The sequence below is a fragment of the Athene noctua genome, chromosome 5 (assembly GCF_965140245.1).
Source record: "Athene noctua chromosome 5, bAthNoc1.hap1.1, whole genome shotgun sequence".
In the NCBI taxonomy this organism is placed as follows: domain Eukaryota; kingdom Metazoa; phylum Chordata; class Aves; order Strigiformes; family Strigidae; genus Athene; species Athene noctua.
In genome coordinates this window covers 30,057,980-30,342,112 of record NC_134041.1, presented here as the reverse complement: position 1 = coordinate 30,342,112, position 284,133 = coordinate 30,057,980, and the positions used below count along the sequence as shown (strand labels likewise).

General features: G+C 50.2%; 2 protein-coding genes across 3 annotated transcripts; one reads left to right on the top strand and one right to left on the bottom strand.

Annotated features, from left to right (window-relative positions):
• Window positions 1-64,336: 64,336 nt before the first annotated feature.
• On the top strand, window positions 64,337-198,684 carry PBX1 (PBX homeobox 1). 2 transcript variants are annotated; one of them, XM_074906891.1, is made up of 9 exons: window positions 64,338-64,747; window positions 67,324-67,397; window positions 169,963-170,207; window positions 173,126-173,316; window positions 174,217-174,352; window positions 177,938-178,097; window positions 185,347-185,459; window positions 186,936-187,025; window positions 193,933-198,684. In XM_074906891.1, exons 1-9 carry the CDS (start codon window positions 64,557-64,559, stop codon window positions 194,023-194,025), a joined length of 1,293 nt encoding a protein of 430 aa, XP_074762992.1. In that variant the 5' UTR covers window positions 64,338-64,556; the 3' UTR covers window positions 194,026-198,684. The 2 variants fall into 2 exon arrangements, with proteins under 2 accessions (XP_074762993.1, XP_074762992.1); XM_074906892.1 differs by lacking the exon at window positions 185,347-185,459 and having other exon boundaries at window positions 64,337-64,747.
• A 37,980-nt stretch (window positions 198,685-236,664) lies between these two features.
• On the bottom strand, window positions 236,665-281,873 carry LMX1A (LIM homeobox transcription factor 1 alpha). Its single transcript, XM_074906889.1, has 9 exons — window positions 281,644-281,873; window positions 281,211-281,324; window positions 280,406-280,592; window positions 244,460-244,692; window positions 239,413-239,582; window positions 239,184-239,261; window positions 239,007-239,076; window positions 238,701-238,871; window positions 236,665-238,469 (listed from the first exon to the last, which is right to left on the bottom strand). Exons 2-9 carry the CDS (start codon window positions 281,284-281,286, stop codon window positions 238,309-238,311), a joined length of 1,146 nt encoding a protein of 381 aa, XP_074762990.1. The 5' UTR covers window positions 281,287-281,324; window positions 281,644-281,873; the 3' UTR covers window positions 236,665-238,308.
• Between the last annotated feature and the right edge of the window lie 2,260 nt (window positions 281,874-284,133).

Sequence of the window (284,133 nt, the reverse complement as noted above, 5' to 3'; positions counted from 1 at the left end):
GCAACTCAGATACTTTGTGGAGGGGCTCCTTTTTATGTCTTGCCTCTTTGCAGAGAAAACCTCCATGTTCAAAAAATGCTGCTGCTAGTGGGGAGCAGGGTGGCCTGGGGGAGATCTGCTCTGTCCACTCGTGTAGGAGATGCTGTGTTGCTCCCCATCCCTGCTTCTCCCACCACCCTCTCCTTTTCCTTGCAATAACAGCCAGGGCTCTCACTGGAGGTGGTACTTTTGGGGTGACCTGGCCTCGGTGGTGTCTTCTCCCCTGCTTTCAGGGCAAGCAGAAAGCAGCCTGGGCTGCCAGGTGGCCAGGGAAGGAAGAGCATCACCTGTATCTCGATTAAATGATACTGAAGTGATATAAGACAGCTCAGCTTGGTGTGGCTGGAAGGAAGGAGATGAGAGGGTGATTTAAGGAGCTCTCAGGGGCCCTCTATTTTTCTTTGTCTCCTCAACCTTTTCCCTGGGGCACTCAAGGGTGCCCTGAGGGTGCTTGGTGTCCTGGGACCCTTCTGTGTGCAGTGTTGGAGACCTTTGGGAGTAGAGCCTTTGACTCTCCTGCTTGTAGGTCACAAACTGTGAGTGGGGAATTGTGAGGAGTGGGGGCTTTGCTATGGGGTACTACTTGGTTTGGGAGGAGGGCATTTTGGGGATGCTGCAAAGGTCTATGTTGCTCCAGTGCACAGTGGTACCGCTTGTTATTCACCTAGTGTTTTCCAAGTGTGTGATATTTTCCTTGTCTGTTTTAAACTGCCGGATTCCCTGCTCCAGTGTGGAAGAGAATTTGGTATTGTTTGTGTTTCTCTGGTTGCGACCAGTGTGTGAGCCCTCCTTGCTGGCACTGTCCCACCTGGGCTGAGCTGGGCTGGGCTGATAGGAGCTTCTTTGCACTGTTTTTGCTGGTGCTTTTTGAGACGCTCTTTGAGCTCTCTGGTATCCTGCGGCATGCTCAGCTCCTGCGTGGGCTCCTGCCAGCCTTTCCTCTGCACACGGCGTGGGCAGGAGCTGGTTCCTCTGCCTGTGCTAGACAGGCTGCAGCTTGTGTGAGAGTTCTGGGACAGCTCAGGTTTGCATTTGTCTGTTGTGCAGTAGGACCAACAGGAATAAACACAGCAATGGTTTTCTCCTATTGCATCCCTCTCTAGAAATGCCACATGAGAGATCCTTTAACGTGAGCTCACATCATATTTTCTGTCACACAAACGTCTTTTCTGGGACTCTCGTGCTGCAGATCCAGCCAAGTGCTGAAGCACATTCTTTGCTTGTGCTCCTTCTGCTGAAGCAGAAATCAGCTGTTTTGGGGATCAGGGTGAGAGAAAGGACAGAGGGTGCCACAGGACTGGATGCTGACCCTGGGGCAGGGTGGATGGGAAGGACACCAGTGGAGAGATGGGAAGGACTTCTTGGTGTCCCACCACAGCTTGGTCAGGGACTGGGGAAGCAGACAGCGAGGAAGGACCTCCTAGTTTGCCAGGTCAGCTCTCAGATAGCATTACTGTTGATTCCCACAGGCAGGCTGCAAACAAAGAGCTGGTTTCCCATTACTTTCCCATCCCGGTTCTCTGCACCCGGCTACTGGCAGCCACCTGGGAAAACCTTGTCGTCCAGGTGGCTTTGGGCACCTACTGTGATGGCTCCTACAGGAAAAGGCGATGTGTTTTTTGGATGTTTAATCGTTTTATGTGGCCGCCACAGCTGGGTCGCTTCTGTCTCGTGTCCTGCGGGAGGTTTTGTCCCAGTCCCATTTGTCTTCGGTACATTCCATTTATCTTCGGTGAGAAGCTTCAGACCCAAACCATCTTAAGTGATCTACAAAAGACAGTGATAAGTACCTTCCCCCGTCATTACGGCTCCATTTTATCACGGTGGTGATAGCAATAATGGCGGTTGTAACCCCCATCAAGTCCACTTAACATGGTTCATTTTCAAAAGTCACTCAATGCCTCCTGACAGTCTGGCCGGGTGGTATGAAAAGATCATTTAACCCTGATGATCTGAGGGAGCTGGTGAGTGGGAAAAGGAGCCCCAGCAGCCGGAGAGAAGCCGGCACGGGGTGGGCAGGGGAAGACCATTGATTTTATGACAAGGGGCAAAACCACTGTCAGCACAGAGCAGCACAGATCGGGGGGACATTTCAATTAGTGCTGGCGGGAGAAATCCCAGGGAAGGCAGAAAAGCCTGGGCTGCCTCGCCTATTATTTTTTTAACAGTGAAAAATGAACCCAAAATTAGAATCCCTATTAACAATTAGCATAATTAAAGGCGACACGTTATAATTTCAGCAGAAATGCGCTTTATGATGATATGGTGGCCTGAGATAATGACACATGGTGCTTGGCTGAGGCGAGTGGTAAATGGATGGCATGGTGGCCCACCTGCCACTCACACAGCCCTGCCATTATCCTGCCTGATGCTTCTCTGGTCCTGCCTTGCTGTTAAAACTAAAGCCATCCTCTCATGACCTCAGAGTTGTTTAGAAATTGCTCCTAAAGTGCACTTGTTTTTAAAGGATGGGGAGGGGAATGAACACTCTGGTTTGTGGTGGAGGTGCAGGGTGCCCCACAGGCGGTTGCTGCCCCCCAGGCTGTGTCAACGGCTGGGTTTGCAGTGGCAGAGGAGACCCCATAGCAGAGATTATCCTCTCATCTGCCTCACCCACCCATGTCAAACCCATAGCTCTGACTTGCCGCCATGTTTAACGCAAGCTTCTCCATGAAGGTATCTGGCCCTCGCGACAGTGCCTCAGCCCCAGCATCCCTCTGTGCATGTGCTGTTCTTCCCCAAATTGAAAGCATGGCTGAGGCTGGGGGGCCAAACCCTGGGTTATGAGCTGCCTCCTCCTTTCTCGCCTCCCCTGGGGCTCCCACCAGGGACAGCTCAGGGACCTGTCACCTGCAATGAAGGAAGCGCCTACCAACGCTTTGAAAGCAAAGTCGCTCAAATTTGGCAAATGAGCAGCGCACGGTCTATCTTTCAGGTTAGTTTATCTGAATAATTACATGAGCAAAGCTATCCCAGAGTGTCTTGGAATATGCAGAAATATATTCCATCTGTGTATGCCACAGCATCAAAGTCAAAGAGCTCTCTAAAAGGAGGTCGGTCTTGCTAATATTTGAATTAAGGAGGGGGGTTGGTGGTGTAAGAAACACTAAAAATCAGAATCACATGCTGCCAAAATAACCCATTTGGTTTTAGGTCCAAAAGCTTGAATTGTGAGGGCTTTTTTTGGATTTAAGATCATTCTGGATTATCGTTTACATAAGACAATGCGAACCTTGAAAGCATTCAGCTGGAAGCTGAGCTGTCAATTCTGTGGCAAAGAAGCGCTTTGATCACTGGGAGAGGAATTTTTTTGAGTTTTCCTCCGCTGAGGATCTAGAACTTGCTGGGGAGATTTCCTCTGCATTTGGAGCAGAGTCAAGAGAGTAGCTTTTTTGCAGTCCCTGCCCCTCTGGTCACCTTCCCTGGTTTGCAGGAGGATAAATACAGGAACTGCTAGGCTCCTGAGTGTGGGGAGCATCATTGCCCACAGTGCCGCTCCATCCCAGGACGGGGGAGTGGGACCATGCTGGGGCTGGAGCAGTTTGCTCCCGGTGGAAGGCAGTTACTGGCAATTTACAGCATGTTTGAGGAAGTCCCTCGGAAGAGGGTTTAAGAGTTGTTGAGTCAACACGAAACGATATATCAGTTAATGAAGTTTAATAGCACTGAATAAGAACTGCACTGCGGCTCTGGGATCCACTTGCAAATGCAGTTACGGTCTGAAAAAGAGAGGCTGGGAAAGCAGTCCCTTGCTCCTGTCCATATGTTGTTCCCTCCGTGCTTTGCAACTCAGATGCCTTTAATCGCAAGCCAGCCCCACAGAGGTGATAACAGGAGCTGGCTGGCATCTCTTCTGCTCCTGCAGCATCAGCAGGAAGATGAGTCCTGGGCATTTCAGAAGAGTGAGTCAGGCCTTTCCCAAATTAGCTCCAAAACTAGCTTTTCAACAGCAAGGCCTAGGGTGAAGCTCTGCTCTCCTCTCTTTAATTCCTCTGAAGGTCTTTGAGCTTTGCAGGAAAGGAACTTTTTCTAAAATCGAGTTTTCCGCCAAACACATGCTCTCAGGAATGAAGATCTTGGCATCCTGGACAGGGATTCGCTGGTGACAATTTCTTTCTTGTCAAAATCTAAAGATGTCTTGGGACATCTGCAAAACTAGGGGGTGGGGGCCTGAGAGAGGAGGAATATGAGAGAGAAGACAAAGAAAGAAACTGTAGAAATGTTCACAGGATGGCAGATCCTTTTTCTATACCCCATAGCTCTGCCCTATGCCATCATATGGACCTGCTCACTGCTACAATCCTGAAGGGATGGAGCTGCTGGCACCACCTGGAGTGGGAGGGCAGAGGTGAACCCTGAGCACAGGGTCTGAGTTTCCTAATGTTTGGTGGTGGGTTGATTTTTTTTAATTAAAAAAAAAAAATGACAAAAGGGATTATGATGTGTGCCGGACTGCAGAGCTGTGCAGGAGGGAGCGTGTGCATCCCTCCTGCTCCTGCAGTCTATCTGGGGTGAGGGGGCCAGATCCTGCCATGAGAGCAGCTGGGCAGTGATGCAGGGAACAGCTCATGGTCCGTGCCCGGGGGTGTAAGGAGTTGCTGTCTGACAGGATGTGTCAAACCCACACTGCTCCCACTTGCACAGCAAATAGAGTGCTCAGGGGAGTTGTGAAGGCAGGAGCTGCCCAAATTAGCCCACAGCCATGGGGCAGGGTGTGATTTGGGGCTGAATCAGGCTGTGAGAGATGCCTTTTTTGGGGGGCCTAAAATTCAGCATATCTAAACTATGCCTCTGAGGATCTCTCTGTGGTTTGTCACAGTAAGCACCTCAGCACATGTTTATGCTATTGTCCTGCCCAGCATGGTGCGTAGTGATGCAGGACTTTTCTGGGTCCCATAGGGTGCTTGAGGTAGAGCAAGGAACAGAGCAGATCTTCTAGGTGATGCTCAAATAGTGACTCAGCCTCTCTTTCAAAGGCGTGCATGTTGGTGGAAATTGCAGGGTAGGTAGTAGCTCTCCTGGAAGCACCAGCCATCCTTGGAGCACCTCTGGCTTCAGAGAGGAGAAGGAAGTCACCAGTTCCTCTGACAGTTCCATCATGTCCAGCTTTTCTGACCACAGAGTCCCACTGTTCCGGCTCACCTTCTGCTCTGCTGGGATGCTGCTGGCTGTAATGGGGAGGCATGCATCAAGCTCCTGTCTTTAGAAAATCTTGACCCAGTTTTCTCTGGAGCACTCAGAAACAACATGTTTAAGGAGTACTTGCCCCTGCCAAGCTTCACTGTGCTGCTCTGCCAGTCTGAACTGCCTCCTGGCTCAAGAAAGCACTGCAAGAATTTGTCTGTCCTGAGGAGGTCATTGCCTCTCCCAGCCTGGCTTTGGCTCTGGGAGGGCTGGACTGTTCTTGCAAGAAATCTCACCAAAATACCACCACTGGGGGAGAGTGGAGCACAGAAAAGCAATGATGAGGGTTTTTTTGGGTTGCTCTGTTAGAAAGCATCTGGGACTCAAGTGCATGCCGGTTCAGGGGGCTCTTTCCAAAGTCTGTAGTTTGTCCCCAGCATCTTTTTTTTTTTTTTTTACTTCTCAGCCCTCCTGTGAGCTCCTTCAGAGGGAAAACTGGGCCCTGGCTCATCAGATCTCAGCTCCACCATTCAGTGCCAGGGAGGCTGGTCGTGATGGTGACAAAGTGAGTCCCCATGTGCTATGTTCCTGCTTGGGAAATGCTGACTAAGCAGGTGCTTGCAGGGCAGGGGGGTTGCAAGAGGTGACCAGACCCCTGGGAAGGGCAGTAATGGGGGTGTCCCACTGCTGCTGCCATTGTGGTGTTGGTAGGAGCAGCACATAATCCAGCACCTCCCTGTGCCAGGGTCTCCAATGTCCTCTGGCCATCCCCTTGCCACCTCCAAACCCACCTCTGTCTCATGCAATACCCTTAGCCTCCCCTTGAACACCAGCAGTGGCTGAGAGGTGCTGCAGAAACTGGGAGGCAGTCAGTGCTTCACCCGGTTCTTGTTTCCCAGCCCACGGTGCAGGGTGGGCAGCAGGCTCCCCAGCACAGGCACCTCAAGGGATGGTGGCAACAGCTGCAGTGAGTGTTCCTGCTGCAAAATGGCACCAGTCTGGAAGGGAGGGTGGAAAATCCAACAGGTTTGAAAGCCCCTGGACGTGTTTTGCTGGTGCTGCACCGGGTGGGAGAGTGCGCAAGAGCTGAGGGAGGCTGTGGCGCATCCAGCACCCTGGCAGTTTCAGGTGCATGTGCGTATCAGAGGGGGTGTATACCCCTTTGGTGCTCTCAAAGTTCAAATATTTAGAATAAATGATACCTGACCCTTTCCCCCTCTTTTCCCTTCCCTCTCTTGCCTTCCCCAGTGCCAGCTCCTAGTAACCCAGGTCCAATAATACGGTTGTAATAAAATGTGACTGCTGGGGCTATTTTTACGGAGTTGGCACTCATTTGCATGCTGGCTCTGTGTGGGGCCCCAGGCAATCTTTTTTTCCTCTCCCTTCCCCCTCCTCTTCCCCCCCCACCCCCCCCCCCTCCCTGCCACTTCCCCCACCCTGCTGGCATCCCTCTGATCAGAAGTGACAACAGAAACACAGCCGTATTTCCCGGAGATTTACCGAGTTAGACGATGAAAGCTCTGAGGAACAGTAACAATAGGAAGGGGAACGCGAAGGAAAATGGTGGGGGGAAGTTCCTAAACTGATCATTTTCAAATGTCAGCTCCACTCTTGGGGGCTCTGGCGACTCTGGGAGCGAGACTGTGGCTTATGGAAATGCTGGGAGGCAGTCAAGGTGGAAATGTGTAGATGGAATAGTCCAGCTTGGTCCTACTTGTTCCCCCAGGACTGGAGAGCCTTTGTTCCTTCTGGGTGGCTCCATGGGGTTTTGTTTTTGACCCAGTGCTGGTGCTGCCACTCACCGACTTGGGGAGCCACCAGGTGCCTCTGGGGGTGCTGCATCTTTCTGCATCCTTTTTGCAGCTCAGCAGAAGCTCCTTGCTCGGGAGGTCTGGCCTTCCTCACCGTTCTCAGTTCTGGGTTGTCCTCTGGGGACTGGATGGAGGAGGGTGGTGGGGACCAGGTAGGGACACAGCAGCAACAGAGGCTACAGGAGTGACAGTGGCTGAATTTTTTTCCAAAACTTGCTTTTTGTTGTGATTGCCCCCCTCCCAGCTTGAACTACCCTCTTCTAAAAGTAGGCTTGGGAAACACATGCCACTCTTCTGATGCCTGAGGCGTCTTGGAGTAGGGCTTCAAGCTCCATGCTTAAAGGTGCCAAGAGGCTCCCCGAGCAGCCACTGCCACTGGGTTGCAGTGGATTGGATGGGGTGGTGGTGGTATAGGGGGTCCCTCGTGGGGATTCTGACCAGGAACCAGCTGGGGTGGCCAAGTAGTGCACCATGGGGCAGCAGGCAGCCAACGCTGGAAGTACAGAGGAGTGGGAGCAAGGTGTGATTGCAATGCCTTCTCTGCCCACACCACCATCTATCTGCATGTGGGAGCCCAACACCCAGCTATTTTATCAAGGAGCTCTACTGGTGATGGGGACAAGCAGAACCCTCCCAGCCAGGGCCTGTAATAAAGGGTGTTTGGTCACTCCTGTCCTCCTGCCTGTCCTCACACCTCCTCCGCTCCCTCTCTCTCTTTCTCTGTTTCTCTCCTCAGCACCACTGTCAACTTGATCACCTGCCAGCCCGTATTGATTTTTGCTTCCCAATCTCCAAGCTGGATGGAAGGAAAAGATTAAAAACAGTTTGTCAGTTTGAAGTTGAATAAGAATTCAGCACAAGGGATATCTCTGTGGCTTGGGGGGATGGAAGGGGTCAAGGCCAAAGACAGTGTTGGGGAGAGCGTAACCCTTTTGTACCCTCCATCTGGTGATGCCCCCAGGGTGACCACCGAATGCATATCGATGACCTCCTGGCTGCTGGTGGAAGTCTGCCTTCATCCCTTGCCCTCTGGGTCTGGGCATCCCATGTGTGTTGCTCTGGGGGTCCAGGTGTCCTGCACCCCCCACTGCAGCATCTTGCATGCCTCTTGCTTCTTGTCTCCCCACTGCTCCGCCAGCAGTGCCCAGCCCCAGCGCTCCCGTCCCCACGTGTCCCTGCTGCTGGTGCCATTAGTATTCATGTGGTGGGTCTCCTGCTGTCCTTGTCAAGACTGAGTGGGCAGACTAAGGAAATTTGCCCTTCAAAAAATGAGAATCATTTGAGTCAGGGAAGCTCTTCCCTCGTGCGTGTGGTTTCCTTGCCAGCCCGAGGGATGACGAATGGTTCACAGCTATCCGTGTGCAGTGAAAAAGGATTGTTTGGTTGAGATCGGGCAGGTTGTGCTGGGTACAAGTAAGAGCTGGGATCAAACCTGCATGCCATTGGGCTGTGTTGAATTTGGGCCACGTGAAGGGGGTGTTGCATGCTTGCCTGGGGTGCGATACCTCATTGGGCAATGGAGGATGCTTAGAAGCAAGAGGGAGCCTTGTAGGTTGGTTCCTGCACACCCCGAGGTGTTGGCACAGCTGGGCTCAGGGCTGCACTTCTTGCCGAAATCCCCCGGGGGGGTCACTGAGCCCACAGGGTGGGACAGAGGGATGGCAGCTGAGCTGGAGGCAATGTCCTCAGCTGATGTCCATGCAGTCATTGGCCTGTGCTGTTGCCATGGGTGAGAGTTTCTTGTCCCATCATTGCTTTTCCCCCTCTGTCTCCTGGTTTCTCTAAGGGAGGACAAGAGAACTGCAGGGTCAGGGCAGTTCTCCTTGCTGCTACCATCTCTGGACAGTATCCAGTAAGGATCTGCTGAGATATATTTGCTTACATCAAAAAAGCATGGTAGATTTACTTCCATTTATACCTGCCGGTGTATTTCCTTATCTAAATAATAGATGGTTATGTCCTCAGCCAGGGTAAACTGGCAGAGTTCCTCCAAGGTCAGCAGAGCTGTGTGGGCTGACATCCAGAGGAGAGGACCTGGTCCTTCCAAGAAATAACAGTGCAGTAGCTGTGTAGGGTGAGGATGGAAAGGAGGGTGGCCCTGTTCACAGAGTGTTTGGGACACTCCTCTGTTCTGGAAGATGTGGGGCATGTTATCTCAGCCACAGGTGGTGTCTGCACCTGCTGATGGAGGACCACCATTCCTCAGTCAACGAGGAGAGACTGGCACCTCCCAAGAGCTCTTCTGCTATCCTGGGTGGTGTGGGAGATGGGTCAGCTGCTGGGAGCACCACTGTCTTTTGATACTCTGTTTTGCTCTCTGGCTAAATCAGGGTGGTCTTTGCGGAGCACTGGATGGTGGTGCTGAGGACAAGCTCTTCCCTCTTCTCATCTCTTCCCTTCAACCTCTGGATCTAGCCCCCACCTTCTCCCTGAGGTGACAGGTACCTGCAGATCATCTTTCCTCCCATACCTCCAGCAAGCTGACAGCTCTACTGAGGGTGATGCACAGTGGAGGAGCAGGGTTGAGCATATCCAGAGGAGTGCTGCTTGATCTGCAAGACATGATGTTTTCTGTTACCATCTCAAGGCTTTTGGAGGGAGGTGATTATTCTTGTTCCTTGTTGAACAAACAAGGTGAGAGAGCTGCCAGCTGAGGCTGGTGGATGGGCAGATCTGGCCACCTACTCTCAGGGCACAATGGCTCCAAGGCTCTCATGTTCGCTCTGCACACCAATGCCCAGCCATGGCACAGGAGGGTTTCCCTAGTGGCAGTGCTGTCCCTGCCGTGTGGCTCCGAGCTGATGTTCCCTCTGTTTCGGCAACACACGTTGCTCAGGGAAGCCTGCACCATCTCTGCAGCTGTCATAGCACCAGGGGAGCTGATTTACCTTCTGAGACCCAAACCCCTGCCTTGCTTGGTCCCGTGTTTTCCAGCAAGGGCGCTGGCTTGTGGGAACTGCTGCAGGTTGGCTCTCCTGGGGTGCCCATGGATGCTGTGTGCGTGGCTGTCAGGGCCCCAGGTGAGCACATCAACTAATGTGCACTGACAAGTCCAGGGATCCCTTGGCTAGGGGACCTGCAGGGCATCATTCGGTAACTAACAGTGCTGGTGCCTGGGAAGAGGTAGGTGGCCTTGCCACTGGCCTCGACCACCCCTCTGCGTGCAAACGAGGGTTCCAGGGTGGGCTGGCCATTGGCCAGGAATGGCTGGGTGATGCCATCTGGGTTCAGGCTGAGCCAGGGAAGCAAGGCAGAGGGGTGGTCTGCTGCTTGGCCCATGATGCTTGGCCCATGATGCTTGGCCCCTGGTGCCGGTGGAGGAAGGTACCGTGGTGCAGGTTTGCATCAGGGAGGTCAGCTCATCCTCCCCCAGCTACCAGGAGACACCAGGCAAAGGTGGACTCTGAAAAGCCAGGGCTGGCTTTGGTGAATGGAGCCTGTGCCTCCCCTTCTCCCTGGGGTGAGAGCAAGTCACTCTCAGGGTGCGGCGGGCAGGAGCCGCCAGAACAAGTGAAGCACGAGAGGCTCACAGGGAAAGGTCATGGGGAGTTTTAAGTAGAAATGTCACTGTGGTTCTGTAAAAAGGATAACGGAGCCAATGTACATGTGGCAAAGTGGCTGCTGCTGTGGTGGGGAGGGCAGGTTCACTGAGCTGCGACTCCCCCTTTTCCCAGCCCTGAGGAAGGGGCTTGGTCAGGGTTGGTCCCCTCCAGCTATCACTGCCCCAGCCTTGTATTCCCTTTTCCTCCCTCTCCTTCCCTGTTTTCCCAGCGCTCCTCTATGCTCTCTTCCCAGGGGCACGGTCTGTTCTGGCTCCATTGCTGTTGAGTCCCCAGGATATTGTGGCACCTCCTGGGAAAGTGGGAGAGCGGAGGGGAAATCCCACATTTATCAATACCAGTCAGACCATGCTAGGCTAGGAAAGACCAGCCTTCCCCCCATACAAAGCGTGGCCAAGTGAGGCATCACCTTGGCTGCGACCATTCAGGTGTCCCTCCCCAGCTTGCTGGCCAGGCAGCTGCCTCCTCCAGCTGCAAACTCCTCTCCAGTTCTGGGGCCTTGCTGTCATGAGCAGGGAGGGAGAGGGGACCTGCAGGCTCCAGCATGGGTAGACGGTGGACCAGGAGAAGGGGTCTGCTGAAGTTTGTGCATCCCCTCACCTTTTCAAGGCCCCAGGGTACAGGGATGGGTGGCACAGGAGTCAGAGCAAGCTGCTGCCCGCCCCTTCTTGCTCTACACACTGGGGTCCCCTGCGCAAGGAGGAGCTGCCATCATCCCACCACCCAACTGACAAGGAGGAGACAGGGCTGTGGAGCTGCCACATGGCCAGCACCAACTCAGGAGTCTGACTCTGATTTTTTTTTTTTTTTTTTTTTTTTCCCCCAGCCTTAATTACCAAATTTCCATATCATCAATTCCCTGCGAGTCAGCACTTGACAGGGAAGTCTGTGGCTACTGTCCTTGCTGCTGCCATCAGAGAGCACTTGCTCCGTCCAGGGGACAGCTCTCAAAACGTTATTTTTATCTCTGTCTCATAAAGCCTGTTCTGTATAAATATATTTTAATTAATTAATAAATGGGATGTAATGAATTCTGGCAGGGTGACATTTGAGCATAAAGTGAGGCTTAAACAGATCCTGACATGTGTTAGCTGGGAAAACACAACACACCCGTGTGTGCACCACACACACACACATACATATATATATATATATATATGTTTCTTTACTTGCTGGAACTGTTATGCAATGTAGAGGGAGATGAGCTGTGAAGGTTGCTTTTAGGAAGTGGAGGCAAGAGCTGCAAGTGGTGGCTCTGCTGAAGAACCATGTAGGCACTCCCCTGGGTCACCTCCATCCTGAGATGGAGAGGAGGAGGAGGGAATAGATTGCTTCCTCTCCTGGAGACTGATGAGATGTCTCCAAAGAATGGGGCTTGCTGGAAATGCTTTGTATCATCCAGCCTGCGCCATCAGCTCTGGAGGGCCCTGTAGCTCTGTTGCAGGTTGGAGCAGGGGTGTCTTGAATTTCTGGCAACACCTGGGGTATGAGTCTTGGGCTACCACTGGCTTGTAGTCAGTCTCCAACCCAAACCAGAAATACAACCTTGTGGTGCAACATTTACCTGGATAGGTGATGGTGCTGTGATGCACTGCATGTTTCTTTGTTTCCCTAAAATAGTGTTTTGCAAAAGAATACAAGTAAAAAGGATGGGGTAGGGCTGTGCTGGGGCTCCCTGCCAGCCCCAGCACTGATGGGACCTTCCTGTGGATCTGAGGGGTGGAGAAGCACCCCAGTGGTGGCCCTGTTGTAGACCAGGGACTGGAGGCTTGAAGGAGAAAGAATGATCCTGTGGCTGGCCAGGGTGGTTGTTTCCAACCTGACTTGGTTTTGGTGGTCCTGATGGGGAGAACATTACAAGAGGTCCTGTGCTCACAGGAAGGGGTGCAAGAGCTAGCGCCTGCTGGGACGTGCTGGAGTAGTGAAAACTTTACCCATTTCCTTCTAGTACCTTTGTGCATCTGAAGGTCACCTTTTCTGCACAAAGCCACCAGCAGATCTGCTCTTGCATAGCTGGGATCCAGGTTTTGATCCAGAAGTGGACTCTGTTTCTCAAAGCCTGTCATAACTTGTGTGTCAGGGTCTCAGTACAGCCCACTGGAAGAAGAGTAGGGTCAAATGGTGAACGTTGTCCAGTCTCAGATCCTAAAAATAGAAGCCTTCTCCCTTCCTAAGTTTGGGGATGTGAATTTATGGCTCTACTCTGCTGCAGCTCAAGGAAGAACTGGTCAGAAAATTATGTTAGTACCAATCACGTGCGCTCTAGATGAAAAGGTTGCACCTGCATTACTGTGTGTGTGTGTGTGTGAAGGTAAATGCAGTACCAAAGAGTCATTCAGCAGCACAGAAGTATTGCCTGAAGACCCATAAGCCTGATAAAGCATTCCTTCACTCTGCAGATGGCTGCTTTTGCAAGCCCTTGGCAGACCTCCCTCTTTGTGCAGCTGCCCTCGGTTATTGCCTGCAACGGTGCCCACTGGCTTTTCCTCCCTCTAAGTCCCTGGCTGTTGGGGAACCCAGTGGGCTTTGTTCAACTCTCTGCCTTAAGCTTTTCAGCAACAGCATGGCTTTGCTCCAACATGTGTTATCCCAGCATTGTGCCTGCATCCTGATCTGCCTTTGGGGAATTTTGGGATATGAAAGGGCACAGCCAGGACACTTTGACCTATAGCAGTTGCATATGTACGTGTATTTGATCAAATAGGAAGGGTGTGCTGTTTACTGTTTAGCTTTAGTTATGAGCTTTGGCTGCTGGAAAGATCATGTGGAAATGGATTTGTGGCTGGTCTCCATGTGGGAGGGGGTGGGTGGGTAGACTCGGGGATTTTAGTGTTTTTTCTCCGTGGAATGGGTCAATATTCCTCCCCTCTCCCTTGAGTATCTAATAATATAGTGGTTGGCTCTTCTTCGCCCAGCAGGGCTATTGTCATCCTTGCTGAAGTTTGACATTTTACACTTTAACTAAGCACAGCCTTAGGCAAGAAGCTGCTAAGAGACAGATTTCCTTATTAAAAGAAGATGTCACCAAAAGAGCAAGTCAACAAATATGCCACTGCCCAGAAACAGCCATGTGGCTGTGAGAGCTGAGGAGGATGGCGAGCAGAGCCAGCATGGGTGATGGACTGTGGAGGAGACAGCCCAAGCCATCTGGGGACATGGGGTGCCTTCACCCACTGCTCCCAGAGCAGGCACCTTTTCTATGCCCCATACATATAGTGCCTATTGCGATGAGGCTCTGGGGACCTCATACAACGTGAACTATCCCCACCAGCATCTGTTAGCTACAGGGTGTTTGTCTGGGTGTCTGTGGATGGAGGGTTTCTGAGTCTGAAAACATTTTCAGGGATTTTTCTCAATATTACAAAACGCCAGACACACACGGAAAGCTGCAGGCAACTACTCTTTTTTTTTTATATATATATATTTATATATATATATATATATATATAATCTGAGCGTGCCTGGTAATGTGCCTTTTCCCTATGCTGCTGACAATGGTTTTTTTGCTCCCCTTTATGGAGTTTAAGTATAATACACTTAATAGCAGTTAGTGATGTCAGTGCTCTTTGGTATAGCAAATCTCTGGTGTGAGATAATCTTAGTTAATGATCAGCATAAAACAGATAGAGGTCAGTATTTTAGCATCACTATAAATCCCACATTTAGTGTGATAGAGTTGGAAGGAGGTGATCCCATTAACCTTTTCACTGTATTGATAGGGTGTGCATCTCGCTGTGGTCAGTTGGGATAGAGGAGCAGCATGGTTCAGCCCTGCTGACCTGCTGCCACCCACCTCCTCCTTGGGCTTGCAGTCACCTGCAAGGCTCAGGATTGTGTCCACAGGGTGGCTGCCCAATCTCCTGCTGCAGCCTAACTCAGGGTGACACCATGTAATGGGACAACAGCCTCTGCCAGACCAGGAGGGGATGGGAAGTTGCTGGCAGCTTTTACTCCCTGTAGGTCCAACGTTGGAAAGGGCAGTGCAATATGCACACAAGCCAGGCACCGGGGCAGTGGTGGGAGAGCTCCACTGGTGCCAAAATTTCTGGAATAGCTCTGAACCGTGGTCCAGGTCAGCAGCCCCTATGGATTTTGGCAAGATGGTACCAGCTGGGTCTCACCAGCTGTGAATCCACCATGGTGCAGTGCTCTAATAACCTGGAAATATAGGCAGTGTGGAGAGGAACAAAAAAAAAAAAAAAGATAAAAAAGTCAATGAAGCATTATGGTTAAGAATCAAATTGGATAAAAGTCAGGAAATAAAACATTTAAAGCTCCTACAGGAACGTTAAATCGGTGAAGACTGTACTTACGTAGCACTGGCCCTGTTTTCCCTGGATGTTGGTGCTGCTCCTTTCATCTGCGTAATGGGCAGTACTTGGTGTAAACTTCACTGCCTTCCCACACTGGTGTAAGGCTGGAGTAGCTCTGAGTTTTCTCTGCAGAGCTGGGAGCCAGGGTTGCCCTCTGGCCTTTCTGCAGAGACAGTGGCTTTTGGGTTTCTTGCTGAACCTTGGGTGCACATTGCTGGTGCATTTTTGAGAAGTTCTGGTCTCAGGGAAGGGCCTTTTCTTGAAAACCCCCAAGGTTTGGTGTGAAAGGGTGCATGTGTGCTACCTTGGAAATATTTTGGCAGCTGCCATTAAAAGAAACACATTTTGGCATGGTCAGTGTGCCTCCAACACACTCAACCTGTGCAGCCAAAGGTGGGCAGTGGGTATTAGTTTTCCTGCTGTTGGGATAGTTTTTGCTTCTCAATCTCAGCTTTTACAACAAATCAGCAGGGTGATGGTACATGGTGTGAGTGGGTGATGTGTCTCTGGAGGGACTACACTTCTCCAGAAGAGTGTCTGTTCTTCCAGTTCCCAAGGACCATGGGCAACCTTGGGACCTATGGGGAGGATTTTAGGGGAGGATGGAAGAGACCTGCGCAAGGATGGAGGGAGGTGCTGCACCCTGTAGCCATGGCCATGAGGGTCCACAACAGGTTCCCTGCAGCACTGTCATCTTGCAAAGCGTCTCTCCCTGCCTTTTCAGTCCTCTCCCCTTCTAGTCACTATTAACAGTGAGGATTTGTCTTGCAACATTACTCAGAGACCCAGGGTTTTGCTGCACTCCAAACTACACCTTCTCCCTGATGTCCTTGATTAGTTGTCTTGGTTGTAGGGTAGTGCTAATTTGATCAGCATTAGAAATCAGTGTGGTGCTGGAACCTTTTCCCCTGTCTTTCTACTGAATGGATAGAGAGGGCAGAAATAAAGGCTCCCTCGGGTTCTGGTTCATATGTCACCATGAAGTGCATTAATGAATCACTGGTCCCAGAGCACATTTGCGGCTTGTTACTAGCAGATAATCCTGCACTGTGACCCAATTGCTACTTGGCTGCCCAAGAGGAGATCTTTCTCCAAGGCCCCAAGGAGCAAAGATGAGCTGGACTGGAAGTTGCCTTCAGCTTTGGAGCTGAAGCTGATGCGTTCATCAGGGAGGTTTTTCCTGGCTAGTACTTGGGTTTGGTTTTTTGCTTTGTGTTTGGTTTTTTTTTTTTTTTTAATGGAGAAAGCTTGGAAAAATAGCCCCAAAAAACTTGCTACCGTATCACCCTGCCACTAGAGGATGTCCCCTGCATCACTGTACAGCTTTGCTGGACATCTCATGCCGTTGATCAGCTACAGAAGGGCTCCTGATGTTCCCAGCAGCTTCAGGCCTCTGTGGCATGTGGAGGTGGGTTGGCAGAGCAGGAAGGACCCTGGACATGGGAGGGAGATAAGGGCTCCTGTAGCAGGAGAGGTGATGACAGTGCTGGAGCAAGGAAAACATGGGACATGTGAGCTCTGGGGGTGCTGAGGGGCTGACAGCAACTGTAGCACAGCTGTACTTGCTCACTCAAGCTGTCCTCAGGCTATTTTGCTTGGGAGGGAGCTGCCATGCATCGTGCCATGAGGCTGGCAGCACATGCCCAAACAACTGTGCTCTGGTCCCAGCGAGCTGGCAGATAATTCAAGGCAAGTCTGAGTGATGTTTCTCTTCCCCACCCTCCAAAAAGCAGCCACACACATTCTCTAGAAGACAGCATTTTCAGCCAAGGCATTTCTAATCCTGTAATTAGATGTTTTTATCTTGCTGGGAAGGATGATGTTATCTCTGCCCCTTGCAGGGAGATCTGGGTGTGTTTCCCAGACCTCAGGCTGCTTCTCTGACTTTGGGCAAGGTCAGTTCAGCTCCTCTTGCCCCAGTGCCCTGCCCTTCAGAAAAGAAAAGCAGATGTGGATGCTTTATTTCACCCACTCCTTGTCCTGCCTGTCTGACCCATGGTTTCCCCAGGCCTGGCCGTAAACTGATGCACCTGAACCATGGTGGCCAGTGGCTCAGAGCAAGCTCCTCCAGCCCTGTGACCTTCCTCCAGCTGCACTCATCAGCAGGAGCCAGGCAAGCAAGCCCGTCTCCAGCCTCCAGCGAGGTGGCTTGTCGAAGGAGACTTTTACTCCACTAAAACTGGAAGAGCTCTGAGGAGATAAAGGTGTGGAAGTCTGGATTCGCTAGCTGGCATATAAGTTAATATTTTCTTTCATAAGAAGCATCTTTATGAGCTTTTTCTCCATGTATAACAGCTCAGTGGAAGTGACTGTGCAGGTCAGGCAAGTCATCAGGAGTCAGCAAATACAAGCACCCCTTATTTATTGGAGAGTTTATCTCTGCATTAAATTTTAGCTGAAGAGGGTTTCATTAGGCCCACAAGACTGGTATAAACAGGGAGCTGGAACAGTGTTTTTTCGCAACCCCAGAGCTAATTTCTTGCTCTGTTTTTTTGTTCCTGTTGTTCGCACACTGAGGCTGCCAAGCGCATTGAGAGAGAAGCCTGTATTCAAGTCAGATTTTTTTTTTATTTCCTGCATTTGAGCAGGCCAGAATTTATATTGCTCAGGTCTCCTTAAATTAGTCCAAGAGGATTTCATTTTACAGGCCTGCTTGACTGGGATCCTTTTGGCACGATGGGCTCAGCTTTGTATACAACTGAGATTCATATTTTATGTGTGTATAAAAATCCCAGCCATGAATCTAGCAGCTTAAAACTTCACCTTCATTCTTTACAGCTCAATTCAGAGCACTCTGCACATTTTCAGCCACTTGGTCTTGCAGGCAGCTGAGCTACAGGAAAGTGGCAGGAGATGGGGGAAATGGCTCCAAAGGGCCGCTTGGCTCTCCTTGGTCACCCAAAGTTGCCTTAGAGAGCCCGGAAAGCCTCTGGCTACAGCAAGTCTCTAGTTCATGATGATGCCTTTTCCCTATTGGGAGTCCAGTTCCAAATTTGAAGCTAGACTTGGGAAATATTCTTGGGAATTAGGGTTACGGCAGCAAACTAAGACTGGGGAACTGGGCTCCATCTGTACCTTTGCCCCATTAGGGAACGCACGGAGAACATCTGGAGCTCTTGTTCTCCATTGGTGCTTGTAACTAACATTTTCTGATTGACCGTGACCTTTCAAAGTTGGATGTAGTTGGTACAGCAATGTAGATATTGGTCTGCAAAGTCCAAGTACCAAATTCAGATCTGAGTCTGTAGGCCAGCTTGAATGTTGTGGCTGGGAACAGAAAGGTTCTCTGCTGCCCCGGGCCATAGAGGGCTGGAAAAATGAAGGTGCAGAGGATATGGATGGTGGGAAGTGCTAGGCCAAGATACTTGGGTGGTCCTGCATGGACCCAGTCTAAATGCTGCTGGGCTAGTCCCATCAGGGCTGGTTGTTTTGGGCTCAAGGCCAGCTCTGTGCAGTCAGTCTGTGCCCAGCTAACACCCCCTCCCGCAACGCAGAGCCCTGGGGAAACTGTGCCAGAGCTAACACAGTGGCTGGACTGTTTCCAGCTGCATCTGGTACTGCATGGGTGGCCCTGGTCCCCATTTCCCTGCACTTCGGATTCTTCCATCCACACAGAGGGTGTCTCCGCCTTCCCCCTGCATGAGTACAGTGGTGTGGCTGGATCACGCCGGCAGTGGTGGCTCACCTCTGGAATTACATGGCACAGTCAACAGGATGGGGAACACCAGTGAGCTCAGTATGGGGATATGAAAACTGCTTCAGTGTACGGACAGCAAGGATCCGACAGTGTCTTCTGTGATATAGTAATGCTCCTAGTCTGCCTCTGTGCTGGATAATAGGGTGCTATGGGATGCTGCCTCACAGCTCTTGTGGCTGCATTAAGCAGAGATGTGTCCTCATCAGTTGTTTTCTCAGAGGTTTTCCTCTTGGTTGTGACTTCCAGCAGGGTTCAGCAGACTTAAATTTTAAAGAAGATAGAATTTAAGAATATGGATGTCCAAATGTTGGGTTTTACTTCAGGCTTCTTGGCAATACCTGGTCTGCATTTGGTTGGCAAACATGTCTGTGATGCTGTGTTGCCTTCCAGAGATTGTGCGGTTTGGCTTGGTAGGTGTGAATCCCCCCAGGCTCTCATCAGCATCATCCTGGTCCTGAAAGAACTGCAAAGGAAACTGGAACAAGAGTGGAAAAGGGACGGGGAGCAAGCCTGGGCAGTAGGTCCCTGGCTTCACCTTGCCAGTGTAGGATGGCCAAAGAGGGCTGCAGCCTCTCGATCCCTGCCACCCAGCTGGTGACCAGGGAGCATTTTCCTACCATGAGCGAATCACACTCCTGCTTCAGTTGTGAATCCAAAGCGCATCCACATCCACTCCCTCCCCAACCCATGTTTGGCTTTCCAGTGGTTGGGTTTTATCGAGCAGTTCTTTATTGGATTTATCATGCCAGTTGTTAAAGCTTCCAGCTGCTTAAATTTACTTTCTTGTTTTCTCATTTTCTCATCTGTCTTTTCTGTGTTCTTTACAACAAAATCCACACGGCCCTCTATATCATTAACTCCACGGGCAAGTTAATCAAATTTACTGTCAGGCACAGCTATAGCTGTTGGAATGTTTCTAATTTCTTTGGAGGGGGATATTGGGTTTGCAAAGAATCAGCTGGTGCCTCCATTTCTGCTGGCTTTCTCTGTAATGTGCCCTGGAGTCACTGAAATTCCCAAGCCAACTCAGATGCTCTGTTTCTCGCTGTGGTCTCCCCTGCTTCTTCTTTCTTCATGTCACTGCCAGCTCAGTCCAAAATTTGGGTTGGGTTTGCCTGATTTTCCATGGGTGCCACATCTTGGTTGGGGTGATCCAGAGGATCATTCCAACTGAAGACCGACTCTTATGCAGGAGGACTGGAAGGTTTACCTAAACCAGGATGTCCTTCATGGATGGAAAGAAGCTCTCCAGCCCTCATCCTAGCCTAGTACTTGCTGTGCTGAGGTTGCAGGGGAGGCATCACTGAAAAATCTCCACGGCATCCTTGGGAAGTGGGACACATTGCTGCCTTGGAGGCTATGTGGCAGTAAAGATGTTTATGGGCTCTCCAGCCATGTTTATGGGTCACAGTGGGATTGGAAGGCAGAACAGAGACTTGAGTGTCAGCAGTGCTTGGCTGTGGCGTGACTGTTTGCTGTTTGCCCGTCCTCAGCATCCAAAGACACATTCTGGAGCAAGGACTGGTTTGGGTATTGTGGCAGTCGCAGAAAATAGGGGGACCCGCTACTGAGGGGAAGATCAGAGGGACATCACAGTGCTGCTGACTGTGTATCCCCGGGGATGGCTGCTGGCATCGGAGGGGAAACGTGCTCCTGCACTGAGGCAAAGCTGGATACCGATTTGGGTAGTGCTGCTGTGTGAATGCAGTGTGCAACCGTGGTTGGCAGGCTGCTGTCTCAAAGAAAGATGCTTGGAAGACTTGCAAATGTACCTGAGGCAGCAGACCAGGAAAAGGTTATAATTAACCCATGTCTGCAAATGCCTTCCACCTTGGGAGCTGGGTGGTGGGACTGTCAGGATGGCGATAGGGCAGGAGCTGTATGTTTTAGCTGAGGCTGGCCACGCTGCCAGACGTGCCCAGCCCTCAGTGCCCCAGCTGCCAGTGCCCTGGAGCCAGTCTGCGGTGCAGCTCTGCCTTCATCCCCCTTGGGGGCGGCCATTGGCAGCTGGTCCTCAAGCCAAACCCCACCTCTGTGTAAAGAGAATGAAACCCCAGGGTTGGGTTTTTTATGGTGCGTGGGCTGTGGTATTTCAGTGGGGTTTTAGGCACCTGTGCATGTGTAGAATAAAACAGAGCGCATGCAGTGAGAACTTGGTGCATCTCATACATGTACGCATTCGAGGTGCGAGACAGCTGGTGCGTGTGTTGCAGGAGTGACGTCCAGGGCTCGCCTCCCAAATCACAGGGGGACGGTGTGGAAGGGAGGAGCAGAGGAGGAACGGGAGAGGGGCTGAGAGTGGGTGAAGGAAGAGGAGGAAGGAGGGAGGGAGGGGGAGCATGAGAGAGAGGGCAAGGGAGGAGGGAAGGGGAGAGAAGTAAACAGGGATGAAATTGCAGGTAAAAATAAAGCTGAAGAAGCCCAGGTGGAATTCATGCAAAGTCTCCTCATCAACACTGCGACTCCCTCCTGTCACGGGAACTGTCATCCGGGCTCGGCTCGTAATGAAAGGGAAAATATTTTATTCAGATTTATTAATTTGAAAATGAAGCCCGCCTGTCGAGAGGGGGACAGTTCTTCTCAATCTGTCATCGTTGAACCACACGCTCCTGACACCAGGATTCATTTGTCTTGTCGGCTCTGACAGTCGGATTCTCCCAGAGCTGTTCCTGGTGGATCGCCCTGGGATTTTAAACCGGATGAAACACATTCCGACAAGGAACAGCCTCTTTATTAATGCAAATTACACGAGGAGGAAAGAGCGTGAGGGAGGGAGAGAGGGAGGGAGGGTGACGCCAGCAGACGCTCTGGTTCCTCTCCCTGTATCAGTCATTTGTTATTTACATTTATACACATTTTTCAGGTTTAATAAAAGGAGACCAGGATTTTCGGTGACATTTATGGATGGATTGTTTTAAAAAAAAATGGTACTATCACCACAAATGTATGCAAAAATATATATATATATATATGTATGCATGTGTGCAAGCGCTGTCTCCCATGGGCAGAGCCAACTTTGGCCAGGGCAAGTGTGTGGGTTTTCCTGTGGTGCAGGAGAGGCGTCTCCGAGCTGGGAAGGAGACCTGTGGCAGGCAGCACCAGTCTGGTGAGGCTGCTGAGGTGGCTGATGGCAGGACTGTGGCATCTCCTGGGGTGCCCATAGGGCCCCTCCTCTGCTCCTGGTGGGGGTGTCCATCTGGAGAGAGGTTTGCAGGGTAGGAGTGCTGCCTGCACCAGGATGTGTGTGCAGGGCAGGGGGGGAAGGCAAGACAGTCCTCACCCTTGAGTCCATGTGAGATGTCTGGGGGGATGGTGGTGGTGAGACCGTGGCTCCTGGGGATCAGCATGGCTTCCCAGGGTATGGTTGTCCATCCCACCTCTACTGCTTCCCTTCCATGGGTAAAGTAATGTGCCTTAAGCATCAGCATCTCCCAAATCCTCCTACTCCTGCCTCTCTCATATGGGTGGCCTTGGGGCTTCCAGGACAGGTTTTCCTTCACAAACCACACTTGCCCCTGTGGACCCCAGTTCTGCTAAGGGGGGCTGGCACCAGCCTTGCCAGGTCCCCTCAGCTCATCAGCACAGCGTAAAACAAATGCCAGAGTCAGGAGTATGGAGAACCTGAATGTATGTGTCTAATGATGTCTCTGCAGTCTATAGAATGAATATTTAATAGCACTTGTCAGCAAGCTCTTATAGAGGAATTTCGTTCCTAAAATGCTCATTAACTCTTGTGATTTCCATGGCAGCCTCAGTGTTTCTGGTGGCCTCTTGCTGGTTTGTCACCATCCCCCTGGGTTCACTTCCTTGGCGCCCCTTCCACCATCCCTGCTCAGCCACAGGGCTTGGCAAAGACCACCCTCGTTACCACCCCCGGCTGTCACTGTCACCATCCTCAACAGTCACCATCACCACCTTTGGCAGCCTCATCCCTGGCGAAGGCAGAGGTGTGAGGCTGAAGATGAGCAAGTTGGAGCTGATGGATGCCCTCCTCCCCAGGGGCAGGTGGGATCCCCTGTTTTAGGGTCCCAAAGTCTCTAAGGTGACCTCAATGTGTCCTGCAGCCCCATATGGGTCTGAGACCCTCGCCGCCAAATTTCCTTACCCTGCTAAAGCTCTGTAGGAGAGATGTTCAGGCTTGATTTGAAGGCTGCAAGTGATGGAGAATCTACCATGTCGTTAGGCAAATTGTTCTGCTGGTTAATTAGCTTCACTTCTAATGTGCTTGGAACAATGAGAACAGTAATTCAAGGTAGGAATGGCGATGTGCAGTGGAGGCCTAGAGAGGTGTGGGAGAGGAGGGTGGAAAGCCAGAGAAAAAGGACCCAAAATTAGAGCATTTTTCAGTGAATCTTTGGTCTGTGAGAGGGACAATGAGAAAGGAGAGGAGGAAGAGAAGAGAAAAGAGGAGTGAAGAGAAGGAAATGTTTCAGAGGGACAAATGTTATTTTTGAATTTGGGTTGAGTTTGGAGAATGCTATTTTTATGACAGAAAACTAAGGAGTAGAAATGCCAAAATGCCATTTGGTAACATCCTTGAAATGCACTCTTCCACTTTTCATTCTGAAATGGCAAGTTTTAAAATTTAAATCTTAGTCTAAAAACTCTTTTAAGAAAAATAAAGGAGGGGGGGGGCTGATGCTTGAACCTTGGTGTTTGAAACCTTCCCCAAAGGTTTTCTTAGAGTCAATTGACTCTTTTTGGCTTGCCTACCCTTAGCTTGAAATCAGGCAGGTGCCTGCTCAGAGGAGCCCATAGCAAAAATATCTTGGCTTCTGCGAGCTTCCTTCTCCAGGTGGACCTGTAAGTCACTCTGGGAACAAACTTGGTGTTAATCCTCATTAGGCAGCTGCATTAACCCAGGATGGGTGGTCACAGAAATGGAGACCTTGCTGTCTAGGGAGCATGGGGGCTCATTGGACCTGCGCCTCGTCCATGCTTCCCGGGATCAAAATCCAGAAACCAGGGGGGATGCATTTGGTGAGATGTCCCTAGAGCCGCTTGCTTGCAGGGGCAAGGAAAGCCTCAGCTGGGGAGATGTTTCTGCACTTTGCTGGATGCAGCTGCCACAATCATGGGTACCCAGGTGGCCGAGGCGATATGGACATGGCCCCGAGGACAACCTTGGGAGCACCTTGAGGAGCCACCTGGAGCCCTGGCCCAAATCCCAGCCTGCTGAGAGCACCTCTCGATACTGCTTTCAAGGACCTTCCCACCTGGTCTATGGGGACTGTCGGAAAAATCACTTCTGTCCTTGAATTCCTATTTCCTTGCAAACCCTGTGGCTAGGGCTCAGCCCTGGTGTAATAGGCATCTGCTTGTAGTAATCTCAACACCCCTCCCCAAACCTACTTATAAAATAATGTACCCTGCACCAATTTTATCTGTGACATTGCATCAAAAAAAAAAAATCCATTAAAAGAAATAAAAGCAGGTGCAGCCTGGTGCTGCAAACACTCCTTCACTCTCATTCTCTCCCCTTCGTTCTCCCTCTCCTTCACTCCCGGTGTTTGCTAGTTTGTATGATTAATTTTATCAATTTTCCTGACCTGCTTTGCCACTGAAATAAATATGACAGCTGCAGTGCTGCCTCAATTCGTTCTCTTGCCAAGTGAGCTGCTGAGATGTGTTTTCTTGTTGATCGCAGACTTTGGTAAATATCAAGTAAATAGACTGAAGAGGATTCATTTCAGCAGCTTGGATTGTCAGGACTTCAGCCTGAGAGCACATCCTTCACCAGGAAGACAAAGGGAGAAGGAAAGCTCCTGTCCCTCCCTAAAAAAGCAATCAGGAAATTCTTGTGGTGCACCGAGCTACTGTCAGCCCAGCCTGTAATTAGCAGTGTCAGCAGATGTCTTGGAGGAGACTTCTAAAGTCTGGGTCCTGGAAAGGGAGCCCTGTGGCCGGGCAGCTGCTGTGGTGTGCATGGGTCAGGGTGGCAGCAGAGATCAGTGCATTGGGCACTGCTGTCCTGGTTCTGTTTTACATCTCGGCAGCATCACAGAGATGGTCCACCACCAGTTCTTCCACCATCTCGGTATTGTCTCCTGTCCCTGTGTGGAGGAGAGATATCCTGTCTCTCCTCAGCAGAAGGTGGCCCAATGGGTCGTGGGTTTATGTAGCACCAAAATTGTCTTGTGCTCGAATGCAGCTATGGGTGTAGTGTCTTAATTCACACATCCTCCATCCCAGTGCAAAGTTGTGAGTATGGTCAAAGTAAATATTACAGGCTACATGGATGTTATAGGTCAGTACATACACTGCACACCCAAGCACCCTCCATGGGGACACATGGGGCATTTAAGCCCTAAGCAGAGGACCTAGATCTGGCCTTGCACATGGCTTCTCATGGGAGGTGCAGGTGGCTGCTGGGCTGCAGGGCTGTGCTGGCATGGGCTTTGAAGGCAAGACCCAGACTCTCTTGAAGTCTAGAGGACTTTCACTGTTGATTATACTTATGATGTATTGGTACGCACATGGAGAATTTAAAACAAGGAGGGCAATTCTTGTGTTAGCATCTCTCTCATATGGCCTATTTCGCTAGTGTGGCAGGAGCAAGAAAGGGAAGTGTCTGAAATATCATTGCTCATTTTTGGTCTTTTAGCCAGCAGTATCTCTAATGATGGTGGTCCTTGCCCTGAGGACCTTGAGGCACCTTTCAGAGACATTTGGGAATCCCCCTACCTATCTCAAAGCAGCTGCATCTCCCCTACGTGACATCTGTGATTTATTGGGTAGGGCTCCCCACAGAGTGCCTGAGGGACCAAAAAAAGTCAGAGCCAGAGCATCCAACCAGCATATAGTGTTGAGAACATGACATGGGCATACTTCCTGGAGCAGGTCTCGGTGGCAGTGTGGACAGGAGTGATACTGCTGGGGCAGTGTTCAAGCACTGTGTGCTCTGTCTTCCTATACAAGGGACTTTGGTCTGGCTCTTAGGAATTATTTAAGGCTACAGCCATGGAATTAAACTAAGCAGTGATGGAGAAGAGTGCTGAGCACATTTTATTTACTAGTATAGAAATATTACCAACATTGTCTAAGTGACTAACTGCCTAAAAGACCCTCAGTGAGGACTGGAAGATGCTCCCAGTATTACCAGCCCCACCTGTGCAAAAGCCCCCAGTGTGCCTACTCTTCCCCAAGAAATTATGACATTTTCAATTTAATTCAATTCAGGCACAATGGAGAAAAATACAGGGGTCATTTTGTGCCTTTGCAGACTTTAACCTTTGGGTGCAGGTATTTGGCCTTCCCATGTTTTTCTCAGCAGTTATATGAGTTCATATATAAGCTTTGTTTCTATGAACAAAAGCTTTTTGCTGGTTTCTAGAAGAATTCTGTATCTTTAAAGACTCCGAGTAAGGAACACCATTTTGGAGATTTTGCAGTCTAATTGAAGTCAAACATTTGCTAGTGTTCATGATCTAGTTAACTGGCAAACAGCAATTACCAATACAACCCCACGGCCAAGCCCTCTGTATGCTGCAGATCTAAGCAAAGCTGCCTTCAGCTGGCACACACAAACAAGGGGAGAGAGGAAAAAAAATAAACCAAAAAGAAAATTTGTAAATGTGACCCAGATAAACATGATGCAGGATGGCTTCCTTGAGTCAGCAGAGAGCCTCAAACACTGGCTCATGCAACCTTTCCCACGCAGGCATGTTGGAGAAGCCTTCAAAGGCTGGGTGGCTGTGCATCCTCCCATCGTCCCCCCAGAACTGCCACAGCCTCCAGCGTGATTGTGTGTCACTGAGCCAAAGCTCAGCAGCTTGAAACCAGGGAGGAGGAAGGGGGCACCGTAAAATACCTGTAACAGAATATAAAACTGAAGATGTAGGACTCCCCTGCTGCCTCCACTCCAATTTCTTGCAGATTGACTGTGCAACTGTAGCTTTGCCTTTTGGAATTATTGTATTATTACCATTACTGAGGTGATAATTTTCATTAACAACTTACTGCTGGAAGCTGTAGCAGTTCAGGACTTTTCATCAGAAAGAAGGTCCAGCTGGCTGCAGGGTTTCCCTGGGGCAGCGTTTGAGTTCTGATGGACTAAACTGGCCAAGTAGGTGCTTTCTACCCTCTGCAGAGAGAGACCAGCACTCCTTTAAGTCTGCTTAGCCCAGTGATCTGGGACTCGGACCTTAGGACAGATGGGCAGCCCTCTGGTTGGGTCAGACTCCACCAACCATGGGTGAATCAGAGATGACCAGGGCAACCAATGTTGAAATATCTAGACGGCCATGAGGCACCCACCAGATGGGGCTCCTGGGAACCAGGAGCTAGTGAAAAGCATGTCCCTGCATTCGCTAGCCTTGGATAGAGTTATAAATATGTGCTGGTGTCACACTGCTGTCACTCCTTGCATGGACATGCTCTTGGACGGAAAGCCTAGCCTGCAGGTACAATGTCCTGTGCAGTGGGTCTGTGCTGCCACTAGCCCCAGGCTGTCCCTGGTGAAGCCACTCTGTTAAGAGCTATTTTCTGGGGGGAGCAGAGGCTCTGGCCTGATGCCAGGAGTAGTTGCACATACGTGAGCTGAGTTGCTTTGTGAGTTGTGCTGTCATCATCCTTGACTGTGTATTTAATCTGGCCAGCTTGGTACTGCCCAGGGCACAGCCATGCAGCCTGGGAGATGTCCCCAGGGGAGCCGAGCACAGAGCTCACACTCAGTGTGCTGTCACCAAAGGTGTCCAAGCCAGCTCCAAATTTTCCTGGGCACCTCAAGCTCCAGGGGTCAATTTTGGCTGTTGGTAGAGCTGCCCAAGGGATGGTAGTGCTGCAGCATGGTGCTTCCCAACAAAGCCTTGGTTCAGCAGCTTCTGTCCCACTGCCAATGCAGCTGGCAGGAGCTGGGAGCATCACCAACCCACGAGGGAGCAGATGGCAGCAGCACTCACCTCCTTCCCATCAAGATGGTCAGAAGCCCAGCTGTGTTGACTGGACATTTTTTACCAATAAAGATCACCTTGGTCCGGCAAGGAGAGCACACAGCAGCCACTCATCATCAATTCAGATATCCCCCTCCCCTCTTCTCAAGGACTTCTGAGAGCAAAAGGCGTGTGGCTACAAAGATTTACACCCCTTGGCAAGGGTTAACCTCATCTGGCAGCCACTATTGTCTCAGGACAACTTGTCAGTCTGTGAGAACGTGCTGTAATGGATTTGAAGTGGATTGTTCAGCCCATGGAGAGGGTGATGCTGTATTTATTGAATAGACATTAAAAAGAACATTTCTCAATTTCTCAGCACTGAACTCGAGGTCAATGGATCTTTTTGGCACTGACATGCTGAGTCAACTCCTAGCTTAAAGCTTTTAGAAGGACCAGGGTTAGATGAAAGGATTAGACTCCGTCTTTAGCGTTTCCCTGGCAAAATTGTTGGGTGCTAAATCATTTATGTTGCTTTGCGGTGCTTTGCTTGGCCTCTCCCTGTTACCTTGGAAAAGAAAAAAAAATTCTTCCCTTTTTTTGGATTGAAATGACACAAGTTGGTTATTTCCACTGTGCTGCACCGAGATGAGGTGGATACAAAATGTGTTTGGCTTCTGATGCTGCTGGACCACTGGGCAGTTGTGGAAAGGGTTGCAAAGCCCTTTTCCTTGGAGAAGAATGCAGCTCTGCAGCAAGGTATGGTGCCACCCCACACACCTGATGCTGAGAGAGCATGTGGCTAACAAATTCCTTGTGCAGGAGCAAGATGTCTTTTTAATAATGAACTAGCAAGTGATTCCACCAGTCCTGCCGGGGGTGGCTGGCTCGGCAGTCAGCCTGGAGCCAAAGTCTATGAGAGCAAAGGCATGGGCTTCCCTCTGCCCCCACCTGCCAGGCAGGGCTCCAGGCAACCCTCCCTTGGCATCGGGGGATATCTGCCTGTGTGCTGGGCTAAGTAGGAGCCATCCAAGGGGTTTGGAGCTAAGGGGATGATTATTCTCTGCTTGCTGTTACAGTAGGGTAAATCTGGAGCAATGCACTGACTGTGGTAGATGTATTCATAGATGCTGACCTCCTTTGTGCATTGCTATCCATTCCTTGCCATTTCTGGCAATTTTGTTTAGTTTTAGTGTCAGGCTAAGGGCAGTGCTGGACAGGAGGGTTTGGACAAGCCTGTCTACTTGAGAGGAAGCCTCGGGAAGGGCATTTTTGGGAAAGGTACCAACCACAAAAAGGGTGGTGAGTGATGAGAAACTGCTGCCGTGTTCCTGCTGTGCACCTCTTGTCAATCATGCTGGCTGCCGGGGAGAGAGGCACAGCTCCCGCATGGATCCCAGTCCCTCTTGGGAGGAGCCAGCAGAACCACGGATTGGACAGAGCAGCATCTCCTCCAGCAGAGGAGGATGCAGCCTCCCTCCAAAGCACTACCTTCTCCTACAGCTGTCCTGCTTGCAGCCAGTGTGTCCCACACCAGCAGCTCTCCCAGGGTCTGCAGAGCTCCATCCTGCAGCTCCTTCTCAGGCCAAATCCCTGTTGCAGCCAGCACTTACCTACTGTTTCAGGCCTTCTGGTAGCGGTGCAACAAATAAAACACAATCCGCCTGTATCATAAAGTCCAATAAAAATGAAACTGAACATCCACTTTGCAGACAGCAAGTACACTGTAAATTTATGAGATCATATCTCGTGGAGGACAGGGTAGTTAAGGGGGGAAGGAAGGGGCTGGCAAAAATGGGAGAGAGCGGCCGAGGGGTAGTAAATATGTTTTCAATAATGAAGAGGCCCGATTACCCTCTTTGCAATAAAAACGTGCACAAGGCAGAGCTGCCGTAAAAATTACTCCCGAGCAGCCTGGCGTATTTGCACCTTGTCATCTTGTCAGCTCCATGCAAATTTGCAAGGCGCCTGCAGCCGGCGTGGGTCGGCTCTGCGGCGCAGGGCTGCCGAGGACTGGGCGAGGGTCCTCCCTCCCGCAAAAGCCGTTTCATTTACAGCCTCCGACACCCGGTCCTGTCCGCCACCCCCTCCCACCCTGCAAAACACATGGATTTGCCCGTAACCATAGCAACCAGCACAGATGCAGGATGCAGGGATGGAGCAGAGGATCACCAGGGCGCCAGGGCGCCATGTGTCCTGGGCTTCTCCTCAGCGGGGCGAGGGTGGTGGGAAGCACAACAGGATTTGGGATGTGGCTCCTGTGGGCTCCAGGAACCCTGGCCCCAGCCTTGTGCCCTGTCCCCATCACCAGGCGCTATTTTTCTTCTTTGGGGTGCCTTACGCATCCTTCTGGAGAGTGATAGTACCATGTGCTGCCGAGGGCACACCATGGGTATAGGGCATACACTGGGTGAAATTGGGTTTTGTGTATTTAAAGCAAAAAATAAGCATTTTGTTTTCTCCCAGCACAAACCAGATCAAAGGCTGAGGCCTCACCTCTTTGAAGGCGCTTGCTCAGGAGGTGTGGGTTTAAACTGATTTGAATGAGGTGATGTAAACAGCACAGGAACAGCTTTGAGTCATCTGAAAATAAGCCTGAGCTGTCATCAAATAAACCACTGCTGGGCCTAGAAGAAAGCAATTACACAGGGGCTTAACCAAACTGATTTAACAAAGCTGCAGTAATTAAACCTCATATACTTTAGGCTGGGGATTCAGCCCTGAGTGCTATCAGGATCTTGTCTCAGAAGGTAAATCTTTTTGGTATGAGCAGCTGAGTGGATTTAAAATAAGGGTAATTCTCCCTTCTCTTTTCCCTGCCTCTTGGTTTAGACACTGCCCTTGCAGGTGCTGGTGGGGTTAGCAAGAATTTCTTTTGTGGAGCAAACCCAGAGCAGAGTAAAGCTCCCAGATCCATTGCTTTCTGCACCAGGACACACAGCTCAGAGCCATGTTATCAGAGGACCCGTCAGGCATCTGACCGCTGAGGACAATTTACTAACTTGATCTGGCAGCCTCAGTGTAAAAAATACTGTCCTCTGTGGTTCATGACCCTGACTGAAGCCTGCTGAAGCTAATGGGAGTCTTTCTCTGGCCTTCAATGGGCTTTGAATTGTGCTGCCGGGGCAGAAGGGAAGCACCGAGTGTTAGGGCCCTATTAAGGTCAGAGATAGTCAGGGATGGGTGCTCCCCTGCGGAGGTGACCCGTCAGCCTGCTGGGGTGCATGAGCCCTGACCCGCCACTGGAAGCACCGTCTGCTGGCCCTCGGCCTTCCAGCCGTCACCAATGGAGTCACGGGCTTTAAGGACAGAAGAAAGAAATTGTGGTCATGTATCTTGACCTCTTCTATTCAAAGTAAGATCAAAGGAGGGCCAAGAAAGAGCAGAGGAGGCTGTGGTGCCCAATAGCTGAATGCAAGATGAATGGGAGAGGAGTGGGGGGAGCTGGGGGCTTTGGCTTGCAACAAAGCAACAAGATTCAATTAGCGGGAGAGGTTGTATTCTGGTATCACAACATTAAAGGGATAAGATGGGGCAGGGAAGACAGGCAAGGGCATCAGGGAGAGGGTATGTTTCATGTGTCAAGGGTACATGTGTTTGTGCAGAAGGCCAGAAAATGGGGGCATAAGACTTGCTCCAGCTGGTGGTTAGAAGGGAAAACACCAGGACAATTACCACAGGAGCACACCAGCAAACCAGGTAAAGGAAGCTTTAGTGAGCAACTGGCAGCAGCATCAGCATCATTTAGTTAATATGGGATATCTGTTCCTGGGGAAAGAAGATGCAGAGGACCCAGAGACTCTTGGGGGGTGTGGGTGACTGTCTCCATCACGAAGCATGGGAGAAGAGGGAAGAGCCTGTTTCTGATGGTAACTCCTGAGGGAGTTGTGAAAGGTGACCTGTTAGAGTTGCTGGGAATGACTGAACTGGTGCTGAGGTGCAGGGAGGAGGAAGGGGAGTGCTGGATCTATGTACAGTTCTGGGGACTTCATCACCAGTCAATCATGCACAGGTAAAGCTCCCTGGGAAAATGATGTTGAGGGGGAAAAGGTTGTTAATGAGAGCCAGTCACAACTTCTTGTGGTCTCAGGTCAGACTACGGTGTTGCAGGAGAAAGGAAGCATAGGAAAAGAGCTCAGATCTGAGAGGAAAGCTGGGAGAAATCAAAAGTAGGTCAGGCCATGAAGATCAAGTACAGAAGTGCAGCATTCACATGCAGAGACAAGATCAGATAAGCCAAGGCACATGGTGAGATGCAATTAGCAGGGGACATCAAGTGTAACGAGAGATCACTCTAGCAGTACATCAGCAGTTGCATGAGGATCACAGAGGTGTTGGTTTTGTACTCGGGGACAGGGAAAGCGCTCAGCAGATGATGCCAAAGAAGTGGCGTCACATTTGTTTTCCCCTAAGAAGGTCAGCTGTGATCATAACTAAGTAATAGGGAAAAATACACCTGTCTTCAAAAAGGGAGAAAAGGAGGAATGGGATAATTATGCAGCTTTAAGCCTAACTGAAAAAGGCATTGGGACCTGTAGTCAAGGTTGTGAAAACCTAGGAGAAAACAAGGGCATAAGAACAGGTAACAGAAGTGGCTTCAAAGCAAATGATATCCGCCTGGTAGGATCTCCTTGCATTACTGAGTAACAGGTCTTGTGGAGGGAAGGCACAGCAGAAGCTGAGTATCCTGGGTTTACCAGGTGTGATTGACAGGGTGGTCTCATAAGTGAGGGAGAATCATCTGGATGAAATGCTAGAGGCTGCAGAAGCAGGCAGAAGTTTGAACTCGGAGAGCACCTACCAGAGGTTTGCTCTTGCACTGAAAGGACTAGCTGAGTAAATATGCACAGGGCAACTCCGGCTTTTGGTGATGCTCCGTGTTTTTGTTAGTGCCCTAGGATGGTGGAATGGGGCTACGGTTGTTTCCAGAAGACACCAGTCTAACTGAGAGGGCTGGTATGTTGGAGAACAAGACTGGCATGCAAAATAAATAAATTGAAGATGGGGTCTGGGAAAAACGGCATGAGTGGAGCAAGTGTTGTATGGGGCTTTTAGAAATATGCTTAGTGGGTGGCTTGGTCTGGCAGGTGCAGATGAATAGGTGCTGCTTCCATCGAGGTGAGCAAAATGAGACAATAGACTAAAATAAATAAAGGCTTCCTAGAGGGAGGCTGACTGAGAGAGAAAGAGGATGCTGCATGGAGAGAAGAACAAGTGAGAATGGACATGGTCAGTTCTCAAACAGGACAAAGAAGATGGCTCAGTTATCCCACCTGCTCTCTCCTCCTTCAGGAAGGACTGGGGAAAAAAGGTGAAACATTTGCAGCTCATACAAAGAAATGTTCTTCACATTTTGTACACTTGAGCTGTGAAAACTCACTGCAAAGTCATACAGAGGTACAGCAGGTTGTACTTTATCTCAAGGCTGCAAAAACTTGGGGCAAGGGGAGTTCTGATGGTTACGCAAGCAAATACAGTGCATGGTTAAGGGGTGGAATTCTCCCCTTTCCCATTTTGACCTTGGCAAGAGTACGTCCGTCAAAATTGACGGAGACACTGTAGCATAAATCCGGAGCTGGTAAAAGGAGTGAATGTCCCACTGCAGAAACATTGACAGCCAGCAATGAGAAACATTGAGAAACTAGGAGATGTGTCCCAAGATGCCAAGCTATTAAAAAACTACATAAATGCTACACCATCCTCTGAAGCTTGTAGAGATTTCATGAAGCCAAAACATTCCTGATCAGGTGGTGGTGATAGTGTCTGTGTGCTGGTACTGTCTCAGCTGAAAACAGATTGGAAAATAATTTCATTAAAATAGCTGTTTGTTGCAATATGAGGGCAAACCTTTGGAATTGTAACTTTAGAATGCTGAAGTTAGGAGAGAAATTCCACCTGGCCCTTCTTGAAGCTGAGGCACACTGAGGCGAATGAGGATACCTGTGCCAAATTTATTCGTGCAAAGGGAGTTTTTTTCAGGTTCAGCCAGTAAATGGCTACTTTATCTGCCACTGCCCCTTCTGTTTTTCACAGTGGATGCAACAGGGTGACAGTTTTCATCTGTAGTGTGGGCTCAATGTGGTTTTATTTCCTTGTGCCTCAGTTGCATGAGTTACAAAGGCATTTTGGAGGTAGAGAACAGAGTGAGGGATCCCCAGAAGAAGAAGGTGGCAGTGGGTTACTGCGGTGTAAGAACAGCTTCATGGTGGACTATGCTGGCATCTGGGTTGTGTCCCTCCTGGGACACAGATCTCCTGCACAGCCTTAGCCTGAGCCCTTGGTGTTTTTCAGTCGCCTTGCCCAACCAGACAAGGGCTCTTGCCTCTGCCTTGCAGGCAGGAAAGGACCAGCTGTGAAGACCATCTCTTGCTTGTGGTGCACTTGAACCAGAGAGGTCTCAGCTGCTTCTTGGGCATTTCTTTCATAATGTACTGAGTGGAGGGAGCCCCAAGCCCCTGTTATGGGAGAGCCTGGAGAAGCAGTTTTCATCAGGACACAATTATGCCTGTTGCAGGGAGAATATTTAATTTTGAAGACCGATAGATCAAATGGCAGCTGAGGGGTGGAGCTGTGTTTTACCTCTTGCCTTGTCCAGAAGTTTGAACAGCAGAACAAATGATTTGATCATGTTTTTATTGTGCTTTCCCCCCTCCCTTCTATCAGGGAACTATAAACCAGAGATAATCTACAATTCTTCCTGTCTAATTGTGCTGCCTGGCCACCTGAACGCCATCACCTTGCAGAGAAAATGTCCTCCATCTTCTCGGCTCTCCCCATGCCACTCGGGGAAGCGGGGCATGCGCCGGCTGCCTTCGCAGCTGGCTGCTGAGTCCTGAGACCGGAGTTTTCCCCGAGGTAATAATTTATTGGGATGCTAATTGGGCCGTCCACAGAGTGAATTAAAAGGATGTTTCCCCCACCGGCTTGGGAGCAGTGGGAATCCTGTGGCCATGCCCAAAGGGTAGGGGGGATCTCATGGAGAAGTAACTGGAGTCTGTTTGCAAGGAAATTAAACTAAAAATGTGTAGAAAAACAGCCGTCGGGCTTCACATTTCAAACCCAGAGTGGTATCCAGTAGGTCTGAAAAGCTGTTTAACACTTGAGTACTTACAGACTGCAGAATCTTATTTTTGCTAAAATATGAGCTTTTTTCCCCCTTCTTTATAACAAAATTAAACAGAAAAGTGACCGTCTGCAATATGCTTAATTCAATCCAACTAAAATCTGACTGCAAAGACTTAGTGCTGGGCAAAGCATTTCTCTTTCCGTTCCTTTTTCCCCCCTCTCATGAAACATCCATTTCCAATAGGTTTCACCTGAAGCTACCTGTTTTGCTGTGAGGCATGGGGGAAAAAAAAAGAAAACAAACCAACAAACCCACGACAAAACCCACAAGAACTTTAAAATCAATACTTTATATTGTCTGAGAAAAAAAAATTTTTTTTTTTTTCCAAAAGCTCCACACTTTCGATGAAAAGATGTCAACCCTGCCCAGCTCCCCGAGGAAGCTCCCTCTACGGGCGATGCTGCGGTAACGTTGCTCCAGCTCCACGCCACGGCCACGTCCTGTGCCAGAATCCCATGGGTCGGCCCCACACAGTGGGCATTAACACTGCGGGAATAGCTGAGACTTCCAGACTGGGAAACTTTTAGATTAAATCTTCTGCGGTTTTTTAATTTATTTTTTTTTCCATCCCCTGGATAAATAGGGATTAAAAAATAATCAGAAAAGTCCTTTTTTTTTTTCCTTCTCTGAAGCAGCAGGATGCTCAGGTAGCACTACGGATGGCATCGGCATGGGGTGCAAGGGGCTGTGCAAACACAGTGCAAAGGGATGGACGTGTTCAGCTCCAAATGAAAGTTTTCATCTTGTGTTTTTACAGCTAAAAGCTGCAAACCAGCTTATTTAATTAAGAAAGTGCTTCTGAATTTCTGTTCATAAAGGAGACAGACACCCAGTGCCTGGTGGGGAAAGCTTTGCACGCTTCCCTCCGCTGCACTTTGGGCTCTATGCGGTGGGTTTGCAGCCGTGGGTGTGCTAAAAGCACTGACGGTGAGGTCCATCTGCCTTCCCACCACAGCCGTGGTGGAGAACTGGCGTCTCTGCCTTCACCACAGCTCTTGCCAAGCAGCAGAGGTGGCAGGACAGAGCCCAGAGGTAAGGACTCTTCTTCCTCACTGATTGCAAGCAGCTCCGACAAAATTTGTGGTGGCTCCAGATGTTCAGTTTGGTTAAACCAAACCAGATGCTGATCTCCCAGGGCAAGGCAGGGGCTGAGGAGTGGCAGCTAGATGTTGCTAGCATTGCTCAGGACAGCACACAGGGCAACATGGGGTGACAGCATCCCATCTCCCAGCTGTGTGCTGTCCTACAGACACACCAGTTTTGGCTGTTCAGTCAAAATTTAACAGACTTATATGGAATACACTGAAATTCCCACCCCAGGAGCTAGCATGAACTCTGTTCAGGCAGCTGTTTGCTAGGTGGTGATGGAAAATGTTGAATTTTAATCCCATATAAAGGTCTGCAAACTGCTTCTACTTAGCATTGTGATGAAAAGCCAAAATTTCAGAGTTGCCATTAGAATGGACATAAAATGCTATAGAGATATTTTGATTCTGAAATATTGGCACATCCTTAGAGCAAGTTAAGGGTCAAAGGGAGAAATGTTGTGGCTGTGAAATCTTGCCTTCAAAATTCCCTACTTTTTTGGAAGATTTGGAGTTTGCAGGGGGCAGAAGGTCTGTCCAAGTACTTTGCAGTGCAGAGCTGAGGCTCATCAAGCTGAAGCAAAACAGTTGGTGTTGGTGGCAGAAGCTTTGGTCCTTCAGAGCAAAGTAGGTATTGGTTTATAGGTTTTTGGTACTGAAAAGTTGGTGCATTTTCCTGATCTATTATTGTTCTCCTTCTCCAAGAGTTTTCTCTAAGCGATGATGTGATAGCATGGTCTGAATCTGTGCACACTGGACCAGAGCTCCTTTGCAGGGAAAAGGCTGATTGTGGGCCACCGCAGGCAGATGGCTGGACATGAAATACAGGCTTAAATCTGTAACTGCTAGCTTAAATTTTCCCCAAGTTATTGGGATGGTAGAGGAGGGACATCAAAACCCAGAACTCTTTTAAAGTGCATGCCACTTGCTCTTGGGACAACCCTACTGTTCCCAGCACATGGCCTTGAGGTGGCAATGATGGGACAGACCAGACCATGTCTGAGCTCAAAGATGTCCATGACAACTCTGCAAAGCTGAGTTATGCAGTCGTCATGTTAATGTACAGTCAGTGAGAAAGATAGGAGAAATACCACCATGCAGAGATCCATATTTTTCCCCACTGTGTAAAATACTGTGTAATTTTATCTAGTTACTATAAAACAGTTTATACTCCTTGTTTATAAAAAAATGAAAAAAAAACCCCAACATATTTCACTTCCTTTGCTGACAGGCTATGGAGGAAAAATAGATGGTTTCTTCTGCATTTAATATTTCAAACCAAGTAGACCCAAAAGAAAAGGCAGCAATTAAGCACAAGTATCAGCAATGTGTTCCTTGTGTTTCTTCTCTCCGGATTCAGCTATGAAGAATCAGTTTGGTAAAAAAGTATTTACAGTCATGTTAAATCTTTTAGTAATAATTTTCCAAGCTAGGCAAAAAAGCAATGCAGCTGCCATGTTCACCTTTCAGACCTCTGAGATGAGACCTGCATCTCACATTTAGTCAGGATTTAAATCTTTTACACTCAGCCGGTTAGAAATGGTTAGTAAATGATTAGCACATATCTGACCATATTTTGGAGTAAGCTTATACACATCCACAGGAAAGTAAATTTTATAAGCCCAGCAGAATCCAAAAAAGGGACCAAATGGTAAAAAGGACACTGACTGTAGTGCACGTTCTCTGTACCTATGAACATACATACATGTGCTTGCACACACAAAGGTGTGCATTGCATGTGCAGGGCTATGTGTTTTCCTTCTTCCACTGGTAATTCCATGCAAGACCTGCCCTGTGGCTCCAAGTGACCAGAGCATCATCTTGCCCATGTCTTCCGAATCACCTTGCCATTGCTGCTCAGGCTCTTGCCACCTAAATAGCCCACAGGTGTAGGACCAGGGTTAGCTGAATCCTCAGCAGGTATCCAGCAATGATGCAGGGCTCCTCGCCTGCCACCAGCTCCTCGGCATAGCCTGCACCCAGGCTGGCAGCATCCTGTGACTAACTCTTCTAGACTGGATTTCTTCAAGGGAGGACCAGCGCTTAATTTGGCTGACTCTGCACTCTGCGGGAGCTCTCATCCATGCCAGCTTGAGTCCTAGCAAAACCCCATCATCATTAGTCCTGGAAAGGAACAGCTCAGATATTCTCCACCCCCCGTTCGTGCAGGCTGGGATGTACTGCATGTTCCCACAGACCGAAATTCCCCTGGTAGGCTCAATTACAGCAATCAGCCTTCATGCTGTTTTCAATGGCACTTCTGCCTCCGACTCTGTAAGGCCACTGTGGTGGGGCCAGGAGTAGCAGCTTTCCCGCAGGTGTTGGGGGAGATGACACCGCTAATTCGTCTACACCAGACCTCCAGGCAGGACATCATGGGGTGGGCACGCAAAGCAGCATACGGGGCCCACGGGCTTGTCTCTAAGGGGGTTGTCCTAATTGGAACCATTTGGGATGTACCCTGGCTCCGTCCTCTAATGAGGCGGTTACAGCAGAGAGCCAAGCACATGCTCTCCTTCGGCAGGGTCTTCACTCCAGCTTGCAGCAGATTTGCTCTGGTGCAAGGCAGGGCTGGAATGGGGAGAATCAGGCCAGTGTGCATTTCTCTTTGCTAACACATTGGCAGCCTCTCAGTGAATAAACCGCTAGAAAACAAATCTGGAGCAGCCCTTGGCTGCAGTGGCCAGACCTCGTCTGTTAAGTGGGCTGAAGAGTACCAGCTGCTCTGCTCCTGCCCCGGGGAAGAGAGGCCCTTCTGCTCTGGTCTGGGGACTAGAAATGAGCTGAACCAACCCCTGCGAACTGGGATGGCTTTTAGACTACAGTTCTGGATTCAAATCCAGATTTCATGGCTTTACATGCTGCCTGAACCAATGTTTTGTCTCCAAATACCTCCCCATTCTAAAAGGGCAAATAATACGGTGACAAACTTTTTTTCTGTCCATGGCTCTGTATAATGCTTTGAGGTGCCCCAGCTTGTTCTTCCCCAGCTGCATCGCTGCAGCCAGGACAGTGCTTGCATTTAAATCCCTTTTTTCACCCCTCTGGCAACAAGTTCTGACTTGGCGAAGTGGCCTGTCTGGTTTTGAGCAGCGAGTTGGGACGGTGTGGCTCATGGTGCTTGACCCATGGGTGTTTTCCTGTGCCAGGCTATGTTGCATGAGGAATTGTGCTCAAGGTGGAAAAAGCCTCCCTTGCTGGGGATGGGGAGCCAGGGCAGCTTCCCCAGCTCTCCCGGCATTGCCTGTCTGCCTGGCTTATCCCCCATTCCCACTGATGCCTGGGCACCTTCCTGTATCTCACTGATGCTTTTCTCCTGAGCTTGGCCCACTCCCCAAGCCCCATACCTTGTGTCTGTTGAGCCTGAGGATGTCGTGGAGCCAAGCTGTGCCAGCCTCAGCAGTGCAACACAGATCTCTGCCTACCACAACACCCAGGTCCAGGTAGCTCATGGCAGCGGTTCACAGCATGGCTCCCTGTCCATGGGATGCGGTAGAGTTTCTGGTTTGGAAGAGCAGCATATAGGGTAGGTAATTCTGGGGACCAGTCCCAGGAGGGGCTTGGCAATGGGAAGATGAGGACAGAGAAGGGAACATGTTATTTTGGCTCTTGCAAGACATTAACCAACCCTTTCTCAGATAGGGACAAAGCCTGGAAAACCTCTTGTTCTTCCTATGTTTTCTAGTGATGTCTATGCAGCAGCAGTGTAATATCAATACTTAGACACCAGCTGTGGGCAAGCAGGGCTCTGTGTTCTGCTGGATAAAAAAAGAGATATCCCAACTGTAAATGGGAAAGATTTGCTAGAAGGAGTTTATTTTCCCTTTTGCCTAAATTTCACCAGTGTTTCATAGTTCAAAAGGCATTGCCCAGCCTTGCTGTAGGTTGAAAAGCGAGAGAGGAAACTACACTTGTGTTACCCGAATTTTTTTCCTTCCTCTTCAAGTGGGAAATGCTCGCAGCAGGTTTGTCCCTGTCTCTTTGCCAGAGACTGCAGTGGTCCCCAGGCCTTGTTGGCCCATGGACCATGATAAGCAGAAAGAAACATTCAGGGTGTTGCAACACCCCTGTCTTTCCCCCATGGCTGAGGACACAGTTGTCTCTGGACAAAAGGATCCAGCAGCTAAGCCATGTCAGAGTATATATTGCAAACGTGTTGCAAAATCTTGGGAGTGGGGGAGGAGATGGGCCAGTCAAAAACCTGTGCAGTCCCTGGCAGCATCTCTGAGGTGCCATCATGACCCCAAAGCTGTTGCAGTAGGTGGGCTCATCCCCTGAGCCGTGTTCCCTGAGTAAATTGGTGCTCAGCTCTCACCCTGATGCTGTCTCCCACCTCTTCTCTCCTCCTAGGATTCCCCTCCTGAAGCCTCCTCAACCTGCTGTGGCACCTTCTGTCAAACACTTCACACGTTTGTCACCAAAATGTTTTGGCAGCAGCAGCATCTCTAGGTTTTGACATAATCCCGACAGGAGACTTTCTCAATTATTACTAATGGAACATTATGCTCCTCTTTGGGAACTCCTGCATGAATAAAAAGGGTCATTAATGACATCTGCACAGAGCCCGGAAATTATTAGTCAATGCTGATACAGTTTTATTTTATTTTTTTAATTTTTACATATATATTTCCTTAAGCTCCTGGTAATTTCCCACCTTGCCTCCCACCCCCTTCTCCAAAGTCTCCTGTGCAAGCCACAGCTGAGCAGCGTTATTGTCAATGTTCTTGCTTTTGTGCAGGTAAATGCTATTCCCCTCCCACCCTTCCTTCTCTTTATTCCCTCTTGGCTTCTTTAAAGATCGTAGCTCTCATTTCAGTCCCAAGAGATCCTGTCACACCTTTCTCTGGGCTTGATTTTATTGCCAGTCAAGCTCAAATACTTCTTGGACTTGGAGAAATCAGTATTGCCCTAGTCCTACCAAGGCAGTGCTGGAGGGGGAGCAGTAGGACCGTGTCCTGCTGCCTGTGGCCATCAGGATGGCCTGTCCCCCCTCCCGTGCAGGATGCTGGTGGCACACAAGAGATGCTGGGAGAGGGACTGGAGGTGTCCCCAAGTGCCACATAGCATCATGCAACAAGGAAGCTTAGCCTGAATCATTTTAGAGGACGTTCTAGACAGCAAACTATTGTCTTTTTCTGTCCTTCTGCCAGGTATTCAGTTCCCTCTCCTGAGTAACCCTAAAAATGACCCAAAGTAGGCTTTTTCTTTTTCTCTTATTCCCCCCCCCCCCCCCCCCCCCCCGAATAATACAGCAATCTGGGAAACTGGTACTTTGCAAGACAAAAGGCCCCTGTTATAGGGCCCTACAGAGATGTGACAAAAAAGGGTCTCTGCCCTGATCATTGTCAAATGGGTCTGCAAGTTCATGACCATGGAGGAGGTGACTAGTGCAGGGCTGTGCACGGTGGATTGGAGGCTGCATCTGTCCGATGTCCTCTGTTTTTAACAACATTTTTTTCCAAAGAAGGAAAGGAGAGTTTGGGTTGATGGTTAGGCTTTTGGAGGGATCTCTCCGGCTTGTGGAACAGGAGAAAGGCTAATGTCTTCATTGACTCAAAGCTTGTTTTTATTTTCTGAGTTCGTATCAATCAAATAAGCTGCAGAGAAGTTGAAGATGGTGTTGCTCCATACCCAGAGGGGAGGATCTCTGCTTCCTGCACCTCCTACAAAACGCCCATCTCCATGGTGAGTGTCTCTATAATGCTGCTGGGTATGAGACTCTTCCCCAAGCCATAGTCTGTGACCAACGGAGATTGGCTGCTGCAGGGCTTGTCTTGCTCAGCAAAGCACATGCAAGGCAAGGGGCACCACTTGGGGTGAGGGGTTTGGCCCTGGTGGGAGATGTGACTATTCTCCCATGGACACCCAGGGCCTGGACCCATCACTGAGCTGCTGCATGCGCCTGGGGAAGGTCAAGCAGGGATCGCTGGCCCCGATTCAAACCTGGCACTTGGAGTAAAAGGTCAATGCAGTAACTCTAAAAAGAAAACTGCTAAACAAGAAATAGACTCCTTTAAAAAAAAAGTCCCTTGGAGAAAAGATATTTCAACCCCTTTTTGATTTATGACCTACTATAGGATATTGAGACATTATTTACAATCGATATATGCTCCTGCAAGACTCCCACTGGAGCCATAGACCCTGCCTGTTAGAGTGGAGACCGGTCAGCCTGCTCCACTGGAAGTGCCAGCCATGTCCTGCTGGAACAGGCTATAAAGCTGGACGCAGCTGTATATCTTTCAGAAAATGGACCTGGTTACACATGTCTTTGGGCAGCTGACACAGGGATATAGTTTAGGGCTAAGACAGCAGTTCAGTAGCAGAAATCAGCATTCCTCAACCTTGCCAATAATGAAATCTCTTGCGCAACATAGAGAACTCCATGGCCTTAAAGGTGCAAAATGGAGTTGTTCAGTTGACTTATAATGGAATTGGGCCAATTTTGAAGCAAGCGCTGGATTTTATTCCAGGATTTTATCTTTAAAGGAGGATTTGCAAACACTTTAAGGGCGGGGGGGGGGGGGGGGGGGGGGGGGAAATTCATTCAGCGTAAAATTGCGTCCTGGCCGAATTCCAGTTTGGGTAATTACATTCTCTTTCTGTAGTGGCTGCAGGACAAAGGACCATTCATCACGCTCCAAAGTGCTGCAAAGGGCTCCCGTGTTCCACTGCAGAAGTGCCTGCATTCGAATCCAAGCAAGAAAGTTTTCTCCCTGTGCTCAAGGCCACTCCAGAGAGTAATGGAGCTTGGCACTGCTTTAGGATCTTTTTGGGTGAGATAAAGGGGTGAGCACCTTGTCATGTGCCTCTCAGCCTCCAGCAAATCTGGGTAAGTAGGGCACTCAGCAAAAAAGAGTCCTTCTAGCCTCCATTGGCTCACCTTTCACCCCAAGGACATGCTCAGCTTTGCAGAGTGCTGCTGGAGCTCCAGAGGTTCTCGCTGGAGCAGAGGAGCTGGATTTTCTCTCTGCAAACCTGCCACTTTGGAACTGCCTATAGGAAAGAGTCTGGGTTCCATCCAGCTGAGAGGGACTCAAGGACTTGGTGTGCTTTTGCAAGGAGTGCTGGGGAGCCTGGAAGGATGCAGGTACTCTGCCTTCCTCCTCCCAGGTCTCCATACAGCCAGCAAAGAATTATTTGCAACCCTTCCTCCAGCTTTCCAGAGGGAGTCACACTTAAAGAGTGGACCACAGGTTTCAGCAGAAGCAATTTAGCAGTAAAGCAACAGAGCATTCTTCCTTATCTCCCTGGTAGCTCTCTCTGCAGCTGCTCTCTGTTGAGGCAGGGTGAGGCCCTGTAGTGGCAGCCCTGGTGCTCAGGTAGAGGCCACACGAGGTGGCGGCGGCAGCAGCAGCTACGTGGGGTGAGGGAGCATGTCTGTGTGCCACCCACCAGCTGACCTGCCAGGGAGCATCCTTGGCCTATGTGCCTTGAGAGTGTCCCTTTAAAGCAATTTGTAGATTGTTATCCTGTATCATTAACCTAATTAGTGTAATTGCCGCCATTTATGTAATGAGTATAAATACTGGAGGAATCCCATAATTAGAAGATGTAATTAGGTAATTAATAGATGACATGGTAACAAAAATCCAGGGGAAACTTTGCAAGGTGGACACTGTGTGTGTATGTGTTTGTGCGTGTACGCACATGGCTATGCAGGCACGCTGGTCCTGCAGGGGTCTGTCACAGATGTGCTCTGCTTCAGCCTGGAGCCCCTCTATATTACACTGGCAATGTAAAGGGACCTTCAGGTGACACAAGAAGGCTCTCTTAGATCTCTACAGATCTTGCAGAGGGAGTCTGGAGAGCCAGGACTTGCTTAGGGGGAAGAGCAGAACTGTGGCCATTGCCTTGCCATATGGAAACTCTGCTTTCAGATCCCAGGAGAAGCAAGGTGAATTTAACAGGGGTCTGAGACTTTCCCCAGCCCTAGGCTGGAAGGTGGCTTGAAGTCATGTTTGCCCCATGGTGCCTCTACTACACCCAGTGCTGGAATAGCATGAAGGCCAGCTCCTGCACATATAACCCACCTGAATGGAGGGATGAGAAGAATTCCAAGGGTTGCACTTGGCTGCATGATAAAGTCCCATTTTAGTTCTCTTATGGGTTTGGCTTAGAAAAGCGATCAGAGCTGGTAACTGTGTCTGTGCTGTAGAGAGCAGATAAGGTTCCTGCTGTACCTAAGGAACAACTTTTAAAAGTTCGTGAGTTGTGAGTGTTTTTGTGGGACCCTTTCTAGTTGTTGAAATGTTGACTTTTTCCTACTGCTCTTTGTTTCTTGCTCCTCAAAGCCTGTTCGCACTTCTAGAGTACTTATATGTCCAGATGCATCTGAAGAAAATAAGTCACAGTGAAGGAAAGGGTTTTTTGGTTTGGGGTGGTTTTATTGTTGTTGTTAGGGATGATTTGGATTCCTGGTTGCTTCCAGGAGAAGTTGCTACCACCAGGTTTGTGGCAGGAGGAGAAATGTCTCCTTCACACCGCCCCCCCTCTCCAACATTGCTAAACAGTGGCTGGCTGGAGGGATCATCAAGCTAGGATTTGAACAGGATTTCTCCTTCAGATCTGAACATGTAAGGAAGAAGATGACTTGAAAATGCCGGTGGGACCAGTCAGGCCAACTGTGACTCATGTGACAAAAGACACCTTTCAGCCACCAGACTCCAGCCCCCTAAATCAACGCTCCCATCCAGTTCTTAAAAAAAAAACCCAGCTTTGCGTCCTCCCAACAAAGCAGCTTCCTTTGCCACCCTGTGAGGTATTACAGAGGGGCTGAAGCTCTCTGTCTCCCTTCTGGCTGGCTCTGGAAGGGGCCCTCTCCTCCAGCCATTCCTCCAGGAACTGCAGATGGACTCTTTGGAAGAGCCAGTTCCCTTCTCCCTTTGACCCTCATTGCCTCTAGGAAGATCCAGTGGTCTTCAAGTAACCCACCTCCAAGGACCCAGATGAGCTCCTCCTCTGGGATTGCTCTTACTGGGACATTTTGGTGATGATGGTGGCATTTTGATAGCAAGCTCTGGTGCTAGCTCTGAAGATGTGAGTGATGTAGAAACATCATAATGGCAGGTTGGAGACCTGGGGCCACTGGGCTGGGGAATGCATCTCTGAGAACATCAGTGTGATGCTGAGCACTGCTTGGATCCTGCTGTATGCCAGAAGGAGAAAATTGACTTGAAGGTCTTCTGTGGATTTAGCTGGGCTAAGATGGGGCATAAGTCACGAGTATTTTGGCTGTAGTATGTCTCCTCTGCAGAGGGTCTCATGTTCTCTGCGTGCCACGCTGACTAATCTATGCTGCCTTATTTTGAAGAAGCCATGGACCTTGTGGCTTTTCCTCTTGGCCTCTCTACCTCCCTTCTGCAGTGTGTCCTCTCCAAAAGTTGAGCTGTTTTGCAGTCCTTGGAGGAGCACTGCAGCCAGCTAGAAGTGACCCCAAGACCTGCAGCACTGGAAGCACTGGCACGTAGGAGAGGTCAGAGGGGAGCTTGTGCAGGCATTGGGTGGTCAAAGGCTGCTGAGTCCCCAGGACCAGCAGCTAGAGGGAGATATGACCTCACGCTGAGGGCCAGCCTTGTCTATGCCGTGGATTCCTGTCGTAATGCCAAAGAAAATCCTTTTGCTTTCTAGTGTTTAGGGTCCATGTAATGAATAGCCATAATGCAGACTTCATTACATAGCGTAAGTAATACTTGAGATTAAAGACTTTTAAAATGGCTCCTGCTGGAATTTCTGCCAAAGTATTTCTTAGTCCCTGTCTATATGGGAAGTTTTATCAGGTGTATCACGATCAGTATATGCAGGTCCAGTTACACCGAGAAGGCTCTGTCTAGACATTTTAATTCCAGTATAAAAAGGGCCTTTTTTCCTTTAGTTTAAATTTGCTTGCAAATGTCCTTCACAAAATCAGGGCCTGCTTCATCAGTGTAAGAGCCTCCTTGTATGTAGCACTATGTTTAGATCTATTTTAATTCCCTCCCTAAACTGCACCAAATCCCACTCTGCCCTGAGACCAGAGGTTTCTGCTCCTGCCGTGGCCTTGGCTGATGGACATGGAGATGGATTAGTGTTTGGCACCTGCTGGGCTGGAGGCGGCATTTCGTGCCCAAAAGAAGCCCATGGTCTTATAGATCACTTCTTCAGTCCTTCAGCTTAACCCTGCCCCTCTCTGCTTCCTGGTCCCTTGTCCCATGATCCCCATCCTCCCACCCCAACAGGATGCATCCCATGGGGCACCATTCAGTGAGTCTTCCCCAGCTGAACCTCCTGTCTCGTCTAGAAAGCTGGTTTGGAGAATTCCCTACTAAGACCCAAATCTCCAAGAGCCATGTTGGATTTTGTCTCATTTTCCATGTAGTGAGCTCTGAGTCGCAAATGATCTCAGCTTCAAACTTTGAGGCCTTGAAGACTCACTGGCTTTGCAAAGCTGAGAGGAGGTGCTGCACCTCCTACCCTGCAGTCACAGGAGGTAGGTCCTGGATGCTGGCTCTCTGAGTGATGGCTTGTAAGGAGTATCTGCCTCCCTCTGCTTACATCACTCGAGTAAGGATTGTTGCCACTTCTACATGTGCCTTCCTTGCTTTTGCCCTCGCCAGACACCAAGCATTGATTTATTCTTCCTGAGGCTGTGTCCAAGCTACCTAACACAGACCTCCACCATGAGTGCAGAGCAGCAGTACTTTGTCACTTGTCCTCCTTCTATGATGAAAGCACTTTTTTTTTGCTGTGTTTCTGTCCTCCTTCAAGGTTTAACTGCCTGAGTTCTGCCAAGTTTCATTTTGTTCCTGTATTTCTTGATTTCCAGATGTGTCTTCCTTTGCTGATATCTCTCCCATCTCATCTTTCTTCCTTTGTAGTCCTGATGCTAAATGTGAACATCCCTTTCCTATTAAACATGGGTCCAGGCTCAAAGCCTTGGTTGAATGGTTGTACCACCTGGATTTCACACCTTAACTAAAAAATATTTGAAATTTCCTCCATGTTTAAGTCCTTAAGCTCCTGAGTCATGTTGAACATGTTAATATTATAGTTCTGGCCTAGCTTTGTGCGTCTTCTCTAGTGGGTTTGATTTATCTATCCAGGATCAATCTGAAATTGTCTTCTCGACATGGCCAGCTGTTTGCCAAAGCTGTGGCCAAACAAGCTCCAGAGGAAAGCCCTAGGAGTGAGTAGAGGCTTGGGAGTAAGGACCCTGTTGGGGGCAGTGGTCTGGAGGAGGAAGATGGAGCAAAGCCTTAACTGGGAGCAGTTAATTATGTTCCTCTTTAAGATTTGTCCTGGTTCAAAGCAAAATGGATCTAAGGAAGTCACATAGCTTGTTGTCTTTTTTTTTTTTTTTTTTTCTCCTAACTATCTCTGTCTGTACATTTATTGGAAGTCAGGTTGCCAGGAGAGCATTACCAAATAATTATCCTGTGCTACCTTATGGTAACCTTTGCAAGATAGTGTTTAGATAGAGAAATCGCGTGAACTAGTCATTAATATCTTATAGGTCAGAGTTACAGATGTTGCACTGTGATGAAATATGTATTTCTTCCTATTTCTTAGGAAAATGAGCTTGTGAGACAGAATAAGATTTATGATGATCTTAATTAGTTATTTCCTAGCTTTCAAAATGTTTGGGTTTGAGAGATGATATGATAGATAATTAACTTGTTGTCATACAGTGACTTTTAAAATGAAATGTTTGTTCTCAAAATATTATTTATCTCAATATGCACCATATGCATGCCATAGCACATACACACATGCATATATAGATAAATACATGCATACACATTGCTGCAGTGCTCCCCCCACCAGCCGCAGAGGTAGGGATCACGGCGTAATGCTCCCATGTCGGGCATTGTCCCTGGTCCCATGTCGGGCTGTGCAGAGGGTGTAGCCATCGCAACCCTGCAAAGGGGATTGCTGCCATGCAGTTGCCGTTCTTGCTATGCTTGTCCTTACTCTCCTGCTGAAAAGCTGACCCACAGAGGGTAAAGAGACTAGCATTCTGCCTTGCCCTTTTCCGTGTGGGTTTATGGCCTAAGGTGAAGGCCAGAGAGTTTTTCACTTACTTGGGTTTTCTGGTTCAGCAGCAGACACAAGATGCCCCCATCAGCTCTGGGTGCTCTGGGACTAGCCTTGCTCCCATCCTGGAAGTGGGGCAGTCAGGAGGGATGTTATTTGTGAGACTTTTTTCTTTGCTTTGCGCTAAAACCAGGATGGGACAGCAGCCCAGCTCCTCCAAGATCCTGTGCTCTCAGTTTTTGGGAAGTCCTCCAGACCATTAAGCTCCAGGGACACCTGCCAGTAATACGGTGCTGCTAAGAGGTGCAATTTTTGCTGAGCTAGTAAATCCTAAATGAAGGGAGCTGTATCCCTCATTGCTACACCCCTCGGGGACAGAGTGGGGTGGAGAGAAACTCCAGGGAAGGCAGAGGGCAGTTTTGCATTGACCCCAAACGTTGCTGGATGTGGTTCCTGAAGCTGTGACTGCCATGATGCCTTGTCACTGGAGGGAGCAGAGCCGCTGCAGAAGGAGCGAGGTCACCTGGAAGTTGATTTTTTTTTTTCTTTCGCTTTCTTTTGCATTTTTCACAAAGCTTTATAAATAACAGACAAAACCCCTGGGGAAAAACCTCCTAACCAGCCGCCTGCTGCAAATACTCCAGGAAACGGGAGGCAGGGGTGGGGAAGAGGGAAGGAAGGATAAATTTGGTGGCTTTTATTCTTAACAAGGGCTATTTCAATATGGTTTAAGCCCATGTAAAAAATTTAGAGCCATGAGAAACTTTTGCCAGCACTGTAGGAGTCTGTCGAGCCAAACACTCACTCCGGCCGGCACAGCACAGACACAGTGTCTGCGCCAGCCCCTGCTCCAGGACATGACAGCTCAGACACTGCCAAGGCCATTGTAGGGACAGGGAGCTCAGGGACAGAGATGAAGTGATGTTTTTTTGAGGCCTCGCATGATTTCTCTAGCAAAGCCAAGAGAGGCTCGAAACTTGCCAAAGCAACCAAAGGATGGATCTGCAAACCCTCGCTTTTCTGCAGGGCTGTTATATTTGGGTCCCTGGTGCAGCACAGTAAAGTTTAAGTTAATAAACCCAAACAGCCAAACAGAAAGCCAGTCCCTTCTTTCATTTTGCTTTTTAAAAAAGTCCATGACGACCCTTTTCCTGCTGACTGGCCCCCACTAAAGCTTGCTATGTGCAACACCTGAAGTCAAGGCATATAAAATGACTTGGCAGCATCCCTCTAACATTCCCCTGGCACTCTTTGGAGAGTGAGGGTGTTAACCTTGGTGTCCTGGCTGTGTGCCAGGGTAAGTAATTACATTCGGCCTCTATAAATTAGCCCCATGATCGCAGCCGGGGAGCTGTAGCGTCATTTCCTCCCGGCTGCGCAGTGGTGAGCAGTGCCCGACACGCTTCCCCCCGGCACCAGTTGCATCTCAGTGCACAGGGTGGCGTGGAGGACGGGCATGTTGAGCACTGTGAACCTGCTCATGCTAATGCTCCATTAAATTGCTCTGAGGCTACAGTGCTGTACCACAGGTCTGGTTCTTGATGTTCCTGCTCCCACGTTCAGAAAAGGGAGAGTGGAGAGGGCAGAGCTGCATTGGATTGTGCTCCCTACCTCAACGGGGTGACCTGATAAATTGCCACCAGTCAGCTGAACCTCGGTAACAGCCTCTCAGTTCACAGCTAAAATTAGCTGAAATGGCATGAAGAGAATTGCTGAAACCTCCATGAAAGTGATTTAAGCCAAGGCACGTGACCTTGCATTTGTCATGGGCTGAAGCGTGCACGGACCTGCAAGCACAGTGCAGGTGATGCACGGTAGCATGCTAAGCCGTGTAGACTTGAGCTGTAGGTAACTCTGTGGTTGGATCGCATGTTCTACCTGTGACTTGGTCCACTGTTCCCCAGCACTGACTCAAGTTAACCCCTTCTTCTGGGACCCAGCTTAAAGGGTCTTTGCCTGATGTCCGGTTATAGCTGGAATGAACCTTGACGTGCAGGAAGGGTTAATTTAAGATTAGGTACAATGTGTTGACCAATGGTGCTGTATTTCCCAGTGCAGATGCCAAGCTAGCCCTGCCTAATCAAGTCTGAGCTGAGATAGAATGTGTCTACATGGAGGAGATAGATGATAAAGCTAACAGGGTTGGAAGGCCTAAGCAGGAGGAGGCATGTTGGCATGTTCCAGACTGTCATTGTCCCTTTCAAAGGTTGGCTGCTAGGTCTTTAATTCCCAAGATCGGGTGCTAAGGTCTTTGAATCACTGTGCCTCCTCTTCAATGCATCTAGCAGCCGCGGTGTGTGTGTCCTTCCCAGGCTGGCAGCACAGGCTGAGGCTCCTGGGGTTGCCCGTGGTGGAGTGGTTCCACCTTTGCATGGCTGTTCTGTGTGTGGGAAAGGATTTCAAGAAACAATTGACCAAATGAAACCTCCGTAATGCTTCTAAATACTCAAACACATTAGACATGCCTGCCCAGCTCAGAGATAAATTAGAGCTATTATCACTAGAGCCCAGACAAACAAATGGAGGGCTCTCTCCAAACAAGCCATTCACTCAAGAGGCCAGATTTACAGGGGTCAGGGAAACAGCATGAGCTGCAGGCACCTGCTTTCTTCTGAAAACTCTTTAAATTGGCCATATTGACTGGTGCAAAAGGAGGGGAGAAAGCACAGCTCTGCCCTTTGGGATCTGGGGAGACACTTCCATGCAGGGACTGTGGCACTGTGACATACTAGCTGGCTTTTTGCTCTCTGTGTCCACAGTCAAAGCAGAAGACAGACTCTGATCTGTTTTGCTTTTCTCCCACGGGATGGTTGGAAGATTGAGATGCTGGAATGCATCAGGGATGCCCAGGCTGCTTTGCTTTGCCCTTGGAATTTCGTTTCTGTTTCCCAGGAGGGATGGGGAGCTGAGTTGGTGGTAAGGTGGCACTGAGAGATTGGTTCAAATCAGCATCTTGGGCATCAGTGAAACTGCCTGAAAGTGTAAACAGAAGCCAAAAGCGTGTATTTTGGGCCTGGTTTTGCATGGCAGCTAAAGGAAGGAAGGAGCAGATGCAGAGACTCAAAGGAGTAAAGGAAAAAAGAGATCATTATTCCACTTCCCTGGCTGTGTTGGGCAGTCAGTGCTCCGGTGCAGGGAGCGTGGTGGCACAGCTTGCCACAGTGGCCAGAAGCACCATGCTGGGGTTGAATGTGATGGAGGCTGAGACTTGGAGCCTAGCTCAGGCGGGGTGTCTGGAGAAAAGCCATGGTCAGCACAGGGTGTCAGTGCTTGGCCAGGTCCCACGAGCCAGCCTTGCTGTGAGTGTGGGGAGCCAGGCTGGGGGGAGAGGCTGGCCTGCGAGGCGGGGTCTCTGCAGCACTGTGACCCTCACCCACTCGCCTGGCAGCTCAGGCCAGCATCACCCATGGAGGCAGTGACAGAGGGTGTTATTCTCCTCTGAGAGATGCTCTTGAACCCGAAAACTTGATCCTGAACCAGAGTGTCGCTTTTTGGAAGACATCCAGTCTCCATGTGTGACCTTTGACTGATGATGAATTTGCCATTTCCCTTGGTAACCAGGCCTGGTGATTAACTACCCTCACTGTTCAAAATTGTCTTTTATTTCCCATTCAAGGTTCCCTCACTCAGTGTTGTCAACTCTCACTATTTATTTTGGGTTTTGCTGCTTACAGTGCCTTTTACCTGCTAGCCTAAGGAACATGCCAATCTCAGCTATTTTCACTCTGTGGGTATCTGGGATCAAGTCACGACGAAGATTTTCTTTGACTGCTGAGCAGACAGAGCCCTTTCAGTCTTTTTCAGGGTTGAGCACAGGCAGAGCAGAAGCTGTGCTCACCACTGCCTTGAGCATCTCCCAGTGCATGGGATTTTATTTAAAGACCCAGTGTCTGGACTCACATTACAAGGACCTTCTACTTTATTTTTACAAATGTGGAAAACGTGACACAAAAGACAAACAACAATAGTAACTTTGGTGTGTTTGGTTTTTGTTTTTTTTTTTTAAATGCAGCAAGAGTTTTGTGATGTTTTGATTTATTGTGAGCAGAAGGGGTGGTGGGTGCTGGCTTAGTGACTAATTAGCAAAGCTGCGAACTTGTTGAGGAGACACCATTGGGCTCAGGGGGTGTCTCCTTGCGTGCATGTGTGGTTCTGGCTGGCAGGGTAGACACTGACCTGAAATTCCCACAGCTCCTCCACCTGCACAGTACCAGAGCAGTTTTAGTCAATGCAGGTGGCCTGTCTGACCTCGACAGCTCTGAATTTCAAGCCTTCATCATCTGCAGGTTCTTCTGCATTGCTGGCCAGGCTGAAAGGGGCAAGTGGCCTCACTATCAGTGTCATGGGTGTGGAGAGGAATTTGTTTTCCAGCTTCCTTTGATGGTTAGAGGTCCGCTGCGTTGTGTCAACCTCCCTCTGCTGAGTTAACATGCTTCTGTAATGCCACAGCTTGGGTTTTGTTTGTCTTCCACCGCGTTTGTCACCCTCCCATCTCTTGGTAGCGTTGCTGGATGGAGTGCTGCAGTAGCCACCTCTGCACGGCTGGAGGTGTCAGGGATGGTGGCAGCACACTCATTTCAGGTCCTCTGGAAAGGGCAAGTATAAACCAGGAGTGTTTCAAACTGAAACAGCAAGATACCTTGTTTAAAAATACCAAAATTAGGTGTTTCTCCTTTCTTCATTCCTCTCTTTATATTTCTTCCCCAGAAAAAAGCTATTTGTGAAGCTGGATCCAGAGCAATAGTAGCCTTGGTGTCTGAACCCTAGCTGGTTTTCTGTTGATTTATATCTTCAGCAAGCCCTACTAATTGCAGCCTGCCTCTCTTAAGTGTCTCCAGCCCTTGCAGTGAAGCTCTACCTCATTCACCACTCCCAGGCTTCGAGATTTGGGTACTGTTACATGCCATTTCTGCTTCTAAACGGGCTCTGGAGGCTGGGAGTTGGGGAGCGTGCTTCTAACCAATGTGGATATTGTGCATATGTGTTATCCCTTCCACAAAGGAATCAGGCTGACCATCAGGCCTTGCAATGTTTGAGTATTTATTTAGAAAATAAAATAAAGAGCTGCAGCAAATAGGGGTTGGTGTCTTAGGGGCTGGGAGAAAAAGAGGGAAGGCTGTGTGTGTACATGTATTACACATGCACAGGTTCATACGACATCCTACAAGGTGAAAGAAAGACCTGTTGGTAGCATATGCTAATGGATCTTGTGTTTGCTTCTTAGTTATCATATGAGGCCTAAGTGAGGGTGTCAATAGAATATTCTATGATGGGCATGTAAGACAGACATGACTTGTGTTTACGAAATGATCTCAGGAGCAGAGGAGGTATGTTGTGTCCATCTGGCACAGCCTGATGAATTGTGGAGACACTACTTTGCCCCATTTTGCAAAGAGAGATGCCCGAAGATGCCCAGCTCTGCTCCCACCCTTGTACCCATATGCCGAGGGTCACGAGAGAGACTGCTGAGGGCTCAGCTCCTTTGAAAATTATCTTGCTTATTTATGTGATGGTGAGGGAGAAGTTTGTGTTTAGATGTCAGTGCATGAATGAACTGGAAGACAAAGAATCAAACTAATGTTCTTTATTTTCTGAAAAGCAGACACAGTCTTGGCTTTCATTTACTGCAGGAACAATTGAGAGGTTTTCCTACCAGAGATCAGAGCTCCAGCTAGTGAAAACCTGTAAGAAAGAGTCCATGCCTCAGGCAGGAGGCAGACAGACAGACAATACAGGGGAAACAGAAGCAGTGACTGGTACTTCAGCATGTTTACAGGAGCCAAAGAGCAGAGCTGGGACCGTGGGGCCAGCCCTGGGAACCCCAGGCCATGGAACTAGCCTCCTTCATCCCACAGCAATGCTCTTAACATTGACCAAGGCACGTTGGTTCATGTGTTGCCCCTGGAGATGCTGGCTGAAAAGCACTTTACCATGCAACAGAAACATTATGTGCTATTATTTTTTAGACTATAGTCATTCACACGTTTTCTTTTTTGTGTTTAGCTGTTTGTGCTTGCCTGCTATTCCCTGCCCATCCACATCTAGCAAAATGAGATGCTGATCTTGTCTAGGGAGATAAAATAGTGCAAATTACCCTCACCTGGAAACCCTTGGGTTTGAACCTGAACACTGTGCTTCTGCTGTAGTGTCCAAACCAGGGGAGCTAATGACCTGAAACTGCAGGGAAGTTTGGACACAGGCTGCAACTCCATCTCTCGGTAATGCCCTTCTCAGTGGATTAGGAGAAGCTTCCCTGGCAGACTGGGAAGGAGTCCAAGCTGGGGAGCTGGTGTGATAGGAACTGACAGGGCTGGAAATTTGATTTCTGACTCTTTGTGCGTGTATTTCTTGTGAGAGAAGAAGAGGGAGAGGGAGCCAGGAGTACTTTGAATCCTGCAATCATTAAAACCAATTCCACTTTTCCTGCCCCTGCCCACCTCCTGATATGTGTGTGAAACAATCTTTACAGCTACACAGCCATCAGATGGTATCGACCCGATGGTGGAAATTGCTATTGACTGCTGCTGGTGCTGCTCTCTGCACTTCTGTGGCTTTTAAAGCGACACTCTTCAGGTGATTTCACTTTGCACTTGGTACAGCCTGGGAAGCTGTGCCTCAAACGAGATAGAAAGAGCACGTGTGGGATTTGTGTGTGCATGTGTGTGCAACAAACACCACTACTCCTCTTTAGCCAGGAGAAGGGTGTTTGAGCAAGTGGGAAGAGATGCTCACTGCAGAAACACTTGCCTTAATGGGAAGATTCGGAAATTTGATTTTGTTTTTTTCTTTAGTTCATCATGAAAGTATTCTTGTGTCCCACCACAGATTTTTCCTGCTGCAATTCCAGCACTAAGCTAAGATCATTCTTCTACCCTTATGATGGATCCATCTGGTCCTACACTGGCTGAGGACTAATACATTGATTTCTTGTTTTTAGGGGCATCTCTGATTCCACATTATGAATTCTCTCTCATCTGCTCTGGATTTCAAAGTAAAAGCAGGAAACAGTAGTATTTGCCTTCTAATGCAAGTGTTTTGTGCAACCTAAAGAACTCCTTTCATCATGTAGCATGAGAGCAGGGCTCTGGCTCAGGACTGTAAAAATGCACATTTTGTTTCCTCCGAGGCAATTTAATTGGTGGTATTTGGTTATTCCAGCATGTGGAATTGGAGTTAAGTGATGGTGAGGGGAGATGTTAAAGCAAGCTGTGTAAAAGCTAGAGTTTGATCTCAGCTCCACAGAGTAAATCTAGTGCAATGCCATTCTATTATCACTGGTATCGCTTGGGTTTCTGGTGTAAAGAAAGGCCTGTGACTGAACGGAGTCAGCCTAACCATGTCTATGCAGAGAGGGTTGCTCTAGCTTGCTCTGTCATTGCAACGACTCACTTTGATAACTTGACATCAAAATGAAGGTACTACGTGTTCTGTGCTGTTAACCAAAATTTGATCCTGGTGAAGGTCTCTCCAGCTGTTGCTTGGGCCCATCCATTCACAGGCAAACAGTGCACTGTGCAGCGAAGGTCCCTGTCCTGCCTGTGGTGAAGATCTGGCAGAGTGTGTCTTTTTCCAGAGCAGGTTTTGATGGTGGAGTCTCCCAGGAGCTGTTTTCTAATGGGACGTTCCTCCAGGGCTGATGGCAGCACTGAGGCCTCCAGTCCATGTGCAGTCCATCTCCAAGCACTGGCTTAGAGAGTGCTACGTTATACAGGCTCTGAAAATAAGCTGAATGTACTTTGGTAAATAACACTTGTCAAGGAGTAAAGCACAGTGCCACCTGCAACAGTGTGCCCTGTGCTCCAGATCTGGCTAAGCATCCATCTCTCTTTTACCAGCAGAGTTGGAGGTGCTGTTGTGAAAGGAATGGATGTTGCTATTTATTTCTTGTAGATCTCTGCCTTTGCTCCTCCTCCAGGCTCACGCCTTTGACTTCAACCACATGGCAGTGCCCAGGAGCAGCAGCTGGCCAGATGTGTCCAGAGTGTGTATGCAAGGGGTCCCCTTCCTTGTTATCTGGAACAGTGACTGCCTAAAGCTTCTGTGCCAACCCCTTAGCTCAAATGCAAATAACCACTGCTATTAGCTCTGAGCAGTCCCTGACAGCCTTGATTTCAGGTCACAAGACTGGCAAGCTGATGAGGTTTCAGGAGACATGCCTGTCGTTTCCCCACACTCTAGCCCAAGCCCTGGGAACTGCTCTCCCTGGTTTACCTTGAGCCTTGGGGTTCATGTGGTGAGTCTGACCCTTCTCAGCCAGGCTCTGTCTCAACTGAATGGGAGAAAGAAGTGGAAATAGAAAGGGCTGGGTGTTGAGAGCATGTTTTGGTGGGATGGTTTGCATTCCCAGCTTCCAGTGTTGAGCAGGCTGGGAGGGGAGATGGAGCAGGGCTGGGAGATGGGAGTCTGCTAACTGGGAGTTAGCAGACCTGTTGGCTGCTGTGGGCAGCGCTGAGGGCTCTGCAGTAGAGGCAGTATGAGGCCTGGCCTAGGGATGGTTTAACACTGATCTGCATGTTTGGGGCAGTTCTCTGAGGAGAAGGTACGGGACACCTTTGGATGAATACATGTGTCTGCTGCTTCTGTATCTGCTGCCTACCCCTGGGCTGGCCACAGCTTATGCATTTCAGTCAGAGAGGGGGTTGATGACATTAAAATATCCATGTTCCCTTCCCTGTAAAACCAAAAGTCTGTGGCTTGCTTTGCCTCTCCTCCCTTTCCCCTCTGCCCAAGGCACTCTATCTCACAGGACACTGCTCCCATTTTTCTCCTCCCACACCATCCCCATCTGGCTGCTGAGAGCCCGACACTGCCTGTTCCATGGAGACAGTGGGGACCTGGGATGACTCTTCTCCTCCCTTCTCCTCCTTGGGCTCTGCCTGTGTCTTTCTCTCTGTCCTAATTCTTGTATTGCTCCAGAAATAGACTATCTGACTGGGGAAATAACAATTATCTGGAGGAAGGGGATGAGCAGCCTGGAGCACAAGAGGAGTTTCAGCTCTTTTATTTGAGGCCAGGACAATGTGAACTGAGTGAGGTCTTCACAGCCTGGGCCTTGAAATTCAGGCTCCTGTGCGACACCCACTTGGGGCCTCTAAAATTTGAAAGCCAGGTCTTTACTGCGAGTAAATTAGTACTGCTTCAAACAAGATTTACTAATTTACATTCTTTGGGGACCTTCACCAGTATGAGACTGGGGGAAAAGCAGCATGTTAGAGTCATCGGTAGCTTTTTGAGTTTTACGTGTCCTTTTGTCTTCCCCATTGCCGTGACATGGTGCCTTCATCCTTTTCCCAGCCCTCTGGCAAATATCTTCTGGCCCTCTCCCAAAGATCCCCATCCCTTGGACACCTTGGCTTTTGCACTTATTAAATGGAGGGCAGGAAGGCTGAAGCCGCTGCTAAATACACCAGTGTGGGAGGCTGCAGGCTCATTCTACAGCAGTGTCCAAGACCTCCACCTCCTTGACCTCAACAGGACCTTTCTCCAAAGCCACAGTCCCAGTGAACTTGACTTTCCATTCTCAGGCTTTCCCTTCTTAGAGGGTGCTGAGCTGATGGGGTCTGTGGGCCACCCCTTGAATGCAAGTGCTAGATAACTTTGAGCTCACTGCAAGGTGTGAACAGTTTTTGCTCTGCAGGCTTTGCTGTCATTCAGAGCTAGTGACAACCTGTCCTTTCTAGCTTCTCCTCTGGAGAACAGTGCCTAGGGAGGGCAACCTGCTCCCCCAGCCCAGCTTCCAGCTCCACATGTCCCACAGTAACTAGGTGCTGCTGGAGTATAGATGTGCCCTTATCAAACAAGCAGCCCTTGATAGTTTCTCTTTCTTCCGGGCTTAACATGCCTAAGTCTTTTTGGGGTGAGATACGATATGCGACTTGACAGCAATGCTAGGTGAGACTTTTTCCTCCTGGGAAAGTGTGGTAAGACATTAAGCTTTGCAGGTTTTCTGCCCAGTTGACCAGGGAAAGTAAAGTCCTTGGTGAACTTGGGTTGGGTTTGGGAGCAGGAGAGCTGCTGCTGTGATTTGTGGTTATTTTATCTGTAGCATCGCCTCCTTACTCACAAGTGAGAGGCAAGTGGTTTTGACATCTCTTTATGACCTGGGAGCCATAGGGAAGGGGTAGTGACTTGTGTTCTGAAAAGACAAGGCCATCAACAAGGGTGGTGTAATTATCTTTGGTTCATCTGACTGTATGAGAATCCGAGTATTTTCAATTCATGGGAATTAAAGTGAACATCCTAGTTTTAGGTTGCTGGCTATTTGAAATTTGGTGCTTCCCAAGATGGTGTCCAATATAGGGATATGACTGGGAAAGCTGTTGATACCAGCAATAATGAAAATGGATGCCTGGTTGTAAAGCCTATCTGTCCTACAACCTTCAGGGCCTGCCAGGGGACGTGTTTCCTGGGCTGTGAAGAACCAATATGGGACACAACCATATATCAGTTATTATATCGATCACTGTCTCAGACCCATTCAGTCAAGGACACCAGCACCTTTCGGAGAGGAAGTACCGCTCCTGCTCTGGGAGTCTGGGGAGGGTGCTGAATGCGTGGCAGTGACTGTGTGCGAGGGGAAGTGACTCTCTTTTAGGGAATGCTGGGCCCATGCTCAAACCAATTAGTTGAATGGAGCTGAGCAAAGTACAGGAGGGACCAGACTGATAATAAGTGAAGTGCTCAAATATGGGAAGTTGGGGAAGAAGCCAAATGAAAATGAAACAAAAGGCTAAGGTCCAACTTCGGCAGTTGTGTAAAAAGGATGCGACAGCTGAGAATAGGAAAGCCTGCAGAACACTGGGTCAAAACCCCTGCAAGAGAGACTGAAGGAATCTGTGAACAAGCCAAGGGGGTGGATTTTATCGAAAAGCGAGTCAGCAAATTGAAGCTGTTGGCTTGCTAACTGCCATAGAGACCCAAGTGTCTCACTGTGACCTCTTCGCTCACTGCTTTGTGGTGATGGCAAACTTGAAAGGTGCATAGGATTGTAGGGCTCTATCTCAGAGAGCAGCAAGGGTCTTCTTGGCAGACCTTTGCATGGGAGGGGCACTTCCCAACAACTTCACTGCTGCGGAGGGGCGGAAGGTGTTTGCCCTATCCCTTGATTCAGGGCTAGTGTGTATTGTCTATGGAGATAGCCTTAGACCCCTCCTCTATGAAGGTGAAATCATAAACTTGTAGCTGAGCCTTTTCCTTCACAGCCTTCTCAGCCTTGGACATCTGTGGAAAGCTCAGGAGAGGAAAACCAACTTTGCCTGCGGATTAACTCCATAAAGACCACTTGAAAGTAGATGACATGGTGGAAAACATCCCAAAACCATGAGTCTGCATCTGAGACACAAGGAAAGTAATTCTAGATGCCTATAGTTCACATGAGGCAGCAGGGATTTCCTTCACTCTGTTCAAGGTAGATACTGTGTGATCCACCTTTGAGTCATAACCTCAGCTCTTGCTAGTGGTTCACAGAGGTAAGGCACTTTGTCTTGTCCCTCCATTTCCCCATCTGTAAAAGAAGGCTAGGGATATGCGTTTTTAGTAAATCATCTGAAAATAGGCTTACTACAAAAGTGAGCCCATATTGTTGTTGGTGGAGAGGAGTTCTTATTTGGAGGCCTGACTTGTGACATCTCATGGAGAAGCTGTGGAATATAGTCATGTGTTTGTGCCTCTAATGTGGCTTTCTCTTTTTAAAAGAGCTTTGCAGAATGTGAGACACACTAGATAAAAGTGAATTTAACGGCTATTTTGTATCCTTTGAGGAACATCAGTATTGGCTGAAAAAGGGAAAAAGACCTTTTTTGTTGAGTCTGGAATGGACCTGCTTTTATTGGAGGACTCTACAACTGCTTTTGTTGATATTTCCTCTGATAGCTTTTACCTGACTTGTTTTCAAAATCCTTGCTGGATTTTTTTCAGTCTTCAAAACTGCATTTCCTTGCTGAAATTCAAGTTTGGGGTCTGGAAAAATGTCCCAAATGATTTTGCAGATTGCTTGCTCTGATGTAGAAGTCCCAGAAATAGGACGTTCTGTAAGGGAAGTCACCCGTTTATTTCCAGGAGGGCAAAGAATTTATTTTAAACAATGCCATTTTCTTTTCAATTATAGACATTTTTGTGGGAAAAAAAATTGCAGCAGTCTCTAAGAAAGAGCACGTGATCACAATTAAAGGATGTGTTGTGCTGTATCAGAAGGTAGCATTTAAACCGGGGAAAGATTGAATATTGACTATAACTCATTGTAATTATACCATCTATTTCAAACATGTAAATATGTTTGGTAGCACTTACATGTTTATGTCAGCTATTGGGAAAAGCCGTTTTCCTTTTTGGTAAACTTCCGATGGTAAGAATTTTGTTACTTGCATTTGAATAAGCAGCAAACAAGTTTAGATGCAACAAATCTTTGCGTGAACAGAATTTGTGTCGTGTGTCGTGTGTGTCATCCATCCCCGTCCCCGTCCCCCCCCTCCCCATCCCTCGTGGTTGTAGTATTTTACTCGCATTCAGGTTGCTTGTAATAATTTTTTGAATAGGACATATTATTAAGCAATACGTTAATTAAGACATACATTTTGTAAGAGCATTTACCATACATTTGCCATGACCATGGTAAAGTTGGTGTGATGCAGGGTGTTGAATCTGGGGCTGGGAATGGGGTGAGTGGGAATCTATTTCTGTTCTCCCTGTGCCTGGCCAGGTCTTCTCATCTTCCTACTGGGATCAGCAGTATTTAGCTCCTTTGGAAAGGGCTTTGAGATCTGCACAGTAAGATTGCTCCAGAAGACCCAGGTACTTTGCTAAAGTCTAACACACAAACCCTGCAAAAATCTTGAACACTGATTTAACCTGGCATGGTGAGTGAAGCTGTGTCTCTGCTAAAGTTGATGAGAAAACTCCCTTCACTTCTGGGGACTGGGATCCTTCACCAGGGGAAATCATTCTGAGCCTATTTCCCTTCCCTTTGACATTTTCTGTCTTATCAAAAGCCAAAGGAGTAAGGAAGAAGGTTAATGACTAAATTGACAAATAAACAATCAGTTCAAAGCAGCAACACAACATTTCCAGCAAAATTTAAGAATCTCTTCTGAAAACCATCTAGGAATGTAAACTCTGCTGCACTTCAACCCAAGAGAGACAATCCATATGGAGCTCATTGTGTTACGGGGCCTGCAGCTGGCTGGGAAATAGGAAGGGCTTTGTTTTTTTCAAAGAATATGTTAGAGGAAAACTGCAGAAGAGGGAGGAAAATTAATTTGGTCATGGTGAACGGAGAAGGGCATTGCCACGGAGGTGTCTCAGGTAAAGCCTCTCTGACAATGTTAGGTACAATCTGTACACAGACTGTAGGATGTCAGGTTTTGGACAGCAAAGCAATAGAATCTGTGGGTCTCCTCACCAAAAAGAAAATGTTTAAGGAGTCACAGGCCAGGAGACCGGTTTTCATCCCATTGCAGCGTGAGCATTGAGTGACGATGATGGGGAGATGCTTCCCTCGTGCTCAGAGATATAGCCTTCTCTTTCAAGACCTTCACTTTGCCACAGTAATGGTGCATTAACAGCTTGATTTTAATTTAATAAATAATAGCAATTATGCTGTGATGGAGCCAAGATTTTAAACAAGGGGCTCCCGTAAACATTTTCTTCAGGAATCTGAGATAAACCAAAGATAGCGTTAGACGTACTTGGAGGGAGTGGGGACGCCAGACTTGGAATCTGTCCATCTGCTTCACCATTGAAACAAAACCACTTTATAACAACCACAGAGAGGAAGCGATGTAGCTTGGCACATACACTTACACTATGTGTGGTGGAAATGTTTATTCTTTATTTCAGGAAGATTTAGTGGGTGTAGAGATAATAGAGCATAGTGCTCGCTTGTGTCTTGGGGAAGGAGGGGTGATGGTGTTTGGGTTTTAAGGGCGTCCAGTGTCAGCTCCCATGGGGAATATTTTCGGTAATACCTATTGCAATCTCATGCACTTGGAAGGCAGGAGGAGACAGAAGAATGAAATGTGCTTTTCAAGAGAGGCGTTGTAAAGGCCCCAGGATTAGTTATCTCTGACAGGGAGGATTTTACAGACTCCAGCAGACGGCAGAGGCAGAGTCCTGGCCATTTCTGCACTGGCCTGACAGCTCCTCCAAGGTCCCATGCTGGGATGCCTCTCTCAGAGCAGCTCGGATCCCTCTGCTCTCCTCCCCGTGAGATGCTGTGAGGCTGCCTGGGGCTCACTGACTCCACAGACAAGTCAGCTCACCCCTACGTGTGCCTCATACCCTACCCATGCCAGCTCCTCTGGGGGTCTTCTGGCTCCCCCTCTCTCACATCTACCTGGTGTGCTGAGGCATTGCGTTGTAAGCTGGGAAACAGGGGAAGGATGTACAATACAAGAGTCTGTAAGGTCAGCAGGCCACCACGTCCCATGATCCCCAACGTCCCTGTCCATCCCCCCACAGCCACTGCTCCCTTTTCCGCTGTGCACGTTCAGCTTTGCTGCTCTGCCTCTCCTCGGAGCCGCTCAAAATCAAACCTGAAAGACCCTGGCCTGACCTCTGGGGATGGGAGAGTCCCTGACAGAGTTTGAGACAGCCTGTGTCTAGACTCGGTGTGTGAGCAAGCACGTGAAGGGATGACTAACTGTCTGAAAGTTTGGACCTTTGGAGAGGAGTCCCTTGGCTCCTTGTTTCTTGGATAAAGTTCTGCTTCCTGGGGAGCTGTGGAGATAAAAGTTGTTTTTCTCCCTTTCTCTTTTTTGTCTTTTCAAAAAAGTAAAAAAATATATAGAGATGTCTTGGGCGAGAAAGCAGAAACCTTCAAAAAATTTTTGCAAATCAAGAAACTCAAAGAACGTGTTGAGTGAAACATTTCATAGCGACAAAAATCAAAACATCTCACTTCGCCTTCAACCACTTTAAAACATTTTAATGGCTCAAAAGGAAATTTCAAAATGAAAAGTCATGTTTTGCTTAAAACACTGGAAAGTGTTTCATTAAAAAGGAAGAGTGGAAGCAAAACAATTGCCTTGCATTTTTTTTCTCTTTGCGATCAACGTGATGGCTCTTTCCCCAATCTGTGCTGAGGTCAGGGACTGTGGCTGGGCCTGTCATCCCTTGCATTATGAGGGGCCTGGAGCTGGCAACCCTCAGAACTGAGAAAGGGACATTCTGATGAAATCATCTCCCACGCAAGAAATTCTTGTACAACTGTAACTTTGGTTTATTTGTTTGGTTTTAGATACAAATTTGCAGGCAAGCCCCTTCCCTGGGCCATCCCTGCTCACTAGCTGATGCCTGCAGAGGTCTTTTTGGCCACGGGACAGTCTCAGATCCTGGGAACGCAGAAAGAGGCTGGGGAAACCCTTCCCCTCCGGAGTGCCGTGACATGTAGGTCGGAATGGCAGTTTCAGTGGCCGTGGGACCTCTGCTAGCCTCCCCTGCCCTTGCTTGGGCCGGCGTAGGACGTGGCACCGCCGGCCTGCGGGATGTGCTCGGACAGGCCCCGCCGTGGGACCGCCCCGGGTCTGGGAAGAGTGAGAGAAGCAGCACCACGGGGAGATGCCGGTGCCTGGGGTGAAAAGGAAGAATCTCTCTAGGGGCTACAGCGGAGGGGGGCCCCGCTCCCACCCGGGGCGTGGAGATGATGTGGGGACAGCGTGGGGAGCCAGAGGCAGCGGGGAGGGACGGAGGCCGCCTGAGGGGCGCTGGGGGCTGCGGGGGGCTGGGGGCAGCCTGAGGGACGGCGGGAAAGCTGAGGGCAGCCCGAGAAGAAGCAGAGGGAGCGCTGAGGGGCAGAGCTCCAAGTGGGCGCCGGAACGCGGGCCGGGGGTCGAGGGGGAACCCGCAGAGCCTCGCCCGGCGGCCGCCGCGGGCCCGACCCGGGCAGGCCCGTCGCGCCGCGCCGCCCCTTTCCCCGGCGGCGGCGGCCGAGGCCGCTTTAAGGCGCGGGAGGGGCGCGGCCCCCGGCCCACCTCTGAACCCGGAGATTGACGGGCGGCCGCGGAGGAGGCGGGGCGGCCCGCGGGGGCCGGCCTTCCCGCCGCCGCCGCCAATGGGGCCGGGGGGGCGGGGAGGCGCCGCTGCCCCTTCCTCCCCCCGCCCCCCGGGCTCCTCCGTGCCAGTTTGAGGAGTCCGGAGCCGAACAAAAGCAGGCGGCGAGGGCCGGGAGCGGTGCGCGCAGGCCCGGCGCAGGGGGGGCCCCGCTGCCGGCCGCGGAGCGGAGCGGGCCGCCAGCCAGCCCCGAACCCGGCTGCGGGGGAGGGGCGGGGGGGGTGTGTGTGGGGAGGGGGGGGAAAGTTTGGAGCCCTCCCCCGGAGCGCGGGGGGCTCCGCCGCGCTCCGGCTCCGGCGCTGCCATCGCGGGAGGCCGCCCCGCTCCGCCCCGCTGCGGCCGTTGCTGCTGTTGCCGCCGCCGCCTCCTCGGGCGCAGCCCCTGCCCCGCCGGCCCCTGCCCCCGTCGGCCCGCCCGCCGCCTCCCCGGGCGCGGGGCTGAGCTGCCCTGCTTTTGGAGTCGCCGCCGTTTCCCCTCCCTTCCCCGGAACCCCCCCCCCCTCCCTCCTCCCTCCCTCCTCCTTCCCTCCCTCCCTCCCTCCCTCCCTCCCTCCTCCTCCTCCGGCAGCCAAAGGGATTTTTTCCCCCTTTCTTTTCTCTCTCTCTCTCGCTTCCCCCCCCCCCCCCTTTTTTTTTTTTTTTTTCCCTTCTCCTCCTCCTCTTCCTCCCCGCCGCGGAGCCGGGCGCCAGCGTGAAGGATAAATAAAAAGCGAAGAGGAAGAGGCTGGGGAGGAGGAGGAGGAGGAGGAGAAGGGGGGGGAGGAAAGAAGAAGAAGAAAGCGAAGCAAGAAAAGAAAGCGAGGAGCCAGGCGGCCAGCCCAGCCGCGCCGCTCCCGGCAGCCAGGGCAGGAGGCGGCGGAGCGGGGCCGGGGGCCGGCGATGGATGACCAGCCGCGGCTGATGCACACGCACAGCGGGGTGGGGATGCCGGGGCACCCGGGCCTGTCCCAGCACATGCAGGATGGACCAGGCGGGGCGGAGGGGGAGGCAGGCAGGAAGCAGGACATCGGAGACATCTTACAGCAGATCATGACCATCACGGACCAGAGTTTGGACGAAGCGCAGGCCAGGTGAGAGCGGCGGCAGGGGAAGGTGGGGGCAGGTGCCGGGGAACTTTCCCCCGCGTCCCGGCCCGGCCTTTGTTGTCCGGCCGCGGGGCGCAGCGGGATCGCGCGGGGACGAGGCTCCTGCTGCGAAGAAATTCAAGGGGGAGGGAAAAATAAAAAGGGGGACGGGTTAATTTTTTTCCTTTTTTTTTTTTTTTATTCCCCTCCCAACTTCGTAGCGGTTTCTGGGGGTCTCAGGGCTTCCCCTATCCCTCCCCAATCCCGCATCCCTCCGGCCCCTTCCCCGCCGGGGCACCCAAAACTCGAGCTCGGCCGGGGAGGCGGCCTGCCTCTTCCCAGCCTTTTTGGGGTGGAGGTTAATTCCGGAGAGAGATGGCTGTTGGAGCAGGCTGGGCGTGCGGGGGGCTCTGCTTTGGGCTTCTTCGAAAGAGGCACAAAGTGCTGCTCCTTTTTTTTTTTTTTTTTTAAGGGCGTTAATAATGTTCTTTTTTAGGGCCCTGTAGTGGTGTTATTCTTAAGGCCGTGTTTTTGCGCTCGGAGGATGCACACAGAAGCTTTATCCCCCCCCCTAATTGCAGAGGTATTTAAAAAAGAAAAAAAAAGGCAGTAAAAGCCAGCAACCGAATTGCCCCCGGCTTCAGTGAGTGCAAACCTAATATGCACCTTCAAAGGCGCTAGGAAAAGTTAGAGGAGGAAAAAAAAACCCCACAAATTGAAGGCACAGTTGAAAGAATTAAAGAAAAAAAAAGTTGTCCTGAATTGTCCGGGATACACCTGAAATTTCTTTCGGGCTGCATAGCTGCTAGGTGTGGTGTCCTTCCCCCTGGCATTCATGCCCCGAGCTGGAGCAGACTGCTAGAATACATTGTTCCTGGAAAAACGCACAGCACGGCCCCAAAACTCGCTTAGTAAGAACTTCCAGGAGAATAAAAGTACCCCCCAAACCTAAGCTTACATCCTGCCTGTCTCCCCAGATTGTATAAAGCTCCCGCTTACCGAAAAGGCTCCTTGCTGGGCTTATTTTACTAATTTTCTTATGTTCTTGCAGGGGCAGAGTAGCTGTTAGGAGGAGGAGGAAAATCATGCACTTTCTTCTCGGCCAGACCCGGGGCAGTGAGGCGATTTTCCTTCGGAAAGTTGCAGGAATTGTGTGTGTTCCTGCCTGGATAATTCAGTGTAGTTAATCAACTCAATAAAACCAAAGCAGAATAGAGCTAGGAGAAGGCTTTATGGGTTTGCCTTGCTGGACTGTTTCAGCATTTTCCTCACAGTACTTTTTATTTTTAATGCTGAGCTGCCAAACATGCCGTATTTATCACTGATGTTTGGCTTTGCATTTCCTCCATCCATCCTACTATTCGATGGTTGTTTTGCTGCTTCTTTCTCTTTTTTTTTTTTTTAAATTAAGTTTTGGGAAGATGCAAAGTGCCACTATTATTTGTAAAAGGGCCCCTCTACAGCATATGTACGTGATTTGTGTCTACCCAAATGTCTGCACCCATCTGGGTGTGCTGATAAGGAGATGCTGTGGTTCTGCGAGGGTATATACCTTTGAGAGACTTCATCAGATATATAAATCTTTTTTAACATGTTGTGGGTGGTGGGGTAAGTAGTGTGAATGTTTGCCAGATGTTCACATCGTCTTTGGTGTGTAATTTCAGTTGGTAAACAGAAATCCTGTAACCGGTGCCTGATAGCAACAGCCCTTTATACAACTAACCCTTGGGTAAATGATCTTATGGCTTAAGAGGAAAAAATGAAATCATACTGTTTCTTTGCCTCGGTGGGCACGTGGTGGGTTTTAAAACCAGATGATTAAAAACGCCCCCCCACCCCCCAACTCTTTCCTCAAAACCCACAGGAGAATGGTCAGCTCTGAAATAACAGCGGCCGAAAAGACGGGCGTTGAATAGCATGCCTTCCCCTTCCCAGGAGCAGCCGACTGTGTTTTTAAATGTTTACTGTCCCAGTTGTAAAGAATTAAATTTTAACACCTGCAAATAAGCTCGATGTAAGTAGCATGGAGTCAGAGGAATGGGTTTCTCTGTCCATACGTGTGCGTGTGTCTCTGCACTCCAAGTTGGGCGCTGAAATTCCTGAATTGACAGCTCTAAGCAGAGGATGTTTCCAGCGCTGGGGCAAGGGTGTGTGTGTGTTTATTTCCCCTTCGCCTTGCAGGATGAGCCTAATAAAGCACATGGCTGACTTTAATATCAGAGGTGGGGGACAAAGAGAGCCCAGTGCTCTCTGTATATTGAGTAAGACAGTTGAACTGAGCTTGGCTCCCAAAAGCTGCTGGCTTCGGCTCGGTGCATCGCCTGGCTTGCACCGGTGGTGGGAGCCGCTCTGTGCAAAGGCGATTTTCAAGCCATTCCTGAATTGGTGTAATTCATCTCCTCTGCGTTAGGTAGGTGGCTGTTTGCAGCACTGCTCAAGTCCTAGCAGGGATGGCGGTGGGGCCAAGGGGGCTCAGGCGTGTGCCCCCTGCCTCCGTCACATACATGCCAGCCAGCGTGAATTTGGAAAGTTGTTCCTCGTGGTGACATCCTAACCTCCCTCTCGTTTTCTTTTCTCTCCAGGAAACACGCTTTAAACTGCCACAGGATGAAGCCAGCCCTTTTTAATGTCTTGTGTGAAATCAAAGAAAAGACAGGTAGGAAATCAATGCTGTTGGTTATGTATTATTTTTCTTTTTGCTTTTATGCCATCAAGTTTGTGGTCCCCCCCATGTAACATTATTCAGGTGGGGAGAAACTTGTTGTATTTAATGCTTCTGGCAGTGGACTTGCATGATGTGGTTTGTGTCTGGAAGGGAAAATATTGTGGTTTAGTTTCTATTGTACAGCTTCTTTATTTTTCTGGGGAGAAGAAAAAAATCAAAATCCTTGCAATTTCTCTCTTGCTCTAGTTTCTTCTTTAAGACATGGCAGTGTTTAAAAAAAAATAAATCTGAGTACAGAGTAAGGGGGGGAAAAACCCAACACAATTAAATTGCTATTACTATTCAGGTAAACATAAAAGTTTCTTACTTTTTTTTAAAGAAAGGGTTAAAACACTCTTGTCTGCCAATCATGCAGGCTGGCTCATGTTAAGAGCGAGTTGTCAGTTGCCTTTAGTGAAAGCAATATATTAGATTGTTAGTTACTTTAGGGTACTGTTGTTTTATGGCATGGGGTGTTCTCAGGCTTCTAAAGAAGCTAATGGCATGAGAGCATTGGTTCTGCTGTTTCCCACTTTCCAGACCTCCTACCATGTACTAACACACTTATAACACATCCCAGGGGGGCATTTAAATTTTAAAAGCAACAATTAAAAAATAGCAGTCATCAATCAAGGGTGATCTTAAACAACAGATGCTCAGGGAAGGACATTTAGTAACATGCACCACTTATTTATGTATTTGTTGGAATCTCTTTTTTTAAATTAAAAAAATGGGGGGGAATGGTTGAAATTCGGTGAGGGGGTGGGGTTCATCTCTGCTGTTGGCATTCTTAGCCGACCAGAGTTGATCGGCGAGGTTTTCCATGCCGATCTAGCTGCCTTGTTTTAGCACGCTGTAAAGTACTTGACTTTTCTCCCCCCCTCCCCTTTTACAACAAAGACTCTAACAGTCAATAATTCATATCTAAACCATATAAGCAAGGGCATGACATGAATGAAAGTGACAATAAATATGATTGCACACCCAGTTGATATACATTGATAGTTACACATAAAAGGGGAACAGCTTTCAGAAACCTGAATCTGGGTCTTATTTTTTTTCTTTCTTAAATATATATATAAAACCTTCTAGCGTGAGCCGTTGATTGAAAATACAATTACTTGACTCTTGCAATATATATAAAATGACTAAGGGGGCCCTTTGTTAAATGTTATTTGTGCAGCATGTAGCCCAGACAAAGCACCTACCGATGGCATTTGGCTCTCTAGAGTCCTCATGGCTGCATGGCCAGGTCTGACCTTCCTGAGGAGTCTGTCCTTACGGGGTATCAGGCAGTGGGTTCAGTATGGGAGCCTCTGTAGAGTTTGTATGATGTAATTTGAGGGAGTCTGCCTAGAGATAAATTTTGGGGGGTTTATAGCATTTCCCTGCGTGCCACCCCAAAAAAAGGAGACACTGAGTTCTTTTCCCTCTTCCTTTTTCTCCTTTTATTTTGTGTGAGCCAAAGAAAAGGTTTGTCCGCCTTTTCTCCATGTGTATTTGGTGCTGCATACGTTGCCTGTTCAGGGGTACCTTTTTGTGGGGTAAGGCATTAATCCCAGCTCAGTTTTGCTATCGGTGCAATGGCAAAGCTGGGGATGGGGAATCTGCTAGGACCAAACCTGGTGGGAAATCCAGGTGACCTCAGAGATGCTGTGGGGTCCTGGCATGCTGGAGAGGGATGGGGAGCTGTACATACCCACAGCGACGGAGCGGGATAATTCCTGTCTGCTAAGCAAAATCGAGAGAGATAGTATAGGGTGAAGCATGCAGCTGGAAATAAAGGATATTCAGGTCTGAATTGGGGCTGTCTTACATTTTTTAAAAATTTTATTTGTTGCTGTTGTGCCTGAGTTACTTGGCCATGGGGCTGCTGTACAGAGGTGTCTAAAGAGGTTGAATCGAGATGGCTTTTGGAGTGTTGTTTATCTACCCTCAGATACGTTTACGGTGAATTATTTTACTTTGCAAATTCAAAGACCTCCTTCCCTCTCCCACATCTGCATCCCCAAAAGTCACACTTTGTAAGGAAGCAAATGGCCAGATGGTTTTGGTTTATTTTTATTTTTTTTAATTATTGCTTTGTGGGCCCAACACTAGGAGAAGTTAGCCTTGTTTTTTTCTGGGGCTGAGGGTACTGCCTGCTTCTGGTTGCGTATTCCTTCCTTGTGGACAGTGGCGTGAAAGTTGAGCCAACTTCTGTCTTCCCGCTTTCCATTTTGCTTCCCAGATTTTTGCACGTGTCGCATTTGAAATCCTGGTGATTGTTTGTGGTCACTGGTGGGTGTTTGAAAGTGCGTGCATACATCTTCCCCCCGGCGTTATGATGTGCAGAAATGTGCGTTCAGTTACCCCGCTGCCTGATTTAAGTGACTCCAGAGCCTCACGGAGACTTTACCACTGTCTCTCGCAACATTATGGCTAATATTTCATAGCGTTAACATTGTCTTGAGCAAACCCAAAGTGTCCATAAAGTTCTGAGAAAAAGAGGTCGTCTGTATTGGCCGAAGAGTTCCCTTTTGCACTTGGGCTCTTGAGTTATTTTAAAGCATTTATAAACACTTTTGATAATAATTTAAAAAAAAAAAAAGCTTGGTGGGTTGTCTTTGTCTGCAACCTGGAGATTGCTGCTTTTAGGCTGATGTCTGTTTAAAAGTAACAAAAGTTGAGAGATTTGATCCAGGAGAGAGTACACAGGGGGGGAAAAATTGCTGCTTGAATATACGTATAAGTTGTCGGTGTTCATTTGGTGTGTTTTCACTTGCTGTTGGTTGCTTTGTTGTGAGGGAAGGGGCAGGACTGCCTTCAAATGGCTGGCTGGCTTTTTGGAATAATAATTATGGAAATGGGAGGCATTGTTGTCCTAAATACAATTGATTTCTCTGTCAATAGGGATTGAAATCGGAAATAGCATTGCTGATTTATAAAGAGTTTGAAGGCAGGAGTAGGGGCTCTGTCTTTATGGCTTACTCCCCCTGTTTTTTTCTCTCTTGGTATGTTGTGGGGGTTTTTTTGTGTTGTTTTTTTTTTCTTAAGCTGTTCTCTGCATGAGCAGAATAGCTAAGCAGAAGAATCAGGCAAGGCGTACGCAGACGTGGGGTCCTTGGATGGCAAACTGGAAAATATCTGCTGTCAAAATGCAGCAGCATCTATTTCAGCTGTGAGCCTTTCCCAACTCCCATCTCGTTCGGCGGGGACCGTCGGGGAGAGAGGCTGAGGGGAGAGGCTGAGCGCAGGATATATGACCATTTAATCTGATTCCTCCTCCTTAAGAGCTTTTCCCATCGTTTCACTTTCTCTGCTCTTTTGGGGGAGGTGAGGCCATCAGGCAAATTCTAGTTCTTAAAAAGACCCTGACTTTGCATTTGCAATTCTCTGATTTTCATTTTCTTACCCCCCTCGCACTTATTCGTTGAAGGAATTCAGGTTTAAAAGAAAAATGTACATACCTCGGGGGGGGGGGGGGGAATTTACAAAGTGAAATATTTATAGATAGCACTGATTAGCCGTGCAATTGTTGTTGAATAATGGGTTTGTTTTGTCTTTTTTTAAAAAAAAATTAGAACATAATAGCTATATGAGGCACCTCTTAGCTACCTTTCCCTGTGCATTATCTTCACCAAACTTAACTCAGATCAGATCTTTGGAGGAGGTAGGATTTTTTTCCCCTTTTCTTCCTTAACACCCCTTTGTTCTCTCCAGCTCTGTGTTCAATTAACACCCCCATCGCAGAACTGTAGTCTTTTTTTTAATGTCTGTTACTGTATTTCACTTCTGACACCTCTCTTATTATTCTTGCCTGCTATTTCTCTTTAATATAGCAATTACGATATGGGGTTTCTTTCTTTCTTTCTTTCTTTCTTCCTCACTCCCTTCTCTTCCTCCCTCCCCTCCCGACTAAAGCCCCACCAAGAGCAGTCCAGGGAGAAGAGGGGCAGCTGTGGTGCCTGTAGTGCTGGTGGCTTTGGGGTGTGGGGCAGAGCTGAAAGCTCTGGGGTAGGCTGGCAAGCCCAAGGCCCATCGGATGAAGTTTTTTGCAGAGCAGGATGGGGCAGCTTGCTTTCCCTCCCCCTCGCCTGTACTTCTCTAGGTTTTCAAACCCTGCCCTCCTTATTCTGCATTTCCACCGAGGCTTCCCAAGGAACAGGGGAGAGTTAAACACCCCGATTTTAATTTCAATGCAATTCTTGCACCTAAGGCCTCATTCTGCTTCTGCAGTGAAATAATGAAAGTGTTCTTGCTCCAGCCCCAGACGATCTGTGTCCCTGCTCTGCTCTCAGCAGGTCCAGCCCTCATCGGGCTGCTATCCCTCCTGCTCTTTGAAGGGGAGGAAGCCTTTGCTTTGATAATTACTACTTTTTAATTTTTTTCCCCCTCTGGTTCAAAGGCTTTGAATGCAAAAGTGATGCTTCTCTCTTGCAGATGAGCAGGCTCCCTGTAGGGACAGGGTCTGCAGGGTCCCTGGTGTGGCTGTCCTGGGGAGACGGGAAACATTTTGGGAAAGCAGGGCTTCCAGCCAGCTGGCACTGCCCAAGGAAGCCTTTTTGCAGCTCACGACTTAAATTGTTTCCAGAAACCTGATGCCTTCAAGGGAAAGGAGGGAAGGGAGCGTGCAAGGGGCTGGAAGATAGGGATGGTCTGGGAGGGAAAGCAGCGTCTGGGAGACCCAGGCTTGGTGGAGGGTGGCATTACCTCAAGAAGAGTGGCCACCTCTGAGGACTGGCTGGGAGGGGATAGAAACACTGGTGGGAAGGGGAATGTGTCCCAGTAGGTCCTGGTGCCTGATAGAAGCAGGGTCTTCAGGGTTGGACCTGTGTCGCTGCAGCGAGTCCTTTTTCTGGGCTTTTCTCTTCCAGCGTAGTGTTGCCCATCAGGGATCTGTTGGGGATGGATAACTTTGTAGGAGCATGCTTGCTGGGAAATTTATCTTTTTCCTTTTTGATTTTATATTTTCTTCCTCTCCCATGGTAGCATGTGGTTGGAGCTCTTTGAACGGAGCAGGCTTAATTAGTTTAATCAAAATTGGCCTCCTGCAATTCTCCAGGGAGGAGGAGGTGGGAAGCATGGGGCTGTCAGCAGGCTCTTCCTCCCACCTCCTTCCTCTTGGCCCTGCCTGCAAAGCAGAGAAATAAGGCCCAGCTCCTGGCACAGCATTACTGCTCTGACGGACTCCACAGTTTGGGGAGTACAGGAGCAAACCTGTTTGGTTTTGTTTCAGGGGTTGTTTTTTGTGGGTGCCTGATGTTTTAAACTTTGATGTGATTGCAGACTGGAAGGATGCTCTTGAAGGGTTTGCTGGGTCTTATTGCTTCCTGTCCCATCTGTTTGCTCCTGGGGGATGGATGAACTTGTCCTACTGCCTTTGATCCCATTTTCCCAAGTTTCCAGCCTTTGCTTGCACTCGCCCCCCCCAGGTTTTAGGTAGTGGTGGCCACTGGGTGTGTGTATCCAGGGATGGAGGGTGCCGGGAAGGTGCTGTGCTGGCAGCCTGCTCTTTGGATGCTGCCTGCTGACAGCACTGGACAAGGTGCAGAGGAGGAGGAATCTTTGTGTTAGATTAATGTGTGCCAGAAAAATATCTATATTAACTAGATGCATGCATAAATAGCAGCTAACCAGAGCATCCTCTTACATGAAATTAGGTGCCTTCCCCATAGCCATGGGGGTCTCTCCAGTCCATCTCCCTTCACCTGTGCATGGTCTTGGCAGTGAAGTGTTGTGAGTGAGTTCAGGGAAAGAGATCTTGTTATTGGGCCTTGTAGTTCCAAACGAGAAACTCGGAAGATCTTTCAGGCCTAAATTTCTCCAGGGGAAAAAATGGTTCAAATTCCCTTATTTGAGACCTGCAGAGGGATTTCCCCCTCAGAGCGCTGACTGTCTGCGAGCAGAGCTTTTCTAAACGATCTCAAATGCTAGATTTATTCCTGTTAGCAGGCTTGTGTGTTAGCCGTGAGTTTGAGGGCAGGCTGCTGTAAACAAAACGCAGAGAAACTCTGAGACAATTTCATCATGGCTTTTTCTTCCCCCCCCCCCCCCCCCCCCCCATTACAAGGAAATTACTGCATGCAGCAATTCTTTAGGGGAGTAGGGTGGTGGTTTAAACATAAATGGTTTCATTTGCAGTGAGATACACTAGGCTATGCTGCTGTTGGTGCTTCTGCTGAATCAGAGCTAGGGATTTTGGCAAGAAGGGAGAATACGGGATTCCTCCTCTGCCTTTGGTTCAGCACCTCATTCCCCAGTTCTCCCTTCAATCTGGGAGCTGCTTCTTTCTCTGCGAATGAAGCTCTGCAAAGGTGATATCCCTTTGTGATCTCCTGGAAATCTGCAGTGAAGTATATTGCTTTTTTTTTTTTACTTCCTGCTCTTGGAGTTGAGGTGCTTTGGGAGGCAGGAGAGCCTGTCCTATTTGCTCTCTGTGCTAGAGGGGTAGTTTGCAGCTGGTGCAAAATACCAGGGAGAGGGGGTATCTGAAAATGTGAATTAAAAAAATTTTTTTTTTTTAAATCTCTGCCTTGCATTTCCATGGCAGTTTTCCTAGACACTGAATTTCACCCTCCTATTAACATGTGCTTTGCTTTGTTTTGGGAGGAGTTGTGGAGGAGGTGGGCTGTGCAGCCCTGGCTCCACAGACCCCAGATCAGGATGCCCCTGCTAGGCTCCACACTTTTGGGCTGAATCTGTGGGCTTTTGGCTGCCGGGTGGGGCGAAGTGATGCTCCTTTGCGCTGCCAGGATGTGTGCTGTACCGTGCCTAGCACAGGGGGACATGGTGCTGGGTTGGGGTTTGCAAGGAGGTAATGTGATTTACAGCAATGGATCTGGTTAATAATCTCCAGCAGCTTCTGTATACTCAGGGGCTGCTTGTATTCCCAGCCAGGTGTTTGCAGACCGGATCAATATGGCCCTATTTGCATGGGGCTGTCCATAATCTAATAAACCAACCTCAATCTGTGTCCCTCGCTTTCCCCAAACATCCAGCCAGAGATGATCCTGGTCTGGTTGGACTGGCAGGTGTTCCTCGTGGTGGGTGAAGCTGTCTGTGTACAGTGCTTGACCCCTGGACTGCCAGCCTGGGGTCATATGTGGCACCCCAATACTGCCAGCAGGTACCAGGTGCCAAGGCTGTGCCCTCCACCAGAGCCTGGGCTGTGTGAGCACTCCTGCTTTTTGGGTGTGCTAGAGGGCTGTAGGTGCTGTGTGCTGCTTTGCAGACTGTCACCTCCCCAGCATGCTCCAGAGGCATCGACATCAGGGGTTTTCCATGAAATCCCTCCTCTTGCCATGTTGCCCTTGGGGAGCATCTGCTGGGAACCCCGTTTGAAACCAAAAAATTATGGTTTTGTGGGCAGGGCAGTTGGCAGCTTCTGCTGAAAACTATCTCAGAGGTGTTGCGTCCCCCGGCGATTTAAATAGTACAAGGTGGCGGGTGGTATAGGGATAAATTACACAAAGCCGTGGCCTGAGGAGGCTGTGGGCTGAATACATTAAAGCGTGGTGTTGTCAGGCCGGCGGTGGGGCTGGGGAGGGACTCGGGTGATGCTTTCTCCTGGTGCTGGGGGATTGGTTGGGCTGGAATTACTGGTTTGCAATTGTGTCGATTTTAAAAAAAAAAAGCATGGAAGAATTAAATCACCTGGCCTTGTGGTTTTGAGCCCTAACTCTGTGTGTGCGTGTATATATATATATATTTTTTTTTTTTAAAAATCCAGGACAGAAAGCCACTTTTCCTGGTGGCAAAGGCAGGAGAACTGGCAGCCTGATGAAGGGGATGGCTGCCGGGGAAGCCGCCTTGCTGGGCTGCCGTGCCTGTGGAGGAGCGATGTGCTGTCACTGCTTCTTGGTGTTTTGGGGAGGTCGCCAGCACAGATAATAGAAATCCCCTCTGACACCTTGAGTGAGCAGCACCTTGTTGCTGTCGTCTCCCTGCCTAGCCTTTTATTTATAGAAGCCTTACCCAAAATAGCCTTTTTGCTTGTCCTAAGCTGATGGGCTGTTTCCTACCCCCCTCCCCCCCCCTTTTTTTTTAAATATACTGATAAATTGAAAACCCTTGGAATAGCCAGTGCTGTGAGGAGACACTCTAATCTAAAATGATAACTTTGCTATTTTACTTCAGCCTTAGTGAAAAACGAGCAGAGCTGCCTTTGCGAGTGGGATCAACCTGTCTAACTGCTGGTGGCTGGATTTTTGCTTCTTGCCTGAGTGCAAGCTCAGAAACCTAGTTCATCATTTCCATGTCCCATTTTCGGTTTCACAGGCAGTGTTTTGTAACTCCATGTTTGGCCCAGCCTGGCTGGCCTGCCTGTCCTTGTTATCAGAAGAGGAAAATCAAGTTTCTCTCCTGGTTGGGTAACATTTCAAATTCCAGAGTGATGTCGATTAGCAGAATTAGCTGTGGCAGGTTAACCGGCAAAACTATCCTTCCAGTTGCGAAGTGTTCATTGCTGGCTGCTGCTCCTTTCCCAATTCCATCGGTCCCGATCTCGGACGCATCTCTGCAGCAAAGAGATTTTTCTCTCCTAATTTAGTGTGACTGTTTCCTTTGATATTTGTTACTTACAAGACTGGAACCAAAATGAAAGTGAATCTGCCCATAACTCTCTGAAATGTGCCTTTCTAATTTCAACATTAATGTTTCAAAACCCAAGCTGCTGGTGGGTGTACATTTGCTTGTTTACACACATGCTTTTTTCCCTGTGCAGTGATTCTCTGGTGAAACATTAAGAATGATACAATACCTGGAGCCTCTGGATGCATTGGTCTCTGGATTTAAGCTTTGGCTTTTAACTCTAATTTTAAAAGGTTGCAAGTGTTTTAACTTAGTTTTTTTTGTTTGGGAGGGGGATTTTTATATACAAAATTGTTACTGTAATAATATGATAATAAGATTACTGCAAATCTCTAGACAAAAGGCACAGTTCACAGGGTAAAATAAATGAGTTGGATGGAGTTGCAGCCATCAATCCTGACTCCATAGCACAGGACACAGCCTACCTGCTATGTTTTGTGTGAAGCCTGTGCTTTCCAGAAGGGCATTTGGTCTTGTGTAGGAAGTCGCAGGCAGTGGGACATGCTCCACTGGTGGAGGCAGTGTTCTGAAGGGTTTATGACCCTTGCTTTGCAAGGGGTAACCTCTTTATTTCTGATAGGAATTTGTGAAGCTTCTGACTGCTGTGTTGGGCTGGGCCTGTGCCTGCTGAGAGTGAGGAGCCTGCCGTGGCCCTGATCCCGGTGCAGTTACTTGTCTGGGGGAAGCAGGTGGCAGGAATTGTGTTTTCGGCAAATGTATTATTCCCCCCGAAAATTCTGGCTGTTAGATCTGGTCAGCAGATGTGAAGTGTTGATCGGTATCGGTGGTGGGGAGTTGCAATATACTTTGCTAATGGAGAAAAACTGGAGGAGCAATTCCCTGATTTACGCTTTCGGTGATGTGAAATGAAGCCGTCTGAAGTGCTTTGCTCAGCAAGCTCTTAGCAGACTGCTTTTTCCTCCCTACTTCATGCAGATTTTTCTGAAGAGGCTGTATCTTGGCTCTGTTGCCGGGTGGGCAGAGGTGGCTAGGGCAGCGTGGACCCCTTAAATGCAACCGGAGGCACAAAGGATTGAGCATGGGAGCAGTGAGTGAGCAGCACCCGCTGTAGCTCGCTCCAAAGCCCTGGTGCAATTCTGTCCCCAAGCGGCTGAAAAGGTCATTTAGTGCAATAGCAAACGTTTAATTTAGCCTTTTTTTTTCCTGCTCCCTCAAATAGTCAAATTAGCATCCTTCCTCTGGTACAGGAGCTTCTGGAGGAGCATCCTGATAAGGATTATTGGTAGGAGCGCCTGGGCCCAGGCTGTTCCTCTCCCGAAGGTCCCTGGCTGCTATTTGCACATCCTGGGGTCTGACTGCTGCTGGCATTTCCCCTGTTCGGTGGAATTTACTTTATGCTTGGCGAGGGCATTGGGTAACATTTGCGCACCTGGGCCGCTTAAGCTGTGGAGGGGCTAGGGGGATGCGGCAGAGAAGGTCAGGGGTCTCTGCTTTCCTTATGGGCAGGAGGGAGCAGGGAGAGCAGCTGATGGGTACTGTGTCCTCTACCTAAGCAGAAAGCAGAAGGGGGAAAACAATGTTATGTAGCGTGGTGGTAGCTGTGCAACCATCTAGACTCTGCTCTAATGTTGGGTGAATGCAGGGTGGCTCTGGCCATGGAGAACTCTGATTCTGTCTGGTTTCCTCTTGCGGTGGATGGGTCAGTTGGGCAGCAGGTGCTTGGTTGTGCTTTATTGTGGCGAAGGGTGCTGTATTTCCATTCAGACAGGTTTGCAGCACATGCATGGGAGACACGCAGCCTGGGGTGGGATTTCTACTTAGAAATAGCTCTTCTGCATCCAGGTCTAGAAAGCCATGGGGTCCTGATCAATGGGTGTTTGGGTGTAGGATGACACATGCAGCAGCACTGTGGCTTGGTTGGAGGTTTAGGGAGACTGTCCAGGGGGCAAACGGGGATTGGTTAGAGTGAAAAACCCACAAGCAATATGGATAAGATACAGTGAAGGGTGGTGGTACAGGAAATCCTAGATCTTTCCATGCTCCTGAGGCAGGTGGCAAAGTCCACATGGGTTGAAGGACAGATTTTTATTTCCCTTTTTCTGCCATGTTTGGTTAGGCCTTGGAAACGTCCTTCGGCAAAGGCAGCATGCCCGGCTGGCTGGGTGCTTGGAGGGTGAACAGCCAGGGGTCAAGGCAGAAAGTGAGTGCCTGGAGGGCTGTGACAGCAAGGTGCTTCCAGCCCCAAGACCCCATCTGGAGCTATGGGCGCGAGTGGTGGAGCATGTTGAGGCACGTGGCTGCAGGCAAGGGTGGTGGGTGGACCTGCTTCATCCTATATAGGCTATGATGGAGAAAGGAGCTGGAGCTGTGCAATTACCAGGGGTCCCTGCGGTTTGTGTTTGAAAGGAGCTCTATTAGGATAATTTTTAAGCTCCTCTTTAATCAGCAGACTGTTCGCTGATGAAGAGGGAAACTGCTTGTGTGGTGGGTCTCTGTTTTTGCTGCATCTCCTCTTCTCAGTCCCTTTTTGGTTTTTTTTTTTATTGTTTTTGCTTCACTCTTTGGGGATGCCAGGTCTCCTACCCCAGAGGTGGCCAGGTTCCCATCAGCACCCCCAGGTAACGATGCTCTCCTTCCTTGGGCAGTTTATTCCAAGAATCTCCTTTGCCTCTTGCCCATTGCACGTAGTCAGCAGCCTGCTGTCTTCCTCTTGCCACATCTCCTCCCTCATACGCAAGCACTGGTGCTAGGTCTGATCCTGATCAGCGATTGCCCTTGTGGGCTTCCAGGGGAAGACCATCCCTGTGGCTTTCAGAGGCCTCTCTTAGGCTGGATGAGGAGTGTGGAGGAGACCTAAATGAAGAACAAATGAGAACCATATAGAGACAAATGGGAATCAGATTTAGGAAGCAGACGAGACAACCCTTTAGAAGGGGTGGGGGTTGTTTGCTTTTAATCAGTCTCCTTGGGTTTCAGGCAGATTTGTTTTCTTTTACCTTCTCTTCTCCCAGCCCCCTCTCTCTCCCTCTGCTTCTCTTGCTCTTCTCAAAACTGCCCTGAATCCAGCAGCACCAGTATCTCCTGCCTGAGCTCCCACTTTCTGCAAATGGGATTACTGGCCAATCCAGCTGACATCTTGTCCATTTTTTTTCCCTTCTCTCTGGTTCTCCCTGTTGGGAGCTTGTTGCCTTGAGCCAGGCTGCCTTGTCTGAGCTGCTGGGCATGGGTCCCTCCCACTGCCAGAGCAGCTTTTTGGACTTTCTGGAGTGAGTGTGGAACAAACTCTTCCAAATGGGCTGAAGTTTTCTCTGTGGAGTTGATTAGTCCTGGCATGCTCTGGTGTATACTTCAGAGGCAGTCCCCCAGGGCTGGCCATGCTTGGAGGAGATCAAAGTTTCTCTGTCAGAGGTTTTGGACAGTGCCTCCGAGATGCTTGAGTTACTTCCTAACACATGCTCCTCTGGGATGTGGTGGCTGCAAGGGAGGACCCTGCCTTCCTGGCCTCCACGGGCAGGTGGTTTCCCTGCAGAAATGTGCTTATTTCCCCTTCCTTCTCCTTATTTCCCTGGTCATTGTCTTTGTGCACAGTAGGTGGATCTTGGGAGGTCTGGGGCCCTATGTAGCTGTGGGTTAGTGAAGCTAAGCCTTTGATTCCTTTCACTTCCAAGAGTCCTGGTGGTGAGTAATCAACTTCCCAAGCGGAGAGGCCAGGCTGGATCTGGGATTAGTGGTTCCCATGACCATCTCTGCAGCTCTTGGTGTCTTGTACTGGGCACCAATGCAAGGGATGAAGCTTCTCCCACCTTGAAGGGGAATGGGAACCTCCCAGTCAGGGAGGTCTCACCAATGCCTTCTGCAGCTGGGCTGTGGCAGTGTGCAGGGCTGTTGTGGTTGTGTCCCAGGTAGAGCTTTCTCATACAGAGTTGGTTTTCTGTTTGCTGGTGGCTAGTAGACAAGGGCTCCAGGGTGACCTCTGGCATCTTCTAGTGAATTGCTTTCAGCTGCTTTCCTGGGTTTTGTAACCCGTTTAATCTTTGTTTTATGTAGGATTCCGCCATCCTGGAGAGTAAGTTCACCCACTCTGCTGGGATGTTCTGCGAAGGCTGGTGGTGAACGGCCTCCAGCATGACCCTTGGATTTCTAACTGCTTGTGCCTCAGGCAGAGACTTTCAGGGTGGCAGAGCCAGAACTGTGTTCCCAGCAAGCCCGTGGGGCTGTGGGTTCCCTCTTGTGTTCAGTGGGTGATGCTGGTGCAGCGTGGTGGGTTGGTTTGTCTATGGCACTCTTCACCTCCAGTGCTCAGCAGGTCTCTTGTGAACGCTGCAGAATTGCGTGTGCAATTGCAATCATTTTCCTATGTGGCTTGGTACATCTTGTGCCTAGACTTTGCTGATAATCCTGGATGAAGGCTGTGTCTGATCCTAGCGTGGGCATCTTAGCTGCTTGGTACGAGCCATTGGGGAGAAAGTTTGTGGTGGCTTTGCTGCCCAGGAGGGGCTGATTGAATTAATATTTTCAAGACTATCACAGGGCTTTCCAGTTGCAAGCTGGAAAAGCAGAGTGAAGCAAAGGAGCCAAGCATGCCCTGCAGTGACTCTTCCAGGTCCCTGAGGTCAGCACAAGGGAAATTGCTTCTGCTGCAGCACAGGGTAAGCCTCCTTCCTTTTTCCGTGTGACAGAAATTGTGGTTGTAAGCCTTCATCCTGGTATGTAACTGTGCTATGGGCAGTTATCTCCCCTGGCTGGTGCAGGTGGGTGCTTCGTTGCCTTGGCCCTGGATGCATCCTAGAGCTCCCCATCCTGCACTGTAGTTCATCCCGCTGTGCTTCCAGAGAGGTCTGTGCACAAAATGCTTCTTGTTGCTGCCAGCAAGCTTCCCTTTAACCATGCCACAGTGGGGCTTTTCTAAAAATTTTATTTTATTAGGAAATTCCCATTTGGTTGCTTTAAAAAGCGAGCCCTTGTGGCTGGCCCCTGGCCTGCCGCTAACAGATTTGTTTGAGAAAAGGCTGCGCTGGCATCCTGCTTTATTGAACATGCCTCCTGGGAAGGCGGTTTGAATATCCTTCTGTCTCCTTGGAGCAGGGAGCTCTCAGGACTGCCTGCCGCCATGGGGATGGGGAAATGCTCTCCTCTCCCTTTCCCTCCCACTCTGTCCCCTTGTTCAAGCTTCCTTTTTCTTCTTTTTTCTTTTTTTTTCTGAGGAGTGAGAGTGCTACGTTCGGTGTGTCCCGCTCCATGCAGCTTTTCTCTTTCCCCGCGGAGTTCATCCAGAGTTCGTATCCAGACGATGAACAAAGTAGCTGAGACCTTTTCCTGACTCCTCACCCTTTGTCCTCATCACTTAGTGACAGACAGGAATCAAATGCCACAGACAGGCTGACGGGACAGGGCTGTGTGGAAAGTCCAAAGAGGAGGAGTGGAGCAGTGCTTGGTAGATGGGGGACTGATGTTTAAACTCTTCTCCCTCTTCCTGGGTAAAGAGCTGAGCTGCTTTTACTTTAAAGGGCAGAGGGGAGGTGCAGCATTTTTTTTTTTGGCAGAAACCGGATAAATTTTTAGTGACAATAGACACAGGGAAGAAGGACCGGATGGAGTTAGCCTCAGTGTTTAGTGCTGGGTGTGCCTCCTGTTGCATACAGGGGAAGGAAGGGGCTACAGGCCATTACGGATTGGAGGGATGGAGGCTACTGGTTTGCCTGCATCAGCTCTGCTGGAGCAGGAGGCTTTGCCATAAGGAAGAGGGGATGCATGGCCTGAGTCCTTATCTGTTTCTAAAGGCTGCATTGCCCTGGCTTGGTTTTCCATCTCACTAAGGTTGTTTGGTCTGGTCTTGGCTTGGTTTTCCATCTCACACAGCTTCAGGGCTTCCCTCTGGGTGGTGGGTGGTACCCCACTGAGGGTGCAGGGGAGTGGGGTTTAGTATTGCAGGCTTCCCTGTGCCAGCGGCAGCATGTGCAGGCTGGTTTAGCTGGGCAGCTGCCCAGGTTGGGCTTCTCGCTACTACCAAAAGCTGGGAAGGGACCGTTTTCTGAGCTGGTGTTTGAGGTGCTCAGGAGACTTGGTTCAGCCTGTCAGGAAGGGAAAGGAACAATTTAGCCTGTTTGTTCGTTAGCACTTGTCTAACTCATTCAGCTGTCAGAATTGGGATGACTCTTGATGGGTATTTATCCTTCTTCCAGATGTCCTCCCCACCATTCACCTTCTTTCCTTTCTTTAATGAAAAAATGACAACTGGAACATCATGAAGTCCCAGATGAGGAAAGGATGGCAGGGATTTTGTGGAAGTTTTATGGAAGCTGGATTGGCTGTAGCACCAAGTTTGGCAGAGGCTGGAGGGTAAGGATCCCCACAAAATGTATGGGGTGCTGTTCCTCAAGAGGTGCTGTGATCTTGCGGAGTTGTGCTGGGCCAGGGCTCTGCTTCAGTCCTGGATTTTCTTGTGACCGAAAGCCTCACGTCTGTCTCTGAAAAGCAAGGATCTTCCCCTTGGTCTCCTAAGGAGATCCTCCTTGTGCAAACAAGTAGCTGCAGCCTCCCATAACCTGTTACCTGTTAAAGCCTCTGGAGCAAGCTCCAGGGATGTGGTATGAGGCAGAGCTGGGGGCTTCTCCTGCTTGAGGCCACCCTGTTGGCAGGGAGATGCGAATCTCCCTTGCGCGGAACAGCTTTGTGCCTGGCTGTTGAGGTTGGGCAGGGAGGGGAAACACTGCTGTCAGAAAAGGACTTGCAGAGGAGTGTTTACATTTGGGACTTAAATCCTAGGAAGTGCCCTGGAAACTGGGGAAGAGGTGGATGTCTCCAGTTCAGTTTGCATGTGGAGAGAGAATGCCATGACTTAAATGAGCAAGAGCAGCGTTGTCTCCTCTGTTGGCAGAGGCAAAACCAAATTGCTCAGTGAGTCCCAGGACTGAGCAGGGAGCTGGAGGACCAGCTCACCCCAGGGCATGGCAGGTTGAGTCTCTGTCCCCAGCCCTGGCTGCAGCATTCCATGTGACTGGCCACTCTCATCAAGCCCTGTTACGGTCTGCCAGGGCCACTTGTGGGGGTCATCTTGGAGGCAGCAGGAAGGGGCTGGGGATGTCCAGGTTTTGCCCTCTTTTGTTTGCTGATTTTTACAGAGCTTGCTGATCTGGGCCCTGGCCAGCTTATCTGACTCACAAGAATCATCTCACCAGTCTCCTACACCCTCCATTACCTGATCTGAGTGCTTCCTGGTGTGTCTGCTCTCACTGCTGTGCCATCGCGGAGCCGCGGCTGTGAAGCTTGTGTAGCTTGTGTCTGCTGCAGGCTGCTGCGGTGTGTGGTGCTGGAAGGGACCAGAGCCTGGGTCCCCCCCATCACCCTTTGTGACGCATGCTTGCTTTGCTGATGACCATCTTTCCTGACCCCGCAGATGGTCTCTAAATGTCTTTACAGAGACACTTACTCGGTTGGAGAGGCAAAATAAAGATCTCCTTGCTTGCTAAGAGAAGCAAGCTTGGTGGCTTTGTTTTTTTCCTGTTCCCTGGGCTGTATTGCTGGTAGCAGCAGTAGTGGGTGCTGTAGGAGGCAGTTTGGGGGGATCCACTTGCCTGCCCCCTGGTTGTTGTAGGGCTGCCATGTTTCTGTTCATAAATGCAACAGGTTGGACCTGGAGAAGGATTGTGGTGATGAGAAAGACCTTTTACTATCCACAGGCTCTCTTCAGCAGAAGGTGACCAGAGTCAAGTCAAAACTCCGTCCGGTGATTCTGCAAACTCTGAGGTCCCTCTTGAGCCAAAGGCAGGTGTGAGACAGTGGTTGGAAATCCCCCGAGTTGCAAGCTGGGAAGTCTCCTGGAGCTCTTGGTTTGCCAGTCGTGCTGTGAATTTTTTGCATGCAGCTTTACCTCCTCACCTCTGCAGGGAAGCAGCTGGGGCATGTTCCCATCTGAACCTCATACCGCTGCGAGGTGCTTGGTTTGGCAAAGAGCTGCTGTTGCATCAGGCAGGGCTGTGCCCAGCAAATGGCAGGGGAAGGTCTTCATGCTTATGGCAGGAGCATCACTCAGAAATAGTTTGATATTGTGGCTCCTCTAGGGGCTTGGGGAGCATCTGTGTTTTTGTGGCTTGTTTCCATGTGCCATGTGAATTTTTTTTCCTGTGGTCCTGGTCACTTGCAAGATTGAGGTGTTTGTTAGCTTTCTGGCCTGTTTGCAGGTACCTTGTGGAGAGCTCAAGAGAACAGGAAGGTGCTAATTTGGTACAACTGGGGACCTGTATCCCCAGTGAGCCATGGAGCAAACCTCCCCTACAGACTGGGTGCCTGTGGACAGCCTGCCTTGGGACAGCGGCATGGAGGTGTTTTGGGCTCTGCTGAGCAGTGTTGGGGTGACTCCTTGTGTGACAGGGAGCTGTCAGGGTGCCTCACCTGTCTGGTCCCCCCCAGAGGGGAGCCCCCGGGTGCCTGAGAATTGGGAGCTGGCTTGTGCAGGACTGGTTGCTGGAGCAGCAGCACTCTCCCATCTTGCAGAAGGGTTAAGCCAATGGTGAGGTGCAGGCCTCTGGGATGGTGACTGAGGTTTACTCTCCCCTAGCCTGAGCCTCCCACTTGTGGGGCCTTGGTGCAGCCTGTTGCTAAAAGGTAAAGGTAATGTCCTGAAAATGCCCTCTGAGGTGAATTTAGGGTACTGACGTATTACCACCTTCTTACCAGCCCTGGGACTCCAGCTCTGCTAAAAATCAGCCCTTGTTTGCAGTTATGGGCTCCCCTCTTGGCAGGAGTCTGTGTGCATGGGTCCCCCACTCAGAAGGCATTTAGGGTGTGTGGGAGCATTGCAGTCTGCCTTGATACGTTCCTTGTTGTGTGTCCCAGCCCCATGAATGTGACAGTGTCCCACAAGATGTGTGATCGGTGCTGAGCTCTCCTGCCATCTCCCCCTACCTCTGCTTTGCCTACTCCATGGTGGTACATTTTGTCAGCCAGCCAGAAACCCGCAGTGCCACAGTCGGCTTCCCTGAAGTGCCAGCGATGCGGCGGTTGGGTCCTGTCCCCTCTCCCTGCCTCTGCCCCAGCATTTATCAGCAACCTCCCTTCCCTCCCAGCCGCCAAATTCTTTCTCCGTGCCGTCATTCTTAGGCCAGAAGCTGCCCTGTCCCCACTCCCTCCCTCCCTCTGAAACCAGCCCAGAACTGCTGGGCAAACATTTTGCCTGTTGTTATTACAGTATTCCCATCTGCATACTTAGTCATAAACCCCTTTTAATTCCAGCCTTTTTCTGGGGCGGGGTTAAGAGTTCAAACCCATCATTTTTCTTTTGGGGCTGGAGACTTACAAAAGCAGCCTGCGGCGAGATTGTTCGGGAAGACGGGGCCCAAGAGTGAGTTTAGGGGGAGGGAAAGGGGAAGGGGGCAGTGGGGAGGGGGTTTGCACGCAGGGGTGCTGGCTGTTCAGCCCCCCTCCCTGGGGAAAGCTTTGGATGACACTTGTGTGGGGCTGGCCATGGCAGGGGGGTGCTCTCTGCCAGGCCCCCTTACTCCTTCCCCCTTCCTGCAGCTCGCTGAGAAGCCAGAGGTGGATCAGGCTGGCCCCTTCACAGGGAGGTGTCGAGTCAAGTTGTGCCACTGCTGGTCTTGCCTCGTTTGCCGGACTCTTTGGATTCTTTGGATAATGGCGTGCTGAAAGCCCAAGAGGAGCATTCCCAAATGTGCAGGGAGGGGAGCAGCCCTGGCTCTATGTGAAGTCCTGCCAGGAGAGCCCCCCAGGCACAACACAATGCTGCTGATGCTTTAATGATGCAAAGGATGCTGCTGGGCTCCCTTCACCCAGCTTACCACGTCCTGACTTTAACAGGCTGTCCCCTCCTCGTGTGAGGTGGTGAGGGTCCTGCTCCAGGAGCACTGGTGGTCCCTGTGCTCACCTCCTACCCTGTGCAGGCATCCCTAAAGCTGGATGAGTCCAAGTGTCCCTGCATTTCTTCCAGAAAATATTGGGGTCTGTTGCTTGTGAGCCTACTTGAACATAGGAGGTAGCTATAGAGTAACTCTTCTGTCCTCCACTTTGGAGCCCAGCTGCTTTTAGTTCCCTCTGTGGCAAGGGTTCCCAGATGCTGGCACTTCTGACCAGCTTGATGCCACCCCATTGTGAGGTCTTCCTGCCTTCCATCTGCTTTTCTGTGATGTGGGTGGTGTGGGCAAGGCAGCGGGGGGGCAGAGGGCTTGTAAGGGCAATACCTAATTCCGGCACGAGGTTTGGTGCCTGCGTCCTGCTCATACTGCTGCTGCAGAGCCTCTGGACTGGATGCTGGCCTGGGTCTAGTGGGAGTTGCTCCCTCTGCCCTGTCGCCCATTGAGGACGCCATGCCACATCTCTGCAGGCTGGACTATGGACCAGTTGTTTATGGGCTTGAGAAGCGCTGGTATGTTCTTCGTGTCTTTAGGCAAGATGACGTCTTTTTTCCTTCCCTCCAAATTAAAAGGTCTGGAGGAGGAAAAGAAATAATAATAATGTGTATTTGGGTTGACAGAAACGTTGTACAAATTTGTGCAGCTCAATTTCCCAACATGTTTCTGTAAAGAAGACTCTTGCTTTGCTTTTGGGAAGCATAAAAAAGATGGAAATGTCTCGTATTTACATTTTTGAAATTAAGCCTTTGCCTTTTTTATTAAAAGTATTTCTCTGAAATTTGATTTCTGTTTTATATTACAAATACTTTAATGACAAATCCAGCTCTCAAGTGATGCTGTTTAAAAAGGAAAAAAAAAAGTCTTGAAAGAACAGGTATTTGGGCTATTTGAAATTTGGAAGTTACTCCAAGGCAGCAATGCCAAAGTGAAGTTTGCTGGAACAACCTCCACTTCTCCTTGTCTCTGCCTATCCCACCATTCAATCTGTGGTTGTTACCCCATATGGGCTGCATGATGGCTTATCATACATATTTTTTTTTTCCCCTCTGGTATTCTTAAATGTGTGGACTGAGGGTTTCATGGCACTGCAGATATTGAACAGCCACAGGAAAATAATCTAAACAACATGCTCTGTATTTTTAGCAGATCAGGTAAGAGGCTTTCTGAAAAGCTTGCCCCAGTGTAGGTGGGCAATCATGATCTTGCAGCTGTATCCAGGTGGGTGCAGTTGCAGGGCTATCCCACGCAGGATGAGTGGTCTGAATTTGCATCTAAATTAGCTTTCCAGCTTGATCCCCTGAATTGCCTGGAGAGCTGCACTTCTAGATGGAGAGATTTTCTAAAATTTTTTTTTCCTATGTGGATGCTGGATGGTTATTAAGCTGATGTAGAGGGAAGGGAGCTTGTCACATGAGAAGCTGAGGTTTAGTCCCCAGTAATCTGAGGCATTCATCCTTCTGGCCTCAACAGTTTGGTCTCTTGATCTGATAAGAGTCAGCATGGGTTGGACCTGCACTTTTCTTTTTGCAAGTGCAAGGGTGGAAGAAGGGGAAAGGCCCTGCTGTAAGCACAAGCAGCTTGTGAGCCTTTCCTCACACCTCTGCAGTGGGGTGCAGGAGGGGGAGCGACTGGAGCTGGAGGGCTGTGACTGCTTTTTTGAGCTGTGAGCATGCCTGGGATGGTACGCTCAGAGCATGGGCCTCTGCCTACCTGCCCTCTGCGTGCTTGGCAAGCCGTTGGTTGCAAGGCACGGTGGGTCCTGTGAGCAGGCTGTGTGGCTTTCTGCATCCTCCCCCTCCTGCTCTGGAGGGGAGCTGGGTAGATCCTGGCCAGCCACCCACTTCATTTGCCTTTCTCAAGGGGTGCTGCTCAGCTTTGCAAAGCTGGGTGCTGCTCTTTCCCCCTGCTGCATGGAGTTTTATAAGCGAGTTTTCCTCTCCTGTGATCAGAGGCAGTGGGTGCTTTGAGCTGAGATGCCTGAGCAGAGGCTTTGCAAGGTGCATGAAGTATTCATTACACTTGCTTAGCAGGAAGCTTACATCTTGAAAATGGACTGGCTGGCCTGCCTGGTGTGGGGCAGGAGAGGAGAGCAGGCTCGGCCCTTGTGCGGGAGCCAAAAGACGTGTAAGTTTGGTTTCTGGGCACGATGTCTTGTTGAGTGATGCTGGTCAGGTCACCCTGCTGCCTTTCTGGCCTGCCTGTGTGGCGGGGACATCTGTATCTGCAGATCTTACGACTCTGATCGATTAAAGCAGCTTGGGTTATTGCAGAGAAGGGAGTCTCGTCTGGCTGTTGTTCTCTGCCTGTGGCCTTGCGTTGTGCAGCGAGTGTCTGGTTAGGTGATGTGAGTCTCACACCTTTACTGGGAGGGAGAGGAGTACTGGTGGAGTTAGTTTTGAGTTTTCTTCTGGGGAACAGAGACTGCTGATCTCAGAGGTGTTTGAAACCTTTCCCTGTTTTCACATCTTCATCCTCACGGTTTGGATATCTGCGGGCATTGTTCACACAGGGTCCCAGGGCTGTGCATTGCAACACCATCTTCTACCTCCTGCACAGAGCTGCCTCCAGGAGGACAGCTGGTGAGTGCAAAGGCCACTGGGGTTATGTGACCGATGTCTGATGATTTCATTAAATCAGGATGAAATTTGTGCTGTTCACGTGTTTTCCCATTTTTCTGCAAACAGGGGCCTGGCCTGCCCCAGGAATTGGGAATGTGGAATATGCGCGCTCCTCTTCCTGTTTCTTTTTAATTTTTGTGTTGAAAATGAGGGCTTGTGAGATTTTTTTTTTCTCCTCCCTGTGCTCACCTGCACCTTTTGTCTTTCTGCTGTCCAGTGCCTTAATTACAGCTGACTAAATGCCATGCCAGTAAATCTTGTGAGAGGTCACCCCTGTCACATGTCATCCTCAGGATGGGGGACGTGCCACCCCTGCTCCCAACCATGAGCACGTTTTCATCGCTGCTTCTTCAAGTTCTCTCCCTCTCTTCTTAACGTGCTGCTTGTGTAATTGTTGGCTGTTTGTCCTCTAATGATTATAAATTAGCGGTCGAGTGTATAAAAAGTTAATGAAGTTCTGTCGGTGGAACCATTACGCCTTTCCAGGCTGGCACGTACAGGTCGGCCAAGCCGGTAAGAAAAGCCAGACACCGAGTCCGGCCTTTTAGGGGATCAGGTTTCAGCTCGCTCTTTCCTGCAGTGTTTTTTCTTGCTGGATGGAGCCAGAGTTGAGTGCTGGGAATCCTGAAAGGTGGCAGGTGATATTTTCTCTGCTATGGAGTGCAAAATCACCAGAATGCTTGCATTGCCCCCCCTCACTTATTTCCAGCCCTCCCATTGCACTGTTCCAAGGGCACATCCCCTACTTGTCCCCCTTCCTGGCTGTTTCAGGCCTCGGTTCTGAGGACTCCTGGACCTCTCAGTTCTGGCCTGTAACAGCTTTTCTTTTGCACATTGGCTGCTTGGGTGGAAACCAAATATCTTGGACCCCTTCAGCTTCTCCTGCTTTGCCTCTTGATCATCTGACTATGACATGGCAAGAAAGAGCTTCTTCCACCACAGTGCTTGGGCAAGGTGTAGGAAGGGTGTTGGAGAAGACAGCATGATCCTACAGGTATAAATCTCCCCGCTATAAACCTCCCACCCCCTTAATTTTTTTCTTCATTGCTCAGAACTTGGCAGGGCTTTAACTGTGTGCCCTGGTGTTTCTCCAGGTAGAGGCAGGTTTGCTGTAGGGCTTGCTGAAACGAGCTGAGTAGCTCAGAAAGAAAAGCAATGCAGAAAAAAAGGCGTTGTCCTCACTGTGTGTGCAAGTGAGATTTTGGAGGTGCCTCTTGGGCTCTGGCATCCCTCCTCTGTGGAAGAGCTGTGGAAACTTGGCAGTGGGGCTGTCTTGTGTCATCCTCATGAAAATTCAGTCGAATTGTGAGCAGATACCAGTCTGCTTAGCAGGCCTCTGAGGAGCCTGCGTGACATTTTGGCAGCCAAACCCTGGAGAGTGGCTGCTGACCCCTGGGTGCTGCAGGGCTGGGCATCACTTCTGGCCCTTTCTTGGTGGAGACTTCCTGGGCAGTAGCTGCTGTAGAGCAGGAACAAAATTGAAACACTGCTTGTACCAAGTTCCTGGGAGACAGGACAAGGTCTTGCAGGATCAAAGAGACTGTGGAACCCTGCAACCGGTGGCTGGTGTGGGATGACCCGTGGCCCAGCTGGACCATGCGGTGCCTGAGTGTCTCAGAAAAGGTGCCATCTTTTTCAGCAGACTCAGGTTTTTTCCAGATGGGATTATCTGTGCTCTCGTGGCACTTTTCCTGAGTTTAAGGGTGTGAACACTAGTCTCCTGGCCTTCTTCCAGGCTGATGAACAATCGCTTTCAGCATCCCTTATTTTTCCCCCGTGCTGCTGGGTTATGCTCAGCAGGGCTCCTTCCCGGGGCTGGTGGGCTCCCTGCTCTTCCACGGAAGGTGCTTGCAAGGGTGCCGTGAGGATGGCAGGAGGAGCTTGAACCTTATCAGACCTCCAGGACATGTTTCGGTGTGGGCTGGAGCCACCAGCCAAAGCTGCCTGTCTGGATAGCTGGCATGGGGTGGGAAGCAGGCCGCTTGAAGTTAGCAGGAGCCTTGCCTTTGATTTGGCCAAGGCTCAGATCAGCCCCTGGATTTTGGGAAGAGTTTAGCAACCTTCGCATCCAGCTGCCAGTGCAGGGATTAACACCGGGAGGTGTGGGTGAAAGCAGGAGCTGTGCTTGGTGTGGCAGGGGCCTTGTGGCCTTGGACACGTGGTGGGAATTATGGGCAGACGGCCTCCCTGCTGCCTGCACCACATGTGCTAGCCATGCTTTTGGGGCTGGGATGGGGAATTTTGGGGTCTGCGCATCCCTCCCTCAGCAGAGGAAATCCCTCTGCCATGAGAGAAGGAGGAGGAGAGACCTATGGATCTCTGGTTTTGGGTGCAAACCTCCTGCTGGTGACTCTGGAGGAGACGACAGCCGGGAGCTGCTGCTCGCCGCCAGGGACCTGCCCCGCACAAGCTGCTGGCGGTGAGGAGGGGAGGCTGGGGAGGGCCCCCAGCCCCTGCTCCGGAGGCCTATGCTTGCCCCTGCGTCTTCCCCGGGGCTGGTTTTCGGGGGCGCAGGCATTCCAGGAATTTGTGAGGAATTAGGGGGCGGGTAGGGAAGAGCGGGAAGACTCCTGCAACATGAACCATCTGGCCTCCTCTGTCTCTCCGTGCGGCAGTGTCTGGGATAAAGGAACTGATCGAAAACAGACATTGTTTGAGACGATAAAACCGTATTACACATTAATGAGAAAATACATTTGAGAACCAAAGGCCTGGGGCAAGCTGGGTGTTCTCCCTCTCCCCTCGACCTGTGCATGGCCTGGTGTTGTGCTGCCTGTGGGCAGTGGCAGCTACTTTTCCCTCTGCTGTGGGTTTGCTCAGTGAGCTGGGGTGCTGCTGGTGACCAGTTAAAGCAAGACGTGCTTTGCTGGGGTGCATGCCTCTTCTCCCATGTTGTGGTGGAGAAAAACATGATCCCAGCAGGGGGGCAGAAAGCAACCCCAAACCCTGCCCTGCACTGTGCATGGTCCAGGGGGGCTTGCTCCATTTGCACACCCTTCATTCTTACTTCCATATCAGCCCCCAGGAGTAAACGTAGCGGGTTAGTACCTGTTCCCTGGCTGCAGGGCGAGTGGCACAGCCTGACTCCCATCTGCCCTGCACAACTCTTCTGAGTGGCCGCAGGAGAGCCCCGCAGCCTGAGCCTGGCCCCTCTTGACTTATAGCCTGAAGTACCCTGATGTGGTGCATTGCTGATGCGGGCTATCAGATACTGCAGGCCCTGATTTCCTTCCCTTTCCTCGTTGACTCATGCCTGCTTCTGTGGGCAGACACTCTGCCTCTGCTCTGGTGGGGCACACAGGCTCGCTTGGGTGGCCATGGCTTGACAGAGTCCCTGCCTATTCCCCTCCTTGCTGTTCAGGCCCTGGTCTTCCTGTATTTCTCATTCCTGGAGCTGGGTGTGGCTGTCTGTGTGTGTTCTGCTCTGAATCCCCTCCTGTGAGGGAGTTGGGTGCCCTTGGGAAGAAAGCCAGGATGGATCTCACTCGGAGGACACTTGGAGGCTTTAGTAATCTTGTGGCTGGACTTTCAGGTTTCCTGCCACCCTGTTTTTTTCCACAGGGCTGACCTTTGCCAAGTGATCTGGGGGAGAAGGGAGCTCTGTGTCCTTGTAATGGCTGAAGTTTTTAAGTAAGGGACAAGGAGGGGTTTTGGAAGTGGGGATGGGGAAGCAAAGGGGCCTTGGAGGGGACACGTCTGGAGTCTATACCTCCCAGCCTAGCATTTAGGAGATCTTTCTTCACCTCAGGCAGGAGCAGGGAGCTGACGGTCCACGACAAAGGCCCCTTTTCTTCTCAAGGCTGGTGTTTTCATAGTGTTGGGTTACATCCCCCTTGCTTTGGGGGTGGGTGGGAAGGGGGCATTGATAGAACCTGACACAGCCTACATGATGTAATGTTATTTTTTTGGTACTGAAATTTTTTACTTGAGGTCAGCAGAATTTATGTTGAGCCCTGGTGAAAGGAGGGAGCCTGGGCTGGGGGTACAGAATGGGGTCTCCCACCTGACCCTACACACCCCAGCACCCTGTCTAGTCAGGCCACAAACCCAACTGCCTGTGCAGAGGTAGCAAGCACATTGCCCCAGGACTTCTCCCTGCTCCCCCTACCCCTCGCCTCGTGCTCAAACTGAAATATTTTAATTAAAACGGATTCTGCCGGGAGCATGGAGCCAGGGAAGCCCGCTGCAGACCCCGCTTTTGGTGCTTGGGCCCTCAACATCTGTTTCCTATTGAAAGCTCTTTGGAAAGGAGAGCTGGCCCCTCCTCCCATCCCCAGTTTCAGTCCCTTTGGAGACCAACGGACGGCCCGGCTTTCCAGGGGTTTGTCCCCCTCCCAGCCCCCCCCCCCCCCCCAGCCTAGCTAAAGTTTGCTCAAATGAAAATAAACAAATGAAGTTGATTTCAGGCAGCAGGGAGGCTCTCATCTCGCTGCACACATGAGGCTTTATTGATGTGATTCCTCCCACTCCAGCGTAGTTGGGGGTGTGTGTGTGTGTGAGGATGGGGTCTTCACACTTGCCCAGCAAAGAAAACAAAAAAAGGCTTGCTACGGGGGGATCTACAAAAGTGGGGTGTGGTGGTGGTGATGTGCATGGGAAGAGCTGTTTGTACCCTATAAAGAAAAGCTCTGCCTGTTCCTCTGACTGGCAGCAAGTCATGCCACCAGTGTGAGCCCTTCTGCTTGTTGGTGTTGTTGACTGCCCCAAGTCACGGTTTGCATCTTAACCATTAGTATCTGCTCTGCTTTCTGTTGTGCTCTTTCCAGCCGAGGTGGTCCAAGGCATGGGGATCTCTGGGTTGCCTCAGGCAGCCGTGGTCTGGGTGGGAGGATGTTTGGAAAAAACCACCCCAAGTGCACAGGGTGATTGATTATGGGCACTGTTTGGATGAGGTCTCCTGTTCCACAGGAGCATCACTGTGGTATTCCAGGAATGGCTCAAAGTGTTAAAATTGTTGGTATTTTGGGAAAGGCAGCTCCCTCAGAGAACTGTGGCTGTGTGAGTTGCAAGAAAGCTGGGGCATGTACAGGCAGGAGTGCTGGACCTGCCTGGGGAGGAGTCATGATGTGCTGTCAGTGACTGTGGTTTGGCCCATGTGTGTCTTGGAAAAGCCAGAGCATGGACCACCTCGTGCCGGACTGGCTGGGGAAGGCTGGTGTGTGTTGGCATGGCTGTGGAAGGTAGTGTATTACTCAACAACTTGGTGAGATCTGGTGGACTTATGCAGCACAGGAAGGAAGATGATCCACCAAGGCTTTTCCACTGTATCAGTAGAGATGGTGATGGATCTCTAACCCCTCCTAGCTGGTTGCATGATAGATGTGGTGCATAAAGGCAGTGTGTGGGACAAGCACTCTACAGGTGATCAAAAGTGAAATGGCTCTAGGATTTGAAAGAATTTGTTGTTGTTGAGGCTGTTTTAGTTCAATCTGGCCGGTTTGTAGTCTGGATTCTCTTTATGTTAGACCCCCTGTCAATCTCCCAACCTTGGATTTGGACTCACGAGAGCTGTCAAGGCCCTGTCTGGAGGAGTTTGCACTCCTTGTAAGATAGTGCCATGTCCCCATCCCAGCTGGGGTGGGGGGTGGTAGAGTTTAGCAGACGAACGGAAGATGGGTGGGTTGGAGAAGGGAGGTCAGAAGACTGTGTTTCCAGGAAAGTAGCTGCACTGCTGGCATTTGCCGTGGAAAGCCGGAGGTTGCAGACATGTCCAGATGTGGAGAGGTCAACCTAGTGCCCTCCTGCACAGGGAGGGGAGAGGTTCCTCTCTGGCCACTTTAATGGAGCACTGCTGCCATTTGGGAGTGCAGGAGGGAGTGGGAAGAAGATGGAGCGGGGAGGGGAATAAAGGTGGTTGAAAAACTACGGGGAAAAATACAGTCCTGTATCCTGCGAGAGCTCTTTCTCACCGCATAAAAGGGTTCAAAAGAAGGTTGTTTTTCTTCCCTTTCCTGGAACTTTTTCCTGACCCCTTTCAAATCGAAAAGCTTTATCAAGTGTTAGTGACTTTTCTTTTTTGTGATTGTTGCGTTTGGCTTGAAAGGCAGGAAGCAAACAGAAGTGGTATGTGCCGTGCTGACTGCCATAACCCCCTCTCCCCAAAACAGTGGATGCTTTCCAGTGTCCATATTTCAATGCAATGTTATGGTTGGGGCGGCAGGGAAGGGTGCTGCTCGAGTGTGAATGAATACATCTGCTTGCTTAGGGAGACCTCTTGGTCGTCCTTCCAAAACGCCCAGGTGAGGGTGGCACCTAGTTGTGTGGTGACTTAAGAAGGGAGATTTGACTAAAATGATGATGTGATGCGTGTGTCATGATGTCCTGGTCCCCCTCTATCTCCTGGTACAGGTTAGGCACCTGTAACACCAACCTTATGGCAAAAGGTAGGGTATGGACACCCAGTGTCTTTCCCAGAGCCTTTTGTAGATGTAGGGTGGTGGGGAATTAAGCCCCTTCCCCAGGATTCCTGTTCCTGTAGGCTTCCAACTGATTCTGCACTCTCCTGCCCTGTATTTTATCTTCCTGGTGATAGTTTCCTGGCTGCGATGCTCCTCTGGTATCGGGACCAGCTGCTGCACGAAGGCATGCACATGTGTGGGACACAAAGATTGTGTGTATGAATGAGTAGAAACTCAGAAAGAGTCTTAAGAACACATTTTATCTCATGAAAGAGGAATTTTTTGATGAAGAGTCGCAAGATCATCCATCTTCCCCCTGTTTTGGCAGTGGTGTTGCCCAGGAGGATGTGTCCTACCCGAGACGGGGAGTGGGGGATGTCTCTTCAGATATGTGGTTAAAAAGCCTCTGGGCTGCCTTCGCCAAGCTTGTTTTATGTCTTTGTTCTAATAAAAAGTTGTCTGCTGCTTCGTATTTCCAAGCTGATGCTGCGGTGGTGGTGGTGTTCACTCCCAGCAGCTGGAGAAAAGCTCTTGGTTGTTTCCTCCCCCCTACCTTTGCACTAACATCTGGACGAAGATAAATGCATATGTGGGCTGTTTTCACTTGCTTTGACGTCCTCACAGCTTTAATGAGAAGATCATTTCTAATGTAGAGGAGCGGTGGCCTGGATTGCAGTGGGGTTTGCTCCCCACCTCTCCCCAGACAGTGAGCAGTGTGTTGGGAACAAACTCTGCAAACTTGGCGCAGGCGGGGGGAGCGTAAGTGAAAGCTAATTGGAAGCAGCCCTGACTTGCACTCTGCTGGAGCTATTTACAATATCTTTCATGCGGTGACTTATTGAGTTATTCGCTCAAAGGAAAAAATAAAAGTCCCTGCTTATTTATAGCAACAGTGGTAACCACTGATACATGAGCTGGCTTGGACATGGAAGCATCTGTCCTGGTTGAAACTTTGGCTATTTATTAATTCACATCCTTTACCCCCCAGTGCTAATGCATTGGAGCACATACGCAAATATTGCTGTCTGGGGGTTGCATTTGGGTACCAGAGACCTTTCAAGCCTTTCTCTTATGTTCCTGAACGAGATCCCGTGTCATTGCACCATCTCAGGCTGCTGTATCTGACGCCCTTGATCTCTTGCTGTGTAAAGCCTGGTGGGTGGTTGTTTTTCATCATGGGTTTAACTGGGGTGGTGCTCAATGTTGCATAGTCTGAGCTGGCTGGGTGAGGGTGGTGCCTGGCATTGCATAGTACCAGTTTTACCTTGGGCCTGGTGAGAGGGAGTGCTCAGTGTTGGTTTCAGAGGAGGGAGGAACATGTGTGTCTGTCTGGCACTGAGTTTGGGGTGCAGGGTGTCCTTGTGGAGCAGGCTTGGGTGTTGCAGGGTCAACCAGACAGGAAGGGTTCAACAGGGGACACAGATCTGTGCTGTGGGGTTCGGGGCTGAACTCTCATGTGGATCGTGACCATCACTGCCATTTTATCTAGACCCTGCCGACAGTGCATTCAGGTCTGCCATCCTGAATCATCCCTGACCTGTGCTGTACCCAGATCATGGGAATGTTATTTTAGTCTGGGGAAGACTCATGGTGTATGTGAAGCATCTGCCTGCCTGGAGGTGCTTGTTCCACCTTCCACATCACCCTGATTTCCCGGTGATTGGCTTCTGCCTCTTGCTGATCCTGTTGTTGTTTTTTTTTTTAAGCCTGGCACTGATGCTTTTGATGTTCCCAGCCTCCTATCTCTGCACAGCTCCTGCAGTACCAGCCCCGTGCCTTTCATTACCGCGTTAACAAACTCGAATCGTGCCTAACGAGGACGCCTCATACGTTATGCTAATGATCAAGAGACATGTTAATGATATTTTAGAAGCCTAATTAGTGGAATATATAACTATATGCAATTTGGTAATGGACTGTGACAAGAAGTTGTTAAAAGGGGGCTTGACAAATCCAGTTGCATGTGGCCTCAGACAAACAGTTGCTGAGAATAGATGAAGAGAACCGGGGTCTCTGCGTGCGTGTATGTGCTTGCGTCTCGCCTCCCCATACTAAGGGGTGTGTTTTTTGGCGCCTGTGCTCATCAGCCTGACTGACACAAGCTGTTTTTTTGGCTCTAAATTTTCAATTCTGCTTCTTGAACTGACGTGACCAAAGCTTCAATTTATGGGCACAGTAATTTTCTCTCTCCATCTGTCGATATCTGCACGCATACGTATGAAATACAGTTGGTCTTTCTGTACGGGGAGGCTGCGCTCTGTACGGTTGGAGCTGTGGTGGACCCGCTGTCCTCTGCCACTTGGGAGGAGGCAGAGGAGTTGTCAGAGCAGCACCAGGTTTTTTGTGTGCTGTATGTGTCCCCTGAACACTTTGCTTGATGTCAGCTCTTCCCAAGATAGATACAGCCTTGCCTGAGCATGCACAACTTCTGGTCCATGGGAGAGGACCAGAAGTCACACAGGACTTCTGTCATGCAGATCTTGAAAGCACTACCTTAGATCTGAACACTAGCAGAAGGTGGTCTCCTTGGTACCTCTTTCTCTTCACTGAACAGTAGAGAGAGCAGTCTGGCTGTAGATGGACAGTTGCAAATACTTCTCAGGTTTTTTTTGGTTTACGTGCTTTGTAGAAGGGTTGAAAGCTGTTGCCTGGTTCAAGGCCAGGGCTGAGTGTTTGGAAGTCTGACCTGCTGTCTTGGCTGGGCCAAGGGTAGTTTGAGCCTTAAAAACCAGGCTGGTTATGGTCTTGAAGTGCCAGCTGAAGGGTGTGATTTGGTGGCCAGCACCTATGATGATTGGAATCCGTGGCTTGTCCAGTGGGAATGTGAAAAACACAAATGTGTCTTGTGCTTCCCATGTCATAGATAGGAGCAGAGACAACCTGTTAACAGCAAGGTGGTTGTTACCCATCCCATTTTGGACTCCCTGAGCTTATGGACTGCTTCTCTGTGTGTGTCTGGCATCTCTTCTGCTTAGTAGAAGAAGAGCTGCCTTCTGGTATCCCATGGGAGGGGAGAAACCTGGCTTCCCTTCCAGACTGTGCTCCATCACTGCTGCATGAACTGGGGCAACTTGTATTGCTGCTGTGCTGGACCCTCTCATGTAGGGATAAGGTGACTGTCCTTTGACAGCAACCAAAAATAAGTTGAAGAGTGGGAACAAAGGGTTAACATTATTAATTCCCATTGCTTATGAAGGAGTGCCAATTATTAGATCTTATTTCTTGATATCAAGCCTATTTTTTGTCTGTCCTTAATGACTTCCCAGTTTTCCCAGCTGTATCCTGAGAGCTACACTGTTTCATTACTTTGTGCCTCTTCATATGTATGAATTGCGTACCTGCCCTAAAATCAAGACTTTAATAGATTAAATTCCAATTTAAATTCTCACTTTCTTATTATATGAATATACTCACAGTTCCTCTCTCTGGGAAGGAGGCACTGAATTGAAGGGACAGGGGAAGATGTACGTGGCCTTTCAAAGGGTGTCTAAGCAGAGGGCTGGGTGAGAGGAGTTGGGATCAGATGGTCCTGCTTGGTGTGGAGATGAGTTTCCTGCCCCAGGTGTCTGTCTGGGCTGCGTGGGCATCTGTGCTCTGGGGGACATTGCCAGTACTGGCCAGGAGTGGCACTGATCTGTGATGGGGAGCTGACCCCAAGGTAACTCACTGCCACTGGGACTGTCTGAAAGGTTTGAATTGGGGAAATTGCAACTGCTTTGAAGCTTGGAGAACTTTCATCCTGTTGATTTTTCTCCTCCCTTTAAAAAAATATTTAAAGATGTTAAATTTCTTCTACTTATTTGTTCCCCCCCCCCCCCCCCCCCGCTAATAACTAAATTATAATGAGTCTCCCAGTGGGATTTAAAAATATTAAAAAAGCCACATAAAAAACCCTGCAGAAATTATCCCCCCCTTTTTTTTTCTTTCTAGTGCAATCCGTTCTGCATAATAGCTCTTTGTCTCACTGGCAGATAGGCACGGGGGAGGCCAGGAATTGGCGGCGAGGCAGTGGTGGTGTACAGAAGAGTTTCAGGCCATCCTCGGCCAAATGGCATAAAGTTCCCCTTGGAGGGTGATTGCAAACTGTGCACCCCCAAGTCCTGGACAGGGTGTGGGCTTCGTGCCCTGGTACCACCCTGTCTGGTTTGTGCTGGAGCTCAGATGAGCTCACCTCGCCCAGCATCCCTGTGATGAGACAGGTATAATAAAGCAGGAGAATCTTTACACTCTGCGATTTCATTCCACGGATCAAAGATCAAAGCAGAGGAATACACAGTGACCATAAAATTAACTGCTTTTTCAATTTTACAATGCTTTCAGTGATAAAGAATCATATAAATTTAATATTAATTAAACACTTAACTTTTAACCTCCTCCTGCATCTACTTTTGGCTCCTTGTTGGGGAAAAAATTAATTGGGCATCTTAAATCTTGTGTTACTAAACGCTTTGACAGGGGGTTTCAAAAGCACTTAGAACTTGAGTAAAATGTATTTGCACCATTCGTCCTTCCACTCACTTAATTGAAAATCTTAGAGGGGAGAGAGAGGGGGCAGGGAAGAGGAAAGGAAAAAAAGTACCATTTTATGGGTTTGTTTCTTAAAAGGAAAAAAAGGGGGGGGGGGGCATAACTTATAACTGCTCTTATGGTCTCGGCTTTAATTCAATCCCTGTCACACTTAACACCTCGCAAAATGGAAGCGATTGATCTTCTATTACACATGGCCTATTGATTGGGAGCCAGGGTGCTGGCGGCGCACTGCTGCTTGCTCCTGTAGTGTGAGTGTCTCGTGCGTTCCCTCATCTCCAAATTCTCCTCCAAAAAAACCTGCCTGCATTGTGCAGTGGTTGTGTGGGGAAGATACAAACCTCAGTGCCCGTCTCTCCCTGCCTACCAGTATGGTAATGTATATTATTAGCTTCCTGACCATTGACACACAGCTGCCTTTGGGGTAGAGCCTAGCAAGCAGCTTTTTAGTGGCAAACAGCAACACTTCATGAATGTGCGAGGAAGGAATTGCAAAACACTACCCTCACCATCCAAACCGGAAAGATTCAGTAGGAGGGAAGCTCTTGGAAATCAGTAATGTTGCAAAAGACCTAAGGAGCACAGCAGAGAGCAAATTAGATGTGTTATTTGCAGTGTGGTTTGGCAAAAAGGGTAGCAGTGGGCTTTCTGGGCTGCAGAGGCCACACTTGATAGAGCAGGAGAGATCTTAGTTCCTTTTCCTAACTGGGTATGGCATGTGTCTCCAGACATCTTATTAATGCAACAATACTAGTGAAATAGAGGGAGTTTCAGGAACTCCAGATGTATGGGATCAGAGCTAGGGAGTTAAGGAGAAAAATTCTCCCTTTGTGGAGGAGCCTTGTTGAAAAATTTCGAGGAGACGTACCAACAGCCACTCTCGGAGGGGATGTTAGGTGCCAGCACATGGTAGGAAACACCTAGATTGAGAGAAATTGAAGAAAATAAATGAATGAGTGTCTCCACGATGCTGAGTAGAAGCTCATTAGATGAGTGGCATTTTACCTATTTGTACTGCTTCTCTGCACAGATCTAGAGTTTCATAGGGTCTTTTGTAAAAGCAAAAGTAAGAGCAGCAGAAGACCTTTTACAGACTTTTCTCTTATGGTCTTGCCTGCAAATTACAGAGAGCAGGTTTCTTTGAGCGCCTGTTAATGGAGCTGCGCAAACATGATGCAGTAGCTTGATGGTGAGCCCAGCAAATTAGAGGCACCCCTAAATCAGGTATGTGGGTGAGCATGATCCAGGGCTAAGCTTCTGGGTCAGGATTTTTGAGCGGCATGGAATTTAATGATTAACTGTCTGGTTGGTCTTCTATTTGGGATTTTTGATCCGAGCTTGAATTCAGGCTTTCTCGTTGATTTTTGGGGGTGGATAAATTTTTTTTTTTTTCCCAGAAAAGAAGTTCATTCTTGCCAAGTTCAGGGAGCAATTATTGCCACTTGTTTCTCCCTGGATGAACTGATGAGGAGTGCAGGTGTTAGGAGGAACTCTTGAATGGGTAACACAGAGCTGTCCCTGGACTAGGAACTGGGTGGTGAAATTCAGGATGGACAAGGGATGAATTGAAAAATAAGGCCAGAAACAGGGTCTAAATAGCATTGCTGGGGATTATACTGCAGGGGGCAAAAGCTGTAAGGGGCTGGGGATACTTTGCAGCACGCTGTGTGGTTGGCACTATTTTATATACCTCCTCTTCTGTTTCAAGCTCTTGATTCTTTGCAGGGTTCATTTTAGACTGGGGAGATCAGGGGAAGCAGAATAACTTGGTGGAGATCTTCATGGACAAATTCCAGGAGGCTGTTCTGTTGTTTCGTTTTTTGGTTTGGTTTTGTTTTACATTTCTGTGAGGGTTTCCTCATCCCATTCTTGGCTGGTTGGCCACTTATATTTTTAAGAGGGGATCTCATACTTGATGTGGTCCCTGATGAGGATGCTGAGAACCACTAGTGCAGCAAACAAATTTAAGGACTAATTGCTTTAGGACCAGTGTGACATACTGCCTGAAGTGGGCAAGGCTTTTTGCTGGAGGGACACAGACTCTGCACGGCAGCATTCAGATAATAAGATAGGGCCAACAGGATCTTTTCTTTACCATTTTAGGCTGCTGGAAAAGCACCTCTGTCATGGCACTGGTTCTTTATGGCCAAGCAGTGGCCCATTTTCTCTCTTCTGGCCCATACACCTTGAAAAGCAGGGGCTGTACCTCTTCCATGCTGACTCTGACTCCCTCAATTCACCCCTGGGAAAATGAGAAAATGTGATGTATAAGTGCACTTTGCCTGTCAGGGTCTTGCCCTTTCCTCATGAGTGAGGGGGCTGACACTTGGACACAGTGTTTTGATGGATTGATTTATTCTAAAATTTCTTGGGTTAGATGGAAGGCGTTGGTGAAGGACCAGGTAATGTTGATGCTGCAGTGACTCCGCGTGGGCTGTCATGGACAGTGTTTGGGAGGGATGAGGAATGTTTCCACCTTCAGGTGTGTAAATAAATCCCAGGATCTGCATATTTTGGATTTGGGACTCAGTCCTTACTTGTAGACTGACTGTTGGTGTATATAATATGTTGCAAGTTGGGATGTGTTTTCAAAACAGGGCTAGATGAAGAATGTGCCAATATTCAAAGACAGCTCTGAAGTTTGGTGCTAAGCCTCCCATGTCACCATGGGCGCTTGCTTGCTTCCATCTTCCCCCTAAAAACTACCAGTGTTGTGCTAGAGGCTGGCAGTTCCTTACATAAAAGGCTTAGGTTACCCCCAGTTCTCTGTATGCAGCTGTGGAAATGCTTTGATATGGCTTATCCTCCAGGATCTATAAGAAAAGTCATTGAGAAACAGCATTACACGAGCGAGGCTTTTCTAAGTAGTCCTTTGTGCTTCAGCGTGTAAGATAATGTTAAGGGGAGGACACAGCGCAGCGCTGCTCGCCTGCCATCCCCAGCAGCAGCAATAACGAGCAGAGGAAAGTGCTGCGGGGCCGTGCTCTGCTTCCCTCTCCCTGATAGCTCCGATTTTAAAGGTTTCCATTTCTGTATGATTGCCAACAGCAGAGGGAAGGTGTCGTAGATGATAGGGTACCCTCGAGGCATGGGTGGAGATGCTGCTGTATGCTACTATGGTATAGAGAGCATAGAGGGACCTGGCAGGATGGCACAGCTTGAGCCAGGGCTCTTCACAGTCAGGGGGACAATGCTGTGAAGGAGGTGGGGGGTTTGTTGAGACCTCAGAAGATACTGGGGATGATCGGCAGCAGGCTTAAAGCAGGATATTCCTTCTGATGATGGAAGAACTTTACCCATTTATACCAGCTGGGACTCGTCTTGTTTTTCCGGTGTGTGCCTGCAGCTTTGTGCGGGGCAGCAAGTGCAGAACGGCTAGGTTTGGCCTGTGTTTAAACCCCTTTAGTAATGTTCCTGGATTGCCCAAGTCTTGCTCTTGGGAGAAGCTGAGAAGCCTCATTCCTAGCCAGATTTGAAAAGCAGACTTGGGGCCTCAAACAGCTGAAATGCTTTTGAAAATGATGGTGGTTCTTCAGGATCTTCATTCTCAGAGGTGTGCAGAGCATGTGCCTACAGCGTGCCTATGTGCACATGCAGCTTGTGTGTCCTCGTCAAAATGATTTTATGTTTTCACGAAGCTTAGACAAATTCAGATATTTGATAAGCGGTAACATTTCAACTTTGGTGGGTGCCTGAAGAAAAGCAGCTTTGGGTGGTGGAACTGGGGGAGAATTGTGACAGTGCCAAAGAGGCTGTGAGCATCATGGGTGGTAGGGATGTTCAGGACATGCTTGCAAATGCAAGAGGTGTTACAGCTAAAATTTTTTTAAAACCCCCAAAACCTCTTGAATTCAGTGGGAGCAGCATGTAGACCAAGCTTGAACCTTCTTGGCATGGTGATCCCATGGCATGCAGACTGCCTGCTATGAGTGTTTAAAAATGGGGCACAGCTTGCCCCCACCAGCCTTTACCAGGACAGCAGGTACCCACTGAGGTAAAGTTCTCCTGGCTCAGCGTATCTTTGGACCTTTTTATTTTAGGGGGGCTATAATGAATCCTGAATTGTTGGTTTTCTCCCTCCTGTGTTCAGACTTTTAACAGTTCAGCACAGCAAGGGCCTGAAGGCAGGTACAGTTCAGTACCGGTCACTTTGCCAGTGTTGGCAGGAGGAAGAAAGTGTTTGAATTTGGGTCAGTCACTCACCATGCTCCTTGGGGAGGCTCTGGTTTCTTGTTCATAGGAGAATGGGATCGCCTGGTTATGTTCAAAGGCTTGCGAATTGTGCGGGAGCTCTTGTTACCTGCTCTGGCCTTGGAAAATTAACTCTGCGCATGCAGTTTGCTCTGGGGAACTTTGCAGTCTTTTGCTCTTAATTCATGGTATTTTCTCTAGCTTCTCCCTCTAGTCCCTTTTCCATAAAAGTGAGTAAAAGGAAAAAAGAAAGCAGGCAGTGGAGAAGAGAAAGCAGCTGCAAAAGAACTGATACACCAGCAAGGGGCATAGAGCTGCTTGTGAAGCCCTCAGTCCCACTGAGGGCAGGAATGGAGCATAACTGAGCCAGAACCGGCAGCGCAGGCAACGCCTGCCCATGCTGCTGCCTGCTGCTGTAGGAGCACTTCATTCCTCCACGGTGAGTGTGTGCACACTCCTTGGCCAGCCAGGGCCATTCAGCCCTGAAAGGGGAGTTGAAACCGGCCTCGTCCCAGCACCGTCAGCACCTCCAGCCCTGCCCATGGCGGGGCTGCCTGCACCTTACCCCTGCGCCTGCCTCCTTAGCTGTGCCACATCTCCGTCCCCATCCACCCGAGGCCCATTTCTCCTTGGCCCCAACACATGGGGTGTCTTGTCCCCGTCATATTCCCACGCCTCTGTAGGGTGCAAAAATCTCCATGCTGTGGCTGGGCGCATGGAGAGGGAGGGAGACCCTGTCACTCTGCCTGGTCAAAGCCCCATCCCCAGCTTGTGGGGACATCTGTGCTGGCCTCCCCTGGCCACTTCCCCCCCACCCCCCGTGCTCCTTCCTGTCATCAGAAGGAGGGAAATAAAGGAGGAACAACCATATGAAAAAAATGTTAATTTATTAATCACGGAATATATAGCAGTTCATCTGAAATACTGTTGCTATGCCAACACCCTGGGAGTTTATTTTCTTAATCCAGGAGTGAAGCGTTTGGTCCCCCGCTCTCCTGCTGAGCTATTTGAATATGTTGCTGCTGCTGCTGTATCTGTTTAAAAGGGGGAAGGAGGGAAAGGAGAAAAAAAAAAAAAAGTAGGCTAAACCACCAAAGCAGTCACATGCAAAGCAGTAAGAAGCCTTTCTCAGTACGACTTAGTAAAAATGACACAAATTAATATACTCTACTTAAACCAGACCAAGATTAATGCTTCTCTTTCAGAGCAGCTTAGTCCAACTGTCACTCGACAAGCGTTCGTCGGACAAAATCAACACTAATCAACATTTATTCCTCTCTTGCCCTTGGGTCTGAGGAGCGTAGAGCGGGCTGCGCCATTCTCCGGCTCGTCTCGCCACGCTTTTCACCCTCCATCCAGCTTTGCCATATATCACCCTTCCTCTCTGTGCTTCTGCTTGTACAGATCCACACACTCAGCTATCAGGCTACATTAGAGGCATGATAGATTTTCTGTTTTAATTTACATCTATTATATTACAACATAACAGATCTTGATTCAGTGGAGACCATTGTCTCCTATAGCCAGACTCTTTGGGAAGATTTCTGCATTAACTTATTAAGGCTGGTTGGAACGTGGCATTGGATAGACTCTTCTTCTCCCTCCTCTTGCCTCTGAGTGCTGAGCAAAGGTGTTGAGGTGCACCTCTCTCCAGGAAGCCTGTGGCTGTCTTGATGAGCTTGCCATAGAGCTGAGAAGTGACAGTTTCAGAGGGCACGGGCTGTCGAGCAGTGCCAGCCGCTGTTGCTGCGGGTTGGACACCAGGCTGCTTTGTAACTGAAGCCTGGAGGACACCTTGCCCTGCTCTGTGGTGCTGCCCTGTGCCTGAGGGCCTGAAACAGGCTGGGGGTGAGAAAGATTGAAACCAGCCATTGATGTTGGGAAGACAAGGTCTCAGCGTACCTGTAGGGCATCTTCCCATTTCTTGTGCAGGGATGCTGAAGCCATGAGTGTCTGCCATGTGTAGGGTGGCAGGGTTTTGCTAAGATTTATTGTTCATTTCTGGTGGCCAGGATATTGGTTCCTGCTGTGCCTGTGCAGCAGGGAAGGGATAGGTCTGATCGAAGGTCTGCCTGGCAGATTTCCCAAGATCTTCTCAGGGCTGTGCTCTGTCTGACTTTTCCCTTTGAGCGTTAGATCTGTCTTGTCTGGTTATCCGGAGGGTCAGTGGGGAACAGAAAAAGGCAGAAGAGTGGAAGAAACTGGAGCATGTTATGTTTGTTTCCTCTCCGATGAGCGGAAAACCAGTGAAGGTCATGATGCTGCTGCACCCGGCTTGGTGTAGTTTGAAGAGCTCTTCCTGACTTGCAACCTTGGATTATTGAAATGGGAGGGAGGGGAATCCCTCCTCCACCTTCCTGTTTTTGCACTTTGTGTTCAATATTTTTTCCCTGATTTATCTGGCAGAGCACTCACTTGGGATTTAGGTGATGTATAGTTGACTTTTTTCCAGTGCCACAGATAGCTGTGTATGATTGGACATGACTTTGTCTTACAGTCTCCTAGATGGGAGTATACAGGAGTTAGGCTCTTGGGCAGACTAAAATCAGGATGGTTCTTTCTCTCCTTAGTCCAAAGAGCACAGCAAACATACTCTTGCTTCAGAGACTGAGGGAGTAAATATAAGATGCCAAGGGAGAAGTAACAAACACAGTGTTCAAGCAACTTCTTCAGGTTGTGTGTGCAAGTGTAAATCCGTCTGGGGAGGTGTTAGACTCACCTTTGCGATGGGTGTCCAAGAACAGGTTAGAAGAATACCTGACAAGGATGCTCTTGTGCCAGTGTTGGAGAAGGGGTCAGTCTGTGTGTCTCTGCCCACCCCTTCTACTGCTGATATGGGGTGTGAAGGGCCAGAATGAGGTTGGTGTTGTAGTGGTTAGCATTCATTCTGTTCTTCTTCATTGTGGCTAAGAGGCTGAGGCTGCCTTGTATTTGGAAGGTTCTGGGGTAGCCCTGAGTCCAGTGATTGCTCTCAGGGGTTCCTTTCCCCTGGGGGTCCAACACATGATGTCCCCATTGCTGTTGCTAAGCTTCTCTCCATAGTGTGCTGTGGATGATGGATCGGTGGTCCCAGGGATGGGAGCCAGTTAGAAAGTTGTGGTCAGTTTCTCGGGTCAAAGCATATTTTCCTGGGAATCGCATGACCTTCTTCTGCCATGGGTCCTTTTTGCATGTGTTGCTAAATCTTGTTTGGAAAGTTGTAGTTTCTCCTTTCTTCCTGGGAATGCTTAGGTCTGTGAAAGCTGTGACACAGAGGCTTTTTCTGCCCTTTTCTGCTATTGTGGCCTCTGTTACATTGCGCACTGGCTGCTGGCTGGTGAAGTACTAAGAGCGTGCTTCTTTCTTCCTAGCCCAGGTGAGCTGAAAGCTGGGCTTGGAGAGCTGGGATCTCTCTCTGCCTTTCTTTCTTTCTCTCTCTCTGCTGGTGTGAATGAAGATTTGATTAATGTGGGCACTTTAGCACAAGTGCCATTTTCCAGGCTGTAGCTCTTGGCATGGGGAGCGCTGTCGGACCAGAGCAGAGAACTGCAGGCAGCGTCTGTGTGCCTGTGCACGCTGGGTGCTTTATGGCGTGCCGGGAGGGGAGCGCCCTGCTTCCCTCCCTGCTCCTCATTGCTCAGCAGTAAAGTAAATGACGCTTGGTATAACTTTGCACTTACAGGATTGCAACTCAATCTAAAAACAACCCCCAACTCCAGGAACAGGAGGGGCTCTGTAGCGAGCTGTCTCTGCAAACCCACCTCGTTAATTTTAATGGTGAGAGAAATTCTCCAGCCAGGGAGAGAGGCAAGGCAGAGATGCTGAAGTTGGAGTGCCAGCAGCCCTCAGGGATGGGAGGACAGCAGTGAGTCCCAGCTTGTGGGAGATTGGCTGGGGACAGACCTCACTGGGGAGTCCTGGCCCTTTTGATGACTTGTAAATTAGCTGGGCTCCCACTCCAGCTCCAAACAATGGTCTTGAGCAAAGGCATGGTGGGAGCCTGGATGTGCACAGGGGACCACCAGACTGGGTGGGGATCAATCGCTCTAAGGTTGCTTCAGGCTGTGGGGCTTTGCCAGCTCCTCGGGGAGGTTTTTGGAAAGGAAATAACATGCACAGGAATTAATGCTGTTTGTAAAGCACTCGGAAGATGGGAAGAGCTATAGAAGTGCTATAATTAATAGAGGCTGGCTAATTTAATGTTCTGACTGGACATCATCTCAGCTGATATATATGTAAGGAAAATCACCTCCATTAGTGCTAGGGAAAATCGTTCTCCCTCCAGTGCTGGGGCTAAAGCAACCAGATTTATTTCTCTTAATTGTCTCTAGGAACCAAAGTCTAAATGTCCTCGAGTCTTGGAAGTGGATGTGCCCGTGAGACAGCAAAGCTTTGCAGAGCATCCTTGCTTTTGACAGATGCCCAACTTGCCACATGGTTGAGGAGCTGCCATGTCTGTGGCAGAGGACAGCCCAGGTCAGGGCTGGTGGAGAAGTCTGGGGCGAGTATGATCTGTGAGGTCTTAATGAAAGCTGCATGAGTCTGGAATAAACTGGTTGTTACTGGGAGGAGGGGGCAAGTTTGCCATGGGGATGGCTCCACGCTGGGCCAGGATGGCCATGGGAGTGAGTGCTTGCTTTGGGTCCTGGCGAAACTGAGGAGCAAGGCATCTCCTTGGTGGTAGTGTATGAAGTAGCAATTGAGAGATGTTTCTGCTCCCCCCCCCGGTGGGATACCCAAGTTGATTCAGAAGAAATCAGTATGAAATGGGTGAAAGGGAACTGTTCCTATCTACTGGGCATGGATTGGGACCCTGCAAATCCGAAACATTCCAGTGCTGCATGTTTTTCAACCTGTTTTCCAACAGATCTGGACTGTTGTGAACGTCTGCTGCTGCAGTGCTGTTACAGAGAGCTGAGCTTTTAAATTACATATTTATACTGCAGAAAGTCTTGCTTTTGTTTTGTTCGAGGATCTAGCTTAAGCTGCATCTGTTTAATCTGTGCTCTCATTTACCTCTCTGTGCAGGGGATGGGATGAAGTGAAGGAGACCTCCACCTTTTTTATTTTATTTTTATTGCTGCAAACCCTTTATTTAGTTTTCTGATAATGTGTTTCTGTAGTCATGTCTCAAGAGTGCTGGTCAGCATAGTCCTCCTGGCCTTGTCTCCCAGGATGAACTGAGACTGGGCTCCAGAATCCATATATAGTTCTTGGAGAGGTTTTCTGAGATGCTGGCTGGTTTCTGTCCAGCTTTGGATGTGCTCAGCTCACTGGGAAACTGGGCTATTCCCTGCGCCTGAATATGGCGTTGGGGCCTGCCCAAGTCTGAAAGCATTGGCCTTATATGCATAGGAACAGGTCGTTTCTATATAAATGTTTTTATAAGGGCTATAAACTGCAGTGCTTTGGAGTGTGAGCCAACCACTGCACACTGAGCTCAGAGGAAACTTCCCTGTGAGCATCTTGTCCCAAGCTTCTTCTCCAGCGGGCTGGTTGTGATGGTGTCTGCAAACTCGAGAGCTGCCTGCACCGGGGCAGGGGATGAGGGGAGCCAGGGCAAGGCTTGCCCTGCTGCTGCCAGTGGCTGGGTGCTGTTGGTGTGGGGAAGCAGCCCTGAAGGAGCTGGGGTGTGAAACCAGCTGCCTCTCCCAGTAAGTTTGTGGGTGTCTGTGTGCACTTACCCATAGGCCCCTCAAGGGTGTCTGCTCCCTCTGGCAGTCAGGGTAACTTTGGAGGCAGCAGATTGTGCATTGGGACTCTTAAGTGACCTTCTTCTGGATCTCTGCCAGCCAGGGTCAGTTGGCTGCTCAGCTGCATATCAGGGATGCTTTTCCCTGCTGGTGAAAGAGCAAAGGAGGGATCCCACTGGGGAAGGAGGGGGAAGGGAGGGCTCCCACAGACCTGACCCTCTGGGCCGACTCTGTCTGGAGCTGGTCCAGAGGCAGTGCAGGAGGAGCCAGGGTGGAGGGGAGAAGGAAGGCGGTGGCTACACAGCAGTCAGGGTGGTCAGTTCTGCATTTCCTGAGCCTGAGCTGGCCCCCCAGGGTTGCCTGTGCCTCAGTTTCCCAACTATAAAGTCAGTGATCTTGCAAGCCATCTTACCCTTTTTTTGGGTGCAAAACACCATCGAGCCTTGGTTGAAAGGTGCCAAGGGGGCCTATGCAACATGTAGGCAATGAGCGAAGGTCTGGATAGAAGGACTAGTCACCAAGACTGACTTTTTGACAATGGGGATACAAAGCCACGGCTAGAGCAGGTCTCCTCGCAGGAGGCGGTTCGACCCATCTGTGTTTAATGGGGACCACACAACACGGCAGCTGGCCCCGGTCCCGGAGATATTCTTGTAACTTAATAGCGCCCTGCGGAGACACAGTGCTATAAAGGGGTTACAGATTTTTTTAAACGATATTTGGAAGGTTGAGGCTACAGAGAGGGGTCTTGCAGACTGTTTAAAAGCTGCATGCTGCCGACCTTGCTTGTTTGTCCTTCTGTATTGCCAAGCACCGAGATCATGTTCCTGCAGCGAGTGCCTGGCTCGAGGCAGCAGGGCTGACAGGGGCCCTCCTCTGCAGGGGCCTCACCTCTGGGCAGGGGTTCACTTAGCCCTGAAACATCTCCGAAATCTGGATCAAAGTGATTTGGGCACCTGTGATCTAAGGTTTCCAACAGGATGGGCACTCCAAGTGACAGGGGCTACTCATCTGATGATTTTGCCTAAGACATGTTGGGGCCTTGTTGACGCTGCACAAGGTCGTCTGCAGGGCAAGTGTACAATGTCTGACCTTGGAAAAATGGGATGATTCATGGTGATCCGCCAGGGATGGTGCTCAATGCCACATGTTTCTCCTTTTTGGTAAAACAGGAGAGGGGGAACAAGACTTCCTCGTCAGAGGGGCTCTGTGGAAGGGGTTTGATAGAGCCACTAAGTGTGCTTTGGCTTTGCAGGGGAACCCGGCTCTGCCCAGTGGCCCAGCACAGCTGCTGTGGGCCATGTCCCCTGAGTCTGGAGGGGAGCTGGAAGGAGTCATGCTTGGCCTGCCAGGTAGGGAGCTTTGGGGGCATCCATCAACCTGCCCAGCTGGCTGCTGGAGAGGTGTCAGAAGGCAACAGCTTTCTGTTGCTGCTGACCTGGGCTGGGGTTGAACTTCTGACCCAGAGATAAAAGCCTTTTCCTCCCTGCCCCAGCTCTAGTGCCCTTTTCCTTGAATTGCCCAGGCTTTACTGCCTGCATCCAGCCAGGCTCACAATGGAGGAAGGTCATTTGTTGTGCTGCTGTGTTTCTGCATCCTGTTCCCCTTGGTACCTTCACCATGAGGCCATCTGTCTCCACCAAAAGCCTACCTGCCTCTTGCTTTCCTTCCTCATCCCCTGCTTGCCACGGCTTTAGCTCTCAGCCCATAGAAACGTGCTAGCAGATGGCCAAGGTGAAAGGAGAAGGCCTGGTAGTCCTTTGGCTTTAGCAGGAGCTGTGGGAGAGCCCTGATGAACAACATAGCTGTTATTTTCACTGGCCGTCCATGCTGCAGAGACAACTTCATGAAATCCATGTGGATTTGGGGTTTTGTTGGGTTCCCAGAGCCCACAGAGCTGGTGGGGCTTAGGCATGGAGGTGGGAGAGGTGTCCCCATGCTTCCCCTCCCTCTCTATCCAGCAGAAGGGAGACCTGAGCTGTGGAGGGAGGAATGGAGTTCGTGCAAATGCACGTTATGTCTGCCGCTAATTTTGTGATTGGAAACGCAGCAACAAAGGGAGGTGGTGCAGCATGAGGATGGTTTAACCTTGATAAAACAGTGATTTCACCAAGGATGATGTTCTCCCATCTATCTTCATCCATCAAGGCACTGCTGAAATATGCTGATGAAGCCTGTGGATAGGAGTACAGTGCAGTTAAATGGGGCGTTGCAAACGCTGTCTGTACCCCCGTGACAAGGTGGCGTTACTTACTGTCCAAATTTAGTACAGAGAACAGCATGAACTGCTGCCTTTTGCTCGGTGGGTGAGATGCAGCCAGGGCTGTGTCCCCTCTGTGGCAAGTTGGAGATGGTAGTGGCATCTCAGCACATCGCTTAATTTCCCCCTTTTCTTTAGTGCCACTGAGAGTCACGAGCACAGAAGCAGTAAACTAATTCAAGTTCACAATACAAATGCCTTCCCCTCGCTAGCAGAGGGAGAAATTCGGTCATGAAAGATACCAGGTTTGCAGGTAAGGTGATGGTCCTGTTGACTTTGGTCGAACATCAGCTGGAGGGTCTGGTCTGCGGGAGAGTGGAGGAGTTGGGAAATCCCAGGGCTTTGTTGTTTGTTTGGCTACTGCGCGTTTTGCCTGTGTGTGCTGTGTTGGAGTAGCAGCAATTAAGCTTTATTTATATGGGGTTTCCCAGCTTGCAGGGTAGGAAGTGACGGTACGTGGGTGTGAGCGCTGTGTGTGAACTTCTCCTCCAGTTTGGGGATTAGCAGTACGGGCCAAGTGCCACAGTCTTTTTTTGGTCAGGTATCTGAAGGCAGTTTATCGTCTGTGTGTGAGAGTAAATCTTGATAGGTCAGCGGTAAACTGAGCCCTGTAACCCAAGCTGCTGTTGTACCTGATCCTGCTGGGACCGGCAGCGTTCTGCTGGGGCTGTAACATTGTACATGGCCCAGTGAGTTTCAGTGATGGTGTCCCCATGTCTAAGCTGGGCTATGCCAATGCTGGAGCGAGCTGGGATCTTCTCACCTTGGGAAGGAGCAAGGTAAAGCTGGCAGGGAGAGTCATTCTGTTCCTGCCATGCCATGAGAGCAGCAGGGAAATAAAAGACTGGGAGCTGCTGGTGGCATGGGCCCATCCTGACACTGGGAGGAATTGGAGGCTCAGACTCCTCTCCAAGTGCAGGCATGGCTCATGTCTAGCCAACTCTTCCTCTTGCAACTGAGTTTATCTTCCTGGGTTGTCCTTCCAAGAGCTGACAAGGTGTGAGTGTTACCTTCAGGCCTTCTTCCAGACTTGTGCTTGCAACAAGGTAAACCTATCTGCAAAGCGTCTAGAGTCAGCAGGACTCTGACATGGCTCCAGAGCTCTCCTCTGTAAATAACCCAGACGGGCAGATGCCTCCTTACAGACAAGCTGTATGGTGAAGACCAGATAGCTCGCTCTGGACATGCAGAGGATAGCTGTTGAAGGACATGTCCATCCAGCACAGCGCAAGGCTTCCATAACCTGCTGTGAGGAGGGCAGAAAGCCTGACTGGAGGCTGCCACCCCCTTTGATTCAGGGATTAGACTGATGTGATTTCACATCTGCAGAGCTCCCTCCATGTTTGGTCTTCTGAGTACCCTGGTGCCCTTGCCTCATTCCAGCCCTGCACCACTCTCAGTCATCACCTGAGATGCCGCTCAACTACAGCGAGATCATCCTGAGCTCGACCATCTCCAGACATAAGCAATAACACAGACGTAGCACAAACTTTTAGCCCACAGGTCTTCTCTGTCCCACCAGCAAACTCACTGTTTATTGGTAGCTCAAACCTTGTGATGGCCTCTCTCCTTCTCACATCCTGTGGGACACCTTTTGAGCAGGAGTTGGAGTGTTGGCATAGGCTGGTCAGCTTATAGTGAGGCAGTTTCTTCCCCCTCTCAGTCTCTTGTGTTCCCATTCTCCCATTGCTGTTTCCACTCCTGATGCATTCAGGAGCATTTGGGGAAAAAAAAAAAAAGTTGACAAAAGAAATGAATTATGCATAAGGAATTAATTTCCTTGATGAATAGGGACTTACAAACTCAATTGCCATTCGCTTTCAAGGGATGCTTGGGTTTGTGGGGGGAAGGAATAAAAGCAAAGGATGGAGTGGAGGGTGAACGGCTGAGCCTGGAAATGTTCCTGGCCTTTGAGTGGACTTCAGGAAACAGCCCTGGGTCATTTAAACCATATGACGGGTCCCATATTCCCATCAATGTGTGGGGTTCTTTGCTGGAGCGAAAATCAGGGTGGTAAAGATGGAGCAAATCTAGCAGTGCATCTGTCAGTGAGTGCCATCCTTTGCTCAGAATAGGAGAAAAGGACCAGATGAGGATTTGGCTATTTTATCAGTGGAAAAACTGAGGCAGATGTATATGTGTGACTTGTTCAGATCTGGTACAGGCCAGGGGCTGATACAGGAGTAGTGCTCAGGGCTTTTGTGCTCCAGAAGTTTGCTTTTTTTCCCTCGTGTGCCCTTCCCTCCTGCATGCTGCTGTGTCCTGGGAGCAGAGCCAACAACTGGGAGCACTAAAAGTGCTGGAGTGAAGAAGCTGTAAAAGAGCCTTCTGGAAACTTTGCCCAGCCAGAAAAACTTGCCCCCAAACCCAAGCAGAAAATACAGATTCCTGATGGGAAGAGAGCATCTGTCACGCCAAGTGAGGTGCCTGGCATCAAGCAAACAAACTCTCTGCTGTGTGTTGCTGCGTGTGGGAAAAGTCTCTTCCCATAGTGGAGGGATGGGGCGGGTCAGTGTTTTGGAGGAAAGGAAGAATCTACTTGTGATGCCAGTCGCTCTTGGATTGAGAAGTATTTCAACTTGCAGAGCACCAGGGGTGTTGAAGGGAAGTCTGACCTGGCTGTTACACTGGCTGATGAATTGGAGAAGAGGTGGGCAGACTCAGGCATGAAGCACAGCCCAACATTGGGCAGAATTAATGCTGGGCAGGTCAGTTCAGTGGCCCTGTCCTCCCCGAAATCTGGTTTCTCAAAAGGCCACGTGGCTATTCCTGATCCGCTGCAGGTAATGCCTGCTTCTCCAGCCCTCCTGTCACATGTGCAGCCTAGAGCAACCCTACAATAATGAAGGGCCTCATCCTCCTGAAGAGCATCTTCAGGAGAGGGGACTAGGAGCTGCGTGAGGAGGGTGCTGGAAGTGGTGTTTGGAGGTGGAGGAGAGGCTGTGCTGTGCTGGAGGCTGATCTGGGCAGCCGGGCTCCAGCTCCTTGCTGGTGGACAGCAATCCTTCAACCATCGCATTGTGTTTTAGACACAGTGGAAGACCTTAGCATCACCTGGTGGTCCTGCAAGCCCAGATCCTGCAAGAGAAACAGGCTGAGACCATCCTGACCTGGTGTCCCTGCAGTCCAGCATCAAAACTGTTGAGCTGATGTAGATAAGATAGTTTTCTCCTAGAGCCTGCAGTTTCCCTGCCCTTTGCAACTTGCATATTGCGCTTTAAACATTGCTCCCTCAGTAGGACCGATGTGCCTGGGTACTCATGGACTTGAGATGAAGTTTTGCAAGTAAACAAGGTGTTGCTGACTGTCTGGGTATTTCCAGAATCAAAGAAATTGTAAGTGTTGGCAGAAGTGTGCCGGAGCCATGGTGCTGGGTTTGTATAGCACCATGGCACACCAGGAGCACCGCTGGTGCCTGCATGTGCCCCTGTGCTGCACATCAACCCTGTGGCGCACTGGAGCTCGGCCCTCTCCGGCTTGTTCACTCGTGTGATGAGCCTGGGAGATTTGTGCAGTGCTTGTCTTGCTCTGCTCTTCCCTTCTCTGTGCTGTTTGGGGGAAAGGTGTACCCCAGGCAAAGATAGTGTCCCCAAAACCTCCACTCTGGGAGCAGCTGCATGGAGTTTGGAATCGCTCTGACTGGCTGGAAGGAGGTGGCATGAGTTCCTCTTGCTTTGGAAGGAACCAAAGGAGTCCGAGTGCCTGGGGAAGGGCTATTTAATCTTGGGAAGGGTAGTTTAGTTGCTGCTTTTCTATCACCTTCTCAGCCGCCCTCCCCTTTCCCAATCAGAGGGCAGAGGGGATCTGTGGGCAGCAGGCTTCAGAAGCTGTCGCTTTGCATTGCGCAGCTGGGGAAAGGTCTCTACCTGCCTTATTTTGTCCCTTTTGCTGTCAGAGCTGACAGTGCTCATGTTTATTTCATCCGGCGTGGAGGCTGTCTCGTTTCCCTATCCTCCGATGTCATTAGCGTGCCGAGAGCGGGCCCTGCAGTGCTCAGCCTAATGAATTCCGCTGTGGCTCTTCTCTCCCCACCTCGTTACCAAAGCTCAAGGTGTCAAATTAAACCCGGCTGGGGAAAGGAGAGAGAGAACAAGGCGCAAAAGGAGGAGGGGAGGGGAAGGGCATGTGTTGTAGGGGGGGTTCCTTTGGTTCTAGGGTTTCCCCCTTTTCCAGTTAATTTTCCTTTTAAGCTGTTTTCTTTGCAGCTGGGCTTTCTCTTTGAGGCTGGACGTGTTGTTGCACCAGAGGTGGTGACTGCCCGTGGCCAGGGTCCTCGTCTGTTGGGGTGGGAGGAGGGATGTTCTCTTCCTTATCCCTGCTGCAGAGCACATCTTGGAATCCTCTGCCTCTGCTCAGTTTTGTCCACGCTATGTGGCCACATGGAAGATGGTGGTGGGTATGAAAGTGCTGTTTTGAAAAACAGGTGGCTGTTTTTCAGCTTCTAGTCCACCTCTGGGTTTGTACCCTCAAGCTGGGATCAGTTTTGCAAGTGTTTTTAAATAAAATCTGCCATTCTCCATCCCTGGGAACTGTTGAATTTGAAGTGAGGTGCTGCCTGCCCTGAGAGCTGGGCCACAAAAGCCACACTGATAGTCCCCCACCACCTCCAAGGCCATATTCTTCTGGGCCACATTTTGCTTTTCTTTAGTATTTCTTGCACCCCAGTTTTCCCAGCCCCTGGCACAGGAGGCTCGGGGGTCCCCTGCTCTCTGGAGCCAGGGAGCCCAGCCCTTGGAGTTGGCCAGACCGTGGCAGGACACCCAGCGTGATGGCAGCCTGTCTCCAGCACCCCCTGCCCATCTGTCTTGGCTCTCATTGATTTAAAATAGTTTTGTAATATAATTATCTCCTTGTGTATGGGCTTTTTCATTACGTCGGCTGCTTCAGCTGCGGTGAGCATATTAATGTGGGATTAGTTCCATGGCGAAGTGTGTGTTGTGGGGAGGGAGGGAGGGTGGGCGAGCCCCCTCCACTGGTGACTGTTCCTTCTGTCCCCCCAAATTGGGTGACTGGAGGCTGTGCCGAACGCCCAAGAAGTGCCTGGTATCTGCTGGGGACAGAGGAGCAGAGCAGGAGCCAAGGGGACCAGCCCTACTAGTATGTTGGGAAGCCAGGGCCCTTTTGTACCCCAGGTTTGACATCTTGGGGCCACTGGTGGGTGTTGCTGGGAGGATTTGGCTTGGAGAGCACCTGTCTCAGTGACACAGTGGCCCTGAGGTCCCTCTGGTGACCACCTGTCCTGCAGCCCTCACTGGCATCAAGCCGTAATGTTCTGTGGCATTCATTTTTTGCTTTGCCTTGTTTGCTGAGAGGGGAATGTGTGGTGGGAAGGGGGGACAGGCGCCTGTGCCTCTGCGTGGGATGGAGCAGCGTCGCTGCCTGCCTGGGGAACTTGAGTCTTGGTCCCCCAGCCTGGGGAGTGGAGCAGGGACCCCAGACCCGCTCTACCACCCACACCAGCAAATTCTGGGTGAAAGGAAGAAGACACAGAGGAGGAAGCCAGACATGGCTGTCCTCTCCTCCTCACAGGTTTGAGCAGGCCGGCTCAGTCTGTGGACCTGTGGCCTGGAACTGTGGCTTGTGGCAGTGGCTTTTAACCCTGTGCGGGTGGCCAGGACACAGCTGGGTGCACCAGGGGTGAGGAGCAATTTCACGTACAATTAGAGCTGCAAAGGGAGAGTGAAGGGAGGCATGATTTAATCACCTTGGCTGGCCCTGGGCCAAGACCACCAAAGTTCAAACACCTCTCTGTTGCAAGAGATGCCAGGGGAGTATTAATTGGCATAATTTGTCAACCATTTGGCACCTCATGGTGTGCTGTCCACATAGTGTGCTGGTGCTCTGGGCTGGGGAGATTTTGGGGAGCTTTGAGACTTTTCTGGAAAGTGGGTGAAAGCTACTGGCCTGGGTGGCTCCAGAGGCCATGGCTTGGTGCTGGGGATCAGTGGATGGGTCTCCAAAACTGCCTGCCTTCAGGTGAGGAAGACAATCCTGGTGGGTTTTGTTTGTGGCTCCCGGTGCATCAGTCATTTCCTTGGCAGGATGACACAGGGGTTGAATGGGTGTTTCAAGCCCAGCCCAAACACCCCACCCTTGCCTGTTCCTGCTTGCTGCTTGAGAAGTACCTGTGACCAACGATGCTGCAAAGGCAGGACAAGCCTCTACAGCAGCACCTGGCTTGCCATTTGCTGTGTTTTGCATGGGTCTTGGTGAGCTCCCTGGACCAGTATGGTACTGAAGATCTGAAGAGGAGTTCAATGATGTGAAAACTTGCTGAAGGGGCAGTCTGAGATAAAGCAGAAATGCACTGTGCTGAAAAAAGGCAGGAGAAGAGTAAGCATCCCCTCCTATAGCCTCCCTGGTTAAAGATGCTGCCCACTGGAAGAGCCATCTGTGCAGCAAAAAGGGGTAAGTGTGGCCTAAAATGGAGTCAATGTGAGTATCAACCTGGTACATGGAGATATTGCCGTATTTCCTGACCACAGGAGGCATTGAAATGCAGCCAAGTCATTTTGATTTGAGCAGTTCATATCATGTCCTCAGTTGGCTAGTAGTAGTGTGACTGACTCCTCTGAAGACCTGGGAGATTGAAGACACTCATGTGACCTCAACAGCCTCATTTATTGGGAAAGCAGGAAGATATTTTGTGGCAAGCACCTGTGTGATGCAGCTTTATCTGGGGGTTTTGGGGCAGCTATGCCAGGCCAGTCTGAAGGTGCACCCAGCTGGGCTGCCCTCATTGCCAAAGCCTGGTGACAGCTGCCAGGGAAAGGAGCAAAAAGGGACAAGTCAAGAATAAAGTGCCCCTTTGCTGGTATCCCTCCCAAACCCTCCATTGAGCAGCAATAGACCTGCCAATGCTCAGCACAAGTTCCCTCCCCCAGCTGGGTGACGTTTGTTTTGTTCAGTGTGTAAAGCCTCTTGTGTGGCAGGGGACAGGTCTCCTTGCACTATGCCTTGGTTTCCCTGTCTGGGCAAAGGAGTTGTTACACATTTGCTCCCACTCTGGAGTGCAGTGGAGACAAGTTCATTCAAGTGCTTTGAAGTCCTCTGATGAAAAATGCTGGAGAAGGACAGAGGCTTATTAATTGCTGTTGAGAATATCTGTCAGTCCCATGTGAGGAGCTGCTGGCTGAATTTCTGCTCTCTGATCTGTCTAGGAGAAGATAGTGACAGTACTGAGACAGTAGAGTGGGGCTGTCATTCTCATGGATATGAGTCCTGCAGGCTGAAAACCTCCTGGTTTATAGGAGCCGTATATCCAGGTTGTGATGGGAGATAAGGCTCTGTCCTGGTACGTCACTGTGGAGGCCTGGCCTGCCTTTCCTTTCAGGCACCAGTGGAGCCATGAACACGCAGACATTATTTGGTTGGTGGTGGCCTTCCTTTTCTGGGAAGGAGCTGCTAGCAAGGTTTTGGGCACTTTGACACTCCTGTTCACACCAGCCCATGGGAAACTTAAGATGCAGGTCATTTGGCAGTAAAGGGGAGTTGTCATTGTGTGTGCAAAACTGATGGCTCTTTGGAGTGATGGATTTGTGTCTGACTAGTACCTGGACTCAGTTACCTGATAAGCCTCTCCAGGGTACTAAAACATAAGTTTCTCTGCAGCTCTTAGACCCGTGCTGGAGCAGTGATTAACCTCTTGGCTGTCTCACACTGGTTTAATTCACACACATCTCAGGGTCCACAGCTCCGCTGGACAGGTTGTTGAGGTGGGAGTTGTGAGTGAAGAGCTTGCTGGGTGCTGGTGTCCATGTTTGTGATGCTGCCCAAAGAGCCTGTGGCTCTTGACTTTGGGAAAGAGGTGCAGACTTGTCTTGGAGAGCCATGGAGGAAGAAATTACTGGGGGATGGGAAGCTTTCTTCCCTCAAGCCAGCTCATTGTCACCTCCATGCTTTCAACCTGTTGAAAGGCTATAGCACTGGCTTGTCTTGTAGGGTCTGACCTCTCTGATAGAGCAGTTTGTCTTGCTCAATGTGAAGCAGCCCAGAGTGAATTTGGTGCTGGGAAGTCAACTGTTGCAGAAGACATGTCTCATAGTTTTGAAGCAATGAAGGCCATGGAGAACTGGCCAACCTCAAACATCGTCTGTGGGTGAGCACTGACCCTGCGATCAGAGCCTGGACAGTGCCCCTGGCTCTGCTGAAAGGCCTCCTTCTCCATCCACCACTCCAGCCGGGCTCTGGAGTGGTCTTCTGCCGTGATCAGGATTACCTAAACTTTGTCTTCTCATTTGGTGATGGGTGAGAGCCCTGAGAGCCATCTCCTTTCTTCAGCCCTGTCCCGCACTCTCCCACCCCTGCCATGACACTTAACATCTTTCTCTCAGATGAATTTGGCAGGGCTAGGCTGGGCTTTCTTGCCAGTGTGGCAACAGCTACGGCTCCCAGCTTGTTAGACTGAAAGAATGTGCCGTTTTAATTAATGATATGTAAATATCCTTGAATGGGCTGCATTTGCATATTAAGAGAGATTTGCGGAATCTGCGGAGTAATATATTTTAATTAAGGATTAATTAAAAATAATGGGAATTTCATTTCGCCTGGCAGAATCCGTTTAGATCTTCACATACGTCTGCTCAGGAGCCCGGTCGGAGCGCGCTGCCGGTGCCATGGTCTGCAGCTGGGGCCGGCCGCCGGTGCTGCTCCTCTCCTGGCCGTGTCCTGAAACCGCTGGTGGAGCCGAGTGGCCATTCCCCTTTGCCACACAGCCTGGCTGCGGGTTTTTGGGCTGTTTTTTGATATTCTTTATGGCAAAATAAGCAAATGGCTGTGAGACACGGAACACTAGTTGTGTTGGCAATTATGTTAATAGCATGCTATTAGGCTATGATTCTATATGAGCAATTGGGGAGAAGAAATGCCTTACTGAGAGAGAATGATACAACAGACGTCTGTCTTATTGATATAGCTCCAGAGGAGCTTTCTGCGTAATTACACTTGGCCACTTTTCGGAGGTGGGGGAGAGGCTGCAGCCATGGGATGGAGGGTAGAGTGCTCCCCAGCATGTGCCTGCATCTGAGGCAGGGATGCAGTGGGGTACTCTCATCGTGTTCCCAGGAGGGATTTGGTATGTGTCTACGATGGGCTGAGTGTCCAGGTGTCCTGCGGGCTCTTTCATGTGTTGCTCTGGATGATCTTGCAGAAGGGTGTCTTGTCCTACATTGGTGGCCACTGGGCTACTGTAGAGCTCTGGGGACCTCAGCAAAACCCCAGGGGTCGATGGCTGGACCCCAGAGGTTGGCTGCTTGAACCGTGGTGATAGAGAGCATCAAAGGGGAGCCTCATGGCTTCTTTGGGAGAGTTGGCATGACTGTGCCAAGCAGATAGACAAGTGGCTCCAGTGGGACTGGCAATGAGTGGGGGTGCTCCTGAGAGGTTGAGATGGATGGAGGGCAGGAGGGGAGAGCAGGGGAAGGCTGAGGGTGCTGGTCCCTCTGTCCTGCCCACCTTTTCCTGGTGCTAAGCTGGCTGCAGCATATTGAATGCAAATGGAGAAAATGCAGTTTGTGGTAAGTGTCCGCTAATAAATAACCTCCGAGTCTTCTCCCTATCAGGCAGTGACATCCTGCATTTCTCTTCCCCGCCGCACCAGCCCAAGACATTTAATGATGTGGTGCTCCTTACGGGATGTGCCGCCCATGCTAAATATCTCCAGCCTTCATAAAATGGTGGGCAGAGAGCCCAGCCTGGCTCCGACAGCCCCGCACCTCTCCCCTGCAGCCCTGGGCAGAAAGGTTGGCGACGCAGCATCCCCCTCCCCATCCCCGGCGCCGGGCGCAGACCCCTCCGCCACACTTGCCCGCGGTCGCTTGGAGGATTTCATTAACTGCACGAAGTAAAAAATAATCAATTTCAGATGTTCCCAGTGTTTGTGGTAATGGTCTCTCTAACCATTCTGATTAGCCGAGTGAAATGGAATTTTTCTTTTAAATTACAGCGCGTTGACATTAAATATAGGCAAACTTTGTGTGCGCGAGGGGGAGGGGACAGGCTTTTTACATTCATCCCTGTTCTCCCTCCCGGTCCATCACTTGCCTTATCTTTCTATCATCCCCTCCCCAGTCACGAGAGAATCTCCAGCGACTTCTTTCTGCTGCCCGCTAGATTGGGATTGATTTTTCTTTTTTTTTTCCCTGGGTTTTGTGAAATCTTTCCGGGGGTTTCAGGCTGGTGGGGGTGCATTTTTCCCTTTTGTTATTTTTTTTAATGTTTTCCACAGCATTTTGGTTTGGGACCAGTGCTGCTGCCAGACTGGGCTTCTTCCCTCTGTCCTCTTGGCCTTTCTTGGGGTTTCACTTCGGTTTTGCCGTTCTCCCTTTTTGCTTTGCGGTTTCTTTTCGGCGTCCCGAGCAATGCAGTCCGCAGTGAAATCGATAGCGAGAGCTGTGGCCGTGTGCCTTGGGGAGCAGGCTGGGCTCCTTCCTCCTCTGTGTCTCTCTCTCATACCTACCTCCCTTCCCTGCACCTCTTCTCTTTCCTCAGGCTGAATTTTTTAGACTCCGAACAAGCCCATAGCAGCCCTTCCATTATTAATTTTTTCCCCTTTTTATTTATTTTTCATGCATTTTCCCCATACCTTCCTTTATTCCCCCTCTCACTGGCGCATGGCAGTGTCCGCGGGCGGGCGCCGGTACGGCGCAGCCCTGCCTGGGCTTTAGACTTCTCCTTTTGATAAGCTGTCATCCCCCAGCCCTGCACAGGGATTTGATCAGAGCATTCTCTCGACCCCGTGGAAGACATTAAACACCCTCCCAGACCCTTTTCTCTGTCTCCATCTCTGAACCTTTCACTCTCCTTTAATGAGAATTTCTCCTAATTATTTCAGTGGCTGCAGCACAGGGACTGCAGTGTAGTTAGATCTTGATACCGGGACGTGACTGTTATGCTGATAAAGGCAAAAGATCAATAATTTAGGCCCTAGCATTAATGGCAGAGCTGAGAGCTTAAGTGTCTGTATTTGGGTTTAGTCCTGAAGGTTCCTGGAGTATTAATGATTTCCAGAGGAATTCCCCCCACCCTCCCCACCCCTTTCCCTTTTCCTTGTGCTGCTGTTGCTTTTTCCCTAGTCCCGTCTCTTTTTAAAACCCCCCTTTCCTCTTTTTTTTGTTGTTGTTTCCCTACTCTACAGCTATTCTGCTTTGCTTTTGGGTTGCCCCTGAATTGCCCTTACACAATTTGTGTATGTGGTGGTGTGTTAGAAAGCAAAGGGAGGGAGGGGAACCTGGCAGAAGGGGAAACACTGAAGCAGGGGTAAAAAAAAATTACCCTTTTCTTTCTGGTTTGCTTTGGAGACTGCAGGATGGGCCCTGCTTGGGAGGTGAGAAACACCACTGCATCTGGGCAAGGGCTTGGGTCAGGCTGTCTTCTGCAGGAGCTGGAGGTCTCCATCTGCGATGGAGGTGTCATGTTGCATGGCAGTGGAGGTGGGTGCCCTGGTCACCCGCACTGTCCCCCCTGCCACTGTGCCCATGGATGCATGTGGAGGGGGAAGACTGCCCTGAGCATGAAACACTGCTGCACTCTGTTTTCTTCTCTCTGTTTCTACATACACCTGCCAAGCCCTCAGCACAGCCTCTCCCCCTCTCCTCTGTGCCCTTACAGACCTATTTTTTCTGGAGAAACTCACGTCCCCGCCCGTTCATATCGGCTTGAGGGGGCTGCTGACTGAGAGGGGGGTGTGTGCTGCGTGTCCTTGCGGAGGATGCTCCAACATCTTGATCTCTAGCTACATTCCTGCCCTTATCCTTTGGGAGAGGTCCCAGCACTGCTTGGTGCAGAGCTGTGTGTTTGTCCCAAGGATGCTGGGCTCATACGGGGTGGAATGGGGAAACGGGAAATGCATCTGCCAGAGATCCTGGTGCTCTGTGCTTCTTTCTTCCCAGCACTGTGATCCATCTGCCTTCTTGCTTGCTGGGTTTACTCCCCCACGCCAGTGTGTCTGAGCTGATCTGTGGCTGTCCGGGAAATGTTTGGAGGCCCGGGGTGGAAAGGGGGAAGTTTGAGAGAAGAGAGGGGGGTGAAAAACATTAACCAGTTTTCTCATGAGGCGTAAGTACTTTCCTCCTTGGTGGTGGTTTTTGGTGGTTGGGTTTTTTTTGTGTTTTTTTGGGTTTTTTTAGCATGTTAGTACTTGAGGATTCAGGAAATACTGAGTTGATTTGAAAGAAGATGACAAATGATGAAGGGAAATTGGGGGATAAAGACTGTTATTTAGCCACAAGGAGCCCTGGCTAGGAAACACTGCTATACGCATTAGCTGGTTAATGGAATTTTGTCTGGGTTATCTCCATCCTGATTAGGGAAGAGGGGCTAGGGGTGCCTGGATTTTGTGGCTTTTTGGTCTGTTTGGTGCTCCAGGCTGTCCTTTGCTGCAAAGGGAATGGGAAAGATTTCTTGAGATTTGCAGACCATCCCTCTCCTCTAGTGCTCCAGGTCTCTCCTGAGAATCATTGCCCCTCTGGCTCAGCACTGAGCTCACCAGTCCTCTGCTGCCATCCCTGATCTGGGCAGGAATTGGCAGAGCATCATCTGTCCCTAGTAGTGTCAAGAAGCATCTTGTATGTCCTCAGCACCACCAACCAGACACCCCAGAGAAATTGGAAATACTGATTTGTGTTTTCTAAGGATGTATTAAGCAGCGGGGGAAACCTTGCTATCGAGGCTTGGTCTTTCCTGAGGATCAGCGCTACTCTGTGTTGTGCTTTCTTTTCCAGTACCAAATTCTGTAAGTCTCCTCTCTCCAAAGGCAGGAATGCTTTGAGGGAAAAATGACCAAAAATGTGAGTATCTCACTGAAGTGGAAGCTGGCAGTACTGTGAGTGACTGTGAACTCTTCCTTTCAGCTGTAGAGCTGAGATATCTTATGCTTTCTTCCCTTTCTCTTTGCTAGCAGCTAAAGGGGTCATGCTGGCATCCGGAGGATTACAGCATGCTCCTTTGCATACCCGTGCCTTTGCTGGGCTTGGACAGACAGTGTAAGCTGGGGCTTGGTAAACAGTCCTGTAGCTCCACAGTCCAGCGGGCTCCTCCTAGCCGGCTTGCCTCAGCAGGGCTAGCTAGAGTATAAATTAGTTTCAACTTATTGTAGTTACTGAAGTATAGAAATATAGCTGAGGACATGCAGGGAAAACATCTGGGCAGTGCAAAGGGCTTGTTGGCTTTTATGTGATGGCGTTATTTGGGGTTGGGAGTGGGGTTGGGAGAACCTTAAAAGCAGATTTTCTCAAAGAACAAAAAGGTGTTTCAGTGCTGCCTAGTTCCATGCTGTTTACAAAAATGCATGCTTATGTATATGTGTATGCATATATCTGTATATGCACACACATAATCACATAGATAGGAATGCAAATGTAGGATGATGGGAATCTGAGCTGCTGGCCTGGTAGGTGCAGGCTCTGTTTTAAAGGTGCCCCAGGGAGTAAAAGAGCTCTGTGGTTACATTTCTTCATGCAAGGTAGGGACCACATGCCCTGATCCCGAATCCTTTCTTTGATTATTGAAAAAATGGAGACGGGTCTTGCTGTAAATGTGGCCATGTGGGACCCAGGGCCAGTTCCCTAATGTTGCAAGTAGTCGTCTTGTGTTATCCAAGCAAGAAACTTGAGCACCATCTATGGGGTCAATTCGGCTTTCCTTCCTGCTTTTCCTAGTGGGTCTTCATTTATTCTTCTGGGCAGGAATTACATCAGCCACTTGATGTTCCTACCTGAGTGTTTCCTGGTAAGGTTACGTGTTTACACCCAGGTGTTTGAGTGCCAAATTCAGTTGTCTTCAGTAGGATCTTCCTTATCCAAGGCTGCACGAGGCATGTATTGGATTTGCCAGGCTTGGTTAGGAGGTTGATTTCTGGATGCTCTGGCCTTAGGCTGTGTGGGTTGAGTATTGGCAGAGCTTGTCTCAGCAAGCTTTAGAGAGGAGAGGACTTCAAGGACAAGTATGAGTAGTTGTAGATTTTTCTAGCCACCAAACTGGTGGTGAAGTAGGGGAGGATTCCCCAAAGCTGTGCTGATATTTGTTGCGGGTAGCTCTGGGGAGCAGGTATTTGTATCTGAAATGTTAATAGAGAGACTGAATTGAATCGTGCGTGCTGTCAGGGGAACAGTAAAAGCCATTTACAAAAGAAGCCAAGAGAAGATCAGTAGAAATGCACACAAACCCTAAAAATCCCAATGTGATGCCTGAATAATCGCCCATTTGTTTGAGGAAAGAGATTAATCCAGCCAGGGTTCAGTTTAACAGGATTATTGAACATAGAGGGGGAGCGGACAGAGGGAGGGAAGGCTCTGGGATTTTCCATACAACTTCACACCATGGATCTTTATTTTCCAATGGCCTTGGCAGGACGAGGAAGCTTCAGGAGTTGGAGCAGCTTTGCTGGATGTCAATGGGTGAGCTGTAGTGGAACAGTTAGGATCACATAGGTCTGAACCAGTCCTTGCCTCGTGTTGCCTCTCCGGACAGTTTGGTTAGACAAGGAGATCTTTGGGGTAGAGACCATGCCTGAGAGCATGTGCTCTTTGTGGGGAGCTGAAATTGGAAATCTTGATGTTTTTAACGCTCGCAACAAAGAAATACGTATTTGATCCAACCAACAGCATGAACTCTGACTGCATCTCCGAGGGGGCTGCCACCAGGCCATTGCAACGCCACTGGAAACATCTGTCTGTGGAGAAGTCCAGACAGAGCCACGGGGGGAATTTTTGGGAGAGACATAGACCTTCATCAGCTTCTGATGAAGGGCGAGGAGGGGACTTCTGAAGGGTGTGGATTAGCCATTCAGTACCAAGGGGCAGCACCTGATGTTGATGAAAGCACTTTCATTGGGATCATACCCTAGAAGGTGTTTGGTGACCAGATGCTTTCTGTCCCTCAGTGCTTGGCTGCCTTGTGGCCCCGATTGTGGCAGCTCTCCTGTCGTAAGCTTCTTTCTAGGCATTAATGTGTTTCCTTCTTAAAGCAGCTTTTCACCCTTAAAAACAAGGAGATATGTAGATAAGAAGGGAGACAGTGTTGCTGCCTCTACAACATCCCCACAAAGCAGATCATACAAAATAAAGTGAAAGGAGAAATGTTTTTATGGTATTGCCTGCATTTATGTAGAGCTAGATGGGAGCCAGTGTGTATGTCTGTGTTTCTTTGTGCGTGCTTTATAATATAAAGCAACCACAGTGTCTCTGTAGCGTTGCTTGAGAGCTGTTGATGTGTTGTCAGATGCTGTAACTTCTTCTAAGTCTACCTTGTGTGTAGAGTATCTTGCATATTTAGTGATCAGAAAAAGAAGCAGTAGAATAAAGTGGGAGGAAAAACAAGGGGGCAGCTCTGGCTCTCCTGGTGTGCACCTGCCTTGGCTCTTCAGGTGAATATTTGTTAGTCTTTTGATGGGACACATCTCTGTTTTGGAGGGGGGTGAACAACTGTGCTGGAACTCCCCTCTTCCTTTTGGGTGGTGGTGACTGTGTTCAAGGAAGGGTGTGATAAGCAAGCCCCCCTTGGCATTCACATAACAACATGTCACTATTTCAGAAAGCCATCATTTTCCTATTTTGCTGTTTCCATGCATCTTAACCCACTGATTATTTGTAAAAAGCCTGTCCGCAAGCAATGTTGCCTCTTAGACATTTGAGAGTAATAAAAGCGGTGTTGCCTTTCCATCCATTCTTTCTTCAGCCTGTCCTGCTCTCCTCTGCTGTGCAGCAGGACCCCACGTCCTTTTCCGGGCCATATTTGCTTCCCGTTTTCCCACTCCCAGACGTCCGTGTTCTCCATGTCCTGGCCCCCCTTGCTCCCTCCGCGGCGTAGTTTCTGCCAGCTCCATTTATTTTGTGGTGCATGTAAGGAGACAAGGGCCAGGGATGGAGAGAAGACACAGCTGCCTGCATCCATACCTGCATTTCCCTGGGGAATGCTGTGGGCATTTTCTCACCATATAGCCCGTGCCTCTCCAAAACCTTGTTGAGGCGTGCAGGCTACTGATGAGTAGATCTGCCCAAACAGTTGAAGGTGGGAGCTGGCTGCAGATTTATCTCAGAGCACCATTTGATTTGCAAGGAGGTATGTGCAGTGGGTCCTCACCAGCACATCTGGGCTCCTGTCCCTGCAAGGCAAGCCGTATGGGCCAGGCTGGCTGTTTGCTAAGCAAGATCTGGCTTTTGGTACTGGACTGAGAATCTCCCGTCTTGAAGAGACTGCTCTGCAACACCTGCCTTGGAAAAGTACTGCTGTTACTCTCATTTAAGGGAGATACAGAGGTGGAAGCGCAAGCAGAGAGGGCTGAGGAGTCCTGGAAGATACAGCAGTCTTCCAGCACAGATGTTCTCCTTCTGTATCTGGCGTGTCCTGTGGTTCATCGTAGCTGCAAACACTTATTGGAGCCTGTTCTCCAGGGACAGTATTTCTGACGTAGGCTGGGAGCCTTTCTCTGATGATACATGGGATGACTGAAGACTGCACCCCAAGGCAAGCAGCCAGGTAGAACTGCCTCTCCAAAGTCTGGTCCTTCTTCAGTCATTTAAATAGCAAATAAACTCCAGCAGGCTCTGCAGAAGGGTGAGATTGAGGCTCTGCTTGTCCATCGTTTCCCCATGCCGGGGCTGTGCTGAGCCAGGGATGAATGATTGGGACTCAACAAAGTGTTTAAACACCAGAATTGAAATTAATGTCCCCTCATTGCTGGTGAGGCTGCCAATACATTACAGCAAGCACCTTCCCAAAGTGAAATGAATGTTTGTTTATCCTCATGAAATATACATCAAAACATGTTGGTGGGAGAGGCTGCTAACGAGGGAACAGGCCGGCTCTCCGTTAATTCCCATCTGGGAGTGGACGCTGCTCCTCTCTTCTTTTCTTCCCTCTCTAGGCTTTATTTTTGAAGCCTAACCCGTCCACAGCTGTGTATCCAAAAGCATTAATACGGCTTTAATGAAAACTCCGGTTGATCTGTCCAAAGATATTGATGAGTGGTCCTCAATCGTATTAATCTTCTCATTGCGGGAGGAAATGAAGGCAGCGAGCGGGGCTGTCAGGTGCCACTGGAAGAGGAGCGTGAGCCGGGAGCAGGTACAGCCACTGCCGCCTGACCCTGCCTCCGGGGTTGCAGCTTTTCCTGGCTTGGGTTGATTTTTTTTTTCTGTTTTTTGGTCCTTTTAGAAACTGGAAACAAAGCAACTGCCCCTCAACTGGACTGCACACCGCAATTCTAGGCCTGTATTTAACATTCAAATCATTAAGTTTCCCCCAATAAATCCATTACTGTTAATTATATTGAAGGGGCTAACGATCCGTCAACAATATTCCGCCATTGATTTCCATTCGCATTGAATGGCTGCCTTGCCTCCAATCCATGCTGGGGCGCGTTTTGGGGGGTTCCCCCGCCCTCCTTTGCAGCTTTCTCAGCGGCGCGATGCCCCGCCATCCCCTTCTCCCTGAGCGCAGACTGCTCCTCAATAGGAACACGCTACACTTCTTTATGGCTTATGGCAAACTGCCTTGATTACTTCTACTGTTGTACCCATTATGTGAATTAAATATGTATTCAGTTGCATGCTGCTTGCGTTGTTATTGCAGGGTGACATATGGTAGTGACTCAATTAGAATGAAACTAGCATTAGATAACCCTTCTGATTACATGCATCCCAGCCCGCTCAGCAGCCTGGCTGCTGCTGCCACTGCCACTGCTTTGCCTGATCTCCCGTTATTGACGGGCCGCGGGTTTCATTAGCCGTTATCATCTCCTTTAGGCAGGAACACAGCAAGAAGAGGGCATGCAGGATGAGGCCATGACCCGTGGGTGCCGTTGCGCTGCCTGCAGCTGAGCTGGCCCATGGCCTCTTGCAGGTGGGCTGCAGGAGGGATGCATTGCTTGCACATCGGGCCTCCCCTGTGCTTTCCATCACACCCCTCTTTACCTTTCCTCAGTCTTAATGTCTGGGATTTTCAGAGCCCAGAGATGTCCAAGCATGGGGACGGTCAGCCAAGTCCCAGCCAGGTATGCTTTGACAGGTAGCGCTGTGGCAGCACAGACCCTTGCAAACAGCCATCGGCGCCTGGGTGAAGCTCACTGTGTTTGAGGATGTACTTAAAGAAGCAGCAAAAAGGGCTTAAGTTTGGTTTGGTAGATGGCTGCTCCTGACTCTGGTAAGTGGTACCAAGCTTTCTGTGAAGGAAGGGGATCAAATAGCTGGTGATTTTGTTTCCTGCCTCCTCTTTCCCCGTGTAAAGTGAGTTTCTGGTGAGGAATATTTGGATGGGAACTGAGCTTTCTTCCCTGAGGTGGGTGGTTGAGGGCTGCAGGGCTCAGGGCGGTGGTGGGTGGCTTTGGCACTGCTGCCCTCTGGTGCGCACACCGGCTGCTCCCCGGGGCTCTGCTGCCACAGTGCTGGGGGGGGGGGCTGTGCTGGCTATCGCTGGAGGATCTTTTGCTTCCTCAGTTCCCTTCTGCCCTGCAAAAAACGGCCCAAGTATTATGTTTCTTGAAGCTAGAAAGGATGGATTTCCCTGCTCCCATACAGTGCTGCTTTGGTCATTTCTGGCTATTGGAGGACTCTGCTGCAGGCACGAGCAGAAGATGCTTACTAGTTCTATTCCACACAACAGCCAAACTTGCTGTGTCTGTCCACAGGGCATTCATTGCATCCCCTCAGAGTTCGTGGAGTAAATAAAACAAGTTGTGAGCCCTCCCCCCTGCTCCCAAACCCACCACTTTTACTTTATAGCTTTGTGAACTGTTTGTCAGCAAATCCTGATGCAAAAGTGAGTAGGAAATGGATTAATTATATAAACATGATTGGGTTCCAGAAACAAATCTCAGCCTGTGAACTGTTTGCAAATGTTTCTTTCCAAGGGCTGCTCTCCAGTCCCACTGTGATCAGTACCAGTGCCTGGTTTCTCCTCTCACATTGAGCAAAGGGAGGTTTTTTTTAGAAATCGAATAGTAACAGCAATCAAAGAGCAAATAACATACTTCCTGGTGACAGAGCTTAGCTAAATACAAAATTTATCTGGATACGTATATAGCTATTGAGTGGGATATTTATGAATGGAAAATAATACAGCTCCACAAAAAAAATGCATTGTGCGTTTTTTCACATCAAAGCTCAAGAGTTTGGTTTGCACCCTTCATTGCTCCTTAATTCTTTGTGTTTTTCTTGCATGTTCCCCTTGCGAGCATGCCTGTATAGAGGTGTGTGTGTACTTGTGGGCCTGCATGCATATTACGCTGTCAGACCTCTGCAGGAAGCTTTATTCTTGCTTTTGCAAGTGGGAAGTTCCTTTTTGCAGTGGAATAAAAGCCCTTCCCAGTAGAGAACTGGGAGTCTGAGGCAAAGATAGTTACTTCTGGAGTTCTAATTCTTTAGCCCATTCCAGACAGTAGACCAAATCCCATTAGTATCCTTACTGGCTCAGGGTTTTCTGAGCAGCTCCAGGGGGTTGCAGCAATGCTCAGCTTGTGATGCAGAGGACAGGCACAGTCTGACTAGCAAACCTGAACTGTGGTGGGTGCTGCATGAGCCACCCCGCTCCAGGGGAATCCCAGAGAGGATGCTTGAGTGCAGATGTCCACCTCTGGCCGAGTTATCTCCAAATTTTGTATGCTTCGCAGAGCTTGGTGCTGGTGCTGTTCAGGGGTCCCTCCTGCAGAGGTGGTGCTCTCGCTTGTAAGGAGTCAGAACACACAGTTCATTTTCATCATAGAATTACAGGATGGTTTGGGTTGGAAGGGACTTTAAAGCTCATCTAGTTCCACCCCCTGCCATGAGCAGGGACACCTTCCACTAGCCCAGGTTGCTCAAAGCCCCGTCCAACCTGGCCTTGAACACTGCCAGGGAGGGGGCAGCCACAGCTGCTCTGGGAAACCTGTGCCAGTGTCTCACCACCCTCACAGTAAAGATCTTCTTCCTTATACCTAATCTAAATCTACCCTCTTACAGTTTAAAACCGTTACCCCTTGTCCAATCCCTATACCCCCTGATAAAGTTTCCCTCCTAGCTTTCCTGTAACCGCCTTTAAGTACTGGAAGACCGCTCTAAGGTCTCCCTGGACCCTTCTCCAGGATGAACAACCCCAACTCTCTCAGCCTGTCCTCATAGGGAATGTGCTTCAGCCCCTGATCATCTTTGTGGCCTCCTCTGGACCTGCTTGAGCAGGTCCATGTCCTTCTTATGTTGGGACCTCCAGAGCTGGACACAGCACTGCGGGTGGGGTCTCATGAGAGTAGAGAAGGAGAATCCCCTCCCTCGACCTGCTGGCCACATTTCTCTTAATGCAGCCCAGGACATGGTTGGCTTTCTGGGCTGCAAGTGCCCATTGCTGACCCTCAGTCAGTTTTCCATTCACTACTATCCCCAAGTCCCTCCACAGGGCTGCTCTCAATCCACTCCTTGTCCAGCCTGTATTTGTGCTTGGGATTGCCCCAACCCATGTGCAGGACCTTACACTTGGCCTTGTTGAACTTCATGAGATTTGCATGGGCCCACCTCTCCAGCCTGTCCAGGTCTCTCTGGATGATATCCCTTCCCTCCAGCGTGTCCACACAGCTTGGTGTCATTGGTGAACTTGCTGAGAGTGCCTCAATCCCACTGTCCATGTTGCCAACAAAGATGTTAAACAGTGCCGATCCCAAAACCCACCCCTGAGGAATGCCACAAACCTCTTTTCCAAACCTGAAGCCTTTCTGGTTGCTTGGTGTGTTTTCCTCCCAGAGCAGAGTTTGCAGGGTGAGCTGGCAGGGTGGCATGGGGCTCTCAGAGCAGGATTCATCCCTTTATTGCTTGCCTTGCTATCGCCTGTGTTGCTTTCGACTAGAAAATCGTCAGCTCATACAAATGACTGACAGCAGCCAGCATCAGCCCTTGGCAGGTATGTAAACAAAAGAGGGAACCGTTTTCTGCTTGCTCTTTTTTTTTTCTTTCTTTTTTTCTTCTTTTTTTCTTTACTTGGAGGAGTCGTTGAGATGCAGGGTGGTGTAGCCCAATGCATATCTCCATCTGGGGCTGATGGTGGCTGTGTCTGGTGTCATGCTGGAGAGTGTCAGCTTGATTTTAGAGCTGCTTGACACAAAGGGACTGGCAAAGCCAACAACTGGGGGGCTGTGAGGATGGTTACTTGCTCCCTGTGTTCTCTGAGTCCTCCCAACCTTTCTCTTCTCTGAGCATCCCCTCTGGTCTGTGCATGTGTTTCCTCCTCATCTTTCTGCCGCGGGTGGATGCATCCCTGCTGGTTTCTGTAAGCTGCCTGGTGAGCACGGCCCCCAAGTCTGCAGGGCTGTCAAGGGCTGTGTCTCTCTCCGATTGATTGGAAAAGTTCTTGTGTGTTTTTTTTTTTCTTTTTTTCCCAGTGAAAAACACCACCTGAGCAAGTCTCTGTTAAGCCCATGCAGCCTGTGCAGAAGGCAGATGAGCTTGCAGTGACTTAAAATAAACACCAGCATAAAATACTGAAAAAAGTGGGGTTTTTTTCTACTTGATTTTCACTTTCTAAAGTGCTAGACAATTTCTTAAGGTGTTTATTATTGTTGTTGTTATTGTTATTATTGCTATTACTAGCTGGCAATACTTTTTTGGGTGCGGTTCCCCTTCGCTCTCCTTCCTGCTGGGTGCTGGGGTGGCCCGTGCAGCTGCGGAAGGGAGCAGGCAAACCCCAGAGATGTGGCTGTGTGCCTGATTTCAGCTCCAGGGAATTTCACAGGAGTGAAAGGAGATGGAGAACACTGTGAGGCCACTAAGCCACAAGCCGAAGTGGACGATTTAAGTGGATTGGTGATTCCTGACCAGGGGCTGGTGTGGAGCAGATAGGATTTTGCTGGCTGCTGCTGCGGGATCTGTGGGGGTTATGGTGGGTGATGGTGGGTTGACTTCTTCATCTCCAAGGGCTACAGCCCCTCTCCCCATTGCTGCCCAACCTCTGTTCCCCTAAATAGCCTCTGCAAGCACTGCCCAGCCCATTCCTGCCCTTGGGTGTGGGCAGCTGCCTGCCTGTCTGCACTCACCTTTGGCTGGGGGAGGTAGAGCTGGTGTTGAAGAGCAGCCGGGGTATGGTCCCCAGCCTCCCCCTGCCCTAAGCCGCCCTGTTCCCAGGGAATACGGGCGCAGGGTGGGGGGCATCAAGCTCCCCCTTCCTCTGCATCAGAAGCACCATGCTCAGCTCCGGGAGTCTCCCAGCCATTCCACCCACCAGTTTGGGTGGAAGGGAAACTCCTGCCTGTCTCTCTCTGAATCTTACACACCTGCACTTTTTTCCCCCTTTCTCTCTCGCTCTCCTTTTTTTCCTTTCCTTTCGCTTCCTCCAAAAAAAAAAAACCCCAACCAACCCCCAGCAGAAAGCAAGCTGTGATACTGTCGGGCCTGGCATTGATGTTATTTATTTTCCTCAGTTGCTGCTCTGGAAGCCCGGAGTTGACAGAGCGGTTTTGTAGAATAGAAACATTATAGACTGTTACTGTCAGAGTGTTAAATGTGATGGATAGAGAAATACAGGGGAGGGAGGGGACTTTACACTAGCCATGTCTGCCAGAGAGAGTGCTCATGGGAGAATAAACCATCCGCATATAAGAAATGAATGAGGTAATGTGGCGGGAGGTAATGGACTCTTGCAACAGAGATGCGCCTTGCCGGCTGGACTTAACCCTTGCCACTCCACGTGTGGGATGGGGCGGGATGGGGGGCACGTGCTCCACTTGCCTGGGGCCCTGAGATCCGTCAGGCTCAGGGCTAGGATGCTGAGGTCCAGTGGGAAGAGCTGGGTTGTCCCTGTGGAGTGAGGGGAGTGCTGCCCAGGTCCCTGCAGAACCCCCTCCCTCAGGAAAGCAGTGCTTGCTGGGCTTGCCACAAGCCTGTGTTGGAGCATCTTCATGGTGAGCACTAAGAGATTTATTTGTCACTTGTTAGAAAAGGGACTTGTGCTGCTTGGGATGTACAAAGGGATGCAGCCATTGGCAAACAGCAGCCTGATGGCTCGCTTGGGGTGGCTCTGGGTTTGGGATCCTACTGAGCGTGGGTGTGGAGGTCTTGGGGGCTCAGCCAGCAAGGTGAGGAGCACAAGCCCAGAGCAGGGCAGGAGAAGAGGTGGCCCTCAACCCAGCCTTTCTCTTTTGTCAGTGGCAGAGGTGCTGGGAAGCTGAGGAGCTTTACCTTCATTCATGGCTGGTTGCACAAAGTGCTGAGCTGGGGTCCAGATCTGAAACCCCATGGTTATGGTGCTCAGTTTGTGTTTCAAGCATCATTTCTCATGTCTGGCAGGATGGGTTGGGTGGGAAGAAGCCATGGTAGTTGGTGGCCCTCCAGCTCTGTGGTTACACCTGGGGAGGTCAGGCTGCATGCATCTCGGACCTCCTTCTGTTTCACATCAATGTCTTTTCCAGTTATCCACTTAACTATAAAATTGTATTTTGAAGGCCAATGTTTGGTGCTCATTTCCATCCCTCCCTCTTACAGAGTGTCTCTGTAGCTCCCCCATGAGGAGACCCATGGGTGGCATTATCTCCTGCCTGCAGAACCAGAGAATCAAGGAGGTTTGGATTGGAGAAGGGACCTTCAAAGATCACCTAGTCCACCCCCCTGCCATGGGCAGTGACACCTTTCATGAGATCAGGCTGCTCTAAATCCTGTCAAACCTGACCCCGAACACTTTTAATGATGGGACATCCGCAACTTCTCTGGGCAGCCTCTTCCAGTGTCTCACGACCCTCATCATAAACCATTTTGTCTTTATATCTGATCTCAACCTACCCTGGTTAGTTTAAAACCATTACGCCTTGTCCTAGCACTACAGGTCCTGGTAAAAATCCATCTTTCTTACAAGGATGATGGGCTTGCAGGGGGTGAGGAGCCGGGGGGGGGCAGCCCTGGCAGCTCTCACTGCCCCTTCCCTTCACGCTTCGCTAGGCGTCCGGCCTGACTGTGCAAAGTTTGTCGTAGTCAGTGTGTGTGAGTAATTAAATTACTTCCATGTGCGTTTTACCCTCACTGACTTTTACCCACCATCTTATCTCCAGCCCGTGAAACTTCGTTCACATATCCTTGGAGGAGCATCTCAGCTTTCATGTGTTCTTGCTAACCCCTGTTGCTCATGTTCTCCTCAAACCTACTGCTGCTCATGCTCTTGTCCTGACAATAAACTTATTAAGCAGCAGTGGGCAAACCTTCTACACCCATGGCCTTGCTGAAAAAGCCATTTATTTCTACCCTCTTCTACATTTTAACCAGCCTTTTTTTGTTTGTTTGTTTTTTTGTGTTGCTTTTGTTTCCTTTTGCTGGGAGAAGAATTAAATCTGTCAGCTGATGAAACTTTGGGGGACTCTGAATGACACCAACTGTGTTTTGTGCCTTCTATTGCTGGGTGCACAGCAATTGTAATAGATTAGCAAGGTATGTTTTCTTCTTCCTTACGGGCATTGCTAGTTAATCTCGGTGGTATCATGTCCATCTCAAGGCTTTATCCTATCTATTTATCATCTTAGCCGGTACTGAAGTGAGACTCACAAGACGGTGAATCTGTGGCTCATCTCACTCCATTTTTTAAAAATAGGGTATGACACTTTGTGTCCTCTAGTGTAATGAGAGATTGAGCTGCTAATGAAAATATGCAATCATTTTATTTCCGAGTCCCTGCAGAACTCTTAGGCAGGTATTATCTGGTCCTGGTGACTCCTCGTTTTTCATTTTCCAAACGTGCTTTAACATCACTTCTTCTGACATCTCAATCTCTGATTGAGCCTCATCTTTGCCACCTGAAAGATGGCCCACAGTTGGGGATTGCATGGTCTTGGGTTGCTGAAGGCTGAGCACCAGGTTCCCCTGCATCCCTGTACTCCACGGCCTCCGCCACAGCAACTCCTCCAGAGATGAGCCCTACATGGATGATGCCAAGGTCTGGGCTTGCTGTAGGTATCATGACAAAATGCATCCTCATCTTGGTTTGCAAGCCTTCAGCTAGTTAAAAATTGCAACTGATTAAAGCATCATCTGTCTGTGAAATGGATGAGTTTGAGAAACTTCCTTGTATTTGCCTGCTGCTTCTTTGGCATCTGGGTCAGATTTCTTTGGGATTCAGTGAGAATCCCCAAAATACTTTGTCTAGGAGGCATCTGGGTGCTCTGGCTCCAGTTGCTGAACTTGGAGATGCTGATGCTGGACCTGCCCTTGCCTTCAGACAGTGATGGAGAGGCAGGAGGAGCCAATCTCAAACCCAAAATCTCTTTCTTATGAAAGAGCAACAGGGAGATGCCACCAGTGGGGGACACTGCCTGCCCCGGGGGTGCAGCCACAGTGTCCTGCGGAGCCACAGGAATGGCAGCATCCTAATTCGGTGACAGCCACTCCTACCCCTGCACTTTTAGAACTGGTCCACAAATACCTTTTTAAATTTTTATTTATTTATTTTGGAGTTTTGTGCTCCAAACCAACTTGATTTGGTAAAAGGCTTCCATCACAGCACATCATAGGTAATTTATTCCCGGGTGCTGTAATCTGAAGAAAAGCAGAGTGAGAGACCTCCAGTCACAGCCGTGCGCGCACGCAAAAAGTTAAGTATTCTTGCTTTCGCTGACAGTACAAAGGTGTCATATACGAGAAGGATTGACACAGACCAAAGGGTCTTGTGGGAAATATGATAATAACTATAAAGAAGACAGATTATTCCCCAGTTGCCAACATTCAAACCTTTTTACAGTCAGTTCAAACATATAAAACTTTATTGCTGTAGCAGAAAGGGGAACAATTTCTGGTTGCACAGCTTTCCCAGGGCTGGGTTTATACTGTCTGTGTTATTGCTCTATAGTGGCATTTTAAAGTTTATTGAACAAGACTTTTACAATTGAAGGAAGTATATAAAACTGTAAATTTATTAGATTTTTCAGGATAAGTGCCCTTTCTAGTTGTGCTCAAGAATTCGGAGCTACGAGAAACTGCTAGTTACAAGACTTATTAATATTAAAGACTGAGAGAGCGCACATTTTATACCTTAACTGATCTAAAAAATAATATTATGATATTACTGAAAATCTGAGCTGTCACTGAGCAGGGTGAGTAGAGAGTTTGTATGGTTTGTGTATGTATAAATAGTCTATATCTGTGTGCAGATACGTATATAAGTTTGTGTCTGGGTATGCCCTGCAGGATGCACCTGCTGTATGAGGGTGTATGCACAGACGATATGTAAACAAACAAGTGTGTTTGAGCATATATGTCTATATAAATCTGTGTGTTCCTATGCAGTATTTTATTTTTATATGCATTTATTTCCTGTATCATGCAGTGCCTTCTAGTATGGAGTCTCAGTGTGTATGTAAGACTTTTAGGTGATCCAGAAGTACAATTATTAGGGTGCCTGGCTGGATTTGATGGTTATATCATGCTTGCTTGTATGTGGTGTCTGAAGACCTCCAGTGTGTAAACTATGCAATTTGTATGTACCACGTTCACCATTCACCTGATATTTTGTGCCTAAATCCAGTGAGTATGTGAGTGATGGTGGGATGCTGTGTTCCAAAAGGCTGGGTGCCTGTCCCCATCCCCTGCTTTCTCCTTAGGGCTGCAGCTGAGTCGCACTGATGACAAATTTACAGGGACTGAATTCTCTGGTCGGCACATTTGCTTGGAGCTGCTTATGCAGCAAAACTGGGCTGCAATGCTGCCAGGGACAGCCCTCGGAGAGCACTCATCCCATATTCGATCCAGGGGGAAACCTGCTCTTGAGGGGTCCCTGCTGTAAGTTTTCTTCTTCCAGATGAGGGATGATATAACCTAAATGTGTGATTCAAATTAAAATAACTCCTAAATTTGCTTTTCTGCCCACTGCACATGGAGCATAGCCTGCCTGCTGCAGTGGCCAGTGTTACCAGAGTGGCCATGAGGACATCCAAGAGCAGTTTGTTCTGGGGCAGGGATGTCCACTGGGGCAGAGGGTCTCCTGAAGCACTTCTCACCAGTGCTGGGGGCTGGGAATACATCCCCCAGCTCAGGAAGAGAGCGTTCCTCCACTGCTCCGTTCTGCTGGTCCAGCGCAGCCGCAGAAGTAGATGTCTTCAACATTGGCATCTGAGATGGCAACTTGCAAGGGGCAGCAGGTGCTTTGGAGGCTGAGCAGGAGCAGGCAGAAGCACCACGAACCAGCAGTGAAGGCAAGGAAGTCAATAAGCCCTGAATCTTTTATGAGACCTTGGATATTCTGATCACAGCTCTGCTGGCACCAAGATAGGAATACAGATTATCCGAGAAAGCGTCTGTGACTTGAAGCTCGGTCCTGGGTCTTCATAAGGTTTTTAGCTTGCCTCCCCATATTAACATTTTACTGTTGGTTTTTGTTTTGTTTTGTTTTGTTTTCCTTTTTCTCCTGCTTTTTTCCTGCGGGGGGGGTGGAGCTCAGGTATGATTTCTGGGAGCCAGGGCTGGCTGAAGAAGAAAGTGGGAAGAAGGTTAGTGTGTCTAATGGGGCTAACAGCCTTATCCTTGGGTATTGTTAATAACAAAACCAAGCAGCAACACTGCATGCCATGAGTCAGAAGAAAAGGAGAACCCTCGGATCCCTTGTAATCCCACGTTGCGCAGCGCGACGGTGCTAGAATTGCAAGAGTTCTCACTGAATTCATTTTGGGTTTGGAGAAAAAAGGAGAAGGGAGGAAAAGAAGGAGGATGGGGAAGAAAAAAAAGACCTTTGCACTGAGATGAATTTATGCCTAAGCTTGTCTTGGGAATGCAAATGTGTTTAAGACTCTCTGAGCTAAACCACCCCTTTTGGGAAGAGGGAGGGGGGAAAGGGGGAAGAAGAAAAAAAAAGAAGTATGACACAGAAGGGACACCGGGAGAATGTGAAATGAGGGTGTGCTGCCCCTCCTCCCGCACCCTGCCTGCTGCTGAGTTGGCACACGGGCAGGCAGCGAGGGAATGCCAGGATGCTGCATGGAGGGGGGACCAAGGTGCATGGGTGCTGTGCTGTCCAGCGGGGACCCATCACTCTGCCTCCATCCCCTGCGGAGCGGTGGGCACGGATGCCTCCCCACCATGGCAGCTGCCTCGTGCACCTGCTTGCTCCCTGCTCACACCAGCCTGGCCATAAGCACATCGGGTGTGACATGGCCACACTCATGCTGCCGCTACCGAGTGTCCGTTTTCTACCTGCCGGAGATAAGGAGGGTGCCGCCTGCCTGCTCCCCTCCCCATCCCCGCGGGGACTTGGCAGAGCTCTCCCAGCACTGCCGGGATGCTCACCCAGGGGTCTGCAAAGTCAAGGGGAGGAGGGCAGTGGGGAGAGGAGAAAACCAGCAGCGAGCGGGAAGGAGGAGGGATGCAGGAGGAGATGCGAACCCACTGCCAATTGGGCAGTTGTGTCTGTTGTCTGGAGGCTGCTGCTAACCACTCGTTACAATTAAAATGAAGTGTCCGTCAGCGGCTATCTTCGCTGTGTGGCCCATATGTTTCTGAGCTGATACTGTCCGGATTATTCTGTTTGGGAGAACGATAACGGCTGTTTATAACCTTGGCAAAGACTGAGCCCTAATCAGGCTGGAGCACATTTTCACCGACTGGCTGATAACGGGCTGTTAGCTGCCTTATCGCTGGGGAGAGATAGGCCAAAATAAGCAGATCTGTGAGCACAGGAGCCCAACCAAGAGGCACATACTCTGGCCTGGCCTTTATTTTTAGACGCTCTTTTTTTTTTTTCTTTTTTTCTTCTTTTTTTCTTTTTTTTTTTTCTTTTCTTTCTCCTTTTCTTGGCTGATTCAGAGAGAAGGTGGGATTATTTCAGCAGAAGGGGAGGGAGGCAGCAGATTTTGTTCACATCAGTAAATGGAGTGGCAAGAAAGGCATGCAAGAATAATGCAGGGGTGTTGTATCACTTTCTGTGTGCTCCTTAATTACACCACGACCACCCCAAACCTCTGAGGGCATCTCTGTCTTTGGGAAGAAGAGTGAAGTATGTCTGTCCTCCATCACAGCATCCCTCCTTCTCTTGCTTTCTGCTTGCTTCATCCTCTTTTCTATGGGACTGGCTCTCCGAAAGGGGAACAGGCTGGTTTGGGGGTAGAATTGGTTTTGTGTGGAGGAAAGACATTTTGAAAGAGGGCAGTTCTGATTTTTCTCCCCAAAATGGAGTTACAAGGAAAAGATGATGTACAGCAGTGAGACCTGGGTGTTCCTGCTCCAAACACCACGTTGGGCCAGAGCATCTTGAAATCATGTGCAGTTGGGTACCTGATGAGCCCAATTTCCCTGAAGGCAGCCTCTCAGTGAGGGTAGCTAGAGCATCTTCCCAGTCTGCACTGGTGAGGCCCTTTGCCAGCAGCTGGGTTAACCTGGTACTATTTGTGGTGCAGGTGCATGATCCTGGCTGTGCCATCCTCTTCTTTAGTGTAGCCTGTCTTGCTCTGTCGCGCCTGTGTCTCCGCTCTCGAATCTTCCAGTGGAAATGGTCCAGATCTTCCCGTGCCACACTCCTCCCTCCCTCCTTCCGCTGCTCAGGCTCTGTACTCTGCCTTGAAGTCTCAGGCAGGTGTTCAAATAAATAATGCAGCTAAAAATACCTTTTGGCAGCAGCTGGGAGTTGTTGCGAGTAGAAGTGCCGGAGTGGTGGGAATACAGCATCCCAGCTCCGTGGGCAGGTGTGTCTGTGTGCTCCGGAAAAAGCGAGAGCAAGTGCTGCAGGGACAAGGGTCGGCCTGCCTACTGGGTCTGCCATGGCCCCACCAACAAGCCGAGGCATTGATTCTCTCCTCCCCGGCTTTGAAGCAGGCATCGCCTTTGCCAAGGTGGGCTTTCAGTGGAAGGATGCTGCCGAGGGGACCTACTGGCTGCATCCTAGCTCATGGAGGAGTGTCATACTGGCCCCACGCTCTGACTGCATCGGCAGGCATCAGGAAATAATTGTTTGCACTGCAGTAGCATCTCAAACTGTTTCCCCTTTGTGGAAGGCTTTGCAAGCTGGATTGTGCAGCCGCCTCCACGGAAGGATGCCGAACCCTTCACAGCCACCCAGGTGCTGCAAGAGTGCTCAGCACCTTGGGCTTTCAGTCTAGTGCTGGAACTGGCTGTTTTAAAATCACCCCCAAAAACCTGCTGCTGCCTGCAATTTCCTGAAGGCAGCTGCTGGTGGCTTTTCCTCCTCCCTTCACCCACCTGGGCCTGGACCCCAGCAGATCCAGAGGGCTCCATCTTCACTAAGCACTTGTCTCCTGGCTTTCTGCTTGGAGACCTTTTGAGAACTCCCCTGGCAGCAGATTGTCTGATGACAGATTGAATTATTGCAGCAGGAACATTGCTGGGGGCAGAGCATTCTTCAGTTGGCCGCAAACAGAACTGACCTTGGTTTCCCTCTTGCCCAACTGATAGCAAACCCTTTGCTGCAGGTCAGAGCTGCTCCCACTCTGATGTGCGGAAGAGGAGGCCTGCTCGGCTGCTCCTCTCCTGTGCTCATGTGCTTTGGGGAGCGCTGGCCACCTTCTGTACCATTGTGGACCTTTCAGCAGGTTGGCCTTGTGCATCAGCTTGGAGAGCAAAGTAGCTTATTAATGAATCCCAAAGCAATCATGCCAGAGTGCGAAGATAGGGCTGGGGAGCCAAGAGGCTCCTGAGGTTCATGTGGCTCTGCACAGTTTGAGACCTGGTCCTGCTCATAGTGCTGGCCAAAACTGTGACAGCCCTTCAGTACTGGCAGCCCTTGCTTTGCATTTTCTCTCTAGGAGCAGGGGGAAGGTGCTGGTAGGACTGGCATGGTGGCCGAGGGTCATCTGTGGTCTGGGCAATGCTCGAGTGATGCTTGAGTCCTGCAGTGCCGCTGCCTCATTGTGGTTTTGGCCACGGCTCCCTCTGAGACCCGAAAAGATGAAGCCAAATGGCATGCTGGAAAATGTTCCCGACTCCAAGGGAGATGTTATCTAGGAATTGCTGGCTGCACTTCTATGCGTTTTGGTGTATTTGGCCTATTTCAACAGCAGAAGTGCAAGCACAGTGTAAAATAAACTAAGGGTTGGACAACATTTCGAGTGAAAGTGTGGTCCACCTGTGGTGTGGTGGTCCAGTACATGCCCCAACAAGCGTGTCCGTGGTGACTTATCTCAGTCCCTGTGGCTGGGGGTTTTGCTGAAGCTCAACAGCCTGCTGCCGGCCCGTGAAATGCAATCAGAGCTACGCGGATGCCATGAGCCAGGGCAAGCTGACTCTTCCCATCTCATCCCACGGAGAACAAACAGAGCTCAAGGTAAAGCGCTGAAATTTCACCGTGACCTTTTCTTAAAGCATTATAATCAAGTTGAACGTTTCCAGTTGTCCCACTAATGTTTGCCCCATGGGAGAAGGCGTCCTGCTTTGAGGGAGGATGTTTGTGGCAACGAGTGCGCCTGCCCCGGGAGCTCGTGGAGCTGGATGCCAAATGCCTGCTGGGGGCTGGGGAGGAGGGGGGCAGAGGGCCAGGGCTGCTGCCCTGCCTCCCACTGTAATGCAGCCAGGGGAAGGGATCTGCTGAATGCTCTGCATCTGCTACAGCCTTTCCTCAGGGCTCTTCGACACATGGATTGTAAAAAACACACCGCCTGGCGTGTCGCTGGGCACCCGTAAGGCCTCCTAAGTGTGATTTCAAGGTGTTGCTGTTGGCTTGGGCTGTGGGATTTGCAGCTCTGGCCTGAGGACAGGTCAGGGTTGGCTTGAGGGAATCTGGAGCTGGAGCCAGAGGAGTTTGATTCAAGGATGTGCAGAGACATGGAGGCAGAGGGAGCCTTCAAGGTCCAGTCTGGACACAGAGAATGCCCTTCTGGGAGAAATGATGAGCTGTGTTTATGCTGCTAGACTCATCTTTCTCATGAGGTCTTGGCCTCTGTATGCTGGCCTCTTGTTGTGCTGGGTCTGGGGACACAGCATTCAGCCTTCTGCATGCAGGAGCATCTCTCTTCAGCTTGAACAGGCAACTACCCGTGCTGTGTCTCCTGGTCCCAGGGGTTTGCACTGGATAGAGGCTGGGTTTTCTGTGTCCTTCAACCAACAGTGGAGAAGGTGATCCCGTCTTTCTCAATGATGAAAGGAACTAGGTCCACTTGGTGTCCTGCTCTGTCTCCAAGAGCCACACAAGGGACGTGACCCAGATGCTTCATGGATGTTGTCCATCCAAGCACAGATGTGCATTTCCTGCAAGACTGGGTAGGTGACCGAGCTCACACTGGGGAGGGAAGATGTTTTTGCAGACCTTTCCCAGCCAGGATGCTCTCGCTAGGTCTGGCTTAAACAGCCCAAGAGCTTCAGGCATGCTTTTCTAATCCCCACCAGATTTTTAAAAAATATTTAAGGGATGAAGGATGGAGATACTCCTGTGCTGCCAGACCCATCCAGGCACCCACGGAGCTGCAAACAGCCCTTTGCTGGAAGCATGCTTTGGCCTCACCAGCCTCTCTAGTTTCCAACCACCTCCCAAAGCAGCTGGGTGCCCACGGCCGGATCCCTGTGTGGGGCAAGTCCTTCTCCCTGCTGTGCCTGTCTGGTCCATGCCCCCTGTACCCCAAAGTGCCTGCCTTTGTCCTGCGAAGCAAGGGTCCCCTCTGGCTGAACATGTGCTGGCACCACTGACATTTAGCTCACGCTGGCTTGCAGCGATGCATATGTATGAGGAGCAGGCAGGAGAGTGGCGAGGGGCTGGCCCTGTGACCTCCACAGACACAGAGCTGCTGCCACATGTGGCTCCAGGGGGTTTGGTTTTATTTTTGAAATTTCTCATTGAAGTGTTCCAACAATCTCAATTCAGTTTTGGCCAGGAAGGCAGGATGGCTGGGTGGGGTGCTGCTGATTCCCAAGTTTTTCCTCCAGGCAGGAGCTCTGTTTGCACAAGGCATTGCATGCAGCTGCAATGTTCTCAGAGAGGATCGTTTTAGGCATGGAAAATTGAGTTCACTGCATTGCTGAAGTCTCGTCTGAACTGGCTGCCATGCAGCATTGTCGGGTACTGTGGTCCAAGCGGTGCTTGGGACTTCCAGAGAAGCACGTCCTGTCTGTGGTTGGTCCCAAATAGTGGCACAAGTGTGGTGCTAGTGCTGTGTGGGTGGTGGCTGTGTGCTGGCAGGTTTCAGGGTGGCACTTCCCAGGTGATCTTGCTTTATCCCCCTCCTGTACATACCCAGAGTGCCTGAAGACATGATCATGCCCTAGTTGTTTCCTTCCTGAGGGTGGATGGTGCTCACTGGCAACCTTCCCCTGAATTCAGGAGGGTCTAGCCTGGCTTTTGGGGTCAGGTAGCTGCACATCCTGGGGCTGTTCTGTAGGCAGAGCAACCTCGGGAAGCTAGTGCCATGTGGACATGGTCCGAGCTGTGACTGTGCCTTCCCAGTCTAGGATGCAGTCATCCCACGGGAGGTGGGATGGTTGGGAAACTAATGCACAGGGTTTAGGATTAAAGGCAGTGGTCTCCTTGAGAGCCCGCAGCAGGGCAAAGAGGCAAAGTGTGGTCCAGAGAGCTTTGTGACAGGCAGGCAGGCAGGCAGATCTAGTCTGTGCATATGTGTCTGCTTGGGCTGTGCCTCATTCCCAGGCATTAACTGCTGATGGAGCGGCCTCCCAGGCCAGCACGCAAGTGCCCCTGCCCTACCTCTCTGCCCACCCCCATGTCCTCGCCTCTGGCACCAGCTCTGGGAGCCTCCTGTCATCTTCCTTCTCGGGGTGGGCAGGGGACACTGGTCTCTCCTTCTGGGCACGTCTCCCTTGCACAAAATGGCTCCCTCTGAGGTCTCCCCTGCTTCCTTTTCCTCCCCTTCCCCAAAACTTTCTTGCTCTGGGGTTCGCCGCAGAGCTGTCCTCAGTCTCAGTTGTTCCTGGCTGTCAGAGGTTATATATATCTGCTCTGCTCATGCTCATCCTCTGTAACCATTTTCTGCTACAGAATCTTCTGGCTGCTCGTTGAAGCCTTAATCCGTAATGCAGCGATCAATGGGTGTGCGCCTTTACCACTCGGATGCTCATTTTTTAATCCCCACTGCCTCCTTCAATGTCATCCCTTCCCATTTTTCTTTATAGAATTTCAGGTCTACTGTACCTGCTGATTACTTAGCGGAGACCGCTGGACATCTCCCTTAATTAATTCCATCGATTTCTCAAATCCCACAAGGTTTGGGGTCCTTAGATTTCTGAAGCAGCTAAATGGAATGTCTAAATTCCGACATTTTCCCTCTATAAATTGTTTTGCCAGGGAGACACGGGAGGCAGCGCTCTGGCTTTATTTATTTGGAGGTAATGTTAGCCCTGGAGCCTTCCCTGTCCTTGCTGTGGGCACTGAGGAGGGTGTTGGGAGGGGGATACCACTCGCCCTTATCACTCGGCCATGCCCCCCATCCCAGGGATGCTCTTGCAGACCCCTCCCTGCTCCTCCACTGCCACAGCATCCTCCCTGTGAGGGAGCAGGGTGGGACCAGCCTCAGGAAGGGAATTAAGCTCCTGGAAAGGACCTATTTACCAGTTGGGCCCTTGCTGCGTGCGGCTGGGGAAGACTCTGTTGCTATGCGCAGGGAGCTTAATTTTATTATTACTCTCTGCTATTTAATGTCTGTCTCTCAGGCAGCTGGTGATGTTTTAATGAAGCTGGAATTGCATAGTCTGTAGCGCTGGATAATCGTAAGCTGCCGAGTCAGAATCAAATTAATAATTCATGAAATTAAAGTGTATAATTAATTCGAACTGTGCAGATGAGGAGGGACCCGAGTCTTCGGCCTGAAAGGAGCTCACACATGTCCATAAAACGTGCGTGCCTGTGTCCGTCTGCAATGACGGGCATATCCATGCCAGGTCCCTGGCAGGGCTGGGCAGATCTGTCACCTCTCACCCCCCCAGCCCCAGGTTCTTCCTGGACCTTAAGGCATAGAGACATAGTTTTAGTTGGTTTTATTTGGCAACTTACCTACACATACTCTGTTTTCAGGTTAAAACTCCACACTAGCATTTGGTCCAAAAATCGTGATATTTGATGGGTGGGGAAGCCTGCCTGGCCGCGTCACTGGGTACGGCCATGTCTCCCTTCCCTTGGAGAGGAAAAGTGACATGTATTTCCCCCCTTCATGACATCATGAGTTTTTCTGTGATTTGTGTATTTGTCTTCTCATCTGACCTGGTGCAAAACCCATGGAAATGAGGCAACCACTGCGTTGTTCTTTGAAGGACTTCTGCAGCAACAAGTCCTAAGGGGGTATTTGGGCTTGAAAAGAAGGAGAGGGTCAACTTGGTGGAGTTAACAGTCACCTCAGTGACATGGAAGGGATATTTCCCTTGGTGGTTTCCCAGTAATTTGTAATGCAGAGAGCAGGGACGTGAGTTCCCAACCTCTTAAGTAAAAGCTGAAGGAACTCATGTTGCTACTTACACAGGTTGGAGCCACCACAAAGGACATAGGCTTAAAAGTCTGAGGTTTACTGGTTGCAAGAAGGTAGGGCAACTGGACTGAGCAACGCTAGAGGTTTAGGGAGCTTTTAGCTTTGGGTCTAGTTGGACCCAATGGCAGCATTGCTGATCCATTTTGTAGGAGGCACTGACCCAGTCTTCGTAGTCCTGCACATTTTTGCCAGCATTGAGAGGAGCAATGAGCAGAGGAGGTTGCACCACTTTGCCCGCTGTCTCCTGGGGAGAGGGGTGTCATCATGCCCTGATCAGGGGTGGGACAGCTGGGAGTTGTCTTGGGAGTCATTTCTCTTAAGCCTCTCAGTGCACAGGGAAGGAGCTTCCTTGTGTTTGCAGAGATGAAGCTTTGTAGCCTAGTGGGATTGGAGGAATTTGGTTACAAAGACATGCACAGGTTGAAATGAAGCGTCTGCTTGGGTCCAAAATGACCGTCTTCCCAAGAGTTGCCTATGCACTGAAAACTTGTTTATTCACCCAAGTTGAGACGTTGAATATTTTGCAGCTTTGAAGACCACATCTTTAGTGTCTATGGTCTGTACAGATAGCTGTTGGATACCTAAGGAGAAGCAGGCCCAACTAGGCTCTCCTGCCTCCACCATTAAACCGTCTGAGGTCATTGCTGCTTCTGTCATAGAGTGATGTCCTGCATGCCTTTTGCCTGGCTGAAACAGGCTTTGCCTATTTGGTTACAGCTTCCCAATTTATGTTATTTTTGTGCAAGGCAAAATGTTGGCACTGTGGATTTGGGGTGTGTATTTCTTGAAGACATTTGTGAGGGAATCTTTTATTCATATGAATTTAATCATTTTTTTTTAGCCAGAAATCTGGCTGCAGCAAGATAATGTGATTTGCTCTAAATACCATGGCTGTGAAGTATCTCAAGTACAAAGCTGATGGAATATCTATTTAGAAAACCATTGATTGAAAGCAAAATTGCACTGAAAGGACAGTGTGAGTTCATTTTGGGGTGTGAATCAGGAACCTTCCCCACCCTTTTAAGTTGACTGCAAAATCCTTTCCCCTGGGTAGACACACGTTCTTGCACCAGGCGCAGCCATCTTGAGGTAGCATTCATGTTCAGAGACCTGCCTAGCTCAGGAATGTGAAATTTGGTGGAGCATCACTTCAGTCTACTTCATTTTTCCAGCTCCATTTGGTGGCTAGTGGCCCTGGAGGCCAAGGGACACCACATTTCTCCTTGGGAGGGGAGGAAAGTTGTGAATTCCCCTTTCTCCAACTGAGACACAGACACAGATGACAGAGTGTGTTTCTGGGCTGGACGGGTGTTGGACATCTACTCGATGGTGGCTGTTTCAGCACTTGGCTGTGTTTCAGTGGTACAGAGGAATCCTGCCTGATGTGAAGTCAAAGCAGAGGTGGGGAAACCACATTTTTTTTCTGTGAGGCTTTTATGTGTGCAGGAAATTCAAAAGGTTGCTTTTATTTTGCAATCAGGGACAAACATAGCTCTTTTCCGTGTTTCATAAAATGAGGTTCTTCTGATCATTTCCAGGGCCTGTTGCAGCTGTTGGCTTTGGCAGTCCTGAATGGTTTAATTTCCAGGGGAGAGACAACATTTCAGTATCGAAGGGGTTTTTAACACTCCCTGCCTAGGCTTCAGGAGGCTAGGTACACCACCCATCTGCCCTGTACTGCATGATGAAAAGGCAAGATACACAGGACTTTCATGCTCATTAATTGCTTGCAGTTAAGCCCTGAAGCTTTTGTGATACCTACTGAAATCAGGCAATTGCTTTTGGACCATCATGGTTGCAGTTCTGCTCGTGAAATCCCGTTGTTATCTCCCTGACCTGATGGAAGTCCCCATCCCAGGGTTTGGAGTGCTGGGGAGTGGCACAGTTTGAGCACCAGAGGAGTGTAAGAGAGTTTTACAAATTGTCCCCAGTATTTTTCTAATAGCTTAGAACCAACCATGCGTCCTGGCTGTGTGGGATGAAGGCATGAAACTGAGTCAGAACAGTACAATTTACTCCCTGAGCTCTTTCTTTCAGTGTTCAAACATAACAGGCTGTATCTGAGCCTCTTGTACCCTGTTTCACCTCTCGGTCTTGTGGTTTCTTTATTGTAGGAAGAAAGGGAAGGGAAGGGTTTCCCCCTCCCTGTGAGCATGGCTAAACATCAGCAAAGGTCTCTGAGGTTGCACAGCACTGAGTAAATGCTGAATGATATTAATAATAACCTGCCCCTTTTCACTAATGTGCTTCCCTTTGGAGTCCAGATCTTTTATTATTATTATTATTAATATTGTAGCTGTTACGATGCAGGATGCAGGGAAGCTGAGAAACAAAGATGGCTGCCTCCATCCCTCTTGGTCATCCCCTGCTTGGTCATCCCCTGCCCCGTGCCTCCCTGCAGGGTGAGTGGTTTGTATACCACACCCTGAGCAGCTCCTGCTCTCTGGAGGGTGTGAGAGAACCTGGCAGCTCCCTGTCCCCACGCTGGCTCATTCCCACCGTTCTGGAGTAGCCTGGGTTGCTCAGGGGGGACAGTGAGGAGACCCTTGGCTCGCAGGTTGGAGCCACTCTATCCTCCTCGCAGATCCATGCAACTCTAAGGTGGCAGAGGGGGAGTTAGAAGAGGGCAGGGAGAGCGGAGGTGGAGGGGTGGGAGCCGGGCTGAAAGGGTTACTGCCAAACGCAAACAAAAACACAATGCAAATGAGCCGCTTGCAACAGGTAGCCTTAATCAGATGCTGTCAGATGAATTCAGCATCTCTCCGATTGTCGCCTGCACTAGCCTCCGTTCGGAAGCCCTCATCTGCTCCAGATGTGGTTTAATTTACTGCGACTTGGCTAATTACTGTAATTAAGGATTAATTACTGTTAATTACTTTCACATAAACTCAACGCCAGTCAAAGAGCGGAGCCTTATGAAGCCTGCCACAGCAGCGAACACAAGCACAGCAGCTTGGGTGGGCTCACCAGGTCCTTGGGGTGATCCTGAGCTGGTACCCACCGCCCGGCCAGCCCCCGGCCCTGGCCCTCGCCCTGCGGGTCACCCATTTCCTGGCCCTCCCGGGGCTGGTGGGCATGCATGGCAGGGCTCCAGATGGGATCCAGCGAACCAGCCACCATTATTATTGTTAATAATTAGATAGAGCGGGGATTTGCTGTGCAAACCCTGGTTAGGAAGTGGAGGCCAGCAGCATCTCCGGCAGGCTCTTGAAAGATGCAATGGATTAACCACCTTTCCCATTCCCAGCTCTTCCCAATGCTCCCACCTGCCGTGTCCTCCACCACGCTGTCCTCAGCCAGGCACTTTGCTGGAGACCCTTAATATGCGAGAGACACAAAATTGTTGTTCTTCCCTCAGTGTCATGCATGCAAAAAGATGCTTTAGCAAACAAGGAAGAAAATCAACCCTGTATCTAAGGGAACAGGAGCTGGGAAAACCTGTGGTGGGTGTGGGAAGAAGCGGCAAAATAATTCATGGACAGTACAGTGTGCAGTATTCCCATGGGAAGCAGGGGTCTGCTGGGGGTGGAGGGCTTGCCCTGCTTCCCTGGCTCTCTTAGACTTGTTAGGCTCGGTATCTATTGGGCTTATTAGTTTAAAAGTCCTGGGGCTTTTTCCACTGCAGCAAAGGGAGAAAGACCCTGGCATGGGGGGGATGAGGTGCAGTGGTGGGGGCAAAGCTGGGAGCATGCTGTGCCCTGTCCTCTCCCATTGCCCGCAGCCCTGGCTTGGTCTCGTGGCCCTGTGTGTAATATGAAGGCAGGATGGGGAGAGAAAAATTGGCATGATTAGATGGGTATTGTTCTATTAGATCTCTGCCTGCTTGCTGTTGTGTCTCAGCATTTGAAGATGAAACATATTCATTTAGCTCCCAGGATGAATGGTTTTAATAAGGAGAGCAAGATGAGGTGGGGTAGTCCTGATGACTTCAGAGACCCATCAGCTCTCCCCCTAAGGCCATTTCGGTGATGACATGGGCCACACGACCATTAACACCGCAATCAGGACAAGTTTTCCTTGTCCTTGTGAATCCTTCAGCTGGGAAGAGCGTGTTTTGGAGCCCAGGAGGAGATGTGTATCAGCAGTAATCAGATTGAGCCTGCGGGGAGGGCAGACAGGGGGTTGAAGCAGGGGCTCCCGGGATTCGATTCCTGGTGGGAGGTGAGGGGGAGTGGGGATGCAGGCTTCTGCCCGTGGTAGGGCTCAGGGGGCAAATTGCCAGCCCATGTCTGCTGGATTGCCACCTTCCCCACATCCCAGCACCCTGTTAATGCCATCCTGCAGAGGGGCTGAGACCTTGAAGCACAGTTTCTTCACAATCCGGTTTCTCTCTCTGCCATCCCACCCGGCTCTGACTACTTCCCTGCCATCTGCCTCCAGGCTGACTGTGGCCTGCTTAAGCCCCAGACCATGATAATTCCCACTATTAGGAGCATCTCTGGGGGCAGGGGAAGGGACACCATGCTGCTGCCGGTGTCCGTGTGACCCAGCCTTGCCGGTTTGGAGCTGGGGGTGTGTAGGGGGAAGCGTGCTCCGGTGAGCGCGACAGGGAAGCCAGCCGGCACTCCGGCTGTCAGCTCCACTCAGACTGGCTGTCAGGCACAGGGATGCGGAGGGCCTCATTGCTTTAATTGACACCTTCCCCTCACATCCCATGCTCGGCCATCCCAGCCTCATCATTCCTTTCATCTTCCTTCTCCTCCTTAGGAGGAAGTGGGGGGTGCGGTCCAGCCCTCCTCCTTGCCCCTGTGCCAAGGCTGGGGGAGAAGTGGGGAAACCAAAGGCTGGACCAGGCTGGGTTCAGGAGTGCTGTTGGCATCCCGTGTGACAGTTTTGTGTGCGCTGATCTTCCTGAACATCGGAGCATCCCCTGTGGATTTCCTTGCTCCTGTCCTTTTCTAAGGCACTGCAGAAATGTCTCGTGGCAGCACTCCTGGGTAATTGATGCCCATGGAAGGACCACAGCCTGAAGGCCCATAGGATTTCTGGTCATGCCTTGCTGTTTTGAAGGCATCTCTGTGCGCTCATCAGCGAGAAGGAGTGAGGGTTGGTTGCTCTGTGGAGCATGTACTGGCTGTGCTGCAAAGCCTTATGAAGCCCAAAGGAGAGAGTGAAAGGTAGAGGCTGGAGAAGCTGGTAGGATGGCTTCATCTTCCCCAGTCGTCTCCAATGCAAATTGTGCCCCAGCATGTCAGGGTGTCCTGCTGAAAGCCAGGAGGGCCTGACGCTTTCTGGGCCAGGAACCAGGACAGATGGCTGTGGGGTGCCAGTGGTTTGGGGCTGGTGCCCCCAACAGCAAAGGCATCTTCTCTTTCTCCAAAATGAATGGGAAACATAGAGCTCGGGTTTCTTGTCCATCACGAGCTGCAGGTGCGGGCTGTGACCCTGCTTGAGCAGGACCAAGGCCTCCTCTAGAAGGTTTGTTCTTTAGGGTGAAGGACCTGTTTGGAAAGTCCCATCTCAGGAGCTCCAGGTGCATTCAGCTCTGGGGAAACTGAGGCATGAAGTGCCTGGGGCTGGTGCTCAGACCAGCTGTGATGGCAGCCACCATTGCCTGGTGTGTGGCAGTGACTTTGGAAAGGACCAAACCTTCCTCCTTGCCTGTGCCTGTTGGGAACATGCCACGCAAATAAAAACTAGCTGCCCCCCTCTTCCCTTGGCTTTCATTGCTGGGGGTCTTGTGAACTGAGTCACCTCCTAACATTCAACCCAGACAACCAGCACAGGCAACAGGGAGAGATCTCCCACGGACCATGCCGTCTTTGCTCTCTATTTATTTTAAAATTGGGAGCCCTTTGATGTCTGCTTTTGCAGCTTGTATTCTACCAGGAGGCTCAGAGCAGCCTGTGTAATTAGCCCAGAAAAATGCTGCTTTCATGTGGGTCGGGGGACCCAGGCGGAGAAGAGATTTCCAAGGGCTTTGTTCTGCTGCGCAGAAATGTTGTTTGGGGTTTGGTGGGTTTCGACAGAGCTCTTCTCGCCCTTCCCTTTTTTTCCTACTGTGGGGAGGAGCTCGGGGTTTTGGCAGGGAAAGAACACGTGGCCAGCTGCTACTCTACAGGAGACTGGCCATTCGGTGCTGGACTGGGGTTTGGGGTATGTGCAAGAGTGTCTTTTGCTTGAGCAAGGCATCAGCCAGAGCCATGCTCCAGCTGCCCTAGGAGAAGAGTCAGACAACCCAAATATTGCGGGACCGGTTCCAACGGCTTCAGTTTTCTTCTTACTTGCCCTAAAAAGCATCCAAGGCAGGGCACTGCTCTCCCAAGCCCCGTTGGTCCCTGCCTGCAGGCATTGCTGTCTGCACAAGTGCATGCTGAGGGCTGTAAAGCAGACTGATGCAATCCCTCTCTGGCCGTGAGTCCATGCTCTCAGTTGGCTCTTGAGCTTGATTGCCATGGGTAGTTTGTGGTCGAGGACAGCAGGTCCATGTTTGCTGTCCTGCTGGGGTGGTAGAACCGCTGCAGTTGTTCTGTGACTCTGGGCATCCTTTCTTGCACTGGGGGATCTGCAAAAGCACGAGGCCCTTTGGGTTGCCTTGGTACTACAGGTTGCAGTTTCAGCCTTGCCTTTCACCTGCCTTTCTCTCTGCCTGTAAATCAGCATCAGCGGGTCCGTGGCCCCTTGGGGGGCTTTTGCAGCAGGGTGGGTACAAGGTGCCGAGGTCCATGTCCCTGCCTGTGTGGCAGCTGCCTGCTTCTCCGCCTGTCTCACTGGCACCTGACTGCAGCATGCTGCCTCTGCTCAGGGTGCTTCCTGTGACACTGAGGCTTTCCGGTGAGACAGTTTTCATTCTGAGTTGTTAGTGGGCACAGCTTGGGCATCTTTTCTCCCCCTGCCCTTTACCCCCTGCCCTCTTGGTATATGGGACATTTGCTAACAGGCTATTTACTTTCCTCTAGCTTTTTGATGTGAGTAGGGCACTGCCGACCTCTCTGCAGTGTGTCCACAAAACCTTTTAGCTTCATGCATCATCCTGGATGGTCCTGGATAAGCACAAGAAGCATCTTCCTGCAGCTGCTGCAGCTGGAGGTGCTTTTGCCCCTTTCCTCCCCCTTTTTTTTGGGGGGGTGGGAGGGGGGGACAGGTGTGTTATTTTTCACATCTTTTCTGGGATCCATCGATGTTCTCCTGCCCTAGGAGGTGGTTGCATTGGCAAACTGGTTTTGAGGATCCTAGGGACTTTGCTTGGGAACATATCTGTGTCAAGGTGATGGTGAAGGGGTGCTCTGATCTTCCCTGTGTGGCAGGATCTCCCCAGCAAGAGGCACAGAGCACTTCAGAAACTGAGCAGCAAATGGGTTTTATTTTTTCCCCCACTTTTTCTCCCCCAGGACTTAACCCACACAACAAGCAATCCCAGCCCACCCAACAAACCTAAGCCAACAGATAATTACATTTCTGCCCAGACTGGGGCTGACATGCAGAGCTAGCTGCTGTGGACTTGGGCAGAGGTTTTAACCTTTTCCCTGTTATTTCTCATGTATTTCTTACTTAAAGACCTTGTGCCATCTTCTTGCCTGGAAGGGAGCCGTGGGGCCTCCCTGGGGAGCTCCCACCTCTTTAAGGGTCTGATGCCTTCAGCTTTAGCTTGGGGAATGAATGGATGCAATGGAGTCCCTGCACATGGGGCACGGGTCCCCCGTGCCTGCATGTGCCATATGTGTGTATATATAGGGTGTGGGTTGTATATGGGAGTACGGTATTTAGCCCACATTAATGAGCATACAGGAGAGCGGGGAAAATGGATCATTTATGGTTACGGTCTGGCTACTGTCAAAATACAGTGTTATTTTGATGGTTGCTTTGTCTTTGCTCTCCGAGCAATATGAAGGTAGTTTCTTAGCAACAAAACTGTGTTCGCAAACAACACCGGTAAAAAACAACCCCCCATAAGAGGAGGAGGCGGCCTCAAGAGCACAGCTTCTCTGTGTCCCCTGGCCACGCTTCATCCATAAATTAGTTGGAGAATGTCTTACCAGATGGCAGGAGCTTGCCCATGGTTGTGGTGCCATGCAAGCACTACCCCACTCCCCTCTGGGGTGGGTTGCTTGCGATATGATCACTGTCCCTTTTGCAGATGGGTAAACTGAGGCAGCCTGGGCAGGAAGAGTGTCATGGGGTAGCCTTTAGGTGCCGTGGGAGGGTTTGAGCTTCTGCTGAGTGCTGCTTGCCATGTGGTGGCTGGCAGGCGCTGTCTTGGACCTCTCTTGGCCAAGGTCTTCTCCAGGGTCTCGTCCCTGCATTTCAGATGGATCCCAGAAGGAGGGCGGGAGGGAGCTGCCTGCAAACGATTTTGGCAGTGGTTCTCCTGTGCAATTTGGAGTGTGTCTCTCCTTTGAAGGCAGCACTGGGCCTGGTGTCTGCGCTGACGTTGAAGTCCATGAGAGCAAGCGGTTCTTCCAGCCAAGTATCTGCCAGGCTGTGTCGGGAGAACTTTTATCATTTCTGTCACAGACATCACAACTCGCTTGTCTTACCATACATCTTCCTAAATGTGACAGAATATTCAGCTGTTATTAATTGAATACTCTCTAATTTAACTGCTTAGCAGGAGGGAAAGCGACTGGTTTGTCTCAGCACGGAGAGCTGCCATTGAGCATGCACGAGGTTTTGGGGTGTGGAGAGATGATCTGTGGAGTGAAATGGGGCTTTTGCACTTGTTAGTATGCCCCCCCCCCCCCCCCCCCCCCCGCCCCACATGGACCTGATTCTGATCATGATCCTCATCCTGCCAGGGAGGGGCTCCAGCATCTGCTGTGGGTCCTGGTCCTGGGGCATGTGGCCAAGCCCCGGCTGGAGATGCTGAGGACATCGCTACTTCTCCATCCATCCTGGTGCTATTGTCTAGGGATGGAGGAGAGGGGACGCCCCAGGAGTGTGGCCAGAAGCTGGTGATGCTCCCTGGGAAGTATGGTTTGGACCAGACTGTCCCAACCTCCATTCAGGTGCCTGGCAGTGACACCTGCAGTGGGTAAATCATTTCTTATCTGCTGAGCTGCTGGAAGCAAATCTCAGCCCCTTTGGTGGGCTCCTCACTTGAATCACAATGCCCATTGTGGCCTGGCCATCCCCTCATGAGGTCCCCAGCAGATCCCAGTTACGGCTCTTTGTCTTCCTCCTCCTTCGTAACATCCACCTCCAGAAGTTTAGAGATGTCCCACATGCGAACTGGTTGTTATCGTGGGTTGCTGAGAAGCTCAGCTCCTTCAGAGAGCATGGGAGGCAGCCCTCCTCACTCTCCCCTGGGTGGCAGGCTGGTGGGGGACTCTCCTTTCCAGCCCTGTGCCTGCTTGCACACGCGTGTGCTCGCATCTCTCTGCTGCTCTCCCAGAAAGTTCAAACCTGGAGTCAAGTTTATTGTTTCTATCTCGTTTATTTTAAGTATAGTTTTACACTTTATTATATGCTGTGACATCTTAAATGGAGCCTGTCACTCTATCTTGACTACTGCTAGGGGCTACAGCCACTTACTGTGTCAGGCTTTTCGGCAGCCCTGATTAACGATATCAAAACGAATGGATCCCAGCGCAGGCACGAGCACAAAAATCCAGGGATGATTTACATATTCAAATTGTGCACAGCATCAAGAGGCTACAGCTCATGCAAATATTGCAGCGACACACCCCATGGATGCACATACGTACTGCTGCTCATCCCTGCGTACGGGGCCTGTACGTGTTGGTAAAGTTTGTGCACACCTATGTCTATTTATTTAGTATCTTCAGCCAAAAGGAAAAAGCCTTGTCCTTTTTTCCCAGAGTTTTTTCACCTCCCTGGACAATACGTCAATTAGGATAGCTCAATGGAATAATATTTTTTTTCCTCGTGAGCCTGTTGGGATATGTTGCAGAATTAGCCATGCAAATGCTTTTTTTTTTCCCTGAAAGTAACATTTTGTTAGGGTAATTCATGCACTGGAAAAACAAACTTTTTGTTCTTCCAGTCCAATCTCCACTTACAAGTCAGGTTTTTGTAACCCTGTCATTAAAATGCGAGGTAGCCTACAGTAATTTGAATATTTCATTCTGCCGGCTGCTAATGCACTCTGCATTACAGATGGTACTTGCTCCATCCTTCTGGACTGGGTTCAATTATAAATGAAAGTAGGGAGCTGAGATTTGTCTTTTTGTCTCTGCTTAGTTGGAATAACACAATAAAGCTTGATGGGTAGGAATTCCTCAAGCTGCCTCCTCTTTGCCTGCGACGTCTCCCGTGTAGCTTTCTCCTCTCAATAGCGGATCCCACTTGCCCTTCAAGCCTGGAGTATTTGGGTTGGCAATGGTGGGGTTTTTCACAAGTCAGTTTTGACTCAGATGCATTGTATCCCCTTTTTGGAAGTGCTCAGTACAGTCCTCCTCCTTCTCTCTGTTTATTTGCTGGCCTCTGCATCCTCTTTTGCATCCCAGGCAGGGAGCAGTGGTGGGAGAAACCTGCTTGGGCTGGGGAAGGAGGGTGCTGCATGGCTTTCATCATGGTGAGGACACTGTGGCGATGGTGGGAACATTTTCCCCTCCTGGTGTGTCCCTTTCTAAAACAGGAGAGGGATGACAACCCAGTCCTTGGCTGCAGAGAAGCGATGGGGGTGCAGAGCAGCCCTCCTCCATCCCAGGGTTGCTGCTGCAAGCTCTTACCAAAGCCCCTGGGAATAACAGGGCCTCTGGAGATCCAAAGAAAACATTTACCTCTGCTTCATGATTAACAAAGAGGGGGGTCACAAACATATAGCCCAGCTGCACGAAGACTCTATATTACATACAGATGCCTTTTGCGAGCTCCTTCCCTGGCCAGTAAAAGCAATATTACCGAGGGAGTCGGAGGAGGTGAGGGCAGGGCTTTCAATTTGGTTTTACATTTACAAGGACCAGATGGCCTCGCTGGAGATGATCTTTGATCTGGGACGCAGCCGGAGTCGGGCAAAGATTTTTTTTTTTTCTCCCTTTTTAATCTCCTCTCTGTTTATGGCAGGGGCCTCTCTCACAGGAGCAGGGGGGAGCTGTGTCTTGTCTGCCTGGCCAGTGCACCGTGGGGCTGGGTGTCAGCCCCCCTCTGCCTGAGGGTGCTGCTGAACCATGCGGACGGGTGAACTTGGTGGTAAAACCCCAAGCAGGGTTGTCCAGGGTAGAAGGCAGAATCGGGTCCTGTTACACCACTGCCACGCAGCACAGAAATCTGCATCAACAACCTCTTGCATGGAATATAATTAAACACACTCAGGCACCTTGAAACAAAAATGCCACTAATTGATCCTTTTTAATTATTTTCCCCATTTTCTCTGGTGTCTTGCACCCTTCCAGCAGTGCGGAGGTGCAGGGTCTCTCTCTTCCCCTCTTGCCTTGCCAGTTTTGCATTTCTTTCTTCCCCCCACATGTTTTGAATGGAACGGGAGCGAAGGCAGCCGATCCTATTTCACAAGCGCTTGGACTCTTGCAGCACTCTCCCTCCTGTCCAAACAGATCGTTTACAGAAGGGGCCTCTATTTAAAGAAGGAACTGAACGTTCAGAGCTGTTTTCTGGCCTTAAAACGCGGCCGACCGGCTGTTGCCTTTCAAAGAGTTGGGCTTTGTCTGGCGTGCTCAAGGACCGGGTTTGACGCCAGACTCAGCAGGTCGGCACAGTGGTGCGATGGACTGAGCATCGTGCAAAAAATGTGCTCATTTATTTGCCCAAAATCATTGAATCCCAGCAAAGTTGGAATCAAGATAGTGTGTCTTAGCCATGGGAGCTTAATGGACAACTGTCTATGCTTGGGCAGACTTGACCTCTCTGTGGTGCTGTGAGTGGGATGAGCTTGGAAACCAATCAAATGGAAGAGGAACATTCAGGTAGGCTTTAGTATGATCTATGTATAACATAGAGAGAAAGGCCATGTGTGTAAAAAGGGAAGTCTGCAAGGAGTTAGAGGAACATTTAGTCCTGGAGAGCTGTGGTACTTCAGAAACACACAGGGGTGATATGCATGTAAGCTCCAGGGAGACTGGCTCCGGTACTGTCTGGGTGACATCTGTAATGCTGTGAAGTGGCTTGATACTGTCCTAGTACAGGTCACCTCTGAAAGTAGGTGCCTGAAGTTGGCCGGTGGCTGATGTGTTCCATCTAAATGGTGGTTACAATACAGGAGTTGGAGTGAGATTTCCAGTACCTTTGGTTATGGTTGCTTCTTGTGCTTTGGACTTGACCTATCCTCATAGGCATATAGCTTTCAGATTTTTCCTGGAGAGGGCTTTGAATTGTCTGGTACTGTGTCTGGGGAAGAGGTGGGCATAGGGAAGGATGGTTTCTAATGCATTTGGAACAGGAGACGCTGTCTCTCAGGGAAGAGCACTGTCCAGAGTCCACAAGGCGGAGACCCTGGGCCATGACTGACCTTAGAGAAGATAATCACCAATGGCAGCACTTCTGATCCACTTGTGCTCAGCAGTGGCTGCAATCTCCAGGGCAGTAGGTTTCCTACTGGAAAATCCTTGAGGTTTCATCCTGGGTGGAAAGTCCTTGCTTAATAGTTGCTTCTTCCTTCTATTTTGCTTCCTTCTTGTCTGCCTGCAAAAAAAAGGATATACTGTTCCTGCAGACACCTTTTTCAAGCACTGAGGAATGAGGCTGCCTTCAAATAAGCAGAAGAGTGACAAGGGCCATGCTTAGCTCTTGGGTTGCATCAGAAGGTTGCTGCTGGAAATGGAAGTAAGCAGGAGGCAGGGAGGTCCCTTGGCAGTGAAGGGAAAGGGCATGGCCCCAGGGTGCTCTGCAGTGGGAGGCTGCTACATGTCTGTCCCCAGCTTTTGGTACAGATGTCTGTCGTGGTTCTGTGCTGCCTGCTTTGTGAGAGAGAAAGGGAGGAAAAAACCTGTATTTCCTGTGATGTCTTGGCTCTGAGACCCGAAAAATCTCTCCTGTATTGCAGAAAATCCCAAATCTAGCCCATGACAAGGCCATCAATGCATCAGCACTCTCAGCTCTCTGATGGGCAGCGGGTACCTTCACATTTTTTAGAAAACCCGAGACTTGAATGGGATATTGCCATTTAACGAGCTCCAAGCCAGCTTTCCTTGGATGGAGTCTTACATGTTATCTTTTCTGAAAGATTGCAGGAGAAGGGAATCTGAAATGCAGCTTTTCAGCTTGGGCTCTCGCCAGTCTTTTTACCTATGACTCTCTTGGCCCTGGTCACTTTGTGCATCCAGCAGCCGTTTACAGGAGCTGCGTGTCCAGGGGAGATGACCTTTCCAAGAGGGGAGCAGGCTGGAAAGACAGCTTCCTTCTGGGGGAAAACCTCTCTTTGTTTGTTCTTGGGTTTCAGGGCTTGGCCTGGGGCAGTCGAAAGAGGACCCTTGTCCTCAGAGGGGCTCTGGAGGCCCCGGCTTCTCATTAGCAGATTCAGCTCATTCAAAGGATCCATTTCTTTTCAGCCAGGAGAATTCATATGCAAAGCACTTCACAGATCCCAGCCCAACTGGCGTTAAGAGGAGGGGGGGTTATGGCTGGACCTGCCCTGGGAGCAATCCCATCTTTTGTTTGCTGATTTGTTCCTGCAGGGCTTAGGGAGCCCAGGTCCACTCCACGTTCCAGGCTGGGACTTGGCTCCAGGCATGAGAAACGCCGGGTCGGAGCCATCTCCTGGGTTGGGGAGGATGTGTTACTCTGTCCCTCAGTGACAGTCGGCTCTCTTCGTGCTGCCAAGGGGAGTTTGGTCCATCACCCAGACTCCACTAGAAGATGGGGTCCTGGCACAGCAGGTTCTGCCCTTGGAGGGACCGAGACAGACCCCTGTGTGTAACTGCCTGTTCTCCTCATCACAATAACAAAATCTGTTGCTTTTGCCCCATATCACAATCCAGGGTTGGAAAAAATCCCAAACACGCTCCAAGAGGTGTGAGAAATGGGGGTTATGTGGTGCATGCTTGTATAATCCTCCTCCCCTCCACTGCCTGTAATGCCAATTTACCACCCCAGCCACTGGCTTTTCTCCACGGTAGATGCTGCTCCCCTGAGCCAGGCCAGCCTGTGGTCAATTAGCTGGGTTACATCTTCTGCTCAAATCTGGCCCAGCAGCAGAGCAATGCTGAATCTCACCCTGCTTTCCTTTATCTCCTGCGCCTGCTGCTCTGAGCAGCTGGAGGTTGGTCTCGGTCCCGGTCCCTGTCCCCTACTGCTGGGGTGAGATGGAGGAGGCTGGGTGGCCATGGACAATCTCTCCCTTACGGTGTGGTCGACATGGCTGGAGAATTTGAGATGTGCTGGGTTTGCCTATGCAGATAAGGGATTGATTAGGCTTCACAGCTGTAACTGGAGCCTGCTAATCCTGCCCTGCTTAGAAAGGGGAAAACTGCTTTGTGAGATAAGCCGAACACGGAATTGCTCCAGCCCACTTTAGCATCGCTCCCTCACATCAGCCTACTTCATGGCCAGATCATGAGCCTGGCCTGGGGATGTGTGGGGTGCTCAATAGGATGGTGGGGGGGAACTGTGTGCAGCCAAAATTTATCCATGCTCTTCTAAGGGAAGAGTGCCGATAAGACAGGGTTGACCCCTCTGTGCCCAGAGTTTGGCTCTAAGGTGATGTGTTGTTTGCAGAGGGTTACTGGGAGACGTGAAGTTGATTTGCTTAATTAGGTGGAGTTGTGAGGGTTTGCTGCTCAGTAGGATGTGGCAAAGTTGGGCTTGAATCTGCTCTAACTGGGGGGGGGAGGTGGTTTGTCCATGGTAGGGCATTTGGCTTTGGTTGGCTTGTTTTTAATGTTTTCGAGCACTTCAGACTGCTTTCTGCTACTAAACCACCTCTGTTTGACGATCTGCTTGTGGTGCAAAAGGTTCAATCAGCTCTGGCTTCTGAGTGCTACCTGCCCCCAAATTTCAGATGTGAAAATTACAGCTGGAAGTTTCGCTGCCGAAGGTAGTGGGAGTTGACCACCAGCCTACAGTGAAGCATCCCTGAGTAGACCCACAGCTTGTGGTGTTAGGACTGTAAAGAGAAAAATAGAAAATACTTAAATTTGATCTGCAATGTTTTGTTCGACAACAGTGTAGCAATAACTGGGCATGCGGGGATGCGGTCAGAAACTTCCATGCCTTGCTCAGTTATTAGTTATGAGATAAACTGGTCGGCAGGAGCAGGATGCAGGGAAAGACTGAGAAGACAAGCTCATCTGTGTTCATTCAGCTTCCTGTGGAGTCAACATTTCTCAGGGAATCTGGTTTTCAATAATCTCTGCAACATTGTGCCTTATTTTTGTTGCTATTTTAGATCATTTTCCAGTTTTGGGGGGATTTTTTTCCACTCCAGTGTGTTAGTGATAATTTTCCAGACCTTTTGATCATTTTGCTGCCAGATCCTCGCTCGCTATGGCAACCCAGTTGGCATTTGGGATGGGGTTAGGAGAAAAACTGGTGCAGATTCTTTGCCAGCACTCTGAAATATATGTCTTTCTTCTGCAACTGCCGTGGCACATGCAAGCTGCATCCTCCTGAAGTGATGGAGAGCTGCTGCTGGGAGCTGAGAAACTTTTTGGCATGTGATAAATTCCTTTCTCCTTTTTCCCACACCCCAAAAATACAGTTTGAGGGTAATTCAGAGGGTTTTTTTTTAATTTGGGTTGGATTCAGCAAATAATTTGGACTCTTCCACCCCCAAAAGATGGGAAGTTACTGTTTTTTAAAGCATTTGGGTTGTTTTGAAATTGACCCAAATTTTTATTAAAAAAGAAAGAGGGAGAGGGAAAAGGATAACATGAAATGGGAGGAGAAGATTTCATTTTCGGTTCAGGAAACATTTTTGATTGATCTGAATTTGGATTGCAATGCAAGTTCCCAGAACTGGTGGTGGGTAGGAGGGTGCTGGGGGGAAATGCCACTGCCATGAACATCTGATGCTTCTGCTGTTGGTCACGGCCTTGGTTGATTCTCCAGTAGGGCTTGTTGGCCACAACTGGAGTTGGCCTCTGGGTCTAGATGGGCCATTACTTTGAACTGATGTGATTTGCTACCATCTCCGTGATAGTACATATCTTATAGCAATTTTGTGTGCTTTATGGACTGAATGAACACTTCTCCACCTTTAAAAGTATCTCACAAATTAGTTCAAGTGCTTTGTTTCCAAACAGCCCTGATAGACACTCCTGTGTTGGGAGAGGAGGTGGCTTTGTGAGGGTCCAGGGTGGCTTTGCAGTGCTTGTGAATACTACCTTCTTTCTTGATTCGTTTCTGGGATTTTTGGTTTGTTTTATGGCTTTAGACTGTGAAAATTGGTGACAGAAATGGCCCATTGGTTTCACGATGTTCCTTCTTTTTCTGGGAAATAAATAAATAAGTAGATGCACAAAAAGCCATTTTGCCAGCTGAAATTTTCCATGTCTCATCTCACAGCAGCCTGTTTTGGAAAATCTGAGCAAAAATCTGTTCATCCATTTGTAAGTTTTGGAAAGGTTGGAGCAAGGAGGAGAACTTTTATGTCAATTTTAAGGAAAAAAACCCCAACTTCTCTTATTTCCCACTTCCTGGAATGGTGTGTGTCAGTGTATTTGCAAATTCCAGCTTCCGTTTATGTTAGAAATAGCTGTTTGTGTTTTGATGTTGATTTTCTCAGTGGCTTTATGTAAACATGGTGAAAATACCAACTGAGGTTTAAAACTCCCTGTGATTACTTAATATTGAAGTGTTCCACCTTGGTTACCCGGACTGTTGATACCCATTTAAGGGTAGACACCATATACTTTGCTGAGGAGACATTTACATTGCTGTCTGTCACATGGACCCTTGAACTGGCAGTGTGCAGACCCATCTGTAGGAGCTTTAGTATCCTCCACAAAGCTCTGAGAGTTTATTTATTCATTCTGAGCACAGGGTCTTGAAGGTGACTTTGTGTTTAAAGATAAGATCCAAGACACTGGGTTTTCCTTTGTGTCTGGGGTTTGCTGTTGCAGAAGAAAGTAGGCTGCAAATATAGTTGCATCAGAAAAAGAACAGGAGTTTACATAGGTGCATGGGGTCTGGGGGCTTTTCTGCACAAAGAAAGTTTGGGAAGAGCAGCTCAAGCCCATGCCATCATGGATGAGCTGAGGAAGCAATCCCCAACTCTGCTGACTTGGTTGTGACTACGTGTATGAGTACATGGAGGATCCAGACAGCCAGCTGCAAGCCACTTAATGTGTACCTGTCCTCAAATATGAGGCAAATGGGAGTATTTTTGTACCAAGTTCAGTGTTGTTGATCTTCAGTGTTCACAAATGTAGACTCAGGCTCCAGGATATATTGAGATTGGCTTAAAATAAGGTGATTAGTTACTGGTTTTGTTTGCAGGGGCATTTGGTGACATCATGGCTGTGCTTCTGTTTGCTGGCTGTTGTTTTAGACCTGGAGATGTAACAACGTATGTTTAAAGAAAAACAGTGAGCTAGTGTGACTCCTGAAGCTGGGTCTCCATGAGCCCAAGTCAGTATTGTGTATGATGATTAAATTGCAAAAGGTCAGAAGAAGGATGATGTTCAATGTGTGTTTCAGAGTCCAGCTACATGCTGCATGGGTCTGTGCAGGAGTTTTGGGGTACCTGGGGAGGAGCTTCCATGCCTTTGTTGTCCATATCACCCCGCAGGGGCACCCACCAGTCCAGGAAAGGATTTGGGCTAGACCTTGTCCATCTGATGCACAAATAAAACGTCCATGCTTCAGTGGCAGATGAGTGCCTTGGTGGGAAAGGAGGCATTTCATCCCACCTGCGGGTGTGCAAGAGGACAGTGAGAGCAGCCTGCAGTGCTCCACCAGTGGCACTGCCATGCCAGGCATCTCTGGTTTCCCTACCAGAAGGTCGCACCAAAGGCCAGCTCACAGCTCGGTGGAAGAATTGTCCTCCTCTCTTGAAACTGTTGTTGGGTGGATTGTTCCCCCCCCCCCCCCCCCCAGTACATCTTCGGCACAGTGGAGGCAGGGAAGAAAACCCTTCTGAAAATCACAACCTAATTACTCCCATCTGCTCCAGCACTGCTTCCCATTTCTGCCTGCCAGGATGCTTGTCTCCAATGCTAAGTAGCACATTATTTTCGATAAGTTGCAATCATTTACTTGAAATCTCCTTCTCCTTTAAAATGTCCCCCTGGAAAGGCAATTCAGCAAGTTGGGAATGGGGGAGAAACAACCACAAGAAAACCTGTCCAGAAGCAGCCCATCTTGGGCAGAAGGGTAAGCATTTCTCCTGTACTCATTAAAACCACACAGCAGGTTTCTTTTTAGGGTGGGTTTGTTTAAAGGTCCAGCCGCTGGGACCAGCCCTTGGCTGGTGGTGTCAGCAAACGGAGCTGTAGAGTTGCTGCCACCTCATGTGTTTGGAGGGGATCTTAACCAGGCAGTCACAGCAGATTTCATGGGACCGCGGTTTTGACTGCTGAAGTCAGCAGTTGAGGAACCAACGGCCAGGCCAGCTCTGGGGGAACCTCTTCTTTCATCATCGCAAGCTGGGTTGGCTTCGTGTCATTCACTATGTCTTCTTCTTCTAAGATGTCCCCATTGCATCCCTGAATAGTCTATTCTCACAGCTCCACCTTGCCTTAGCCTCCTTTGGTGTCTTCTGCTTGGTCTTCAGCTTCCATCCCGGAAGTCCTGGCCCGCACGTAACTGGGGATGAGCATACACACATGCAGTAGCACCCAAGGGGAGACGCAAGGATGAGAAATGGTGGGGAATGCTGTACCGCTGCAGTCTGCATCCCCTTGTGAGTGGGTATGTCCCATGCTGGGAGTCTGACTGGGACAGTCCCCTGCTTCTTGCATCTTTTCAGCTTGAGGACACTGACCACACTAAGATAAATTGCCCTTTCTACACGAATGGTAGAGCTTGGAGGTTTGAGCATTCTTTTCTGTTGTCACTGCTGAGCCACAGTCTCCTGCTAAGCTGCTGCCATCACCCCCATCATGTTTGATTGCCTTCATCATGTTGTTCTGCCTGTGTTGCCCACCTCTGATCTGGAGGGTTTGGAAGGGGTGGAGAGCACGGAGTTGCTAATCTGAAGCATTTCAGGATGGCCTTGGAGAAAAGAGGTGGCTGTGTGCAGAAACAGCTGAGCTGGCTTCTCAGGTCGCTTTGGAACAATGCTCCCGAGAAAAAGGAGTAAATAAGGGATGGTGGCATGGAGCCTGGTACCCACTTTTGTGGATTTCTTGGGTGTCTTTACAGCCCCAGGCCATCCTCATGCTGTAGTCTGTTTCAAAGGCATATACCACCACCATGGCTGGCAAGGGCTGTTTCTCCTGCCCTGTGCCACGCACCCTAGCTGTACGTCAAGCTGTGGGGACACCCCAGCATGCGGGGACACCAGGCACAAGTACTGTGGTGTGGGGACACAGACACGTTTCGGGTGCTGGCTGCCCATCTCATGCGAGCATGGAGCTAGCTGCTCTGCAGGTGCTCCTCGGAGATGCCCAGGTTGGTGGGAAACATCTTGGAGCATCTGAAAGCTTTGGCAATTCGATGCAGTTTCCATCCCCTGTCCCTGAATCACAGGGCGGGCAAGGAGCCGGGGAGCTATTTTTGGCTTTTCCTCCTCGCCTGATTCTCTGTGGCCAGACCTGCCACTGCCTCCGTGTGTCCCGCACCGCAGCCACGCCACCGAGCCAGCCCAGGACTGGGACTTGGATGATGTCCCCTGCACACCGTGGCTGTGATACCTTCCTCAAGAGGGAGAAGGAGCGAGTGTGTGAGCCGGGAGCCATTTCCCAGCTGCTGGAACGGGTCTCTGTGACCCTGGTGGCGTCTGTGACCGGATTGCAAGCTGGTGACTTGGCGGTCCCCAGCTGCTCCCACTGCTGGCATTGGTGACGGTGACCCTGCTACAGCCGTGCTCCTCGGTTGCCCTCCACGGACAGCCAGGCGCCGTTTTGCAGTGGTGCAAGCGGGAACAAGGCACGTGTCTTGGCTCTGCTATTAAAATGCATCCATATCCATATATATATATATATATATTTGCATGTGTGCATATATATATATATCTATAAAAATGCATTTTGAGGCAGCAGGGGACCTCAGCGAGGGCTGAGCACCCTCTAGCGGCATTTGTCGCAGTTCCAGGGCTGCCAAGCCAGCAGGAAAGCGGCCAAGGACAGAAAGTCTTGCATGAATTTTCCTCCCCCCGGCTGCCAGTCGCTATCTTTCTTCTTGTTCTTCCTTTTTTTTTTTTTTTTTTCCTCTTTAATCATAAGCAGCAAATGGCGGGTCCTGAGGATGCTGGGGCACAGGCAAGAGCACAGCCGCAGCCCCTTGTTTCCAGCTTGCTACTGGACCGCCAAGGGTCATTCTGCTTAATTTATTTTATTTTAATTTGGTGGGAAAGCCAGCAGCCTGGGGAGAGTGGGGGCCTTTTGCGATCCGCCGCCCAGGCACTGCAGGTCTGGTGCTTCCTGTACTGGCTCACCCCGAGCCCCCCCAGCTGGCAGAGCAGGAGCCACATCCCGTCACGGTGGGGGGGGTGGGGGGGTGCATTTTGGAGGGTCAGAGCTGCTGAGGAGCCCAGTACCCCAGGCAATCTGGCAGAAGGTGTGTTGGAGCCAGGGACAGTGCCGGGAAGATAAAAAAGGAGCTTTTAAATAATCATTTTGTCTTCTCCTTGGCTGAGCCCAGCCTTCTAGGGATAAATAGGCAGCATCCGTTCTGCTTAGACACATTGGCCTTTCCATTTATTTACTCTCTAGCCTTATTCTGAGTGGGAAGCCAAGCCCAGGCTATCTTCACATAGCCCCTGGCTGGGTTCGGTTCTCTGCTGCAGGGATGTGCGTCCGTCAGATGCTCGGGATGCACACACCCAGCGGGTGCTGGTCTGTGCATGTTGCACAGTGATGAAGCTTAGGGGTTATACAGTGCTTTTCATCAGGAAGCAGCTCTCTAAACATAAACTAATTAATCACTTGTGCCTACCTGTCAGGTCAATGATTCCTGAGATTTTTAATCTAAAAATATTTCCCTTTTGAAATCCAGATGCACCTGCTTCGGCAACTCCGCTTTTGATTTGTTTATTAGGGGGGTGGGTTTTTTTGGTTTTGTTTTGGTTTTTGTTTTTTTTTTTTACATGTATTGCTTTCCATTTGTATTTGGGCTTTTGATGTGCTTTAATTTAGTGATTTTTTTTTTGCCCTGGAAAAATAGGAATTTGATCTCTTTTTTTCATAGCAAGTTTGTCTCTCACCCATATGGCCTGTCATCTCCCCACTTTACTCTTGTCCTTTTAAGGTTTTTGGCTTACCTTTACCTCTCATTTCAGTTTATGGACAGCAGACCCCAAAAGATTTTCTTGACGAAATCTGACCTCTCCCCTCGGATTTATTCATTGGCGAAGCACGTGGCTGGGTGCTGGTGGTGCCATGGGAAGCCTTCCACGGTGCAGGGAAATGCCAGTCCTGTTTCCTCGGGGCTCAGCAACTGGCACCCAGTTCCCAATTTGGCACTATGCCGCCATCCTTCTGTATAGAAACTGATTCTCTGTAGCGTGAAGTTATTTATTATTAGCTGATCTCACTGGCAAATTTACTATTGTTGGGCTTTTTTCTATCTTTTCTTTCCCCCTGACCTTCCCACCTTTGTTGACAATGAATGTTTTAATCACAAAAATGCCCATAAATGCTAGAGTCCTGAAAATAATTATTTCAGCAGAGTTTGAAGCTTTAAAAAAAGTTATTTTTAATGTTAGCCAAACCTCTCAACAGGGTCTTTTACTTTCATTTTATACTTATAATAGCTATATCTTTTAACTTACTTCAGAGTGAGGAAGACCGTACTAGGTTTTTGCCCAGGTATTTTAACTGCTCTGGTTTTACTTCTTATTGCCAACTGATTTTAGACTTTTTTTTTTTAAATGACAGGGAAAATCACTTCCTCTTGTTCGTGCGGCAGATTCTGAGGGTCAAATTCATTTTGGGTATAAATGGGAACGACTTTATTAAAATCCATGAAATCTTACCCAGCTCTGGATGTGCATGAGCGTGTGCTTGGGGAAGGTATGTGTGTTTACAAAGTGCTTTGAGCTCCTGTGCCGGACAAGATGGGGAAATAAAATTAATTTCTCTGAGGAAATGCCTTTTTTATTCATGCATCAAGGATTTGTTTATTTTATTTCTTTTGCAGCTGCACACACCTGTGCTTGTGTGCATGTGGAAATCTCCTATGCTTCTGTATTCAAACAGACCTTGGGGGGGACACATGGCAGGCACGTAGGGCACCGCCATCCTTCAGACCTGGGACATCCCGAGTGGTCAGGATGCTCCCATGTGGTTTTTGCAGGAAAGCCCTTGAAGGAGAAGGACTTTCAAAGCAATAATTGAGGTGGAAAGTACAGATGGGAGGAAAATTCTCTCCTTGGAAAGTTGCTCCAGGAGGATTAATTTGTTGTGGCCCCTTTTCTTAGCATAGTTTAGACTTCAATGGAACAACTGGATTCTAAAAAAAAGACATTTTCCAAAGAATATAATTTATTTTATACATATTTTTGCTTGTTTTTCCACTCCGTGGCTAAAAGCATAGCCTGGCAAGCCCTTTCCATCTGTATTTAAAATAGGGGAGACTGAGGCATGGTCAGCCCTGGACTCTGCGTCTTTTTCTGCCATCTGGGGTTGATGGCTGATACAAATGGTGCAGGATCAGGCTTTAAATGATGTGTTACGTGACATGAGAGGACCCCTAGGTGAGCTGAGGTCTGGGCTAGAGACTCCCAGCTTCCCATCACATGCTTGAGTTGGGATATGGTCTCTATCACTTCTGGCAGCAAGAATGGGTACATTTATTGGTTTTTTGGTTGGTGTTGCTAGCAGTTTTGCCGCATATTTGAATGCAAAGTGTGGCTTTCTGGGTTATTTCTGTGGTGGGCTCTCTGCTGGCTCTGCCCTACTTCTTCCCTGCGGAAAGGAGGGGAAGAGGCAGGGAGGAGAGTGGGGAGCTGGATTGTCCCTGTCACTACTGCTGGGCTGAAGAGCTGAGAAGCTGCCCTCAGTGATGAGCACTAGGATGCAGACTGCCTGTTGGGGTACCCTTGGGAAAGGAAGAAAAACCTTGTTGATGGGGATTGAGTCCTGCTGGTCCAACCCGGGATGAGTATCCCCTTCCCCGAATTAAGCCCCAAGTGCAGCTCAGGCTTTTCTCTCCCCTTTGTGTCTCCTGCAGTGCTGAGCATCCGGGGAGCACAGGAAGAGGAGCCCACGGACCCCCAGCTGATGCGGTTAGACAACATGCTCCTGGCCGAGGGAGTAGCAGGCCCTGAAAAAGGAGGTGGCTCAGCCGCTGCTGCCGCTGCTGCCGCTGCATCAGGAGGAGCTGGCTCAGACAACTCGGTGGAGCACTCTGACTACAGAGCCAAACTCTCCCAGATCCGGCAGATCTACCACACGGAGCTGGAGAAGTATGAGCAGGTAACAGGCTCCTTCGCGACGGAGGGCAGGGCTGCCCAGGGGTGGTGGTCATGGGATGGTGGGAACAGGAGCTGGAGCAGCCGGGAGAGCCGCCGGCACCGCGGCATGGATGTGCACAGCCTGGATCACTACTGACATCTATTGTTAGGAGTGTATGGGCAAGTGCAAACTGTTGCTTGGTATTGGACTGAAACGTGATTTTTTGGGGTTTTGTGCTGGGATGTGGCATGAGAATAGGCTCGGCATGGGTTGCCCCTTTGATTTTTGCTTTTCACTCCTCCCCTAATATCTTGCCAAAAATTGGCCCTATGAAGGGGGAGTCCTTTTTGAAGTGCTGGCCTCAGTGCAAGCAGTTTCCCAAGCAAGGCTTGAATCAAAATTTTCCTTGAATACTTTTTCTGCTTGAAAAGTTCTTTTTTCTAGAAAAAAAAAAAATTGTCTTTTTTCTTGTGGAAAATGATTCTTAAGAAAAAAAAAACACTATTTGGGTCATGAATGCAGCTATTGGTAACACTGACAATTGCATGAAAAGCTTCGCAGGCTAACGCTCAAAGCCAGTTTCTTTCAAACACTTCCAGATGTTTTGCAGACCTCTCTTTGCTGTTGTGCGGCTTGCCCTTGTGATGAATGTGGTTTCTACCCCAAAGTTGTGGTTTATGAAGTGCAAGCAAGAAAGCATCCCTGCTTTTTGGGTGCACAATGGGCTCTGCGGCCAGGGGCCAGGCAGAGTTTCAGGTCCATGGTTTAACACCATCTCTGCCGATGCGACGGGGCTATGAGCAGCCACTGGTGCCAGGGCCTGTAGGGGCGAGCCAACCCAGGCCCCGTTTTACCCAGTAACTGGTGCTTGGTGGGGCTGGGGGATGTCTCGCCTCTTCAGGTGCCACATTGCCCAAGCTGAGGGTGCTGGTTGGCATCTTCAGACCTACACCCAGAGGTGATGTGGAGCTACCTTAGATGGGTGCCCCTGTGTTGGAGCTGGAGTCAGGGTGGCCAGGCAGGGCTCTGGTGTTGGAGAATCCGAGTGTGGTCACACCATGAAAGACATTTTGGAAGAGCATTAGAGGAGGAAGGGTGGAAGGGCCCAGTGAGCAGGCAGGGGGCAGGTTGGAAGCATGACCTTTGGTGGCTGTCCTGAGCCCCTGCTGTCACTCTTTCAAGGCACAGAGATGGGGTGGTGCAGCGTTGAGGGAGCCTCAACTATCTCATGTGGATAGGAGTGGAGAACACGTAAGGGCTCATCTTTCAGACCCCAGGCTGAAGAGGGGGAGAGAGACCCCATGTCCTCTGCCACCCAGGCCCACGGAGAGCAGAGCCAGAGACGGGCTTCAGGGAAGGACCTTCTGCTCCTTCCTCCCCTTGGGTGGGATTTTTGTTTGTTTGTTTTTCTGATTTTGTTTCTCATCATTTTTTCTCCCCAAAGGGACACCCAGGTGAGAGAAGCCTTTATCCCAGTCCCATAGGGTGAGATGGACCACATCTTTCTCCCTCACAACCCACTGATGGGGTTGGTTTTGCCACTGAGTTGTTTTGCAAATGGCTGTGCCGGTCCACATCTCCAGTATCATTGCCCACAGTCCTGCAAAACCAGGGTTCAGGGTTTCTCAACCTCCACTCCCCTCTCTCCAGTCCCATTGTTGGTGGCTGGGGATGCTCAGCGCCTGGCTTCTCACGGTGTCTGGCTGCTGCTGTGACAGCACTGCGCTCGCTGGCAATTTTGCCTTTAATGCTCCTTATTTCATGCCAAGAGGAGACGAGCTGAAATTGCTCGGGTGTCAGGGAGCAAAGAAGCACCCGGCTGAGAGCTCTCGTAGCCAGCACTCACACTAGGAGATGGGAGCTGTCAGCTGAAGCTGGTGATGGGCAATTGGAGGGGCTCTGCTGGCCTCAGGGACATCTCCTTGTTGGGTCTGAGCCATGGATGGGGGATTCAGCTTGAATGAGTGGGGTGGGAGATAGTAAGTCAAGCCCATGTTGCTAGTCCACAAAATCAGTGTTTCTTTCCCCTGCTAGCCCCTTTTTCCCCATCACAGGATGGGAACTGGGAATGCTGTGCCCAGAGCAGCTGCCTGTGTCTCAGGAGCACCAAAGGTTTCTCGAGCCATTGGTGTCCAAGTGCTGCTCTCAGCCTGGTTTTTGGGGCTCAGTTCTGGGAATCAGAGGATCCTGTTGAGCCTGTGAGGTGCTCGTGGGGATGGACAAATGGAGCGGCCTCAAAATCCTTCCCTTGTCTCCCCTACTCCTCTCGCTGCCCTGTCCTCACAGCACAGCATGGGGACAGTGGGAGCAGCCAGACAGTGCTGTGCCAGCAGCAAACTAATTGGGATTGCTACCTGCTTGCCCTTACTTGTCAGGGCTCCTGCCTCACTCAAGCTTTAATTATCATCATTATTTACTTCTTATCTGATGTGCTAAGAGTGCAGAACAGGGCTGCGTCTCTCTGGGAACTGCTCTTCTGAAGCATGAGGGGCTCTGCAGGACATGTGGTGCTGGTGTCCAGCTGGAGCAGCGGGAGGAGGGACACTGGGTAAAAAGGTTCATGGTCCTCCTCAGATACATCTACAGGTCCTCCAGTCCTATCCAGAAAAACAGTGACTGGAACTGCTTCATGCTTTACATGAGTCCTAGGGCTTCACCTGCCCCAGCTCCATCCATGATCCCTGAGAGCAAAAAAGTTGGTTCCTTCCTTTTTCAGCATGTTTGCTGGGAGTCTCATGCCCTCTGCTCAGCAGATGAGAGAAATTTATCTCTCTCCCAAGAGCCAACCCACTCTTGTTCTGGGTCTGCCCTACAAAGCCCCAGCCATTGAGGCCTCCACTTGCCTCTCTGTCCTTAGCAGTGTTGCCTCTGTGCTGTCCTTGACGCCATCGAATGACCTTCCGATCCTGGGGTTTCTTTTGCTTTTCTTGCCATCCCAGGCATGCAATGAATTCACCACCCACGTGATGAACCTGCTGCGTGAGCAGAGCCGGACCCGACCTATCTCACCGAAGGAGATAGAGCGGATGGTGAGCATCATCCACCGCAAGTTCAGCTCCATCCAGATGCAATTGAAGCAAAGCACGTGTGAAGCCGTCATGATCTTGCGCTCCCGATTTCTGGATGCACGGTGAGTTCGCTCCACAAAGCCTTTCTCCCCACCCACCGTGCAGTATTATTCAGGCTGGGGGGAGGTGTTTTGAGGTTCTGGGCTGAATTGAGGTGCCTCTGAAGGGCCATGTCTCTTGGTCTTGAGCCACAGTGGCTGTTCACCTTCCTTTAGTTGCCTGTGGCTCAGCAGGTAGGGGACAGCAATTCAAGACATCCAGTGTCTGTCTCAGGGAGGCTCCCAGTTGTATCTTAAGAATTGCACATCCCGGTTTTGCTGTGGCAAAAGGAGATTATATGGTATATTCGAACAGCCTTCTGTAGTGAAAATGTGCACTTCAGTTAGGGATGAAAGCTAATCCTCTCACCCACCCTGTCCCTTCTAGATTGGCTGTAGAATTATTTCACTCCCCAGGGTAGTTATATGTAGGCTGTGGCTTGGACTGCAGTTTGGGATGGGGAGGAGAGGCAACTAGACTGGGGGTACAAGGGAAGAGGTAGCAGACAGATAATGCCCAGCTGTAAATAGAACAGACTTCCCCAAGGATATATCCAGCAGTGCTTTCTCAACACAGAGCTTTGCAGAGTAGCAGTGATATCTTTGGCTGGGGGAGCCAGGTGTCAGGAGTCACTTTCCCAGGCATAGGACTGGGTGCCAGTTTTAAGACTATTCTGTGAGCTGGAGGGCACAGCAGTAATTTGAGATGAGACTTACTTGCTTTGGAAGGTGATGAGAGAGGAGTCATCAGCAAGGTGCAGATGGGAAGCTTCCTCACCATGAGTCTATTCCATTGCTTGCTCCCAGGAGCAGGGGAAAGAGGGAGGGAAGTAGGGAAAGTCAAAGTATCTAAAACTGCATTCCTATTTTTGGATCCCTGGCACTGATCTCCTTTCCTTTTCCCCCCTCTTTTTTTATACTAAGGCGGAAGAGACGAAACTTCAACAAGCAGGCTACAGAAATCCTGAATGAGTATTTCTATTCCCATCTCAGCAACCCTTACCCCAGTGAGGAAGCCAAAGAAGAGCTAGCCAAGAAATGTGGCATCACAGTCTCACAGGTGAGTGAGCTCAGAAATACAGCAAAGATACCTCAGTGTGGTGAAGGGTACTCTGGACCTCAGTGAAGTCAGTCATGTCTCAGTGTTGAGCATTTAATTACTAAATGAGTTTAGTGCAAGTTAGTGTAAGTGAGTGGGAGAGTGGACAGCAGACTTGCAGACTGAAACCATGGTGGAAAAGGGGAGTTGGGAAGAGAATTTAGAAGACTTCATGAAGTGATGGCTGTGTGTGCAGCCAAGGTGTTAACAGCACAGAAATGATGTGGTGTGACCCACGGAAACAAAGTCTTCTCCTCAAGGAATTAGTGCTGAGCTGGCTTGCAAGAAGAGCTTGTTTGAGCCCATTTTTTAAGCCAAGGGATTGGAAGGCAGTAGGAAGAGTTGCGCAGATTTTGCCTGATAAGGTGGAATGGACAAGGTCCTGGTGGGAAGGGTTGGATCAGACAGGCTAATGGTTGTAGTTTGTGTTCAAGGAGGATGGGCTTTCACAGGGTCGTTTCTCTCCATCATTACTCTTGTGCTGCAGGAGATGACATCTCCCTGACTTGCTTATCCCTAAAAGAAAGGTGGACAGTAAAGACAAATGGAATTATTTCCATACATTCAAGGCAGCCACATAGTTCCTGGATTCTGTAGCTTTGACCTGGGAGCTGCTGGGATTTGTGAGGAGTGCAGTCAGTCCTTGAAGTGTTCAGCTGTACCTTGCTCAGGCCTGCTGTTCTTTATTTCCTCTCTTTGGAGCAAGCTACATGATTGAAAGCCAATCTATATGGCCTCTGGTAGTCTTGTCCTCGTGTGAGCTTAGCACTCCCTCTAGGCTCCTATTGCATTCCTCATCTTGGGCTGCTTCCCAGCCCCAGGCACATGCCTGTTTGTTGCTTAAGTAAACTGAAGACAGCCGTAGCATCTGGTGTCCTTGTGAGAGCATGTCTGCCTTCAGCAGGAGCAACAGCATCCAAGGGTAGGTGTCATCACCACATTGAATGCCTGCTGAGTGACTCTGATTGCATCCCCTGGGTCAAAAGACCCAAACATTGATTCTGCCCAGTTATCTACAAAAGACAGCACATATTGGCTTAAGTAATACTACAGCTGTCCTGATGCTTCCCCTCTCACTTTTAATTTATCTGTTCACACTTACAACTTTTCCCTCACAAAGAGAAAATGCCCAGGAGAAATGCTGCACTTAGGATATTTTTTGACCATGCTGTATCAAGGCTGCTTTGTGGTGGCTCCAGGATCTCCCACCCTTTGTCCAAAGAAGGTAGAAACAAAGACACATCCAGGTTTCTGGTTTTGCTGAGGCTAAGGGAGGACATGGGACATCGTGAATGTGTGCAAGTCATGAGCAGAGTTGATCTGAACTCAAAGGCTGACCGGGCTAGGCAAATTTTAAGATGAAGATCAACTGTGGTAGCCATTCATCCCGACTTCCTTCTCTGTGGTGCGCGGAGTTCACCCACCAGCTCCAGCATTTGAAGTCAGAAGAGGTGTTGGAGAGATGGCCAAGAGGGAAGATCACAAAGGAGCACATTGTCATTAATGGGAAAGCTGGACCAAGAAGTGGAATGGAGCTCCTTGCAAACAGCTCCTGCTCCTGGTGCCATCGAAATGTTCGCCCCAAGATCTGTGTTGGGTGCTGATCTGAGTTACTACCTTTTGCCTCCTAGGAGTCTCTGGAGGTTATATTTTCTTTTTCCTGCTCTGCAGCAGCACGGGATTGGATACCTGCAGTTTAGTAGCAGGTAAATTGGCGGATGAAGCCACTTCTGTGTAGAAGCTGCTGAATGCTCTAGGAGCACTGCAGATAGAAAGCATCATAGGAATAAAAGCTTATAGGTTTCAATTATCAACACCCATGCCAAAACAATTTCCCTAAGATGAGTAAAAAATCATGAGCTTCCAGGATGAACATCCAGTATTGTCTTCTGTGTCTTGGTGTGTGGACAGTCCATTTAGAAGGGGAAGCACTGATGTGTTGGCTCACCAGCAAGCAAAGGGAGAATGTCCTTTGAGTCCCACCAAAGAGGTTGATCTCCTAGCTCAAAATTGCAGCTCCAGGCGATCCTGGGAGTGTTGGAACTCTTCTGGGAGAATTGCAGCATCCTTTGCCATTTGCCTAGTCTCTTCATCCTGATGAGCTTTCTCAAACAAGGTCAATAGCAGCTGGAAGGTGTCTTCTGCTTAGAGATCTGCATGTAGGAAGATAGTGCCCTGATTCTCTGTGTTCAGTGCTGTCACAGAAACAGAGCTGCTTCCAAAACTGTAGGTTGAATATTTCCCACATTTCTGAAATAGTTCAATGTGACATAGTGCCCACAAGTGAACAGGATTATCATTAGCAGGGTACTGAGTGGGTTCTTGGGAATGCTGAGTTTGTGGTGGTTGGGGAGGTACCCTGACATTTTCTCTGGAAAGCAGCTCTGGCGAGATACCACAGCCTGGTTTCACAGACTTTGGAGTTATGCTATCACTGTGCTGAACCTCTGACATGCAAACTTTGGGGTATTTATCCAGAAACCTGGCAGGTTGTCTGAGTGACCTTTCTGTCAAGCATTCATACTGCTGATCCCAGGATATCACCCTGACAGTCTGCAAGGATCAGTGCTTGGACCTCAATTTTGGGCTTTCTGAGGATTGTGCATTACACTGCTACAGGCACAGGGAAACAGCTTTCGCCAGGACTGGCATGAGCAGAGCTGCACCACTTCATTCTACCTTCAGATCTGGCCCATTATTTTCAGTCACACTTACGGCTTGTGAAGAAGTTCATCCCGCTTCTTTCTTTTTTTTAAATAAATCCACTAGCCGCCCCATTCAGCACACTTCTGGGCACTTAGACACATCAGACCCATGCTGGTCTCTGGACAAACATGATGGAAACATCTCCTGCCTCTTTCCAAGGGACACACTTCTTCCCTGGGACCAAAGTTAGGTCTTACGGCAAGCCCTGTACTCCCTCTTTAGCCTCCTCCTGAAGCTCCCAGTTTATGTAGTGGTTCATGCTGAACCACAAAAAGCCTAATTGAGCTGGATGAAGAGCATCCACTTCTGGCCTTTTGTACTGATTTCACTTGAATCGAAAGCTGAGCTTCAGTCATATCAGGGCAATTTTGTGTGTCGGCCAGGCCCAGGTAAATCTGTTGGGGGTTCTCTCTGAAAGCCACACTGGCATTTGGGGCATCTGGGAATCAGACCATCTGCCCCTGTCAGAGGGGTAGTGAGGAGGAGGCAAATAAAAAATTTCAAAATGACACACACTGTTTCCAGGTTGTGCAATTTCAGGGTTATTTGAGTTTCTCAGGTGTTTTTAAAGCCGTCTGATATATTTGTGGGGTGAGTCGAGCAGTTCCATATAACCAGATATATCCGTACAAACCCAGCACTCTCAAGGGGGTCCCACAACCTTTCCTGGTCTTGGTGTGGCACAAGCGAGTAGAAAGTGCTTCCTTCCGAGGCTAGGAAAATGGGGGTTGGGGAAAAGAATATGCACTGCTTAACCTGAATTAATCCACCTTCCTCACTCAGCCGCACGCACCAGAGCTGAAATATTAACATCTTTGTCTTCTCTTAAACTTGCTCTAGGTATCAAACTGGTTTGGAAATAAGAGAATCCGGTACAAGAAGAACATAGGTAAATTTCAAGAGGAAGCCAATATTTATGCTGCCAAAACGGCTGTCACGGCTACCAATGTGTCAGCCCATGGAAGCCAGGCTAACTCACCCTCAACTCCCAATTCAGCTGGTTAGTTTTTGTTTTTGTTTATTTTGGGTCGTTAGTGTTCGTTTTTCTGTTTGTTTCCCCCCCTCCCTCTAATCTCTCTCTTGTTTTCTCCTTTTGGTTATTTCAATTTTTATTTTCTGGTTTTGGATGGCTCACTTTTGTGGTCTCTTAAAAAAAAAAAATTAAAAGAGAGATGGGTTTGGTTTTGGGCATTTTTTTTGCGGGGGGGTACTTTATTTTCACTGCTTTTTTTCCCCTCTTTTTTCTCTTATTTTTTCTCTTCCCCTTCCCTGTTCTGGTTTTCGTTGGAAAAACAATATGATCAGACCTTGTGACTGACAGTGCCGCATTGGGGGTTATATGCATGGATGGTGAACACAAAACCAGAGGAATGATCTGAAAAAAGTGGCTGGGACTGCTTGCACTTTGGGGGGAGAAAAAAAATAATTAAAAAGTCATTGCATAATGATTTTGTTTCACTGAGGCAGAAAGCATGAGTGACCCTAATGGATAAAACCCAGCATTTCTGGGATGTCCTAACTCATGCCATTTTGGGGATTGTTTTGGGTAGATTTTTATCCTTTGATTTTCTTTCTGTTGTGGTTACCTTTGATTGCTTACATGACAGTGTCTGGATCACCTGCAAGTGTGCTCTGTGTGAATTTTATTTTTCCTTTGTGTCACTGCGATCCAGGGAAATCCACGGGTCATTTCCTTCCCTTTCCCCCTTTGCTGCCCATTTGCTGTGGTTTCCATTTGTTTGTTTTGAGGGTCAAAGGCACAGAGCACTTTGCCCAGATTTCAACTCCTCGGCTAGAGAACAATGCCTAGTTCATGTGTGGTGCCTGCCACAAGGACAGCCAACCCAAAAATGATCCCAGGCTGCAGTCAGCTGGTTGTGCTCTGCTCTTGAGAGCACTGGAAAATTTGGATTTGTTTAAAAGGAGGGAAAAAAGTGAACTTCATGGGTACCATGTACTTTTGTTATCCATGCAAATATCTGTGTGCCTGTTTTCTTTTTAGGGGTGGGAGGGAGAGTGGGAATGTGGCACTCTTGCGCCTTTCAGCTCAGTGTCTGCTTATGGTACCCTTTCACCAGGGCGCGATGCTTGCTGTTATCAGGTAGGCTACTAAGAGGAAGGAAATGGTGGGGGAGCAAAGATGATGGTGGACAGCAGAAGCTGGATATTAAGTACACTACCAGCCATACACCATGCAAATGCTGGTTGCTATCAGGACATGCTTTATAGTGAGCGTAACCCTACCTGTGACAGATATCAGAGTAATCACACCCCGGATCTAGAGGATTTGAGTGGAAAGTGGAGAGCCAGGGATCAAACAAGGGAAGAAATGAGTGGCATGGGTCTTTGGCTGATCTCCCAAACCAGCTCCACAGTGGGAAGGCAAAGGCAGTTTTAAAAATGTCATCATTTCCAAACAGCTCACTCAGAACACCTGGTCAGGTGGGGTCTCTTGATGTTAACACCCCTCTGTAGAAAAGGCTGGAGAGTAGAGAGCAGAATTGCCTGGGTTGAGGGAGATGCCTACTGCCTGTGATGCTGTCCTAAAGTCCACGTCAGCTTGGACCAAAGAGACACAGCTTTCCTTCTTCTCTTTTCTTCAAACAGAGTCCGATCCAAAAGTCTGGAATAGTAAGGAAAGAGTTTCAAATTGCTTAAATGGGTTTAGATCTGGGCTGCATGTAGTGGAATAGTCATTTCCCCAGTGCCTGCCCAGTTAAATAGTGCTCCAGTGTGAGACTGTTTCTTCACCTTCCCCACAGGCAGTAACACAGTTGTTTCAAAGATAAATTGGCTGGTACCCTGCCGTAAAGAGCTAAGATAATCCCTGGATAACACTACATTTTCAGGGAAGGACAAACAGTCTTGTTATTAACGGGTAAGACTTGAGCTCCTGGGTCCTCTTTCTGGCTCACTTGACTGTACTCCAGGAACGTCGATCTCTTTTCACGTGCCTAATGTGGCAGCAGTGCTAAAGCAGCACATCAGTGCGAGGGGGCCATGGAGATCCTTCTTCTGCTAGAAGCAAAGTGTTCTAACCTGGCCCTCCCTGTACACTGCAGCAGTTGTCAGCACTGCAGTAGTCTGGGCCAGCTTGCAAATAGTGAGTTTGGATGTCCTTGTAAGTCCTCTTGTGAGAAGACAGCTGGAGGGGCCTCAGGATTTTACCTCCAACAGTGGCATCCCAGATTGAGATCTCCCCAGCTGAACCACGTGGATGTACAGCTCATTCAAGCATCTCTGCGTTGTCACACTGTGGGGAAAAAGGCACATTCTGAGGACATCAGGAGTTGTGTGACTTCCCCTGCTTCAGGTTGTCCTGTAGGTGCTAGCAGCAAGAAGCGCACCTGTACACACTAAGTCTGAAATACCTGTCTGTGAAAGAGTTGGAGGCTGGTGTCAAGGGCCATGAGCCTTCCAGATGTGCTGAATTGCCCTGGGAGGGACATGGAAGTGGATGAAGAGGTGAAGAACTAAGATGGATGATGCCTCTCCTTTTACACTGTGGACTTCTTTCTGTTTTCAGATCATTGGCTGAGACTTTGGTAAGGAAGAGGCTTGAACAAAGATGGGATTTGCTGGGAATTTGTAAGGACCTTCTGGTTTAAATACATTGTGGGGCATGTGAAAAGAAAGAGAGTAGGCAGAGGACAGGTCATGAGAAAGAAGCGACCAGCATTATAGTCCCTGGAGGGCCATGATGTTGGAAGAGGAGGTGGAACTGGATGCAATGGGACCTGGGACAGGAACTAAATTCATTTCTGCTGTGGCTACGCGGGCCCATCTGTTCTGTGCATTGATGCCCATGTTACTGGAGATTGGTGAATGGCTACAGTCAGTCAAAGAGATTGGCCACACATTGACAAGGGCAAGGATTGCATCTGTCTAGCCATCTGGCACGTTCAAAGCAGGGTCCCCCATCCTCAGTCACCCAGGCCTGAATGTCAAACACCTTTTCATCCTGAATACGCACAGTTGGACTTTATCAGCCAGATGTTCAAATAAGCTGAGATGTCTGGCTCATTTGGGCTAACAACTCCCCATCCTCACTTTGATTGCCTGGACAATCTCAGCACAAAAACCACATGGCAAACGAAAGCTGTTTTGTGTGGGCAGACCCTTTTGCCTACCAGAGTCCTCAAGGGCCACACACAGGTGATGACATCCAGTGAAATCTTCCATGCAGAGCAGTCAAAATTGTCCTGAATTATTTTCCTGCTCACCCTTTTGTTTTGTAAAAATCTTCCAGCAAAGCTACTAATGGAGGGAATCGTGCTGTCTGGAAGTGTACTTCATCAGGCACAGATCTGATTGCTGTATGTTACCTTCTCTACCTTCCTCCATTTGTGGCAATCACTTGTCCAGAGTGCAGCACTGGAGAGGACCCTGCTTCATTCAGCAGAGAGGCTGTTGTGGTCGTGGTCTCATTGTCTTGAGTATTGGTTGACAAATGAAAAAGAACAAATGTCCTGCTGGGTCATCCCAGGCTTTTAGACCTGCTGTCAAACTCGGTGGCTTTATCCAGCTGGGGACCTACATCAAGTTCTTCCCTCATCTTTGGCCATGGTAGAAACACAATGAAAAGTTACAGAGGGGGTAAGTTCTCTGCTCTCAGTGCATATATGTCACTGCCATTGACTTCAGCTAGGAGTCTTGTATACATGAGTCGACTTCAGTGGTTCAGTGTGCTGGATCTCTGTCTCATAGGTGAGGAGGATGGCTTGATTTTAACTCCAATCAACATTACCATGTTTGTGTATTCTTGATGCCATTTGAATTCTCACATACTTGAGAGAAAAGGACTTGTTAGAGGTCCTGGAAAATTTAAGGTGGAAGTTGAGACTGTCAAAATGTTAGAGAAGACATCAGAGAGGCTGGAGAATAAGATCTCTGAAGAGCTGGAGAAGTGGTGCAAGAAATAGCAGCAGTCAAGTTTGTGAAAATTTTTGAATTGGAGGCAAACTTGAAGTGGGTTTCGCTCATCAGAAGTGTTAGGGGTGGAAAAGATCTCTTTGCAGGCATTGTTTTGATGTAGGCTTTCACCCAGTGTCAAGATCTGACTGCCATAGCTTGTTTAAACATTTCCAGCACTGTGTCTGAAGCTGGTGATGACCTGATAGAAATTCACCACTAAGGAATAGTGTTGATAGGTCTTGCGTTTGGTAAGAGATCTGGATGCTGAAGACGAACCACTGTTCCATACTGCTGCAAGTCATGAAAAGTGTTAGTTTTTCTGGTGTGGGTTTTTTTTTTTTTTTTGTCTACACACAGTAGCATCATGGGACTTCCATGGTCAGAGCCCTTTCCTCCTGGGTTCACAAGCTCAAAGATGGTTATTACCTCTCAGTTCTTGAGGAGCCCCAGATCAAATTATGACCACTGAAGACCTTTGGTGTGTTCACAATGGAGCCTTTCAGAGGGACATATTAGATTTATGATGGAGCGTCCTCTAGTGGAAGGATTTGACTTGCATTCCCAGATCTTGTCTCCATGGAGAATACAAGAGTCTTAATTTTCTGGGCTCTTCACATTTGTGCCTCTTCTCCCACCCCAGTGTATCATCCCCTCTTAGCAGTGTCTCTGAGACTTTGGGCCATCGTAATTTTCATACATGCCTAGTACATAGACAGAGGAGTGCTGAAGCAGCAGAGCAGCAGCGCAAAGGGCTTTCTGCAATTACAGCTCTGATACAAATGCATCCATACATGCGGTTCCATTGGTATGCGCATATTTATCTTTGCATCCACATCAGCAGCATGACATATTTACCGTTTAGATATGCACATATATTGTAAAAATACCCTGTTGCCAATAGCAGTGTATATCTTGTAAGTGACATCTCCGGTGCTCCTCATGATTTCCAAGACACCAGCACTCCAGAACTACAGTTGTGGCTGTTTGTTTATTTTTATTTCCTCCTTCCCAGTCTCAATTTTACGGTCAGGTTTGTTAAGTTTCAATAAAATATCAGTTAAGTTTATGGCATTTTTATTTCTTATTATTGTTATAATTTTCTTTTGGTAGGGGAAAGTGGAATGAAATATTGCTCTGCTGGGGGTGGAGCAATAGCGGTGCCCTGTCAGGTGCTCAGGGATTCCCGAGTCCTCTTCCTAGATCTGTCACTGATTATTTGTGTGATCTCAAAGGTTTCTGCTCACCCTTAAAGAATAGGAGAATATTCTCTTCTTGTGAGCGGTAGCTGCAAAGTCCTTTGGTTCTCAGGCACTGCAGGAGTACAAAGCCACGTTACTGCCCTGTGCTTTTATGTTGGTGGTCAAAGTGATCATTCAGAAAACCAGTTAGGAAGCACCTTTGTGTATGTGAAAAGTGCCCATCTTCATGCTTAAAGTTGAGCAGTGTCAGGGTAGGCTATCCTCAGTCTGTCAGCTTATTTCCCTAGGTTTTTTGTCTTTAAAAAAGCAAGTAACCTGAGAGGTTGGGAAGTGACGGGAGTCCTTTGCCATCCGAGCAGAGGAGCTGATGCTTACAGCTGCCTTCTGACTAGTCCTGGTTATTTTACAGAGCACTGGGGGATTGCTCTCTGGAACAGGTTGGGCAGGGTTGACAGTGAGCACAATGAGCTATTCCTGGCTCTGCTCTTTTCAGGCACCAGTGGGAGGGTCCGGATGCAAGACTTGCTGTGCTCAAGATGAGTCTTTCTCTTGACTGTCTTGGGCATTGTATCTAGCAGTGATGCTTTTGCTTCCCTTCAATTCTGAGAATTGCCAGCACCTGACAGAAGAGCCAGTTGCAAAGAAAACAGCAGAGAGTTTAGATAACATGAAGTCTCTAGCATAGGCCTCCCACCTGCTCCCCGACCTTTCTTGGAGGTGGCTTCCTTCAGAGGAGCCTTCCTGGTCCACCTCCAGGGAAACAGCTGGAGTCTGTCCCAAGTGTTTCTTCCCTTTCCAGCAAAGGGAAGGGGGATTGCCAGGTGTTTCTCAGAGTGCACGCATGAGCCATAGTTGGGCAATTCCACCAGGACTGTGGTTGCCAGTCTTCCGAGTTGGAAGTGGCAGTGGAGATGATGAGAGCATATTTGGGGTTGGAGCTGAAAGCGTAGCTGACCTGGGCCCCTGAAGTCTCTCCTTTCCAAAGCTAACGTCATGTATATAACCAAACCTTGCACGTTGAGCTGTCTCACACTTAACGCGCTGATCTGCACGATAAGTTCTGAAATAATCCCATAAAACCTTTTTATTTATTTTTAACCCCCTTCCCTCCTTCCCCGCCTTCCAGTTACATGATGGGTTTGTTTCTCCTGTTCAGTAGTTGAGGAGGTGCTCAGATATCTCAAAGCTGGAAGCAGAAAACCTTGTTTCTGCAAAGGCGGGATTTTTTTTTTCTTTTCATTTGTGTTTTTTTTTTCTCCTGATCCCACCCAGTTGTCTTCACTGTTATAATTTTTTAGTGTAACGTTGGCAACTGGTGCATGCAGTGGGGAATATGCTTACAGAGCTCGTTCTTCTGGGGCAGCTGGCTGAGGAGGGCTGTGACACCCTTCTATCCTCTCTTGTCCCATCACAATGAAAGACACTTGCCAACATGGTGGGTACTGGGAGTCTAGCCCTGTGCCTTCACATTTTTGCAAGCCTTCGCTCCTGGTGTGCTGCAGTTCCCACCAGTGATGGGTTCCTGATGTCCTGCTGGCAAACCCCGTGCACCGTTCCCTCGCAGAGCTCCCTGTGACTCAGTGGGAGCCCTGGCCGTGGAACAGGATGGTGTCTGGAGGTGCTCACCCTGCAGAGAGTAGCACAGTGTAGACTTACCCACCCTGATCTGAGCTTCTCAGAAACAGCAGTAGCCCTGCTAAAAAGTTTTCCGCTCTTGATAGCAAAGCTTGTCTGGGTAATTATGTTCTCCAGTTCAGTCTGCCAGATGGACACCTCCAACAACCAAGATTTTTAAAGCTGCCTGAAGGATTTTGATGCCCTGAAATTAAGGGAGAGAGCTGTCTGAGTCTTCGAGGCTGGCTTTTGTTTGTCTCAATTGAAAGCATGAAAAATCCTTCCTCCAGCTGAGGAGCTGTTGAAGAATGTTCTTGGCATTGAGCTGTAACAACATGTGGCTTTGAATAACCTCAAGAGTGCATCCTTTTTTTTTGCTTGCTCTGTTCTTCATACTACTAACCTGACTGTGTGTTTTGTTTTTGTGGTTGCTTTGCATGTTGTTCCTTCGTCTTGGCTGAGAGTCATGGGGTGGATCTTTTTCCTTTCTGTGATTCAGGTGCCTCACTCTTTCCTTTCCAGGTTCTTCCAGTTCTTTTAACATGTCAAACTCTGGAGATTTGTTCATGAGCGTGCAGTCTCTCAATGGGGATTCTTACCAAGGGGCCCAGGTTGGAGCCAACGTGCAGTCACAGGTAGGGACCCATCCGATGTACTGCCAGTGAATGCATTAGTGTTGGAGGAGCCTTTGATTGTATTGGCACTTCTCCCTCCCGTCTGAAAAGAGCAAATCTCAACCAGCACAAACAAACCAACCAACACTTTAAAAAAGGCAAACTAAACTGAAAAACCAACCAACCAAAAAAAGCAACAGCAACAACCACCAAAAAAAAAATCAATCCAAAAGAAACCAAAACCAAACACCCAACCAAACCAACAACCATGGTCTTGAGGAGACTTGCCCACACTTTGTGAATGCATTTGGCTCTGGCTTGATAGTCGTACTAGGAGGAGAGGAGGTTTAGGAGAACAGGCACAAACTCAAAACGGAATCAGCTGAGGTTTAGGTTCTTCTTTGCTTTATTCTTCCAAGGGAAGGGACCAGATGTTTGGACTGGTGTCTCATTTTACAAGGCTTCCACTTACTCCTTTGATGCCAAACCAGGTGTCTGCTGAAAGGCAAGAAATGTTCAAATACACAGCTAGATTTTTAATACATTTTTTAAAAATTAAAAGCTACCCTTCACCATCTCCCCACCTCCCCAAAGCATAGACGCTCACACACCCATGTACACACCAGTAAGACAGAGCGAGGGAGTTTTTAGCAGCATCACTGAAACGTCAACCCATGCTTTGGGCAAAAAGAAATAATTTAAAATAGCCAGGAACTCACTAAGGTCTCCCACCTCCCATCCAATATTCAGATGTGCCATGAATCCACTCTCTGGCATCTAAGGCTCCATACTGTGTTGAGAGACGACAGCCACTCTGACACTTCAGCACCGGGCAAGGAGAGCTCTCTAAAGCTGCTCCCCTGGCCGTGCTGGACACAGAGCAAGTGTGCCATCCATGGGCACCAAGATGTGCTTGCCACATGTGCCCCTGCCAGGGCTGGGCTGGGGGTGTGGAGGGAGAGGAATGGGGCGTCTGGAGGAGAGCTGCTGGTGCCTTTGCCATGGTAGGTATATTTCCTTTTTGGGCCCTCTGAAATGAAGGTGCTCACGGACTCTGAGGATCTCTTTCCACTGCCATGAGCCTTCCAGTGATTGGGGCCAAAGGGTGGAAGGGGGTAGGGGTAGGAACGTGGGTCCTTGAGCATCAGTGATGGAGCTGGCTGCAGCAGTGTGCTCCAGGAGGTCCCACGCTACGCTTGCCATGCAGTTGTCCCCCTCTGCTCTTTTTATTGAAAGACTTGGGGCTAAAGAGAACATGATGGGGCTGCTAGAGCAGGTCGGGGGTGGTGAGGGAGGCAGGAGGAGTCCTCTGGCTCAGCTCTCGCCACAAGACCAACTATGGTTCTCTTTTACACTTCTTTAAATATTTACCTTTATTTTTATTGTTATTATCACTGTTTGTTTGTTTTTATCTTGCCAAAGATGAACCAAAGTGTCTTTGCCCACTAACCTTTCATTCACTCTAATTTATGTCTTTGTTATCGTTGGTCTGTTTAGGTGGATACCCTTCGCCATGTTATCAGCCAGACAGGAGGATACAGTGACGGACTCGCAGCAAGTCAGATGTATAGTCCGCAGGGCATCAGTGTAAGAAAAAAAAAATAGGCTTGGGTTCTTGGTTTTGTTGTTTGGTTTTTTTTTTTTCATTTTTGTTCTCTCACTACCAATTATTTCAAAGCCATAGGGCTCAGAATGCCACTTAGTAGGACTTGTCTTTGCTTTTACGGTCACCTAGTTTATTGCTTCTGTATCAGTCACGCCAACGGCAGAGCTTTGCCCACAAAAAAAGTGGTGACCGGGCAGGCTTTGTGCAGGCAGCTGGCGTCTAGGACTGTCAGAGCCGATCAGCGTTTGCCCGGCACCTGCGGCCACAAGCGCTCGGCCGAGAGGAGCTGCTAAACAGGTGACACCTCGCATAACCGCAGTGGGGAATGTCACCACGAATGCCCCGGTCCAGAGGTGGCTCCATGCGGAGGCCAATGGCACCATCCTGGAGCAACCATCTAAAAATAACCCATCCCTGGCCGGCATCTGAAAGCACAGCAGCGATGGGGTTGGCAGCAATAACAATTGCAAATAAAAGGAGAAAAAAAAAAACCAAAGCCAACTAACATCAACCCAAGAAAACCTCACCCAACCAGACTGGGGGAGGATGCGAGGGGGAGGGCGGTCTCCAGAGCATCTTCTCCTTGTTCTTGGGTGTGCTGGCGGGTTCTGACTAGCATGAAAATTCATAGCGACAAGCTGTGTCACACAGGGGGAAATCGATCAGACACACACAAGGAGAACCCAGTGTAGATTCGGGACAGCAATCCAACTTCATTTCTCAGATCAATCGTCCGCCATCTCAGTGGCGGTGACAGCAAGCTGGGAGAAGAGGGCAGCCTGGAAAAGGAGGCTGTGAGCACAGAATGGGTGGTGGCGGTGACATCTGGAATGGCACGAATGAGAGGGCAGCTGGCACTGGACGTGGCTGACTGCCGCGGTCCCCATCAAGCAGGCGGAAGGTTGAGGTGGGGTGGTCTCTGTCTGGACAGGAAGGTGGTGGTCCCTTGGGTGGGATGGTGGTCCTGTGGCCAAGCACCCCAACATGGTGCACCATCCAGTCCCATCACCCTCCCAGCCAAGGCTTGTGCCATTTGTCACCTTGCATGTGACCATCTTCGGGCTATCAGCGTGCAAGTGGCCATTGCTGGCACAGGAAGAGGGTGCAGAGAGAGGGGCGCGGTGGATGGGGAGCTGCACTCCCCTCTCCTGCGGGCACCGGCGCTTAGCGGGCGGCTTGACGTCAGGAGGCAGAGGCAGGGAAGATTTGTGAAGTAATGTAATTGAACATGTGCAGATAATTATGTCTCATTACATAAGCCCATTGCAAAAACGGCGCTTGGAAATGCCACACGAAAGAGCCTATCGTTCCGCATTAATTTCTCTGTGCGCTGAATTTATTCCCTTTCTGGCTTTTTAATACTTTGAGAGTAAATGAATCGCAGGCTGATCATGATAAGAGATGATACTTTTGTATAAATTAAAATACCCCCAAGGAAAGAGGCTGAGCTGATTATGGTTGCAGTTGCCTTGGAAAATAACAGTGGGCTGGGTTTAAACCAAAATTTGGGGGGGAGGGTTGCTGCTGGGGATTACGAGACAAGGAGGGAATGATGGTGGAGACGAGCAGGAAGAGGTAGTGGAAACTCAAAAACTGAATAGGACAAGGAGAAATGGGCTGGTGTTTCTGGCTGTTACACAAGCAGTGCTGGGAATTGGTGAGCTGAGGAGTGGCAGGGGCTCAGTGGTCCCCACTGCACTTCCCAAACGGGGATCTGGCATGGTGGCATCTCATGGCTCCTCAGGCTGGTGTTCAGGGAGGGCAGGAACCCAGACTGGCCCAAATTGGATGTTGTTCAGAGAGGGGCAGGGTGGCAAGTGGGCAAAGGGACCACCCACATTTGGAAGTGATGCCTCATTTCCCCATAAAGCTGTGGTAGGCATGGGGAGCAAGGCAGGGAGTCCAGAGCTGAGTGGATAGTTTAGGAATCTTCTGGGTTGCCTCCCTGTCCCCAAATATTTTGCTTCCCCCATATCCTGAGCATGCTCCTGCCTGTATCTTTTACTTAGTCTTCCCATCCAGCTAGGTCACTTGATGGACCTCAGTTTGTCCACTCCTGGAGTGTGGCTGCTCCCTGGGAAGCACTGGGCAAGATCCTGGGGAGCTGCTCAGTGCAGGCAGGGTGCCGGGCTTCCCTGCCTCTCCCCTGAACCCTTTAATGCCAAGGAAGGGCAGCAGGACATGGAGGAAAGCTGCTAGTGACACAGAAAGCTGCCGTCCCCATGTCACCCAAGCATCCCCATGAGCTGCTGGAAGGAGATGAGCCGAAACCTAGTCAAGAGCCCTGTCACAACGATGTCTGCACGGGACTGAGGTTAAGTCATCCCTGGAGCCCGTCAGGGCTGAGAAGTCAGCGGCAGGTTGCCCAGCTCCACAGCTGCAAACCTTGGCAGGAGAGACAACGCTCAGGGTTTGCTTTCCTTGATGGAGGATGAATTTTTATATGCGTCTTAAGTCATGACAGCTGAGGATAAGAATCTACCCAAAGTCCCATTCCCTTCCGTGGCTCTGCTGCTCAACAGCTGACAGACCTCTCCATGGGCAAAAAGGGCTGGAGTCGGTTCTGCATCGTTAGCAGGATAATGGGCGATGTCCCAGCCATCACAATGTCTGTAACCCACAGTGATGGCTGAGGCAGAGCAAGAACAGCCACCTTCTCCTCTGCAGGTGGAGATGGCATTAGGCAGCACCGGTCCCAGTAAGGGACAGGGATGGTCATGCTGATGGAAGGGTGGTAGAGGCAGGAGCTGTCTTGAGGATACTTGTCTTTGGGTAGCACTGAGAGGAAGGAGGGACCCCCCCCATCTGAAAGGAGGGGATGGTTGGGGTCTGAGCCAGCCCTTTTTGCAGGCTTTGAGGTTGAGGGGTTTTGCACCATTAAGTGAGAGGTGTTGAGTGTCTTGGTCCCTCTGGGCAGTGCTTGTCTGTGGGGATCCACATGTGTACTCAGCCAGCGGTCCCTGAGGCTAGGGGTTTCAAAGCATTTAGATGTCCAGGTTCTGGTAGGTTCCAGTAGAAGCTGGATCTTGTTGCCATAATCCTCTGGAGGGTCCCAACCCAAAACACTGCCCTTTCTGCTGCTGCCCCGTGGCCATAAATCCACAAAGTGTTTTAGTTCCCCCGTCTGCTAATGAATGAATGAGCTGTAGTCATCTTAAAGAAAAACCATTTCAGAAATTTCTTTTTTGGACTTAATTTAATTTCATTTATAAGTCATTTAAAAGCCTAAAATGAGAGGCTATTTTTAAAGTTTATGAGAGTGCAAGTTTTTTATTTAAAACCGCTGTTGCACAGAGCTGTGCCTATTCACAGAACAGTGTGTGTGACCGTGATGGCCATGGTCAGTGGCAGGGTGTGCTGTTGAGTTTTGCATACACTCTTGTTGGTGAGGATCACTGGGCACTGATACCTGTAGGAAGTGAGACCCGCTTGCTTGTGCTGGAGACCCTTATCTCTAAGAATTTGAGGCTTGAAAAGAAAGTTGCTGCCCTGTTCCTCAGCAAGCTGTGGTTCACCGTTACGATCAAGCTACGGTTCATGATCGTGATCACAAGCTGGGATATGGAACTTGGTCTGGCAGGGCTTCAGTGCCCAAGCTCCATCCATCAGGGATGCCTTGGTTTGTCCTGAAGGCTGTCACCGTGACCCATGAAAAGTGATGGCCAGATAAGGCTGGGTTCTCTGGTGTCTAGTAAGAGCTTCAGTGTGTATCATAAGGAGACCCTGCTACAAGCTCTTAAAAACTTAAGAGGTCTGAAACCTCTTCAAAGCTACTACCAATGTGTCAGACTTGGCAGTATCTGGTGTGTTTGAATGCTGACCTGACACCCTTCCCTGTCGATGGTGGGACAAGGATTTAGTTATGGAAGATGGGACATCAAGACAGCCTCTGTGCGAAGCAGAAGGAGCCTTTAAAAATTGGCAGAAAGTTATCTCCCAGCCCCATGTAGGAGGCCTGGGCAGAGAGCCAACCAGACTTGCTGGAGGTGACAAAAGTGCTGTGAGGCCTGTGGAAATGGGCACCAAACCCAGTTGTTTCAGCCATCCATCACCAGAGTTCCACCACTTGGACAGTCACCAAGGCCTTGCCTGTGTACTGGCACCAGAAGATGATGTATGAAGAGATTTCCTGGAGACCATTGCTCTTGTCTTTGGCTTCTGTCTCTCCTGATGAAGTCACAGCTATGTGTAGAGGTTCCTCAGAGGGCCTGTGAGGAGCAGCAGTCTCCTCAGAAGACTCCCTTGTCTTTGAGAGCGATGCCAAGGGATTTACTACAGTCAGATCCCAAGGGGTCTCCTTGCTTTGGAAGGAGACAGGGCTAGCTGAGTGGAACTGGATGCATCCTGCACATGGCTTGGCCTGTGCAGCAATGAAGTGAACTCCAGGAGTGGAGGAATGAGTGTGGATGATGCCCATGTGCCCTCTGCCTGGGGAAGGATCTGGCCTTCTCACCGAGGGCTTGTCCATACCAAAGGATGGCATCAAAATGATAAAGTCATGGCCAACCTTGGGGCCTCCTTTCCATCACTTGGGGCCTTCCCGGGTTGAGGAAGCAGGAGGGTATGGGTCTGTAGAGGGTGCCCTGATCCATTCTCTCCCCAACAGCCTCTTGGCTTCCCACTGGATTTGACCAAGGTGGTCATCAGCAGCACAAACTCCTGCAACACAGGAAAGCTGATTCCCAGTCTTGAGTACCATAGGGCTCCCCAACATTTTTCAGGGCAGGGTGCTAAACATTGAGGCATGGTGCTTGCTGTCTGCAAGATGCTCTCCCTCTCGCTCCTTCCAACCATGGCTGGCATGCAAAAGCCTCGCTAAAAATAGTTGAGCACAATAGGGATGGAGCCCTGCTCCACGCAGCCCCCTCCGCTCTCCCCCCTCCTGCTCACTGTAATGACCCTGCAAACACTAAATGGCATCTGAGTGCATTAAGCAGCAAACTCTCCAGTGACATAGCAATTACGGCTCTGAAATAGATTTGGTGCGTCACAGAAGATAAGGGTTTTGAAAGTTTCTGTTGTGATTATAGCTTGTAACTCCAACAAATAACAGGCTTGGTAATAAGAGGCTGCCAGCACAGCTATTGTGGTTCTCTCTCACTGATGGCACGTAAATTGCTATTAATGTCCTAAGTGTACTTGAATATGCCAGTCTCAGGGCGGTGGAGTTGGCTCTGTGTCTCTCTTTATGCGGCCTGTCATTGTCGGGCTGATAATCTACAGTAATTGCTGCCTCTTGCAGCAGTCCAAGACGTGTAAGCGTGGCTATTGCGTCTCAGGGAGGGCAGGGACGGTGGGTTGGACCCAGCTGCGGATAGAAGCTGGTGGGAGTGGTGGGCATGGCAGGGCTGGTAATGTTTGTCCATAGTCTGGTTTCATGCTTGCACCCAAGGTGAAGTGGAGCAGGGTTTGCTAACCTGCTGGCAAGCTCAGGTTGCTAGTTCTGTCTTCCTTGCTGTTGCCTGAACCCTTTTGCAAGGGAGTGTGCAAACACACAGGCGCGTAGAACACGCAAGCCTGTTGTGTGTGTGCAGGCCTCTGTCCTTTCTGCATGTCCTGCTGTGAGGTGATTTCATCCCTCAAAATGTGGGTTCTCACGGCTTGCCCATGGTCAGCTCTTTGCTCCCATCTCAGCTGCCTCTGGGGTAGGTGGAAGCAGGTCAGCAGCATGGACAACCTGCCAGTGAGTCCCAGGTGGCTGGCTCCTGAGCACCTCGGGAAAATGAGGCTTTTCCTACCCTTACCCCACTTCAAAGGTCCACAGGGTCCCGGCTGTTGGGGCCAATCGTGGAGGCAGTGGGACAGGCAGCCAGAAAGGGCGAAGTAGCCCAGGCACGTCTAAAGCAGGACTGCAACTGTTACTTGAGCTTGGCCAGTGATTGGGAAGGATTAATTAGCTGAGCACTGAATCAATGTCAGAGTGAGCAGAGAAGGTTGGGTGCAACATCTGCTCCTCTCCAAAGGGGATGGCAGCCATGGACGAACAGCTTCTGTCTGCTGCCGGCTCCTGCCTGCAGCAGCCGGGCCCTCTGGTAGTTCTGCTCTTGAGAGGCTGAAGTATTTGGCTCTGTGTCTTGTTTTTAGGAGAAGCAGCAAGCTGTCCACCACGCTTTGCTGTACAAACCCTCGGATGGGATATAGTGGTTGCACCTCTGCTGTGCTGTGACCTGGGGTCCCTCAAGAAGGGATGACAGGGAGTGTGAAGGACCAGCCCCAGGGCAGCAGAAATTTGTGGTTTTACTGCAAAGTGAGAAGAGGCTCTTGCACTGGGAGTAGAGAGGTGGCCCAAATCCCCGAACGCAGCCTTTTATGGTGGCAGGAGAAGTGTTTGTGCAACATGTCTTCCCTACAACAAGTCTTGGTGCTGATGGCTTCCCCCTGCACAGGGACCATGCAGCAGGAGGGGTGCCCAGACAGGCAGCGAGGGGGGACAGGGAGCAGTGCTGGAGCCATCCCTTGGGACCCATTGCTTGTTCTGTGTGTTTGTAGCACCTGGGTCCAGATAATGTGCCAGGATGGGGTTTCTGGAGTGAGGTGTGCTGTTTTCCTCCTTCCATATGGGGAAGGGTCCTATTTAGGTGTAAAAAACCCTAAACAACCAGAGCTCAAGGTTTCTGCAGAAATACATATTTTTTTAAGGGATAGAATTTCCATGAGCATTTGGTATTTATCAAAACCCCTATTATTGACAGAATTGTTTCTGGCCTCATCCTACTGATGGGTGATCCCTGTGGTCTGTGGTGGGATGGGAAAGCCAGAGGGTATATCTTTGCTTCCTACATAGGCCACTGCCAAGGGAGAAGCAGGAGGGTCTGAAGCAGATAGGTGACTTGGGTAGGGCTGGGTTGCTGTTAAGTGACTGGCATCTCTGTGTCTCCCTTCCCGCAGGCTAATGGAGGTTGGCAAGATGCTACTACCCCGTCATCGGTGACCTCCCCCACAGAAGGCCCTGGCAGCGTTCACTCTGATACCTCCAACTGATCTCCCAGCAAATTGCATCCCTGGCTGAGCCGGCCCCGGCGGGGGCGGGAGGGGAGGGGGCCTCTCCTAACACCGCAGCAGTCAGACTGGAGGTGAACCCAATCAGCACACATAAGAAGACTCCTCTTCTCTTCTCTTCTCTTCGTCGGGATGCTTTTTTCAGCCAATCTGGACACTTCTTTATACTCTCTTCCCTTTCTTTTCTGGGTAGAAGCCGCTCTCCCCCCCTCCTGCCACCACCACAACACCACTCCCTTCCCCGCACCCCTTTCCACCGAAGGATGTGTCAACAGGTAGAAGGATTTTAAGGAGGAAAAGCAAAAATCAACCACCACCACACAAAACAACCCCGAAGCAGTGTATGGCCTCACGCTGGGCATCTTTCTGAGGAGCCACAAACGTACCTCAGTCACATCTCGCTCCTTTACTAGCAGGCAGCCCCCCGTGCCCACCCCCATCTCTGACGCTACCTCTCTGTAGGGAACCGCCAACACAGCCCCGCTGCCACCTCATCTCCACCAGCCCCAGCCCCAGCCAGCATCACCACCCCGCGCCTAACCCTGCCTCGGTGAGCTGCCCTTGGGCACTGCTGGTGATGGGGCGGGAGGTCACAGCCCCCCATGCACATAGGAGAAGGAGCCAACGTGCTTCCAAAAGGTACCGGCCCATTCCCAGCTCTGCAGAAACTACTGGCACTTTCTGGTCCCTGCCCTGCCCCACCACACATCCTGAAGTTGGATGAGCCATGAAACCCCGCCATCCTCCCTGCCCGCTGTTGGAAGGAAGGAGAGGAGGGAAGAAAACAAGGCAGAGATGGACGAGAAATGCCCATCGCTGATAACAAAGGCGCTGAGCACCTCTGGGGTGTTGTACGGGATCAGGCGTTGACAATTGATGGCACCCCCACTTTCTCACAGCACCTAGGGAGGCCAGCAGTGGAGCTTTTCTGATGAGGAAAACATTGCAGGGTGTTGGCTTGTGGTTTTGGGGAGTGTGCTGTGCTGTGGAAGAGGAGGAGATGGGGTTCCCCAGTGCAGGCAGGACCCACAGAAGTCAGTGGCATCCACTGCATTCCCGAAGGCCTGCCAGGCAGGCAGCAAGGGACAGGCAGCAGGATCATGGAGGCTGGGTGTGATGGGGTGAGTGTGTCGGGTGCTTTTGGTAACGGTTAATGCGACAGGTTTGCTCGGGGGCAAAGCTCTGTAGGATAGGTGGGTGCCCATGGCAGTGGCATCCCAAGCCATGGGAGAACTCATGGGATTTCCTGTCCAGCTTTTCCAGTCCACTCTTTGGACAACTGGTAATGGGTGGTGAGGCTTCATTCTGATGAACCACCCCTTCAGGCACAGCTGATGCTGGGAGGACATGGCTTTTGTTGAAGAGCAGGGTGAGGAGGCACCAGTTTGCCCCGGCAACAGGCTGATCTTTGTGCTGGGGCAGTACTTTTGGCCACAGGTTCTTCCCGTGGGTGGAAGGAGACTGAGCAGGCCCAAGGCAAGACCCTGGGTGTCATGGAGACCAGTGTGGGTGCGGCATGGCTGGCACCTTCTGATGGATCCGAATACCTCTTGTCCACATCGCATGTTGATGCCCACCCACATCTTGAGATGGGAACTGCCAGCACAGAGCAGCATTAAAGCAGGAACTGTTCAATGCTCTGCCTGAAAAACTTCCACCCTTTTGCTGGAAAAAGGACGTGTCCACAGCTCCGACATGCTGTCACCTTGCAACACCATGCCAGCAGCGTAACTTGCCTGAAGTGGAGGTAAAGCCTGCCTTTTCCTGGGGAACAAGCCCAGAAGGCTCCAAAAACATCACTGGAATTTGTGACCTTCCCCCCAGTTTCAGTAGATTTTCTGAGCTGGTGAGATCAGAGTAGGGCGTGAAAGGTAGTCAAGAAACAGCATAAGCTGCTCCTTGCTTAGTTCTGAGGTCTCCAACGGCAAGACACTTTCTGTTCCTGCTTTTTCATCCACGCTTGGGGATGGGACTGTGCTGCAGAGCATGATGCGACTTGCGAGGCCTAGGGCTGCCTCCCAGCTGGGAATATGTTAAGAACAACGAGAAGGTTGAGAAGCTCGTTTCTGTGAGGATGGTTGGGAGGTGCTGCCCATCTTCCTGAGCAGTGCACTTTCCCGCTCTCCTCCTCCCTCAGTGAAGCCTTTTAACCATTTCCAGCAAAGCGTTTGAGGGTGACGGGGCCAGATCAGGTCTGTTCTCCGGAGCAGCATCAGTGCTGTGCTTGTGGGAATGCCACGGTACCTCTTGGAAACCAACCAGGAACAAGCCAAAACCACCTGCTGACTGGAGCCAGCCTGTGCCAGGGCTGCCTTCCCCTGCCCTGCAACTGCTGCCCCTCCTGCCTGCACTTGCTGCCTGCCTGCACCCGCTGCCTGGGCAGTGCATTCGACCTCCACGGTACTTTGCAAATCACCTCCTGGGTTCCCTGGTTGGTCCCTGTGGTTCGCGTTGGCGTAGCTGCTCGCTTGCCTTTTTCTTTGCTTTTTTTTAATTTTGGGGTTTTGTTTCTCCTCCCTTTTCCCCCCACCTCCCCGACCCCAAGTGTTGTGGGTTTTTTTCTTCTTCTTTTTTTAAACTTTTTTTCTGCCCAGAAAAACCTGACTTCGATACCAAAAAAACAAAACAAAACAAAAAAACAAAAAAAAAACAACAAAAAAACCTGCAGAAACTCAAAAAAAATAAAAACAAAACAAAAAAAACCACAAAAAAAACTCGACGATTCTTTCAGCTTTATTAACATTTTCCATTGTTTCTTGCGATTTGTGTCTCGTTCTTTGTAGTATTGATGATAACGAACATTTGATAATGAATGTTCTTGTATATTCAGATAAAGGAGAAAAAAAAAACCAAAAACGCAGTCGGAATTTAATAGTGTTTATAATAAAAGAATAAAAAATGACCCTCTTAGCACGCAAAATGGAACAGGGGGAAGGTCCCATCCCTGTTCTTTCTGTGGCAACAAGCGCTTCATTCCTGTATAGTTTATAACATCAAACTACCTACATTCATCTTCTTTTTTTTGTTTGTTTTTCCCACAGGTTTTTTTTTTTCTTTCCATTTTCTCGCATTTGTGAATTAGTTCAAGAATGCTAGAAAAGTGTAGAGTTGTGCACACTCATTTCTTCTCACACAATGTTTAAAAAGTGACGGTAATTCATTTTGTAAAACTTTAAAAAGAAAAAAAAATGGTTGGAATAGTGAGCATTAATAGGTACAGTCTAACACTTTTATGTTTCTTAACATTGAGACCCGGAAATTACCTTTTATTTTATTTTTTTGGCATTATTTGGGAGGGGAGGGGAGCTTTGATGATGCTGAGTTTATTTTGACCTGTCTGAGACGATGGCCTTGCCACTTCCCCTGTGCTTTTGAGCTGTAGCCCAAGTGATGTGAAAAGCAATGGTGGTGTTTGGGGGGGTGGGGGTGTGTTTCTCTGTGGGGGGTCTCCACTCCTTTTGACACCCAACCCGAGAAGATCCTTGGGTGGATGCTCTGGGGCTGAGCGAGGGGACTGCTTCTCCAGAGAGGGACATAATCCCAAGGGGTTTGGGGAGGAGATGCTGAGGGGTGACAGGGAGTCAGGTGCAGAGCCCCTGCAGGTCTTCATGCCTGGGGCGGGGGTGATGCTGAGCTGTGTGGAAGTGATGAAAGGGCATGAATCCTCCCCAAAATGTGTAGACAGTGGGTTTCCACACCCTTATGCTCTGCCCCAAATCCTGGCAGCACCCTTGCCCTGAGGGTTCACTGCAAGAGCCCTGGCTTGGAGACACCCATCAGGCCAACCGCAGCTCTTGACCCCAAAATGGGTTTGGAGCACAAAAGGTACCAACCTCATTTCCACCATGAACATTGTTGCAGATGGGGTCTCACAGCCTGGCCCCAAGCCAGGGGCACTAGGAAGGATGAGGGACAAGGGACAGGACGTGGCAGCCCCTGAGCCATGGTGGGACACAGCCAGAAAGCCCCCAATATATCCTGAAATCTCTGTGGCTGCAGGGTGAGGTTCAAGGAGAAGCACTGAGGAAGACACTGGTTGGCATCGCTTTAGTTTTCTCTTAAAATAGTTTCTGTGCTCCCCTGCCTTCTCCAAAAAAAATGAGCTTTTCACATCACTGAACATTTTAGGGTTTGGGATGTTATTTTTAATACCAAGGTTTCCTGGAGTCCCTTTGTTTTCATACACCTTTATTATTATTATTATTATTATTATTAAGATGATGTAAATCAGACATTGCCTGGGGGGGGTGGTTTTGTCGGTTTGCTTTTTTTGTTCCTGCAAAGCCCTTTCTATCCCTTGTAAAGATGATCCAGTTGTTCTGAGTTGCTTTTTCTTTTCTATTTTTTCCCCCATCCTTTTTTTTTTTCTCTCCCTAATGGATTCCAAATATTAAAAAAAAAAAAAAAAAAAAAAAAAAAAGAAAAACCCTTAAAAAAAAGACTCTCTGTTCCGACCTGGTTTTGAAACTTTAAGCTTTTCTGCTTCTGTAAAGAAAAAAAAAGGCCTCTGTCTTTCTGATCCCAACTGAGACTTTTATGTTCTATGACGATACTAACAAGGTGTAGGTTTTACAGTTTCCTGATTTGTACTGGTAATGCATATTCCAAATAAATAGTTTCTTTTGTTGCAAAAAAAAAAAACCAACCCTGAAACCAAACCTGGCGTATTTTTGGGGAGGAAAAGAAGGAAAGCAAGATGCCTTGGGGGTTTCCTCCATGGGGATCCAGGGGGCAGGAAGGGTTTGGGGTGCAGTGGGGGCAGGTGAGTAAACCCAATAGCTCAATGCTTGGTCCTGCTCGTGGTGGTGGAAGCTTGGGGGCTGGAGTGATATGGTTCAGGGGTGCTGCCCAGTGTGCAGCATCCCCACTGCTCCTAGCGCCTTCCCCATGCCTCATTTTCCCTGGGCAGGGGGATGCAGGTGCTCCTGGGCACATGGATTTGTCCATGCAAAAAGCATTTTCAGTATTGCATTTTCATTGCTTATTCACTGCTTTTTTTGACTTTTTAGTCCAAATGCTAAAATGGGGATTTTCTTTATCATACCCAGAGATGGCGGAGGGCTGGGGAGCCGGAGAAGGGTGGTTTCTTGTGTTTTCCTGGGATTTTTAGATTTAAAAAAGAAAGATTTTGAAAACGTTTCTGAGCAAAAAAAAAATATTTAAAATAATTTGCAATTTAAAAGAGTCTGTGCGTAGGACAAAATCAAGGACAGCTCTGCCACGTCCCTGGAGATGGAGGTATTAGATGAAAAAGGGGGTGGCAGGGGACGGTGGCTGTGATTCCCCGGCTCGCGCCCTGGAGAAAGGTGGGCAAGATCCCTGACACAAACCCCTCCAATACCCCATGGGGACCAAAGCGTAGGGAAAGAAACAGACCCCTGAGGAGGCAGCGCAGGGATGCTGGAGCTTGCCTGGAGCTGCTGCCCTGCTCCCCCATGGATTTCTTGTCAATGATTATTCAATCTCCAGCCTGACCTTTCTCTTCTAAATAACACGGCAATATCAGCGCAGGCCAGCCTCCAGCTCTGGCTGCAAATTAACTGTATCGCTCTCCAGCAGGAGACCCGAGGAGCCCCCCGACCGCCACGCTGCCAGACCGCCCGAGGAATTATCTCCCTCCACCAGTGCTCTCCTAATACCAGTTTAAATATCATCTTGCTCCCAGCTGTTTAATTCTAATAAATGTTCATCCTGGCTCCAAACAGAGAAATGCTAAGTCTCACTGGGCCCCGATGAGAAAATCGCCCCAAAAAGGCAGGTGGTGGGAGGTGATGCTGGGAGAAGGTGATTGTGATGCTCTCTGGGCTGGGGGGACCCTGGAACACATCCTTCGGGTGCCAGAGTGGGTCTGAGCAAGTTGCACCTCTCCCAGCTTAAGTCTTCCCCCCCAGCCCTGCAAAAGAAAGATGATTTTAAGGTGGGTAAAGGGCACACGCAGCCTCCCAGAGTGTTTAGGGACAGGTGAAGGAGCTGCACTGGGTGCGGAATCCTCCCTCCTTTGCTGGCTGCTTGTGGCTAAGAGAGAAGCCAAATTCACCTCAACCGAACAGGATTGTTTGTGTTTTCTTTACTTTCACCTGCTCCCCCTTAACTGTCTCCACACCTTTTTCTTCTTCCCCTGCCACATTTGGACATAAAGTTCAGCCCTGAGCAAGAGCAAACCCTGAGGGCAGGCTCCTGCACTCTTTCCATTTCACATTTTAATATTTTCAGGCAAGAAGTTGAAAAAAAGACATGGTGTGCACCAGGCCCCACAGGTGCCCACAACAAAAGCCTCAGAAGGCTTTTGGTGAGCAGAAACCAGTGGATCGATGATGTGCCGATGCCCCAGGATGTGCCAGGTCCCACAGGTGCCACTTGCAGCTTTTTCTCCCTGCAGGCAGCTGCCAGTATCTCCCCAGGCCCTGCCTGCCAGGCTGGGGGAGTCATTCCCCCCCACATTCCACCCACTCCCACCTGTCCCAATGCCAGCAGCTCCAGTCAAGAGCCACCACCAGCCACCACATCACCAGGGCAAACTGCTGGCCTGCAAGGGCTGGCCAAACACACCCTGGTTATTAATAATCCTTCCAAACTAACTGAGGGTTTGGAGGCATTAAAGTTATAGTTTGCAGTAAAGCCCCCGTCCGTTTGCTGGAGAGTTTAATATATGGCAGGAAGTTTCGCCTATAAAAGGCGAGGGTTATGTTTTTCTCCAGTTCACCGGGAGTCTATAACTTACGACCTCCATAAATGTGAGTGGGTCTCGCAAGTCAGCCCATCAGTCTTTGGAGTAATTCTGCTTTGTAGTAAAATATTTTACTGTGCCTTGGATGCAGGCAGCTCCCCCCGCTCCCCTACTCGGTGGGCAGGGGGGTGGTGGCCATCCCCATGTCCCTCTTCTGCTGGCACCATGGGGAAGGCATGGAGGGGGAGGCTGCCCATCCTTTTGGCATGGTGGTGGGTGTATAAGCCTAGAAAATAAGAAAAAATTAAATTAAATTACATTGAACAAAATAAACCAAACCATACTAAAATAAAGTAAATCAAAATTACCCTGCCCATGGGCATGAGCTATTGGGAATGTGTGCTACACCTTTTAATTATTGCTAATGAAGTAGAGTTTTAATAGCTTTTCAAGGGAATTGCAGAAGCCTTCTGCACTCTGGCTGTTCAAGGTGCCGATGTGGCAGTGCTGCTCCAGGGGCTGCACGAGAAGGGGGAACCCAGGGACAGTGGTACAGGGGTGCTCAGTGCCAGGAGAGGAGGAGCGTGACGAGGAAGGAGCCCAGAGGAGGGGGCGGATGGATGGGTGCTGGCTTGGCACAGCTGTGGGTGCTGATTGTATGGAGGCAGGTCTGGACCAAGCAGAAAAAATACATAGCAAAAAACAGAAAAAAAAGATGAATGCCATCACCTCATTGACAGGTCTCCCATCCTGTAAGCCACAAAAATGCTCTGTTCACCCCTAAAATTAACCCCATTTGCCTGCAGCCATTGCTGGCCCCAGGGCTGGGCAGCTGGGAGGGCCCAGCTAATTAAAAATGGAAATGAACGGTGGGGCCGCAAGGCTGCTGTCGCCTTCCAAAGGTGCAAATTATAAGAGGGGTTTATTGGCAGCTTCTTATTTGGAGGCGAGTCCCTGTCCCCCCGCGGCTACTGCCCTTGCAGGACAGGTGGCCCCTGCCTGCATGGCTGCAGCTGCCTGGCAGCTGGAGGAGGTTTTGTCTTTCCTCTTTTTGAAGCAACCTTCAGAGCAGGGAGAAGGTGGTGGAAGAAAGGATGAGAGAAAATAAGATGATTTTTAAAAGAAAAAAAATATCCCTGATTTTTTTTTCCCCTTTGTTTTCTTCTCAGCTCTTTCTGGGAAAACATTTCTTCAAAATGAAAAAAGAAACATAATCAGAAGCACACACTCACTAAAACAAATTACACAAGGACTAGTCCCCTGCCAGCAGCATTGAGTACGCTTGAGCCCATACGACAAATGCCTCAATTCTGCTCTGTCCATCACTATGAGGCTTGGTGGTATTGCCCCTAAATATTCAATATATGCTTGGAAACACTGCCCTAGCTTGACCTGTAAAATCCAGGCTGCAGTGCAGCCATCATGGAGAAGAAACTAAGGCTGGTGGCTTTGGGGTGACCCATGCAGGGTATGCCCAGAGCAAGACCCTGCCTGAAGCTGGCACCCCTGTTCCTTCCAGAAACGCTCAGGTTTTGCCCAATTCTCCTGGTTTCTGGGGTGATTTGGAAGCAGTGGGAGGCAGTGGCAGGGCCCGCTGCAGAGTTTGCTGAGGGCTGTGCCAGCGATTCTCCCACTCGCTGACTCAGCTCCAGTGCGGCTCCCTCGTCCTGCTGCTAATTAGGCTTCAGCCTCTCGTCTTGTTAATAAGCTTCCAGTTCATTTGCATACAAAAAAAAAAAGAGTGAAAGCAAGCAGCTCGTTTTACCTTCAACATGTGGCTAATGCTTATTAAAATATTTGACCTTTTATTACAGCACAGAAGCATGTGTTGAGGCTGGCCCGGTGTGGGCAGGCACGGGCAGTCCGGTGCTTCTCCAGCCTGCCAGCCTCGCCCAGGCAGCCGCCCGGCAGCGAGACCAACTCGCTATACGGGGCACCCTATGGAGGGTCCCCGCCAGTGCCCCTGGGCCGATGAGAAGATGCTGCAAAATACAGGGAATTTCAGCTCCTGAAATCTGTGTCCGTGTCTGTGGTTTGCAGCATTTTCAGAGCCTGATGGGGCATTAAGTGGGTAAATCCCATCGAGGTGCCTCAGAACTCGTTCTTTGGGACACGGACAGCCATTGCATGTAGTGCTTTTCCCAGCTAAACAAAAGGGTCTGTGCTAGTGAGACCCTGCTCCTATCCAGACCCCTCTTCTGTTGAGACCCTCCCTCTCCTAGTGAGACCCCCCTCTCCAGGTGCTGCGTTTTGGCCCTCACACCCGGGCAGCCCCATGAAAGGCATCAACACCACAGGGACAGAGCCCAGCGTCGCAGGCATGATCAGGAGTGAAGGTGTCATCCCAGCTGCGGCCACGCAGGTTATTTGTCGATGATTAATTAACCCGGGACTAAGAGGTTTGTGAGGGAAGCGGGGAGCACTGCTGGAGCCCAGCCAGCGTGAGGCTGGCACTGGGACGGAGGGCTCGCAGCCGCTGCCGCTGCCAGCTGCCCGGTGCTGAGCAGGGGTCTCCAATAAATCGCCTCCACTTCCAGCACGGCTGAGCTTGTGGAAAAGGTGCAAAAGGGCTGGCAGCTACACAGCTGTGACCTCTGTATGAAATAGAAGACATAAATATTACGTGTTTACATACATACACGTGTGTCTATATAGGTAGAAGTGACTTGGTAGTGTGCTAGCTCCCAGGACCTACAAATCCCCTGGGATTTGTAATCCTGGTAAACCCAAGCCATGTGTTTCATGCTTGGAAAAACAGGAGGGAACTGCATCGAACTCAGAGGTCCCACCACCGGAGAGCTCCTCTGAGCACAAGAGCCATCCTGCAGTGGCTTCAACAGCTGCCGTGGACAAGTGTGGCGACTGCCATGAGTGCTGGGGTGTGATGACATACCAAGAGTCAACCTGCTCCCCTGCCTTTGCCACTGTCAGTGTCACCCCTCGGGGCCAGGCTGCCCCCTGCACAGTGCATGTCATGATAACATCAGTGCTCTGCCACGCTGCTGGCTGTGCAGTCCATGAACCTGGTGCAGAGTTGCACAGGCACGAGCCCTGCTGCTGCCACCACACAAGGGATTTGATGGGAGGACAGTGGGCTTGGGAAGGCTCACACACCGGAGGAAACACAAATAGACAAGACACGATCCTCAGCCACTTAAACCTCAGACTGGTCCCTCCATCCCTCTAATTACAGGCAGCAGAGGTGGCTGAGGAGTTTGCAGGACGCTGGGGCTTTGTGCTCACTGCAGGGCAGTCCCAGGGAGGCAGCCGCCATCTTGCTCTGGATGACCACAACACTCCTCAGAGGCTTCAGATGGAGCTCGGGCACACAATGTGCTTTTGAAGCTCCACCTCACCAGTTTAAGTGGTGTCAGACATTCAGGCCAGGTGGATCCCTCCAGGGTCACTGACTGTTTGATGGCACTTCCATGCATGGGCTGATCCCACCATGCCATCCCTACCCACTCACCCACACTTGTACCCATGTCTCAAGGCCCATTTTGCTCCTGATCAGTGGAAAAGGCGGCCAAGGAACATCCCTGGCTCATTGCAAAGGAAAGTTAATTAAGCTCTTTTTGGCATATTAGGGGAGACAGCCTTATTAGAGATATTTGGTGTTAATGATATGCATGTACTCCACTCCCATGGAAAATTGTGTTTAAATAAATGTATGCACAGTAGCCATACAGCTACCATACCTTTAACCAGCACTTCTCTCCCATCATACAGACTTAATTGGCTCTAAAATCCATCTTGGTTTTCTGTTTTTTGACATTTACTGACAACCTGCTCCCCCCACCTTCATTTATCCCCGACTGCTTGCTCCTCTCCAGCTTTCTGTGGGGAGCTGAATATGGGGATGATGGTGCTTCCCCTGCTCTTGCACACATACCCCAACACCTCCCCAAGGTGAATTTTGGCCAGTATAAAGGCAAAGACTAGAAACCCATTTTCTGGTCATTTCTGCTTGTCTACAGGTGGTTTCTCACCATGGCATGAGGGTGCCCTCAAGTACCTTTGCTCCTGAAGTGAGAGGCAGCACAAGGCCATCAGCCTTGGGCCTGGGTGTCTCACAGCCTCAGGGCGAGAGCCCCAACTCCCTGCCTCAGGTGTCTGGGGCTGTCACCTTAGCCTTGGTCCCTGGTTATTATAAGCAGGTTCCTTGCTAAGCTCTAGCTGCCAGGCAAGGGCTGGAAAATGATGTTTTGCAGGGATGTATCCAAACACCATCATTAGACTGGGTACTGGCACCTCGCTGTGGCTAAGCGCCGATAACAACATCCTCTCTGCCTCCTTTCAGAAACCTGAAAGCTTGATGTGCACTGGAAGGGAAAAAAAACACCTGGGCCAGGGGCTGGTGAGGAGGTTTTGAAGCTGATCGCGACTGAAGGCTTGTGGGGAGCATCCTGGAGGGCTCTGCTGAGCCAGGCCAGGTGGAGGGGTGCCCACAGGCATACCTGTCTGGGGCGATCAGGACTCCAGCCTGTCTGCTGCACATCCTCTGAAGGTCATCAGGGCTGTCCCTGTCCTCGGGCTCTCTCCCGGCTGTGCAGACACTGCCTTTTGTTAGGAGGTAATAGCTGGTGTGTGATTGCAGCAATAACTCTTCCTCCCTCACTGCGCTTCTCGGCGGGCTGGCTGCGGCCAGGGCTGCTTCTCCAGCAGGCTAATCTGTGTGCCCCAGCAGCGTGGTCGTCTCGCCTGGATTTCTCCCAGCCCTTCCTGCTGATGAAGGGTAGGGAGATGCTGTCCCATCCACCAGAGCAGCGGTGGAGGGAGAGCTGCTGCACCCAGCATCAGAGCAGTGGGAAGCAGCTGGAAACAGGAGTGCTGAGACCAACAAAAACCAGGACCATGCTGGTGCTGCTCTGCGAAGCAGAGGAGCAGTCTGTGTCCTGCTGCGGCTCCTTGGGACAAGGGCATCAGGAAAGGGCACCTTGCTCTTGGTGCAGCACAGCCTGCAAACATGTGTGCTGGGGCCCGTCCTGTTGGCAGCATCTGAAAAAGCAATCCCACTACACTGTACCACTTAACCTCTTGCATCGGTGAGATGGGGTCTCATCCAGGTCTTCTCTTCAACTTTTGGTTGATGCCAACCACCCCAGTTGCAGAAGCATCCCAGCCAGTGTGCAGGAGGGTACAGGTGCCCAAAGGGATGAGCTGGCATCCCTGTGGCTGTTGTGGGAGCTGTGTACCTAAGACCCAGCTTCACACCCTGGTTTATCATACCTGGGCCACCTTCCTATGGCACAGGGGACAGCAGAGACCAGCTAATAGTGGTCCAACAGCACTGTCAGCAGGAGTCCCCCCCAGCCTGTGACATCATGAAGCTTCAAAGCCAAAGGACATCTTTTCCAGGGGTTCTGAGAGGGGCCAGTACTCTCTGACCAGGTGCTGCCTGCACCATCCCTGATGTGGCAGGACAATTTTCTGGCCACAAAGCCCCACAGGCAGTGCCACCACTCCTGAGCTGGGCATCTGCATCTCCAGCAGCAGCCCCGACCCTTGGCAGCCGGACAGCCCCTCTCCTTGCCCTTTGATCCACCCCACTGCTGACAGCTTCCCTGAGGATATTTTGTTGGTGGTGTCACCCTTGACCATTAGCTCTTCACGCATGACTATAACATGACATCTCTGATGCAGTGCCGCCAGCAGCCAGTGACTTCAGGGAGCAACTAAAGCCAAATGAGCCACTGCAGGCGAGAGCATCTTTGACCAAACAACTCCACTGCCTTCCCGGACCAAGCCCCACATCACTCCGTCTCCCCAAACTGCCTCAAAATGCCTTTTCCCCACCTTTGGGTCAAGGTAGCCAAAAGGAAGGGCTGTAGGATGGGCAAAATGGATTCAGTGGGTCAGGAGCTATGTCCAGCACCAGCAGAAAGTGACATCCCCAGCTATGGGGTTTTGGGGAACATCCCAGCTCTGTCCTGGGGAGTGTCCCATCCTGGTGCGCTTGATGTACATCTTCCCTGCTCACATGCTGTCATTATTTTAAGACCAGGGAGGCCAAGGCAGTGGTTTTTTTATGTGATTAGCTGCTGAGATTAACGTTAATTAGTTTTCAATTTCCATAAAGTACCCCACTGACAGAAAGATTAGTTAAACCTGCTCATGACTGAGGAGGATCACTCGGGAAGGGGCGGAGAAGGGGAGAAGGAGGCAGGTAATGGAGGGAGAATGGAAAAGGGGGGTCCAAACCCTGTGGGGGCAGGCAGGGGGAAGGCAGCGGGACTGCCCATGTGCAACATGAGGGCTATAGATGTGTGATGAGAGGAGGGGAAAAATAAAATGCAGATATATTTCTTGGGCCAGACCCCACAGAAAAGGTATGTTGCTCTGCCAGGTCTCTGCTGAGTCCCCCCTTGTCCCCTGAGACAGGAGGGAAGATTGAGCCACCTCACCCAGCTATAGCACCCATGGAAAACACAGCCCCGAAGCTCTGGGGATGGAGTGGTTGTGGTTCAGTGTTTTTCTGCATTTTTCCCCATTGCCAAAATCCCCTCTGAAGTAACACCCCCCCCATGTGAGCTGGTGCAACCCGGGGGTGCTGCAGATTCACCACGTGACGGCTGTGGAAGTGAATTGCAAATGACATTTCATTAACGGCTTGAATAAAGCTGTTTTCCCTCTTTTCTGCTATGGCCAAAAGCAACGGTAATCTTTCGTGTAAAGTGCTCTTCAAACCCCAAACCAACCCAGGCAAGCTGAGGGGGCTCTTCTGGGAGGGGGTTTCCTTCCTGTGTCCTCTCCCCATCAGTGCCTGGCTTCCAGCACAGAGAGAATGCTCCATGCAAAGAGACAAAAATAGAGGGTGAAAAGGGACAGATGCCCAAGGAGGGATGTCTGTGCCCTGGCGTGGGGCAAGAGGGCACCCAAATGCTTTTGGGGCAGGTTTGGTCTTTCAAAAGGGTAGTAGAGCAGCTTGCCTTAGGAAAAGGTTTTTAATGCTCAGGGCAGCCCAGCAAAGCATGCTGGAGGAGAAGCCACATGCTGTTGGGTCACACACCTGAGACATTCAGCATATTTGATGCTGGAGCCCAAGCACAGTGGAGTGGGGACACCAGGGCATCGGCAAATCCAGCCAAGACTGCAGCAATCCCTCTTCCCCACTGCCAGAGAGCTGAGGAGGGAGCTCAGCAGGAAGCAGCAAGTGCCAGCGGTTCCCAGGCTGTGGATCCCAGGCTGCATGTCCCTGTTGCAGGGCGGAGTCTGGCGACAGGAGGGAGGAATGGGGCCGCTGTGCCCTTGGAGAGCATGGCACACAGCTGGGCACCACGCCATGTCCCCACCACTGTCCCTTCCAAAGCCAGCTGAGACCCCAGGCGACTGCTCAGCATGCTGCGGTGGGGGGAGCGCTCCCCCAGCCAGCATCCCACGGTGCCCACCCAAATCAGCCCCCAAACACCTGTGATGGGGGTCCCTGAAGCCATGAGTGTGACTTTTCCCCCCACGCAGCTGCAGAGACCCCACTCTGCTACCCACGAGGCCAGGCAGGGGCCGGGGCTCCCGTCAGGGTGAGCTGTGCCCGTCCCCACTCCCACCTTTGACGTTATTCAGCTGGACAGAGGGATGTCTGGGCGAATCATTTTCAACGCTCTTCCATATTCATAATGGGCTAAATATAGGGTACCAAAGTGGGACCTGGCGGGCAAAGCCCTCCCCGTGGTCAGAGCCAATGACTTCTGCACCAAGATGAAATGCCGGCGTCAGCCCCGCCACGGCCCTGAGGGCACAGGGAACTGTACCCCGCCAGCCCCCTGACCAAGGCACAGTTGTTCGGGTGCTTTTTTTTAGCTCCCTGTGGCCAAATTCAAAATCACGTTTTCAGCCAGTTGAGGGAATTGGCAGAGCATTCTGGGAGGGGGTCTGCTTGGCCCCAGCATCCCCCACCTCCTCCCATTCCTCTTCTTCATTAAGTGAGAACATTAATGATTTCAATTAGGGAGGAGGCAAGAAGCTAAATGAGTATAAATAAAGCTTTTTCTGAGCTGTGACAGGGAATGGGCAGGAAAGGTGTGGGGGGAGTGGGGGGGTACTCATGAGACTGGTGTGGGGCTCCCACAGGAAAATACCCACAGCAGGAGAAAGTACTGCCTGTCCCTCTGAGCTGGGCTCTTCGCTGGCCCTGGGCTGATGTGCTTACAAGGAATACTAATGAAGTGATGACTTTTGCCTCCATGCCTGCACTCCTGTCACTGCCCAAGGAATAGACTCCATCAGTGGAGCCCTGGCTTTGCTCAACCCCCATCAAAGTCCCACTTGCTCACTAGCCCCAGTGGTCCTGAGCCATGCCTGTGGCTCAAGCCGTCCTCTCCTTGATTCACGCTAAGAAAAAGTACTGTGGAAAGTTAAAACCAGCCCCATGTTATGGAAAAAGGTACTGGCTCCCCGTGGTTTCACAGGGCCCTCACAACTCTAGCAAAACTGGCACTTGCTGTACGCAGAAAAGACTGCATAATATCAAGCCCCACAAATAGTATTTGTAATGTTATTAATAACTTCTAAATAAAGTTTATTCACCAGTAAATCTGCTTGTCTCCCTCACCAAGGCACCCCTGCCTATTTGCGGTGAGGCGTGGAAAGGTGAGCCCTGGGCAGAGCATCCCAGTGGAGGTCCTGGGGGCTGCCCCTCCTTGTCCCACTGGCTAAACACCACCAGCAGTTTTCTGGTTCGAAGGCAGCTCCCGTGCCAGGATGTTTTCAAGAAATACCTGCAAGCCTACAACATCTGTTTGGTGCGATGGCTCCTGGGGACAGAGGGAAACACCAGGCTGCAGCAGAGGTGTGCAGCTAAGTCCTAGGTAAAGTCATGCACAGGGGTGCAATTGTGGGAAGCAGGTTTAATTTCTTGTCCTGCTGTGAGTTTGAAATTCAGAAGCAAGAAAAAAAACAGAGGGTGTTTCTGTTCTGGGGTATGAATTAACATATTTTGGGGCATCTGGTGTTCAAATAGCAAAGTGTGTCCCTTCCAGCACAAATGTATCAGCTCCTGCACTGTGTTAGCTCAGCAGAAACTTGGAGCCTATGCTTAATATGAGCAGTTTCACTGAATGTAAAGCAAGACAGGAACAGGAGGTCGTAGATGCGTGTGTGTGTGTGTGTGTGTCTCCTTCATGCCACAGTACAGAAACACAGGTACAAATGCCTGAACCTACTAGAAACAGCACAGCCAGTCCCTTGAGACATTCGGTGCCAGTAAGGTCTACAGGATCCTGGAGCATCTCTGCCTCCCTTAACCCAACTGACACTCACCAGCAGTGGATGGCTCCTGGTTTAGAGGAGAGGAAAACCCTGGATTCAGCTGACCAGCAGGGATGGGAATGGGCTGTTAGGCTGGCATTGGCTGCCGAGGCACTTGCGGGGCCACAGGATGGCAGTGGCAGGAGGAAGGCTGGGCTACCTGGCTGCTGTGATGACTAGTCACACACTCAGCAGCCTCCAGCAGATTTTCCCCTTGTGAGAAACTCAGCAATATCTTTTCCCTGAAAAAAAAATGCATTCTATGACTCATGGAAAAGGTAAGATAAAGTACAGCCCCCACACTTGAATAGATAGGTGGCTATTTTAATAGATGAGGCAATAAATAAACCTGGTAGAGATTTTTCAAGTTTTCATTCATTTTTGATAGAGAGAAATTATTCCTTTTCCTCCATAAATATAAAAAAGTTCTTGCTAGAGAGCTGGGAGCTCCCAGCACAATTTCCAGGTCCCTAGCTTCACCCCATGGCACCTGAAGTGCCTTTTAAAGCCCCAGCTCTGGGAATTGAGGGGTAAGATAAGAATAACTTGCATTAGAAATCAACCACGACAAACTTTCCAGCTCTCTGGTGGAAGAAGAAACCCAAGCACCCTAAAAGCCTCAACTCTGGGAGGATTTATTTAGTTAGATTGATTCATTTACAGCATGTAGTCCTTAAAAATAAGCATTTTAAGCTGATCCCCTGATTTCAGAAAGGCTGAGCTTGGCAGCACCGGGTGGCTGTGCCTGTCTCCTCTTTTAACTGTCAAACATGAAGACATCTCAGGAGGCTCAGGGAAAGCAGCTCTCTTCTCCGCTGTGCTGCCAGCAAGAACTTTCTCAGTGCCGACCGCAGCATGGCAGAGTCCCAAAATTCAGCGCTGGACCTCCAAAATGCCTTTCAGTTCACCTTTGAGATACATTTAGTAACATGCCTTAATATTGATGCCCTCCATATACACCGCTGCGGAAGGACTCTCGGCCTTGGCCAATGTAATTATATGTTCAATATTAACAGTCTTCATCTGTCAAAGCTCGCTGGCACATGCCTGTCCTCGTCCCACAGCACTGGGCAAGCACTCCACTGTCCCCAGATGCCACCTGCCAGCCCTAGGCAAACCCTCTGGAAAAGAAACCAAGGATGATTTTGAGATCATCTTCCAGCACTGGCTTAGGGATTAGACTGAAACACAAGAAGTTACCAGCCCCCTCCATTCAGAAAGGCTCATTTGTCTCTACTCGTTAGCCTCCTTCTGCCTGGTGGGCCAAGAACCAAGGTGACTGCTGGCTTTGGCCAGAATGAATGAGACTGATACTTGATGGCCAGAAGACCCAACCAAAGAAGCTAATGCAGCTAAGGACCTGCAGCCATATCCCAAGTGTCATCAGGAAAAAACAAGGAGCTCTTCTTGATATGGCATCCTGCAGGCTTAGGAGACCTTTGAGGAGCTACAGATGGCCCCAGCCATGCAACCACAATTTATTCTTCCCCAATACTTCAGCTCCATGAGACCTCGCTTGCTTTGAGACATACTTGCTAAGCCCATGCAAGGACTCGGCAACAGGTGGTGGCCACAGGGAGGGGTCCAAGGGCTCTTCATTCATCCAAAGCACAAACCCCTCATGTTGCACAGAGCTGTGCCGATGACCTTGTCCGGGGAAGCCACGCTGTCACCATCAGCTAATCACAGCTGGACTGGTGGCATGAGCATCCCCTGTGCCAGCCAGGACCCCTATCCACTGCAGAGGATCCACAGCAGGCTCAGCGTGGGGGCTGCAGCCCCCAGCACAGCAGTCTCCATGGGGATGGCAGTGAGACAAAAAGGGTTTTTTCTAGTTGATCCTTTAAGCTATTAGGGCCTTTTCCTCTGGGTAAGCATGAAGTCTGCCTCTTTCCTGGCTGTTATTAAAAGTCAGGGCTAAAACCCCTTTGGGAGTGGGGAAGGCAGATAATCCCTGCTCCTCCTGACCTCCTTTCCCTCCTTGCTTTGCAAGGTTATTGCAACTCCCCAGGAGTAGATGCTTTACATGACGTACTCCTTCCCCTCAAAAAAAAAAAAAAAAAAAAAGACATTTGCACCCTGGGGGCACTTCAGCCACAAGTTGGCCAGAGCCAACTCTCCCCCAAGCACCCTATCGCCCATCCAGCCTGGGTGGTTATTCCTCGCCCTTCTGTAAACAGCAGCTACAGAGTCAACTGGCAATACACATCTTTAACCTGATAGAAGGGCAAAAGGGGGGGGGGAATAAAATTGCCTTAAACCACCAAACTTCTATCCTATTCCTCCTCTGCAGAATAAACAGCTAAAAGCGGTTTACTCTTCTCCACTGTCGCAGACATCTGTCCCCAAGGCTGAGAAGCTGCGTGATGAATTCCAGCAGCAGAGGGGATTTTTGCCTCTGCTTTTAAAAAGCCCCCAAACTACAGGGTTTACACCAGGAAAGCGCTGACGCAGCCTTTGCCACCACAGCGCTCGTGGTGCGGGGGATGCGGGGATGCAGACACAGGAGAGAAACCACTTAGGGAACGGAGAGCTGCGGACGAACAGCCTCCTGCGTTGGAATATGTGCCTTTAATGGCAGGCTAATCACTTACATCAATGCTGATTTAGGGCTGGGAAATGTGGAAATCCCAGAGCTTGTTGGGCGGGTTGTGCGTGGCTCCAGCTACCTCTAGTGGAAAGCAGATAGAAGCGGCCGCCCTCGGCTGCACCACTTCCACATCAAGGGCTTGACTGACTCCAAGGAGCTTTGCATCCATTTGCTTGGAAGTCTTATTGCAAAATTTAGCTGCGACAAACACTTCAACCTGTCACTCTCAGCTCAAACATGTGACTAAGTCCCGCAATTGTCTTGATTTTGGGTGGCCTTTCTCCTCCAGAAAGGCCAGGACCTGCATCTCCTGCATGTTTGGGCTGGGTGCAGAAGCTCCACATTATTTAAGACCTCAATGAGCTGCTTCTGACTACCCCAGCATTTCGAGCATCCCCTCAGCAGAGTGACCGGGGGTTTTTGCAAGACCACAAGCAGGATCAGAGGCCTATTTTCCCGCTATGGGTCATGGGTGACTTGGCCTCCTGAGGTCTGGCAGGGCTCTGTGACCTCCCTGTAAGGAGACACAGCAAGGCTGGGTGCAAAGGGACGGGTACCTTTCTCCTCGAGCATGCTGTGCCATCACCAGCCACTGAGAGATGTTCTCAATGAGCATTGCAACCTGGATATAAATCAGGAAATAGGGTGTCCAGTGGAGGAGCCTTCCCTATCACCCACCATTGCAATAAGCACATTCTCATTGCAAAGATGCCTGGTTGCAAAGAGCTGTCAAAAGCATAAGGGATGATCACAACAAGCTTTCCTCTGCTAGCAAAGTGTTTCAGTGGCGTGTCTGTGCTCAGGGGAGAAACTCCTTCACTGTATTTTCTAGGTGTAACCCCACAGAGACCAAAATCAATTACTGTTCCTTTCTAGCCTCAAAACCTATTGTATTTTTCGCATGCACTGAAGTAATTTAATTTCAAAAAAGAAAGAAAAATTACTTACTAATTCACATGAATCCAGGAGCTGGCACTTTCCAAAAGGTCCCCAGATTGACTGCCCTTAACAACAGCAAAGCAAGAGGAGGCAGCAGCTACAATATGAGCAGGGGCCCCGCTCCTTGGCTCCCTAACACCACACCAATAAACAACTGCTGTAAAGTACACACAACCTTTAGAATTATGGCTATAGCTTATAAAGAAACAGAAACATTTTTCAGTACCTCTGGCAGCTCACAACGTTGGGGTCTGCCTGGGAGGGACGTCTTGCAATAAACCTGGGGCAGGCAAATGGAAAGTGGCGGAAACCATTTTTTCATGCTTTTCTTTGCACTGTCACCCAAATGCAAGGGGAGGAAGCAATTCCATCTCTCCCCCCAGTTTCAGAAGTCCATAAAAAGTGTTGCAAAAAATGGTTAACAAGCTCCAAGTGTCAGGGACAAGTGGGGCTGATGGGAAAGATTAGACATTAATAAGAGCCATCTTACAAAGCATCCATCACTCCACTTTCATGAGTTTCTTAATGTGGTGGGAACTCTGCCATGGCTGGATTCCTTTTATTTAAAGCAGAGATAAAAAGCTGGAGAGGTATTAATATTAATTAAGAGACAGACATTTGCAGAAACTTTCTTTACCCTGCATCACACCCAGCTCTCAGTCCCACTTCAGGGAACAACCAGATTTTTTTCCAGAAAGAACTAAATTGTTCTGCAGAATTTATGAGTCTTTGTCACTTCTGCTGTGACTTTTATCCCACAGGGCAGGAAGCGCAGGCTGCACCAGATGAAAGCTGCTCACAACCCAATTCTCTGTCCCAGGGCGTGTTGCAAATGTTTCCATTTTTCTTGAAATTCCCTGTGGAATTTCTGAAATGGGAAAAAAATCCTGCCCTGATGCTGAAATAAGGTCTTAATTTTTGAAAAGCAAGAAAATTTAAAAGTTGGAGGGAAATGCCTTCTGTTTGCACACTTGCCTGGGGAGATGTGGCGATGGGGAGCTCCAGGCATGGGGCAGGCGCTGCTGGATGGGGCCCTGCACTGGTGAGGGGGAGACAGCTGGTAGGACCTCCACTCTGGGGTAGGGTATGGACCACGAGGACATGTGCAAGAGGTTTCCCATCTCAGTGTGGTGCTTGGCCCTTTGCAAGTCACCCCGTGGTCCTCACTGGCCATGGGAGGGTTAATTCCCAAGCCCCCAGGACACCACAATTTTAATTGCTGGGTTGCAGAGTCACCCAGCCCTGGTGACTTTGCTTTTTGCTGCTCTTTGTCTCTTTGGGTTTTTGTCAAACCTTGTCCTTGATATGTGCAAAACAGACTTCTCAGCCAAACACTGTCTCGGGCAGCCATCACCAGACGACAGTGAGTAAACTGATGAGCTGCAATTGGGAATTGTTTAAATGAAGAGATTCCCTGGAAGCACCCGGGCAGAAGCACCGTACCTGTGCCACCAATAACAGATGGGGTAAAGCAACTACCGGGGGATGGTGCTTCTCCATGAGAGCACCATGAAACCTGGATCACCTTCCTGGTTTTCTGTATTGAGCTTAAAATAAGAGGGACAGCAGAAGGCAACTGCTGAGGTTAGCACAGGGTCCTAGGTCTGCGAGTGCCCACTGAGCCATGGGGGTGTCCTCTACATAACCAGGTTTGCCAAATCTGGAGGCATCCCATGCAAATCCCATCACAGGGAAGAGTTAGGCTAGAGAGTGGTTAGGTTAGCATCGCTATCTCCTTCCTCTGCAAGTGTGGTTAGACAGACTCCTGCTTCGTGTGACCCTTCCTGAGAGCTACTGAGGCTGCAGGACCCAAGGCAAGCACAAATCACTCCCGAGAGAGCCACGCAGCACAGATGACCAAGTCAGGAGTGAGCTGCCCTATAAAAGCTTCTCCATTGCCTTAAAAAAAAATAAAATCTAGAGAACTCATTAGTTAAGGAAGCTGAGGATTTCAGGTGAAAAAGCTGCTGGATGCTGTAAGACAGAGCTAACCCCTGTATTAATTAATGGGGTTGGATTAGGGGTCAGGCTGGGAAAAGCAAAGGCGGAACAAGGTCATGTGAAATAGGGAAACTGAGGCAGGCAGGCCTGCCTCCCCCTGGGCTAACCAGGGTTAGCATCCCACACCCTGCTCATATTCACATCTAAGGAATGAAAGAGTTGCAGGAATGCAAATGTTGCAGGAGACCTGGCTGTTAAACGTGACGAGCAGATCCTGCCCAGGCACATCCCTGTTCCTGATGACCCTGCAAGGGCCAGCAGAGCCTGAGGGGATGGGGACCCCCCCGCACAGGGAGAAGTTGCTTCGGGCTGGTGGAGGTCCCCTCTTGCCTCTTGTCCTTCAGGCGCAGACCACGTACCCCAAGAGCAGGGATGCACCACTGCCTAATTTTACCCTGCTGTCTCCTTTGTTGCCTTGAGCTCAGCTTCAGAAATAAAAATTGTGAGGGAAGAAAAAGACTTTGTAACCTGCCAGAAAACATTTAAATGCTGACTGCATGCACAGAAAGAGTCATAAATAAAAATAAACAATAACAGGGGGGACCCAGTGAATTTGCAGCGGGAGAAAGCTAGTTATGGTCAGCAATGAAGAAAGGGGAGTGGGGTGGTGGGGTTCCTGCCACAGCCCCCGAGGCAGGGACATGGCCCCAGGCCCTGTCCCTTTTGTCCCACAGCCCGTCTGTCGTTCGGGGCTCGGCCACGAGATGGAGGCTTCTGCTTGCAGAGAGGAACAAGGGCAGCCCCGCAGAGGCCCCAGAGAGGTCCCCAGGCAGTTGTGGGGTCTCCAGCCACTGTCCCCTGTCTCCTGGGGACACATCGAGGCTGTCTGGGCACTGCAGTGCTTTGGGGATGGATTTGGGACCTGGCCTCGGAGCATCCCCGAAGGTAACCGCTGCATCCTTGTCCTCCACCCCCAAAGCCAGGCCAACACCGGGGTTTGCTGCACAATCTAGTTGTTTGACTCGTTGGAAAGATGGATCAACCAAACAGGAGGGCACTTCTTCCCCCCTCCCCAGCACTGCGGTCCCCCTCGGGAGCCTGGGGATAGGCTGAGCAGGCAAAGCGGGCTGGTGTGGCTGACCTCCTGTGAGATGCTCCTGGCTGGGGGAAAATTGTCAGGAATTTCAGTGAGATATTCCCAGCAAAAACACAGGTTTCAGCAAAATTGTGACACTATCCACTTGGGATTTTTTTTTTTCAGATGGCTAGCAGGGAAATTGGGAAAAAAAAGTGGTCTGGGTGGGTGTTTGCTATTCCTGTGGCCCTTTGGTGAGCTGAATTGGAGCAGCAGTGCCCAGCTTCTGTCACATGTGCAAACAGGAGAGGCCCCCCCCAAAGTCCCATTTTTATCAACACTTTTCTGCAAAAAAGGGTCTGCTCTCTGTATTATTTAGAAGTTGCAGGTCTTCCCAAGGGGAAGGGAATCCCCTTTCCTGTATGCCTGAACCCCTTGTAGCTGCAAGTGCAGATACTGACTCTCCTTGTCCCCCAGGGTGCAGGAAAGGTGCCTGAGTCTTGGCATGCCCAGTTTCCCAGGGGTGCTCAAGCTGGGGTGGTTCTGGGGAGGGATCCCATTGGTTTATAGGATAGTGATGTCTGTGTGAGGGGGGAGAATGAAACGCCCTGCCTTTCCAACCTTTTTCTTGCTGTAGTCAAAACGTAACGGCATTAATTCTTGCTGGTGGAGTGACCCATCATCCCACCATTCCATGGATGGGACAATGTGGCTCAAAGGGACAGCATGAGGACAAACACCCATTGCCACCCTGGTGGGGCCACTGCACCCTTTGTGTGGGGCAGGGTGCTGTCATGGCCCCATGGCGAGTGTAGGTGATTAATTAGCAGCACGGCGGCGGCGAACATGTGTCGGCCTCCACATCTGCCCCTCGACAGCAGGGCGCCATAAGCGAGGTGTCACCGCTTTCCCGCTCACCTCCTTCCCCGACGTAATTGGCTGAGACATCCGCAACAGCTGCTCCGAGATGCAAAAAGGCCGGCCAGTCCCTACCCGGGACGCCGACCGCGAGCAGCTCCTGCCATGGCACTATGTGGGTGTGTAGAAGTGGGTCCCCATGGTCAGTTGTGGGGTCAGGGGCAGCAAGTGGTGGCACCTACATACCCCTCCCAGCAGGTCCCTTACGCCATGGCAGGAGGGGAGCAGTCAGGTGAGCAGCAGTGATTCCACACCCCAAACCTTTGGATGTCAAGGGAGTTTGGTAACACACTGTTTTCTCACGCTGCATTAGTGATTAATACAAATGTTAATAGCATGCTGGGGGTGATTGGCCCAGCGAAGCCATTTGCAGCTGTTGTTAGATGGGGTGGGATAATGAAAAGTGTTTGTAGCCTTTTAGCCAGTGCTCTGCAGGCAGAGGGAGAGGGACGGGTGGCACACATCGTGCTGTACTGGCAACTAGCATACACACAGACAGGGCTTTTTATCCTTAAGAAATTTTTAAGGAGCTGATGACACAAGTCCTACCTTCATTATCCCCATGTGAGATCCTCTGTGGGATGCTCTGGGATCTCACCACGCCTGGGCATACCTCATGAAGTCCCATCCTTCCTCCAGCAGACTCAAAGCGGAAAAGCCTCTGGTTAAACATCACTCCCCAATTTCCCAAGTCATGTCTCAGGAAGGGCTTTCCACAAGCAAGGCAGCTGCCATTCCCTGGCTCATCTCCCCTGTCAGGAGCCCTCCCCACTGCAGAAGCTCTCATCACATGCCTCTCCTTTGCCTGCCTATTTTCACAAAACTTGTAGGAACTTAATTATCTCTGAGACTTCTCCCCCTGTCAAACCAGACTGCAATGGGCCAGAAACCTTCAAGAGATAATAAAGAGCATGGACAGGCGATAAGCACAGGAGCACCACCTCCTCTGCAAGCAAGGTCAAAACTGTAGCTCCCTCCCACCAAAGTCCTGGGCCAAACCCAAGCGCAAGGGCAGGGTGATCTCTTCCTCCCTGACTCACCGCTCCTGTAGCCACAAGTGGGAATTGGGAGGATGAAGAGGTGAGAGATGCTGGTGCCGGCCATCAAGCAGCGGGCCAGTAATAACCTCATTATGAGGCTGGAGATGCTGGGGAGGAGGGCAGATGCTGTCCTTCTGCCGCCCGCACGCCACTGGCAGCTTGCGGAGCCAGTAAGTTGTCAGCCCATCTCCTGCCTCTCACCTTGCTTCTCATTAGCTCCCTGCTGCGCTGCCACACGGGCAGATGGGGCAGGTCCTGTGTCCGCCTGCCACTGCCGTGCCGGGGAGCACCAGCTTCTGCACTGCTCCCTGCCATGGCCCCTTGGTCTCCGCTGCAGGGCAGAGATGCTCTCCCCGAGGATGGGTAGGGGCACGGCTGGTCCACATCATGCTTCCCAGGTTGCAGATGGGTGGCTGCGCTCACCAGCTGCCTGGCCAAGGCCACTCCACTGCATCCCAACGTGACATCTCTCTGCCAGGAGGGCAAGCTGGAAACAGGAAGCACCAGAGCTCTCATGGCTCTGTGCGATGCAACGGCCTTGATGGTCCTTGCAGGGTCAAGATGCTCAAAGCACCTGGGCAGCTTCACCCAGCATAAGGCAGCCAGGCCCATGCCCTAGGACAAAGGGACATCCCCCTGCAAGAGAGCCTGATATTGTGCTTTGGGTGCCCAGGGCATTGAGCACAAGTCACCTCAGGGACTAAGGGTGCTCTTGGGCTGTCCCAACCCCTACCATATGCAGCATGCATTCCCTGCCAGTGCAAGGCAGGGACATCCTCCAGCAACAGCAGCCAGAGCTCTGAGATACAGCCTGGGCAGTCCCAAAGGCAAGAGATGGACCAAGAGAAACATGAGCCCAAGTCCAGGAGTCACCATCAAGGACCAAGCCAGAAAGGATGAGCACAAGCAGAGGGAAAGTGATGTGAGGCCATTTGGTCATTTCCTCCCAGATTCCGTTTCCAGGAAAGGGGCTTCTACACACCACCCCAGTGTCCCACACACCTCCTGTCTTTCCAGGGCAAGATGCACATCTCCCAGGGACACAAGCTTCTTCTTTCCACAAGAACAAAGCAAAGTACAAGCCCTTGCATTTGTCCATATTGAGCAATGCTTCCAGGCTGGATGGATATTCCCAACCAAAGATGTGTTATCCAACCATATCACAACAGAATACCCCTCTCTTGAGCTCCTCCCCCATTTATTACCTAAGTATCAAATTGCTTAAGCATCTCCAGCAGGCCAGATCTGGCAGGATCATGGCCAGTTGTGGTGGTTTCTGGTCCCCACTTCCTACAGGGTTCAAGGCTATGGGCTCCCAACACCACAGCGTGACCCACTGCAGTGGTTCTGGCAGGTTGACAGTGCAAGACCCCAGACCCATGTGCCATGGAAATGACAACCTGCAGGGAGCATGGATGTTCTGCTCAAGCCTAAGCACCCCATGGTGCTTCACTGCCACCTGGTGATTCACCTGCTCTGGTGATCATAAGGAAGAGCACTGAGAAGCCCCTGGGCAGGAAGGAGCTGTAGGGGGGTGATGGTAGAGCCATGTCACCATGGGAAGAGATGATCCTATGTATTTCTCTTATCCAAGGGCCCAAAGCCTGAACAATTTTATCATGCCTAGGACATATAGGCACCCAGATACCATCACTGGTCTTGGCTACCCAACACTACCTGGATGAGAAGCACCAAAATATTGAATTAAGGTGTTGAAAGGAGGATAGGGAGGGTCCCTCCATACCATTGCACTCTGCCAGCCTTCCCACCTTTTCCTGTGTCCAGGCTTTTCTGCCAGTCCTTACCAGGAAGGTCCAGCTCTCTTTCTAACCACAACAATTTCTCTCTCTCTGTGGGGAATTTGTGTGCTGCTCCTGCTGCAGTGACCCGCACAGCTTCTCCAGGCTCCTGCATCCCTCCCAGCCACAGCAGTGCCTGGCACTGCTCTTGTTCCGATCATGGTGGTGGACACAGTGCTGAGAGCAGTGGTTCAAGATCGGGCATCCTCAAGCTAACCTTTCCCTAAAGCAGCATCCAAGCTCATCACAGATGAGCCATCCTAAAGCAAACTGGGACACCTCCACACCGAAACTGCAGCAGGCCCAACAGCAGCCCTCTGCTGACCCATGGACTTTCATATCAGGGGAGAACCTGGCCATGGAAATGGGACTTTTTTCTGATGTTATCGAGCACTTGGATAAAGCCAGGGAGCCTTTTTTGGAGGAGCATCACAAATGCCCCCTCAGTGCCCTCCAATTCTCCCACAGCCAGGCAGCAAAGCCAGCACAGCCCTGCCAGCCCCTCACCTCCCACAGGCCACTGCAGGGATGCCCCAACCACCAGCAGAGCTGAGAAAACACCCCCGCCCCAGAGACACCATGTTTATTGAGGTCCTCAACCCCACAGAAGGGGGGGGGGAACAGGGGACAGCAAGCCCTGGCTCAGTCCAAGGGCCAGAGCCCCAAACGAGCAGCATTTCCACACTAATTGGGGCAGAATGAGAATTTTTTCCTCCTTTTGTTCGCACAAGCTGCGATGCAAGGAAAGGAGCTTTAAAGGCATGCGGTACCTGTGCGAAATGGAGGGGGTAGGGGTGTGTGTGCAAGCGTACAGAGCTATTAATTAAAATTGCTCAGTCAGATGCTATAGAGAGATTAGTTGTCACATTGTGTTAATGGCAAGCTTGGCAACGCCGCGAGAAGGGGCAGGACTGCCCGCCGTCCCCTCAGCTGTTCAAGTGCCACGTTTATACCCAGGCAGAATGACTAATTGGCAGGTTTTGTCGAACAGAAGCCCCCTTGTTATTGGGAAGAGATTGGCGCCTTAATGAAGGAGAGGGAGGAAGGGGACACACGGGTACTGAGCTGCCACAGCCACCTCTGAGGCAGAGGTCCCACGGGGAGGGACAGCTGCAGTCCTGTCCTCATGGTGAAAGGGCATTGAAAGGCTGAAGCAGCCCAGGGCCATGGTATGGCTCAGCACTGGGTTCTTCACCAGTGCTGCAAACCCGTGGTCATCCCCAGAGCTGGGCCCCAGTGAAGAGGTGGAAATGTCTTCCTGGACCCCCACAGCCAGAAGGGATGAGCACAGGGCAGGAGCCCCCACCTCTGCAGTTCATCATCCTTGGCAGGGAACAGATTCTCTCTCCTTGATTTTGTTCCCTGCCTCCTTTTTCTAACTAAAATGAGAAAGGGAGCACAGAAAAAGGGTTGAGGAAGCTCCCAAATGACAGCTCCAGAAGAGCATCACAGTCTTGATCACTGGAGGATGCTCAGCGCAGGCTGGGCAAGCAGAGAGTCCACCCTGCCTTGCATCACGGCAAGGGGTAGGAGGCCACTGGTGCCTCTTCTAGCTGTCATTTCTCCCCTTCTTCCCTATTGAGGTCATCTTCCAAATTTCTACACCACAAATTAACTCTTCTTTGACACTGGAAGAGCTCCTAATCTGGACCCTCTGTCCCCTTCCCACCTACAGAGGAGTGCTGATCTGTGTCTGGGCACAGTCCCTGGCAAAGCTTTTGGTGAAAACAGATGTTGGTGAAGCAGAAAAGCACAGGGGTTTTTGGTATTAGCACCACAACCTTCAGAAGGCTCAGCTGCAGTGAACAATGTTTGTGCCCTCTCATGGACAGCTCTACCCCAGAGGAGGAGGAACACTCTTCTCCCCATTTTGCAGAGGAAGGTAGCTCAGATGTGGAGCCACAAAGCTCTATAGGTGTCCAGTACCCTCAGAGCCTACATGATTTATGGACTTTGAGATCTTGTCCTAGTTGATTTGATAAGGTGTCCCTTGGAAAACTGATGGGTAGAAAACTGAGGTACAGCATGACTGTATTTCTTGTACAGCAAGAGCAGGTGTTTGCATGAGGTGATGAGCCTGTTTAGCCTAACCAACATAGATCCCACAGGTCTGCTTCTGTCCAGAATAGCTGGTTTCCCTGCCCCACCCCCACCTCTGATTTGGCTTTATTTTGTGGATTCAGGTTGTGCTACAAGGTAACAGGAAGCACACAGGGATGCTACCATAGGGCAGTAAGGATTTTCTCCTACCAGCACTAGTCTGAGAAACACTAGAGAAAAGAGCCTTGTGTTAGGGGTATCAGCAAGTTTCCAGGGTAAACCTGCTGCCTCAAGCTGTAACCCTCTGACTGCCATGGGTGAGGACAGATGAACTGCTTCTGAACAAGGCCAACCACATGCAGTGTGTCTGCTTGACTTCCTTCTCATGGAACAGTGGCACAGGGTGAAGGGGGGCTGTCATTCCTCTGCCACCTCCAGACAGCTCTTCAGGCCAACAGCATCTCACCATGCCAGGCCCAAGAGGCTTGGGGGTGCCTAGAGTTCAGCAGTAATCTTGTGTGAGGAGCAGCTTTTTACTTGGACAAAATGGCATGGCTCTGTGGCAAAATGAAAGCTGTTCAGGCATGTTGCTTGCACAGCAAAGATGTAATTTCTTCATAGTAGTGAGTCTAAAGCTAAGCTTGACTTGAACTTAAATCTATAGCCAGGTGGAGTCATTTCAGCCCAAATCTGAGTTCTGTGCTGACATACCTGTTTATTATTAGCTGCCACCCTGGTAGGCTCTCTTGAAGTTAGCTCAATTATATCCACCTTCCAGCTATTAGGAACCTCAGCTGTGTTTCATAGCCATGACTGCAACCTGATCATTACACCCAGCCTCCAAGCTGTCCATGTATGAAGATGAGGTAGAGAGGTCACTATCAGTACCATTTGCTCCCCAAGGCCTGAAGGCCAGAGGTGGGTAGGGTGATATAGTAGCTGGAGATGCAAAAATGCCCACAGCACTGGTGTCATTTACACCTTCAAACAGTCTGGCCCTAAACAGTTTTTGGGAGGTCACTGCATAATGCTTATACACAGTCATCTCCCTTGGCCCCAGGGTCTACTTACAGATGACCAATCAACTGGTGTGTTACTCCTTCACACTGCTCCAGATGGTTCCCAACAGAATGCATACCTTCTCTGTGTACTTCCCCCTCTACTGCTGGTTTCCTGCTATTTTACTTTTTTCTGACTTTACCATTTCACAAGTCCTTACTAAGCAAATTTCTGCAAGTTACTCATTGTCCATCAGCAGAGACAGTAAGGGAATGTGTCCTGAAGACTTTGCTTCTTTTGCAACTCAGAATTCTGCAGACTTAATCTTCTGTACTTAATCTTTTGTTCCCAAGACATCATATTGACCTGACTAGACCTAAGCAAGGAAAGCATTGCAATGGACTAGAAAAAACAGTGTTGGACCCAGCCTTTTCTTTTGTTCTCTGCTTTTGACCACTTTAAACCATGCACCTCCATCTCCTGTGCAGCAGTCATCTGTCACAGAAGACACTTTGTTCATGTATTTGAGGCCAAGTTCTAATCACTGAGTGTAATAGGGCAAGTTGAGTGATAGATTGACACAATTAATTTCCATGTTCCCACTAGTAACATTGATTTTAGGGCATTCAGTCTGTACAAGTCACTGAATGCAAGGGAAAACTTGGCTCTGATCTTTTCAGTAAAGGTCAAAAGGGTGCTCAGATCTTCACATGGGACCTCAACTGTTCAAATGCCCTTCAGGGTTTTGAAGTCTGTCCCACTATCATGACTCTAGGAATTACCTCTGATTGCATTTGCTGAGGAAGGACCCACTGAGGTGGTCACATGGACACATCTGTGGTACTATTTGAAAGATCAAAACCTTCCTGAGCCTGTCCATCTATGGAGCACATGTAGAGGTTGAGTTCCGATGGCTGTTGATCTTCTAAAGACTGCCTCTAGTGCTCAGTCCTTTCTCATCTTGACCTAACAAAGGGCTGATGGCAGCCAGCCCTCTGATTTGTTCCTGCTGTAATAGCCCTTACACTGCACCACCAGCTCTCACTACCAGATGTCCATCTACCCTTACCTTCCCAACCCAACTGGAAGGACACAGGTCCCATGAAAGCAGTCGTGAACAATCACTTAGTGGATGCATGGGCCCACCTAACCTTTACACTGCTGGAAGATTCTCAGAAATAAACTAATCAGGACTTTATTCGAACACTGCTTATGTCAACACTGGTTGTGTCCTGGCTTATGGTTTGATGCCTCCAGTTTGGGATCTGGCCTGATTTTTCTCCAGGTAGAGACTTTCACAGTCCAGTGAAGTCCAGTAAGAGGGTGACAACTGTAAAATGCTGTTAAAGCAACCTATGAATTCTGGTTTCATGGTTCACATCAAGTAAGTGCATCCCAGCTTCAGAGAAACTGAGGACAGAGAAACAACTAAGGTCCACACAGTTTAAACCCTCAGCCCCTCCGAGCGCAACTCTGATGTCTGATGCACTCTTCCACACACACACAGAATCTTTGTGACTTGTATTTGTCAAACCCTCCTTTTCACGAGGCCAGCATAGAGACATATTAGGAGATCCCCAAGCCCAAGCACATGACCCACCACTATCTCCTTTCCCAAATCCCTTTGTAGTTTCTCAGAGCCTCATTGCCCTCTTAGCCTGTTAGGTGTGCACCTTCTTTGCAGCCATTTTCTCACATCTCATTTTTTATACAAATCCATCGTATACCTCTTTCAAGACAGAACAGCTTCTCAAACCTGCATTTTCTTCTTAGTATAGACACACATGCAGATGTCCTCCCTCCACCACATGTTTTTTGAAAAGCAAGGACCCCAAGTGGGGAAACCAGAGTGCTTTAGACACACAGGCAGGTTGAATCCAGTAACAAATGGAGAAGCAGATTTTTTTTTCAAATCCAGCCTGGATCTCTTCTTGAAACACCCAACACAAGCTGCTGGACTCATTAGTATGTGCTGACCGAGGATGATCCCTGACTCTGTATCCCCCCATGCATCCGTCCCTAAGGATGCTTCCTGACTATATCCCCCCAAAACCTTTCTATATCCCCAGGCTGCCTGGTCCTGCCCCATCCTCTCCACCCCTTCTCTGTGCCCTGCTGTCGAACAATACCTGTCCTAAGAAAACCACCCCACCACAAGCAGGTGAGCGACAGCAGCAAAGCAGCCCTGCTATGCACGGCATCCCCGCTCACGAGCCAAGCCAGGAGATTCACCTGTGCGGCCCAGACAGTGAAGAATTGTTTGGAGCAAAACACTGTGCAATCAAGTGGAGATAGCAGAGGCAATGGGGTCAGGCAGGCTGCCTGGGGCATCTTTCATCTCCGACTTCAGGAGGTGGGGTGTAAAGTGCGTGCTGGCCGGGCCCAAGGCGGGCTCAAAGGCAGCCTTGTTCTGCCAGCTATCTGCCATCTCTCTGATGTCACACGTTTCATTTGGGCAGCTCACTTCAAAGGCCCCCTTCTAGTGCTCCCTCCCTCCCCTTGCCCCTTTCTCTCTTCTGGGTTTGGATTTTGCTATTGGAGGGATAATAGCCCAGCTTTCCAAAAAGCATTTTGCTGTACAATTAAAAAAAAAAAAAATCAAACATGCTTAAAAAACAGCTGCCCAATTTAACCCAGTTCAAGCAGGGCAGGGCTGGGACAGTCACTGGGAATCCAAGGTTTCTCCTTTTCTTATGCTCAAGCCCCCACAAGCAGCAGCAAATCTGGACCTATTCTGGCTCCCCCAGTACCCCAAATCTTCCTCCATTGACAAGAGGCTCCCCCTTGTATCTGTATCCATCATACATTTGCAATGAGGACCTCTGTGTCCTAGCTCCTGCCAGCCACACATGAAACCCCAAGCAGAGGTCCAGTTTTGGCTAGAGCTTCTAGGGCAACTGTAAACCCCCCCTGAACCATATCAAACACCACTTTGGCATACCCATGGCAGCAAGGTACACAGCATCCACCTCCACAGCATTTGCTGGGTGTCTTGAGGCACGTCCTGCAGGCAGGAGGCCAAAATACCAGCCATGATGTGTTGACCATGCCAAGACAAGACATCTTGCTCAGCTGCAGCCTCTTGTTGAACAACTGTATCTCTGCCAATCTACACAAACTTGTCCAATGCTGCACAAGAGAAAGATGGCATTTCAAAAGGCTAATAAGACTCTGGATGCAAGTTGCCTACTGGGAGAACGTGCATCCCAGTAAGTGAAACCTAAAGAGCAGAACATATTCAGACACAGTCAGAAAGATCCTGGCCAAAAGCCATTTCCAGTTTTTGTCCTAAGCATGCAAAAACTCATGTGCCCTCAATTAAGTACTAGGTGACTTCTGGTTTTTGGCAAAGGTAGTTTCAAGCTGGAAACTATCCAGGGTAGCAAATATCTTCCTGCACACACCATGCTTCCAGAAACTGGGGATTTGGAAGGTAAAAAAAGTGGTGGGAGGTGTGCTGGCAGCCAGCAAGGGCCCACGGATCCTGGAGAGAAGCTGTTTGAGTTTTACCACCATACAGTTGCCCACATCAGCACATCCACTGCCATACACCATCCCCACACATGGCAGCCACTTCACCACATGGACATTAGATGACTATTCCTTGGCTCACCTCTCGACGTTGTTTCAGTTTTGGTGACAGTAGGAGGAAAAGGTGCATCAAAATTAAAATTAAAAGATACAAAATTCAGCATAAGGAAGAAAAATCACTTCCAATCCAGACCTACCAGCCTGCTGACCCTTACTAGTGTGCGTGGACTGCAGGACATGACTCCTCTAGATCAAACCAAGCCTACCTGAAAGGCAGCTAACATCCTGTCTCACTTGAGTGATGCTCAAATCCTAGCCATCAGACTGCACAGGCAGCAGCCCTGAGTGTCTCCTGACAGCACCCCGGCTTCTGCTCACACCCTGACACCCTCACCTGGGCAGGCAGGAACCAAGATGTGCTGCTCCCCTTCCTCTGCCTGAGGCCTGCTGGGGTACCCTCCAGCCCCATGAAACACCTCACCCTAAGGGATAGGGGATCCAATTTGCATCAGGGAAGCCGTTTTGAGGCCTTGGGGAACATAATGTCAGAAATTCCTAGAGGTCATTTCTTAATGCTGACAGCTCAGAGAGAGGTGGAGTACCCTGGATGCCAGTCGTGTAAGCAGCAGCCTTTGCTCTGCAACGCAAACATCCACGGGAGGATTTAAGGGACTTGCAGAACTTACTGGCAGGTATTAAAAGTTCACTGGGGCTGTAATAGCAATCTGTCAGCCTGCTGCTAATCCGTCTTGACAGAAACTTTATAAGAAGCTGAAGCGTGTTAAATAGTCCTGGAGTTTAAGCAGAACAAATGGAAGGAGGGTGGTTTAAAGCAAAGGTTGTCTGCCTTGAACCTCTGACCAAAAGCCCAAGGGCCAGCTCAGGGTTTGACTCCTGGAGCTTCTCTCCTGGAGGAGAAAAATGAGAGACACCTTTAGAAAGCACCATCATCCAGACAGCACCGAGCAACACCCTGAGCACCGGTTGCGCTGTCCTGTGGGCAGCTGGTGCACAGGCAGCGATGCACAATAGCGGCTCTGTGTGTTTGCCCAGCCGCCCGCGCCCTGGGAGGTGGGGGACAGCACGCCGGAGGGTTGCTCACAGGGACCATCTGATGCACCTGCACTCACCTTGGAGTCAAGAATGCAAATAATTCACATCTGCAAATCCTGGGAAACCCATTAGCTCTGAAACTGGATCCGTTCACCCCGCAAGGGAAGTTTGCCCAAGTCCGCGCACCGCTGCGGTTTTGAGGACAGTTTTATCGACTGGCTATCACAGAGCCCTCAGTCAGGGCTGCATCATGCAGGTGGTGTGTCGAGAGTGGTATTCTATGTCCTCCAATCCATGGATGTTAACAGACAGGACAACCAGGTGCACCATCCTGGGAAAACCAGCTCAGAGGGTCTCTCCCAGGACAGTCGACCTGCTGCTGTATGAGTGGCACACCAGTTACCCACCAGTATGCAGCACACCAAAAGCACTCCTCAGAATACGATTGTAAGCCGTCCAGCACTGAAGGGCAGCTTCCCATTGCTCTCTGACATAAAGGTGGGGCTTCCAGGTGCACTGTAGGTTTTATTAGGGACCAGCAGCTGAGATGCCATGTCCAGTGGGTTCCTGCACCAGCAGGACTGCAAACACATCACTGGAGCAAGTTTCTGTCTGTTGGCACTGCTCTGAATATTCCCCGCAGTCAGCTAGCTCTTGAGCAGATGGCAAAGTTTCATCACCACCTCTATATTTCACTGCTCTATTTTCTATGGACCTCCCAAGCCTCTTGCCTTCTAGCTCAGCATCCTGCTCCTTCACTGAAGCACCCCATGCAGCAGAAAGCCCCACCAGGAACAGAGTTATCATTAGGGTGACTCAAGTCACCTACACAGAAAGAAGCTTACCCACAGTTAAACTCTCACTGAGGAACCCCAGAGGACTTTTTCAGCCTCACACTCACTAGAGCTTGCTGCCAGAAGAGGGGTAGAGCACAAGATGTTTAGCTAGAAAGATTAAAGGACTTTCTCTTATGACCCTGCCAAGATACCAGCAACCTGGATGAGGAGTTGATAAATAACAGCATACCCTTGACTCATTTTGGCCAGGCCTCCCAACAGAAGGAAAGAATGACCCGGTAGCAGTAATACATCTCCACAACTCCAGCACACTGTGTGCACTCATGGGTCTCAGCTCAGCTGAGCAAGACTCATGGCATTCCTTAGACAGATAAACCTGTAGGCCAGAAGGACTCAGTAGCAGCCCAGCTACTGGTAATCCTGATCTCCCATGGCTTTGGGCATCCCTTTGGTGAGTAGCCATGGCCCCTACCTCACACCTCAGCTGCAGGTGTGACGTGGGTAACAGGGCTCACCAATGCAATTCCTGAAGTGCAATAAGGGCTGCACTCATAGTCAAGTCTCCCCATGGGGAAAACAGAAGTAGTGGACAGATTTATAGATCTCTTCAGCATCCACTTATGCAAGACACACAGAAACCTATTTATTAACTTTTCAAAATTGGCAGAAATTAGGCAACAGTCCCAAATATTATTTTGGCAAGGAGGTGACAGGCCAGGCAATTGCATAAGCCTTATCTGAACAGAAAAGCAAGGTTTTCTTCTCGGAAAGAAAAGCCACCACCAGCCTTGCTGAGAATGCTGAGTGGGACTGTAATAGCAGCTAAAAAGGGAGTATGTGTCCTGGGCAGAGAGGGGCTGTGGTATATAGCACATCAAACTCAACACAGCATTAAGGATCTCAGCAAGAATGGGTACATACAGACCAGGTAATCTGCTATAAAGCCCTTACATGCAGGGAGCCCAGTGACTTCTTCCTTAGGAAGCACCTTGAAACAGTCCCAGAGGAACTCACAAACTGGCATTGTCTTTTTTTTTTTTCCAAGCTCTGCTTCCCCCCAGCACGTTGTCATCATCTTCCCCTTGAGGAGAGTTGCTCCCAAGTAACCGGATCCCCCCCAAGCCACAAAGCGCCTACTGTATTCACCCCGATGCTATCAGGAGGGGCTGGCTGGGTGCACACGGTCAGGCAGCACCTAAGCTCGGGTGGCCCAGGGCTGTGGGATGAAACAAGACTCTTCCTCCTCCCCCAGCACACCAGAGATTTGAGGCCATCATGGGGAGGACTGAAAATGCAGCATCTCCTCTGCTTATTCATATTTCATGGGATAGCTCTTCCCCGCCAGCTCCAGCCCCGGTTAATACACTCTTCACCAGGCACTTCTGTCAATGCTTTCACAAAAGCCAGCACTGCCACAAATGTTTGTTAGCTCCTCACGAGCTCCTGGCTGGAGGTGAGCTGGGCATATCAACAGCAGATTTTTATTTTGAGGAAAGGAAAAAATAAGCAAGTCAGGGAAACAGCTGTTAAACTGCAGGAATAATCAATTAGGAGGTAATTTCATCATGTTGAATAAGCTTGCTTGCACTTAAAAGCTTTCTGAAGGAGGTGATTAGCCTCTAATTGATGGTAACTGTAAAGCCCGGGAAAGATGCAAAACCTCTCAGTTTATACAACTATTTCTGGGGCATAGCATGAACTATGGGTCCCACCACTGCTGCCCAACACATCACAATGCCTTTGAGAATAACATCTGCCTTTGGGCTTCTTCATAGGTCTAATTCCTTGCCAAAGATTCATTGATACTTTTCTCTGGATTCAGTGTCCCTTCCCCATCTCACATTTCCAAGTAATCCATCTTGACATGGAAAAGACACTGGTCAAACACTGGCCATGCTGTTCTCCTTCCCTGCCACCCACTGGCTGCAGAAGCCTGGTCATGCTCAGACAACTGGTCCCATTTCTCATACCTTAAACTTGAGGATGAAAACAGGCTTTCAGATGGTTCATGTTGCCTCTCCTTAGGCCTCCTGGTTACTCAAGGTGGGGCTCCTCCTTTTGTCTTAGCAGGGAAGCAACTGCCTAATCTTCCCCAACCACCCTGGTTCCATCTGCAGCTAACACTGTCTTTCAGATGAACTTCTCTGTCACATTAGCTACTGTCCTTTGACCACTGTGTCCTGTCTGAGCTTCTCACCCTGTCCCCAGCCCTCCCACCCTAGCCTTTATTGAAGAGCTCCCTGCAAAGACAGTCTTTACCTCATGGGATGAGGCTTCATGTGCCCCAGCCCCCAGGTCTTCTGCTAGCAGCACTGAGATGTCACCGCTCCTTCCTCACTCCTCCACCTACTCCAGGAGGAAACAGAGCAGCCAACAGTCTGTTATAGCTTCTGGCAGGCTCCAGCTAATCCTTTTGGAAGAGTTTCACCAGTCTCCTCTTCCCAAACTCCTCAGGGGCTCTCCAGTTACTTCACAAATACCTACATGCACTCAGCTGCAGAGCCAAACCCTCCAACCCTGGGACACCAGCTCAGGGTTGTCAGGACAACATAATCAGCCACCCAAGGCACAGGCGTTATGCTACATCTCTAGTTCCATGATCTCATGCTATATTTTCCATATGGTCCCTGCCTCATTCAGTAAATGGGTGGTTGCTCACTGTTTCCCATCTCCTCCTCACTCTGTGCGCAGCCTCAGGGCCCTCCATGCTCACATATTATTTTGAGCTTGTGTTGAGCACAGACTTGTTTCCTCACAGATGCTTTTGTAAAGTGCAGAGAAGCCTGAGGCTCCACGGATACCTCCCTTCACAGCCCCTCCTCTCCAAAGCAGGTATTATTGCATCCATACCACAAGAATCAGAGGCAAGAGGAGAGCCAGAGCTGCTGGGGGCTAGCCAGTTTCAGAGTGCTGAACTGTGATACCAAAGCTCAGCTTTCCAGAGCACTAATCCTGTTTGGGCTCTCTAAGAGTCCTAAATAAGGCTGGTCAGAAAAGGGTCATTAGCTCTTCATACCACTTGAAGCCACCAAGTTGATAAGGACCCCAGGGCACTGCTTGCTGGGGTTCACCACCAGCTCCCATCTCTGTGCCTGCCTCCTGCCATGGATTTACTCTGCCCTGAGACCATGATTCAACCCACCAAACATCCCTCTGAATGAGTCCCCTGTTCTCGGGGTCATCAGAGGAGAAATCTGATCTCCACTCTGAAGCAGCAGCTCAGAGGGCCTGAGGCGGTGGGAATCTGCTGTTCCTCACCGAAAGTGCTGCTGGTATTTGATCATTTGGAGTGTTTTGACATGGTCTGCAGTTGGATACTCTCATCCTCAGCCTGTGAACTTATACATGTCAACCAGGCAAGCACATGTCAGCCTCCACATCAGTGTCTAGGAGTCTACAGCTGATAAGATAACCTTTTCACGACCAACACATTGCCACTCAGTGGAATGGATACAAGAATCGTTCTGATCTCCAACAAGGTAAGAAGCTATTATTCACCTTTTTACACCTGAAGAGCTTCTAATCCTTTTCCTGCCTTTCTGCTGTAAGTTTTTACCATTTCATAAAGCTTTTTTAAAAAAGGAATTTTCCATGCAGATAATGAGCAGACTTAGCAAATGCAAGTCACAGATTTGGACAGCTGGTGTTACCTGGGATCTTGCTCAGACTTACCATAAGGCCAAAGCATTCATCCTCAGTGTTTTAAGTCCTATCATGTATCACAAGACAAGCGTTTTCTAATGATGGGTGTCATTTTGTGCCCAGAACATCATCAGTGTAGATATCAGACATCTGGCAAATGCTTCCACTCTGGAAAGGTGACAGAAGTTTTGTTCTTTTCCCACAAAAAAACAGCATCTACTACCTCCCATGTCCAGTTCCAGGGAGAGACCCTGCCTGTGGCTTCCCTGGGATTCATGCTCTCTCCACCCCAGGCAAGCAGAGAAACAACCCACTGATGTATGTACATAAATTCTCCTGCAGGCTCTTTTTGTGTACGAGTGCATGCCCACATCACACAAGAAAGCAGCCCCCATCCTGCCAGCATCTTTTATAATACCCTATTCAGCAAGAGGCTGGGGAGGTGGCCATGCACTGGGATTCACACACAGGCCCCCTCACTGCACCAAGCTCTTCTTTGCTAGGAAGGTGCCCACTTTGGGGTCTCTTAGTGCCCACACCTCAGCTGGCAGGAGCCACTGACCCCAGTTACACACTGAGCCAGGCCATTTTGAGCAAGGCAAGGAACCAGCCCTTCAACTAGAGGTGGTTTTCCTAGACAGCATCTTCTACCAAGGTGACATGCTTCCAGGGAGGTTGCTTGCTCCATCTCCTATGTCTGCATGCTACAGGTCTCCCATAAATACCTAAAAATACCATCAAGATTTAAATCTCCAGGTGCAAACCTAGCCAGTATTGGCCAATACCATTTTGAGTTTCACTCCAGTCTGCATCTGCCACAAGCTCTTGTACCATCCATTCACAAAGAGCAAGTTAATTAACATAATATTACTCAGAGCTAGCTCATTCCTGGCTATCAGTATCATCTAATCAGTGTCCTTAACTGAAAAGTAATCTCTGACTTGATCTTTCCTTGGCCACCGAGCAGTGCCTGAACAGAGAGGGCTTTGTTTTGAGTCACTAGACACATGAAGGTCAGCTCCCAACCTTTTCCTGGCACTGCCCTTGCGTTGGAGAGCAAGGTAGAGCCTGTTTTCATGTCAGACCTTGTTCTTTTCTTCTTGGCTTTGACATGAAGATATCATTTGTCCTAGGGAGTCACTCCCCAGGCTGAGAGCGGGCTCAGACATGGAGCACAATATGGCAAAGCAGCACCACGAATGTACATCCTGGGGGGCCAGTCCTGAACACACCAAACCCATCACCCACCCAGGAACATCCAACAACCCACCTGGCCTGACAAGAAGTCATCTGCCATGCAGTGACTCCATCACCTGCAGAAGATAAAGCCCAGCCAGTTTTGTTTTGGCAGGATCCGTTCACACCCTGAAATAAGGCACAACAGAATATGAAATCCAGATGACAGGAGGACCCGCATCTGCTACTGCATTGCACAATTGCAAGCAGGACTTGTGTTTGGGTTGTGTCAGGCACACAGGCCAACTTGCAGGAGGAGGACAGGTTTAAGACCATGAATTCTGCTGATTTTACTAGGCAAAGATCTGCACCCTTCCACAATACAGATTCTTCTTCAAAAATATATACTATATATATAATAATTTTATACGTATACACACACATACCTTGAGATACTGTTATGATAGCACGTCAACACATTTCTGCAAGATTTTAAAAGCAGGCAACCAGTCTGTATGACATGGGGTTTATGGGGTTTTATTTTGGAGGAAGTAATTTGGTAAGTGTAAATTGATAGTTAGGCTGATGGAAAGCCAGACTGATGGAGGTGAACATTTTTCAAACAGAGATAGCTGTGGGTGGGGAAGACAAACCTTTTATCTTTAAAAGATTAAAAAAAACCCAAACCTTTAAACATGATGTTTTAAGAAGCATCCAATTGAGGGAAATCTTTAAGGCAATTTTAATAACGATTAATGAAAACATGCATTTTTCTATTGCAAGTCTGAGTGGTGTTAACCCAATCATTACCTACAGCTGGATTCTACAAATCAGACTCATGTTGGTTTCATAAGTCACGGCAGCTCCTCCACACCACATATATTCCACCTTCCTCAGCTCTGCACCCTTTCCACAAGCAAAACACACCTCCACCTTCATCCCCCAGTGACTATCAGCCTCACCCCAGCCCAGATCCCCTCTGGTCCACTAGCCCCAGCCAGCATTTCACCAAGACCACTGAGCCCAGTGACAGAGACATCTCAAGCCATAATTTCCCCAACCTTTTTCCCTACTGCTGTGGAGCCTTCCTGTGTCAAAACCCCAAGCCAAGAGATAGGATTTTGTCTTTCCACATCATCCACTCAGAAGTTGGGTTTGGAGACAACCAGCTAAAAAATTATGCCTAGCCAACATTAAAAATTACTAATACTTGTAACAGCTATCACCCTGATGCTTTGCAAGCGTAAAGTACACACAAATATCAGTCTCTACAAAGAAATTCCCCAACACATAATTTCCCTTAGAAAGAGTAAGCGCTTTAGAAACACAGCAAAATTTGTATACAAGCACGTACCCTGCTGTCCTGCACAAGATCGTCTCAAATCGGGCCAGGCAGCTTCCTAGGGCACATCTTCCCACTTCCTCCCAAATCCAGGCAACCTGTGAATCCTGCTTTTATAGAGTTTTACCCTCCCTCCTGCAACACCTTTACGTAGTGACTCACTATTACACCCAAGATGAGCAAGCAGGCACAGATGAGATGCTTCTACTGGAAGAGAAGACCTTGAAGCTCAATATAGCTTATTTAATTCTCCATGGAAAGCCTTCTCCTACATGTTAGACATTTCTTTAGCCTTCTTTCTGTGCTTTTTCAGATCATGTTTGATGCAACAGAGGCCAGATAAGGGCTCAGAGATGGTTTGCAATCAAAATGTTATTGCTGAGAGAAAATAGAGCTTGTGCAGTGGTTAAAAATAAGCTTTCATTTTGGGGAGCAAGGGGAAACACTCAGCTGCAGGATGACCAAGAACACAGTCCTGAGCAGTTTTGGTCAGACAGGCTGCCCACCGTCTTGTCCCAGGACATGACTGGGTGACTGAAACAAAATGGACACTGCTGGGCTGGGGCTGCTGAGGGTTTTGCAGCAGTTGCCATTCATAGGGTCAGGTGCTGTGCTCTGCTGTCCTGAAATAGAGCAAACCCCCAAACTAATCCAAGAAATCCAGGCTGTTTCTAGGAAACTACAACTTGCAAAATAAAAATCACAAGTTTTCTTCACACAGTCACACCATTTTACAATCTTTTTTTCTGCAGGTTAGGCTTGGAAAACATTTTATAGCACAGGAACAGAAGAGCAGTGACAGATGAAGGGCAGGAAGGAGAGAGAACATCTTGTTTTGAACATCTCAGAGAATGAGTTGTGGATCCCCATTCGCAATTTGGTGGCATCAGCAGATATTTGAGGAACCTCTCCATGTCAGGGAGCTGTGATGAGAGAAACTCCTACTGGGAAATACCATTCATATCTTTCAGGCAGTCCTAACATGGAGTTGCCCATGGCCTTGCAATGGACAATTGGGGTTCTCCAGGTGAGAGCACTTATGGGGTAACCTGGCCTGCAGAAATGTTTTCCCACTCCTGCAGCCACCCTTCCCTGGAGGAGGACAAATGCCTCCCAGCCATGCTCACTGATCCAAGGTGGAAACCAGGGATGTGAAGGTACCAATGAGGTCTGCAGGGCATCTTAAGCCAGGAGCTCGTGTGTTCAGGAAAATGTTTTGCTACTAACCTGGCTGCCTTGGCTTCTCCAACTCTCCTTCAATGCTAAGAGCACAGAAACACTGTGGGCAGCTGTAAACATGAATCAGAGTTTTCTGGTGCTACAAGCACACATAAGCCCATGCAGAGAGCTGGCAAACATACAAAATACTTTTCTTTTTTCTCTTCTTTCCCATCCTTTCTACAAGATCCATCCTTGTTGTAAAGAAGATTGCCTCGTGTCTGGCCTTCCTTTTTCTTTTGTTATTTTGGCTGGGAATCATCTCTGCTGCCTACAGATGTCTATAAGTTCGATGTTCACAGCTGAGCCAGTCCTGCAGATCCCCAGCAAGCCCCCCAGTGCCACCTCAGGTAGGAGCCAGAGATAGATGTGTCACCTTACAGATCCACAAATCTCTTTCCGTTGGGCATGGAGGACCCTCAAGGGCGATTTTAGTCCCAGACCAGAGAATATTTGATATCAAAAACCCAAGGAGCAGAAGCTTCCCCTGCAGTCTTGCTATACCCAACACCTTGCTGACTTTGGAGATGATTCAAACCTTTCCCTTTCCAAGTCAAAGGGACACCCCATGCAAGAAAAGACCAGGCTCTTTTTTTTTTTTTTTACCCCCAGAGATATTTTTTTTTTGTTTTTTTTAATTTCATCTTGGTACGCGATTTCTGACAGCATGTCAGCATCTCCCGCCAGGTCAGTCATCTCCGGACCCCGCTACATTCAGTGTCAGATCGTACAATGGCAATGAGCCAGTGTTTTTCAGCCTCACAGTCACTTGCATGTCTTTACGGGTTGTTGCTTACATCATTTGTGAACAGCAGCACAAAAGGACACAACGCATGAAAACAAGAGTGTGGGGATGAGGTGAGGGTCAGCTGAAGGCTCGACCCTAAGGAGAACTTTTCCCAGGTTCCCATGGCTCCTGCAGGGATGAACCCGTGCACAGGGTGGGAAATGCAGGGCTCTCCCTCCTTTCTCCTTCGCCCAAGGGGTGGCGATACAGGCTGCAGTGTTTTCCAGAGCCAGGACAGCAGTTCACACGGGTCTAGCACCCATATTTGAGGGTACAGGACAGGGTCGCTGGCAGGCTGGGTCCTGCCATGGGAAGGAGAGAGGTGATGCAGAGAAGCATGGCTGAGCTTCGATGGGCTGGGATGTCCACCAGCTCCAGCAGCATTGTCCACCCTGTACCAACATGTCCAGCAGTGGGGACAGGACCTGGCCACCATGCTGCCCACATCGATCTGCTGGCAGAGGAGCCGGTCCCTGGAGCCAGCCCTGCTTTGGGTTTCAACTGCACCTCAAAACCAGTGGAGCAACCTGAGAGCACCAAAAATAACCAACCCCAAAACCCAAACCTATCACCTGAAATGAACTGATGTTCCTTCCCTGCCACTGGGCTTTTGCAACCTAAACATAACGTTTATAAAAGTAAATTATTTCATCTTATAACTTAAGTGCATTGAGTATTTCCTTAAATATGGTTCACGCTGAAAATAAAGTTACTTTTGCTGTACAGTAAATTTCTGATAGACTTAGAAATAAACTTTGTTGATACAATCTGGCAGGTGTGGCTGTGCAGTTTATCACCCACAGCCACACAGCTCTGCACACACACGCACACACACACACGTGTGTGCTCACACACACACATACACACACATAGCCCCATCCTCAGGGACAATGTAGGGGTTTCTAGCTTTCTATATTTGCATGGGAACATCTATCTTAAAAGTCCCTGTGTTTAAACAGCAAGCACTCAAGCTGGTTGAAGGAACAGAGGGAAAACCCCGCAGTGAAATTTTCCCCATGTTTCCCCAAAGCATTGTCAGCTTTTCAAACTTCAAAACCTGGCTGATGCTGTGGGCTCCCTCTATGAAGATCAGCAGTTTGCTCTTTCTGCTGCTCCCAACCGAAGGCAGTACTAAGGGGATATGGCACCAGGATGCTCCCATGGGTTTCCCCCTCCCCCTGCCTTTCCCCCTGCCAAAACGAGAAATTTGGTTCCCTGTTTGAAATTTGAAAATCCACCAGCCAGCTGCAAAAACCACTCCTGTACCTAATCCTAGGCTCCTAAGAGAAACATGAAACTATGCAACCCATAACTTAACTCGCTCCTTGGGAAACCCAAGCTACAACATATTGTTTGACAGCATCCCAGCAGTCTTGCTTCCCCCTCCCTCCCAACCCCGGGGGCTCTGCAGCCCCTCCTGGGGCAGCTCGGCGGCATCGGCTGCCCTGTGCTGGGGACCACGCCTTGTTCAGGAGGTGAAGTAGGAGTTCTGCATAGAGTAGAGGTGGTCGATGGGGTTCCCCACTCGTGCCTGGAGCGGCCCCGCGTCTGCTGTGGCGAGGAAGCAGTCGCCCAGGTTGCTCAGTGAGGTATCATCACTATCCAAGTCGTGGAAGAGGGGCTCAGCACCTTTGGAAGCAGGGAAACAACAGAAAGGTTTCAAAGACTACATTCTCCTCTGAAATCTTGACAGTGCCTGGTACCCCCAGCCTTTTCAGTGTAAGGATTTAGGGGTGAAGGGACTGCCACCTTCCCAGAAATAGCTGCACCGCCCCATGCACGCCCCACCACACAGCCTCCCACCACAGTGCAGCATCTCTTTGAAGGAGAGAAGGCAAGAGGCAAACCCCAGAGCCTTACCATAGGGGTGCATGTGGTCTCCGGGCATCTGCGGCGGGGTGAGCCCTTGCCGGAAGGGGTCAGAGCCGTAAACGCTTTGCTCCATGCCCAGCAGCTGCTGGGGCGGGGGCAGAGTGGTGTAGGGGTTCAGCATTCCCTCCAGCCCTGCGCTGCCACCACCATTCGTCTGGGCTGCAAGAGAGGAGCAAGACATTGGTGCGGTGGGGCTGCTGCTTTGTCGGGGGCCCAGCTCCTTTGGGAAGCCCAGAGAGGGCTGGGAAATAGGGGGACCCTGAGTGCAGGGAGAGCTGGGTGCGAGTGGGGTACCTGAGCTCAGTCGCTGTGTGTTTTGCTGATCCTGCTGCTGCTGCTGCTGCCTCCTGGCGAGCTTCTTCATCTGGGCGAGAAGGGGAAAAAACCGGGTGAAATCATCCTCCAGCCAAAGTGAGGAGGGAGGGGAGGCCTGGCACCGGCTGCTGTTAGGGAGCTACCCCTCATACCCACCTTTGCTCGCTGGTTCTGGAACCAGACCTGCACCACACGGACGCTCAGCCCTGTCTCAGCTGCCAGCGTCTCCCGCACCTTGGAGAGAGGAATGACAGCAGCGACTCAGCCCACTCAGCTTTTCAGGGGAGTTTAGGAGGGGATAGAGCAGCCGGGGTAAGTCCTTGCCCAGCATTCAGGACATCACCGGAGGCTGGAGGTGGCTGAGCATGGGCCCTTCTCCCCATACCTTCCTGCAGGGCTTGGAGGAGACCTCAAACGATGCCTTGAATGCCCTCCGCTGCTGTGTGGTCAGGATTGTCCGGGGTCTCTTGGGCCGCTTGTGATCCTTCCCATCCTCAGCGCCCTTCCCTGAGGCTTGGCCCATTTTGCAGATGCTGTCCTCATCATCACTTTTGCCTAAGAGGGGGGAAAAATAGCAGGTCCTTTAGAGACAATGGGCAGTGCACATCGTTTTCCAGCATGTCCAAAATAATCTGAGGGACTTAATACATGCTGCTATTGGTGGGGAACTTCTTGTGAATGTGCATAAGGAGCTGAGGTTTGGGGCTGGCTGCTCCATGGCACCTCAGAGAGGGGGAGAGCTGCTGTGGCTCCTAGTTTGGGGTTGTTCAGCCAGCAGATGTGTTTTCTGGTTCTTCTCTTCCCCAACAGTCTGAGCAGCTGCAATGTGAAATCCTGGGACATTTGATGTTCCCTCCATCAGACCCAAATCCCTGCTTGCTCCACAGTGATTTCCTGCCAGGTCACAGCTGGGGTCACATCTGGACACACAGGTTGCATCTATGAGAGGGGACAGCAGCTACTGAGGACCACTGTGCCCCTGGGACTGTCCCCCAGCCCAGCTGGTGACCAGGCATCTGGTCCCTCTGCCTAGACAGCCCAGTCTGGGGGAGATCAAGGTGCAGGGTGAGTAGAGACGCTCAGAGAGGGCAACACATTAGCCAAGACATCACAAACCCCTCCTGATTTGCCCCACCATGGAAGTCAACTCAATTTAGAGCACAGACTTTTAATTATAAATATAAGGGGCACCTTTTTGCCTGTATTTCCCCCCTTCCATCGACTTGTAAATCTCCCTGGACAGAAGCCCAGGCTACTTCAAACTTCACCCCTCAGGTACTTGCTGTAATGTGCTGCTCCGATGCGTTCCCAGGCACTGGTGTGTATCTCTCCGCTGCTCTCCGCTACTCAGGGCCGCGGGACCTTTGGCACAAGCGACTCCAGGAAAGCAGGCAGCACTTCCCTGTCTCTTACCAGCCCTCCTCATTTACTGTATTGCCACTGTGTCAATGACCTTGCTTGCTCAGCTGGTGTGGGAGGGCTGTAATGCAGGTTTGACAGCACAGGTCTTTCCCTCTCAAGAGCCGTAAATCACTTGCAGCCTTTTCAGGAAAGCTCCTCCAACATCCATTTGGGAACCAATAAAAGAGCTGAGGTGCTGGTCTGATACAGACACAGGTTACAATCCTGTGCTTGGCTCAGGTCCTGTCCCAGGGCTGCCACATCTCCAGGAGATGGGGTTGTGAGCTTGGCCCAGAGTTCATGGCTAAAGCAGGTCAGGTCGTACCCCATGGCAAGAGCTAATCATAGATCACATACATCAGAAAAGTGTAAATCCAACAGCAGCCCAGTTGGGAATGGTGAAAGAGAAAAGCAGATCTTTGGGGAGAGAGGAGGCAATGATCCTGGGGGAGTGAGGATGCTCTTGAGTACCAGTTACCCCATCCTTGTATGCTGCTGGGCTCACCAGTCAATATGGAGACCTTCCCTGTGGCGAAGGCTTGGACAGGGAGAGATCTTCACACTGGCAGTACCCAAGGAGCCCGGAGCTGGGTGCTGGCTCCCAGGAGCCAGAGCCTTGCTGCTGCTGTAAGCTCCTTGCTTGCTCACGGCACATCCATGGCATGCCCATGGCAGCAGCAGCAATGGGAAAGACAAACTGCTGTTTTCTTGCATGTCCCAATGCGAGGGAGGTAGTAACACAGTAGGTCTGAGAGCCCCAGTGCTGGGGACTGCCAGGGTGTGGAGTCTCTGATGGCTAATGAGGCTGAGCAGCTCCTGGCTGCTGCCTCCTTCTCAGTGCTAGCACAAGCAAGGTCTCTGCTCTGCCATGCTGCCTGCTCTCCTGAAACCTAAAGGAGTTTAATTTTGATGGAAGGGTAGAGATTCTTACAAATATTGGGTGAAGGAATGTCAACCAGTGGAGATATTTCAGTGCCTGAACCCCTTTGCACCCTAACACAAGTTGAGCGCCCCAATCCCCTCCAGTCCAGAACTTGGCAGGGGGGGAGCCAGAGGCTCATGGACTCCATCAAGCAAGTGATGCTCAAAACCCATGCCAAGGGGGAAAACCTACTCAGAGTAGTCCCCCTGAGCCCTCCCCCCACAACACCTGCTCCCCAAATCCCTCCCAGTGTCAAAGGAAAAGAAGGAAAAGCGAAGCCGGATTTGGCGGGGTATTACTTTTAATTAACTCTCCCTTTCAAGCCTTTCCCCACTGAAGAGGGGGGAGAAATTAATGAGTGTCTGGGGCTGCCCCTGACGTCACCTGGGAAGGGACCGAGGCGATAGATATTGTGTGATGTGCCCTCAGTCCGACCCGCTGAGCCCGCATCCTGCCACCGGGGCCAGGACATTCCTCGCTTGTGAGGATTTAGGGAGAGGAGAAATGTTAGGACGCTTTTAATTGGAAAGTGGGGTCCTCTTTCAGAGGGGCTTGTTTACTTAGGCTGGGCGGCGGAGGCTCGGGGGAGGCAGTAATTGAAGTGAGGGTTTGGGAGATTACAGACAACATATGGCTCGCTTTTTATCTGTGCTTTCTCATAAAGTGGCCTTTGGTGCACAGCGGCTGGGGGGAGGGAGGGCAGGGGGCTTCAAAGCAGTGAAGGGGGAGACGGGAGAGGCTGGACAAGCACATTTCATGCTGCTAGTGAAGGGCATCCGGGACTGGTGCCAGAGCAGGGACAACCCTCTGCATCCCCCGTTGTGACAGTGGGGTCCTCGGGGTGGGGGTGGGTGGGGATGCAGGAGGGGACAAAGCCACGCCATGCTGAACATCCAGGTGGGATGTGCACCTGGGCTGGCCCCTGCCATGCCACCACCCCTAGAGCCATACCACTGAGACAAACTGTTGGTGGCCACCAAAACCAGGCAGGGATGGCAATGGGGCTAAGATATGGGGTCTGCAAGGAGACAGGAAGGGCTGCCAGGGGATGCTGGGTGCTTTGGGTTGGGTTTCTGACCAGCCAAGGGGTTGCCATGCTCTTCTGACTTCCACGCTGGCCCTTCACATCTCTTGTGTTTCAGCTGGAGTTTCCACTGAAATAAGTATTTCCCCTGGAGGTTTTTGCTTGTTGAAGCTCTTGGTTTGGCCAGAGCCCCTGGAAGCAGGGCTGGACCACAGGCCAATGAGTCACTGGGGAGGAAAAGCTCCCCAACCTTTCACAAACTGCCCTTTTCCCCCACTAGGAATAAACCCAAACTGTTGTGGCCAATTCACTTATTTTTCTGCATGATGTCTTCTCATTGGTTCCTATTTTAACTGAGAGTTTGCACATCCCAGAAGGAAAAAATAATAATTCTTCAATCAATTAAGGACTTTCCCAGGGCTAAGGCAAGAGCCAGCGCCAGCATGCCAGATCCTGCTGCTTTCCTGCCTCTCCAGCTCCTCCAGAGCTAGACCATCACTCACCAGCTCCCTTCAGCCACCTCCTCCCATGGCCTCACTCTTTATTTTTTAAACACCATCACCGTTATTTGGGGGGAGGATTTTTTTTATTTCAGGAGAGCAGGGTTGCATAGCTTGAACAGACCCAGCTGCAGGCAACGCTGCAAAGCAGCTGGGCTCTCACTGCAGAGGAGCATGATATTAAAGAGAAACACAGGCTTTGGGCAATTTTTGCTCCATACCCACCAAAACCACCCTTGTGCCCCCATGCACCTTCTCACAGCTGCAGCACTGCCTGTGCCTGGCGGTGAGCACTGGGCTTTGCTGTGTCTGTAACCTGCTCTGCTTCACACCTTAACAACCCCCTCCTGAACGGGATCGTAGTGCTCATTTCTATATTTTTCTAAATCCAGTGCTTTGCCCTAGAAGGGAAAAGACAGGCTCCCCCCAGCTTGCCAGCAGTCCTTTTCAGAGCTTGGCATTTCGAAGGTAAATCCTTCCCTCTGCAAAGGAGGATTTTCCCCCAGCGATGGTTTTTAAGAGGAGCCAAGCAACCCAGGCACACAGTGTGGGGCCGCGCAGACTCACGAGCAGCAGGGCTCTGCAGGGACAGCGTTAATATGAGGATCCCTGCTAGCAGATAATTTCCAACCCCCTGGCCCCTGTTGCTGGGCTTTCTCACTAAATTTGTCTTCCTGGGAAACATTCAGATTTGATTTGCATTGACTGTAGATGCATACTTTAATGCTGATCTGATGCTCTGGGCAACCTAACCCAGCAGTGACACCCTGGCTGGAGCAGGATGACAGCGCCCTGCCCACCTCCAGCCATGGTGCCACTTGTCCTGCAGCCCCCCCTTGGCTAGGCAGCGTCCCTGCAGCATCACCACACTGGCTCTGCAGTCTGGCTCCAGCCATTGACTGACTGGGAAGCCACTGGGAACACAGGATTTGCAGGCTCCCTGATGCCAGCTCATGTTTTAGCTCTGTGCCTCAGTTTCGCCTCAGCATTAAAAAGGGTGGCTACAGCAGAAGCAGCTCACTTCTTGCACTCAGCCTTTCCAGAGCCCAGGCAGGGATGGTGAGGCACAGGGGAGAGACACAGAAAGTTTACCCCAAGGAAATCAGTGGGGTGCTTGGGACTGTGATTTTTCTTTAGGAAGAAAACTCTAATTTACAGTGCATTTATACCAGTGGCAGCTCATCCATTTCTCCAGGTGAGGAGGTCAGAGATGTCACCTTCAGCCAGCACGACTCTTTCCCAAGACTGGGGATGCTGTATACCCCTTGCGATGGGGTACTGGTGCCCAGCACAGGCCAGGAGCACAAACCCTTACAGAAACGAGCTTCATGAGATGGGATAGTCCCCAGAGCATTCTCCAGCCCTGCAGCCCTTCCGCTGCCAAGGTCCCTGCTCACACCCTTGCCACTGAGGCGGGAGAGAGTCCAGCTGGAGGACACAACAGTGCTTATAGAGCTTTTCCCTTTGGACCATGGGGCAGAGGTCCGGGCAGCAAGCCCAAACCTTGCCTCCAGACCCCACCACTCTCACAGGGGCCTCGGAGCGGAACCAGCCAGGGAGACGCTGGGCGCGGGCGGCCCCTTACCAGAATCTGACAGAGCCGGGCTCACCAAGCTCAGCAGCTCCCGCTCCTTCTCATAGTCGCCCTTACAGAGGAGCTGCCCCTCCTTCAGCACAAACTCGTCACCCTTCTGCAGGCGCCGCTCGCAGACGCAGCAGCAGAAGCAGCGCAGGTGGTAGACGCTCTTCTGGGCACGCATCACCAGCTCGCTGGGCGCGATGGCCTCCAGGCACCCGGCACACTTCACCGCGAAGAGCCTGGGGGAGCAAGAGGAGATCCTGCTGGGACGGCTGGCAGCACCGCAGCTGCACCCGGCGGGTGGCACAGTGCTGGGAACAAGGGCCAGGGACAGTGGTGGAGGAGCAGCCATTGGTACAGGATTGCTGCGTCACCCTGTTGCTGCTTTGATTGCGTTGAGGGGCTTGGCACAACGGTGCTGGCACCCCACAGTGACACAGCACGTGCTGCATGTGTCAGTGGGGGATGCTCCTTTCAGGTCAACTTTGGCATTTCTGGTTGATGTGTTACCAGGTGCTCACCATGAATGCTGTCAAAGGATGAAGACCTCAGTGTCCAGACACTCCGAGGGAAAAGCAAACAGATGTCAAACCCAACAGTCCAGCTACCACTACAAGATGTGGGATGCATCGCCTCTACATGAGTTTTATCAAGCCAAGCCTACATGTCCACCTGCCTCCAGCTTACACCCAGACGTAAGGAGATGCTGGAGATGCAATGAGGCCAGTGAGTTCATCCGTGCCTCTCAACAAGCACCTCCAGAAATAATGCATGCTGTCAGTCACTCACAAACCTTCCTGTCTGTCTGGCCTGGACCACTGGAACAGCCCTGTTCCTGCTTGCAAACACATCAAGAATGTCTAATATATCATAAAAACTCTCAATGGCAGCAAGTTTTCTGTTAAGGCTGGTGACAGACTGAAGACTTGATGTGTTAAAAGGGAAAGAAAAAGCTCAGCTTGTTCCCTGACATTGATGTGACAGTGTTTGAGGCATCCCTAATTGTACAGTTTCCAGGTTTCATCACACTGGCTTTATACTTAAAAGACAATAATAATAATGACAGCATAACACTTAGGTTGAAATAGAGCTTTTCTTTCTCTGACTTTAAATGTCCTTACTGGGAAGCTCAGTATCATGATCCACGTTTTACAGTTGGGGAAACTGAGGTGAGCAGAGTGGAGGTGGCAGCATCAGTGTTGGCTTGAGAGGACTTGGAGGGCCCTGGAGCTAAACACTCAGCTGGATGTTTTAAGTGAATGGGATGTTTCCCCAGTAGAGATGTTTGAAGGTACCGAAGCAGAACTTTTTTGCCACCCCCAGATATCTGTTTTTTTGGCTTGGACCCCATAAAGAAAAAAATCACTGTTTACCCAGCCTTGTCCTAAATATCTGTGGGAACTGGACGTTATTATTCCCCTGTCTTGATGACTTTGTCCCAGAAAGAGAAGTCAGAAGTCAGCACACATCCTGCAGAGGTTATCTCCGAGCATCGCCTGTGTCCCGGCCCGGGGATGCCCCGGGGACCTGCCGCATGGGGACCGCTGCATCCAGCCTTCCACTGGCCCCAGACAATTCCCACTTCACAGTCCCCATCTCAGGTGCCATCCCACAGGGGAGATCTGAGGGGCTGGAAGGCTGTGGGGATGGTGATGGCTGGCTGGGGAGGGGAAGAGCAGCCCTTCAGCCGTTCAACCCTTTCTCCTTCTCTGGCTGTTACAAAAAACCACATAGGAAATGATAAGTGCTGAGCCAGTCCCATTACAACAAGGAGAGGATCAGATGTAGGCAAAACCCTCACAGCTAAACCTTCAGAAAATGGGAATAATTCAAAAATGTTCTTGTGAAGAGTTCGATAGCCCATAAAACAAGGAGAGAGGGGGCAGAGCAAGGCACACCTGTGTCTTTGTGCCTCAGAGGTAGCTCCCAAGGTGAAGGAGCCCGTAACACCAGAGATGCTGCTGAACAAGAGTTCCCCAGCAGCAAAGGGACATGCATCTTGCTGCAGCCCACGTGCAACCTCTGCTCCTGTGAAATCCCAGCCAGGCTTCATTTCACTTTTTCGTTTCACTGCTTTAGCTGCCCAATAGCTGATAAACAAGATGGTCAGCTGTGTGAACTGCCGGAGAGGCACAGGCAGGCTCTGCCGTGCAGGCAGCGAGCCCAGGAGAGTCGGCAGCAGCTGGTCGCATCTGTGCCTGTCTCATCAGAGATGAGAGCTTGCTGCGTGGAGCCAGTGAGCCTGGGCCAGGCAGTGTGTCCCACCAATGCGAGGGGGGCAGACATCTGCAGGACCAGAAGATAATGCCTGCCTCCCTGCACCGACAGGCAGGGTCAGCCACAGAGCATCACCTCCCAGTGCCCCGTGCCACGGCTGGTGAGCACCGAGCAAACAGCTGCCCACCAGATGTGTGCAACAGCTGCCAGCTGTGCCCACCAGCCTTTGGTGGTGAGTGTCAAGGGTTCAAAGGGTTGGGAACAGGGCCACCAAATGTACCCTGCTTTATTGGTGTCGGCTGCCTCCCACCTTGGGGGTCCTCTCACGGATGCTTCATGACAGCATGTGGTTTATGCTCGCTCCCTCCCAGCTTTCCCCAAAATGGTGGCGGCAAGCGCACGGATGAGTGCATCACTCTCCCCATGCCAGACAAATCCTGGGCATGCTCAGTAAATGGTAGCATCCCACAAGAAGTAGGAAAGAGGTGTTATGAAGCTTTTATAAAACACTACTGTCGCTACAGAAAGTGAAAAATCATCGAATAAAAGGTGGGGGTTAGGGAGTTTATAATTCTAGATAATGCCATTAGTAGCTTTTATTTTTGTACATTAAGCTTTCATTTCCCAGGTTTACATACAACTGTCTGTCTCTAAGATGTATATATTTCCAACATTCCTGGGACTGCCCTGGGACGAGTGGGATGTATGTTCCCTTGAAAGCATTCCTTCTGAAAGGTCGTTTTTTTTCTTGTTCCAGCTCTGAGAAACGGAGGCTTGTGTTAATATTTCTGTAGTAATTTTGTCTTTAATTATGTCTCTTTTATGTAAAAGTGGAGGCAATTTGTATTCATCTGGTAACACATTCTCATCCTGTTTAAATTAAGTTTAAGCCCTATCTGTGGGGATTACTAACTGCTCTCAGTAATAAAATATTGATAAACTATTATGTTACTGCTAGCTAATCTTCATGAATGAATGTGGCCAAAATCTCTACTTCCAGGGCACTGATCAGAGAGCCATAAACCTTTGCCAATTAGGCACAGCAGCACCAGCTGAGCGATAGATGTTTCTAAGCCCAAAGTGTGTTGCAAAACAGGAAGGTGTGAGATTTAGGCAAATGGCTGCCTAATATTAGACACTTAAAACTGTACTTAGGTGGCTGAATAAATGACTTTATTTCTAAACTGCTGAGTTCCCAACAGCTCCCGCTGAGGGATGACAGACAGACCAGGCATCTTTTGCTGCCCAGTGCAGGACTCCCCCCTCCCTGGGCAACATGAGATGCAGAGAAATCCCATAAAACCTCTTCCATGGTATCACACTGTAAAAAGCTTCTTATAAACCTACAATAAACCCAGATCTTAGGCACTAAAAGGTCACGGGCATAAAATCTGCAGCCTACCACAGGTAGTAATGGGGAGAGAGCAAAGGGCATCACTGGTGTCCCAGATCTCTACAGCCCTGGACAAGCCCTGGCCAGTACCAGCTCCTCTTCCTGGGAACGAAGAGCATTGCACAGATAACCCCCTCCACAGATAACTCCATGCATGGATAACCCCCTGCATGGATAATCCCACTCAGGAATAACCCCACACAGGGGTAGCCCCATATAGGATAACTCCAGCATGTCTAACCCCTGCATGGGTAACCCAACTGAAACACCCCTGGTCAGCCTAAGATGGGCCTGAAGGAAAATTTTCTTCCAGTATCAGATCTAGCAAGTAGTTTAACATTTTTGCCTGAGCAAGACACACTAGCCTGGATCCAGAGATGTTTTCCTCCACCTCTGGGATCTTCAGCTCTGTGCACAGCTCCCTCCTGCTGCAGGCAGCAGGCTACAGAGCAAACACCATTTTTTCTCCCATCTCTACCTCTTTGTGCCTCCCTGCAGTTGCAAAGGGGACTCTGAAATTACATTTTTCTCTACAGGAGGCTGTACAGAAGAGAAGAAGGATGGGCTCTTCCCAGGGACTTCAACAAGTTTTAAACCAAGAACAAATTACGAACCCCTAAATTGCAACAGGAGCACTTTCATTTCTGCCACCCTAGGGACGCTGTGGGCTTTACTTCTCAGTAGATTTTTTTTTTTCCCCTCCATAGCCTCCTCCCCTCCAAAAGCTGAATCAGGCATGGCTGGCAGACTTTGGGTTTGTTTAACCACATATGAAGCCAAGAGGTGCAGGGCACCCAGACAGGGTCACCTGCTCCGCCCTGTGATGCTCGGTGGAAACTCAGCCTGCCCCGGGTGACTCAGTAAAACCCTTATCAAAGCACTGACAGCGAATATTTGTAAATAAAAACAAACCCACTCAACTTAGGAAGAACTGGAACAAAAACATGGTGATGCAAGCAATTTTTATCACAACACATAACTTTTTGTTTCTGATCTTAAAAACATCCCTGTTCCTGTAATAATTAATATGCATTAAATTTTATTTTTTTTTTTTTTAAATTCAGGTAGGTCCCTTTTGAAATGACAATCTGCAGTTTTGAAACAGAAAGGTGGTGGCGGTGTGTTTCAAGAAAAACTTGGAACAAAATATTTTGTCATTTCCAAAAGTGCAACATTTCTGCTGGAAGACCCCCAAGCGAGCTAGCAGCATTACAGACATCCCCCCTTCCCCTGCGCCACAGTCCACTTTTCCATGCAATTCCTCTTCCTCGAGAAAGCCATCCCAGACCTCTGCTTTGGGGCTTCCCATCTGTGCATCATCACGGAAACCTAGAAATTTCTACACGTGACCAAAGCCACCTCTGGGGCGGCACACCCTGTCCCCAGGGCACCAATGGAGGGGGAGTGGCACAGGCAGCCCCAGTTTCCCATCGGAGTCACCATCCCCTCTTTCTTCCTTTATTTTGAGGTGACAGCCTGAAAGGGGCCGTGATTGACGGGCGCTTCCCGGCTGCTGTCTGTCTGCGTGCGCCGCATACAAACGCAGCCCTTCAGAGCTTCCCCGGGGGGCAGCGGGTCAGGGACGCCGTTATTAAATACTGACGGACAAATCTCAAACGCCACGCAAAGGCTTGGTTCAGGCAGCAGGTAAGGCAAGGCAGCTCTGCCGGGCGGAGGGATGCTCTCCTCCCTGTCCATGCCAGCCTGGCTCCGGGATGTGGTGAGAGGGGCAGGGGCAGCACCCGAGCCATCCCGCAGGCTCCCGGGGCGGGCACCGTTGGCACTGGTCCCCATGAAGTGGTGCAGGCAGCTGCCCTGCCAGACACCTCCCTGCCAGGGCTGCCCACAGCAGATGCATCCAGAGGCATGCTGGGTTTTCCAGGACCCTGGTGCAGAGACCTGACCAACTCACCTCCTGCTTTCACCATGGCCCAGGAGGAGACTGAGCAGACCCTGAATGACCCATCAGAGGTGCAGGAAGCTCCAGCCCGGCCACGCTCACAGCCATCCCCAACCGACACCTCTCTGGAGAGCAAAGCTGTCATGGAGCCGTGACCTTGGCATGGGGATGAGCTGATGGCCACGCACGGTGTGAGGGGTGTGGGAGGAGGCTGGCGGCAGGTGCCGGCGGCAAGCCGCAGGACTCCATGGGGAGTGAGGACACCGGATTGAGTTGTCTTGGCACGGAGTCATCTTCTCACTCACTGTCACTTGTTGGAAGAGGGGACGGCAGCACAGAGTCTTCAACGGGCTGGCAGTGAAAAATTGCAGTTGCTGTCAACCCTGCACCCATGGCTTGGGAAGGAGTCCTGCTGCTGCTGGGCTCATGCCACCTTGTCCTCTTCTCCAGCCCCTATGGGGCATGGGCCGCTGCTGGGAAGGAAGGGTCATGGATGCACCCCCTGTGCATGGTGCCTGCGAGGGCATCCCCCGGCCACAGCCATGGGGGGACCACCTGGACCCTCAGTCCCAGCAGAAGAGGTGCCAAGGCCATGGGAGCAACTAGGAAAGGGCTGCGTCCATCTCAGCACTGCAGAAGGTAGGCTGGCACGTCCTGGGGATGGGGAGAGCGATTCGAGGGCAACCTGGCACCAGCAATCCTGGAGACCTCCAAACCCACCCTGGGTCTCCGGGCTCCCAGGCTGACAGAGGAAAGCACCCACAGCTGCCCTCGCCTTCCCTTCCCACACACCCCAAGCCCTCGGAAAGCTCTCCAGTGGGACAGACGAGGGATGTTTTCCCCAGCACTGTTCTCCTGACCCTTCCCCGTCTCCCAGCTCCCTCCCCCCGAGGCAGACAAGTGTTCGCTTTACTGCCTGGCAACGGGGCCGGGGCTAAGCTTGCTAAAATATGAGTGTTTTTTGGCTGGAGTACCAGAAGACTGCAGTCCTACAGAGAGAAAAAAATTGAGCACTCCATGCCATGGCTCCAGAAAGGGGGAGAATTAGGTTTCACACCGAGCAGGCTGGACCATGGCATTCTTTAGTTAATGCTTAACAAACGCCCAAACAAAAGCGGCCAACTTCGCTGCATGTTTGTAAAATGTATTCTCAGCAGATTCGGGTTTATTGGAGAATTCACTCGCTTTGCAGCAAGTGGCGTTTTCCTTTTTTTTTTTTTTTTTTTAATTTCCCTTCTCCTCCCTCCCCCCCAGCTCGAGTCCTTCTCATTCCTGCTGTCTGAATGCGTTTTCTGACACTTCGAGAGGACATGGCAACCAGGCTAAAATGGGCTTATTTCATCCCAGGGGCTGATGCGAGCTTGTCTCCATGGCCCCAGGGTGCAAGCTCTCCCCAGGGTCTAGTCAAGCTGCTGCTGGCAACTGGGGATGGCAACTCCAAAAAGCCAACCCTTGGCCTCTTGCAAATCCATCCCTGAGCAGTTGGCTGATGGCTGTGTTGTCCAAAAGGCCAGGAAAGTGATGAGGGGAGGTGAAGCTGAGCACCCTGCTTTTCACCTTTCTTCACCTAATCCAGCTCTCAGGGTCTTCAAACCCAGTGGTCCTTCTTCATCCAGCATCCCACTCTGCTGTGCATCCCAGCCCTGCACACCTCCCTGTCACAGTGGCAGCTGCTGCCAAGCACTGCTTGCTTTCAAAGGCAGAGCTGCTCTTGGGGATGGCCAGGGCATGGAGGAGGGGGACAGCCCTGTCCAGGGACCCCAGAGACTTTGGAGGTGTTGAACTGGGGGTCCACTCATGGGTGACCTGCAGCAGTATCCCTAAATGAGTTCCTACTCTGACGGGAGCACCTAAGCAGGTCCCACAACCCCTCCTGGATACTGGTGCCATGGCAGAGGACACCAGTGACGATGGACATGCTGGGAAGGTGACGGCACTGCATCCAAGCCCAAACACCATCCCAATGGAGATAACCCAAGGATCGATCCCATCCAGCACAGCAGTTCTGCACCCCAGCCGATGCATCTCCCACTAAGCTGAATTTTGAGCAGCAACCCCCTCCCTGCCCTGTGCCCCCAAGAAAACAAGGATAATTGAAAAACCACAATATCACTAGTCAAATTTAATATTGAGAGTGAGTGAGCGGGAGCCAGAGGTCAGAATTAATTACACCCCACCATATTTCAGCACACTGCCGTGGCTCCGTGTCCTTTCCTTGGGGAGCAGTGCTTCCACAGAGAGGTCGACAGACATTATTAGAAAGGACTGATTTAAACGTACCCCCAGGAGCTTTTCAGCTTGTCTCTTCAGAGCCTTTGTTTGTACTGAGATTAATGGGGAGGCAAATGATGGAAAAGCAAAGTCACTAGGAGCAAGAGGATGTGCCATCACCACCACCACCCTGATTTGGCTGGCTTTGTAAGCAGAGCACGAATAACTAGAAGAGAAGGAAATGCTGTTTATGTCATTCATTTTGTGGATAAAAATGGGATGTTCTTTAAGTATTTTTTTTTTTTTTGCTTTCGAAGAAACAGAAATCCTGGCTAAAAAATCCTGCAGGCTGGTTTTCCTACCCCCCTGAGGATTTTACACACCTGCTGGTTTTTCAACGTGCTGTACCACCATGGGGGAAGGAATAATTTTTATTCTGTTCAAGCTTAGGATACCCCCTCTTGCATGTTATTATATTTGTCTCTGAGACTGTTGTGATGGAAAATGAAAAAAAAAAAAAAAAAAGAAAATTAAAATATTTGTATTTTCCATTCTGAATTTCAAAAGGAGGGTCAAAAAAAAAAAAAAGAAAAAAAAAGAAAAGAAGCAGCATTCAGATAAAGCGGAGAAGTTGTGATATCTCCTTTCTTGGGGACAGCCAGCACTTGACTGGTCCCAGCCCTGAGCAGCTTGAAAGGAAGGGCTGGGGACCTCAAGTGATACCATAAATTTACATCCACCTTGCACTAACAGGTTCAAAAAGGCATCAGGCAAATCCAGAGAACTGAGTTCAACCCCAGCCTGGTCCCACAGGTCCAACCTCATGCTCAGTATAACCCAAATCCCCCACTTCCCAGGGCAGCACAGGCTTGCTTGGCTTTTGGGGGGCTTTCTCAGAGCATCACCACTGAGGGCAGTGCAGGTGGATGTGCACTGGGTCCAGCTCTGACGCTGGGGCTACTGGCCACTCTCAAGTCTCCTAGGCTTGCATTTTCCTTTATTAAACAGAAAACCCATGTTCCCTTCAAAGGCTCTCTGAGCATCCGGGGACAGTGCCATGGGAGCCACCATTTCCTAGGTGTTTAAAATTCATGGGGCATTCATGCCAACTTGCCAAGGTGGCAAACTCTCATTAGGAGGTGGCCAATATCCTGTTGAGCTTCCCAGCACTCTGGCAGCTATAAAAATCACTCAGCTGTATAAAAGTTAAACAGAGTAAACCAAGTCGGACATAGAGACCAGCTGCTTCAGACCAGTTCAGCAAACAGAGATCTGCAGGAGCACACTGGGCACTGCCAGCAGGGAGATATCAGTCTCCTGCCCGGGTTATTTCTTGCTTTATCTTTTATTTCCATGTGGCCCAGCTCACCCTCACACAGGGTTTTGCATAAATATCATGAGCGTGTGTTGTCAAGTTGTTGGGATGGGGTTTTTATTTTTTCAATAGCATTTCCACAATGGAAAGCAGCTGTTGTGGTTAACAGGCTGCTCCGAAGCAAAAGCTGCACTGCACATGGAGGTATCTCAAAAGAGGCATCCTTCATTCATAGCTCCGTGCACTAGAGAGCACTATAACATGTGTTTCGATGAAGTTTGTTAACTACTCAGCTAAACAAGAGTGCTGGAAATGCCAGAGGAATATGCTCTGGAATGAATGGAAATATTCATCCAAAAAGACATTAAATTCAAGCCATCTTTTTTTTTTTTTTTTTTTCTTTCCTCTGCTAGCTCATATTGCAGCTCTCTTCTAGCTTGTGCTCTCGGGTTGGGGCTTTGGGAGAAACAAATGCTTGGGGCGCATTTTGCAACCTCAGCAGCACCTCAGACAGGGCCGCAGTAACAGATGACAGCCCATGGGGGGTTTCTCATGCCATCGGTGGCCCGGGGACACATCAGCAGAGGCAGTCCGGCAATAGGCAGTTCACTCACTGTGATCCCGGCAAGCGCCCAGCTCCCAAATGACATCTTGTGCGTGGAGAAGCAGAGCTCCTCTGCCTCCCACGGGTCTGAGCATCAGCTCCCCAGAGGTACTGAGCATCCTAGAGGAGCTCAGCATCATAATAAACAGGGATAAAAATCTCAAGAAAATTCGATTATCAAGTGTTTAAAATTCACTTGCTTCTCTGGATCTTTCTCCTCTTCAGTCTGGGGAAGTTTGGGAGGAAAGTCTACATTTTTAGCCAAAGCTCCCTTGAAAATTCAGTATTACGCCAATGCACACACAAACCTCTTTTTGATTTCTGTGTAGTGACTGCATTTCAAGGTGCCTTCGGTAGCCATGAACACCCCCAGAAAAGCCTCTAATTGTTGCCAGTAAATGAGAAGCAGTCCCAGATCCTGACATCAGAGGGGTCAGTATCCAGCATGGGAGGAAGATGCTCAGAAGGCTCCAAACCGGCCTAAAGGTGTTAAGTGCCAAAGCTGTTTTGGAGTTTTCCTATAATATCATTTCCCTTCCTTCTAATTGTTCTATTTTATATATATATATATACACACAGACACACACACACATACACACATGTATGTACATACATTATATGTTTTGGGTTTTTTTCTGAGAAGTCTGTTTTCCACAGAGTTCTTTCAATTCAGACATGAACCCAAAGGGACCTCTCTATTTCAGGTCACTTGGGTACCAAAGGGCTGTGCCCAGGGATGCTGAGCAACTTGGGAAAGAAGGACCCCAGCACTCTGCTTCCACTTTGCAAAAGCCCTGGCTGGACCTCATCTCACCACTCCCTACCCAAAACATTTTTCTGGAGATTTTTGATCTGAAAAAAATCTTGGATTTTTTTTTCCTTAACCATTTTGGTTTCCAAGCCAAGGCATGCTGAGCTGAGTACTGATGCACTGGAATTTCCTTCCAAATGAGAACCATCAATGCTTTGCCCCATGCACCCCTCGCACCCCACAGTACCCACGTCCCTTCCCAGTGTGCTCCCATGGCTCGGGCACTGGCGAGTGCTGAGTGAGGATGTGGGAGAAAAGAGCAGAGACCCCTATCAGGGGGGACCAGGATGCAGGGACAGTCCTGCTCCCCGAGCCACCACCGGGGTCATGCTGTGGTCGTGGTTGCAGGGGTGTGGGGCCAGTGCCCAGCTTGCCAGGCTTCCTAAGACAGGTCCCAGCACTGCTGAGGCACCAGGATGAGCTTTTGATGGATTAGACAGTAAAAGCAAACACGCTTTCTCTAGGAAACAGGTTCCTGCTGCTCGTCTGCTCGGGGTTATCGCAGCGTTGGGGGCACCAGCCCTTCCCAGCAGCCTCCGGCGGCAGTGGAGGCAGGATATTACTTTGTTGCTTATTCATTTTATTGCTTCTCCTTTCTAAATATTTGCTTGGCAGGGAAAGGATTCCCTTTACACAGTATCTGTTTTTACAGGTCAATTGAATTTCTGGCGCTCCCAATCCCTCTTTCCCTCCAATTGCATTTGCAAAACAAATATTGATTGTACCAATTAGCTGCGAACCCCTTGTGGAAGACAGATCAACGCCTTCAGCCAGGAGAAGGCTCTCCTGGCCCCAAAACATGTGCTAGTGGATGGAGCCGGTGGGACAGGAGCCTGCAGAGTGGCAATGTCAGGGCAGGGCTCTGCAAACCTCCAGCAGGACCCTCTGGAAGACAACAGCAAAAATTATGCTGCTAATCCTTCCAGCGAGAAGGCAACATCTTTGAAGGGTATTAAATTAAAGCTGAGGTGTCCCCTCACGCCTGGGACAAGCATAAACTACCCCATGCCTATTGTTCACTCTGGAACCTAATGATTTCAACCAAGGGAGACCACAAATGCCACCAACAGTAATAACAAATGCATCCAGGGGTAGGTTAGATCCAGTTATCCCCAAAGCCACCCATCCCCAGCAGACATCTAATTTTTTTCACCAAAACACTAAATGCACCAGCTCGCTGGGGCAGGGTTGGGGCAAGAAAGACACCTTCCTCCTGCTGTTCAGGTATTGGGGAGTTCCTTCTAGCTCTGCTCTTTTGCCTGGTGTGCGATAAGCAAGCAGCTTTGGGCAGCAGCATGGACACAATTCTCCTGACTGTCCCAGCAACATTTGCTCACCAGAAAAGATGGCAGATGCCTTTTTTTAAGGGATGGACTACATCCCAATGATGGACTACACACTGGGGTGTTTGGCCACAGAGCAAAGGACCACAATGACACCTTTCAGCAAAACCATGTCCTTTAAATAAAAAATAAAATAAAATTAAAAAAAAAAAGAAGAAAAGGTAAGTTTTTCCCCAAAAATGTCTTTAGGGTTTGCCTGTGCAGTCCTGGGCTTTTCTGAGCTGCCTCACCAAAAGCAACGGGCATGTCCAACCCAAGCACCACGTTACACTTTTTCACACTGATTTCATTGCTCTGGGTTTTATTTGTGGTTTCCTTGGGAGGTTTTGTCAAAATCCTCACTGCCACAGGGAGAAAGGAAAGACGTCTCGGTGGAAAAATCAGTCAGCATTAAAAACTTGCTGTGTTTTGCTCCAACGCAGTCTAAATAACTTTAAAAGAACAAATGAGATCACTGAATTGCACGGTGGTGCGAGTCACAGTGGGGATGCTCTTCACCCTGCACACGGATAGCGGTGACAGCCTTTAGTGACTCTTATCTGCCCCCGGCTGCTGCTGAGACAGGGGTCCCCAGCAACCCGCTGGCTTGCCAGTGGTGAAGCATTCAGAGCACACTGTTAAATGTGTCCTGCCCGTGTCAAAAGTCACAGCCCAAGGCAAAGGCACAGGGGGGAGCGGCAAGGCGGAGGGCTGCTGGATTAGCCACCCAGACTGAGTCCCTGTCTGCAGCCTGCCGGGGGTGGGACATGGACTGCCCTGCTGCAATAGGAGAGATGCTGCGCACGGCGAGCAGCCAGTCTGCCCTGGAAAGGAATCCCAGGCTGCCAGGGATGCCCAACCTGGGAAAAGCCTCTTTCCTCATCTCTGAACCTCAAAATGACACTGCAAATCCCAGAAAGCAGAGATAGTCCACAGCCTCCTCGATATCCTGTGCAGACTAAGGAAGGAGGACTGCCCAGCCCAGCCCAGGAGTGAAGGACTGGCCCAGCATCCAGAAGAAATTATTTTTACCCCAAAACGTCGGATTTTTTTTTCCCCTCGTATTTCTCTGAATCACAGCTGGGGGAAATCAGGTTCCCCCTGCAGGGCTGAGGTAAAAATGAGACAAGAAAACAGAGCAGTCGCCCTCCCACAGCCAGACCCTGGGCACAGGGTCTGGTACACACGGGGGTGTCAGTCCCCCCTGCAAGCTGAGCTAAAGCCAGGACAGAGATGTCGATATAAAAGATGTTGACGTATAAGCTGTTGGTACATAAGCTGATCCCATTCAATGACAGCACGCACACATCCAGCATCCCCGGGGCGGAGGGCAGGAAGCAGATGCCTAGCTAGAGAAAGCAGGGACCAGCCACGAACCACTCACACTTCTCTGCAGCTTGGACAAGTACAAGGGGGTTTGGCTCTGTGTTTTGGGCTCGGGCCCACCTCTCCAGTTTAAAGCGGTTGAACTGAGACCAAAGGCCCATTAAGTCAGTCTGCCTGGAGTTGGTTTCACCACTAGGACATTTCATCCCAACATGAAGTCGCTGTTTCTCTTTGCATCTACGAGGGATTCGAGGTGACCGAGAGAAGGCAGCCCCCATGGCCAGGGCAGTTCTGCCAGCCCCCAGTGTTTCACCTGAAATGAGTGACAACAGGTGCTGGAGGCCCTGTGCCCATAGCCTAAGATTGGGTGAGAATCCCATCTTTTCACTATTTCCCTATTACCTCCTCCAATCTTAAACTGATCTCCCCGGGTTGCATCAGGAACGGGATCTCTTGGGCCTGCAAGTCCCACAAACTTGGAAACACGCAGACAAAGGCAAAGATCCCAGTATTTACCCTTAATTCATGTCAAATGACATGATGGGAACATCAAGGTCAGAAGCATTAATTTATTTTGCCAGCCTATCTCCTGGATGTGCAGCGCAGAGACAGCCTGAATCCCCCTCCCTTGTGTCAAGCAACATGTGCATCCATTCCCTCCCAGCGACATCCCTAAGAAGATGTCACCACGCCACCTCCCAGACTTACTGAACGCTCTAAAGGTCAGCACTGAAGGCATGTCCACCACATATGGTTATTAGTTCTCCATGGGTCCGTCCATCCCTCTACTACAGCTGGGTGAACAATTCACAGCGCATAAATTTATCTAGCAGATCTCAGCCCACGTGCTGTTTGCTAACAGTCTGTAGAGAGGCTATATTTTATCCCTTTGGGTTTCTTGGCCAGCATTCAAGCTCCTGACCCTGATTTATTCGCAATCGGTCAAGAGCCACATTTCATCTCCGTAGTCCACGTCTGCACAGAGCTATTTGAAGCACGTGGCTCGACGTCCCACAGCAGCGCCAGGGCACCTCGCTGTAAGCCAGTCCTGGTTCTTTGCGGCACCTCCAAAAGGTAACTAGGCGGGTTTTGTGTTCAAAAATAGGCTCTGCGGGGGCAAACTTTGTCTGATGAGAGCAGCATGGCCGGAACAAACCGCACCTCTTCTGCACACGAAGGCAATGAGAGCTCCAGATGCCGGCCAAGGTTGGCTCACCGCCTGTCCTCATCCCATCTCACCATCTCTTTGCCTACCTCTCTGCCTATTTATAGTCATGGAGACCTTTGCACAACACCCGAGTAGCCAGAGGGTTGAGTGTATAGGCGGGATGGCAAATGCCACTCTTTTAACTTTCCAAAGTTCTTTTCCTTCTGCCTCTCAAGGGGGCTGCCACAGAGAGTCAGGCACACACCCTGCCTTTGAGACGAGAGCTTAGGACCAGCCAGAAAATGCCTCTCAGAGCTACACTCATAGTCAGCCTGGCTGGGGAGGGTTTCAGAAATCACCCTGTGCTGCATTTCAGCAAGTCTTTACCAGGGGAACAATCACACTCACACAGATGTGAGCATCCCTCTGTGAAACCAAACGACATAAAATAATCAAGGCGATGGGAGACATACAGATTAATCTGCAGAATTCTGAGAAAAAGAGCGATGTGAAGGATCAGGGTTAGTATCAGCTCTATCTGACATCTTCACTGGCAATTGTAATTAGGGACTAATTAGCATGTTAAATAACATTAGCAGGAGATAAACTGGAGAAGATGAAACAGAGCAAAACTATCTGAAGGGGACCCTGGAGAGTTACAAAAAACAAACGAAAGGAAATTCAGCTTGGAAAAACACAGCTTCTGCAGTCCGGGAGAAAAACAACCAGAGCAGATACTGCAGCAGGAAGAGGAAGGCAGGAGCAGGGAAGTGGAAAGCAGCTCAGCATAGGAGCAGCATCGGGCAGGTGAAAGAAGCCAGCCCACTGGCTCCCCTGCAAGCCAAGTCATGGGTCTTGCCCAGGAGCAGCTCAGTGAGCACAGCAGTCTGGAAGGTTTCACCATGAGAGTTGAAGAAGGACCAGCACTGCATGCTGGTGATCCTCAGGGCATCCTACTAGGGTGGGGTAGTGCCTTGTAGGAAAAAATAATATCCCAAGTAGAACTGTTAAATGCAAATCAACTTCATCTGGAGCCGTTTCCCCCTGTCTGGGCTTGGAAAGTCCATTGCATGAACATCTTCTCTTTGAGCAGTGGCTGAGTGCCTGGATCCCAGGCAGACTGGCCACATACGGGAAGGGAAGAGGTGGCAGAGGGCTGCCACCTTCACCCCAGCTGGGCAAGACAGGGGGACAGTAGTCGGTACACAGAGATAGTGACTGTGTTCATGCTACAAGGGAAGACCCCCACTCCCCAGTTGTACATAGAAGCAATTCCTCCTCCTCTGCAGAGCCTCACACTGTCACCTTCACTCACTGCATGCCTTGTACTGACCAGCGTGAAGTGCTGGATGCCCCTGCCCTCTGGCCACGCTGAATCCCACCCCTGCCCCACCCCACGTCTCCTCCATCATACAAGCTCCTGGACTGCTGGGTGAAAGCTGCACCATTACTGTCTTATGGGGCACGGGATGAGGGGCAGATCCTGAGGGTGGGACACCCGAGGGCGGTCTTAGTCCTGGTATCACTGCTAGTCTACACTTAATAATAAGATGGATAGAATTGTTTTCTTGTAAGAAAATCCTATAATAACTCAAGTGAACAAAAAGGGGTAACCTGGGTGCCTTTCTTACAGGGATCCTAATGGACCCGCACCTCCTGGTGCAAAGCAGGTGGCTACAAAACCAAGCAGGATACAAGAGCTCATGGGGGGAGCTCTGGGAGCCCCAAGCAAGACAGATGAAGCAGCATGAAACACCCCTTCAGCAGCAATCTTAACCTCAAAATTACAATGGTGGGAGGGACTGTGCCCATCCCCATCAATGTACGGGGTGAACAGGAGAGCTCAGAAAGGCCTTCCTGATTTCTGCAGCTCTGCTTCACCAACGGCTCATTCTGTCAAATAAAGAATAGCAGCCAGCAGGATTGCAAAGAAAGGGCTGGGCTCATTAAAAACACCCTTCATCCTGAGACACAGCTACTCCTTAGCCTCTCATCTGGAGCCCTACATCCCCAAACCCTAGTGCTCCCCGGCAAGGCATCTATGGGAGTCACGGTCTCCTCTCCCATCACCTGATAATTCAGGTGGATCAAGCAGGACCTGAGTCACTGTCACTTGTCCCCACCACCTGGAGACAAGGAAAGTCACACCAGCCATGGCACCATGTCTCCTCCAAATAGCTGCTCTCACCCCTGACATCTGAATGCTCCAGCCCTTCCCTGGACCTTTTGGAGGGTTTAAAAGGGCAACCAATTTAAGGGAAACCCAGATTTCTAACCCACCAGGACCAGCGCTACAGCATGCAGGAGCTCTGGAGGCTCTGGTGTGTGCAGCTGCCCAGCGTTGGGAAGGGGCAGGAGTTTTATTGCCCAAAGGGGGATTTTAAAACGGTTCCTGATACACAAGTATCTGGAGGCAGGCAGGGAGGAGATGCTTTCCCGTGATTTGTGGGCTGTTCTCAGGCTGTCCTTGCTGCCAGGTCTTGGGCAATTTGATGACTTTTGTTGCAAACTGGAAGAACAGGAGACATGCGAAGGAGGAAACTTGCATTCCTCTCGCCTAAGAAATCCCTTCTCACTTTCCCCCAAATCACACATACACCCAACCTCAGCCTCTCCGGGCTGGCTTGGACACCGGCTCTCCTCCCACACCCAGATGACCTACTCATCTAGAAATGGCCAGGGCCCATGGCCGGGGCGTTATCCTCTCCTCCTTTCCTCCCTTGCCCGCATCCTGCCTGCACAGCCCTGCCGGCAGTCAGGGCAGGCGAGGGGACCCTTCACCCTCCACTGCTGAGTGGAGAAGTGGCAAACACCAGATACAAACAGCCTCTCCCAGCAGCGTGGGTGCAAGGGGGACCCCTAGCCTCCAAAACTCACCCCCCAGCCCCTCCACAAGCTGCATCCCAAGTACCTCCACACCTCCTCTTCCAGAGACATCTCTGGTGCCTTGCAAACAGAGATGTTGTATTTCTCTACGCCTATTTCCCAGAAAAAAAATCCACACTGAGTGCTCCCTCCCTCTGGGACCAGTGGCTCTCAAATCCAGACAGGTATGTGACCCACCAGGCAGGGGTGGTGGACACAGTGATGGATGTTGCACACCAGGCCATCATGCCTGGATTTCTACAGCATCTCCCATCCTTCAGGTGCCTCCTCTGTCCCTGGAAGTCCTCTGCAGGATGCAGAGGTGGGAAAGGACTCACACAAAGTTGAAACACGGCGGTAATGTCACCTCAGGCCACAGGGCCATGCATTCTCAGGCAGAAAGCCAGAAGTCTGCCCGAGAGCCTGAGTCTGCTCAAGTCCACTGTGAAAACCTGTGGGGAAGGTATGCATCAGGAGGACAGCCATCTGAGCACTAACAGAGTCCAAATCAAAGCAACACAGAGTCACTGGTTAGGGAACCAACTGGTGAGAGATTCTCTCTGCTTACTTCCACAGCATGTTATCACTAAAGCTTAATGATGTCACCTGCCAACTTGTTGAACACCTTCTGAGCTGATAGCTCCCAGGGTGGCTAAGGCAAAGAGTGACCTGTGTGTCACCAGCATGGAAAGGTTCCTCCAAGCCACCTCCTAAGAGGGAGAAATCAGGGGACTCATTTCATTGCAGTGCAAAACAGCCTCTCCATCCTTGTGGCCATTCCAAGGTACCTCCCACCTCTACCTACCTTCACATTGCCAGAAAGCATCTATATGGCTGAGTAAAACTCACCTCCAGAAGAAAACCCCATCTGCCAGGGTCGGCTGTGCCGCTCTGGGGAATTTCTCACTGGTGAAAAGGTGAAGCAGAGACCTCACACAAAAACTGTGGGGAGAAACCCGGCAGCGCTGGGTTAAGCAAGACCCTGCAATCTGGCCATGGGGCGTTTGCCTATGCAATCTTGGCTTTGCAACGGGTTTGCAGGTCCATTAAACAAAGTGAGACAGAAAATTGGACGCCAGTGCCTGCTCCGTGGAGCGAGAGACGCCCTGCTCTAAGCCCATCTGACCAGGGCCTCCTGAATTTCTTTTCCCCCTTTCTGAAGGAGAATAAACTACAAGCTCAGACCCAAATCAAACACAACCTCACATGTGCTCAAGGGGACTGACCAGCACTGGAGTGGCAGGAATAAAGCACAGTCCTCACATGAACCTTTCTGCCCCCATTTCCACACTCAGCTAGATTTAGGGCTTCTCAGCTGGGGTGGGACCCTTCTGGGTCAAAGGAGAAAAAGCTCTGGGGTGGATCCCGCTGTTTCCTATTCCCGGAAGGCCAGAGACCCTCTAAATTCTGTCCTTCTGCTGAAGAGACTGAAATCTGGAGATGCAAAAGCACACACTCCAACACTAATCTAGACTTACGCTATCCTGGTATCAAGTACTGTCATCCTGAAAACATCACTGACCCGTGCATGTGCCAGGCAGCCCTGCGACAGACAGACAAGCCAGATGTGATCTGGTACCCTGACGTTAACAGGCAGCCAAATATCAGCCACTAGATTTGATCTTTTAAGCGCCAACACCTTGCCCCAGGCAGCCAGCAAGACTATTATGATGGCTCGAGGCAGCCTGGCCGCTTGACTGCTTTCCCTGCCCTGCAAGCACTGCCCCATAAAAGGATGTGCAATTCCCACCGCAGTACCCCTCATTGCATAGATATTGGATTTGGGAAATACTTTTTGCTGCAGGTGAAACATCTTTTTTTCCATGCCAGTCCCTTCAAATAAGAGTGGTTTAACACTGTTTGCTGAGCTCCCCAGCTCTTTGCAGCAGGCACCATCTCCATACATCTGAGGAAAACCCAACACATGCCCCGGATGGTAAAAGCAGGTCTGTCACAAAAAGCCACAGGCATCCCTAAATCTCACCCAGTCCCATCCCTCTGGTGTGGGGAGAGCCTGAGGAAGAGCAAAGCAGTGGACATAGCAAGCAAATGAAAGGCACTGCTGGAGGGGAGAGGCAGCAAACAGTCCCACGTGCCAGCATTTCCCTGTGAAATAGTTCAGTGACCCCATCCATGGGCTGGGGAGATGGCAGGGAGGGGATGGGGCCCCCTAGAAACCTGCAAACAGCTTTAGGACAGCTCACGGCAGGAGCAGAGAGACAGACATATATGTCGGGGCAGATTGTGAAAGCAAGATAGGATACCACCTCCCTTGCTATAGCAACTAAAAGTCATTGTGAAGCAGCTCCCTGAGCTGGGGTGAGCTCAGTAGAGGCACAGAACCATCCAAGACACCCACATCAAAGGCTGCAAGGTGCCCTGGTGCTGCTGAGATGGGTGCCAGATTCAACGGGCATCCTCTACCCAGTGCAAACAGCCCTGTCCGGGGCTGTTCCTCCAGGAACCTCTGTAGCTTTACAATGTACTTTTGGATGTAACAGGACCCTGTTTTACTCCCTAACATCACTCATTATTGTGGCATGTAAAACAAACCCTTTGATAATCTTGTTTTCCAGGTTGTAAACTCACTCACCGGTCACTGGGATAAGGACACACAGGGGCCTCATCTCACCACACTATGTTTCTAATGATCTCAAGATCCTCAGTGGGGAATTGTGCCTGGTTTCTGCAAACTATTATCTGATCTAATTCCCTCCATCCCATTACTTAAGGATTTACAACACACAACCTCCCCTGAAATGGTTTCTGGTAAAGTCTTTGAAAGCTCTTCTGGTCCTCACATCATTGTCAGGGTCAGCCACGCATTAATGGCAAAGCATTTAGGCGCCAGGTTACTCGTTCCCTCGGCAAGCAAGTTTGTTTATGCTTTTTAAATTAGGAAGCAATTAATAGTTGCCACAAAAGCAATGTGCTTCTCTTGGGTGAGGACCATAAACCCCTGACTCACCTTGAGGAATTCAGATGCCTCCATCTCAGCAGACACTTTCCATGAGTGTGGTGGTTGCAAGGTAAATCCTAACGCTGAATAACTGATGCTAGGAAATCATGTACTCACTAACCTGGAGAGCTGTGATTCTGACTTCCCAAGGTGACCGTTTCAGGGAACAACACTGCCAACGTCAAGAAGTTGAACAAACGCAAGACCTGAGCATCTTCCAGCTTTCCCTAGAGCCAGAGAGCTAGAAGTGCTCCCTACTGAAAGGTAGAGGACTTCACTGAATCCCCTAACTCTGGGACATGGAGCTTTAAAAACCAAAAAAACACAGATAATGCTGTGGATGAAGCCAGACTCTCAGCAGCATCTGTAGATCTGATGAGGCATCCTGTAGAGAGGTGGAAAACCCCAGTCCCTGGAGCCCAGCATCCTCCGTTCACACCAAAAACCCCAGTCCCTAGAGCCCAGAAACTTCTGCTCACACTGAACAACTTCAGCACATGGAAAGCAGAGGCAGAATCATCCACCCCACGGTGCTTCCTCCTTCCCAACCAGCACAGACAGAATAGAGGATTCACTGCCTCCCACTAAAAACATCAGCCATCTCCCCAGGTTTTAGAAGACAAGCTCCCTTTCCACATAGGCCCCCTCGCAGCCATCAGAAAGCAATGATTTCCAGGCTTACCCTTCTGCACTAGACTTCAACCAGCTGCAGACAGGCCCGTGCATATCCTCTTCCTAATCCTTCACGCACAATCCCTAGACAGTCCCTGGCTTTTATTATTTTCTGGCAGGAGAGAGCACCACGTTAACCCCCATGCGCAGGCTGCAGCCTGACCATCTCTCAGCACATCCCAGCTTGGGGTCAAATTATAAATTAAATGTTCATGTAACAAGAGAACCTGCCAGGGCCAATTGCCTATTAATATTTTAAAACTCCACTAATTCTTACTTAACAACCTGTTTGAAAAAACCCTTCTAATTGCTTGATACAGTGATGGACCTAAAACATTTATTTATTGATAAAGACCATGGGAGACTCTTCCCATGCAATGGCCATGCTTTCCTTCGAGGTGCTCAAAGCCTAGGGACAGAGCAGGCAGCAGCATCACTGCGCTGGTTGTCCATCGAGAGACAAGGACCTCATGTTCCTTGTGTCTGTCAGCAAACCCTTCTCTGCACAACAGTTCCCCTGGCTTCAGGGGTACAAGATGAAGTCCCTACTAAGAGGTATTTTCAGGCACTGAGACTGAGAATATTGTCTATATGTATGATGAAAAGTCCTGTCCTTAGCATGATGCTGTAAAACTCTCATGAGATGGAGTTGCACGTGATGCACAGGCTCTGGCTAAGGGACAGTGATTTCCAGATGTGCAGACAGTGTGTCAGCAGCACACGACAAACCCTCACGGGGCTGCAGGACAGACACAGCCAGGGTTTGCATCCCAGAGGCACACTGATCTCAGGAGCACACCACCCTGCAAGGGGACATCTTGAGATGAGGGCTGCAGCCTCACCAGGCCAGGAGCAGAACAGCCTCCATCTCCAAGCCTGAGCTCCCAAGGCACACAAGGCTTTACCCCATGAGAGAGCAGGACCCTGCAACACGGCTCAGTGGCCAGGCAAGGCTGCAGACAGAAGCTGCCCCTCCAGCCCTGAGCTCAGTACTGACCTTGAAACACAGGGCAGGTGGCTGCCATCACCGGCATCATATGATCCGTTACAAAACACGATGGGCTCTACTTAGAGGTTACATGCTGCAGGACAAATTTAACACCCCAGAGCGTTCCCGATCCCACTGGAAGAATTCCTGGCAGGGGCTCAGTAATCGCCCACTACTGTAAGTGGCCAAGTGCCATCACATCGATTCAGCTCCAGACACAGGAGGACCTTGTTCCTTACTACTGACGGGAGAGACGCTTCAGCTGATGGATGACACCACAGAAGATGATGAATCCCCCAGCAGTGGGTAGGCCTTGAAGCACAGAGAAAAGAGAATCTGGAAAAGGTGCTGCTCCCAAAAGCCTTCACTTGTTTTGAGAAAGGTATTTCAGGGCTGCAATTAAAAAGTTGCATTGAAGGCAGCTTGACTATGCAGCTAGGAGGTGCATGAAGAGATCCTTGGGGAGAATGCTGCTCTGGTGGACATCACAAGAACAAGCAGATGGAATGGAGTCATTCTCAAAGGATGCCCAGTCCACAGAGGCCAATGCCTGGGGACTTCCTTGCCCAGCCATGAGAAAGGCTCAACACCAGGAGAAACTGTCCCTGCTGCCATTCTACTGGCTGTATACAAGCCCTTCCAGAGCCACGCTGGCTATTTTCAGAGGTGGAGCAGGCGGATGCTACTCTGAAGCAGAGCCCAGGAAAGGCGCAGGGCAGGCAGGGTGGGAAAGCCTCTCCCAGCAGTGGATCTGGCCCCAGCTCAGCAGCAAGCCAGACCCTGCCGCTCCCTCCTCCTCTTCTCCTTCCCTTTCCTTTCGACTGGCCCCAGCCCCGCATTTCTGGAGCAGCAAGAGTCAGCTCAGCCGATGCTGCCGAGGGGCCCCGAGCCAGCTCTGGCTATAACCTCAGGATGAAAACATCATCTCTGAAACACAGCAACGGGAAAAACAGACAGGCGGACACGTGTGCACACATGAGGACTCCTGTAATCAGGAGAACTCCACATTAGCATCAAGGTTTGCAGTAATGGGCAGTTTGGCCTGCTTTGATCTGCAGGCTCTGATTTCAGGGAAGGGGGATGCTGCGCTTGGTTAGGGTGGTCTCACAGCGAGTGAAACAGGCAGTGGTTCCTTCCAGCCCCTGTGAACACAAACCCAGGACCCACTGCTCCTGGTCTGGTTTGCCCTCCAGCTGCACCAAGAGCCCAGCACTGTCCCGGCCGTGGTGCTTACAGGAAAGAAGCATTGCTGTGACAGGCATGGGAGGATACTCAGAGTGGACCATGCTGGGTTGGGCTGTGAGTGCCCCAAGCACCCCATGCCAAGAAAAGACCAGGTTGGGAACACCAGTGTGGAGGCGATGGAGGTGGGTCATACCAGTGACAAGATGACAGAAAACGTCGTCGGGCCAGCAACTATTTTTATCTGCAAGGACCAACACTTAATACTCTCCTATCTCCCACAAAATGTCACTTGAGCTCCAGCAGAAAGTTTACACCACTCACAGACAAGGATTGAAACCTGAGCATGTAATCCCTGCTCCAGTCAAAAGTTTTAGTGGGATTCACAGTGTCTGGACAGAGGAGGATGAGAAAAAAAAACACCTTCCCCTGAGAAATGACGGTTGGAACAGAGGACAGGCAAGTTCCCTCCTGATACCACATCCCTCTGCAGTGTCACCCGCCACATCTGCAGGGCACAAGGCACTTTATAAGACCTGGAGCTAGACTGTGGCCTCCCCACAAGCTCAATCAGACTGTAGCTACCACAAGAGGGTCTTCAGTAGAGGGGAAACCGGGGAAAGCAAGGCATTCACCACCCTGCTCACTAAACCCCATAGTTCCCAGGGAGATAAAGGGCTGAGAGGAGCCGGGTGGGTTGGGCAGAGCCCACAGGAGAGCTCTGCAGCAGGTTGGGATAGGACACCCCATCGAGGTACCAGTGCCACCCCTCTCAGCAGTTCTCTCCATCGAGAGCTCTAATTACTTCAAACACTATCTCCCCACCACTTCCCCTCTCTGCTGCCACCCCATTCCCTCTCACTGTGAAGCCCAGACCAACATACCTGTGGTGTGAGGAACGGAGACTTCCCTCACTTAATAAAGCCAAGGTAGAGAAACGCCATTATTAACAGCAGCCTGCCCCCACCCCTCCTTACTGACAGTGAGAATATTGCCCTGGCAATCCCGGAGGAGAGCCCCAGCAGTGGATGCAATAATGCAGCTCCTCTGGGCCCCAGTGCTGCCCTTCTACATTGATGTGAGTGTAAATACCATCAGGGTCCTCTCCCAGGTACCCCCTTACATCACAAGCAGCGTTTAATATCAGGGATGGATGGATGGATGGATACCCACTCCCCAGTCAGGCACAGGATAGTTGGAATTTAGGACAGCATCCTCTGGAGGACACTTCCCAGGGGGGGCAAAAACGTAGGGAGCAAAGAGCTCCAGGCTGAGACTGAGCCATGGTAAAACACGCTGCGACATGGAGAATTACTCAGAAAATAAGGGTACCATGTTAAGGGCTTGCATAGAAATTTATAGGGGGTGAATTTTACTAGGGATAGAAGGCTTGAGCTCACATGTGCCTTAGAGCTGCCCTCAACTGCCCCCAGGGTGGCATTTTCACATCACGCTGCCTTTTTTAGAATTAAAAAGAGTGGCCAAAGCAGTCAGGATGGAGGTGCAGGATAGGAGAGGACCCAGTGGAGGACAGGGCTGGGCAAGCCTCGCCAGGCTCTGCAGCCCCCAGGAATTGCAGTGGGATGCTGACAAAAGGGGCAGAGCCATGGTTTCTCAGAGGGATGCACAGCAACTTGGTGCAAGCAAATAATGGATATTGACAAGGAAAACCAGCTCCACTAGCCTCAGAAACCTCTTACAGCAAAGAGTGGGGTAAAAACCCCAGGGAATATACTGCAGAGGCAAAACCCACATTCCTGAGATGTCCGAGAAGTGATCACATCTATCTCCCTCCATCTCCCATTTCTAAGATCCATTTCTGAAGCACCACCAGCCAAGAAACTTTGGTTGATTGGACGTGATTAAAGCAAACACACACACGCAAAAAAATCTTATAGCTGAAACTTGAATGGTCTCCACAAACATCTTGCATATTTTCAAGGACACTGAGGAAATACACATTTTTTTCCCCTCCTTTTTGTGGACTTAAAAAAAAATGCCCCAAGGGAAAAAGTCATTTAGAACTACTTAGGAAACACAAAGCATAAAAAGCCTATAATTATTTCTCTGCCAAGGTCTTGTCAGTTCGAAAATCCTCGCTCTTGAACCACTAATCCTTATAAAAAAAAAAAAAAAAAAGGCAGCTTCAACAAGATGCATTGTTGGTTGACTTTTGCTGCACTTTTCCAGCACGAAGGCACTAAAGGGGAAGACACAGATTTGGTTTTCATTTCACTAGCACCCTTTACTCACAACATGCCCAAGGTACTTCGTCAGCTGACCAAGGAGACCTGCAAAGCATTGCCCCGAGGTGAGGCCAGCGGCTGCTCTGTAGGCATTAAGCCGGGGAGGGAAGGACCAAGGCTGATGTTTGGAGGTAGAAGTGCTCAAAACAGGCAAAAATAAATCAGTTCAAGGCAGGAGTATATTAACTTTAAAAGCCAAGGATTCAGGAGTTCCTGGGATTTTTTTAATGCAGTTGGAAATAGCATAAAGACATTATTGGCAGGGAAACTGCACATTATCTGCAAGACAGGGATGGGCCATCCCAGCAGAGCAGGGTGGATTCATCACTTCATGTCACCCTACCTGGATGAGTGGCATCAGAGCCTCTGAACTTGGTTGACCATAGAGAAGCAGTCCCATGAAGCTAGTTGTGCCCCTGTACATACACCAGCATCAAAGCATTGACCAATGTTCAATCTTCGCTCCAGCCACGAAGAGCTACAGTTTCGCCATGAGGCGAGAGGAAGAGAAAGGTGAAGCGCTGGGAGTGGGCAGGAGCCCAGCGAGCCCAGCCAGAGGTTGTTCCCGCTGCAAACTCTTACCTTGAAACTAAAACCGGGATCTGGTGGCAATTCACAATGTAGCACATCTGAAAGAGTGCACCTCACCCCTAGTCCCACACCGGCCAAAAGCTCAGGGTCTCAGCTCCACATCTCAGCTGGCCAAAAAAAGGTGCAAAGGTGAGTTTAGTGCTGCGGAGAAAATTCCTGTAAAGACCTTGCCAAGGACACAGACACTTTGGCTCTTGCTAGAACCCAGCCGGAGACTGCCAGTGTGGGCACGCCAGCAACCCTTCCCCTGCCTGGTGCATCTCTTGCGGGCACTGCGAGAAGTGTGTTATACATGACAGAGCGGGTGAGCCACCCAGATCCTGCTGCACCCTGGCACCCATCTATCAGTGCTGCCTGGGTCTGGAGCTGCATAGCAGAGGGCAACCATCACACATGCATCTTGCACAGCAGGGGCCAGAAAATCTCATCCCTGCCACAGGCAGCTTTTCCCCTGCCAGGAATAAATGCCTCACTTGGACCTACTTTCCCCATGCAGGGCCCCTCACCCATCTCTGATGCATTCTCCCATTACTTTCTCCTAATCCATCTCCGTAACAGCACCTCCCATCAACACGGGTTTTAATGTCCTCAAGGTAATGCATGCAGGAAGCCTCTCCTCCTTTCTGGTTAACCCTCCTTCCTAGGGCCAGAGCTGAAACAAGCTGGGACTCAGGAGCCCAACCTACAAGACTTTAAGCTTCATTAAACTTTTAAGCCAGTCCGTTGAGGTTGCTCTTTCAGCCTTTCATAATTATGGATGCAGAAGGAAGGAGCAACATTCACCTGAGGAGGCATCAAGAAGATTCAAACACTTAATGGCTTTGCTAACCAAGCTCCCAGGTCCACAGCACTGTTTAAAAGATTCTGCTTGATAGCACTCCAGTACTCTGCCCAGCAGCAGAGATGCCGAGATGTACATAATTCAGTGTTTCAGTTCCCCATTGCCAACCCAGCAGGCCACCCATTTGGCACAAGCAAGACTCAGGACACATGAGCCTGAGCCATCCCACTACACCAGAGACTGCAGGCATCCAAGCCAAGAGAATGATTGGGCCACAGACACATTTCAGGTGGCAAAGTGCTCTCAGCTCTCCCTGCAGCCAAGACCTGGTGTTCAGCAACTCCATCAGGCAACTCAGACCTTAGCTTGGCTGAACCGTGTGCTCCAAAGGACTCTTCCTCCCCTTCAACCCTTGTAGGAGCCCACAGAAAGTGGCCTGCAAGCAAAGAGGAGACTGTTGCCCCATCCTCAACATCCAGCACAAAGCTGGGGTCCTGCACACCCAATGCACATGCAGCACAGCTGTCCGTCCTTCCCTCCTCTCCTGTTGCCTGGATGGTCATCTCTAAGACCAGAAACAGAAAAGATGCCTCAGAAGTGTGTTGTAGGGCACTCCCAATCCAGGCTCAACACAGCAGCCATTGGGCAAGAGTTTTGGTTTTGGGACAAACGTCCACCTCCACTATCAGCACCCATGAATTTACTCATCCAATGGCATCAAAAACACCCCTGTGGAGACAATGGTGAACATGTATCATTTCCCATGTTGCACTTCCCTCCTCCTGTTTAGATACATTACTGCAGAGGTTAGCAACATTTTGCATAGCTAAGATGCTGTTTTCCAGGAATGAAGACGTAATGGAGCTGGCAAAAGCTGTGCAGAAATTTTGACAACAAAAGCATCCCTATGTTTTTACAACAGCAGGGGGTTGGAGGGAAGAAATTACAATACTGACTGTTTAGAATAAAAAAAAAAATGGTGCAGCTGAGAACTGTCTTCAGGTCCCTTAACCTATTTCTCTCCCCTTTCCGAAGTTTTCCTGCCAAATGCTTCCCTGAGCTTTCAATAGCAAAGAGAAAATTCCCGCCTCCCTCTTCCTGCTTAGCCACCTTGGGCTATGCTATGCAGTGAAAAATCTACTTATAATGCAGCCCTGCTGGCCTCAGACAGGAAAGAAGGAGCCCTCTGTACACAGGGGCTCCAAGGTTCATCCAAGGAGCTCTGCAGCACAAAACCAGAGGAGAGGATGCACATCCCAAAGAGATGAATCACATTCAAGCGGCAAATTCTTCAGGAATCATCCTTGTCTCTTGTTGTACTTTAAGATCCCACTTTGCTCCCTTGAAGGGCAGGGGACCTTGCCCAGAGGGATTTCAGGGGCTCACTGCCCCACCACGATGGTGGTTATCATTCTAGAGGAACAGACGTACTGGGGAGGGAGATTTTGCACGGTGGCAGCGGGGGTGGAGGACAATGGGCCGAGGAGGGATGGTCGCATGAAAAGGGATTTGTTCCGCTGTCAAGGACAGAAAGCTCTCCTTAAGAGCAGCGTTAGGAAATGAAGGCCACGGGGGAAGGAGAGGGGTAGGGAGCGGTGAGAGATGATGGCAAAAGAGGGACAAGCTGGGAAGGATCAATGCCGATCCCTGACGGGCTCACAAAGCACAAGTACCGGCCAAGGAAGCCTCCTGCATCGTGTTCTGCCCTTCAAGGCATTTCCCCCAGGAAGAGCAGGGTGTCTACGCACACGGCAAACCTTTCATCTGTGGCTGCAGAGCCCCAGTGACCCTCAGATGAGGGGAAGCATTGCTGCCTGCCAGGTTGTGCTGGTACACCGGGGAGAGTGGTTCTCCTAACAATTCATGCCTTTATCCTACTGATTCGTGCCTGGGAGAAGCTGGTACCTCTGCAACACAAGCTCAGTCACCTTTGGTCACAGGTAGCCCAAGGTGGAAAACACAAAGGCAGGCATGACAAAAATTAGACAAATCTGGAGAGAGACTGAAAATTCATGCCCAGTGTTCAGACTTGCCCAGCAAGATGTTCAAAACACTTCTGATGATGAATAAAGCCTTTTTTAGCTAGATTCATATTTCCAGCTCTGTTTCATGGGTGAAGGAGCCAAGTCTCAGCTCTTTCTCCTGTGTGCAGTCATGGCCCATCATACCCAGATCGGGCACCAATGCAGCAGACCTGAACCTAAAACAGGATCATATTCATGGGCGTGGGAATTGCTCTGCTGAAAACAGGTAGGTGCATGCAAACACACGGTACAATGTGAGAAAAAAATTTCCATTGAATACAATATTATTTCACCCATGTCTTGAGAAATGCACATGCCACCCCCTCCTGAAAACTCAAAGAAAACACAAAATTTCAGATAGCCAGCCAACAAAATGTGGAGCACCTCATGGATCCCTGACAAGCTGAAGAAATTGGTCTTTTGTTAATAAGACCCCAGCACAACAGATAAGCAAGAAGATAGAGCCATCTAACAGAAACCCCCCCCAAATAAACAGAGATCGGTGCCATCAGCCTGACCCTGTGCCCCTGCTGCCAGCGCAGCCCCAGCATGGCACTGCTCAGCCTGCCCCATGCCTTTCACTAAAGCTTCAGGATCTGGCTGTCCATAAATATTTGGGGTGGGAAGCCAAGGATTACAAAACCCCTCTCCTGGGCAACCAAGGTTAGATACTCTCAAAAAAAAAAAAAAAAAAAAAAAAGAAAAATAAAAAAGAAACATCACACCAAACCAACCCACAACAAAAAAAACCCCTACAAACCTCAACAGAGCTGCAATGAGATGCCTGCAGGTTCCACAGAGACACAGGAGACAACCCAGGTGCATCCATTGCCCCTGAGGACCAACAGCCCCAAGAAAAGATATCTGAGGACCAGCTGGCTTCCTTCTGCCCAGGCAGGATTCCCCCCAAGTTAAAAGTATTGAGGAACAAAACTGAAGTTACAGGCTAGCCTAAGTGTGGCTATAGTATTTCACACGTCTGCACAGTGTTTGCCATGTCAGGGAGCACCATTAGTCCCCCCCACCTATCCCTTCTGAATTATCTTATAAATACACAGAAATTCCAATTTCTCAGTAAAACACTTTTATGGGAAAAAAAAAAAAATATTTTGGGTCAACCCCAGTATTTCACCCTAATAAAATCCAAATATTTTATCCCTGCTGTAAAGCTATTCTTTACTCCTATTACAGAGGAAATGCTTTATTAAATCACATGCAGAGGCACAGTTCTCCAGTCCAGGCCCCCTGTCCCCATGCCACGTTTGTGTCTGCAGAGGGCACAAGCCAGAGACAAAATGGAGCACAAAGGGACAAAGAGCATCTTGAGAGGAAAAATATCCAGGACATGGGATGTATTGAATACCCATCCTGGGCTGCATGTCACGAGGTTCACCAGAAGTGGGGAACTGTGAATCCAGACCCAAACCCAATTCAAACCACTGGGTTTTCCCCCTCCTCAGCCAGAAGCAGGACTTGCACCCTTATGAGCAGAAGCGATGACCAACCCTGACCCCCAGTGTCCCCTTCTCCCCCTCCAAGGCCGAGGGTGCTTTGGTGTTCCCCAAGGTGCACCTTGGGGCAAGTGTGCAAGATCAGTCAGAAACCGCTGCAGGTTTGGGTATGTTGAGGCCACCCCACTGCTGCCAACGGGGACAGGGGCAGCTGACAGAGTTCAGCCTCCCCCGCAGCGTGTGCGGCCACCAGCAAACCCTGCCTGCACACTGGCCAGCCATCGGCACGACTGACACGCAAGACTATCACCCTCTCCAAAAACAGCTGGGGGTGACAACAGCATGGGGTTTAGACCCTGCCAGAAAGCTCCCTGAAGAAGGGCTGAGAAAGAAACCAAATTGTGGGCTTGCTTAAATCCACAGCTTGGAAAATCCCTCCCTGTGCCTGGTGGCTGCGAGCAGGTGAGGAACTGGCGAGGCGAGGGCTGGCGAGCCGGGGCAGGAGAGGACCCCAGCTGTCTCTCCAGCTGGTGGAGACAAAATTCTCATCAAAACGAAACAAACCCCCCTTTCTTCCCTCAAGCCGATTTCTTTTCAGCGCCTTCATCAGGATTGCAAAGATCCAAAGCAGTTCCCCCAGCTCCAAGCACCTCGTCAGGGGCTGATCAGCGAGCACTGTGCCACGGGGGGCGAAAAAAAGAAAAAAAGGAAAAAAAAATAAAATCATTGCAGATCTGAAATCAGATGGCAGAAACCAAGAGGGTCCCAAGGATGCTCAGGTCCCAGCTTTGCCAGCACGAACCCGCAACCTCCAGGGTATGAGCAGGAGAAAGGGTGACCCCAAAGCCACCCCTGTCCTCACCACGGAGGGACAGATGATGAGTATTTTCAGTTGCCTCACTCCCAAGCTGCCAAACATCACTCCCTTCCAGGCCTTTCTATGAAACATTAATTGTAAGACACAAATCTAATTAAGGGCAGGGGGAAGGGGCAAGACGCCAAATCTCCTCTCTGCTCCCTTTGGAAAGAGGGAGCCCCATGAGCAGCACACAGGAGGATGGGGGGCAATGGAGCTGGGGGCAAGGCCTATTTTGCTTGCCTTGCTTTTTCAGATTGGATCCTGCAGCAGGCTCCGTAATGCCCCTCTCATCACTGCATCCCACTGCTTCCCTCCCACCAGCATAACAAGGCAACAACAAAAACCAAAGGACCAGCTCCTGGTCTCAGCCTGGTAGTACCTACCACCACATCCCTGGTGGAGATGAGGCCAAATTCGGCTGTCCCAGAGCTACGCTTACCCCAGCCTGCAAAAGAGTTGGCACATTTCCTCTGGGAGCCATGGGAAAGCAGGTGAGGACAGGGAGGGGTTTTCTAGGGGAGATGAGGTACTAGGTGGGGATGGAGAGAAGGTAAGGATGGGCAGTGCTAGAAGAGAAGGTTGAGGGATAGGAAAAAAGAGAGATTGGCAAAAGGGACATCATGCCGCAGAGCTGCCACATGCTCTGCTACCCCATCCAGTCCAGCCTGACTGCCCCCATTGCCTGGCCAGCTGGAGAAACCCATGTTAGCACTGTCCTCTCCACTGGATGCTTTAAAAAAAAAAACCATCACACCTTAGGTGAGTTGATCTGTGGCTCTCTGGAGGGACCATTCTCTCACATCAGTCACAAGAGGTGCAAAAAGTCCCATTTTACCATGGTGGAGAAGGCAAAGGACTGCGAATTGCTGGCACAAAACCCCCAGACCATAGGAAGTCTCCAGCCAGCGGGACCAGGCTGCATTAAAGGGTTCAGAATTGGCATCACCTTATTCATTCAATCCATTTGGGATTATTCCCCTTACAACCCTTCTGGGCCAGGGAAGTAGCACCATGGTTGGCAGTTAATTGCACAATGACGTTCATTACCCACATTAAGCAAGATAAGCAGCCACCATGCTTCAAACCTCTTCCCTGTGTCTCCTCTATGCTGGCAGCTGCCAAACGAGCCTCCAGTGGGCAAGAGGAGGCTGTGCTGCCCTGAGCTGGGCAGATCCCACCTTTCCCCCAGGCAGCACCAGCTACGGTCTGCCAGGACCACGCTGCCAGAGATTCAAGCTCGCTCCCCATATGAAAATGATGGGTGTGATTTTAAAACCCAACACCAATGGGTTTCTCGTCTCTCAGTTTCTTTGCACACATTTTCTTTTGTGTGCATTCAGAGGTTGGAAAAGATTTTTTTTTTTCTTTCGCAGCCAGATGCGCCTCCTCATCCTAATTCACGAAGGAGGAGGTGGAGGCACCCACACAACCCCATGACTCTGGGAGCTGGGAATTTCAGAGCCAAGCAGGGGGAGCTTTGCGATGACGGCGTAAAAGCTGGCAATGGCACAGAGCCGTCAAGCCGTCTGAAGACAGGGCGAGCATCACACAACTGCCTCCCTCGGCCGGGGAGCCCGGCACGGCGGTGGCGGCTCAGGGGCTGTGGCCGCCCCTCCGCTGCCGGCGCCCACATGCCAAGCCTGCTCCGAGATGTGCTGGCCATCTGCTCCTGCCAGCCGGGGCTGGGGCCGGGGCTCTGCGCCATGGCTGGGGATGTGCCAAGCTGTCCCGCCGTTGCCACGCTCCCCAGCTGCGCCCCCCGTCACGACCGCACCGCTGTCAGCGCTACCGGCCCCCAGAACCAGCCGGCAGGGTTTTCGCACACCACTGGGATCGCCTGTGGCAGGGCTTCAGGATGTGGATGTCCCCACAGCTCCAGGTCCTTCCTATGGCTTTGGCTCTGCTTGGCCCATGCAAACACACTGTGAAACACCTCTGGGCAAGTGGGGTTCAATCGCTCTCATCCTCTTGTGGATTTTAAGCCTCTGGGCCAGCCCTACTCTTCCCATCACTTCCAGCACCCCTCCCCATTTATGGCTAGGTTTGACATTGCTCCCCCTCCAAATCTGCCACCACAAAAGCCCATCCCTTGGTCACCAATGCAGGGGCCCTGCAGCCGGGGCACGTCCCCGGGGCCACTCTGCAGTCAGGGAGCCGGCCAGGACAGAGCCTGAACCTTGTCATAGTTGAGACTTATCAGGTTTGGACAAGCGCCGGGGGCTGCTGCGAGATTCAGGATGTTCTGTAATGAACGTCCTCTGCCCCAAATAGACACCGTCCCAGGGGCATGGGCTTGAGCAGTCCCTCCCCAGAAGCCCTCCCTGTCAACGCCGGGGAATCTGGTCCAAGAGTGACCCCCGGCCCCCCAAGTCTCCAGCCAGCATCACTGTCTGAACTGCCCACAGGCCCTGGGCACCCCAAAGAGATGACGAGACCTGGCTCGGTATCCCTGGTCTTTAATACATCCCTCTTCAGGCTCTCCCAAGGTCTCCTCTTTATGAAAGACAAAGAAATGTAAAACATGTGTTTTAATAAATGATTCCTCAATTTCTAGAGTCCGACAAGTCAGATGCTCACTTAAAACCGCCCGTAACACTTTCCATGGGTGTATTTATAACTAAAGGCATAACTCTGCCATCTCACACTCTGTCATTAACCCTCTGCAGCCTCATTATAAACGGAGCTCAAACAGAGAGCGAAGACACACATCAGAAAATACTGCACCTACTCATCTCTGGTAAAACATCCCAACAGTCACCATCTGAAAGAGAAATCCCTTATTTCAATTAAAAAAACAAAACAAACCTATTAACACCACGACACTGGCAGGTAGGATCCTGACTGCTTCCCCGATGCCTCCAGCACCAGAGTTTCACACACAGACACCCCAGCCCTCCCACCCGGCTGTGCCGACGAAGAGGCCCCCAGAGCCCAGCTCCGCTGGCGTGGCCGCCGATGCCACAGGGAGGATCAGCCGCTTTACACCATTGCGCTGTGCAAGGAGTGTCAGTCACCCGTGATAATTAATCAGCTATCAGCTCAAGATAATTAGCTCAGTCCAAGAGCAGCGGCTCTTCCCCTGCATGTTTTGCATCGTTACAGGCATCGGCACCACAGCCAAGGCAGGCACCTGGTGAAAATGCTCGGCTCAAAGACAGGACAGGTAGTTTGGGCAAAGAAAGAGGGTTTTTTGTTAAATACAGAGTCACATATAAAGCTTGGCAGAGCCCAAAAGGAACAGCTCTTTGGGAATCCTTGCTGTCCCCAGGTAAGGATCACAGCACCAGCACAGTGGTGAGCCCCACCAGGGGAATGGAGGGAGCAAGGACATGGACCTGCAGCCCTATGCCAAAAAAATAAAATAAAATTAAATTAAAGGTAACAGCAACATGATAGCAAGGTGCAGGCAGGTGCAGGACTAAAACCATCACACCTCGGGGAAACTGCCTGCCGCAAAGCCTGCTCCCCGGCTCAGGAAAAAGTCACCAACCCAACCGCAACTGGGAAATAACCACAATAAATGGTGCCACCACCACAGCCTAGGAAATATTTGTGACATTTGTTTTTTTTCCCTGCAATTATCCTTGTCCATCCCGACAGCGAGATGGGCACAGCAAGAAGCCAACTGCGGCACCAATTTCTTTCACGGCCAAGAGACATAGGAGGAGGGTTTCAGGCTGAAGCCGGCTTCCAGAGCTCTGAAGCTGCAGTCAAATGCACAGAGAGTAAAACCCACACATGCTGCAAGCTGGAAAGGCATTTTCTGCAGTAATATTCACCCCAATTTCCCTTTAATGCTCCAAGCAGAGGCCCTGATAAAGCACAAAATGCAAATTAAATTGCGTTGGAAATGTATGGGAACCAGTAGCCAAATTTCTATAGACAAACAAGCAGCGCACCCGATCTCAACAAATTTTTCCCTAAAAATAAAAACCCGTAATGCAGCTCTCCTTTCCACTCTCGCGGCAGCTAATTCTTCCGCTCTTTCGTAAACATTTGAAAACAAGGTCACGCGCACAAATTCTGCTTTCAATTTGCCTTGTATCCATAGTGATTAAACTCAGACCCACAATACGGGACTTAAAGGAAAAAAACTTTTAAAAGGCCTGGAGCAGGGCTAGCCCTCGGCACGCTCGGCAATCCACCCAAGGCCAGGGACGACAGCATTGCCGACGACTGTTTTCTCGTATAACAGCAACCTGGGAATTAAATTGTGGGGCTTCAGTAGCCCTGCTATCACCATAGTAAGGGATTCAGCTCCCCATCTACACCCTCCTCAAGAAACAAGCAGCCCGGAGGCAATACAAATTTAACGGCTCCAAAGCCCAGCCAGAGAGTCAGGTTCCGGCAGGGACGGCAAGAGTAGGATGAGCAGGAAAAATGAAAGTAGCTGTGGGAGAGGAAAGACTCAACAGCCTTCTCCCCATTCCCACTGGAAAGCTTTTTCTTTTTTTAAAGAAAAACAATTTTCTCATTGTCTTTTCCCCCCCAGCCCTGGGCTTGCCAAAGGGGAGCATCAGAGCTGGAAGCTTTAACCACCTACATTCAAATTTCCTGCTCCATCACAGCCCCAGGTGCAGGCAAAGCCTCCAGTGTGCAATAGCAAACACTCCGAACTCAGCGGGGCCTTTCCTGGTCCCTGTCCAGTGCCTCAGTTTCCCCATCCAACCAGGGGCAGAATAGCAATAGCCTGTGGGGACATGAGGAACATAGCCCCGTCCAGGACCAGGTCAGGGAGTAGTAGGAAAATTAAGCCAGAGGAGACGGGAAAACACTTGGCCCCGTCCCTCTGCAGCCCCAGGGTTACTGGGGGTCTCACAGGCTCCCAACACACAAACCGAGCACAACGAAACCCCTCTAAAAAGGGGAGAACCAGGGTGCGACGAGGCTGCAGGGTCGAAGCACAACTCACCACGCAGCATCGTAGGGCTGACACCTCTTGGGACACCCAGGGAAGTGGGGAGCTGACGCGGGGGGACACGACACATCGAGTCCCCGGCTCCTCGCGCTTTTTAGCGGGTCACCGGGGTTTTGCGGGCGATGAGACCAGAGCGAGGGGGGCTCACCGTGGGGCAGGGGGACACTTACTTCTCGTAGTCCAGCTTGCAGTAGAGCTTCTTATCGCGGTAGAAGCAGGTGGTCTGCAGGGGCTCCTTGCAGGACGCACACTGGACACACTGCTCATGCCACAGGCTGTCGTTGAGGCGCAGCAGGAACCGGTCCGAAATAACTCGCTGGCACCCTTCGCACACCGACTTGGGGGTCGCGGCTCTGCCTGCGGGGAAGGAGCCGGGGGCAAGGGTGGGTGGAGGGAGAAGTGCACAGAGAGATGAACCGGGCGAACGACGGACGGAGGATCCCGCTGCTCTCGCTTCCCCCGAGCAAGTTGGTGGGTCGGGGGGGTGCCGGGGGGTGTGCGGGGCGCTGCTCCGGGATCCGGGGGAGACCTGTGCCTTACGGGAGCTCCGGGGGGGGGCCATGGCCCCCAATTTCGTTCCTCTTGGAAAGGCGGCGGCGGAGCCGCAGCTCGGAGAGAAGGCGATTGTTTGAAACCGATATTAAAACGGAGGGGAAAAAAAGAAAATAAATTATTTATTGTTCGATACGAAAGAAAGGCCTTCGTTGCACTGGGGCGGGGGAGAAGGGGGGCACACACAATTTAACGCAATCACGGAACGAAAGGGGAGCGGGGAAGGCGGGCGCCGGCGGCACTCCCCGGGCGAAGGGAGCGGCGCGGCGCCGGGCAGCAACGAGCAGGGGGGAGAGCTGTCCCCGGCCACCCCGACCCCCCTGTGCCCATCGCTCGGGGCCCGCCCGGCCGTGCCCCACCCTGGGGGTGTGGGTGTGTGTGTGATGGTGTCCCCGGGAGGGCAAGCGGGGTGCCCCGACTTACCCAGCAGGGAGGAGAAGGGGGCGGCGGGGTCCAGAGCATTCTGCAAACTCTCCTCCATCTTCAGCCCATCCAGCATGGTGGGGAGCCGGGCCGGGCGAGGGGGCCGCCGCCCGCCTGCCAACACAGCCCGGACACGCCGCGCTCAGCCCGGCCGCCGGCCCCACCGCCCCGCGGCCGGGGCTTCCCCGCCCCGGCTGCCCGCCCGCTCCCGGGGCGCCCCGCTCCTCTCCTCCCCTCCCTGCCGCTGAGCGGGAGACACTCCCCACCCCCCAAAAAACCCCTCTCCGGCTTCGCAGCCGCTGCCCCAGGCGGGCTCCTAGCGTCCCGCCAGCCCTGCGGCCCCGACGGGGTGGGGGGGTGGCACTCCCCGGGCCCCTCGCGGCAGCGGGACGGGAGGATGCGGGGCTGCCGTCGGCGGGGCTCAGCCACTTACCTGGGGCGGCCCGGGCGGTGCCTTCCCGTGGGGAGCCGGCGGGAGAGGCGGCCGCAGCCACCGCTCCGGGGGAGTCCGGCGGCGGCCCCGGCGTCTCCGGGCTGGCCTCCCTCGGCCGCCCCGCCGCCGGAGCTGCCCGGGCTGAGGAACGAGCCGCGGCTTCTGGACGACTCCAGAGCAGAGCGCACCAACCTGCGGGGAAGCGCCCGTCTGACTGCTGCCAAGGCACATTTCCTGGAGCTGATACCTCCCTGCCCGACCCCCACCCCCTGCCCTCCCCTCTCCACCCCACTCGAAATAAGTTTCCTCCCCGCTCTCCTGCCTGGCTGCAGGCACCGGCCCCGCCACGCCTCGAGGGGCTGGCGGCCCTTCCCAGCTCCGGGGGGCACGGCCGGGCCGCCCCGCGGGGCGCCGGGGTAGCCCCGGCTCCGCTCCGCTCCACGGCTTTTTTTCTTAGAAAGCGAGCCAAAAAAGGGGAAGAAAAAAAAAAAAAAAGGGTGGTGTCCCGTCACCGCGGCTCTCCCAGTAGTGAAACCGGCTGGAATCAGCTTCCCTCTTCCAGGAGAAGCCCAGGCCGGGAGGTTTTGGGGGGAGCCGGTCCCCGGCCCGGGGCGGCATGCGCTCCCCCGCGCTGCGCATCGCCCCCACCGCTCCGCAGTATTTAAGGAAAATGAGTGCTGAGAGGGAAAAACAAACAAACAAACAAATAATCAAAAAAACCCAAAGCCGGATTGCTGCCCCGCAGGGCTCGTGGCCGGTGATCGCTGGCGCCGAGAGGGGCCCGGTCCGCTACCGACGCCGGTACCGCGGAGCCGCAGGGGGAGGCGGCCGTGGGGAAGCGCCGCTACGGCTCCACCAAACCGCATCGGTTTCGGGGAGGGGAACCCGCGGGGGAAAGTTCCCGCCCGGCTGGGGAAGATGAAACTTAGAGCCTTCCCGCAGCCCCGGCGATTTCCCGTCCCGCCCGGCTCTTCCCTTTTCTCCTGCCGGGGGGGGTGTCGCTATTTTTAGGGGAGTTTCACGGGACCCGCAGGCCCGGAGCCAGCCGGGGCCATGTACCTGCCGCTGCTGGAGCAGCCTGGGCAGCCGGGCCGTCGCTTCCCCCGGCTGGGAGGGGGCTGGGGCGAGGGAGAAACGGCTGCAGAGCTGCGAGGGACCCACTCCACGCTCACGAAGAGTGGGAGGTTTTTACGGGCCTCACCTCCTGTGTTCACCAGTGACCTTGGCACCAGGGGCAGGAGCGCTCTCAGCCTCTACGAGGGGCATCCTTGTCACCAAGTGTTCCCCACGCCCAGATGACATGGGTGATGCAGGGACCAAGGTCATGTCCTTTGAGAGCTTGTTGGAAGGAGAGAAGTCACAGGTTAGCACTGGCGGTCCACCACCCTGCCAAAAATCCCATGGAAGAGGGAAACGGGGTCCTGGGACAGCCCCACTGTATCCCAGTGTAACTATACTGGGAGCTTGGTCATGAAAGCATTGGTACCATGACACAGGTCAGTGTGAAACAGCTCTGAACCCTCACATCCAGGAAGGCTGAGCTGCAGTGGGGAGGCACTGGGCTCTGACGCCTCCATCTTTGTCTCTCCTGAAGGTCTCCAAGAAGCTCCAGACAAGTTTCCAGGTAGCCAGATCCCTTAGAGCCCCATTGCCAAGACACCAGCCCAGCAAGGACTGCAGCATGACCAGGGGGCTGCTCTGCCTCTTCCCTGTGCAAACCAGCACAGCCACCTCACCCACAGAACTGGACAGGGCAGTAGTTTTTCCCTATGCAGCCAGGGTCAGCCCCACAGGGTGGGAATGCACTCCATGGGGCACCTTGCTTATGTGATCAGGCTGCCCACCTGATCTGGTCTGATCAGAGATGCAGGAACAGCTGGGAAGGGAATCATTCCCCCCCTAGACATTATCACCCCGTGGTGGTCCTCCTCCTCCTCCTCTCCAGGTGAGGAGGGGTCTGGAGACTGCCTTTCCTCGCAGCTCTGTCTAAGAAGGATGGGTTCATCCCTCAACACTGAGGAGGTTGCAGCAAGGTGCTGCTGCCCATGATTTACACACATCCACCAGCTCCTGCACAGATCACACATACTGGAGCATACCCAGTCTCGTGCAAAAGGATGGTCACCAGGTGAACCAGTAATGCATGCAAGAAATACACTCCAAAGCCCACCTTCACCTTAGGCAATGGCCCCATGAAAGATGGGAGGAGTATTTCAGCCAGCTCACTGCAGCCTCTGAGGACCAGAATTTCCATGATTAGCTCACCTAGGGATGAACTAGGTGCAGCAGCCCACATCATCAGCTGAAGAGACATAAATCAGAGAAGCAGCACTTGGCTTTCTCCTTCAAGCTGTATGTTCTGCAGGCAGCCAGGTGTTACCAAAACTGAGTGGTCTGGGAAAACCAGCATTAAACAGAAGCTACCTACCACATTAACAAGCCAACAGCATTGGAATAGAGGTCACACATCCCGCCCGCCCCCCCGCCCCC

What these genes read in the sequence shown, in the direction of transcription:
- PBX1 (XM_074906891.1), top strand. Translation starts at nt 64,557, where the DNA reads ATGGATGACCAGCCGCGGCTGATGCACACGCACAGCGGGGTGGGGATG. An exon ending in TCCCGATTTCTGGATGCACG is followed by an intron (nt 173,317 to 174,216) that starts GTGAGTTCGCTC and finishes TTTTATACTAAG; the next exon opens with GCGGAAGAGACGAAACTTCA. An exon ending in GAGCCAACGTGCAGTCACAG is followed by an intron (nt 185,460 to 186,935) that starts GTAGGGACCCAT and finishes TGGTCTGTTTAG; the next exon opens with GTGGATACCCTTCGCCATGT.
- LMX1A (XM_074906889.1), bottom strand. Translation starts at nt 281,286, where the DNA reads ATGCTGGATGGGCTGAAGATGGAGGAGAGTTTGCAGAATGCTCTGGAC. An exon ending in TGCAAGCTGGACTACGAGAA is followed by an intron (nt 244,693 to 280,405) that starts GTAAGTGTCCCC and finishes TTGCTCCCCCAG; the next exon opens with GCTCTTCGCGGTGAAGTGTG. An exon ending in CCCGGCTCTGTCAGATTCTG is followed by an intron (nt 239,583 to 244,459) that starts GTAAGGGGCCGC and finishes CCCCCCTCTTAG; the next exon opens with GCAAAAGTGATGATGAGGAC.